Source organism: Bos javanicus, chromosome 12 (genome assembly GCF_032452875.1).
Source record: "Bos javanicus breed banteng chromosome 12, ARS-OSU_banteng_1.0, whole genome shotgun sequence".
In the NCBI taxonomy this organism is placed as follows: Eukaryota; Metazoa; Chordata; class Mammalia; order Artiodactyla; family Bovidae; genus Bos; species Bos javanicus.
This window is the reverse complement of record NC_083879.1, coordinates 54,742,929-55,031,286: the sequence shown is the minus strand read 5'-3', so window position 1 is coordinate 55,031,286 and position 288,358 is coordinate 54,742,929. Positions and strand designations below refer to the sequence as shown.

The 288,358-nt window shown below is 40.9% G+C and overlaps 1 long non-coding RNA gene across 1 annotated transcript; it reads right to left on the bottom strand.

The window, feature by feature from the left end:
- Positions 1-57,832: 57,832 nt before the first annotated feature.
- LOC133258507 (uncharacterized) lies at positions 57,833-280,522 on the bottom strand. Its single transcript, XR_009740057.1, has 4 exons — positions 280,144-280,522; positions 229,209-229,268; positions 62,507-62,569; positions 57,833-58,936 (listed from the first exon to the last, which is right to left on the bottom strand). It is a non-coding gene; the product is annotated as an uncharacterized LOC133258507 (long non-coding RNA).
- Between the last annotated feature and the right edge of the window lie 7,836 nt (positions 280,523-288,358).

The following is a 288,358-nucleotide window of genomic DNA, read 5'->3' as shown; positions in this document are numbered from 1 at the left end:
CAAGGGTGCCCACTTTCACCACTACTATTCAACACAGTTTTGGAAGTTTTGGCCACAGCAATCAGAGCAGAAAAAGAAATAAAAGGAATCCAAATGGGAAAAGAAGAAGTAAAACTCTCACTATTTGCAGATGACATGATCCTCTACATAGAAAACCCTAAAGACTCCACCAGAAAATTACTAGAGCTAATCAATGATTATAGTAAAGTTGCAGGATATAAAATCAACACACAGAAATCCCTTGCATTCCTATACACTAATAATGAGAAAACAGAAAGAGAAATTAAGGAAACAATTCCATTCACCATTGCAACGGAAAGAATAAAATACTTAGGAATATATCTACCTAAAGAAACTAAAGACCTATATATAGAAAACTATAAAACACTGGTGAAAGAAATCAAAGAGGACACTAATAGATGGAGAAATATACCATGTTCATGGATTGGAAGAATCAATATAGTGAAAATGAGTATACTACCCAAAGCAATTTATAGATTCAATGCAATCCCTATCAAGCTACCAACAATATTCTTCACAGAGCTAGAACAAATAATTTCACAATTTGTATGGAAATACAAAGAACCTTGAATAGCCAAAGTGATCTTGAGAAAGAAGAATGGAACTGGAAGAATCAACCTACCTGACTTCAGGCTCTACTACAAAGCCACAGTTATCAAGACAGTATGGTAATGGCACAAAGACAGAAATATAGATCAATGGAACAAAATAGAAAGCCCAGAGATAAATCCACGCACGTATGGACACCTTATCTTTGACAAAGGAGGCAAGAATATACAATGGATTAAAGACAATCTCTTTAACAAGTGGTGCTGGGAAATCTGGTCAACCACTTGTAAAAGAATGAAACTAGAACACTTTCTAACACCATACACAAAAATAAACTCAAAATGGATTAAAGATCTAAACGTAAGACCAGAAACTATGAAACTCCTAGAGGAGAACATAGGCAAAACACTCTCTGACATACATCACAGCAGGATCCTCTATGACCCACCTCCCAGAATATTGGAAATAAAGCAAAAATAAACAAATGGGACCTAATTAACCTTAAAAGCTTCTGCACATCAAAGGAAACTATTAGCAAGGTGAAAAGGCAGCCTTCAGAATGGGAGAAAATAATAGCAAATGAAGCAACTGACAAACAACTAATCTCAAAAATATACAAGCAACTCCTACAGCTCAATTCCAGAAAAATAAATGACCCAATCAAAAAATGGGCCAAAGAACTAAATAGACATTTCTCCAAAGAAGACATACAGAGGGCTAACAAACACATGAAAAGATGCTCAACATCACTCATTATCAGAGAAATGCAAATCAAAACCACTATGAGGTACCATTTCACACCAGTCAGAATGGCTGCGATCCAAAAGTCTACAAATAATAAATGCTGGAGAGGGTGTGGAGAAAAGGGAACCCTCTTACACTGTTGGTGGGAATGCAAACTAGTATAGCCACTATGGAGAACAGTGTGGAGATTCCTTAAAAAACTGGAAATAGAACTGCCTTATGATCCAGCAATCCCACTGCTGGGCATACACACTGAGGAAACCAGAAGGGAAAGAGACACGTGTACCCCAATGTTCATCGCAGCACTGTTTATAATAGCCAGGACATGGAAGCAACCTAGATGTCCATCAGCAGATGAATGGATAAGAAAGCTATGGTGCATATACACAATGGAGTATTACTCAGCCATTAAAAAGAATTCATTTGAATCAGTTCTAATGAGGTGGATGAAACTGGAGCCTATTATACAGAGTGAAGTAAGCCAGAAAGAAAAACACCAATACAGTATACTAACACATATATATGGAATTTAGAAAGATGGTAACAATAACCCTGTGTACAAGACAGCAAAAGAGACACTGATGTACAGAACAGTCTTATGGACTCTATGGGAGAGGGAGAGGGTGGGAAGATTTGGGAGAACGGCATTGAAACATGTAAAATATCATGTATGAAACGAGATGCCAGTCCAGGTTCGATGCACGATACTGGATGCTTGGGGCTGGAGCACTGGGACGACCCAGAGGGATGGTATGGGGAGGGAGGAGGGAGGAAGGTTCAGGATGGGGAACACATATATACCGGTGGCAGATTCATTTTGATATTTGGCAAAACTAATACAATTATGTAAAGTTTAAAAATAAAATAAAATTTAAAAAAAAAGATGAGCACTGGATCTGAAAAGTTAAATTGTCTGAAGATAATTTGAAACTGGAACTGATCAATTGATTTTCTTCTTGAAAATACTGATGTTTCCTTACAATCCTTATTAGTACTATATTTATGATAAAGTACAATAAAGGAACCAGACTTGGATTAGATATGTATTTTCAAATGTTTAAGCATCTACTTATCCAACCTGGACATCCAGACTAAATGGAAACAGATGTGGCATAAAACAAACAGAAAAGGCAGAGGTAAGACAGCTCTTACCTAGTTAATGACCTGGATAACCATGATGGTATGGTCACTCACCTAGAGCTAGACATCCTGGAGTGTGAAGTCAAGTGGGCCTTAAGAAGCATTACTGTGAATAAAGCTAGTGGAGGTGACGGAATTTCGGATGAGCTATTTCAAATCCTAAAAGATGATGCTGTTAAAGTGCTGCCCTCATTATGCCAGCAAATTTGGAAAACTCAGCAGTGGCCACAGGACTGGAAAAGTCAGTTTTCATTCCAATCCCAAAGAAAGGTAATGCCAAAACATGTTCAAATTACCATACAATTGCACTCATTTCACATGCCAGCAAGATTATGCTCATAATCCCTCAAGCTAGGCTTCAGCACTATGTGAACCAAGAACTTCTAGATGTTCAAGCTGGGTTTAGAAAAGGCAGAGGAAACAGAGATCAAACTGCCAACATCTGTTGGATCACAGAAAAAGCAAGGGAATTCCAGGAAAACATCTACTTCTGTTTCATTGACTATGCTAAAGCCTTTGACTGTATGAATCATAACAAACTGTGGCATATTCTTGATGAGATGGGCGTACCAGACCACCTGCCTGCCTTCTGAGAAACCTGGATGCAGGTCAGGAAGCAACGGTTAGAACTGGACATGAAACAACAGACTGGTTCCAAATAGGAAAAGGAGTATGTCAAGGCTGTATATTGTCAGCCTGCTTGTTTAACTTATATGCAGAGTACATCATGCAAAATGTCAGCCTAGATGAATCACAAGCTGGAATCAAGATTTCTGGGAGAAATATCAACAACTTCAGATATTCAGATGATATCACTTTAGCGCCAGAAAGTGAAGAGGAACTAAAGGGCCTCTTGATGAATGTGAAAGAGAGTGAAAAAGCTGGCTTAAAATTCAACATTCAAAAAACGAAGATCATGGCCTCTGGTCCCCATTACTTCATGGGAAAAATGTAGAAACAGTGTCAGATTTCATTTTCTTGGGCTCCAAAATCACTGGGAATGGTGACTGCAGCCACAAAATTAAAAGATGCTTGCTCCTTGGAAGAATAGCTATGACAAACCTGCTGCTGCTGCTGCTGCTGCTGCTAAGTCACTTCAGTCGTGTCTGACTCTGTGCAACCCCATAGATGGCAGCCCACCAGGCTCCCCCATCCCTGGGATTCCCCGGCAAGAACACTGGAGTGGGTTGCCATTTCCTTCTCCAATGCATGAAAGTGAAAAGTGAAAGTGAAGTCGCTCAGTCATGTCCGACTCCTCGCAACCCCATGGACTGCAGCCTACCAGGCTCCTCTGTCCATGGGATTTTCCAGGCAAGAGTACTGGAGTGGGGTGCCATTGCCTTCTCCGATGACAAACCTAGACTGTATTAAAAAGCAGAGACATCATTTTGCCAACCAAGTTCTATATAGTCAAGTTTCGGTTTTTCCAGTAGTCATGTATGGATATGAGAGTTGGACTGTAAAGAAGGCTGAGAACCAAAGAATTGATGCTTTTGAAGTGTGGTGCTGGAGAAGATTCTTGAGAGCCCCTTGGACTGCAAGGATATCAAACCAGTCAATCCTAAAGGAAATCAGTTCTGAATATTCATTGGAAGGACTGATGTTGAAGCTGAAGCTCCAATACTTTGGCCACCTGATGCAAAGAGCTGACTCACTGGAAAAGACCCTGATGCTGAGAAAGATTGGGGGGCAGAAGAAGAAGGGGGTGATGGACTTCTCTTTAGTTGCAGTGCCAGAGGATGAGATGGTTGGATGGCATCAATGACTCAGTGGGCATGAGTTTGAGCAAACTCAGGGAGATAGTAAAGGATAGGGAAGCCTGGCATGCTGCAGTTCATGGGGTTGCAAAGAGTTGGACACAGCTGAGCGACTGAACAAGACAGCTCTCAACTCTCTGACAATGGTCTTGAACAGAAGGAAGCAAGGCCGTGAGCCCCATTCCCTGGGCCCTGAGAGATACCACAGACTTAAAAGTAAAATGCCCAAGACTCTCCAGAGAGTCATCCCTTGTTATTTAGATCAAATATGTTATAACTTTGATAACTGATGTTTAAGTACTTGCCCTATAGCAGGCTGGTCTAAGCAAGCACTTTATTGTATTACAGATGAAGAAACTGTGACACAGAGGAAACATAATCACAGATGAAGTGATATGCCCAAGGCTACATAGCTAGCTAGTGACAGTGAGGATACCAAGCCAGACTTGCATCCAGAACTCTTGCCCCAAAGCCACATGCTAGACTCCTCTCAGCACACAGAAAGAGTCCCAAGTCAGTCAGCTTGGCTCATGCTCTATGTGGCCTTGGTCACATTGTGCTGCTTTTCTTTTCTTTTTAATGGTTATTTTTTACTCAGTGTATTTTTTTCATTCGTTCTTTCTTTGTTTCATTGCATCAGGTGCTCATTGCGGTGCATGGGCTTCTCGCTAGTTGCAGTGCCTGGGCTTACTTGTTCCTCGGGCATGTGGGATCTTAGTTTCCAGACCAGGGATCAGATCTGCATCCCCTGCACTGGAAGGCAGATTCTTAACCACTGGATGACCAGGGATGTCCCTGTGTTGCTTTTCTGAAAGTGAGACCACTCACAGATGGTCTCTGTGCAGCCTCTGATTGTTCCATCAGGGAAGATGAAAGGCAGCAAGAAGCCTTGACTTCTTATCTTTGTTTACTTCTTGGTTAATTTGGTTAACTTGTTAACTTGGCTAACTCTTCCTAAATCCTAAATCATTTGGGGAATAAAGTTAAGTTCAGAAACTGATTTCTGCACAAGGGGTACACAATGATTCAGCACATAGTAGGCAGTCAAGAAATGCTTGAATGAATAAGTGACTGTATTAAACAGATCAACTCAGTTAAGTATCTAGATAGCTATGGATTTTATTACCTGCTTATCTCATTTTACAACCATTTTCCCTGCATCATTACCACATTACCCTTACTATACATTATCTCAAACTACTTCTGTTGAAACACTTCAATCAAGTTTAATTCTTCATTTGCCACAGCTTTCTTCTTCCTTTTTGTTCTGGTGTTATTGCTCATGGGTCTTAACTGCACCCAGAATGTCCTACTTTACCAACACTGCAAATTCAAGTCCTACTTATGGTTAAGACCCAACTCAAATACAGCTTATCTGTACTGGAGAAAAGTAATTTATCCCACCTCTGATTATATTAACATTACTGTATACCATAGTTGGTCTTCCCTGGTGACTCAGTGGTACAGAACCCAAGTGCCAATGCAGGAGACATAGGTGTAATCCCTGGGTGGGGAAGATCCCCTGGAGAAGGAAATGGCAACCCTCTCCAGTATTCTTGCCTAGGAGATCACATGGACAGAGGAGCCTGGCAGGCTACTGCCATGGGGTTGCAAAGGAGTCGGACACAACTTAGCCACCAAGCAACAACTACATACATACCATAGTTGGATATGAATATGCCTTATCTCCCCACAGAAAGTTGATTGACAGAAATAACTCTTCTGCTTTATTTTCTCTGTGCCTCTTTGTGTTTTAGGGGTGGAGGTGGCATCTAAATCAGATAGTACTGGGTTTGAGTTGTTAGCGGTTATGAATAAATTCTATATTCCATGTATTATATTCCTTATCAACTTTTTATTTATAATTCATGTTTTATCAACAGAATGTCTCAGCAATTAGCTACATCTCTGGTAGGAGTATTTCAACCTCTTTTCTCCTGTATTCATAATTGTATGTGCCATTTGTGAATTACTCAACAGTGATAAAATCACTTTAAAATGTATTAGAAATGAGATCAATTTTGTTTTATTATCCTCAAAAATTTGGGGTTATTAATGAGAAAAAGACATTTGTAATGTATAGTAAACTTTACATTTAGTACAACATCTATCTTTAAATAAAAAGTAAGCATTAAATACAAAATTCAGAATCAATTTCCTGTGATTCTTTTATCAGAAAGAAAACTCAGAGTTGAATGCAGAAAATTTGAATTTTCTGAATTTCATTTCAGAAAATTCCATTTTCTGAATTTACATATATATTACATGTAAAGAAATTAGAAAAGAAACAACTTATCCTGAATATTCAAAGAAACTCTCAAAGAAAATAATAATGGATATTATACTTAAATTTATTGTTTCAAAATAAGTTCACATTATTATACTATTCTATTCTGCAATAGAACTATACATTTACATCTGAGAATACATTTGAACCATAGGTAACATTTTATTTTTTGACAAGATATTATTATTGTAATCCATATTGTAATGAATTGTTTCCTTTTTAAAACTTGATTTAAAATGGAAATACATATATAATTGCAATGCTTATAAATACATAACACACACCTTTCCACCCCAGAATGCATTATATTCAAAGAACAGCCAAATAGATATTCCAGTCTTTACTCCTATATCTCATTCAATCCTGTAGTGAGTTAATTTTTAAAAATTCTTATCTCTTTGGGTCTCTGAAATTCCTGGGAAACATTTCCTTCACATAAAGAGCTTCATCTCTTCCTTTACTATTCTGATCTCTCAAGTCTTCTCCGTACTGCCTTTTGCCACAGAACATCTTATAGTTTCTTCTTTCTAATACTCCTAACACAGAGACACAGGCCCATACATGTACCCATGCATGCACACATGCACACATATGCACACCATCCCACCATGAACACATCCCAGAGAGCACTATTCTCAGTTCTGAATTCCTCTGTAGTGACAATCTACCTGCATAACTTTCATCCTTTTCCTTTGTGGAGTGTTGGATGTAATCCAGGAGAAAAATGGAAGAGTGTATGAAGACATGCATGATGCATTTTTTCTTGTTCAGTTCACTTCAGTCGCTCAGTCGTGTCTGACTCTTTGTGAACACATGAACTTCAGCACACCAGGCCTCCTTGTCCATCACCAACTCCCAGAGTTTACCCAAACTCATGTCCATTGAGTCGGTGATGCCATACAGCCATCTCATCCTCTGTCGTCCCTTTCTCATCCTGCCTTCAATCTTTCCCAGCATCAGGGTCTTTTCCAATGAGTCAGCTCTTTGCATCAGGTAGCCAAAGTACTGGAGTTTCAGCTTCAACATCAGTCCTTCCAATGAATACCCAGGACTGATCTCCTTTAGAATGGACTGGTTGGATCTCCTTGCAGTCCAAGGGACTCTCAAGAGTCTTCTCCAACACCACAGTTCAAAAGCATCAATTCTTCAGCACTCAGCTTTCTTTATAGTTCAACTCTCACATCCATACCTGACCACTGGAAAAACCATAGCCTTGACTAGACGGACCTTTGTTGGCAAAGTAATGTCTCTGCTTTTGAATATGCTGTCAAGGTTGGTTATAACTTTCCTTCCAAGGAGTAAGCATCTTTTAATTTCATGGCTGCAATCACCATCTGCAGTGATTTTGGAGCCCAGAAAAATAAAGCCTGACACTGTTTCCACAGTTTACCCATCTATTTCCCATGAAGTGATGGGACTAGATGCCATGATCTTTAAGTCAACTTTTTCACTCTCCTCTTTCAGTTTCATCAAGAGGCTTTTTAGTTGTTCTTCACTTTCTGCCATAAAGGTGGTGTCATCTGCATATCTGAGGTTATTGATATTTCTCCCGGCAATCTTGACTCCAGTTATTGTGCTTCATCCAGCACAGCATTTCTCATGATGTACTCTGCATATAAGTTAAATAAGCAGGTGACAACATACAGCCTTGACAAACTCCTTTTCCTATTTGGAACCAGTCTGTTGTTCCATGTCCAGTTCTAACTGTTGCTTCCTGACCTGCATATAGGTTTCTCAAGAGGCAGGCAGGTGGTCTGGTATTCCCATCTCTTTCAGAATTTTCCACAGTTTGTTGAGGTCCACATAGTCAAAGGCTTTGGCATAGTCAATAAAGCAGAAACAGATGTTTATCTGGAACTCTCTTGCTTTTTCGATAATCCAGCAGATGTTGGCAATTGGATCTCTGGTTCCTCTGCCTTTTCTAAAACCAGCTTGAACATCTGAAAGTTCACAGTTCACATATTGCTGAAGCCTGGCTTGGAGAATTTTGAGCGTTACTTTACCAGCATGTGAGATGAGTGCAATTGTGCTGTAGTTTGAACATTCTTTGGCATTGCCTTTCTTTGGGATTGAAATGAAAACTGACCTTTTCCAGTCCTGTGGCCACTGCTGAGTTTTCCTGTTACATTTATCTAAACTAAAAAAGAATAATGAAAAATTACCTGTATAATGCCTGGTGTTAAACTAATGACAGTAGAATCTGTTAGTAGTACCAGCATTTCCTGCTGAACGAAAGGAATATATTATTTCTTTTAAGTCTTGGTAACCTATGTTGTTAATAAACAAAGTTTTAGAGCAGTTCCAGGGTTACAGAAATATCGAGACAATAGTACAGAGAGTTTCCAAATACCCTGCCCTCAGTTTCCCTTATTATCAACATCTTACATCAGTTTGACAACTTTGTGACAACTAGTGAGCCAAAACTGATACATTAACTAAAGTCCATTTATTTCAATGACCCTAGAGAAGAAAATATTAGTTTTATCGTCCAGGATCTCATCCAGGATGCATTATTATATTTTGTTGTTATGTGTTCTATGGAGAAGGAAATGGCAAGCCACTCCAGTATTCTTACCTAGAGAATTCTGTGGACAGAGGAGCCTGGCGGACTACAGTTCACGCAGTCTCAAAGGGTCAGACACTACTGAGCGACTAACACTATGTGGTCTAAGTCTTCTCTTGGCTCTAAGAGTTTCTCTGACTTAGTGTTTGATTATTCGGACACTTTAAAAAAGTATCAGACAGGTATTTTGTAAAAGTTCCTTCAATTGAGATTTGTCTAATTTTTCTCATCATTAACCTGGAGCTGTGTGTTTGGGGAGAAAAAACACAGAGAGGAAGTGTCATACTCATCTCCCCACATCAGGGGCACATACTATCAGCATTCCTTATCACTTTCATGTTGATCACCTGGCTGAAGGATTGCTTGTCAGGTTTCTCTACTGTTGTGACCTTACTCTTCCCTCCCCCACTTTTCACAGGTGAACTTCTTGGACTAGATTTTCTTGAGTGCAAACATGGATTATATTGCAGGCTCCAGAGTGTAAGATTAGCTGATACTATGAAAAAATATATAGCTAAAATGTTAAATAATAGGGAATTGGCATAATTTTTCCTATTGAAACTTTAGTTTGCTCTCCACAATTTTAAGGGTGTATATGTATTTAGCTCTATTTTCTGGAGAAAATAGCATGCAGCGTCTTTCTCAAGTAAGGTCAAATCATTTCAGTGAAAGTTTACTCAGTCATATATAGAGAAACTATTTGGTAATTGGAAAAAATCAGATTTCATTTGTAACAAAGCAAAAGGACTATAAAATATACACACATGCCCACACAAAGTACATATATGTAAAAGGAGAAAGGGTCTATCTAAAACTTAAAGGAAGAGCTCTGGTCATAACAGCTGGATAAACTTTTTTTTTTTTCCTGTAGTATGATGATTTTTCATTATTATTAACACTACTTATGACAAGTCATTAAACTAAAATGAATTAAGCCAAACTTATGAGGATATGAAGAAATAACTCTGTATTCTTCTTGTTACAAATTCTCTTAACATCTTTTATGCTTCTTTCTTGATAGCTTGCTTTCTCACTAAATGTCATGTTTAAGAACACATTTTTAAATGGTTTTATCTTACAATGGATTTAAAAAGAAGACCTTCAGTAAAGGGATCCCAAAAGTTTAAACTTCTATTTGGGTTAAAATTGAAATGAAATTTTAGATTCTCTTGTTGTTTTACTTTCTATGAAGTTTTAAGTCATATAACATTAGGAAACTCACATCTATGTGAAACCACAGAAGGATTAAGAAGCAACTAGACGGCAGGGTCCCAGGGCTCCAGTCTGAAAGGTCAATAAAACTTACCAGAATAAATCAGAAATATGGTGCCAGTTAATTCAGGTTTCCTCATTTAACTTCTTAAATAACCAGAAAAATAAAAGGACATTGAATGGAAACAGATTTTTTTTTAAGTCCTCACTGGTACTCCCTCTATAAAGAGCCCCATAATCTCTGGAGTAGGCTTGCACATAGTTGCCTAAAGTTTGCCATCTCAGCAGAATATCTAAACACTAATAATGTGAACCTAGTCCATATTACCAAGAAGAAGTTATTTGACTACCTAAATCTTGGGAGTTACAATGCCTCTCAAGAAGATGAATGATATGAGAAATAGCATGTAACAAAAACATGTGATAAACTTCTCAGTTTGCTTTATTTATTTATAAGATTTGTGAATTATTAAAGAGGATTAATACATATGAGGTGGAAAGATGCTCCATGGTGTCCAGTGAGAAGTCTCCATTTTTTCCCCTGCTCCCAGCTACCAGTTCATTCCGCAGAGATAGCCAGGAAATATTTCATGCATTTGTAAGTTTATTCACAGAAATATTTCCACATTCAGACTTAAATTGAAGAAAGTAGGGAAAACCACTAGACCATTCAGGTATGACCTAAATCAAATCCCTTATGATTATACAGTGGAAGTGAGAAATAGATTTAAGGGACTAGATCTGATAGACAGAGTGCCTGATGAACTATGGATGGAGGTTCATGACATTGTACAGGAGACAGGGATCAAGACCATCCCCATGGAAACGAAATGCAAAAAAGCAAAATGGCTGTCTGAGGAGGCCTTACAAATAGCTGTGAAAAGAAGAGAAGTGAAAAGCAAAGGAGAAAAGGAAAGATATAAGCATCTGAATGCAGAGTTCCAAAGAATAGCAAGAAGAGATAAGAAAGCCTTCCTCAGCGATCAATGCAAAGAAATAGAGGAAAACAACAGAATGGGAAAGACTAGAGATCTCTTCAAGAAAATTAGAGATACCAAGGGAACAATTTCATGCAAAGATGGGCTCTATAAAGAACAGAAATGGCATGGACCTAAGAGAAGCAGAAGATATTAAGAAGAGATGGCAAGAATATACAGAAAACTGTACAAAAAAGATCTTCATGACCCAGATAATCATGATGGTGTGATCACTCACCTAGAGCCAGACATCCTGGAATGTGAAGTCAAGTGGGCCTTAGAAAGCATCACTAGGAACAAATCTAGTGGAGGTGATGGAATTCCAGTTGAGCTATTTCAAATCCTGAAAGATGATGCTGTGAAAGTGCTGCACTCAATATGCCAGCAAATGTGGAAAACTCAGCAGTGGCCACAGGACTGGAAAAGGCCAGTTTTCATTTCAATCCCAAAGAAAGGCAATGCCAAAGAATGTTCAAACTACAGCACAATTGCACTCATCTCACATGCTGGTAAAGTAATGCTCAAAATTCTCCAAGCCAGGCTTCAGCAATATGTGAACTGTGAACTTTCAGATGTTCAAGCTGATTTTAGAAAAGGCAGAGGAACCAGAGATCAAATTGCCAACATCCACTGGATCATCAAAAAAGCAAGAACGTTCCAGAAAAACATCTATTTCTTCTTTATTGACTATGCCAAAGCCATTGACTGTGTGGATCACAATAAACTGTGGAAAATTCTGAAAGAGATGGGAATACCAGACCACCTGCCTGCCTCTTGAGAAACCTATATGCAAGTCAGGAAGCAACAGTTAGAACTGGACATGGAACAACAGACTGGCTCCAAATAGGAAAAGGAGTTTGTCAAGGCTGTATATCATCACCCTGCTTATTTAATTTATATGCAGAGTACATCATGAGAAACGCTGTGCCGGATGAAGCACAAGCTGGAATCAAGATTGCCGGGAGAAATATCAATAACCTCAGATATGCAGATGACACCACCCTTATGGCAGAAAGTGAAAAGGAACTCAAAAGCCTGTTAATGAAAGTGAAAGAGGAGAGTGAAAAAGCTGGCTTAAAGCTCAACATTCAGAAAACTAAGATCATGGTATCTGGTCCCATCACTTCATGGGAAATAGATGGGGAAACAGCGGAAACAGTGTCAGACTTTATTTTTCTGGTCTCCAAAATCACTGTAGATGGTGATTGCGGCCATGAAATTAAAAGACACTTACTCCTTGGAAGGAAAGTTATGACCAACATAAATAGCATATTGAAAAGCAGAGATATTACTTTGCCAACAAAGGTCCATCTAGTTAACACTATGGTTTTTCAAGTGGTCATGTATGGATGTGAGAGTTGGACTGTGAAGAAAGCTGAGTGCCGAAGAATTGATGCTTTTGAACTGGTGTTGGAGAAGACTCTTGAGAGTCCCTTGGATTGCAAGGAGATCCAACCAGTCCATTCTGAAGGAGATCAGTCCTGGGTGTTCATTGGAAGGACTGATGCTGAAGCTGCAATTCCAATACTTTGGCCACCTCATGCTAAGAGTTGACTCATTGGAAAAGACCCTGATGCTGGGAGGGATTGGGGGCAGGAGGAGAAGGGGAAGACAGAGGATGAGATGGATGGATGGCATCACCGACTCGATGGACATGAGTTTGAGTGAACTCCGGGAGTTGGTGATGGACAGGGAGGCCTGGCATGCTGTGATTCATGGGGTTGCAAAGAGTTGGACACGACTGAGCGACTTCACTCGCTTCACTCACAACATGTTACGTATGTCATTATGTACTTTGTATTTTTTCAATTAAAACACCTGAGAACAGTTTATATTATGTTGTTGTTGTTCAGTAGCATGTCGGACTCTATGACCTCATGGACTCTTGCACACCAGGCTTCCTTGTCCCTTCACTGTCTTCCAGAGTTTGCCCAAACTTATGTCCATTGAATCAATGATGCCAGTCAACCATCTCATCCTCTGCCACTCCCTTCTCCTCCTGCCCTCAATCTTTCCCAGCATCAGGGCCTTTTCCAATAAGTTGGCTTTTCACATAAGGTGGCCAAAGTATTGGAGCTTCAGCTTCAGCATCAGTCCTTCCACTATTATTCAGGGTCGATTTCCTTTAGGATTGACTGATTGGATCTTCTTGCAATCTAAGGGACTCTCAAGAGTCTTTTCCAGTACCACAATTTGAAAGCATCAATTCCATATCATAAATGCAGAATTTTATATTTTTAAATGCTCATATTATATTTCATTGTGTGGTTTACATAATTACTATATAAACTCCTAGTGATGAATATTCAGTTGTTTATGCACTATGTCTATCATAATTGATATTCCAGTTAACCTTTGTGAATGAAAAAGTGAAAGGGGCTTTCCTGGTGGCTCATATGATTAAGAATCTGCCTGCAATGCAGAAGACCCATGTTCAATCCCTGGGTCGGGAAGATCCCCTGAAGAAGAGAATGGCTACCCAATCCAGTATTCTTGCCTGGAGACTCCCATGGACAGAGGAGCCTGGAGGGCCACAGTCCATGGGGTTGCAAAGAGTCAGACATGACTGAGAAAAACTGATATTCCAATTAATTTTATTATGTATTATTTTTCATGAAGTTCATAATAACTGTGCAAAATTCCCTGTTGTATGTAATTTTTGTTAATTGGAAACCAGATTGTCTTTAGACTCCAAATAAATATTAAACCAATATTTATGGAATATTAAGTATTAGGGCTTCCCTGGTGGCTCAATCAGTCAAGAATCTGCCTGCAATGCAGGAGACCTGCATTGGAACCCTGGTTAGGGAAGATCCCCTGGAGGAGGGCATGGCAACCTACTCCAGTATTCTTGCCTGGAGAATCCCCATGGACAGAGGAGCCTGGTAGGCTACAGTCCATGGGGTTAGAAAGAGTCGGATGTGACTGAGCAACTGAGCAGCAGCAGCATGAGCAGTTAACCCACTGAGGGTTTCCACATGCCCTCAGCTTATCTTGGTATTTTAGTATTCTTTCTAAGATGCATCACATATACCTGACACAAATCAAGATACTGAATCAATAAAAAAAGAAAAAATTTTAAAGATTTATAAATTTATTTATTTATATGAAAATTTTTATTTTTATTTTAAACACTAGGGAAATTAAGTCCTACTTACACATTTGGAAAGTGATCAATTTCTTGAAATTGGAACTCTACTGGAAATCCCAAGACTCATGGTTACCACCCACATAGATGATACAAAGTGGGGAAGGTCAATGGCAGCATTTGATGTGCTGAGGTGTGAGAAACCTTGCCATCCCAGGCAAGCGTAGATTGACAGAGACCCAGTGTTGGACATCAATAGCTTCTAGTTACTATAGGTCAGTAGGCTTCTGTTCACAGTAAGGTAAGAGAATTTCCTGCCAGAGAAGATGAGATACTGTTTGAGAAAGAAAAATCAAAACATCTTTCTCATTAATGCTGAGTTCTTAAAGGGCTGTCAGGGGAATAGACAAATGAAACTTTGAGAACATGGCTCATAACCAGAGTGATAATTTTCAAAGGAAAACTGTGGAAATCAAATACAATATTTTTGGAAATGATATTCACTGGAACATACAGATCCAAGTTGTAACATAGGAGACCTTCAGTCAGTTCGTTCAGTTGCTCAGTCATGTCAGACTCTTTGTTACCCCATGGACTGCAGCACACCAGGCTTCCCTGTTTATCAGCAACTCCCGTAGTTTACTCAAACTCATATCCATCAAATTGGTGGTGCCATCCAACCATCTATCTCATCCTCTGTTCTTTTCTCCTCCCGTCTTCAATCTTTCCCAGCATCAGGGTCTTTTCCAATGAGTCAGTTCTTCACATCAGGTGGCCAAAGCATTGGAGTTTCAGCTTCAGCATCAGTCCTTCCAATGAATATTCAGGAGTGATTTCCTTCAGGATAGACTGCAGTCTATCAGGTACTTGGATCTCCTTGCAGTCCAAGGGACTCACAAGAGTCTTCTCTAACACCACAGTTCAAATGCATCAATTCTTCAGTGCTCAGCTTTCTAGATAGTCCAACTCTCACATCCATACATAACTACTGGAAAAACCTTAGCCTTGACTAGATGGACCTTTGTTGACAATATAATGTTTCTGTGTTTTAATATGCTGTCTAGGTTGGTTATAACTCTTCTTCCAAGGGGCAACAGTCTTTTAATTTCATGGCTGCAATCACCATCTGCAGTGCTTTTGGAGACCAAGAAAATAAAATATGTCACTGCCTTCACTTTTTTCCCTTGTATTTGCCACAAAGTGATGGGACTGGATGCCATGATCTTCATTTTTTAAATGTTGAGTTTTAAGCCAGCTTTTTCAGTCTCCTCTTTCACTTTCATCAAGACGCTCTTTAGTTCTTCTTCACTTTCTGCCATAAGGATGGTGTCATCTGCATATCTGAGGTTATTAATAGTTCTCCCAGAAATCTTGATTCCAGCTTGTGCTTCATCCATCCTGGCATTTTGCATGGTGTGCTATGCATATAAGTTGAATAAGCCGGGTGACAATATACAGCCTTGACGTACTCCTTTCCCGGTTTGGAACCAGTCTGTTGATCCATGTCCAGTTCTAACTGTTGCTTCTTGACCTGCATACAGATTTCTCAGGAGGCAGGTCAGGTATTCTAGTATTCCCATCACTTGAAGACTTTTCCACAGTTTGCTGTGATCCATGCAATCAAAGGCTTTGGCATAGTCAATAAAGCAGAAGTACATGTTTTTCTGGAACTCTCTTGCTTTTTTGATGATCCAGCGGATGTTGGCAATTTGATCTCTGGTTCCTCTGCCTTGTTGAAATCCAGCTTGAACATCTGGAAGTTCATGGTTCACATACTGTTGAAGCCTGGCTTGGAGAATTTTGAGCATTACTTTGCTAGCATGTGAGATGAGTACTATTGTCCAGTAGTTTGAACATTCTTTGGTGTTGCCTTTCTTTGGGATTGGAATGAAAACCAACCTTTTCCGTCCTGTGGCCACTTCTGAGTTTTCCAAATTTGCTGGCATATTGAATGCAGCACTTTCATATCATCATCTTTTAGGATTTGGAATAGCTCAACTGGAATTCCATCACCTCCACTAGCTTTATTCATAGAGATGCTTCCTAAGGCCCATTTGATTTCACATTCCAGGACGTCTGGCTCTAGGTGACTGCTCACACCATTGTGGTTATCTGGGTCATGAAGATCTTTTTTGTACACTTCTTCTGTATATTCTTGCCACCTTTTCTTAATATCTTCTGCTTCTCTTAGGTCCATACCATTTCTGTTCTTTATTGTGCCCATCTTTGCATGAAATATTACCTTGATATCTCTAATTTTCTTGAAGAGATCTCTAGTCTTTCCCATTTCCCATTGCCTTTCCCTTCTCCAGGGGACCTTCCCAACCCAGGGATCAAACCCAGGACTCCCACATAGCAAGCAGATTCTTTACCAGCTGGGCCACAAAGGAAAACCTATAGGAGATCTTGGAGAACACTAAACTAGAAGTCATGGGTGATCAGCAATGTTTAATCATTATTATGTAAAGGGTTTTGGTTGAAGGATCTATATAATAACCTGTTTTTAAGGGGTTCCAGTGTCAGGTACTTTTACTCTTTTTAATCAAGTGAGTATTATTGATATTATTATTATTATATGTGTATTATGATATACACATGGAGATGTTAGATTTTATAAAATATTTATAAATTAGAAATAATTTTTAAAAATCTGCCTTTACTTATTGAGCATGTCACATTTTACTTGAAAATATGTGGGTTATTTCCACAGTGCTAAGAGAACAGACTGTATGATTTCAATACCCTGAGACTCTGAAATATTTGCACCTTGTTTTATGCCCCTGGATATGTTTCACTGTTTTCTGGTTTATAGTTTATGGGAACTTGAGTAGAATTTGTATCCTGCTGCTGTTTTCAGTTCAGTTCAGTCGCTCAGTCGCTCAGTCGTGTCCAACTCTTTGCGACCCCATGAATCGCAGCACGCCAGGCCTCCCTGTCCATCACCAACTCCCAGAGTTCACTCAGACTCACGTCCATCGAGTTGGTGATGCCATCCAGCCATCTCATCCTCTGTCGTCCCCTTCTCCTCCTGCCCCCAATCCCTCCCAGCATCAGAGTCTTTTCCAATGAGTCAACTCTTCGCATGAGGTGGCCAAAGTACTGGAGTTTCAGCTTTAGCATCAGTCCTTCCAAAGAACACCCAGGACTGATCTCCTTTAGGATGGGCTGGTTGGATCTCCTTGCAGTCCAAGGGACTCTCAAGAGTCTTCTCCAACACCACAGTTCAAAAGCATTAATTCTTCGGCACTCAGCTTTCTTCACAGTCCAACTCTCACATCCATACATGACCACAGGAAAAACCATAGCCTTGAGTAGACAGACCTGTGTTGGCAAAGTAATGCCTCTGCTTTTTAATATGCTATCTAGGTTGGTCATAACTTACCTTCCAAGGAGTAAGCATCTTTTAATTTCATGGCTGCAATCACCATCTGCAGTGATTTTGGAGCCCCCAAAAATAAAGTCTGACACTGTTTCCACTGTTTCCCCATCTATTTGCCATGAAGTGATGGGACCAGATGCCATGATCTTAATTTTCTGAATGTTGAGCTTTAAGCCAACTTTAAAATTGTATAAATCTTAATTATGTTCAATTGGTTTTAAAAGAAAGAATTATAGCTCTTACACTCTGCTAAGTGTTTTGCATATATTATTAAATAGATACCTCATCAACAAACTTAAAAAATATGCCTTTATACCAAATGAAAAACAGGCAAACAATCTGAATAAGCATTCTTCAAGTAAAATACACAAATGGTCAGTAATACAAGAAAAGATACTCAACATCATTAATCGCCAGGGAAATACAAGTCAAAACTATGAGGTATACCACTTCACAACTAGTAGGATGGTTAAGGATATAGAAAAACAAGGACACCCTAGACTGCTGATGGGAGAAGGCAATGGCACCCCACTCCAGTACTCTTGCCTGGAAAGTCCCATGGACGGAGGAGCCTGGTGGGCTGTGGTCCATGGGGTCGAGAAGAGTGGAACACGACTGAGCGACTTCACTTTCACTTTTCACTTTCATGCATTGGAGAAGGAAATGGCAACCCACTCCAGTGTTCTTGCCTGGAGAATCCCAGGGACGGCAGAGCCTGCTGGGCTGCCGTCTATGGGATCAAACGGAGTCGGACATGACTGAAGTGACTTAGCAGCAGCAGCAGCAGCAGACTGCTGATGAGAATGAAAATGAAGGAGCCACTTGGGAAAATAGTCTGGCAATTTTTCAAATGATTAAACATAGAGTTACAATAAGAGCCAACAATTCCACTCCTAGGTATATATCCAAGGAAAATAAAAACACGTGTCCACAGAAAAGCCCATGCATGAATGTTTATAGCAGCACCATCCATAAGAGCCAAAATGTGGAAGCAGTCCAAATGTTCATCAGTTGATTAATCAATGGATAAACAAAATGTGGTATACCCATATAATGGAGTATTATTGGCATCATCGACTCAATGGACTTGAGTTTGAGCAAGCTCGGGGAGATGGTGAAGGACAGAGAAGCCTGGTGTGCTGCAGCCCATGGGGTCGCAAAACGTCAGACATGACTGAGGGACCGAACAACAACAACTGGCCATAAACAGAAATGAACTATTGATACACGCTGCAGCCTGGAGGAACCTTGAAAACACCTTGCTAAGTGAAAGACGCCAATCACAAAAGGCTACATATTATATGATTCTATTTATATGAAAGTCCAGAAAAGAGAAAACTGTAGAGACAGAAAGTAGATTAGTGGTTGTTTAAGGGCTGAGAGATGGCACCCCACTCCAGTACTCTTGCCTGGAAAATCCCATGAACAGAGGAGCCTGGTAGGCTGCAGTTCATGGGGTTGCTAAGAGTCAGACACGACTGAACAACTTCACTTTCACTTTTCTCTTTCATGCATTGGAGAAGGAAATGGCAACCCACTCCAGTGTTCTTGCCTGGAGAATCCCAGGGACGGGGGCGCGGGCTCCGTCTATGGGGTCGCACAGAGTCGGACACGACTGAGGCAACTTAGCAGCAGCAGCAGCAGCAAGGGCTGGGAGGAGGGGACTGGAGGTAGAAAAGGACTGCTAAGGGTACATGGCTTCTTTCTGACGTGATTAAAAATAGACCGTGGTGACGGTGGTGGCATCTAAAACTGAAAATGTACTGACTTAAACATCCTAAAAATTATTGTGACGTATACTTTAAAAGTGTGCCTTGCATGGTATGGAAATTATGTCTTAATAAAGCTGTTTTTAAAAATTCACCATCCCCTGGGGGTGGAGAAAAGAGGAAATGAGTAGAACCTGATGGTGTTACATAGTACTTATTCTGCTCTAGTTTATTTAGCTAATTTCTGGTTTCTGGAAGAATTAGCAGTTTTTTAATAAGACAAGGACAGTTTTACAAAGAAGGAAATAATCACAGTGGTCTTTTAACCTTCCATATAATCAAGCAGCATTGAACACCCAGCAGGCTACTGTCAGAGGCAGCTTCTGCCAGCATATTATACAGTATTTATGAAGAATGAATTACACTGATTTCTGAATTGTCAGAATGAGAGAAAGCACAGCTGCTTTCAATGGAAAGAAAATTAGATTGAAAGGAAAAGCAGCAAAGAAATCTTCCAATTGTTTGTGAAAGTCTCTTCCTCTCTCGGTTCACTTAGTCCATGGCCTCCTAGGAAATTAAACTCTTAACCTGATATTTCTCTATATCAATTTATAGCTACTTCTGCCCTGCACAAACAGAAAATCAGTAAGGTATTCCTCTCACTGAAATTATAAGAATTGAATGTTTATTGTGTGTGCAGTCTGTAGTATAAGATGGGTATTTTTAGGAAATAGAAGAGAAACTGTAGATAATTTCTTATCACTAAAATATTATGTCCAAAGCGTTTTCTTCTTTAAACACAATGTTTTTCCAACCCCACAGACCTGCATACACTTCAGCCAGTGAGCTAAATGCTGTACAGAAATTCTCCTTTAATTTCAGACTAACACTATGAAGCAAGTGAGATAGTACAGATCCTTAAAATGCATGGCAAAAATGATAAAATAGTGTACAAAATACCCACAGGTTCAAGGGTAGGAAGGAGCTTATACAGATGGCTCATTCATTTATTTACCTGTTCACTCATGAGTTTTGTACTTTGTCTCGGTGACTGGTTGTGCAGTGGTAAGTGAAACAAACTATCCCCCTATAGCTTGATGAGATGATAGTCAATCAAACAATATTTACAAATTATGAAGTGCAATAAGAGAAGAAAGTGTGCTACTGTGGAGAAGGGCGAGGGACTGTATTTAGAAGGAATGATTAAAGAAGGCTTCATTGGTGAGGGGGCAGGGATGGAGGGCACGAATGTATGAGAAGGAGTCAAAAATCCAGGGAAGAGAAAACCTTCCTTGCAGAAGGAAGATCATAGACTCAAATGTCAATCAGGGAAGTGAGGAGCAGAATGAAGGGCCTGTGACTAGCACCTAGAAAGTGAACGGGAAGAGATGTGAAATCAGATTGGAGACATCAGCAAGGATCAGACCTCAAAGGGCCATGATGGACAAGATCCGAGGCTGCTCCATTCCTTGTGCCTTGAGAAGCTAAGCCTGAGAAAATAGAAATGCCTGGAGGCAGCCTCGACCTACCATTGATCCAAATCTTGGGTTAACTGAGCACCACACTTCTATCGCATTGCAAACATTGCGATAGTAAGTTAAATGACATTCTTTAAAAAGCACGCGATTATCATAGCTTTCACAGATTTAAGACAACTGAAAAATAAGATAAACTTAATCTTACAAGAAAAATGTATTTAATATCCCTGTCAAACATATCATCCTTGAAGTGCTGAATCTAAAACTTTAATCAGACATTCCAAATCATTGTATAACATCATTAAAGATGATTGGGTTCCTTGAACCCAATCACAGTACTCCAGCATTTCATTTAACACGGCATTCACCAGAACATCACATGCTTGAATGCTGAGACCTTTATAGGTATGCTCTCATGGGGTAAAACATTCCAGGATTCTGACAGTATTATTTGACTACAGTATCATCTTGCTTCATTGGCTTTTAAATGTTACAGGAAATCATATCTTCCTATGAGATCTCTATTCCTATGTGATCCTCACAAAAAAACATGAAACTTCAGCCAAGTAAGTATTTTGTCTACAAATTATAGATGAGGTGCAAGGTGACCTCACTGAGCTTCAGATTTCTCACCTGTATAATGGAGATGATACTGCTCACCTGCAAACCTCTCATATCTTTACCAAGAGGACCAAACAGAATAATGGATGGAACAGTGCCCAAAAAACTAGAAATCAAAGGTAACTTGTTATTATATAATCATAAAAGAGGGCACATTTTTACCATATACCTTACAATTCTGTAAGGTATTGTGCAAAAGATGTGCAAAAAGATGTACATAGTATTCATATCAGATCTACACCTTGTTCTGAGGCCCCACGATAATGGACTGTGGGAGAAGACCTAAGCCTGCCAACTCGGAGTGACTCAGTCTCTTCCAGCTTTAAACAATCCCCTTTTAGGTTAATTGGGACCATTTTTAGCAGAGCCAAAGTAAAGCTGCAACTCTGCATCGTGACTGTCTCCCCTGATTCACAGACCCCACCGCTCTGTTCCCAGATAACAAGTGAGCACAGGGGATGCTTACAGAATTTTATGGCCTCATGGGAGGAACCCTGGTGTTCACCCAGCCCTGATCTCTTCTGGTTCTCCTTGGCCTTAGGCTGAGGTAAACTCATTTTTTGTTCTCAGTCCCTGAGTTGCGACTCTGACTCTGCAACCCCATGGAATGTAGCCCACCAGGTTTCTCTGCCCATGGACTTTTTCATGCAAGAATAATGGAGTGGGTTGTCATTTCCTTCTCCAGGTTATCTTCCCAATCCCAGATCAAACCCACATCTCCTGGATCTCTTGCACTGGCAGGTGGATTCTTTACCACTTCACCACCTGGGAAACCCTAAACTCATTTTTCCCTCCCCATATTGGTTTCTGTCCTCTCTGCATCTGCTCATAAATTTCTCTAGGTGATGTCATGCTGGTTTCTTCTCTCAGTCTAGCCATGGTCCAGCGGTCCACACTCTGCACCTCAGCCTGACCTCAGCTTCCTCTGAGAAACAGTTTCCTCAGTGTCATACCATCTGAATCTTGGCCCTGGACTCCAACTGACCTCTGGTGAGGCTGTCCTCTCTTCAGCCTCTGTGTGGTGCTCCCCACTTCCTACTGCAGTGCTGGCTCCCTATCTTACTCATCACTGGGAACTTGTGGGAAATTCTGGATTTCCCCAGTGCAAACAACAGGTGCTAGGGAACAGAATATCCTCTCTCTCTCGCTCATGTTATGCTACCACTTCTACAGTCACTGTGGCTATTTCTTGTTGGCAGAGAACAATATGCCACCTATCTCTACCTGGAGTCCCAAATCAGAAATGAGACATAAGGGACTTCCCTCGTGGTCCAGTGGTTAAGAATCTGCCTGCCAATGCAGGGGACACGGGTTTGATCCCTGGTCTGGGAAGATCCCACATGCTGCTGAGCAAGTAAGTGTCTATGCTGCAACTACTGAGAGTCAGTAGCCAAAATAAAAATGCTGCAAGATTCAATGAAGATCCCGTGTGTTACACCTAAGACACAGTGCAGCCAACTGAATAAATAAACCACTAAAAATAAAAAAAGAAATGGATACAAGCCCATCCTGGCTTTGGTTTCACAGCTAACCTATTCTTTTTATTTTGCCTCCATTCTTCACCTTGAGTTTCAATGAAAAAACTTGAAGAACAAAGGATGCTTGCTGCTCCTCTCTCTCTCTCTCTCTCTCTCTCTCTCTCTCTCTCTCTCTCTCTTGCTGTCTTCTTCAATTCTTTCCCCCTTCCAGGAATTGTCATGAACTGCTTTACACACATTTTCCTTCTTCTTTCCATGTGGTGAGTAAAAGAGCAGCAAACCTGCTGATCAAAAAGGTGACTTATGCTCATTCCAGTCCTTGACACATTTGCCCATATAATAGACCCTCAAAAGTTAGAGACTCTGTTACACATATTTGCATCAACTGCATATAACCCAGTACTTTGCCTATAATTGGCACTCACTGAAAGCGTGCTGAAGGAATCAATGGATCTCCTTAATTTGTTGGTACTCAGTTGCTCAGTCATGTCCTACTTTTTGCAACCCCATAGACTGCAGCACACCAGGCTTCCCTGTCCTTCACTATCTCCTGGAGTCTACTCAAACTCATGTCCATTGAGTTGATGATGCCATCCAACCATCCTCTGCTGCCCCTTTCTCCTCCTGCCCTCAATCTTTCCCAGCATCAGAGTCTTTTTCAATGAGTCAGCTGTTTTCATCAAATGGCCAAAGTATTGGAGCTTCACCTTCAGCATCAGTTCTTCCAATGAATATTCAGCACTGGTTTCCTTTAGGATTGACTGGTTTGATCTCCTTGCTTTCTAAGGGACTCTCAAGAGTCTTTTCCAGCACCACAGTTTGAAAGCATCAGTTCTTCGATGCTCAACCTTCTTTATGGTCCAACTCTCACATCTATACATGACTACTGGAAAAACCATAGCTTTGACTAGACAGACCTTTGTTGGCAAAGTGATGTCTCTGCTTTTTAATACACTGTTTAGGTTTGCTATAGCTTTTCTTCCAAGGTCTAAAATCTTTTAATTTCATGGGTTCAGTCACCATCTGCAGTGATTTTGGAGCCCAAGAAAAAAATGTCTGTCACTGTTTCCATTTTTTTCCCCATCTATTTGTCATTAAGTGATTTATTTATTTTATTGGTAAAGAAATTGAGGTGAAATATATTGCCCAAGTGAAATAGTAAGTTAGACGCTTAACTAGGACCAGGTCAAGTTTTCTTTTCAACATGACATTCTGCTTTTTACCTAGTCATCCTTTATAGTAATACAGAGCCTAGAATATAAGACCAAATGCAAAGAAGGGAGTCAGGAAGAAATAATAAATCAAATGTTCTCCCCTCAAGGAAAAACTGAGCTTCAAAAATGAAATCCAAAAGCAAATATCTGAAAGTAAAATAGTATGGTTTTTTTTTTCTTTGTCTATACAGCATCAAATCTTCTCAAATCTGTACTCCTCAAATCTCTGAATAGGCATCTTAGAGAAGGCTGTGTTTTTGCCATAATCAACTATTTGGGCTTAGGGGATGATTTAGAACAGAAATACTTACAGCCATTTTCCCCTACAGATATATATATAAAATTAGTAGCTTCTCCACCTCATAATAATATATGAAACATTTAAAAGAAATTAAATTTCCTTGAAAGTGGAATTCTCTCATTTTGCTGAATTAAAAATTAATTACCTGTTGAAAACAGTAACTGGCCCTCTCTCCCTCTAACAGATCTACCACATTCAGAAATCCTTTCAGATAAATGGCTCCCTACTGCACACAAAGTAGTAAAAAGATTTGAAATTGCAGCGTATGTTCAAATCCAGCATCTTGATAAACACGCACCAAAGAAATTTGGGCAGCTTAAGGTTTATGAGTGTGAAAGGTTATTTTCTTAACGAACAACAGTAGCACTATTCTCAGGAAGCATACCACAGGGGGAGGTGGGGTTTTAGATCTATTTGTTGATGTTTCCAAAGGGGATTTAAGCAATCCGATTTTGTACAGTACATGCTCTACCGGACCAAGGCTGCCACCAGGATATTTGTGGGGCATGTTTATACCAAAGGTTATGGTCCTTTTGAAGAACACAATGGTGAACAAGCAGGAGGAAGTCTATTTGCTCCGCCTTGGTTTCTGCTTTGTTAGTTCATCATCTCTTTATCCTCTACATTGTTAATTTCTCCTTTTGGGGGGGCTCCAAGATGAGGTGACGTGTTGCTGCTGAGTGTTTGGGGCCTCTAATCTCTTAAGACAGTCACACACACAGGTACTAAGCAGCAGAGTTTGCATACACAATGACATCATGGTGAAGTATTAAAATTTGTCACCAGAACTGTTTTCCTACACGGATACTGTAATACTACTACAGATAGTGCCACAGTGTGCCTGCGTGTGTGTGTGTGTGTGTGTGTGTGTGTGTGTGTGTGTCCCATTAGGGAGAAAAAAACACTTGTAAAATTCTTAGAAACTGAAAATGCATCAGTGAATAGGCCTTTATGTTGGATATTTATGGGGAATTTGGTTTGTTTTCTGATTCTGTTTCAACTTTTAAGGAGCACTGTTAATGTGATTAATTAGCAAGAATTTATTGACTTGAAAAATCTCGACAGCCAAACGTATATGATTTTTTTAAATGTATTTTTTCAGGTGAAACTATAAACTGGAGGCCTAATTAAGACCTGCTGTTTCCTGAAATTTTGTGTGCACAGCTCTGGGAAGGAAAGTTGCATGGAACTTTACTTGAAGGGGTACGTGTAATCTTAGGAGAAAATCCTAGCATTCTATTCACTTCTTTCAGACGTAGTCCTTACTTAAGAGCCCTGGTGAATTTATGTCCGTGGTAAACATGAAAGCCTGCTATAGAGTCAGCTTAGGGAAAACTCAAATCAGCTCAAACGTCATGAGTCAAGGACTTCGGCTGTTCCCAGCCAATATTTCCAAATTTATGCTCAAACACCATGATGGATCATGCAATTTTAGTCTTTTGACATTTTCTTACATGTTTCCTTCCCATTACTTTGTTGAGGATGAAAATCTCTCTAACAAGAGAGAGTAAATCAGCCTGCAAGAAACACAATAATAATACAACAGTATCTAATGCAACAAAAAAATTTTGACTTTTGATTGAGGTCACAAAAGGCCTTAAACTGAGTGACTTCTGACTGCTACCCACTTTATATATTTTCATTAGAAAAATCTATTTTCCTTTCCTAAGGCTGCCTTTTTATTAAATGTTGTCGTTCAGTCACTTAGTCGTGTCTGACTCTTCGCGACCCCGTGGACTACAACACGCCAGGCTTCCCTGCCCTTCACTAACTCCAGGAGTTTGCTCATACTCATGCCCACTGTGTCAGTGATGCCATCCAACCATCTCATCCTCTGTCACCCCCGTGATGTAAGCTGCAAGAATAAAAGAAATTTACATAATTCTAAAAACTCTAAAAGTTTTCTTAGTTCAGCAATAGATTTATATGACTTCTTCCCAGATATCACTATCCAGAGGTGATAAAGTTCTGAAGTCAGCATTGCTTCAAAAGAGTAAGCAACTTTTTTTTTTTATTCACTTGAAGGAAGCTTTCTTCTAATGTCTCATGTAGAAAATATGAACTACTTACAACTTGAGAGCAGAAACCAGTCTCATAGTTGTCATTCAGCTGGACATTTTTTTTTAATTGGAATATAGTTGCTTTACCTGCTTTGTCAGATTCTGCTGTACAGCAAAGTGATCCATACACATATATCTCCTCTTTTATGGAGTTCCTTCCCATTTAGTCCACCACAGAGCACTGAGTAGAGCTTCCTGTGCTGTATACAGTAGGTTCTCATTAGTTATGTATTTTTTATATAGTAGTGTATACATGTCGATCTCAATCTCCCAGTTTTTCCTATCCCTCTTTCCCCCACCTTGGTATCCATATGTTTGTTCTCTCCATCTGTGTCTCTAATTCTGCTTTGCAAGTAAGATCCTCTATACTATTTTACTAGATTCCATATATATGTGTTAATAAACAATATTTGTTTTTCTCTTTCTGACTTACTTCACTGTGTATGACAGACTCTAGGTCCATCCACATCTCTGCATATGGCACAGTTTCATTTCTTCGTATGGCTGAAAAACATTCAATTGCATGTATGTACCACATCTTCTTTATCCATTCCTCTACTGGTGGATATTTATGTTGCTTCCACGTCCTGGCTATTGTAAATGGTGCTGCAACAAACATCTGGGTGCATGTTTCTTTTGAAATTGTGGTTTTCTCCAGGTATATGCCCAGTAGTGGGATTGTTGGGTCTTATGTTAGTTCTATTTTCAGTTTTATAAGTAAACCCCATACTGTTCTCCATAGTAGCTGAATCAATGTACATTCCCACCAATAGTGAATGAGGGTTCCCTTTACTTCACACTCTCTCAGCATTTATTCTTTGTAGATGTTCTGATGATGGCCATTCTGACTGGTGTGAGGTGATACCTAATTAGAGTTTTGATTTGCATTTCTCTGATGAGTGATGTTGAGCATGGAGTGGAACAATTTTTTCTTAAGGGACACAAGAATCAGAAACCATAAACAAAAGACTAATAAATTGTGCTATAAAAAATTGAAAACTTTCTGTTCACCAAAAATTGCCATTAAGAGAGTGAAAAGGCAAGCTTCAAAGTGACAAAATATGATTGCAACATAGATAACTCATAAAGGGCTTACATTCAAAATATACAAAGACTACTGTGATTCAGTAAGAAATAGACAAGCAAGCCAATGTTCAGAAAAACTGGCAGAAGATTTCAAAAGGCTTATTAAACTACAGAACTTTCAAGTGGTCATAAGCATATGAGACTGTGCTCAACCTCATTAGTAATCATAAATATGGAAATTAAAATCACAATGAGACATCACTACTCATTCAAGGATTAGTAATGGAAACTTTAAAAATATCAAAATATCACATGATTCTAAGGATGTGTCCCCCCAAGGCTGAACCGCGGAGTCGTTTCCTTTTCTCAGCGAGCTCCTTGGGTCCCTGCCCGTGGTGGTAAGTCCCGTGAGGGGCTCTCTTGGTGGGGAGGGGGGAATGGAGACAGTGAGGGAGGTGTGCCTGCCTCTCCCCCACTGTAGGGCCAGGTGCCACCTTGTCATGGTTGTCCTCACTATGTGCCATGGGGGATTGACTTTGGGTACCCACCCTTGTTCCCCTTTGATGGGGGTTGAACTTGGGTGCAAGGCAATCGTGGTGGGCGGGGTATATGAAAGGTGCGTCGTCCTGATACACTGTGCCACTCAACAACGACATCTTGCTTCTGTGGTGTCCTGGGCTTCTTTCACAAACGTTCCTGATTCTGGAGATCCTTACTGCTGTCCCTTCAGGCTGTCTTCTCACAGCCAACAGCTCTCTCTTTCCTGGGTAGGCTCTCCAAACCCCCTTTCCAGCACCCAGACCTCCTCTGCAGCAGGAGATACAAGGCTCAAGCTGGGATGCGCAGGGCTGCGGCACAGACCATGTGCACTTCTTACCCTGCCCTGCCTTCCACAGACCACCCTCTATGGCATCCCCCTTGGATCCCCCAAAGGTCCCTTTCTGTCCCAGCTGATATTTCCACCATTGGGGGGTTTTTCTGAGTGTGGGGACCTCCCTCCCTTTACCTTCAGCACTCCTCTGCTCCCTTTTTTTGATTCCTCTTATCTTTTTTCTTTCTTTCCTTATACCCAGTTGCCAGGGCATTTTTCTTGTCCTTTTAGGTGTCCTGAGTTTTCTGCTTGTGTTCAGCAGGTGCTCTGTGAATTGTTCCATCTGTAGATGTATTTTTGATGCACTTGTGAGGAGAGATGAATTCCATGTCCTCCTATTTGGTCATGTTGACTCTTCTACCAGCTACACATGTTGAATTTTTGGCTTTGTGAACTTATATAAACTGTAAGGAGATGGGGGAGTACTCACAGAATTTTAATTTCTTTTTTCAAGTGTGGCAACCTCTGCTCCAGGCTGGGACCTGGGAGGCACCATCTCTAGGCTGGGTTAGGATGAATCCAGACAGGAAGATGCTTGGGGCAAGAGAGCAGGCTGCTTTCTTTTTTTCCCTTTTTAAAATTTTTTAATTATTTTATTTTATTGTTTGGGCCATGCCTTGTAGCATGTGGAATCTTAGTCCCAACTAGGGATTGAACCTGTGCCCCCTGCATTGGAAGCACAGAGTCTTAACCACTGGACCACCAGGGAAGTCCCAGAATTTTAAATTTTTAAAATTATTTCTAAAAAAACATACTGTGAAAAGAAAATTGTCCAGCTTGCAAATCTCAACCATGAAACAAGTTATTTTCTTTAGATAAGGCATGGAATTTTGAGCAAACTCCAGGAGATGGTGAAGGATAGGGAAGCCTGACGTGCTGCAGTTCATGGGATCCCAAAGAGTTGGACACGACTTAGTGACTGAACAACAGCAATGCACTAAATATCAGACAAGGGATAAACTGACAATTTACCATCTGAGTACATAATTCTACAGCCTGTAAGCTTGACAGAGCCAAATCACTTATAGATAATATTCAACACAGAGCCCCCTTTTCCACTTCATGGGTAAAGCCTCATTATGTGCTTTCCTAAGTGTGGAGGGAAATACAGGCTCTTCTTTCTCTTTACAGTACTGTAGATACTGCATTTGTCTCATAACTCTTGCCCCAGAAAAGGTCTTGGTCATATCCTATGAGACGATCTCCAGCGCCCTCAAGGTCCTGGAAATAGAAGCATCCATACTTGCCTCTTCCAACAAACAATTTGGCTTCCCTGGCTTCACCTTGCTGTAGGCCTGCCTCATCCCAGATCCAGTGAAGCCCTTGCTGGGGAGCTCAAAGCCCCAGGCCACACAAGGGTAGAGCAGCCACGTCAGAGCTGCTCCTGGCACCAAGGAAAATTATTTGCCCTGAGAGGCAAAGACAGACAGGGCAGTGTCCAAAGTATCAATCCCTCTCTTCTGTGTTATAAAAGGCCCTATTGTAGAAACACAAATCACTCAGAGATGGCATGTACAATGCCTAATCACTTAATAGCTGCTGGGCGCCCACTGGGTATGAGGCCTAAACGAGACACTGTCTGTAACTTATTCACCAGAGGAAGGCAGGGGAGAACGTGAAACAGATTTGCATTCATCTCCTGTTCTAGCACTTCACACCATGGCAGGCACACATCCTTTCAAACCAGTAAACAATTATAATCATAATAGACATGAGACTGTTTTGATCTGCGTGTGTGTGTGTGTTAGTTGCTCAGTCGTGTCTGACTCTTTGTGACCACATGGACTGTAACCCATCAGGCTTCTCTGTCCATGGAATTCTCCAGGCAAGAATACTGGAGCAGGTTGCCATTTCCTTCTCCAGGGGATCTTCCCGACCCAGGGATGAAACCCAGGTCTCCTGCGTGGCAGGCAGATTCTTTACCGTCTAAGCCACCAGTGAAGCCCCTGTGACTTGTGAGTAGCAAGGTAAAGGGATCACACACAACCTTGATATTCACCCTCATCTTGTTGTGAATCCTGCCTCTATAATTAATCAACCGTATAACTTTGGGGAGTTTACAGAACCTTTCTGGGACTCTCTATCCTTATTTGCAAAATGATAATGACATCCTAACTGCTACGAAGAATAATTTCTCTAGTGTGTAGAAGTACCAAAAGTTCTATGTGGCATATAATAGGCAGGCAACAATTTGAGTTCCCTTCCCCATTTGTACAACTCTAAATGCTTGTCAAGACACCTCATTTACATGATCTTATTTGATCCTTTACACAAATCCTATTCACAAATATTTTAATCTTTGAGGCAGAACTTTAGGTCTCTGCATTTCTTTTTGTTTCCTTTCAGGAAACACTACTGAAAGGATATGCTTGTTTTCTCCAATGACCTTCGCTGTATTCTTGGGCAAGTTTTACAAAGTACCCAAAGCAATAAAAAGGGTTAATTTTATTCCAACGTTCCAGATGTCTTCAGCACCTTGACTTTAGTAATACACTAAGAACAGTAAGTCTTTTTAATGAAAGTGAAAGGTATGCATTGTACTTAAATCTGGAACTTTTTCCTTCTGAAGAAACGCTGCCATTGGGACTGTCATCCCGCCATTTTAGACGGGGCGAGAGATGTTTTTGCTCAGGCTTACCCTTTTTCCAGCACATTTTCAAGCTACGGCCGTTGGTATCCAAGCAGTTAAAACTACATCAGCACTAATAGCTATGAGCTCATCTTGTATAAAGACATTTTTAGTGAAACACCACAATCTTGGGGCGGTGGGGGGAGGAGGAGAAAAAAAGTTAGCGTGCTTAACCAGGCTGGCTTGGAATAGCTCACAATATGACGCATACCACAGGAAATAGAGTGGTATGAGGCACCTACAAAATATTTTTCAAACAAGTCATTGACGCTGTAAGCCCCATGCCTCAGCTTTAGGAAGTCACTTATTAAGAATCAACACCAGCCGTGCCAAGCTAAGCTTTTGCTCTTGGTGATTTTCCAATTGAATATTCAGGGCCCTGTTTCAGTCTTGTTTTCAGGGGAGTACATGCCTGGAATGTTAGCAAGCTATTTGCTGGAAAAAATGCCCACAACAGGCCCAATGTTGATCACATTAATGCGTTTGAGTGAGTATGGAGTGCAAATGATTGAAAATGCTTCCAGATCCCCATTGCAAGGGACAAAGCAGGCTCTGTTCTCTGATCTGATGGTCATTTTTTTTTTTTTTTTTTCCAGCGGAGGATGTGGTGCAGGAAGAGGGAAGAGGGCCAATCTCTGTCTAATGGTTCCAAACAGGGCCTGGGCCTAGCTCTCTGGACGCTGACGAGTGGGAAATGAAACACAGATGGGTCAGGTGGTGAGGAGAGGGGGATTACAGGTCAGGCCAAAGAGTTGGAATAAATTAAGTGCTTAGGAGGTAGAGAATGGCACATTGTTGAAGTGAGTGGACAGGGAAAAAACATTCCAGCATTGTTCGGTCTGCAAAGTGAACCCCAAGTTCCTCTTCCCAGGCGAGCATGGGCCACAGAGAGCCTCACAGTCAGGATGCATGTGACCCCACAAACAAAAACATGGCCCAGTGGTGCCTGAAACATGTTTCAAGATTCGAAAGAAGCCAGTTATGCTTTATTACACATGAGATGTAATTTATTGGGAGAAATCTTTGGGTTCATGTGTCAGATCATAGAAAGTCAGATTTGGGGTTCCCGGGGGGATCTCTGAGGAGAAGGTGAGTAACCACAAATTAATACAGCAGGGAAATAAAGTGACAAAAGAAATGTTTCATTGTGCCTGAAATATTGAACCAATTTCCCCTCTTTTAGCCTTTTAAACCTTTGCTCACAAATCAAAGAGTAGCTCAACTGAGAAAACATAGCAGAAGCCTGTAATGTCCGATAACCAGAAAAAAATGGCGGGGCCGCGTCCAGTATTCTTCCTCAGTTTTAAGTGCCTTCATAAAGTAGGGGAGAGCGGCAACAAGGACTTTTTCAGAGTGTGAGAACAGAACCCAAGCAATTAGGTAACTTAAAAATAAAAAGGAAGCACTGGCAATAGATCTGTCCATTTTGTATTCTAGGTGTATTAGAGAAATCATGAAACCCCGGAAGGTACACACGCCAGATTGTTTCCTAGCAGGTCGTCGGAAGCTAGGCTGGAGAAAGTGCGTTTTCTGGAAGGAACCAAACCAATATAAGGTGAGGGTAGAAAGCGTCACCTCAAAGGAGAGAGCTCGCGTCACAGCTGCCAACAGAATTAGAAAAGTTCTGAAGCTTGGAATTAATGGTTTCTTTTTTCGAGCGACAGAAATTATTTTCAGAAGTTTATTTTCATACCAGCCATGTTTCCATTTTATGGGCCTGACCTTTAACAGAATATCCCACAGGCAAAGCTGGAGACAGTGGTTGTCGGCCGGCATCAGGGCACTCACGCTGTATGAAAAGCTTCTCAGTTTATCAGTTGGGGCCCTGCAAGTCCAGAGGTTCAGGAGGGTGACGCCAGACAACCAATGTGGAGAGTCTGGAGGCAACCCATCGTTAAAAGGCCGGTGATGTGCATTGTTAATACTTTAGTAAGTTGGTTTCGTGAGTGATACCGATTTAGGTACATGTCATCTTCAGCTGTACTGGTTAGAATGTAAATATTTACCTCCCCCCACCCCCCAATCATCTCCTTTCCAAAGCTTCTATTAGCCCTAGGCTCTGAGTCTTGGAAAGGAACCCTGAGAATAAATAACCTGGTTCCTAAAGCAAATTTGAAAAACGATCATGACACCAACATCAGTATTAAGAGCTGGAGAGGGGAAAAAAAAAAAAAAATGACTGCAGAGAAATTTCTAGCTTATGCTGAGCAAAAACAAAAATCTGTTATTCATGGTAAGAAGGACAGACCCATAGGAAACTAATATCTGGTTTTGGATATTTGCTTTTTCCTTTCCAATCAAATGGATGAATTTTTTTTTTAAGTATCCTTTTCTCTCTTGAATAAAAAAATGACCGTGGGAAATAACTGTGGAAGAATCTGAAGGCAAGAATTATTTTGATAGTGCTGAAATGACTGTGTGTTATAATGTAAAATAAGAGTTAATCTTTTTCAGGAAATAAAGTATACATAACAGGACAGGGTTCCCAGGGGGCTGCTGGTTCATCTGGAACACACATCCAGTGAGGTGTCTGAGTAGCTGGGGGAGGCCACTACAGAACTCTCAACCTGACTTTCTGGGTTTGACCCGGAAGTACTAACAAAGGGGGGCTGAGTAGCCTCTCTTGTACCTCTGAGGATACTTGCCAGAAGTTACCAGAGGATGGAAATGTGCTTACAAGGTAGCAATAGAGCCCATCAAATCTCTGTAAATAAGATATAGTGGATGTACCTAGAGCCTATTATACAGAGTGAAGCAAGTCAGAAAGAGAACAACAAGTATCATATATTGATGCATATATGGAATCTAGAAAGACAGTATTGATGAACCTATTCGCAGGGCAGCAACGGAGACAGAGACATAGAGAACAGACTTATGGCATGGGTTGGGGGGGTTGGGGTAGGCGAAGGAAGGAAGGAGAGGGTGGAACAAATGGAGAGAGTAGCAAGGAAGCATGCTGCTGCTAAGTTGCTTCAGTCGTGTCTGACTCTATGTGACCCCAGAGACGGCAGCCCACCAGGCTCCCCGGTCCCTGGGATTCTCCAGGCAAGAACACTGGAGTGGGTTGCCATTTCCTTCTCTAAAGCATGAAAGCGAAAAGTGAAAGTGAAGTCGCTCAGTCGTGTCTGACTCTTAGCGACCCCATGGACTGTAGCCTACCAGGCTCCTCTGTCCATGGGATTTTCCAGGCAAGAGTACTGGAGTGGGGTGCCATTGCCTTCTCTGGGACAAGGAAGCATATTCAACAGCATATGTAAACAACAGCCCATGGAAATTTGCTGTATGACTCAGGGAACTCAAACCCTGGCTCTGTAACAACCTAGAGGGGTGGGATGCGGAGGGAGATAGGAAGGAGATTCAAGAGGGAGGGGACTTATGTACACCTATGGCTAATTTATGTTGATGTATGGCAAAAATGAAACCAATATTTTAAAGCAATTATTCTTCAATTAAAAATAAATTTTAAAAAAAGATACAATCCTAATGCAAGACGCAGAAGCTTCCATGTTGACACACACCCTCAAGCAGGCAGTAATGATGAGGCCGTTGTCACCTTCAGCCACTGCTACCTGGCTGCAGCCCTGCCTGACTGTCCTCTCACACCTGGGACATCTTCTGAGGGCCGTGGCCCTCTGACTTACCAGGCTGGAGGAAACCATGACAGCACAGCTCCCTGGAGCAGTGGTACAAATCTAACATCGACGCTATCCCCATAGTTAGCGTGGTACAGTAGACAGCAATTTCAAGTGAACCTCTTGAAAAGCATCCCCAAATTTTATAAGTTCCAAATTCCATGAAACCTGAACCCATCCCTGGGATTACCATTTGTGAGGTGGAACTACAGAGAGAGTTTTTGGAGAGGAAGGGAAGTACACTTGATTTCTTGATATGTCTGGCTTGAGGCCTTGTAGAATTCATACAAAGCCAATTGGTTGGTAAATACATGATCTGGAGAATAGCACTAAAATCCAATTCTTCTGATCCTTGGTATATGACTGTCATAAGACATCAGAAAACTTTCATTTAACAAAGGACCCATGGAGAAGCCTTCTGCCTAGTCTAGGCATTCTCCTAGAAGTCACCTAACAATCCCCAAGTCTTATCATTTCTTTTTTCTTTTTTGTCTTTAAAAACATAATACAAACAAATGTGAGGACTTGGGGCCACAGTGTAGGAATTTTATTTTTCACCAACAAACTTCTGAAACAAGGAAGAAAATACAATATCCCCTCTTATCCACAGCTTCACTTTCCACGGTTTCAGTTTCCTGTGGTCAATCATGGTCTGAAAGTATTATCTAGAAAATTCCAGAAATAACCAATTCATAAATTTAAAGTTGCATGCTGTTCTAAGTAGCATGACAAAATCTCATGTTGTCTTGCTTCATCCTGCCTCATCCAGCCAGGGACATGAACCATCTCCTTTTCCAGACTATTCAGCTGGTTAGTCACTCTGTGGCCACTGTGTTATCTGCTTAACTGCCATGGTATTGTAGTGCTTGTGTTCAAGTCACCCTTATTTTACTTGATAATGGCCCTAAACCACAAGAGTAGCCATGCTGGCAACTCAGTTATGCCAAAGAAATGCCATAACATCTTTTCTTTAAGGGAAAGGTGAAAGTTGACTTAAAAGAAAAAATCACATGCTGAGGTTGCTAAGTTCTATGGTAAGAATGGAATTAGAGGACGAGATGGCTGGATGCCATCAGTAATGCAATGAATATGAACTTGGGCAAATTCCAGGAGATGATGAGGGACAGGGACGCCTGACATGCTGCAGTCCATGGGCTGGCAAAGAATCCAGTACAACTGGGCGACTGAACAACAGCAACAACATGTTAAGAATGGATCTTCTAGCCATGAAATTGTAAAGAAGGAAAAAGAAATTGGTGCTAGTTTTGCTGTCTCACTTCAAAATGCAGAAGTTACAGTCATGGTGCCTGAGAAGTGCTTAATTAAGGTGAAAAAGGCATTACATTTGTGCAATAAGATATTTTGATAGAGACACCACATCCTCATAACTTTCATTACAGTATTTAGCTATAATCTGTGCTGCCACTGCTGCTGCTAAATCGCTTCAGTCATGTCCAACTCTGTGCGACCCCATAGACAGCAGCCCACCAGGCTCCCCTGTTCCTGGGATTCTCCAGGCAAGAACACTGGAGTGGGTTGCAATTTCCGTCTCCAATGCACGAAAGTGAAAAGTGAAAGTGAAGTCGCTCAGTTGTGTCCGACTCTTAGCGACCTCATGGACTGCAGCCCACCAGGCTCCTCTGTCCATGGGATTTTCCAGGCAAGAGTACTGGAGTGGGGTGCCATTGCCTTCTCTGTATTCTGTGCTATTATTAGTTATTGTTAATTTCTTACTGTGCTTAATTTACAAATTAAATTTTACCCTAGGTATATATGTATAAGAAAAACATAATATATATAGGGTTTGGTACCATCTGTAGTTTGAGGAATCTGCTGGGGGTTTTGGAATGTATCCTCCTTGGATGAGGGGGTACTGCTGTATTGACCAGTTATCTGCAAAGCACAGGTTTAATATTGCTTTCAAGTTATGGGGACAGATTCACACTTTTCTCCCTTGCCTCTGTTATTAAAACACACACACACACACACAAAAACCAGGTGTTCACAAAGCAGCTGATCAGGACAGGATGTGTTCAGCAAAGCCATCTGTACTATATACAGAGAGCCACACCCCAGACTTGGTCCTTCTTAGGAGAGGTTTGAGATGCTCTACACAGTGGTCAAGGATGCTCTGTCCACTCAGAGGCTAGAAGGGAGGCTATAGTATTCCTCCACCAAGGGGAGGCCCCGACATTACTACTCTTACAATGACTCTTTGGTAATAAACTCAAGGAAAATACCATCATCCTGAAGACAAAAATTAATGCGCAAGAGGTACACGGTAGAGACTGCATTCAAATCAAGGACTTCTGTTACCCTGTCTGCCAGATCAGTATCACCTGCATCCAGTCACTTTGCAGCACTGGGGTGTTTGCTGTATGCTCAATTAAAGTCATACTCTGGTGGGAAAAACCAGATTTCCAAATGGTGATTTTATTGATTCAATGAAATTTAAGAAATTCTGCTTATGGAAAAACTCATTAACCAAAACTAATAAATAAGAGTTTACCCTGCAGTCTGGTTGCTCTTTATTTGACAGAATTAAAAATCACTCTGGTACAACTTAGTTTATTTTTCACTTGTTAATTAAGCTTAATAGTTTAGTAATTTGCTTTCTGCTCTAAGCTTGCGAACCCTTCATTCTTTGCAGCACAACTGGCATTCTCCTGCTCTTAACTTTACAGAGCACAGTTACAAAAAAGTTTCACAGAGGTGAAGAGCATGGAGAAGAAAGGAGTTTTACTTGGGCTGATGTAATGACTTAAGGCTCAGACCAGCCTTGAGGGATAGTGTCAGATTGCACCACATGGTTAAGATTCTACAGCTTAATTTCAAGTGCAATGTCCACGTGAGGGACAATATTATTATTGAATCCATGTCCCAGCAAATTTCCACTTCTGTTCAACATATTCTAAAAGAAAAGCCAAAATTGTGCATGCATGGGACACAATCTTTCAATCAATTTTATCCTCTGGCACAAAGATTTTTCTTTGGGAGGCTCCTACTGTACAAAGGCTTGTTTGTTCCTTCTTAGTATAAAACATATCAGCTTTTGGTAAAGCAGGAATTTGTTAAAAGTAACTTTGATGGACTATGAATACGTTATAATCTTTGGGAGAAAATGCAAAGCTTGAGGGGCAGCACTGGAGTCGTCAAGATATTTTGTCACTCCTCAGTTTTCCCTTCAACCTCAGGACAGATGCCCCAACCTCAGGACAGATGCTCCGACCACATCCATTCTAGCCATATAAGTCATACTCCAACCAACCTAGAGTCTCCGGACCAGCCACTGCCCACTAAACGGTAGACCACTAATCAACTCTTACTGCGTAAATCTTAAAATTTAGTAGTTGTAGTAAGTCAGCTGGAGGTGTAGAATCTTTGAAATATATCATATGGTTTGATTTTATAGCATTCTATTATCCCCTTTCCTCCTCCTTAAGCTATATTGAATTAGGCAAAAAGGATTTTTTTTTAAGGCAGGCAGGAACATTCAAGCTAGTTCAATTATACAGATATAAGTAAATTATTGTTTTGTCTATGGATACAAATTGAGTAGTACTACTGTAAAAAAAAGTGAAAAGATACACTCCAATGTTCATGCTGGGCTGTGCTTAGTCTCTCAGTCGTGTCCGACTTTTTGTGACCCCCACGGACTACAGCCCACCAGGCTCCTCTAACCATGGGGATTCTCCAGGCAAGAATACTGGAATGGGTTGCCATGCCCTCTTCCAGTGGATCTTCACAACCCAGGGATTGAACCCAGGTCTCTGGCACTGCAGGCAGTTTCTTTACTATCTGAGCCACCAGGGAAGCCCAAGAATACCGGAGTGGGTATCTTATCCCTTCTCCAGGGGATCTTCCTGAACCAGGAATCAAACTGGGGTCTCCTGCATTGCAGGTGGATTCTTTACCAGCTGAGCTACCAGGGAAGCCCCTAACGTTCATAGCAGCACTATTACAATAGCTAAGACATGAGAGCAGCCTAAATGTCCATCAACAGGTGAATAGATAAAGAAGATGTGGTATAAATATATATGTGAACACACACATACACACACATACATACACATACATACATACATACACACAGTGAAATATTACTTAGCCATAAAAAGAATGAAACAGTGCCATCCATAGCAACATGGATGAACCTAGAGATTATCATAGTAAGTGAAGTAAGTCAGACAAAGAAAGACAAATGTTCTATGATACCACCTATATGTGGAATCTAGAAAACATGTTTATAAAACAGAATCAGACTCACAGGCATAGAAAACAAACTTATGGTTACCAAAGGGGAAGGGGGGATGGATAAATTGGGAGTGTGGGATTAACAGATGCACACCATTATAAATAATAAAGTACATAAGCAATAAGAATCCACTATATATCACAGGGAACTATATTCAATATCTTATAACAAGCTATAATGGAAAAGAATAGGAAAAATATAGAGAGATATGCATATATAACTGAATCCTTTGTTGTACACCTGAAACTAATATAATATTGTAAGTCAACTATATTTTAAAAGAAGAAAAAAGACACAAAAACAAACATAAAAGTGAAACGACAAGCCTGCACAAAATAGTTGCTGTTGTTGTTTAGTTGCTAAGTTGTGACTAACTCTTTTGTGACCCCATGGATAATGCCAAATCAGTTTGCAAAGTGGTTGTACCAACTTATGCTTCTACCAGCATTGTGTATGTGTTTCCATTGTTTTACACACTTGCCAATTTAGGTCTGATATCGTTCATAATTTTAAACATGCAAACTCATTTGAAATATGCAAAAGCAGTGGGTGTTTCCACTTCTCTGTGAAGTTATTGACATAAAGTCAAAGGGAAAATTCATGAAGTATCTTGGCTCAGTCATCAGCTCACTTTTCTCTGTCCTCATGTTCAGAGTGAATCTCACTTAGGTCTGTTGGGTAACCTCTCACTGTTGGGTAATCTCCCACTGTTGGGTAACCTCCAAATTCCTATCACCAGGTCTCTTCTGGTTCTCACTCAATTGCCTATTTGGGATCTCCTTTTGTATGTTTTTTTAAACAATAGCCAACATTTATTGATCACTAATGCCATGCAAGGGATGTTCAAACCACTTTGCCTATATTGACTCATCAACCCCACAGTAGCCTTAGGAGAAAGATACATATATAGACAGATACATAGAAAGATTATTGTTCCATCTTAGAGATAGAGAAACTGAGGCAGAGAAAAGCTCAAAAAGTTTATGCAAAACCAACATATCTGTTTCAAGGCCATACTTGCATCCGTTTCTCTATACTGCCTTTCAATATTGAATGTTTAATGTGCATCTCCTTTACCTTCCCATTTCTATACTGGCCACCTGAAATTCATAGAAAAGCTAATAACTATAAATGGCTAGATTGACTCACCTCAGCTCACATGAAAAACCTTCATTGTACATGTGTATTTTTTATCTTTTTTGAAAAGGATTCATTCTTCTCCCCCTACTACTGAGAGGTTTTACTCTTTAACCATTTTGATCTAAGTAACAAGTGGATTGATTTTAGAGTTTTTATATTTGCATAATTTCCTCTCAGTTGTTAATCTACTTAGTATTTGATTTGGAATCTTGAATTTTTACTTAACTTTAGACACCTGACTTACTGTCACAAATTTTCCTTAAAACAAAAATAGAAATACGTGCCTAATACTCCATCACACAGATAAACTATAAATTACTTCTTTCATTTCTCTACTGTTAGACACTTATATTATTTCTAGATAGATTATGTTGTTTAATACAATTAATAGTTTCTTTTTGTACTATGTTTATGCCATTATTTTTGCTGGTGCATAGAAAAATTATTAAATGTTATTTATCTTATGCCAAGTCAGTTCACTAAACTTTTAAAATAATTATAGCTTCTACAAATAATAGTCAGTTGATTCTTTACTGTTTACAAGAGTGTACAAATAATATATAATAAAAATAATGAATAGAAATAATATTTTTCCTTCCCTAAAACATAATTTTTATTTGTTCCTCATTCAAGTACATCCAAACTAACATTAAGTGATAACATTTATCACTTCTTGAGCATGAAATAGTTCTAGACGCCATCTTAATTGCCTCAGAAACATTATATATTATTTATTAGTTCATCATTTCCTAGATTTTTCCTACTTTAAAAATATCTCCAATATTGTTTAGTATCTGATTAGCTATTGGTTTGAAATGGATATAGTTTATCATGCTAAGAAAAGTAAATTCAGTTTTTTAATTAATTTATTTATTTTAATTGGAGGCTAATTACTTATAATATTGTAGTGGTTTTTGCCATACACTGACATAAATCAGCCATAGGTGTACATGTGTTCCCCATCCTGAACCCCCCTCCCACCACCCTCCCCATCCCATCCCTCAGGGTCATCCCAGTGCACTGGCCCTGAGCATGCATCGAACCTGTCTCTGTCTCATGCATCAAACCTGGACTGGCAAGCTAGTTCACATATGATAATATACATGTTTCAATGCTATTCTCTCAAATCATCCCACCCTCACCTTCTCCCACAGAGTCCAAAAGTCTATTCTTTACATCTGTGTCTCTTTCACTGTCTTGCATATAGGGTCATCGCTACCATCTTTCTAAATTCCATATACATGCATTAATATACTGTATTGGTGTTTTTCTTTCTGACTTACTTCACTCTGTATAATAGGCTCCAGTTTCACCCACCTCATTAGAACTGATTTAAACGCATTCTTTTTAATAGCTGAGTAATATTCCATTGTGCATATGTACCACAGCTTTCTTATCCATTCTCCTGCTGATGGATGTCTAGGTTGCTTCCATGTCCTGGCTATCATAAATAGTGCTGCGATGAACATTGGAGTACACATGTCTCTTTCAATTCTGGTTTCCTTGGTGTGTATGCCCAGAAGTGCGATTGCTGGATTGTATGGCAATTCTATTTCCAGTTTTTTAAGGAATCTCCACACTGTTCTCCATATTGGCTTTTCTAATTTGCATTCCCACCAACAGTGTAAGAAGGTTCTCTTTTCTCCACATCCTCTCCAGCATTTATTGTTTATAGACTTTTTGACAGCAGCCATTCTGACCAGCATGAGATGATACCTTATTGTGGTTTTGATTTGCATTTCTCTGATAACAAGTGATGTTGAGCATCTTTTCATGTGTTTGTTAGTCATATGTATGTCTTCTTTGGAGAAATGTCTGTTTAGTTCTTTGGCCCATTTTTTGATTGGCATTTATTTTTCTGGAATTGGGCTGCATGAGCTACTTGTATATATTTGAGATTAATTCTTTGTCAGTTGCTTCATTTGCTACTATTTTCTCCCATTCTGAAGGCTGTCTTTTCACCTTGCTTATAGTTTCCTTCATTCTGCAAAAGCTTTGAAAGTAAACTCATTTAAAAAAATTTTTTTCACAGAAAAGTTCTAAGGCTAGTACTATGAATTCCTATATATCCTCACCCCATTCCCCCTAATTTGACAATTACATAATCACAGTGCATTTATCAAAACTAAGAAATTCATACTGGTATATACTATTAAATAAATTCAAATTTTAAATCTCCAGTTTTCTCACTAATTTGCTTTTTCTTCCCCAGGATCCCATATAGGGTACCGTATTGCACCTAGTCCTCTTGTCTCCTTCATTTCCTATAGTCTCTGACAGTTTCTCAGTCTCATTTTTGATGAACCTGATAACTTTGAAGAGCTCTGGTCAAGTATTTTCATCAGTGCTCCTCAATTTGACATTCTCTGATGTTTTTCTCATGATTAGAGTTATGGGCTTGGGGAAAGAATACCACAGACAAACCCACCTCTTATCACAGCATATAAGTTAGTACATTCTATCAGTCTCACTTGTCTCTGGTGTTAACCTTGCTTAAGGCAGCATTTGCTAGGTTTCCCCATTACAAAATTACTACTTCTTCCCTCTTCCATACTCTATTCACCAAGCCAGTCATTAAATCTGGCCTACCTTCACCTTCTGGAGGAGAAAATACTGATATATATTATTTAAAATTATTCTATAAGGAAGATTGGTCTCATTTCTTCTGTTTCTTGATTCACAAAATATTGATTTCTATTAGTATGGACTCATAGATATTCACTTCATACTTTGGGTTAGATTCCAATTTACATGCTGTGTGCTCAGTTGTATCCGACTTTCTGCAACCCCATGGGCTGTAGCCTGCCAAGCTTCTCTGTCCATGGAATTTTTCAGGCAAGAATACTGGAATAGGTTGCCATTTCCTACTCCAGGGAATCTTCCTGACCCAGAGATGAAACCCACGTCTCCTACATTGGCAGCAGATTCTTTACCATTATGCTACCTGGGAAGCCATCAGTTCAGTTCAGTTCAGTCGCTCAGTTGTGTCTGACTCTTTGTGACCCCATGAACCACAGCACGCCAGGCCTCCCTGTCCATCACCAACTCCCAGAGTTCACTCAGACTCACGTCCATTGAGTCAGTGATGCCATCCAGCCATCTCATCCTCTGTTGTCCCCTTCTCCTCCTGCCCCCAATCCCTCCCAGCATCAGAGTCTTTTCCAATGAGTCAACTCTTTGCATGAGATGGCCAAAGTACTGGAGTTTCAGCTTCAGCATCATTCCTTCCGAAGAAATCCCAGGGCTTATCTCCTTCAGAATGGACTGGTTGGATCTCCTTGCAGTCCAAGGGACTCTCAAGAGTCTTCTCCAACACAACAGTTCAAAAGCATCAGTTCTTTGGTGCTCAGCCTTCTTCACAGTCCAACTCTCACATCCATACATGACCACAGGAAAAACCATAGCTTGACTAGATGGACCTTTGTTGGCAAAGTAATGTCTCTGCTTTTGAATATGCTATCTAGGTTGGTCATAACTTTCCTTTCAAGGAGTAAGAGTCTTTTAATTTCATGGCTGCAGTCACCATCTGCAGTGATTTTGGAGCCCCCAAAAATAAAGTCTGACACTGTTTCCACTATTTCCCCATCTATTTCCCATGAAGTGATGGGACCGGATGCCATGATCTTTGTTTTCTGAATGTTGAGCTTTAAGCCAACTTTTTCACTCTCCACTTTCACTTTCATCAAGAGGCTTTTGAGTTCCTCTTCACTTTCTGCCATAAGGGTGGTGTCATCTGCATATCTGAGGTTATTGATATTTCTTCCAGCAATCTTGATTCCAGCTTGTGTTTCTTCCAGTCCAGCGTTTCTCATGATGTACTCTGCATATAAGTTAAATAAGCAGGATGACAATGTACAGCCTTGACGTACTCCTTTTCCTATTTGGAACCAGTCTGTTGTTCCATGTCCAGTTCTAACTGTTGCTTCCTGATGCATACAGATTTCTCAAGAGGCAGGGAAGCCATAGTACTACATTATTTATCTTATTGCTCAAATTGTTTTCAAGTTTTGGCCAGTTGGCTTTCTCAGTTGACTCCAGTGTCCCTTGACATGCCCCCAGCATTTGTTGTTGTTGTTTCATTCATTCTTTTTGCCTCTTTGAATATTTCATTACTTTTGGGCATGGTTCTCCAAGCTTATCTTGTACTTTTACTGGTCCAGTCCTAGAAACATCCATTTCTTAGAAGAGTCTTAGTTCTTTTTATTGGAGAATGGTATTTAAAAAACAAGATCTGAACACTCTATGTTGTGTTCTGTTTTGCTTTTAAAGTGCTATTTTGCATCCCAATGTTCATGGCACCATTATTTATAATAGAAAAGATATGGAAGCAACATAAGTGCCCATTAGTAGATGAATGGATGAAGATGTGGTATACATATACAGTGGAATATTACCCAGCCATATAAAAGAATGAGATTTTGCCATTTGCAACAGCATGGATGGATCTGGAGGATACTATGCTTAATGAAATAAATCAGATAGAGAAAGGCAAGTACTGTATGTTTTCACATATATGTGGAATGTAAAAATTTAAAACAAAGAATGTATATAAACAAAACAGAAACAGACTCACAGATGCAAAGAACAAACTAGTGGTTGCTGGAGAGGAATGGGAGGAGGGGCAAGATAGGTGAAAGAGGATAAGAGATACAAATTACTAGGTATAAAATAAATAAGTTACAAGGATATGATGTATATAGCACAAGGAATATAGCAGGTATTTTATAATAACTTCATATAAAGTATAATCTATAAAAATATTGAATCACTATGTTGTATACTTGAAACTATTACCATATTTTAAGTCAGTTATACTTCAGTGAGGGGGCTTCCCTGGTAGCTCAGACAGCAAAGTGTCTGCCTACAATGTGGGTTTGATCCCTGGGTCAGGAAGATCCCCTGGAGAAGGAAATGGCAACCCACTCCAGTATTCATGCCTGGAAAATCCCATGGACCGAGGAGCCTGGTGGGCCACGGTTCATGGGGTCGTAAAGAGTCGGACATGACTGAGCGACTTCACTCACATACTTCAGTGAAAAAATTAAAGGTCTTGTTTTACTTAAAAAAACTGTAATATATACATATAACATAAAATTTACCATCAATACCATTCGTATGTGTACAGTTCAGTGACATTAAGTACATTTACATTGTGTGGTATGCTGCTCAGTCTCAGTTGTGTCCAACACTTTGTGACCCTGTGGACTGTAGCCCGCCAGGCTCCTCTGTCCATGGGATTATCCAGGCCAGAATACTGGAGTGGGCTGCCATTTCCTCCTCCAGGGGGATCTTCCCAACCCAGGGATCAAACTGTATCTCCTGTAGTTCTTGCAGTTGGTAGGCAGTTTATTTACCACTGAGTCGTCTAGGAAGCCCTACATTTACATTGTTATGCAACTTTAACCACCATCTATCCACAGAACTCTTTTCATTTCATTGCAAAAATGAGATTCTATGCCTACTAAACAATAACTCATTGTTTCCTCCCTCCCAACCTCTGGCAAGCACTCTTCTAAATTCTGCCTCTATGCATTTTACTACTACAGGTACCTCGTATAAGTGGAATCATACAGTATTCATCCTTTTTTAACTGACTTCTTTCACTTAATGTAATAGCCTCAAGGTTTATCCATGTTATAGCATGCGTCATAATTTCCTTCCTTTTCAAGGTTGAATAATATTCCACTATATGTATGTATGTATATATATATATATATATATATACATATATATATATACACCACATTGTGTGGGCCCACTCATCTCTCGATAAGACGCTTGTGTTGTTGGCAGTCCCTACGTATTGTGGATAATGCTGCTATAAACATGGTGTACAAATATCTCTTTGAGTCTCTGCTTTCAATTCTTTGGGTTATATACCTAGAAGTGGAATTGCTAGATCATATGGTAATTCTATAGACCTTTTTTTTTTTGAGGAATCTCTATACTATGTTTTGGGCTTCCCTGGTGGCTCAGATGGTAAAGAACCTGCCTGCAATGTGGAAGACCTCGGTTTGATCCTGAGGTTGGGAAGATCCCTTGGAGAAGGGAATGGAAATCCAATCCAGTATTCTTGCCTGGAGAATCTCATGAACAGAGGAGCCTGGCAGGCTACAGTCCAGGGGGTAGCAAAGAGTCAGACATGACTGAGTGACTAACGCGCGTGCGCACACACACACACACACTCACACGCACACACTATGTTTCAGAGCATGTGCATCATTTTACATTCACATCAATAAAGTCCAAGGATTCCAATTTCCCCACATTCTCCCCAGCAACTCCCAAATCATACAATGGACAACACCAAGAGTGAGCCCTAACATTTGTACTTTAGGTGATGATGGTATGTCAATGTAGGTTCATCAATTGTAACAAATGCACCATTTGAGGTGGTTGTTGATAATGGGGGAAGCTATGCATATGTAGGGGCCAAGGGTATGTGAAATAGCTCTGTACTTCTCTCTCAATTTTAATGCAAACCTAAAACTTCTCTAAAATGAAGCCTTTTAAAAAAAGATTTAAAAACGTAAACATAATATTTCTCAGCATTTCTTTATGGCCACAGTGAGTCTGTTGAATGGGTTGAATTGAACCTATGGGAATGGGCCAACAACTGCATCTGGACAGTGTCATCTGAGAGAATTAATATACTCATTTTTAACAGCCTCAAATGAAACAGTCTATTTGACTTCCTTCTAGAAATCTCTCATAGTAGTTCGTCCTTAGCTCTACCTGCAAATGAAACAGTAGACATTTGATATTCATTTATTAAATCTCTGGGATGCTATTTGCAGTGAAAATGCTATCCAAGCAATCACTAGCAGTATTTAATACAACTTTTTAAATAATTGGTATGAGAATAAGCTGACAACTTAGCAAAGAATGTTGAGAGGTGAACAAACTTTTTGGAACCATATTGCTTTTCTTTGACAGACTCAGAAAGGATAAACTTGTAAGGGAAAAAAAAAAAAAAAAAACACTTTTCAAATTGGCTGATTTAACAGCCTCTTCTCACTAGAGAAAAATCTCTTCAGTCTGATGAGGATAAAGCAATCTAAATGGAAATATTGGTTCCCACAGATTTCTATCGGCTTTGATGATAAAACCTTCTGCCTCATCTATTGCCTTTTGATCTAGCTGAGAAAGGATGCTGGGAGAGGCTTGGGCCAGGCTCCTTCAATGACCAGCTGCTGATACAGCTGTGGCTTGTTAAGGCCAGAGGACAAGGAAAAGTTCCAGCATGTTTCCTGTTTTATCACATTCTTAAGTTAACATTATATTACTGAGAAAAGTGATATCCACACAGATGCAGAAATATGGTATGTACTGAAGGCCAAACGGATGGTAAAAATGAGAATCCAGCTACATATTTCAAGAAATTATTAAGATGTAAAAGCTTATCAATAGCACCTTTATTCCAACATAGCAATTTGAAACAAAGATCTGCTTTTAGATAGTTTACTCGTCTAAGATTGATGGGGAGAGAGTCCGAAGTCTCCAGAGAAACATAGTTTCTGCTCTCAAGTATCCAGATGGATTTGCATCCTAGATCCAACCTCAGAGGCTTAAGGAATGCTGCAGAAGGCCTCCAGCTGATAGGGGGGATCTTAACTATGACTCTCCCTGCTTTCCATTAAGGAAATGAGAAGCAACTCACTTTTTACAAGGTGTTAACTAAGCTTGGCCGAGCAGCCCAACTGAAAAATCAAACATGCCCAAACACTTCATGTTTATGAAAACAAACTCCATTAACGTGCCTGGCTTCCCTTTTCATAAAATTGCAGATGATTTACTGCATATCTTAGTGCAGTTCCAATTTTCCTGTAAAATATATGTTCTGTATTATGTTGGGCACATTTTAGGCGATCAATGTGTGATTGTTGAATTGAATTAGAATTGATTTGTTTTCCATGAAAATTATAATAGAGGATTTTATAGAACCAGTGACTATCCAACTGGCATAAAAGAGAGTATTTATACAAGCTATGAGAGCTGGTATGTACTCCTAAAAGGAAGTTAAACATATTTTTTTAATACCACAGTGTTCACCCTTCCAAAGTTGGACTTAAAAGGAAGAAGAACAAATTCTCTAACAACATGCTCCATCAAGTTGCATCTCATTACAACGAGTCATTCAGAGTCATTTAAGTGTCTCCAAACCCCTATATATCTGATTATTTAAATTATGCTAGTAAACACAATTCTAGAATTTTCTCATTAAAAACATTCTTTCCAGGATAATATCTACTCTCTCTTTGTCCATTAAAAAAAGATATTCATTAATAAAGCATTTTCTCCACATGGCCAAAGGCACCTTTCTGCTCTTTTCTAACTCTCTACCATTGTTCTAAAGAGGAGAATGGATCAAGAATAATGAGATCCACAACTGTCCAGTCACTTCTCTAGAGCTATGGTCTGTTCCCAAGAGGGATGTTCGCACCCAGGACAGGGCAAGTCAAGCCTTCAGACTGTGGACAAATGCCATTTGAATTGTTATTTAAATTTATTTTCATCTAAAGTTAAGAAGAAATAGATTAAATACAAATAGAAGTACATGTATAACTTATGAATAAGTATATCCATATATATGTATATGGGGACTTCCCTGGTGGCTCAGATGGTAGAGTCTACCTGCAATATAGTAGGCACAGGAGAAGTGCCTGAGTCAGGAAGATCCTGGTGGAGGCAATGGCAACCCACTCCAGTATTCTTGTCTGGAGAATCTCATGGACAGAGAAGCCTGGTGGGCTACAGTCCATGGGGTCACAAAAAGATGGACACAACTGAGCGACTAAGCATGCACATGCACACATATTTGGCAGGTTAAAATAAATTATGTTCCTCTATAGCCATGTAAAGTGATACAGTTCCTTGAATTTTTAGTTCAGTTAAGTAAATAAAACTAAACTTTACTGATTTGTCACTTGCACACTCTAGGTCTTGCAATCAATTTAAAACACTGTTTTACCCTTAGTGCCAAAAGCCACGTGGAAGGGCTAATTGTATAATACACTTTCAGTCCTAAAGACTGTTGGTTTTTGAGAATCAGAATCTAGAAGAGTTTTCAATTAAGGGTAGTCAAGCTAAAATTATAATCATATGGTCTTCAAATATTTATGGAGCACTTAGTATGATCCACTGAAGATAAAAAAGGTAATAAATATTACTTAGTATTTCCTTCTCTCAAGTATTAGGTAATGAGATCAAGTGATGAACAAAGTAGAATTGGTGATTCCTATCTTTATGGAGTTTAGAGGCTAGTGGCAAAAAGACGCAAACTTAAATAAAATGGAGAAAGTTTTAAGCAAGATATGAACAAAGCCTTGTAGATAGTTTCTCCATGATTACCCCTCTCTGCTCCTTCGTTCAGAGTTCCACTGCTTTGGCCTCTTTGGCCACTCCTCAGCCCCCTCTGTATGTATTTTACCTGACCATTGTCATTTAGGTGACAATGGATGATAATGAGTTTAATTTGATTGAAAAAGGCCCTGATGCTGGGAAAGATTAAAGACAGAAGGAGAATAGGGCCGGAAAGGATGAGATGGTTGGATGGCATCACCTATTCAATGGACATGAACTTGGGCAAACTACGGGAGACAGGGAAGGGAAGGGAGACAGGGACAGGGAAGGGACAGGGACAGGGAAGCCTGGTGTGCTGCAGTCCATGGTGTCGTGAAGAGTCTAACACAATTTGGTGACTGAATAACAACAGTTTGATTAATCCTGGCCTTTCTGAAGTTCGCTGGAAATATAACAGGGTAACTCAACAGAAATGAGATATCCACAGAAAACCTAAAGAAGGGAAGCCAGGGGCAGGAACTGGGAAAGCCAGAGTAGGCAAGAGGTGAAGGATTTTTATGAGATAGGCTTCTGAGAGAAACAAAGATAATTTCACAGAGAGCAGCAAGCTCTGAAAGTCGCAGGTAGGAAACCCTGTGGGTCCCACTCCTGTAGGATATTTCCTTTCTCTTGAATGATTTTTAAATGATTCAAAGTAATTGTCTTTTATTTATTTTAATTTTATTTTCATTGATTTTTGACCATGCTGGGTCTTTGTTGCTGCACACGGGGTTTCTCTAGTCGTGATGAGCAGGGCTACTTTCTGTTGGAATGTATGGGCTTCTCATTCCAGTGACTTCTCTTCTTGTGGAGCCTCAGCTCTAGGTGCATGGGCTTAGGAACCCTGAGGCTTGTGCGATTGTCCAGGTCCAGGGATAGAACCCATGTCCCCTGCACTGGCAGGTGGATTCCTAATCACTGGGCCACCAAGGAAGTCCCTAATGATCATTTTAAACTCATGGATTCTCTTAGATTGGAAGTCTCTTTGGATGGTTATGGCAACTTCCTTCTGATTTTTTAAGCTCAGCTTCTTTCCAGTTAGCACAAGGCTCAATACAAAGCGAGAAGTTAGTCCTTCCAGAAGCAGTTATTGGATGGTACCTCAAACAAGGCCAGTGACAGTCATGTCGGGGACACAGAGATGTATGTAAAAAGCAGTAACATGCCATTTTGACTGAATGAGAGAGGACTCACTTATCTCCCTCTTACAAATGCTCAGAAATGCTGTGAGCATTGGGTATTTGAAAAATGACTTTGAGAGATTGCTTTCAGCCACCAGGCAGCACCAACAAATATATCATGTCAATATAATATTATTAGATTTCCATCACGTATCTTCAGTCACAGGCTTGTCTGTGTTAGGCACTATCCTTTGCAAAGCCTTCAGGAGACTCTATGGTGGGTAGTGATTTAGGAAGAGATGCGAAGAGTTGCCCATTTCTCAGACGTGGTGGGTGCACTTTGTGGGAATGGTGATGATCATAATCACGGCGATAATGATAAGGTCCCCAGCTGTCGGCTGAAATTCCTTTCTGGGAAACAGCTGGAGATTCATTCTCTAAGGAGCGCATCTGGCTTGATTTGCCAGCACTCAAATCCCATTGATCTGGTTCGGTTCCAGCCCTCTGTACTCACAGTTCAAAGAGCAGGGAGGCCTGTAAAGAAATTACTGCCATATTGTTCAATCGGCCACAGTGAGCCGTATATACGATTATAATTAGGAACACATTAAGGGAAGCAGCTCCGTGGAGATAAGCTACTTGACTGCATACGCTTTTTGATGAGGGCTTAGCGCCAATCCGAGAAGAAAAAGATTAAATGTTTGTTACCAATCCTTTTGAACTTGTGGCAGAACATGTGGTAAAGTATTTTTGATTCAAATTAAAAGCATCCTAGGATAAAAATAACCCTGTTCTCCCAGGCCTTTCCAAGTGAAACCATTTGGAGGCTGATTTATTATAGAGCCCTTAACCCCCTTTCCACCCGCATGATTAACGTAAGCATTTCTGAATCCCATGTAAGCCTGGACAGGTATTTGTCTTGTTACACATCTGTGGAACAAATGGCAATACAAATTAGACACTCAACAGATGTAAGTTTTCAAAGGCTGGGCAAATTTAATTTGACTGTGCATGTAAATAAAAAGTTCACTGAGCACTGAGGTCAGGGATGTGGGTTACAGGTAGAGAGGGTGATGGCTTCAAATGTCACCCAGAGGCCAGCCATTCAGAAACTCTGAAGAAGGGGCTTCCTAAACCAAGCAGGGAAAACACAGACTGCTATGGCAGCCCCAGTGAGCCAAGTGTGGGGAAGGCTGAAAAAGAAAAGATGGGGTTTGAACCATATCATCAAGAAAGGCTTTCCATGGTCATTGGGAAGAAAAAAAAAAAAAAGGGCCAGATGACCATGTCAGATATTCTAAGCTTCCATGTTGAGAGAAGCATGGTTTAGTGGTTTCCTCTGGGTGTGGAGAACAGAAAGTTTGTTCCAGATTCAGCCTGTTACTTCCTCTGTGGCCTTGGGCAAGTCTCTTAACCTCTCTGTGCCTGTTAATTTGCAAAACTGGGTTACTGGTTTTTAACCCACTGCCAGGAATCTAAGGTTCCTGAATATTCTTCGTAAGTGACTGCTGACCCATTGAAAAGAACACTACATATTTTTTACAAGTTGGAAAAGTTTGTAAATGCATGACATTATTTGTCAAAAGAATACTTTAGCTTAAGTTGGTTTTAATTCTATCATGTGTTATTTTAATTTCCATAAACAGCAAAGTCCCTAGAGGTAAAGGAAAAAACAATACAATATTTTCTCACATCCTCTCACCTAACTTCCATCCCACCCAACATACACACATACACACACCACACCATTTCCTCTTCCCATTGTGAATTCTGAAGACTTTTCCCTGTATAATTTCCTCCCTGATAATGTAGTCAATAGCAGTAATGCTAAACTTCTAAAAGCAGTGCAAATCAATAGGTATTACACAAGTGCTTTTTGGTACTTAAATTATCAAACTGTCAAGATGCCCATATTCTATTATCTAAAGTAGGCTTCTCCAAGTTCCCAAGGATGTTCATAGGTGTTTAATGTACAGAGCTCTTTGATCATATCATTTCAGAACATATTTGATTAAATCCAGTAATATGACTTGCTTGAATATGATAATATATATTGTGAAATTCTAAGAGAGGAAAATGTCATGTTTTCCTAACTTTTTTGGATCCTCTTACCACTGAATTCTCTCAGACTTCTTATTCCGAGAAAACAATTGGGGAAATACTCATCTAAAGGCTTTTGTTGGACTTTTGCTGTTTGAGAAAGGTTAATAAATGTGTGGCTTTTTAAACTGCAGGAAAGTTATGTCCCATCCAAAGAAGACTGATGGAGAGTGAGAATTTCCCTTTAGAAAGGACATTAAGATAAATGGACAGGTATTCTTTCATGCTCTTACTTCCACCAAGAAGATACTGTTGCTATTACAGTAGACCTGAGTTATGGTTGTTGTTCAGCCACTCAGTTGTGTCTGACTGTGACCCCATGGACTGCAGCAAGCCAGACTTCTCTGTCCTTCACTATCTCCTGGAGCTTGCTCAAACTCATGTCCAGTTAGTTGAATCTGCAAGAAAGGAACCTCCAACGTGGAAGGAAGACTACAAAGGTATTCTTGGATTTTTTTTCTGTTATGATCCCTTTATTATTAAATGGTATCTTCTTTTACTTCTTTATTTGTTATTTAAGAATAGTTGAATTATAATGTGTGTCAATTACTGCTATATAGCAAAGCAACTCAGGTATGTATAAAAAGACCCTGATGCTGGGAGGGATTGGGGGCAGGAGGAGAAGGGGACGACAGAGGATGAGATGGCTGGATGGCATCACCGACTCAATGGACATGAGTTTGAGTGAACTCCGGGAGTTGGTGATGGACAGGGAGGCCTGGCATGCTGCGATTCATGGGGTCGCAAAGAGTTGGACATGACTGAGCGACTGAACTGAACTGATACATATTTTATTTCATATTCTTTTCCATCATAGTTTATCCCAGGATATTGAATATTGTTCCTGTGCTATACAGCAGGACCTTGTTGTTTATCCACCCTAGATACACCAATTTGCATCTGCTAATCCCAAACTCATTCTAACTCTCTCTCATCCCTCTCCCTTTTGGCAACTACCAATCTATTCTCTATGTTTCTGATCCTGTTTCTGTTCATTTGTGCCATATTTCAGATTCCACCTATAAGTTATATCATATGGTATTTGCTTTTATCTTTCTGACTTACTTCATTTACTATGATAATCTCTGGTTGCATCCATGTTTCTGCAAATGGGATTATTTCATTCTTTTTTATAGTTGAGTAGTATTCCGTTGTATACATGTAACACATCTTCATCCATTCATCTGCCGACGGACATTGAGGCTGTTTCCATGTCTTGGCTATTGTGAATAATGCTGCTATGAACATAGGGGTGCATGTATTTTTTTAAATAGATGCCGAGGAGTGAGAGTGCAGGCACTTATGGTAACTCTGTTTTTAGTTTTCTATATACTTGAATTTTTGACTGCAGGGCTTATCCCCCATTGTTCAAGAGTCAACTGTACTCTTTTGCTTTGTTTGGTTTGGTTCTTCACCATAGGAATAATAATAATAAATGTATTTGAAGCACCCTAACTCTATTATAAATGAGTGCCAGTTACTAGAAGGTCAGACAAACCAAACCTGTACTTGATAATAGTTTTATAAATAAATATATTATGTTGAAATAATCCTTATTTTTCTTTGAAATGCCAATTAGTCAGGAAACTCTTGCTGCTTTATAGCCATTAGTCAAGGAAAGTGAGACTTATGACTCCATAGCCATGTAAGAATAACTCACTGCCTCACTCTTAAGTGGCAAAGTGAAAAGGGAGCCAGGGACATCTTTCAGGTCAAAGCAGAATACATGAAAATGAAAACCCATTAACAACTTTTACAACCGATAGTTAGGTAACCACAGTGCCCTTCCTGTGAGTACGTTTACATCATGTGTTTTTCAGGTCTGGCTTCCCAATTAAGCTCTGAGTTCCTTGAGGTCAGAGACGGCATCTTATTTGCAACCTTTTTCCTGGAATATTCCCATAGTGTCTGAGTCACAGTAGGCACCTGTCACACATTTACTCAACTGAACTGACATTAAATTATTTGGAACAAAAATATTTATAAAAATATCTCCTATAATACATAGAGTACAGAGGTTGAATCATATTTTCAAACTGAAGTAGATAAATTTTATATTTCCCTAGGTATTTCTAGGCAGAATATACAGCTCATTTGTGGCTAAAAAAGATGACATAAAAGCATAAAGACCTCATCATATCTATTCTGGGTCATAGCAACCTTGATCAAATGCAATGTTTATCTACATGATTTTTTTTACATTTCTTTAAACTTTTTATTTTGTATTGGGATATAGCCAATTAATAACATTGTGATAGATTCAGGTGAAGAGTGAAGGGATTCAGCCATACATATACATTTATCTATTCTCCCCCAAACTCCCCTCCCACCCAGGCTACCACATAACACTTCATGTGCTCTACAGTAGGTATTCATTCATTCATTATTCATTTTAAATATAGCAGTGTCACTTATTTTAATGACATGAGGAATTTTACTAATATCCCAAGTAAATGTCACTCTTTGATTATAACCTAAGGAGGTGTTTGGAATTTTGATTTTTCTACCTGTCATGGAATTACTCCTGACTACTCTTTTTCACCCAGGTATGTGATAACTCTGTCAATGTTATTGTCAAGACTTTGACAAAAATTTTAAGTCCGTGGCCAAGGGAAGAATTCAGTAGTATGAAAACAAGTTCATTTAACTGATTGACAGCATAAAGAAGGCTGAGTGCTGAAGAATTGATGCTTTCAAATTGTGATGTTGGAGAAGACTCTTGAGGGTCCCTTGGACTGCAAGGAGGTCAAACCAGTCAATCCTAAAGGAAATTAATCCTGAATATTCGTTGGAATGACTGATGCTGAAGCTGAAGCTCAATACCTTGGCCACCTGTTACGAAGAGCTGACTCACTGGAAAAAACTCTGAGATTGGGAAAGGTTGAGGGCAAGAGGAGAAGTGGGCAACAAAAGATGAGGTGGTGGGATGGCATTACTGACTCAATGGACATAATCTGATCAAACTTCAGAAGATGGTGAAGGACAGGGAACCCTGGCATGCTGCAGTTCATGGGATCACAAAAAGCTAGATATGACTTAGCAACTAAATAACAATAATCAACAGCATTGGAATGTGGGCTTTTTGTTGGCAGTTATGTTCTTATCTAGCCTGCCTTTCTTTGATACATGCAAGGATATTCCAAAACTCTGTCAAACCTTTGCTGACAAAGATATATTTGAGTCCACTGTTATTGTAAATTTGTTACTATGACACCAGTCTCAGAGCTGACACCAACTGCACAATTGAGCTAAAACGATCATAAACATTGACGTGGTCAAAACTCATGAACAGAAAGAACAATGCTGGTCACCTCATGTCTAGCACAACACATATCTTTACACTCCTGTCTTGGCTGACAATAATATGGTCACTGCTATTGTGCTCACAGTCCTGAAATGTGTGGCCGGTGATGTGGCTCCCTTACACTCCTTTGTCCTTGGGCTGTTTATGATTGAATCCTATACTTCACATTTGTGGGTTGTAATGCATTCATTTTCCTCTGACTGTCAGGTAATTGCCTTTAATTGAAGGCTTTGGGATTTTGAGAACAGCCCCTTGAATTATTTTACTATTTATTACAATCTACACCACAAACTCCAGGAGTTACCATCAGGCAGATTGTGGTGCCAGATTATGAATTAAAGGATACATTTTCTATCAGTTTTAAGAAGATTAAAAACACACACACAATTCATCAGAGAATTAAGTGAAAGAATGCCAGTACATATGAGAATTTAATAAAGACAAAGTAGTAGTTTAATTCATTGGGGAAAGAATGGGTTATTTAATCAATGACAATGATACAGAGAAAGAAAATCAGTCTTGTACGATTTAGTTCAGATGGAGTGAAGATAATAGTAAATAATACATTGATAAAAAATATTTGAAGAAGATTTAGAATACCTTGTGCAATTTTAAGCAACACAGGAAACAGAAGATATTAGAGTCAAAGGACCAACTTAGAATAGGAAAAAGTAGCTTTCAGTTAAATAATAAGGGGCAAATACATAATGTTCATTATGATAGATATATAGATAAACAAGTTATAGATAGGTGCATGATCAGTCTTTCAGTCATGTCTGACTCTTTGCAACCCCAAGGACTGTAGCCCATCAGGCTCCTCTGCCCATGGGATTTTCCAGGCAAGAATACTGGAGAAGGTGGCCATTTCTGTCTCCACGTGATGGTCCCGACCCAGGGATCAAACCCGCATCTCCTGAGTCTCCCACATTGGCAGGTGGTTTCTTTACCATTGAGCCACCTGGGAAGCCCCATAGATAGGTAGATATTACCAATAAAAGAAAAAAAGAACTATCCCATTTATAGGAATGGGATAATTGTAGGCAGCTCATGGAAGAGCAAATCCAAATGACAATTGTGTGAAAGGATGCTCAATTTCACTAGCATTCAGGGAAGGGAAACTTAATGGGAAAATAATGTATTACTTTATCAATTTGCCCTCAAACTAGCCAAAGTTATGAACAAGAATACTTGTTACAGATTTGGATAAAAGGAAATAATACAATTTGAATAAAAAGTGAACACACACACACACAGAGTGTTGGAAAGATAAAGGGCTGCAGTCTGTTTTAGAAAGCAATGTGGCAAAATCTATTATATTAAATATACTCTTCAATACAAAATTCTGTCTGGTCATCCTATAGAAAAAAATATATACACTATATAAGTATCTCAGGCAACATTGTTTGAATATATTTCACTTAGAATTGTTTCAAGTAGTAAAAAGAAGACTAAGTGGAAACAAATGGAAGTCTGCTTATAAACGAGTGATTGAATCCACATGGCATAACTCTATCACGGAATATTATGCAGCCACTAGAGATAAGAAAATAGAAGTAGACCATTTGATAGAGTAGAAGTATTTTCATGTGTTATTGGTAATTTAGCAAGTAAGTGCAGAAAGGTTCTGATACAATCTCTTAATAAAAATGATTAAAAAATCCCCATTATTCATGTGCATAGGTATGTGTGTGTGTATATGTGTGTGTATTATGTATATATTTACATGTGCATGTATGTATATCTGTGTATTTTTTGCAATTACATGGATGTGGTCACATATATAAAAGATGAATGAATATGTGGTTTTTATGGGCCACTGGATGTGGGGGGAAAATGTGAGAAAAGAGAAAAGGGATCACAAGTAGAAAAGTATAAGAAAATAGTTCTGAACTATAAACCTCTAGCTTACATACAGCTATACATATCTCTCTGTGTGTGTGCATATATGTTTATACATTATGCAAAATAATACATGGGTATTTAAAGTTGGGTTGAGTGAAAAGGTGGTGTGTGAACAAGTCAAAATTCTGCTTCTAACAAGTTGAAACTACTCAAATGACAAATCAGGGACTTCCCTGATGGTCTAGTAGCTGAGACTCCATGCTCTCAATGCAGGGGGCCCAGGGTTCAATCCCTGGTTGAAGAACTAGATCTCACATCCCACAGCTAAGAGTGCGCATGCCACAATTAACAACTAAAAGACCCCCAATGCAGCAACAATTATTAAGACCCGGCACAGTCAAACAAATAATTTTTTTTAATTTTATTTTATTTAACTTTATAATATTTATTGGTTTTGCCATATATCAAAATGAATCTGCCACAGGTATACATGTGTTCCCCATCCTGAACCCTCCTCCCTCCTCCCTCCCCATACCATCCCTCTGGGTCGTCCCAGTGCACCAGCCCCAAGCAGCCAGTATCCTGCATCAAACCTGGACTGGCAACTCGTTTCATATATGATATTATACATATTTCAATGCCATTCTCCCAAATCATCCCACCCTCTCCCTCTCCCACAGAGTCCAAAAGACTGTTCTATACATCAGTGTCTCTTTAATTACAAATTAAGTGAAACAATTTCTGACACTAGTAGCACCCCTGTCAGCTCTCCTTATTCACTACTTTGCTATGCTAAGTCACTTCAGTCGTGTCCGACTCTGTGCGACCCCATAGACGATGGCCCACCAGGCTCCCCCGTCCCTGGGATTCTCCAGGCAAGAACACTGGAGTGGGTTGCCATTTCCTTCTCCAATGCATGAAAGTGAAAAGTGAAAGTGAAGTCGCTCAGTCCTATCCAACTCTTAGCGACCCCATGGACTGCAGCCCACCAGGCTCCTCCGTCCATGAGACTCTCCAGGCAAGAGTACTGGAGTGGGGTGCCACTGCCCAAGACCACCAAATGCTTTCCCATCTCACGTAAAACTCACAACCTTGCCTAAGGATGAAAAACAGAAAGCAAAAATCACTGTCATTATGTGCAACTTGTATCTAATTTTGCAAATTTAGTTTAAGAAATTGATACGCTTTCAGGTCAGATTTTAAAGTCCAAAAGTTTAAATTATAAACTTGTCTTCAAAATTCCCTGCCATCTCATAAGGTCATAAAATCTAAATGATGGTAAAGGCCACCCATGGAAAAGAATGCTTAGAGGCAAAGGCTGTGCTGAGAATTTCAGCATTCTACCCATGAAGCTGTAGGCACTAACATTCTGGTAAAAAAAGACCCAGCTGAGCTGGGAATGAAGACACAGCTTCTTATCTTGGCTTTGCTGAGAACTTGCAATGTGACTCTGGGTAAATCACTTCACCTTTCTGAGCTCCTGATTCTCTTGCAGGTAATTATCCCGGCCTTATCTCCTTCGTTGTTTCAAAAAGAAAATGAGATAAATGATTTGTGTAAAAGTACTTTGAATGGTAAAACGTGGCATGTTGTTATTTAAACAAGGCATTATCCTCCCAAACCTACTTAGAGGGGGTTGTAAATGAAATACTGCATATTAATATGATCCTGGGCTTTGGAGAATTTGGCTCCTCGGGGCTCCATTACAGCCTCTGCTCTTTTTCAGCGCAGCATAAATTATGTCCTCCAAACAAGTCTTCAATACCCCTTGGAAGACTGAGAGGCGAGCATGAGTCTGCTTAGTGCCCCTCAAATAGGTACCACTGAAGAGAAAGCAGAGCGTTGAAGAAAACACTGAACAGGTTCTGCCTGCCAAGTCTGTGCTCGAGTTGCAGTTTCTCGCATGCATGGGTGTTGAGAACAAAGGAAGCATGTCTGTAAACCCAAGTCTAGGCTGGAATTTCCATACCCTGTGGGTATTTTTCCGAGTTACTATAATAGATGCATGTCCATGCGTAAGTGTGAATATACACAAACATGACATTATACAAGCAGATGGCTTTGCCACATTACACACCCAATTCATGAAAAGCTATCGGTTCCGCAAACCTTATTTGCTATTGTAATTGGGTCCTTTTGCCCGTTTGTGTTGTGCATTTTTGACCCTGGTCATTCGCCCATTCTGTAGCCTTCTAGGTATTCAGAAAGCGCTTTTACTCCCCCACAACTCTAGGCATAGATCAGAAATAATTATTTTCCTACTTACAAATCTCAGAAACGCCTGAACCATTTGTTATTGTTGTTTTTAAATATGAGAGCTTTGGAATAAGGCAAGACTTGGAAAGTTTTGATCATAGAATTTTCTCACTCTGGGGACTCTAACTCAGTCTAGGATATCTCACCGGCATTGTATTAAAAGCACCAGATCTACTCATTACCTATGAGGTTTCAGAGGACGTGCGATCCCTCGAACAAGGTTCCCTTGTGCGTCCTGATGAACCTTGGGTCTGACTCTCCCCACAAGCCCATAAAGGTGAGAGCAAAGCACTCTGCCATGCACACACTAAAAAAAGTCTCATTCCTGATTGCCAGAGCCCTCGAGCTGTCACTGTTCACCCCCTCAGGGATCCCAGAGGCCCTCATCACCACCAAGAAAGAGTTTTTCCTCCACACAACAGGTTGGTGGGGAAGCATCAGCTTGGGGTCTGAGGGATTCGCACTGACATCCCAGATCAAACACTTATGTGACTTTGGGCAAGTTTCTTAAGGTCTCTGATCCTATGTCTTCAGCTGTCAAATGAACATAATACAGCAAGTCCCCTACACACAAAAGGTTTCCCCAATGGCTCAGGGGTAAAGACTCCACCTGCTGACACAGGAGACACAGGTTCAATCCCTGGGTCGGGAAGATCCCCTAGAGGAGAGCATGGCTACCCACTTCAGTATTCTTGCCTGAAAAATCCCATGGACAGAGGAACCTGGTGGGCTACATTCCAAAGGGTGGCAAAGAGTCAGACACGACTGAGCGAATACAAAACACCCGCACGCCTACAATATGAACCTTCAAGTTGAGAACTTTCAAAGAGGCGAACGTGTGTTCAAATATCCAATCCTGTATGCTCACTCGTGTCTGGGGCACACTGTCATGTGCTTCCATCCTCTCCAAGTGGCTGTGGCACTGTGTACTTTACTGTGCCCTCCTGCGTAGAGGATAGCAGTAGCGTCTCTTTATTTCAAGCCCCAGTGACGGAGCTGGTACTACTGTACTTTTCATGGTACTGTACTATAAGATGAAAATAATTTTCTTTATTTTTTTGGTGCTTGTTTTTCAAGGTATTATTTGTGTGAAAGGTACTGTATTACAAACCTATTACAGTACAGTACTATATAGCCAATTGTTTTAGTTGGGTACCTAGGTTAACTTCATTGGGCTTACAAATATGTTCTTGGAACAAAACTCATTCTTAGGTAAGGGACTTACTGTGTGTATGTGTGTGTGTGTGTGCGTGTGCGTGTGCGTGTGCGTGTGTGTGTGCGTGTGTGTGTGTGTGTGTGTGTGTGTGTGTTAGTTGCTCAGTCATGTCTGACTCCTTTTGACTGCATGGACTGTGGCCTGCCATGCTCCTCTGTCCATGGAATTCTCCAGGTAAGAATAGTGAGTGGGTTGCCACGCCCTTCTCAGGGGATCTTCCCAACCCAGGGATTGAACCCAGGTCTCCCACATTGCAGGCAGATTATTTGCCATTTGAGCTACCTGAAAGGATGGTGGTGAGGATGAAATGAGATGATGCTTGCGAAGGGCTTAGGATAATACCAGCAACATAAATGAGTACTCAACCCATGGCAGCCAGTAGTTACAGTAAAACATCAGCCATCACAGCCCTCCTCACTACAGCTGCAGTAGGAAAAGTACTCAGTTACGGAGGGGCCTAACCCCTTTAAAAAGAAAAAAATGTACAGTCTCTACTTAAAGGGAGACAAGCCATGCACATCAATTAGTAAGAGTGAAACTACGCAGATGGCTTTCCTGTCCATAAATCACTAGTCAAGCTACATAAAATGTGTCCAAGGAAACAAGGAAGAGGGAATCCGCACTCCTGGGGTGATTCCTGAGCAGCTCCATGCACAGGAAGAAAGAAAAAATAAAAGTACATTTGGAGCATGTTCATACCTAGTTCCAGACGTAGGTACACGACAATACAAACTACTGTAGATCGTATGTGCACCGGAAATTATCAACTCTAGGTGTGAGGCACCAGTGTCCCCAGCCCTGGCATGACAGTGTGGGCACAACAGTGTCTTTGGTTTCCCAGCTTGTCTTTTACAGAACAAATCAAGCTGATCTGTGTGGATGCTGTGGTTGCAGTGGCAGCACAGCTGGATGGGCACAGCTTGGGGTGGGAGAAGCTGTGATTTGTAGCAGCCGCCAATTTCCATAGTGTAAACACTCCCATTATGAGACCTCACTGAGAGCAAAACTGAGAAGCCCATACATACAGCCAGGACAAGCCGGCTCCACTGCACCGCTGTGTGAACGGACCCAGCACTGAGGGAGCTTTTAGCTCTCCAGATCTCTCTCCTCACTTCTGCTCTATAATTACTGGATTCTGTTTCTCTGTTCAGTCTGAATTATTTCCATTCCCGTCATTTTCCCCACTGATCTTACCTTCTTGTCCTTGGTCCTTCCAATTGTTCTTCTATGAATCTTGAGGAACCTGCATCCCTCTGACTGTGAAGATAAAGAAAAATACACAGCAATGAGTCATTTAGGGACATACAGACCTGGGTTTATAAGAATACTGTTACAAAATAAGCTTATTTTAAGCAAGAGTCACTGTAATATGCGTCCAGAGTGAACTGCTGATATTCAAGCCCAGGTCCTCACAGCTGCACATATGGTCTATTTTCAATATGCATTAATGTGGTTTATCACCTTCTCTCTCCACCCGATCCGGTCTGCGCATTGCTGCCAAAAATAGCTTCCTGAAATAATACTTGGATCACATTTCCCATTCAAAAGTTCCAGTGGTTTCTCCATCCCTCTAGGAAAAAGACCAAACTCTTAGCTCACAAGGCCTTTCAGAGCCAGAACTCCAATGGCTTCGGTTGCTCACATCTCTCTTTACACCAGCCTACTTGCCATCCTTTTCTGCACTTGAACTCCAGTGTTTGTTTATGTAGTGAATGTTTCAATTTACCTTTGCCTCCTAAATCATACTCTTTCTTCATTCCAACATCAAATCCTCCAATTTCTGCAACTCTCTTCTGAGTACTCTCTGCAATTTGATCTTTCCTCCTCTGACCTTATTCAAGTGTCTTGTCTTTACTTCCCAAATGGCTCTTAATTCACACTGCTTGGTATTGAAGCTATTTGTTTGCATAATCTCTAAAAATGGATTACTAACATGAACAGCATAGAACCGTGTCTTTGACTGTTCCCCAGCACTCCCCAGGAGAACTCTCTGTGATGATGCAGATGTTTTTATTCACACTATCCACTATGATAGCTACTAGCCACAGGTGGCTACCAAGCACATGAAAAGTGGCCAGAGAGACTGAGGAACTGGACTTTATTTATTTCAGTTCATTGAAAGAGTCACAGTGACTGGTAGCTCCATTTTGGACTGCATGGTTAGACCTTCTACAAGATACAGCACAAGTGTCTACTACTTTGCAGTTATTCAACCACTATTTGTTGACAGAATCAGTGAAATTTCCTAATGTCATAACATAACCCTAGTTTCTCTCTCTCTTTTTTTTTCTACAGCCTGTGGCCTTGTCCCTATCACCCAAAACCTTCCTGGTGACCTTGCTGGCAACAGTCGTTGGATGGGATTTAAATGTTCACTAGAACACAGTCTGCTTCTAGCCTGTGGAAGCATTCAGAGAGGAGGGCTGAGTTGGCCAAGAATGAAGCATTTGAAAGCCAGCTGTTTTTCTCCCCAGGGCCACCTCCACTCTCAAGGGCCAGCATGCCAAAGTCTGTGTGTCTTAAAGTCTCCACTGAGACCTTAAGAAATTGTCCCATCACTTTGGGTCAGTTTTGACGTGCTGTTTAAACTCAGTAAAAGTCTACATTTCAATTTCTCATAGCTGAAACATAGTTAACTCTGGGTAAAACATACATACATACATACATATATATATACACACACACATGCAATTGCTTAATTTGCAGCAAATATTCTGGTGCATTTTTATGCATTCGTTTGCACAGATGGGACAATAATTCATTCATAATTTACAGATTTTTAAAATAATGCAAATACTCTGTTTCAGCAATGTTGAAGAAAAACTCGAAAATTCTTCCTTTTAAACAAGTTAGAAAATGCTAAACTTCATTGAGGAATAACTCCACAGAGAATTTGAAAGCCCAAAGGACCTTAAACATCAGTGAGCCCGACACACCCCCTCTACACTCAACACATATAATCATGGTCGCTTAGAATTGTCTGTATAAAGTTTTAGTAAATCTTTGCCCACAGCAGAGAAACCAGAAATGTATTCTATTTCTGCAGTACTCTCCATTAATTAACAGAATCCTAGTTTATAAGACGATTAAAATGTCTTTTATTTAAAACAAGCAAATTAAATTAGATCACTTCACTTTACAAACATAAAAAGTAAAATGTTATTTTCGTTCCCCACTCTGCAGTAGTCATTTAGAATAAGGTAATGTAATAACATTCATCTCATACCAAAAAAAATTAATGTAAGAAAAGGAAACATTTACTTACTTGCCTTATGTTTTTATTAGACACTGAATTTGCAGATGTCACTTTCCATGAATAACTAACCCCAGAATTTGACCCAACTCCTTAGTATTAATAGCTTCTGATTCTCAGAAGACATTTAGAATTGCACTGCATGGTGACCTAGCATATTCCCATACATACACACACACAAACGCAATGTCAAATGTAGTTAACTGTTTTATAGTACAGCCTAATTCATGGAAGATATTTCTTACCGAATTTGTATCATCTTATTAATATTCTTTGTAGAAAAGTTAGAAAACACTCTTCAGTGACTAGTCATTATGTACTTTGCTTCCCATCCCCAAACAATCTTTGACCTCTAATTATGCTGAATTGTGGGACCTGTCATGCTACACAAAGATTATATTGTGCTACTGCAAATTCCCAATTTAACAAAAGGAATACAGATTTGCCTCCAAGAGAGTGATAGTAAAATATACCCACTGTCAATTGATTTCCCTAGTTCTAATTGCAAGAATTATACTCTAAAAAGAGACACTTCTGATAGCCAGATTAATTATACAGCTTTCTTAAATAAATGCAATGTTATTATGTTTGTGCTCACATAGTAACCAAACAAAGTCAAAAGATGTTATCAGAATATTTTCTCAGATAGAGGCTACGTGACCCTCCATGATGTGGACAAGAATATGTACATAATTAATAAGTTTATATAGAGTGCCCCAATAAAGCAGAGAAGGCAATGGCACCCATTTCAATACTCTTGCCTGGAAAATCCCATGGACGGAGGAGCCTGGTAGGCTGCAGTCCATGGGGTCTGGAAGAGTCGGACACGACTGAGCAACTTCACTTTCACTTTTCACTTTCATGCATTGGAGAGGGAAATGGCAACCCACTCCAGTGTTCTTGCCTGGAGAATCCCAGAGACGGGGGAGCCTGGTGGGCTGCCGTCTATGGGGTCGCACAGAGTCGGACAGGACTGAAGCAACTTAGCAGCAGCCCCAATTAAGTGCTTATTAAGTTACCCGCTCTGAGATTCCCCTGTGCTCATCCACCTACCTTGGTTTTTCTCACTAATGTGCTTACAGCTTCTTTCTACACAAAGTACAATGGTCCTCTTTGGCTTAACTTGTGATATTTATCTGACATTACAAACACATGGCAACTGTTTTCTTATGATATTACAATGAACTTGGATTTTTTTTGCTTTGTTCTATTTTGTTTTAAGTTTTCAGTTTAGCTTCCAGGAAAATCAATTTAGTCTGAGACTCAGGTACTTCCTCTTTGAGAAATACCTATATCTATGCAACCTGTTGGGCTTCCCAGGAGGTTCTAGTGGTAAAGAAAGTGAAAGCCACTCAGTTGTGTTCGACTCTTTGTGACCCCATGGACTATAGAGTCCATGGAATTCTCCAGGCCAGAATAACCAGAGTAGGTAGCCTTTCCCTTCTCCAGGGGATCTTCCCAACCCAGGGATTGAACCCAAGTCTCCCGCATTACAGGCGGATTCTTGACCAACTGAGCTATCAGGGAAGCCCAGTGGTGAAGAACTGCCTGCCAGTGTAAGAGACGTAAGAGACACAGGTCCACTGTTGTATCAGGAAGATCCCATGGAGAAGGGCACGGCAACCCACTCCAGTTTTCTTGCCTGGAGAATCCCATGGACAGAGGATCTTGGCAGTCTACCATCCATAGGATCACAAAGAGTCGGACACAACTGAACAACTAACACTTTCACTTCATGCAACCTTTTGGACAGATGGGCTGAAGACCATTTGGGGTTCAGCTATGGAGCAGAACCTGTTCCACGCTCCTGAAACACCCACACTTGTGAAGAGCATGTTTACAGCACAAAAACTTTCTTTACTTGAAGCTCTGTCCAGCATGAGCTCTGTCCACATTTCAACAAATTAGTTTATATTTTATTCAGTTTATAATTTATATTCAGGACAACAGACATGAGAGTTGGCTAACATGTTCCCACAGTATTAAGATAATCTAATGGCAGAATGTGGGTCTCTCTTACAATTATGATTGAGCCTATGACTCAAAGCCAGGCCCAGGGCATAATTCACGAACCAAATGCATAGCCCAATAAAAATCATTTCTCATGTTTAAAAACGAAGGAACCCCTAAAAACACCACAGATTGCTTGAATATAGTGGAAAGAAAACTCTCCTAAATAAAACCAAATTCTTTCTTTACCAGGAGGGGGAAAAAAAAAAAAAAACATTCTAATACTGCATAAAAATCGAAAGAAGATATATTGAAGTCAGTAGGATTTAGCATTTAGAATAGAAAAAGAAAAATATATGAGATGTCAAAATAATATTAAGTCAAACCAAAAGCACTATGCAAAACAGTAAATACAACTTGATGTCATTTTTAAAAGAAATAGGTAGATTGAACTATTAATGGTGATTATCTTCACAGTAAATTATCTTTTGTAATCTACCTGTGCTTTCCAAATTTTTCTACAATAAATAGACATTAATTTTTAATTTAAAATGGCTTAAATTTTAAAAAGAAGAGCTATTGATTGGAGCTAATAGCAGTACCCTTTGCAGTAATTTGTTGTTGTTGTTATCTAGTCACTTAGTCATGTCCGACTCTTTTTCAGCCTCAAGGATTATAGCCTACCAGATTCCTCTATCTATGGGATTTCCCAGGCAAGAATATGGAATGGGTTGCCATTTCCTTCTCCAGGAGATCTTCCCAACCCAGGGATAAAATCTGCATCTCCTGCATTGGCAGGTGGATTCCTTACCACTGAATGAGATAATAGCAGTACACTCTGTAGTAATAACAACAGCAATAACAATAATGATGATAGGAAATATCTAGATACCCTCTGCTTATTCCAACTATGCTTATTTTGTCATAAAAATATTACTGTAGAGCCCATGTTCATATTGGAGAAGGAAATGGCAACCCACTTCACTATTCTTGCCCGGAGAATCCCAGGGACAGAGGAGCCTGGTGGGCTGCCATCTATGGGGTCGCACAGAGTCAGACACAACTAAAGCAACTTAGCAGCAGCAGCAGCATGTCCATATTGGTTGGATATTTCATTTTCACACAATGTACATTGTCAAACTTGATGAAAATTATTTCAAGTGAAGTTTTCAACCTGCAATGATGTACTTCTCATGAGTTGGTGTTTGTGCTGAGTAACATGCCTGCACCAGAGCCCTGACACTGATAATGAAACAAGTTTCTTTTCTCTGCTGCTTATTTGCTAAAAGTGTACTTAGCAAACCCCTTGACCCATTCATAGACTGAGTAGTTACTGTGTTTCAGGCAAATACCTGAGATACACATGTGAAAGATACAGACACATCAATGTCAAAAGATTCTGCCTCTTGTAGTCCTGTGTGGTTAACATACATATGGAGAGATGCTGGAAGAGGAGAAAGAAGAAATGGAAACAACTAATTACAACATGGTATAATATGTGCTAATAGAGCAAAATACAAATTGCTAGAGGAATGTTGGGGGAATCCTTTCATCTGGGAACTAAAGCATTCTTTCTTCTGAGTCTAATCTTCTGAGTCTATTAAAAGTATCTTATGAATACTGGTGTCCACGAGGGTCATACTACTTTAGCTCCCAGGGATTCGTCAAATGAATGCACACAATTAGGTATAAAATTCAACTGAGATTTACTGAAATTCTCAAGTGATATCATAATGCGTGTCAGTGGGATCTATATGTCTACATTAGCACAGTTCTATTGGAAGCTACAAAGGGAATAGCCAAGATATTAAGTCAGTGTATTTTCCTCCTAGGTAATCCTTACTTCCTAGTTTTTCCATGATTCCTTAAAGGGAAAAAACCACACCTAGGTATGCATATTTTATTTATGGATTTACTTATTGGCCATGCTGTGTGGCATGCAGGATCTTAGTTCCCTGACCAGAGATGGAACCCGAGGCCCCTGCAGTGGAAGTGCAGAGTCTTAACCACTGGACTGTCGGGGAAGTCCCCACTGCATAGAGTTTCTTCCCTTGTAAAGAAAGGATATGTTAGTACCCAGGAAGGCTAAGACATGAGGCTTATTGAAATAGATGTAGCCTAAGATGTATTTCAATTGGAAAGAAAGTGCAATGCAGAGTCACTTGATGAGCATGGCAGAGTGTGAAAACGAGAGAAGCCTTAGGCAATGATGGCAGAACCCGATTCCTTAGTCCTGCCTCGCACCCTCCGATATCTTGGAAGATCTGAGAATACGAGTCAATGATCTACTTTCTCTGGTATAATTGGAAGGATGACGAATTTGACTGAATTTGATGGATTTGTCTCTGTGTCTGGTCCAACATGCCACTCACACGACAATGCTGCTATTGGAGAGACGTCCCTTGAGAGCCTGAAGTGGCACTTTTCAACATGGGACATGCCTGGATCCTGTAAGCAGCAAATAGAGCACACAGAAGTGTCAAGAAGGCTGGAGGAAGTCTGGGTTGGAAGTGAGGGCAGCAGAGCATGGAGCCTTGAGACTGCAAGCAAGCGGCCAGGCCCACCCCCGTCAGGTGTGGATATCAACATGACCTCCCCAGAGGCTGCGTGGAGCCAGAACTTGTCAGCAGACCCAAGGGGGGCCGCACAGATGAACTTCCTCACCACAGAGCCCCAGATCTGCACACAGAACAAGGACCTGCATTCATAGACGCTCCACTTGCTGCTACCACAGGATTACAGGATCTCCCCCCGGCCCCCGACCCTGAGACATACGACACCATCTTGGGGAAGGGCAGGGAGACGGTTGAGAAATCCGAAAGACTGAACATTTACCCTAAAGAGACTGAGTCATCCAAGAGAAATTATCTAAACAGGAAGAGACAGAAATGCAGTTAATTAGCAAGATTAAAGCACCCCAACCCCTACCCCTATGCCACTAATAAGCAGAGTTAACAAGCTCAGGAGAAAAATTAAATCATTATCGAAAGATTCCCCCAAGCTTCTGAAAAGCCCAGGAGAGGGAATTATACCAAGTAGTAGTCACAGGGCAAATGTCATTTATCCTATTACACTAACACCCAGGGCTCAAAAGCTGGTCTCTTTGATGCACGGTGACCCTCACTCAGTTGACAACTTGGATTGATCATGGTAGAAGAGAAGAGATCCTCAGTCAGTAATCTGTGATGTCAATAGAGATCATTTTTTCATCAGCTGCTTGCTGCTACTTGCCTAATCCTGCAAAGTGGGCAGTCAGTGATGAGAGTTAGCCACAAATACCTTACTTCTGTTTCTCCCACATTATTACCCCTAGACTTATATGCCCCAAATATTACGAGATAGATAATAAGGGAAAATAAAATGCATTCATGAATTTGGTAAATGTTTTGGTAGAGCTTAAAAAAATCTAAGTTAGGAGATAGTAGATCTAGTTGGAGAAAGCAATGGCAACCCACTCCAGTACTCTTGCCTGGAAAATCCCATGGGCAGAGAGGAGCCTGGCAGGCTGCAGTCTATGGGGTCACTAGGAGTCGGACACGACTGAGCGACTTCACTTTCACTTTTCACTTTCATGCATTGGAGAAGGAAATGGCAACCCACTCCAGTGTTCTTGCCTGGAGAATCCCAGGGATGGGGGAGCCTGGTGGGCTGCCGTCTTATGGGGTCACACAGAGTCGGACACGACTGAAGTGACTTAGCAGCAGTAGCAGCAGACCTAGTGGCTAATAGGTCATCAACAACTTTCCAAGTTTCCACTTAAGGTCTACCATTCTGGAGAAAGAATGTTGTCACATAAGTTTGGAATGCTGGGTTAAGTAGAAATAAGCAGACTTCTTATCTGAAGAGCTACCTCTAATAAATCGAATGTGCAAAGTGAAAAGGGTTAAGTGTGTAGTTTCTTAAACTTATTTCAGTAGCCTCTTGCAGCTGGCCAGTACCAGCTAATGAGAGATTGTAGGCTACTCTTCGCAACTCAGATAGAACTGGGAGTTTGACTGCAGCCATGCTGGGAACATTTACAACATAGAAATTGACAGCACTAAAGAAAGGCAACTCCAAAGAATGCTCAAACTACCACACAATTGCACACATCTCACATGCTAGTAAAGTAATGCTCAAAATTCTCGCTCCAAGCCAGGCTTCAGCAATACATGAACGGTGAACTTCGAGATGTTCAAGCTGGTTTTAGAAAAGGCAGAGGAACCAGAGATCAAATTGCCAACATCCAGTGGATCATGGATAAAGCAAGAGAGTTCCAGAAAACCATCTATTTCTTTTTTTTTTTTTCCATTATCCCCATTTATTTATTTTTAAAATATTTTTTATGTGGACTGTTTATAAAATCTTTATTGAATTTGTTGCAATATTGCTTCTGTTGTTTATGTTCTGGTTTCTTGACTGTGAGGCATGCGGGATCTTAGCTCCCTGACCAAGGATCGAACCTGCACTTGCTGCATTGGAAGGGCAAGCCTTAACCACTGGACTGCCAGGGAAATCCCTCATCCCCGTTTTAAAGATAAAGAAACTGAGGCCCAAAGAGCATTAGAAACTTACCGAAGGTGTCACAACTAGTAGATGGGGAGGATACACTCCATCTACTCACCCACTATTTCTGCTTTATTGACAATGCCAAAGCCTTTGACTGTGTGTGGATCACAACAAACTGTGGAAAATTCTGAAGGAGATGGGAATACCATACCACCTGACCTGCCTCTTGAGAAACCTATATGCAGGTCAGGAAGCAACAGTTAGAACTGGACATGGAACCACAGACTGGTTCCAAATAGGAAAAGGAGTATGTCAAGGCTGTATATCGTCACCCTGCTTATTTAACTTATATGCAGAGTACATCATGAGAAACACTGGGCTGTAAGAAGCACAAACTGGAATCAAGATTGCTGGGAGAAATATCAGTAACCTCAGATATGCAGATGACACCATTCTTATGGCAGAAAGTGAAGAGGAACTCAAAAGCCTCTTGATGAAAGTGAAAGAGGAGAGTGAAAAAGTTGGCTTAAAGCTCAACATTCAGAAAACAAAGATCATGGCTTCTGGTCCCATCACTTCATGGCAAATAGATGGGGAAACAGTGGAAACAGTGTCAGACTTTACTTCTTGGGGCTCCAAAATCACTGCAGATGGTGATTGCAGCCATGAAATTAAAAGATGCTTACTCCTTGGAAGGAAAGTTATGACCAACCTAGGTAGCATATTAAAAACCAGAGACATTACTTTGCCAACAAAGGTCCATCTAGTCAAGGCTATGGTTTTTCCAGTGGTCACGTTTGGATGTGAAAGTTGGGCTGTGAAGACAGCTGAGCACCAAAGAATTGATGCTTTTGAACTGTGGTGTTGGAGAAGACTCTTGAGAGTCCCTTGGACTGCAAGGAAATCCAACCAGTCCATCCTAAAGGAGATAAGTCCTGGGTGTTCATTGGAAGGACTGATACTGAAGCTGAAACTCCAGTACTTTGGCCACCTCATGTGAAGAGTTGACTCATTGGAAAAGATCCTGATGCTGGGAAGGATTGTGGGCAGGAGGAGAAGGGGACAACAGAGGATGAGATGGCTGGATGGCATCACCGACTCAATGCACATGAGTTTGAGTGAACTCCAGGAGTTGGTGATGGACAGGGAGGCCTGGCGTGCTGCAATTCATGGGGTCACAAAGAGTCGGACACGACTCAGTGACTGAACTGAACCGAAGAGGTTAATCGTTTATTTTTCTTGGAGATCTGGTTCTTAAACTTTTAGGAGCATACCATTGTCTTAGAAATGCTTTCTTAATAAAACATGTGATGGCACTCATGGATTAATACACTATTGCTGCTGTAACAAATAACTACAAAGTGAGTGGCTTAAAACAGCACAAATAGGGGCTTCCCTGGCAGTCCAGTGGTTAAGACTCTATGCTTCCAATGCAGGGGGGCTTGAGTTCAACCCCTGGTCAGGGCATTAAGGTCCCACATTCCTTTTGGCCAAAATAAATAAATAAATAAAATTTTACAAAAAATAACCTAAAAATATGTCCTGACAGTTCTGTAGGTTAGGCGTCTGATACAGGTCTCGCTGGGCTAAAATCAGGGTGTCAGGATTCCTTTGTGGAGGCTTTAGGAGAAAGCATATTCCATAACTTGTTTCCAGCTTCCAGAGACATCTGAATTCCCCAGTGCATGTCTCTTTTCTCCATTGTCATAGCCATCAGCAGCAGATCAAGTCCTTCTCATGTTATATCACTCTGACCTTCTCTTCTGCCTTCCACTTCCACTTTGAAGGACCTCTGTGATTTCACTGGGTCCACTCAGGTAGTCCATGATAATTTCCCTATTTTCAGATCAGCTGATTAGCAACCCTAATTCCATCTGCAATACTAAATACTCTTTCAATGAAAAGTGGCATATTCACAGGATCCAGGGATCAGGATACGGAAATCTTTGAAGGGCCATTATGCTGCCTAACATGGAGGAAAAGCTATGACAAACCTACCAAGTATATTAAAAGGCAGAGACGTCACTTTTCCAACACAAGTCCGTATAGTCAAAGCTATGATTTTTCCCAGTCATTTACAGTGTGAGAGTTGGACCAAAAAGAAGGCTGAGCACTGAAGAATTGATGATTTTGAAGTGTGGTCCTGGAAAAGACTCTTTAGAGTCCCTTGGACAGCAAGGAGATCAAACCAGTCAATCCTAAAGGAAATCAGTCCTGAATATTTATTGGAAGGACTGATGCTGAGGCTGAAGCTGAAACTCCAATACTTTGGCCACCTGATGAGAAGAGTTGACTATTGGAAAACACCCTGATGCTGGGAAAGATTGAGGGCAGGAGGAGAAGGGGGCAACAAAGGATGAGATGTGTGGGTGGCAAAACCAACTCAATGGACATGAATTTGAGCAAACTCTGGAGATAGTGAAGCACACGGAAGCCTGATGTGCTGCAGTCCATAGGGTTGCAAACAGTCGGATGTAACTTAGTGACCGAAGGTCAACAAAAAAACATGGGTAGTGTTTTAAGGAACACATTTTAGGGAGTCACAAAAGTCCTTAAATGGAAAGTGTTTTGGGTTACTCACTTTCTAATTTATCTTGCATAAATTATTTATCCTTTTAGAACCTCCATGAATTGCTCCATGAAATGGGGATAATGTGTTCTTTACTTTGAAAAATTGTTTGGCTTGATCAATTAAAATAATAGCAGTGATAATGTTTTAAAAAGTCATGATGCTCTACTTATATATCATTATTATTCATAATAACATAATACAGGGTTTTCCTTAAGGTCAAAATCATTTTTATAATGTATAACTCAATTATTCCCTACATGCATATAATCTCGAAAACATGCATAGGACTGACTCTGGCCCTTTGCCAAGAGGAAAGTGCAGATAAATAAGGACTCCAGGTCACTTTAGATGTTCACTTATGCCTGCATCTAGATTAGAAGACTTCCCAGAGTTCTTTGAGTTAGTGAAAAACCTGGATAAATGCAAGATCTTCTGGACTCTTTGGGACTAGATCTGGGCAAATTCCCCTTTATAAGCTATTCTTTCCTCTCTCTCCTACTTTACCTTTGTCTGTAACACTCTTAAGCAATAACACAGATAAGTGGGTTGAGGTGGGATAAAGAATGAAAATCACTTTTAATAACCTGCTGCCTTTTAGACATAATCTGAACCCCAGATCCTTTCCAGAGGGAGTCACAGAACGAAACATCTCAGTCCTAACTGTTGATTACTAAATTGTTTGGTGTTTCTCTGTATTGCAAATAAATGATTTTATTATTACTTAATAAAATGAAAATTTTTTTTTGCTGTTTATATATTTGACACCTTGTCTTCTTTTGCCTGTGTGCGTCTAGGTTGCATTACTTAGAATCACTTTTTGCTTGTTAATTCACCAAACATGGATCCTTTATCTCCCCACTGATTCTCAGCATTCTAGGGGTCTTATTACACATATTGTTTCCTGCACCATCCACCAGCCTTGACAAAGAATAGATGCACAGCTGGAAAAGAGATTATTAAGGAATGTGTTTTTAAATGAACCATAGATTCTACATGGAAAATAAATCTTCATAAACCATGTGTTCATTTGAGTCTGTAGAATTTTGAACCCTTTTACTCTGCCTTACAAAGAAAAACAAGATCTCTCTGAATGTTTCTGGCAAAGGCAAGTAGCTGTAAGCTGTTAGCTATCAGCCTCTGATAAACCTGACACTACCCCGGGTTGGTTATATAATCCACCACTCCCTGGTCCTGGAGACAGTTCCACCTTTAGAATCTGAGTCACGTTATGCTGCCATCAACAAAACCAGCCAGGCAAGATGGTGACCTGGGCAGAGCTAAGATTACAAGAACAGGATCATTTTCTGTTTTGTTTTAACTCCATTGTAAGGATCACAAGTATCAGGGTTAGAGTCTTTGGTGTTGGGGCTTTTCTGATAACCCCATCATGGCCCAAACTAACTTGTCCTTTCTGGGCTTTATTCCAAGGAACCACCAAAGGATTAGTAGCAGCAGCAACATCTTGGCAAAAAGAGTCTTGAACCAGCCTTGGCCAACCAGTGGGACTTCTGTGGGCTAGTCCTGCCTGTGAACCAGTGTGATGGGTGCATTTTCATTTCCTTTGCCTTCGTGACCATGACTAAAACCCTTGGATGTGAAATGTATGGAAGGCATTTGCAGAAGAAGCAGCAGCAGGTCTTGAAACCTAGAATTGTTTCCATAGGAAATGAGAAAAGAAAATGCTAAAACCAAAAATGAATTAGGTGGGGAGAGGAAAAAATAATTCTACACCCTGGATGGGGCTTTTTTTTTTTTTTTTTTTTACAAATTCTCATGAATATTTTGAAAGCAGATATGACTTTCAGTTTCTTCCTTCCAGCAGGGAAAAAATAATATCCATTTGTACTTTCTATTTTTCTGCTTTTTCTGAAAAGTTTGGCTTAGGCCCTGGGCTCATTCAACAAGGATTGATAGGCCTCCAAAATAATAAAGCATAACCAGCATAATATGACTGCTCAATAAAAACAGCTGTGTAGACTTTCAAAGAGACAGTATTGTTTTATGCAAAGGCTTCAGATTTTAAAACAGGTCTAAGAATATCCCCAGGGCACTTCTGGGGAACTCAGGAAATAGAGGCCTAAAAAGGTGTGAGCTGGTCAGGAGATGTCAAGGGCTGGGCCTGCTCAAGGTAACCCAGTTCCATTAAAATGTATCTAGTACATCCTGGATCCTGCAGAATATACCAAGGCTAGCGAAAAAACGAGCCTTGCTCTGATGAAATCTATGGCTTGGTAGCTGGAAGAAGCTGTGGGGTGGTGGAAGGGAATATATTACCCAGGAAATATTTCCAAGCAGTTAGAATTAGACTCAAAGGTTCAATTTGGTCAAGAAGCACACATCTCTGAAAATGGACTTTCAAAATACCTCAGCCTTTCTGAGAGACCTCTGGATCTTCTTCCTACTGTGATTTCTTTACCTCATCACCATGGAACTCGATTCCTCCCCTTGAGATTCACCTTCCTCACTGAGCATTCCTTGTTAACAGCACCTGGCTCCAATCTTTCATGCCTTCTGGCTCAGCTGCCTAGTAAGAATGGCTATACCTAGTTCTGTGTTTACACACCAAGGGGAGTTTTACACATTTTTTCAGCAGCTGTACATGTTTGAGAAGGTACATCTGCTTGTCTACCTTTCACATAAGATGGTAAATTTATTTAAGAACGAAGACTGTATCCCTTTCCTAGGAATGTCCCACATCTTCCCGTAAAAGTGTTGGATGCTTTGCGACCTCATGGACTATAGCCTTCCAGGCTCCTCTGTCCTTTAGATTCTCCAGGCCAGAATACTGGAGTGGGTTGCCATGCCCTCCTCCAAGGGATCTTCCCCACTCAAGGATCAAACCGGAGTCTCGTGCATCTCCTGCACTGCAGGCAGATTCTTTACCACTGAGCTATCAGGGAAGCCCCATTGGCTACTTAGATATTTATAAATCTATTTTTCTAATGTTAATCAATACTTATCACAGAAACCAAAGTTTGAGTTCTTTTCTATCCTCCAGATCCTAATTCACTCAAATCAACACAATGTTGTGAGTTAAAAGAACTTAATGAACATGAAATAGAGTCCACAGGGAAACAAGGAGTAACCAATCTGAGCCTTATCCACAATACTTGAACAAAGCTTTGTCAGAGGAAAGCCATTCTTCCTCAGGCTGTTTTAAAGCATGGCTGGACAGCAAAAGGACTCAGCCATACATATTCACCTGAAACTACCACAACATTGTTAATCGGCTATACCCCAATATGAAATGTTTTTGGTGTTAAAAATATTTTTTAAAAAATTTTAAAAAATAAATAAAGTATGACTGGAATTCTTTGATATCCCCCTCCCATGCCCTGTCAACACCACCAAGGTATGAGGTCTGTTCTTCGCCACTTGAATTCGGGTGACTTTCTGACAGGATTGACCAACAGAATAAGCAGAAGTGACTTCCAGGGCTTTGTCACAGAAGGTCATGTGCCTTCCATCTTTTCTTTTTGCTGGAAAATACATTCATAAGCCCAGAGCCACCACAGCAGAAGTTTCCTGGTGGCCACCGTGCTGCAAGTAAGCTCAAGTCACATGAAAAGCCCATGTGCTAGGATCTGGTTGGTAGAAAACTCTGAGCCAAGCCTTCAAGTCATCTCAGTCCAGGTGCCAGACCTATAAGCAGAGAAGTCTCCAGATGAATGTAGCCTCCAGCAGTCTGACTCATGCCCAGGTATTCAAATCTCCCTCCCTGGCTGAGACCTCAGACACCCTGAAGCAAAAACAAGCTGTCTCTGCTGAGCCCCTTCTGAATCCCTGACCCACAAAGTACATGAGCAACATAAAATATTATTTGATGCCTCTCTCTTTTCTGCTTACAGGGAAGATTAAAAGGGCAAGTCCGTTAAGACTGTGTCATTTCATGCATACATGCTAAGTAACTTAAGTCGTGTCCAACTCTGTGCGACACTATAAACGGCAGCCCGCCAGGCTCCTCTGTCCATGGGATTCTCCAGACAAGAATACTAGAGTGGGTTGCCATGTCCTTCTCCAGAGGATCTTCCTGACCCAGGGATGAAACCTGCATCTCTTGCATATACTGCATTGTTGTGGGGGGTGGGGGTGGGGGTTGAGGAGTTGGTGGGGGGCGATTCTTTACCACTAGCGCCACCTAGGAACCCCAAAGTGAAATGAAAGTATTAGTCGCTGAGTCACGTCCAACTCTTTGTGACCCCATGGACTGTAGCCCACCAGGCTTCTCTGTCCATGGGATTCTCCAGGCAAGAATACTAATGTGAGTAGCCATTCCCATCTCCAAGGGATCTTCCCGGATTGAACCCGGGTCTCCTGCATTGCAGGCAGATTCTTTTATTAACTATCAAATCCCTCATTTTCATAATTCAGTGGCAAATATTAGGCTATATGTATCATCAGAAGGATGAACATCTAGTTTATGGTTTCTGATACCAGAAACCATAGTCTATATATCTTGTTAAATCACTAAAAAAAGTTTATGTCCAGTGCACAAGTTTATACTGCTTTGCTTCTTTGTTATTACACCAGAGGAACACAGGGAGGTCCTTCCTTTGAGAAACCTAGGAAAGACTCGGAGAAGGCAATGGCACCCCACTCCAGTATTCTTGCCTGGCAAATCCCATGGATGGAGGAGCCTGGTGGGCTGCAGTCCATGGGGTCGCTAGGAGTCAGACACGACTGAGCGACTTCACTTTCACGCATTGGAGAAGGAAATGGCAACCCACTCCAGTGTTCTTGCCTGGAAAATCCCAGGGACGGGGGAGCCTGGTGGGCTGCCGTCTATGGAGTCGCACAGAGTTGGACATACTGAAGCGACTTAGCAGCAGCAGCGCAGCAGGAAAGATTAGCATTCTTGCTTGAAGTTGGTATGACCTGAAGTGGAAATAGTACCAACTCAGCTTCATGAACCACACTCAAGAGATCAGACGTCATAGTCCCTACTCTTGAGCAGATAAGTAAAAGAAGTAAACAGCAAAATGTGCATCACTGAAATCACAAAACTTTAAATAGCACTGCTACTATATTGGGCTTCCCAGGTGGTACTAGTGATAAAGAACCTGCTTGCCAATGCAGGAAACATAAGAGACAAAAGAGACGTGTGTTTGATCCCTGGGTCAGAAAGATCCCCTATTTTAGCACGCCAGCTGGGAAAAATGGTATTTTTTATCTGAAGATACCTGGACTAGAGACTCAGAATATTCACACTTTTCGAATACTGGAAGAAACAGTATTTAGAGTGAGAAAAGAGGTAAGGTTAGACTTCCCAATGACTCAGCAGGTAAAGAAACCACTTACAATGCAGAAGACACAGGAAACAAGGGTTCGATCCCTGGTTTGGGAAGATCTGGAGGAGGAAATGGCAACCCACTCCAGTATTCTTGCCTGGGAACTCCCATGAATAAGAACAAGAAGGTCTTGGAGGGCTACAGTCCATGGGGTCTCAAAAAATAGGACACAATGGAGCAAACATACAGGAGAAAGGTTAAAAATAGGAAAAAATTATGGCAACATTAATAAAAGACAAACTACTAAATAAGAGTACTGATTTAACTACTCTGAAAAATAAAATTATATTTATTACCAGGTGTGCACTATTTCATTGACTAATTATTAATTTAGTTTCTATTTATGTTACATAAATATATCAAACTTAAAACAGGCTACAGGCCAAAATGCAATATATTTCAATGTGATTAAAGGGCATTTTTATTATGAGGATTAATAATATTTTCACTAAATGGCAGTGACTTTATTATTTTTATAAATTTCATTGACCATATTCCAGACACCTGAATTTCAGACACTTGGGATTTCAGTCTTTGGAATGATCAAACTAATTAGTCAGATGACTTGAAGAGCACAACCAAGAACACCCTAACATTAATATATTTGGAATTATTGAGGAAATGGTCATGATCTGGTAAATTTTTATCAGCTATAACTGACCCAAATCTGGTTGCTGACATGGAACCCAATTCTCCTCAGACCCAATTCTGTATCCCAATTCAATTTCCTTCATTGGTTAAAGTAATTTTAAATCTGATGCATCTATTTAACAATGAGAAATGGTTCACACATCACTAATTTTTTCATCCAGGAAGAGAACATACAGGAGAGATAGATTATACATAGTCAGGTGCTAAGGCTTTCAAGGTTCTCATCTGTTCCCAGGTTCCTTTCTAAGATGTAGCTCCAACTTCTTTCCCGGGCTTAGAAAAGCTAACTCATAAATCTCTATTAGCAATAGGGAAGACAGTTGAAGCAGTCTGCATACGTGTGTGCAAATTGATTACTGTTCCTAGAAAAAGTATTTAAAACACATGGAGCAATGTCATGAAAAATAGGACACCTCTCACCAAGAAGATTCATTCTTCACCCCTCCCTCCCATTTTGCTCTGTGGTTGGCAAGATCAAAGAGCCGTAAAGCAAGCCATCATCAGGGATCCACCTGGAAGCCAGTAGGTTAGCCACCATGTGCCTGAGAAATGCTGGAGAGAGAGCAGTCGATAGTCACAGAGGTGTTTGTTTTTTTTTTTTCCTAATTCTAAGCATTTCCACTGAGCCCAGGTATCTTTGCCTTTAGAAAATTTAACACTTAGAAATTCAACGGAAGTTCCTGACATCATAAATCCAGTGTAGAGGGCAAAGTCTGTGCTTTTGACAGTCCTGTTCAATAAATACATACTATTTTCTGTGAATTTTGAGTAGCTTTATGCTGGTTATATCCAGAGTCCCCCTTTTCATTAATGAAACTTGCTAGCCCTGGTGACTCATAGATAATATGCCACTGACCTTGTCTCTTCATGAACCAATCTTCTACAAACTAATTGGCAAGTAAAAATTTAAATAGTCCTGGATGGGAATGGAGAGTACACTATGAAATATTTTAAGCATAAAGTTAAACAGCAAGTTGAGCTACAAAACATGTCTTCTGCTTAAATGCCATGTTATTAAATACCTCCCCATCTATTTTTCTCTCTAAAACTTTTATGTTCAGTTCAAAGCTGGTTTGCTATCAACCTGTAAGGTGAACTATAAACTGTCGGTTTGCCTTGTTCTTAAATTCATGTGATCCTAAAGATGCCTTTATTATTAAGGCATTTGTAATTATGCCCTTGAAATGTTAACTTGCTAAAACAGTACCTTTATAACCATTTTTCTATAAACACTTGAATGAACATTGATCTATACAACTGTATCAGTTCCAGTTGAGCACACCTGGAAATAAAAAAGAAATGTGGGTTCATTCATATGGTCAGGATTATTTTATTAGGCTACATGCCCTGGTTTTAGAAGTACCATGCACCATGTATTTAAATGATTCCCTTTTCTCTCAAGAGGATAAATCCTTGATTGAAATAACTTCCTCCTTTTTTTCAATCAGCTCTAAAAGAGAAAGAAACAAATTAAGCACTAGGATCAAATGAATGCTGAATGTAGCAGCTCATAACCACTTCTCAAATTCAGTAGTCTTTGATGGGAAAAGAGATTGTACAAAGAGAAGAATCAGCTGAAGACGAATAATGGGAGAACTGGACCATGAGTTAATTGCCTAAGGGTCACCTAGGAACCTTGATTAAAAACATTAACATCTTGATGTAACAAATCTACAGGACTTCTCCATTCCTCTCCCCCAAAACTCCCACAGGTTTTTGGGGGCCTTCTGGTTGCCCTGGTCACAGAAGGTTTTCTTCCTTTAATCAAATCTCCCCTTCCCCCCAACTCCTCACTCTCCTGCTTCACAAAAAAAAAAAAAAAGAGAGAGAGAGAGAGAGAGCCTTTGCTCAGCAGACCAGCTCCACTTCTATTACTCTTTCCTCTGGCCTCCAGCAGCATAGAGCCCATAGTTGGATAGCAGCAGATTCCAGGGCCATGCAAGAATTTCCAGGAGAGCTACCTGAAACAGAGACAGACACCCAAAGGCCACAGGCTGAGCAGTCTCTAGGGGATCTGCTTAGGCAGCTGTGACTACCTATCACAAACATCTGATTCGTATTTGTCTTCCGTTCTCCAGTGTTCTGAAGGGTGAGTCCTTAGTGCTCAGGTCAATAGGATAGAGAGGGTCTAGTGTGATGGATGCCTCGGCAGTTAGCTTCTGGTCTGAGTCTCGCTCCTTCTGGCAAGTTCCAGTTATCTCTACTGCTCTTTTCTGTGTATTATTTTTATCCTTTTTTTCCCATTCTCATCTACTAAATTGAACAGTTCTAAAGAATTAGAAGTGGATCTCCTAAACACACTGGAGCACACTTTTCTGTAATCCGAGTTCTCCAGGGGATAATGACACATCCCTCTGCTCCCATTCTCTACCCAACACCTTGACCCTGCTAAACCAAAGCCTGAACTCCACTCTTAGAGCTTTGCTTTGTCAGTCCAGTCTTCCTCTAGTGTCAGAAGAAGTTGTTGCTGTTATTGAGTTGCTAAGTTGTGTCCAACTCTTTGTGACTCCATGGACTGCAGTACACCAGCCCTCCCTGTCCATCACCATCTCCTGGAGTTTGCCTAAGTTCATGCCCATTGAATCGGTGATTCCATCCAACCATTTATTCCTCTGTTGCCCTCTTCTCCTTTTCCCTTCAATCTTTTCCAGCATCAGGGTCTTTTCCAATGAGTTAGCTGTTCACATACGGCGGTCAAAATATTGGAGCTTCAGCATCAGTCCTTCAGGGTTGATTTCCTTTAGGACTAACTGGTTTGATCTCCTGGCTGTCCCTCTCAAGAGTCTTCTCCAGCACTGTAGTTCAAAGCCATAAATTCTTTGGAAGTCTGACTTCCTTATAGTCCCAGTCTCACATCTGTCAGAAGATAATATAGAGCCAAATCACCAGGAAAGTTTTTTTTTTTTTTGAACCATAGACATTTCCTTCCCATGGGAGACATACCAGAATGGTTTGGGAGAGCAGAATGATTTCTATAATTAGAAAAAAACTGATCAAGAGGTCCTTATTCTCCTCCTCTTCCCTTTCCTTCACTACACACCCCTCCTGGAAATACCCTGAGACTACGCTGAGACGAGAGCCTTAAGCTAAGCCTGTGATTACCAAGAGAAGATTGACTAATCAAGTGACATACCTCTTGTTGGTAATGGTTTTTACTCTTTTCCTTCTTATTAAAGCGTGGGCAGGTGAAGAATCACCTTTTAAAATGCATATCTAAATAAAACCTACAGTCATTCTCCATCATCTCAGTGCCTACTAAATCACTATAGTCACGTCCGACTCTGTGATCCTATGGACTATAGCCCGCCAGTCTCCTCTGTCCAGGGGATTTCCCAGGCAGGAATACTGGAATGGATGTCATTTCCTTCTCCAGGGGGGGTCTTCCCAAATCTCCAGGGGATCTTCCCAAACCAGAGACTGAAACAGCATCTCTTACATCTCCTGCAGGGTAGTCAAGTTCTTTACCACTAGCGCCACCTAGGAAGCCTAAAGTGAAGCTCTAACTTCACACCCTGAAAGCTCATCTACTGCTGTCTCTGCATGTTCCCTATGGTATAATCTTACTCTGTTGAAGGGATTACATGCCACTTGGCACTTCAAGCATGATATCCCTTTGTCTTGAGCTGATCTTCATAGTTAAACATCCTCACTCATCCTCTCATTCATCATGGTTCACCCAGAGCGCCTTGCTCCAGGAACTCTTTTGATTCTTCCAAAGCTGGGTTACATGCTCATCTCAGGTTGGCCCACCTTGTAAACCTCTTGGACAACTCTTCTTATCACACAGTATTTAGAGTGAGGAGTCTGGCTCCATTTTGGGGGTGTTTGGCTGCAGATAGCTTTTAAGTCCCACTCTTTGTGTCCCACATGTGGACAAGCAGATAAGAAAGCCCGGTGCTCTTCTTTTGGCACCAGCAGGAGATTCAGACTATGCAAGTTTCTGTCCCTAGGCAAGACCTCCCACTCTGGCCTCACCCCCGACCACAATCAAAACTGGAGCCAGTCTCCTTCCCTTGTTCTCTCAAGCATTTCAGATCTGCTTGAGAGAACAGCTCTGCTCCCCTCAGAGACCTCAATTATGTGAGCGGTAAACCTTTTCCAACCCTCTCCCTGTGTGGGGGGTAGTCAGAAGTCTCAATATCTGAACCAAACTTTGGCTGGAGGGTCCATCTGCCACTGAAAGTGACTATGATAGAGTTGTAATCACTGCTTTTCTTGCCCATCTTCTCCTCTAAACTATAAGTTATTTGAAGATAAGAAGCTTATGCTGTTTATTTATGGATCCCATCTCCCGATTCCATGCCTCGTTTAGTACCTGGCACAGCAATGGACAGTCACTAAATATTTGCTTGTTGAATAAAGTATGTCTTTAGCTGAATCCCTATTTCCATTAAATAAAATGCAAGTAAATTATATTTTTATGATTTTAAGGAAATTCGGTATCATTGAATACAACCCAAACTAATGAGACATATATATTGTAATATATCACGTGATATATAATATAATATAAACTATCACTGATATATAATATTAATATATATATTATATATAATAATAGCTAGTAGCTAGTAGCTCAGTCGTGTCTGACTCTTTGCGACCCCATGGACTGTAGCCTATCAGGCTCCTCTGTCCATGGGATTTTCCAGGCAAGAGTGCTGGAGTGGATTGCCATTTTCTTCTCCAGGGGATATTCCTGACCCAGGAATCGAACCTGGGTCTCCCGCATTGCAGGCAGATGGTTTACTGTCTGAGCCACCAGGGAAGCCCATATATAATAATATCACATGATATATAAGCATATATATTATATATAAAATAAATATATTGCAAAATGTATATTTGCCTGTTATAGCAAAAAAGAAGAAACACACTAAAAGGTTTTTGTTATTGTTTTTTACAGTTGGGTGTTTCAAAAAGAAATTTATTAAGGTGCAATACTATGATTTATGGTCCAGGCTGAGAGGTTATAAGATCACAAGCCCTGGAGGTATTTAAACAGCCGTCACTTGGAAATGTCTATTCCAGTCTCCACAGCCTCAGTGTGGTGTGTTAGGATTACCATTGATTTGGATACTTTGAAGAACCTGGAAGCAATCATGGACACAGAGCCAGGTAGCAAATTATTCATACAGTTATTACACATTTCACAATTATTTCAGAAATGCTTTCAGATGAGATGCTTATATTTCAAAGCAGCCAGTATCAAAGTTAAATCTCTACCAGTAGCTGACTTTAATAGCTGCCTACAATACACTTGGATCATCATCTGCATCAGTTACAAGGATAATAGGTAAAAACGCTGGTGAACAGGCTACACGGCATAGTGAAATGAAGTAGTCATCTCCAGCCATCACTGATTTGCACAGACAAGACCCCAGCCCTGTTACTAAGCCTTTTGTAGTTCCCCAGCATATCTCTATTGAGAGAAAATATATATATTTATTTAAGCTGGGGTGGGTCTTCACTGTGGCACAGGCTTTCTCTCATTGCAGGACATGGGGGCTTCTCTCTAGTTACAGAACATGGGCTTCTCTTGTTTCAGGGCAAGACCTTCTCATTGCAGTTCATGGACTTCTCTACTTGTGGTTCTTGGGTTAAGTTGCTCCACGGAATGTGGGATCTTAGTTCCCAGACCAGGGATTGAATTGGCATCCCCTGTCCTGGAAGGTGGACTCTTAACCACTAGGCCACCAGGCAAGTCCTGGAAAAGTATATTGTTCTCTGATGTAACTTCCTATGCTCTTGTCCATCTTCCTGCACTCTCATGTGTTATGAAAGACAAGACTGCCTCTGGCTCCCTGCTGCATCTCCAGCCCTTGGGGAGATGCTCGCCAGCTGAGCTGCGTTATGACTTCCCTAGGTTCTGGGCACCACAGCATTTGTGGACCCCTCTCTCGCCAAAATGATGTGTAAAGTGATACTTTATGACTATGTTAATAGAAAGAGGAATTCTGTATGAAAATATTTTCTTGGACCTAAAAATTCATCTTTTTCTTGTGATTGTAAAAGCAATTAAAACACTTTTCTGGGCTTCCAACAGTATTCTTGATATTAGTGCCCCATGGGTCAGTTGGCCCTGCTATTCATATCAAAGGCACTCTGTTTTACATATGGCAGTGTATGTTTCCATCCTGCTGTCTCCATTCATCCCACCCTCTCCTTCCCCCACTGATTCCTCGTCTGTTGTCTCTGTGTGCATCTCCTTTGCAAATAGGCTCATCAGTCCCATCTTTCTAGATTCTATATATATGTGTCAATATGTCATATTTGTTTTTCCCTTTCTGACTTACTTCACTCTGTAAATAGACTCTAGGTTAATCCACCTCATTAGAACCAACTCAAATGCATTCCTTTTTATGGCTGAGTAATATTCCATTGTGTAAATGTACCATAGCTTCTTTATCCATTCATCTGTCAATGGACATCTAGGTTGCCTCCATGTCCTAGCTATTGTAAATATTGCTGCAATGAACATTGGGTACATGTGTCTTTTTTCAATTATGGTTTACTTAGGATATATGTTCAGTAGTAGGATTGCTGGGTCATATGGTAGTTTTATTCCTAGGTTTTAAAGGAATCTCCATACTGTTCTTCATCGTGGCTGCATCAATTTACAGTCCCCAAAACATTGTAGGATAGATTCTTATTCACATGAGGCAAAGGGCAATGTCAGGCTTTGGGTAACCCTCTGGCTTGAGTAGTCCATGTGAGTTCTTTGCACATACCAACTAGAGTATTATCTTAGGTTTATAGCACTGATGATGGCCGAGTGGTGCTGACACCTTTTATCAGGTGTGCCCCTCCTTGCCCACACTGGCACCTGGGATGGTCACCCCACAGCCTCCAGGGCCCTACATCATGTGGCAGGCAGTCCTCCAGGGCAGCCACATCTCTCTCTGCCTGGAACATTCACTGTTCCAACACTCACAGGCCCTTCCCATCCATATAGTGACACTGTGCTCTCAGGTTGATCTTACGCCAGATAACACACACATTTTCCTGGTTGGAATCACTTTTCTCACTCCACGCATGGCTCCTCTGTGTATCCTTCCTGCTGGTGACCATGTGTGAAAGGCAGGGTGATGGTCAAGATGAAAAGATCCAGGAATGCAGTGATTATTATTTAATGTCTGATTAAGAATCCAAGAGAGAATGTAGTTGGGAGATGTATTTGTTGAATGTTTATGCTACAAATTTATAGACAATAAATTCTGTATGACCAGAAAATGAATTATTGTTCACATTTCCTGTGGACTTTTAAAATGACTTGCATTTGTGGTCGTAATCCCTGAAGCCAAGTAACAGCCTTTGAGAGAAACTTTCAGCTCAGTTCAGTCACTCATTCATGTCCGACTCTTTGCAAGCCCATGGACTGCAGCATGCCAGGCTTCCCTGGCCATCACCAACTCCCAGAGCTTGCTTGTCAAATCACCAGCTCCCGGAGAGAAACTTTGGAAGCTGGTATTTGTGGGCCATGAGAATGCAGTGGGATGCCTGAAATAGGCAATGAATGAGGACCAGCTTCATATAAATACAGTAAGTGAGAATTTCAGAGGCAAACAGATCAACACTATTTTAATACGAGCAGGATCCGAAGAGTCACGGTACTGTGGGTGATTGTGCCATTATGACCTTATTCTCATGGTGGGAATTATTACACTTAACAATTAAGAACAAGAGAGATGATGCCTGGTTCTTAACAGAAACAGATAATGTCTGAACACCACATAGAACCTCCCAGTTCTTCGACTGAAGAATCAGTAAATACACAAGTCCCTCTTCTCTACTTTTCAGTCTAAATCTTCACTGATAAGAATGGTGTAATCTTTTTTTTGTTAAATAGTCCTGCAATGCAACAGACCTGGATTCAATCCTTGGGTCAGGAAGATCCCTTGAAGAAGGGAATGGTAACCCACTCCAGTATTCTTGCCTAGGAAATCCCACGGACAGAGAGGTTTAGGGGGCTACTACAGTCCATGGGGTCACAAAGCGTTGAACACAACTAAGCGACTAACACTTTTACTTCTCTATAGAAATAGGTCATGCAAAAAATAAAAATTTGCAGGCTTGGGGCTCCACACACCCTAGGGTATTTTCAGGTTTTGGTTTTTTTATTTTTCTGATTGAGGAAAACCAGCTGAAGGACCATCCCTTGTTTCCATGTAATATATTTCTGCAAGTAGGCCAATCACATGATTTTTACCTTGACTTTACACAAATTCCAAGGATTAGGAGGGACCATGTAATCAACACATCAAAGCTGCTTTCCCCCACTCCCCCACCAACACACACACTTACACTTACACACACGGCTAGTGACAAGTCTGCTTCAAGCCTCCAGGCCCCAGCAGTTCATCATTTTCACAGGAATTGCTAGAAGCACCCCCATATAATAGCAGCTCTTTGAAGAATTATAGTGAAACTCAAGCCTTATTGAAAAGATTGGAAAACTGTGCTCCCACAGTAATGAGAAAATACTTTCTTTTCCAGGTGTCACTAGAAGAAATTTAGTCATCATCATCAGTTCAGTTCAGTTCAGTTCAGTTGATCAGTCGTGTCCAACTCTTTGCGACCCCATGAATCACAGCGCTCCAGGCCTCCCTGTCCATCACCAACTCCCGGAGTTCACTGAGACTCACATCCATCGAGTCAGTGATGCCATCCAGCCATCTCATCCTCTGTCATCCCCTTCTCCTCCTGCCCCCAATCCCTCCCAGCATCAGAGTCTTTTCCAATGAGTCAACTCTTTGCATGAGGTGGCCAAAGTACTGGAGTTTCAGCTTTGGAAGATTTCTTCTTCCAAAGAAATCCCAGGGCTGATCTCCTTCAGAATGGACTGGTTAGATTTCCTTGCAGTCCAAGGGACTCTCAAGAGTCTTCTCCAACACCACAGTTCAAAAGCATCAATTCTTCGGCGTTCAGCCTTCTTCACAGTCCAACTCTCACACCCATACATGACCACAGGAAAAACCATAGCCTTGACTAGACGGACCTTTGTTAGCGAAGTAATGTCTCTACTTTTCAATATGCTATCTAGGTTGGTCATCATCATAGTTGATCCATTTTCAGAGAATCAGGGGTGGGTCTCTTTATTATGTTACTATTAGCAGAAGCAAGCAGACAGTTAAATAGAAGAGAGAGAATTTTTAGATCAAGAAGCAAATACCATCTTTTTCAACAGTGCCTAAACAAGAACTTGATAAAATACCACCATTTCTGATACTTCCCATCCCACATTTTTTTCATTCACAGTGAAAAGAGCAATATGTTGGTCAAGACAAAACTCAGGAACACAGCTATTTAAAAATGAGATACTGACCTGATGAGAAGAGTCAGAACACATAAAGGAAACACATGCTGGTGTTTATGAAATTACACTGGATGATTTTATGGAAAGACAAATAATGCGATAAGAAATAGGAAGGGGGAGCTGAGGGCTCGTTAATTAGCAGACTCCAGAAGCACTCTGCAAATGTCTTCAGAACAATGGAGGTCCGCTATAATGTTTTACATGAATTTTGTTTGATAGCAGGGTACATGCTACCTCATATTTCTGATTCTAAAATCCAGTTGATTATTCCAAATAAAATGTATATATTTTTCGTAATCCTTGGATTTCCAACTACCCTTAAAGTATTGAGTATCAAGAAAGGGGGACTAAATCATTTGCCCCATTATTCCTGAATAAGTAGGGTTGATAAGATAAAACATCAGCAAAGAATAATAATAGAACTGCACATAGCGTATTGGACAAAGGACTTACAGTTAAATGGCAGAAGAGACTTAAAGAAATCAGAAGCTGGGCTTGTTTCTAATGATGACATTAAATAGAGAATCAAGAACTTCCATAGGTAAGAAGAGTTAATGGATTTTTGCAAGAGTGAAGAAAGGATGATATAAGAACCAAGATGTGAGAGGCAGGTATAAGAACTTTGTTTACTATGAGTTAGGCTGTCCAATGCCAGATACCATGAATTCACAGAAGAACAGATCACACTTTGACTCTCAGGGAGCTTATAATAACTGTAATGGTGTGGGTCTAGACTAAAGTCATGTACAGATGTGAGAGTTGGACCATAAACATGGCTGAGTGCCACAGAATTGATGCTTTCAAACTGTGGTGCTGGAGAAGACTCTAGAGAGTCCCTTGGCCTGCAATGAAATCAAACCAGTCAATCCTAAAGGAAATCAATCCTGAATATTCATTGAAGGGACTGATGTTGAGACTGAAGCTCCAGTACTTTGGCCACCTGATGCGAAGAACTGACTCATTGGAAAAGACCCTGATGCTGGGGAAAAAAAAAAAAAAATGAAGACAGAAGGAGAAGAGGGCAGCAGAGAATGAGATGGTTGGATGGCATCACTGACTCCATGGATATGAACTTGAGCAAACTCCAGGAGATAGTGAAGCACAGGAAAGCTTGGTGTGCTGTGGTCCACGGGGTCACAGATTTGGACAGGACTTAGCAACAGAACAGGAACAGGCTGTACTTTTATGAGGACCTGAGAATGTGAATAGTAGTAAGATCTCTAAACCTAAATAATAGAAACATAAAAGGGTGGAAAATAATTTAGAGATAATCCGGTCAAAAATGTCTGTGGTGGCAGCACAATACCTCCTCAAAGATGAACTTGCAAATATGTTACCTTTGCTGGCACAAGGAACTTGGAGTTTCGATCAAGAATCTTAAGATAGGAAGAGTACCCTAGAATATCCAGGTGGGGCCTTATAAAAGCGGGGAGGGCAAGAAGGTAAGGGTAGAGCCAATGATTTTTGTGATCTGTTTCTACTTATACCTTTTCCAGAATGTTATCTACTGGGAGCATCAAATGCAGACTTTTCATTACCAAAAGCCAGCAGTTTCAATAGCATCTTCAGATCTCTCTCCTACTCTTACCTTCTTGCTTAATATGTTAAGGAGCAAAACATGACTCTTCAAAATACAGGATAATTACTTTTCTTTAAATGTATATGTTATACAGAAAGTGAAAGTTGCTCAGTAGTGTCCAACTCTTTGTGATCCCATGAACTATACAGTCCATGGAATTCTCCAGGCCAGAATACTGAAGTAGGTAGGTAACCTTTCCCTTCTCCAGGGGATATCCCCAACCCAGGGATCAATCCCAAGTCTCCCGCATTGCAGGCAGATTCTTTACCAGCTGAGCCACAAGAGAAGCCCAAGAACACTGGAGTGGGTAACCTATCCCTTTCTCCAGCAGATCTTCCCAACCCAGGATTCAAACTGGGGTCTCCTGCATGGCAGGAGGATTCTTTACCAAATGAGCTACCAGGGAAGCCCTATGTTATACAGAAGCCCCAGAACTTTCTCTTTAAAATCTGAATTGAATTTTCCCTTTAAAATTCAGTAGGCTGAGCAGTAAATAACAAACATCACTGACTGAAAGTGGCAATATAACTGAAGCCCACCTCTACCCTCTGGAAGCCCAATACTAGGTGGCAGAGAGAGGATTCAGCAGAGAAGGGCCTTCAAGCAGTTTCTCATCCTCCATCGTCCCTCTTGCCTTATTTGGAGCATGCTTTAGAACCCCTCATTTTAAAGCAAGGAAAAGGATTAAGGAACCATGCCCTGAGTTCCTATTGGGTGGACAATGCTCCATTAGACACAAAATACGGCTGGGGTTACTTGGGAAACAGGGTTCCCACGTTCAAGTCCCTGTGACGCAGAAAACATAAATGTGTCAACTACTTCCAATGGATTAACGTAAAAAAAATCAATATCCTGTTTTCCTGAACCACAGAAGAACTAATTGCCTTTAAGTGAGCAATATGTTTCAGTGACTTCCCATGAGCTAATAGCCTCCCTTTCCTTCTTAGAAGCCTAACATAAGGCAGGAATGGGAAGGAGCCTCTGTTTTTATTAAGATTGCTTTAAGAGCGTAAAATGTATGCCGTGCATGCTCAGTCAAGTCTGCTTCTTTGCGACCCCGTGGAGTGTATCCCTCCAGGCTCCTCTGTTCATGGAATTTTCCAGGCAAGAATACTAGAGTGGATTTCCATTTCCTTCTCCAAGAGATCTTCTCGACCTAGGGATCATACCCGCATCTCTGGTGGTTCAGTGGTAAAGAATCCGCCTGCCAATGTAGGAGATGCAAGTGACATGGGTTTGATCCCTGGGTCAGAAAGGACCCCTGGAGCAGGAAATGGCTGCTCACTCCAGTATTCTTGCCTGGAAAATTCCATGAACAGAGGAGCCTGGAGGGCTACACTCCATGGGGTTGCAAAGAGTCAGACACGACTGAGTGACTAAACAACAACAAAATGTGTGCCCTGAAGATAATAAATAAAGTGAGGACAGAAAAAAAAGAACAACAGAGACATAAAATATAACTCAAAAGTGGGAAAGAAGCTAGCAACTCTGGAGACATCAGGTGCTGAAAATCATCAGAGAATGTGTCCACGGGTCCCCACCATCCCTGCCTTCCTCAGTATAAAGCTAACACAATCAGGTGCTTGTTATTTTCCAGGCCCGGCTATAACCATTTTACATGGACTATCTCATTTAAGCAACTGAGTTCAGTGAGTGGTATTCATGTTCTATGTCTTAGATGCGGAAACAGAAGCACAGAGAATTTAAGCAGCTGGTGCAAAGTCACACAGCTTTTAAGAGACACCATGAATATTTTGAAATGGATGAGGGTACAAACAGTGAACCACCTCTCAGCCACCATCCTCTGGTCCACTTTGGCTTCTTTGCTTAAGGCGTCCCATCTTCTAATGGCCTTAGTGAATGCTGATGGTGAGGGTGAGGAGTCCAGGTAAACCTTTTACCAGTAATTCCGATATGCAGATCTTGAGCATGCTCTCCTGGGAGGATGCTTATAAGTGGATATGAAGAGAATTACAGCAACAGTAGAGTGAACTGGAGATGCTGCTGGAAATCCTACCAGATGCTGTGACATTGTCAGCACTGACTGATCTCATGTGCGTCATCTGGAGAGATACTGTGAGTGCAAGAGGGGAACAGAGGATGCCTATGCCAGTTGGATAGATGAGACAGAACAAAAAGGTACAAATGATGATTTTACAGTACTTTCTAGAAGGCGATGAGCCACATTGCAAATAGGCATGTTATTATATGAATTGCATATGATATATAGGAGACAAAAGGTATCAGCCACACTCGAATTGCTGAAGTTAAGAAAAGTAAAGGGCTTCCCTGGTGGCTCAGTGGTAAAGCATCTGCCTGGCAAGTGAAGGAGAGAGAGATTCAATCCCTGATCCAGGAAGATCCCACATGCCACGGAGCAACAAAGCCTGTGCACCACAACTGCTTAGCCCGAGCTCTAGAGCCCAGGAGCCAAAACCACTGAGCCCACGAGCCATAACTACTGAAGCCCACATACTCTAGAGCCCATGTTCTTCAGCAAGGGAAGCTACCACAATGAGAAGCCTGCCCACTGCAACTAGAGAAAAGTCCTCACAGCAATGAAGACCCAGCACAAAAATTAAATAAATAAATTATTTTTAAAAAAGGAAAAGTCAAGTTACGGGATGTGAGGCAAGCTTTCTTTTCTTTGCTTTTTTTCAAGTTATCCAGCTGGTTAACATCAGAGCCAAGAAGAGAAATCAAATTTCCTAACTTAGAGTTTATTGCTCTTTCCATAACCCTGTGCTACAATGTCTAATAAACAACGTCAAGTTTTCATTATCAGCATCTAAATTTCATATGAGCCATAGGCCGTACAGCCTATGGCTTTTAGATTTCTTTCTCTCCATCTGTGTGAAGTTGCTAATTACCTGCTGTCAATGGAAACAACCCTTGTGGGCAGCTGAAGAAATAGATTGGAAACATGGGTTTGAAGTCACCTTAAAAACACAGGTGTTGCTTTGTTCAATTAAAGCCTAATAAGAAACTTCGTGGGATGAAAGGGTGGGAGATGAGAAGGGAAAAATGACGTTATCCTCAGCTAGAATTGTCGGAGAAAGGAGAAAAGCAAGAAAATAGCTTCCTGAGCTAAAAGAGAATTTGGAAAGCTGAGGATGTATGGGACTAAATTTTGTCCATGGAGCAATTTGTGTTTCAGAAAAATAATTTCTGAAAGATTTCCCATTTTTTCCATTTTCAAAAAACATAAATAGGAAGTTGTGGTAGTTAAAATGAAAGAAAAGGTTAGATGCTGATTGAAGCAGGCAACAAATGATAAAATTAAGGAATTGGGGGGTTTCATGGTTTTGGAGGGAAGCGGAAGAGATAAGTTCTATTTAATATTTAAAGGTTAATATTCACATGCTGTGTAACAGTGTACTCTAGTAGGCACTTCACCTGGGCTACCATACTGCTACTGCTGCTGCTGCTAAGTCGCTTCAGTCGTGTCTGACTCTTAGCGACCCCATGGATTGCAGCCTACCAGGCTCCTCCGTCCATGGGGTTTTCCGGGCAAGAGTACTGGAGTGGGGTGCCATTGCCTTCTCCGGGGCTACCATAGTCAGCACTAAGAATGTCTTTTGGAAAATACCCTGATGCTGGGAAAGGTTGAGGGAAAGAGAAGGGGGTGACAGAGGATGAGATGGTTGGATGGCATCATCAACTCGATGGACTTGAGTTTAAACAAACTCTGGGAGATAGTAAAGAACAAGGAAGCCTGGCGTGGTCGCAAAGAGTTGGACACAACTTAGCAACTAAACCACAATAACAAAGAATGTTTTTTTGGTTTGTTTTTAATAATGGTAATATAATTTTCAGAAGCCTCATACACAATAGGCAATGTTTCCAAATTAAAATACATCATGGACTATTGACTCTTATTCTCATTAGGAATTTCATTCAATACACAATACCAGCAACATTTGTTTTGATTACTTATTTTGCACATACTCCAAGGTAAGGAATTCTCAGGCCCGGAAGAATATATGGAGACACTCTGGAGAGAAGCTTTGCTTAAAACTGCATGAGGCTCTTCGTGCTCCTGCCATCCCCATCATCTTTAAATCCAGGTACAATTGTAGTAGGAATTTGTTCTTTGAAACCCTGCAGCAATATTTCCCTTCATTTCCATGACAACAGCTCCCTATCAACTTCTGAAGGAACTTGCCTGTATTGTAAACAAACCTTTCTTGGCAATTGGCCTATTTTCTTTCTCTATCTCATCTTCCATCTGCTCAAAGGCTTTGCTTCAAAAAGAAATAGGTTGCAGGTGTGTACTTTTTTTTCTTCACCCCCTCCCTATTTGTTTCTGAAAGAGGTCGATCTTGGAGATTAAAATTCTCTTCGCTAGGACATAAAGAGCTCTCTGAGGAGACGGAGTACCTGTGTGTACCTGTGAACCAGTATTTGGAGCCAATCAACAGCAAGCTTCCCTGGTTCCCTGCCATCCAAGTCCCTTCAGCAATAGGAAGCTGACTAATACGTTTCATGAGGTAAATTCTCACTGCAGAAAAAAACCCAAGAACTATGTAGTGCCAGCCAACAATGAATCAGAAATACTTTTTTTCCTCAAGATTTTTTAAGGAAAGATTAAAGTGTCCATTACAGACAATTTAATGACAGAAGCAGGTGAGAAATTGAAAAAAAAATTTTTTTAGTCTTTATTGAATTTGTTACAATATTGCTTCTATTTTAGATTTTTGGCCCCAAGGCATGTGGGATCTTAACTTCCTTAACTTAACTTCCTAAACCGTATCCCCTGACTGGAAGGCAAAGCCTTAACCACTGGACCGCAGGGGAAGTCCTGAGAAATTTTTTAAAATAAATTTTTTTGAAAAAAAATAAAGTTTCATATGTGTAACTTGAGGTTCCATGACCTCAAAATGGCTACAGTTTTATCCTCAGGGCTTGGAATATGGGTCAGTTATTTGTTCAATACCATAAATATGACATTTTCATAAGTTCATTGACTGACACTCTTAAATCTTTTTTTATTCAGTATCCCAGCTATTCGATCAAGTGACTACCAGTGTAAACACAATTATCTAGTGTGATGCTAAGTATCAAAAAAAAAAAAAGTCTAGCAAGAAAAAAAAATACATTTCTTTCAACGAAACACCAAATTTGAAGAGAGATAACTGGAGAGAGAGTGTTTGGCTAGTTATTTTGGAGAGGTTTGATGCATATAAATCATGGTCTCAGGTCTCCATTGAAAATGTTGTTTTATTTGCTTGTTTTGCTTTTAATTTTCCTTAGAGTTTGGGGGAGGGACCATATCACTGGTAATATCAGAAGAAAGAGCTTTGAAAGCTCCAGTTTGGGAAGTTCAAGGGGCCTTCTCTTAGATGTATTTTCAAGTCTTTATCTCATTTGTCATATCGTCTAACTTTGATATGTGTAATTACATAACTTTACACTCATATTATAAGGAGAACATTCACTGTAGCTGTGGAAACAAACAATAAACAATAAAAAGAGTCCTTTCAACTTTCTTGAACATATCCTGCCTATTATCCAAACGTCAAGTGACAAAAAAAAACCAATGATAATTATTCAAGACAAAATAGGTTCAGCAATGTATATCCTGGAAGGTTTCAGAGGTGCTTAGTTTATCATGGAAAGAAAGATTATCTGGGGTTTATCACTTAGCTCTGATGCTTAGTAACTATGTCCTTAGACAAGGTACTTACATTCTCCAAATCTGTTTTCATGTGTAAGTTTCCCACACGCAGAGGGGCTGCAATACTTCTCTTCCAGCACAGGATTGCAGGCAATAAATGTGAGCTTTATTCCCCATTACTGTCTAGGGAGAGAGTACCACCGTGGTCAGAATCATCTCGGAGAGTGGAATCCAGTGTAGAGTTAGCTGTTTTTTGTTTTTAATTAAAATGTCCAATATTGTATTATTAAAAAACAAGTTCTTGGGACTACCCTGGCAGTCTGGGGATTAAGATTCTGCACTTGCAATGCAGGGGATGTGCGTTGGATCCCTGGTCAGGAAACTAAGATTCCAAAAGGCTTGCAGCCAAAAAGTTAAAAAAGCCAATGGGAACAAAAAACAAATTACAAGTGTGGTAGCCCTCTTCACAGATACATCATCAAAAATGGGTGTGTGCACGCTAAGTTGCTTCAGTCGTGTCCAACTCTATGCAATACTATGGACTATAGCCCATCAGGCTCCTCTGTCCATGGGATTCTCCAGGCAAGAATACTGGAGTGGGTTGCCATGCCCTCCTGCAGGGGATCTTCCCAACCCAGGGATCAAACACATTTCTCTTACATCCTCTACATTGGCAGGTGGGTTCTTTAACACTAGTGCCACCTGGGAAGCCCCATAATCTGGCTGCCTATTGGCAGACAGGTATAAGAGATGAACTATCTTGGAAAGCTCCACCTCTCTCCACAGCTGTCCTCTCTTACTCTTACATGCACTGCTTAACCTGTTGATAGCTTCCAAAGTTGCCTACCCTGTCTCCTTCATTGTGTTCTCACCTGGCTTTCTGCTAAGACCATAAAGTGTCTGCCTACAATGTGGGAGACCCAGGTTCAATCCCTGGGTCAGGAAGATCTCCTGGAGAAGGAAATGGCAACCCACTCCAGTATTCTTGCCTGGAAAATTCCATGGACAGAGAAGCGTGGTAGTCTACAGTCCATGGGGTCACAAAGAGTCAGACACGACTAAGCAACTTCACTTTCCTAAGGCATTCAGGAAAAGCATCTTACAGAAAACTTCTCTCTAGGGTTTGTAAATTAACCTGAAACCTCTAGAAGATGCCTGGAGCTGTGCTTTTTGTGCATCTTCTCACTTATACCTATATTCATTTAATTATCCCGAAGTAGGTATTGTCCTCTGCCAGTTTATACTTAGGGCCCAAACTGCCTGATACAAAATGTGACACTGAGAACGTCTCTATGAAATGAATGTACTGAAATGAGTTGAACTAAATCAAAAGAAAAGGGAAGAGCAATTCAGTCAGGCATTTGCAAAGCCTCTTTAGTTGAAGGAACCAGAGAAAAACAAGATATCAAAAAAGGCAATACAAATAAAAATACTGCCTCCGGGTTTAGGGGCCTGGAGTTACAGAGGTGTTTTAAACCTGTCAGTGATGAGGCAGTGGCATCCGTTGGACTTTCTCCCTCCATTTCCTCATTCTTTTTTTTTTTTTTAATGAGCAGCCAAGTTTTCAGAGCTTATCTGGATTGTGATGCTGCAAAAGAAATGACCTTCCTCCTCTCTCACTGTAGACCTACTACATCACCTGTGAAAACTGTGAGCAACTATTATTCTCATATCAAAATAAAAGGTGGTTTAGTATACCCCTGAGCAGGTCAGGGGCTCCTGTATAGAGATAAAATCTCTCTTCCTCCTTCTTTTCTATTTTCCTTCTTCCCTCTTTCCTGCTCCCTCCCTCCTTCAATGACCATGCAGGGCATTCTTTGAAAAGTATTTGGTGCACATGTGTAAAATACAAGAACAGGACTAAGAGCAGAAAGTATTTTGGCCTTGAGTTGAGTCCGTCAACATTCCTTGAGTATTCCCTGAGTGGCCAAGTCTCTCCTAGACTTCAGTATGGGGGGAGGACGCTTGACACCCCGAGCAGCGTATGTTAGTACCTCAGTCATGTCCGACACTCTGTGACCCCATGGATTGGGGACCACCAGTCTCTTCCATCCATGGGGATTTTCCAGGCCAGAATATTGGAGTGGGTTGCCATTCCCTTCTCCAAGGGATCTTCCTGACCCAGGGATCAAACCAGGTCTCCCACATTGCAGGCAGACTCTGAGCAACTAGGGAAGACTATCCCAAGCAGACACCCACTGCATTGGAGAGACTGAAACAATCACCTCAACAGAAGTTGCCAGCAACAAGATTTCAACTCACGTGAATGAATTCTGTGTGGCCTGGTATACGAGGGCACAGTACAAGAACTAATTCAAGGAGGCCTCATGAAGAACAGTGAGATTTTTTTTGAGTTCGATTTTTGAAGGAGAAGGATCTAGATCATCAGAAGGGAACAAAGAGATGAAATTCCTATAGAGAAGTATTTTTTCTTTGCATAGTGTAAGTGTTTTCAAAACCTAGGACCACTTGGGGAAAAACTAGTCACCTCTGAACCTGACACAATCACCGCAGCTCAGTGGAAAACATAGCAAACGAGGACAACCCAAAGAATGACTTCCCTTATCCCTTTTCAAGGTCAAACAGGGGTGCTATCCCTGGGACACCAGAGAAATGTGAACACATTCGTGCAAAGAGCAGCAATGGGATATTTAAGATGGATAACCAGCAAGGACCTACTGTATAGCACATGGAACTCTGCCCAGTGTGATGTGACAGTCTGGATGGGAGGGGAGTTTGGGGGGGAATGGATACACATATGTATGGCTGAGTCTCTTTGCTGTTCACCTGAGACTATCACAACGTTGTTTGTTAATTGGCTATATCCCAATACAAAATAAAAAGTTTAAAAAAACAAGACAAACATACAAAAAAACCAAGAACAGCAATGGGCTCAACAAACCAGTCAGTCCTAAAGGAAATCAATCCTGTATATTCATTGGAAGGACTGATGCTGAAGCTGAAGCTCCAGTACTTTGGCCACCTGATGGGAAGAGCTGACTTGTTGGAAAAGACCCTGATGCTGGGAGGGACTGGGGGCAGGAGGAGAAGGGGATGACAGAGGATGAGATGGCTGGATGGCATCAGTGACTCAATGGACGTGAGTTTGAGCAAGCTCTGGGAGATGGTGATGGACAGGGAGGCTTGGCGTGCTGCAGTCTATGGGGTGCAAAGAGTCGGACACGACAGAGCAGCTGAACAACAACATTAAGAACCACACAGCAGCAATCTTCTTCAAACTGAAAATCTCTTAACCTAAACTACAAATTATTCATTTTGATATTAGCCTTTTTGTAAGCTTCCCTCTGCTACATAAAAGAATTCAGTACTGTGGAATACCATTAACTATTTTTTTTTACTCATATACTATAAAAATATCACACATATTCCTTTAGATAAAAAATGTAGACAGTGTTCCATTTATTAGGAAACTTATGTGAAGGTGCAAAAATAAATTCACACCGGCTCAAAATCTGTGCTTTGAGTGTTTTCACTTCTTTTTGGTTCAACACCTGCTAGTCTGGTCTTGTGTCTCTTTCACTGGCTCAGATAGTATTTCACCGCTTAGAGGCCTTTGAAAGACAACAGATAAAAAACACTCTTTGGTCCCTTGCCTTTCAATAGAATAACCTGAAACTTCTTATCATGAAGGCCCAGGCAGACCATAATATTGGGGAGGGGCTGGGAGTTCCCAGCCTAGTTCCATGTATAATTTGGTTTCTTTTAAACAAAGAATGGATTAAATTGAACCCAAAGTCATGCCCCAAATAATTTTTTACAGCCATATCAATGACCTGCCTAGGTTGTTCCATCTTCCTCACTTCAAAACTTAGCTCTCTGTTTCTATCACAGCATACGCCTGCACATGCATGACCCATACAGGAGCCCTGGCTAGACATCAAGGCATCAGGGGCTCTGTTTCAGTGAAGTCTACGGTGAGGCTGTGTAAACATGCATTTGAAGAGCTCCGGACGAAGGGGCTTTTAAATAGCCCTGAACAACTTGACCAGCCCAAGAGTCAATTCAGCAGTGACTAAGGCACACCCATGGGTGGTCAGAGAGGGCATGAAATGGTCTTGTCGTGCACACCCATATTACGTGAGACGTCCGCAAAGCAATTTTAGGAGAAAACCATTAGTCCTGCTGAAAGAGCTTTGGTTTTCAAATATTAACAAACAAACGTGTGTGTGTGTTTAAAGGATTTTTAAGAACATAATATTTACTTTGCATGTTGTAATTTGCAAGAAACTGGTGCTTAGAAAACTATTGCTTTAGAGACTATGACTTTCAATGGACACAGCAATTATTCACCATACATGGTCCAGGAACTTGCATATTGTAGGTGTTCATTCTTTGTTGAATGAGTGAGTGAATGAGTAAATGAATGAATGAATGAACATTATTGCCATGCTACTCAAACTGAGGAACTCAGCAGCACCATTGAGATAGGTGAGCATGAGTAAACTGACAGAAACTAACATACAGTTTTCTCCTTGCTGAGCACACATGTGGGCTTTCCTAGTGGCTCAGTGGTAAGGAATCTGCCTATAATGCAGGAGAAGTTTGATCCTTGGGTCAGGAAGATCCCCTGGAGGAGGAAATGGCAACGTACTTCAGTATTCTTGCCTGGAAAATTCCATGGACAGAGGAGCCTGGCAGGCTACAGTCCATGGGATCACAAAGAGTCGAACCCAACTAGCACACACAGGACCAGGCACACAGGTAATCTGTCATGGCCAATTATATCTCTGGCATGGCTGGCAATGCCACTCTGACTGGCCAGTGGCAAGTTAATTAACTTCTCTTTAGTTCTATGTCTATTTTTGCAGCTTGGAAATGAAAATACAGACTGGTCATCTTCCTGAGAACCACAGTGAAGCTAAAGGAGACACTGCCAGACAGAATGACAGAAGCCACCACAATGGAATCATCTGGATAAATCCATAGAGACTGAAAGGAAAGAGGGTGGTGGCCAAGAGCTGGGGCCGGAGGTTTGGGAGGGAGGGTTGGGGAGTCACTGTTTAATGGGTACAAAGTTTCTTTGGGGCTGATGAAAACATTCCAAAGTTAAATAGAAATGGTGGTTGCACAATATTATGAATGTACTAAATGCCAGCAAAGTGTGCACTTTTAAATGGGTAATTTGGGGGGCTTCCCTGGTGGTCTGATGGAATAGAATCCACCTGCCAATGCAGAGGACACAGGTTCGATCCCTACTGCGGGAGGATCCCATGTGCCCATGGAGCTTAGTTAAGACTGTCCACCGCAACTACTGAGCCCACGCGCCAGAACTTCTGAAGCCCGCGTGCCTAGACCCTGTGCTCCACAGCGAGAGAAGCCACTGCGATGAGAAGCCGGTGCACTGCAACTAGAGAGGAGCCCCTGCGTGCTGCAACTAGAGAAATCCCGTGCACAGCAATGAAGACCCACCACAGCCAAAACATAAAATTAATTAATTATTCTTTAAAAAAATAAAAATAAATGTCACGGTTCAGCTCAACAACAAAAAAATTATACCTTAATATTTACAATTCTAAAGCGTGTTTTGGCCGAGGCTGTGAAAAGAAAAGTGTGGTGAATGTTATCTCTCTATGTGTTTCAAAAGGACATTTTGCTATGTGTTTACAGAGAACCAGAGGGGATAACAACATCAGATATGGTGACAGCCTGACAAAGTAACACTGATCTGAGTGAGGACCTGAAATCCCGGGAGATTTTGTGAGTTAGTCGTACAGATTATTTACTGGCAATTGAGAAACTATTTACCTCCTTGATTGTTTAAAAAGAAAACTCACTAATATCCATATATCATGTAGAATAACATTATTGAGCAATATTTGGGATTATAGTCTCTTTACACATAGTCTCTGAAAGCGAGATTGCTTTACCATAAGCTCAGCTGTCACAAGGATATTTGAATTTCACCAATCTTGCTCTTCAGTAAATCACCATTTATGGAGCTCTGCTCTACATTGCATATGCCCAGTACTGCTGGCAAACTCTAAAGGGTGATAGAAAACGACAAAACAGGATTTTATGTCCATTATTTTATTATTTACAAAGTTGGGCTTTATCAAACAGATAGTATCAAATGGTAATGCTTAGAATTAAGCAAACAAATGCACCCTAATCCCGCACTTATATAACTCTTGGCAACATGCTCTGGCATCTAATACTCTCACAGCCAACCCGGGGGGTAAACAGACTAGGGTTATTTCTTGGTATGCTGGAGGATTAGAAAGCTGCAAGGACCCACAGTAAGTGGTACATCCAGGAGTCGAATTCAGGTCTCAGACATGTTTTGAGTTCTAATTGTGCTTCTGCCATGAACCGGCATGGAGAGAGTCCCTCAGGCTCTTGGATTTCAGTTTCCTCCTGTCTTAAATGCAGTTGTTGTTCAGTCACTAAATCGTGTCCGCTTTTTGTGACCCCACGGACTGCAGTGCCCCAGGCAGTTGGGGCACATTTTCTCAAATGTGCTTTTTTTCGGAGCCTTGTATTCTCCGTTATCAAGAGCAGAAACTGCTCATATGTTAGGAAACTCTCCTTTGCCATCATTTCTTAACCCAGGTGTGCTTTTTACTTTAATATAATGCAGTTTTCAGATGCAGTTACCCACATTTTTGAAGGGCTCCTTATGTAAACTTTGTGTTTGTAAAGCCGCTTCTAACAAGGTAGCCTGACAAAGAATTTCCCTAAAACTCTTCAACAGACAAGCTCATCAAAGTCACTGGGGTCTTATCCATAGGTGACACTCTTTCCTGGCTGCTATATCCCTTACTGTATGTGACATTTTGGTCCTTGCAAAGTGCCTTTCTGTCTCTTGTCTCACTTGCCATCGCTAGCACAAGGCAAAGGCTCAGACCAATCCCCATTATCTCTCCCTACACTAACACAGCCCTACACCGAGTCCTATTGTGAGCTGACAAGGATGCCACAGAGATAAGACAGGGTGGGAACCTGACCAAGTGACAGCCAATCACAAGAGCTTTTGTCTGTGGATCTAACCAGGGTGATTCATCGGCCACCAATCCCAGAGGCTTTCAATGGGGAAACAAAAAGTCCGCTATGGCCCCAAAGGCTGTGCTTGAGCGTGTTCCCTTGTGTAAAAAAAAAAGTTAGGTTAACTGTCAAGAGCAACTTCCCACAGAACAAAGCTCAAGGGAGAGAATTCAAAGCGACGAGCCAAGTGACTTGCTTCTGTGTCTCTACACTGACAGAAAGAAGAGAGACAAGTTGCATAATCCAGGATAACCTGGCCCTGAAAGAGTACCCCAATAACCTCAATTTATTTTAAATGTCAACAAAATCATTGTGAAAAATAAGTTATTGAGAGAACAGGCTCAGCATTCCAATACAGATGGAGTCTTACTTGTGTTTCACATCTATTAGACCCTCCTTGTTCTTACTATACATGAGTGTGTGGAGATTTTTTTTCTTAAGCTTGCCTACTCCAAAGTATGTTTTAAAATACAAAATCAAGTAAACTCTTTCTTTGCCTTATTTAAATATTTAGAAAAATATTGCCACAGAATATGGTTTTATTTTAGTTGTAGAACACAGAAAAACCTCTCTCCATCATTTGTACCAGGGAACACAAAGTGCACAGAAAACCACAACCAGATGATGTTGGTAGGTAAGTATTCCAGAGAGTGGTAGACAGCGGGTGGAGTGAGAACCTTCTCCACCCAGAGAAAGCCTCTGACCACCCATGTCTACGATGAACTTCAAGAGTTATAAGGAGTAACGTTTCACAGGCCTTCCCAGATGATGCAGTTGTAAAGAATCTGCCTGCCAATGCAGGAGATGTAAGAGACTTGGGTTCAATTCCTGGCTCATGAAAATTCCCTGGAGGAGGAAATGGCAACCCATTCCAGTATTCTTGCCTGAGAAATCCCATGGACAGAGGAACCTGGCAGGCCACAATCTATAGGGTGGCAAAGAGTTGGACATGACTGAACACATACATACAATATTTAATAAAGGAAGCAAAGAAACAAAGCAAAAAGGAAACTAGTGAGCAAAACAAACAAGTGGTCCTTTACGATATGTTAACATTATATGCCTTCTTCACAGTTGAAGAAGGACTGTAAAGAAGGCTGAGCACTGAAGAATTGATGCTTTTGAACTGTGGTGTTGGAGAAGACTCTTGAGAGTCCCTTGGACTGCAAGGAGGTCCAACCAGTCCATTCTGAAGATCAGCCCTGGGATTTCTTTGGAGGGAATGATGCTGAAGCTGAAACGCCAGTACTTTGGCCACCTCATGAGAAGAGTTGACTCATTGGAAAAGACTCTGATGCTGGGAGGGATTGGGGGCAGGAGGAGAAGGGGATGACAGAGGATGAGATGGCTGGATGGCATCACTGAACGGATGGACGTGAGTCTGAGTGAACTCTGGGAGTTGGTGATGGACAGGGAGGCCTGGCGTGCTGCAATTCATGGGGTCGCAAAGAGTCGGACACGACTGAGCAACTGAACTGAACTGAACTGAACATTATATGCAGGGCCTGCCTGCTTTATCTGTGTGTCAGCTTTTTAATTATTTTATTTTATCATTAAATGCAAAGTGGTAGAGCCCAAACGAGCTCTGGCAAGATGATCGAGAGATACAAGTTCTAATGGCAGCACTTCTGGCATTACTCTTATACATCCTCAGCCTAGTCCTTTCTCATTTATATAATCATTCGCCATTCAGTGGATACTTGTTATGTATGTAATATTTTCCAATGCCATGCTGGCTCCAAAAGCCTGTCATGTTTAAGACTTCTTTCAAAGGTGGTGGTACAGGCAATTCCTTAAGTATCAATTTCAGTGATTTATACTCTGAGATCTTGCTACCATGACCATACCTGATTAGATTAGGAACTGGCAGTTGATCCAAACTCGGCCATCTAGTTCCTTTCTAGAATTTTATAAGAAATGGCTCAAATGCTTCTCTATACTGGATAATAAACAACTGAACCATTGTAAGAATTCAGGGAGGTTAAGTGTCAGATATATAGAGAGAACAGGCAGTACAGCAGGGCAAAAGGCAAAGGCAATCAAGAAGGAGAGATGCAACTATTTGCATGGCCATGATACCAGAATCCATGCCTCAGTATACACTGTGAGTGGAAGGATTGGAGAATTGACAGTAAAAGAAGTAGAGATCTTGGTGAAGAATAACTAATATCAGGACTTCCCAGTGGTCCAGTGGTTACGGCTCTGTGCTTCCAATACAGGGGACTTGGGTTCAATCCCTGGTGAGGGAACTAAGAGCCCACATGCCCTGTGGTGTGGCAAAAATTAAGGGAAAAAAAAGACTTACTATTAAAAAAAAAGAATATCTGCTTGCAATAAAGTTCGACAGGACTTAGCAACTAAATAACACCAACAAACAAAAGGAAAGCTTCTGAATCCAATCAATACATGTTCTTTGGGCACTGTCTATGTGTGAAGATACAAATGAGATTAAAACAAGTCCCTATCCTAATGGAATCTACTGGAAGAGCCACACAATAAAGTCATCATACTAACTGTGGTATGTGCTTAGAACACAAAGTCATAGAGAGCTGTGAGATTAAATGTGTGGGGAGCTGGTTTGGCATTGGGGAGGGGTGCTCACTGAGGACTTCCCGGGGTGCTAACATTGGAAGGGAGACCTAAATAAATAAACAGCAATTAAGTGGGCAAAAGTACCTTGGGAAGAACCATGATATGGTGGAGACATTGGAGAAGTAAGAGGCAGAAGAGAACAAGGTTAATCTAGGAAGTTAGATAGAGGCAAGGTCATGCCAAGCCTTGAAGGCCATTTTAGTGATTCCGGTCTTAATCCCAGGAACAGTGGGAAGCTGACAAAGGATTCCAATAAGGAGAGACAGGCTGGGATGAGCATTTAAACCGACAACTGTGACAATCATGTGGGAATTAGTGGGAAGGGCTCAGAGTGGAAAGACCAGGTCAGAAACTTCTGTAGGATTCCAGGGGAGAGATGGTGACAGCTTGGATCTGGGGGCCGGCCGGTATCCTGAACATGCAGGGCTTTAGGGTGAGAAAATGGAGAAGGCAATGGCAACCCACTCCAGTACTCTTGCCTGGAAAATCCCATGGGTGGAAAAGCCTGGTAGGCTGAAGTCCATGGGGTTACAAAGAGTCAGAGAGGACTGAGCGACTTCACTTTCACTTTTCACTTTCATACATTGGAGAAGGAAATGGCAACCCACTCCAGTGTTCTTGCCTGGAGAATCCTAGGGATGGAGGAGCCTGGTAGGCTGCCATCTATGGGGTTGCACAGAGTCGGACACGACTGAAGTGACTTAGCAGCCATAGCAGTAGCAGGGTGAGAAAAACATTTAATTCATCTCTGCCTTCATAATGTGTGGCACAATCCTGGCACCTGGTACAATAAATACTCAGGACATGGTTATTGAATGAATGGAGATCAATTCTCTGACATGAATGGACAGTAATAGTTCCATGTTTCCCCTTCCATATTGAATCAACCCTAAGTGAGAGAAATCTCATGATGGGATTTCTGTCAGAGGAGTTATCTGAGAGTAAGGGAAAATTTTATCCCCCTTACAGGACCCCAAAGAAGGGCTCTCTATCCAAGAGGCAGAAAAGAATACTGGTTAAGATCATAGGTTCTGAAATGTATGGATACTAAGGGGGAAGTGAGGTGGGTAGGATGAATAGGGAGATTGTGACTGAGGTATATACACGATTGATACTATGTATAAAATAGATAACTAATGAAAACCTACTCTATAGCACAGGGAAATCTACTCAATGCTCTGCTGCTGCTGCTGTCGCTTCAGTCATGTCCAACTGTGTGGGACGCCATAGACGGCAGCCCACCAGGCTCCCCCGTCCGTGGAATTCTCCAGGCAAGAACACTGGAGTGGGTTGCCATTTCCTTCTCCAATGCAGGAAAGTGAAAGTAAAAGTGAAGTCACTCAGTCATGTCCGACTCTTAGCGACCCCATGAATTACAGCCTACCAGGCTCCTCCATCCATGGGATTTTCCAGGCAAGAGTACTGGAGTGGGGTGCCATTGCCTTCTCCACTCAATGCTCTGTGGTGACCTAAATGAGAAGGAAATCCAAAAAAAGAGACATATAGTTGATTCACTTTTCTGTACATAGTAGAAACTAACAACACTGTAAAGTCTATACTCCAATAAAAATTAATTTTAAAAAAATCATAGGTTATGGAGGTGAAGTACCCAAATAAATCTTCCAACTCACCAATTTCTCATTAGTTAAGACAGGTATACTAGTTAAACCCTCTCTATCTCCATGTCTTTGTTTGCAAGATGGAAATAATATGTTACACCTATCTCAAAGGATTATTATGATAATTAAATATGTTCACCATTAATCACAAGACTTGGCATATAGGAATAGCTCAGTAACCATTATTATTATCATTATCATCATTATTATTCTCACCTAGACTGAACTGCTCTGAGGAGAGCACTCTTTATTAGAAGATAGGGCCTGTTGTGACATATTAGATACTCAGTAAATTCATGTGGTTGACTTTACATCCTAATCCATCATCCCGAATGTGAGGATTTCATTTCAGCATGTTTGTTTCTGAGCCATCATTTTTACCCAGGTCTCCTAACATCTTTTGTATCCTGAAAGGGAACATTCTTTTCACCCTGTAATTATCAGCCTTTCCATCACCTTCCTCTTTTCCTGTTCCAAACAAAATGATTCCGTCTCCTTACCTTTCCCCCCACAAATCCTGCCATTTCAAAGTTAATTGCTTCTACTTCCATTACACACCTGCCTTGCTTTATTCTATTAACTTTGCTTTCTTGTAAGCAGATTTGTATCTGTTTCGCTTGTCCCCTTTCCCTTATTAATGACCTTCCTAGCCCTGGCATCAGTTGAGAGTTATCCTTCAACCCGGGTTTATGAAACCAGTCTCCAAATTCTTTGCTGCTTAGGTGATTGCTTTTGGCATCCTCCTTGCTAATTCACCTTTGTTAATTCACCTCTGAGAACATCCCTTCCTTACAGAGTGCAGGAGGGAATTATTCGCCCAATTTTTTTCAACTGCTTTCTTTGGAGGTGGTTTTATTTTCCCCTTCCTTTGATTGTCTAGTACTCTGCATCTTCTAGCTAGAATTGCACATTGTCTATACCTCTGGCAGGTAAAGGAAAGAATAGCCACGCCCCCAGGCACTCTTCCAAAAGACTTCAATGAAAGCCCACCCAGCGCTGTCCCTCTGGATACCTCTGAGCACAGACTGGTCTCCTTCAGGAAAATTCATTCTACCTTTTCCTAGTTTTGTTCTCCACTGGCATTCCTTACCTTCTGTATCAAAACACTGTATAGGGTGATTGTTCTCCTTAACTGTACTCTTAACATTGATTCTATCTACTTATTCTGAACCTAGTTTCATGGCTCATTGCAAACTATTTATCTCCCCACCCACCCACTCACATTCTCTTGGATTTCTTTACACAGTTCTTAAGCTACTTGAGATTTTGTTTGTTTGAACCATGTTTTCACAGAGGGACTCTTTTTGTTTTGTATTTAACTCTTACTGGTACTTCTCTAGGGGTGGTTACCAGGAAAGGTTGCATTTTCCAGCTCTGTGTTTTTGATTGCATTTCTACCTTTACCTCTTAGTGACCCACTTAGTCTATCACCTGCCTTATAATCAAATATGTTCAAATTTGTCTCTATTTGCTGCTGGTTCAGTGAGAAGGAGGACTATTGGGTTAAGAAAGAACCTTAATCTGGCCCCAAGTTCTCTCGCAAATCATGTTCCTGACTGCATTTCGATACTGCAAGTGACAAGAAGCTCACCGCTCTACAGGCAAGATCTTTCACTCTTAGCCATTCCCAACCATTGTGTGGAATCCACCTGGCTATAATTTTTACATGTTTGTACCACTTTTGCCTTCTGTGTTTCAATGCTTTACATCGACTCACCATTCTCCATTAAATATTTTAGGTATTTTAACGAATATCTAAATCCTCAATTCCTACTCTTCTCCAGGCCAATTATCCCAAATTGCTTCAACCATTAACCAAATGTTTTGGCCCCCATCTCCCTTCCACTCTCCAACAGAGTCCTTCATGCCATGTCCCTTCTGACCACTTCTGACTGGGAACAAAATGCAATGTTCCCCAGGACCATGGTGCAAGGATGAGCATTTCGTTATTTTAAGTAGCTTGATCATGGCTAGCTGGGAAAGAATAAGCCTGCAATGTGGGAGACCTGGGTTCAATCCCTGGGTTGGGAAGGTCCCCTAGCGAAGGGAAAGGCTATACTCCAGTATTCTGGCCTGGAGAATTCCATGGATTGTATAGTAAATGGAGTTGCAAAGAGTCAGAAATGACTGAGCAACTTTCACTTCACTAATATCACATTAGCTTTTGAAAATCTTTGCCTTTTTTTTTAATTTTAATTTTTTTAACACTAAAAACAGTTTGTATTGGGGTATAGCTGATTAACAATGTTGTGGTAGTTTTACTGACTCATACAATATTTAATTTCCACATTCTATAAAAATTACTTTTGAATCAGATGCCTTCTACTCTAAAATTTTTGTTTTTCAGTTGCTAAGTCGTGTTCAACTCTTTGTGACCCCATGGACTGCAGCACATCAGGTGGCCAAAGTATTGGAACTTCAGCTTCAGCATTATTCTGTATAATTAATATTCAGGGTTGATTTCCTTTAGGACTGACTGGTTTGATCTTCTTGCTGTCCAAGGGACTGTCTAGAATCTTCTCAGTTCAGTTCAGTTCCGTCACTCAGTCGTGTCCGACTCTTTGTGACCCCATCGACTGCAGCATGCCAGGCTTTGATGTCCATTACCGACTCCTGGAGCTTGCTCATACTCATGTCCATCGAGTCGGTGATGCCATCCAACCTTTTCATCCTCTGTCGTCCACTTCTCCTCTCACCTTCAATCCCAAGCATCAGGGTCTTTTCAGTGAGTCAGTTCTTCGCATCAGGTGGCCAAAGTATTGGAGTTTCAGCTTTAGCATCAAGGACTGATTTCCTTTAGGATTGACTGGTTTAATCTCCTTGAGATTAAAGTCTTGAGACTCTCAAGAATCTTCTTCAGCACCACAATTCTAAAGCATCAATTCTTTGGCACTCAGCATTCTTTACGGCCCAACTTTCACATCTGTACATGACTACTGTAAAAATCATAGCTCTGACCATACAGACCATTATCAGCAAAGTGGTGTATCTGCTTTTTCATAGTTGAGTTTGGAACCTGAATAAAAGTCTCAGCACTTAAACTCACTAAGCTGCATTTTGTGATCTCAAGCCTTCTTTTCAACTTTTCCACTTATTAAAAAAAAAAAATCCATCTCTAGTATTCAACATAGTTACTCTGCCTTCATTTTGCTTCAACTATAAGTTAGGTAACAACTTCTCCTCCTCTACCCTAAAGCACATCACTGGGAACAATTTTGTCAGAGTCAGGGTCAAGGATACAACCCAAAGAACCCCACATGAGGTTGATCATCATGGAAATGATCATCACTCTTTAGGTCTACCACTATTCAGGAGCTATGACTCTCTGGAATGCATGGTGGTAGTCCTCATTTCTTCAGGTGTACAAAAAGAAGATTCCCCATCATGATTACAAGGACAGCTAATGTGTATTGTGAGTCTTAGTGCTAGGTATTTTTCTAAGAGGGTTGTGTGCATTAGCACATTTAATTTCTGTAATAATTATATGAAATAGGCCATATTATTATTCTCATTCTATCTATAAAGAAACTAGGACATTGAGCAATTAAGATATTAGATCAGACAGTGGTGGCAGAAGGATTTCAACTTAGTTCACAAAGACTCCTGTACTCCTATTCTCTCAATGAGATTTTGTCAAATGACATGAAAACACCCCAGACATTTTATGATTCTCATGATTAACCCACTTAGTACTTTCCAAAAAAGAAATGCAGCTGATTTAATGTAGATTCTAAGTGAGTGTAAGAGTGAATGTGGCCTTCCTTATAAATCATCACAAATCACATCTGCAGTATCCAGAGCTATCATTTGTCAGCAGTAAGAGCCAAGTTCACAGCTCTCTAACCTCAGGACTTAGGCTCGTTCTTTTTACATTCCACATGACATGAGCCATCCAAATACCCTGGCAGCTTATTGACAGTGATTTAGAGGCCATATTTCCTTGGCTACCCACAGAAATAATAGACTAATTTAAATGTTCAATATTTAGCCTATCATTCTTTTTTCCTCCTGTTTATTTTATTTTATCTTGTATTAGAGTTTTTTTTTTTCTTTTATTTATTTATTTATTTTTTTAATATTTATTTTTTTTACTTTTAAAATTAAAAAAAAATGTCAGGTATACACGTGCTTCCCATCCTGAACCCTCCTCCCTCCCCCTCCCCATACCATCCCCCTGGGCCGTCCCAGCGCACAAGCCCCAAGCATCCAGCATCGTGCACTGAACCTGGACTGGCATCTTGTTTCATACATGACATTTCACATGTTTCAATGCCATTCTCCCAAATCTTCCCACCCTCTCCCTCTCCCACAGAGTCCATAAGACTGTTCTACACATCAGTGTCTCTTTTGCTGTCTCGTATACAGGGTTATCGTTACCATCTTTCTAAATTCCATATATATGCGTTAGTATACTGTATTTATGTTTTTCCTTCTGGCTTACTTCACTCTGTATAATAGGCTCCAGTTTCATCCACCTCATTAGAACTGATTCAAATGTATTCTTTTTAATGGCTGAGTAATACTCCATTGTGTATATGCACCATAGCTTTCTTATCCATTCATCTGCTGATGGACATCTAGGTTGCTTCCATGTCCTGGCTATTATAAACAGTGCTGCGATGAACATTGGGGTACACGTGTCTCTTTCCTTTCTGGTTTCCTCAGTGTGTATGCCTAGCAGTGGGATTGCTGGATCATAAGGCATTTTTATTTCCAGTTTTTTAAGGAATCTCCACACTGTTCTCCATAGTGGTTGTACTAGTTTGCATTCCCACCAACAGTGTAAGAGGGTTCCCTTTTCTCCACACCCTCTCCAGCATTTATTATTTGTAGACTTTATTTACAGTATTGTTAGTTTCTGGAGAAGCAAATGGAAACCCACTCTAGTATTGTTGCCTGGGAAATCCCATGGACAGAGGAGGCTGGTGGGCTACAGTCTATGGGGTCGAAAGAGGCAGACAACTAAACCACCACCATCACTGGTAGTTTCTGGTGTACAGCAAAGTGATTCAGCTATATGTGTGCATATATCCATTCTTTTATATTATTTTCCTATATAGATAATTACAGAGTATTGAGTAGAGTTCCCTGTGCTATACAGCATGTCCTTGTTGATTACCTATTTTATATATAGTGGTGTGCATATGTTAATCCCAAACTCTTCGTTTATCCCCCCCAACCTTTCTCCTTTGAACTATAAATTTATTTTCAAAGTTTGTGAGTCTGTTTCTATTTTGTAAATAAAGTCATTTGTATCATTTTTTTGTAATTTCAGATATAAGTGATATCATATGGTGTTCATCTTTCTCTGATTTACTTCACTTAGTACGATAATCTCTAGGTCCATCCATGGTGCTGCAAAATGGCATTATTTTATTCTTTTTTATTAGCCTATCACTCTTTTAATCAGCTCACCTTTCTTGAGCCTCAGTTCTTTTAACCTTGACACATGTGATCCTCAACCTTAGAAAGTCTACTAGATTAAAAAAAAAAAAATCAGAAAAAAACAGAAGTTGAGTCTTTCTAGTCTCTTGCTTTCATCTGTAAACCTTACAGCATCTTTTCCTCATAGTGAGCCTTTCTCTATTGTACTAGGGCTTACAGTGAAGAATCCCAGTGCAGTGGGTTGTCCACCCTTCTGCACCAAATATGACAGAAGGGAAGATTTTTATCAAGGCATACAGCATGCTAGGATGTCTCCAGGACAGAATATAGTTCTACCCAAATACCTTACACAATTCCTGTAGGAGAAAACAATGCTATGTGGAGCGCGATTCTACTGACACAGCTCAGAACCAGCAGGCTGACCAGAGTGGGAGTGGCCACGGCAATCAGAACCCGTGGACAGTGAAACAGAGCCCAACGGAGCCAGGGAAGTTGAGGGTTCACAGTCACTGGCAGAGGAAAGAATGGGAACTAACGAAATGAAATATAAGAAGATAAGGACCAAAGAAAAGAAAAGAAAAACTGGGAAGAAAGTGATCCCTTTGGCCTGGGTTAATTAGCATGGGTCATGTGTGTCTTTTAACAGTCAACTAGCTTACCTTTCCAGCTTCAACTCCCAACATTTTCCTCCATGACTCCAGGGTACACCCAAATCCAAATGTGCCCCCCAGTTGAGCATCTTGGACACCACATCATGACATCATGACCCCTTGCCTTTGTTCCCAATGAAAGAAGATTAAGCAAAGAGAGTGTTTGATGCTGTGCCTAAATATAGTAGCTGTGCTGCTTCTGTTATTACTTATTTTCTCGGTGGTTCAGTGGCATTCAACATAAGGGAAAATTCACTTCTGTTTTAAATGCAGACCAGCTTTCAGAGCCTGGCAGAAAATGGCCAGGATGGGAAAATCTGAGATGGACTTTGGAATGACCTTGACCGTAGTCTGAGTATACAGACAAAGTTGAGTCAGATAGTCTGCCTAAAGTTCCTAGACATTTATTTCATGTTTAGTAAATATAGCCCAAATGCATGCCTCTATGAGCCATTGACTACAAAAAAAATTCTTTTCAAAAAACCACACATTTGATCCAGGATGTAGTTAGTGCTCATTGTAGATGCAACGATGCCCCCACTGCCACACGCCACCCCCAATACATTTTCAGAGAAGATTCATTAAACATGTATTTTTTTTTTAAGCCAAATGTCTTAAAAAAACAAACAAACCGGATTGGCGGGAATCTAGCAACATGAGTTGCACATTGGACTTGACCTTTCGAATAGTGGTCAATGAGAGAATGTAGCGCTCATGCTTTGGAGAAAAGCATTGAGGAGAGCGTTGTTCACATACAGCTACTAAAACAACAGAAGTCGTTTTTGTCTCTGGATGTTTCAGGACAAATTGCATCCAAAAGAAATAAAGAGGGGGAATGTTTTTCCTGGCTCCTTCCCTCATAGCTCTCAGCATCCTGGCTTGGAGGGGGCAGAACCACGTGACAGTCTTTTTGAGATGGAGAACATGGGAACAGCCCTTTCTCAGACCGTGCTTGCAATCTGTAAATTCCAGCCAAGTCAGATTTCATTCGTCCTCTCCAAAACTGTTGCCAGGCATTAACACCAAAAGAATTATGCTGCACAGACGTTTTAAAGAAATCAAAGACAAACCTCTGCTACCAGCCAAACAAAGTCAACTACCAGAAATATTTTTGTGTGAAACATTATATAAAGACACACCGTTGTTTTGAGTGGTGTTTACGGGTCAAACTTCTTTAGCCACCAAGGTAGAATATGATGAATGAAATACAACTTTTCACAATACACTGCTTTTTTTCTCATGCTTCCTCTGTGAAGGATTGTGAATGTTAAAGACCAGTGATGGGGAACCAGCAGCCAAAACAGAATTCAGGGCCATTCTCACTGACAACATTGTGGAGTTACTGAGGGAACGGCAAGATGAAGCTTTCAGCTTCTTTCAGTGTCTAGGAGAAAATATTTAGAAGTAAATGGTGCTTGGGGAAAGTTTTGTTAGCTTCAAAATCAAGGGAGATGCAATTAGGCTGAAGGAAAGAAATTGCAGCTGAGATCCCTGAAGGGGGAAGCTGAATTTTCAAAGCCACTCATCAGAAAGGGAAATGGCCTTAAAAACACAGGGTGAGTGAACTAAAATGGGCTGGAATAGGTGAATTTAACTCAGATGACCATTATATCTACTACTGAGGGCAAGAATCCCTTAGAAGAAATGGAGTAGCCATCATAGTCAACAAAAGAATCTGAAATGCAGTACTTGGATGCAGTCTCAAAAACAACAGAATGATCTCTGTTTCCAAGGCAAACTGTTCAATATTACAGTAATCCAAGTCTATGACCTGACCAGTAACACTGAAGAAGCTGAAGTTGAACGGTTCTATGAAGACCTACAAGACCTTCTAGAACTAACACCCCAAAAAGATGTCCTTTTCATTATAGGGGACTGGAATACAAAAGTAGGAAGTCAAAAAGTACCTGGAGTAACAGGCAAATTTGGCCTTAGAATACAGAATGAAGCAGGGCAAAGGCTAATAGAGTTTTACCAAGAGAATGCACTGGTCACAGCAAACACCCTCTTCCAAAACAAGAGAAGACTTTACACATGGACATCATCAGATGGTCAACCCCAAAATCAGATTGATTATATTCTTTGCAGCCAAAGATGGAGAAGTTCTATACAGTCAGCAATAACAAGACTGGGAGCTCAGATCATAAACTCCTATTGCCAAATTCAGACTTAAATTGAAGAAAGTAGGGAAAACCACTAGACTATTCAGGTATGACCTAAATCAAATCCCTTATGATTATACAGTGAAAGTGACAAATAGATTCAAGGGATTAGATCTGATAGACAGAGGGTCTGAAGAATTATGGACAGAGGTTCGTGACATTGTACAGGAGGCCACTGTACAGGATCCCACTGTATGGGATCAAACCATCCCCAAGGAAAAGAAATGCAAAATGGTTGCCTGAGGAGGCCTTACAAATAGCTTTGAATACAAGAGAAGCAAAAGGCAAAAGAGAAAAGGAAAGATATACCCATTTGAATGCAGAGTTCCAAAGAATAGCAAGTAGAGATAAGAAAGCTTTCCTCAGCAATAAATGCAAAGAAATAGAGGAAAACAATAGAATGGGAAAGACTAGAGATTTCTTCAAGAAAATTAGAGATATCAAGAAAAAATATCATGCAAAGATGAGCACAATAAAGGACAGAAATGGTATGGACCTAAAAGAAGCAGAAGATATTAAGAAGAGGTGGCTAGAATACACAGGAGAACTGTACAAAAAAGGGCTTCATGACCCAGATAATCACAATGGTGTGATCACTCACCTAGAGTCAGACATCCTGGAGTATGAAGTCAAGTGGGCCTTAGGAAGCATCACTATGAACAAAGCTAGTGGAGGTGATGGAATTCCAGTTGAGTTATTTCAAATCCTAAAAGATGATGCTGTGAAAGTGCTGCACTCAATATGCCAGCAAATGTCAAAAACTCAGCAGTGGCCACATGACTGGAAAAAGTCAGTTTTCATTCCAGGCCCAAAGAAAGGCAATGCCAAAGAATGCTCAAACTACCGCACAATTGCACTCATCTCACACACTAGTAAAGTAATGCTCAAAATTCTCCAAACCAGGCTTAAACAGTACTTGAACTGTGAACTTCCAGATGTTCAAGCTGGTTTTAGAAAAGATATAGGAACCAGAGATCAAATTTGGATTATTTAAAAAGCAAGAGAGTTCCAGGAAAACATCTATTTCTGCTTTATTGACTATGCCAAAGCCTTTGACTATGTGCGCCACAACAAACTCTGGAAAAGTCTTAAAAAGATGGGAATACCAGACCACCTTACCTGCCTCTTGAGAAATCTGTATGCAGGTCAAGATGCAACAGTTAGAACCGGACATGGAACAACAGACTGGTTCCAAATCGGTAAAGGAGTACATCAAGGCTGCATATGTTACCCTGCTTATTTAACTTATATGCAGAGTACATTATGAGAAACGCTGGGCTAGATAAAGCATGAGCTGGAATCAAGATTACCAGGAGAAGTATCAATAACCTCAGATATGCAAATGACACCACCCTTATGGAAAAAAGTGAAGAAGAACTAAAAAGCCTCTTGATGAGAGTGAAAGAAGAGAATGAAAAAGTTGGCTTAAACTCAACATTCAGAAAACTAAGATCATGGGGTCTTGTCCCATCGCTTCATGGCAAATAGATGCAGAAACAGTGGTTGACTTTATTTTGGGGGGCTCCAAAATCACTTCAGGTGGTGACTGTAGCCATGAAATTAAAAGACACTTGCTTCTTGGAAGAAAAGTTATGACCAACGTAGACAGTATATTAAAAAACAGAGACGTTACTTTGCCAACAAAGGTCTGTCTAGTCAAAGCTATGGTTTTTCCAGCAGTCATGTATGGATGTGAGAGTTGGACTATAAAGAAAGCTGAGTGCCAAAGAATTGATGCTTTTGAACCATGGTGTTGGAGAAGACTCTTGAGAGTCCCTTGGACTGCATGGAGATTCAACCAGTCCATCCTAAAGGAAATCAGTCCTGAATATTCATTGGAAGGCCTGATGCTAAAGCTGAAACTCCAATACTTTGGCCATCTGATGCAAAGAGCTGACTCATTGGAAAAGACCCTGATGCTGGGAAAGATTCCGGGCAGGAGGAGAAGGGGACGACAGAGGATGAGATGGTTGGATGGCATCACCAACTCAATGGACATGGGTTTGGGTGGACTCCGGGAGTTGGTGATAGCCAGGGAGGTCTGGCATGCTGCAGTTCATGGGGTCACAAAGAGTCGGACATGACTGAGCGACTGAACCGAACTGAGTGAAGAAATGTGTTCTGTACATAGATGATCCTGGATCCTTTAATTTATCAATGTCCTATCAACTACAAGTACCTAGAAAATTTGGCCAAGTTAATAAAAATGACTGGCTATCACAGGCAAATTTCCATATATGGGAATCCTAGGTTACATGCAACAGTGGAACAATATTAGTAGAAAAGTCTCTAGATCTTCTGTATGACCCATCCATGTCCAAATAAAAGGAAACACAGGCTCAAAGGGATAGGTGACATCCTTTGACTGGGAACTGAGGGTTCATGCCTTGAGGGAATCCTCCATATGCTAAGGAGGCCATAAAGAAAATATAATACCCAAACCTTCCCTGAGATTCTCTCTGAGAAGAGTGAGCAAGCATCTCCAATGGAACATGTTGAAAGCTAAATTCATTCATCATCTTTCCTGCCAATTCTGCTCCTCTTTTTACATCCTCAGCCCCAGCCAAGATCCACTCGTTTATCCAAGCTAGAACCCTCTTTCCTTCTGAACACCTAGTATCCAGTTCTCATCAAGTCCTACTGATTCTACTTTCCAGACATGTCTTACAACTATCCACACCTATTCTTTCCATTGCCACTACCCTTGTTTAAATCAAAATCCTCTTCTGTTCAGACCATTTCAGTGGTCTTTTAGCTGCTCTTTCTGTCTCCTGTCACGACTCCTTCCCACCTCCACCTTCAATCCATAGTTTCTGCAACCAGGATGCTTCTGAGAAAATACAACCATTCAAGAACTCCTTACCACCTTTAGACACTGGTCTGGGAACCCCACAAGCCAAAATTAGATATAGACTCAAAATCATAAATTGCTAAATGATGCTTCCAACCAAAATAACGAACTCACTAGGTCTCCTGTGTAAAAGGCAAGGCACTGACTGGAAAAAAAAGGCATCCTTACAGTTGGAATAGGACTGACGATCTACAAGAGATGAGGGGACTTCAAGAACTCTAACGCATAAGTAAATGCTTCTCACTTGTTAATCTCCTCTAACACCTTCTTATTGCCAAGTAGGTAGCCAGCACTGGACCTCAGTGTGATCCAAAAGATAAAGCATAGCAGCCAAGTCAGGAAGGAGAAGTTATTCTTAAACAAAATGACAGAAATTCTCCATATTTATCAGTATCTGGGGGAAAATAGTGTCATACATTTTGAAGATGTTAAACTAAGGGGGATAAAACTTTGTTTGGACTGAGTGGCAATCACTGCTGATACAAGCATAATGGCCATAGTATCTGCATTCAGTGTGCTTGCCAGTGGTTGAGAATCTGTGTGCCAGTGTGGGGGGACATGGGTTCAATCCCTGGTCCGGGAAGATTCCACATGCCGCATGTGAGACTACTGAGGCCCGTGCTCTAGAGCCTGTACTCCGCAACAAGAAAAGTGTAGCAGCCAACAGAAAGCTGCACACTCTAACTAGAGAGTAGCCCCCCACAGCCCTGCTGCAACTAGAGAAAGCCTGAGCACAGGATGAAGACCCAGCACAGCTAGAAATAAAATTATAAAAATTAAAAAAAATTTTTTTAAGAACTTAAAGGACTCTGGGGATGTGCTGGATTCCCAAAATAGGTATAAAGTTCAACCCATTGTCTCATCAGTCCCTCAAGAAGACCCCAAAGACACCCTTCTTTTTTACCATAGGGAAAAGATTGGGGAGGGTAGCAATCCAGCCTTTGAAATGTGCTTCATAACAGAGTGCAGTAGGCTGGGACGATTGATTATATTCAATTGAAATGCAGAAGAGAGGAAGTAGGAAGGAAAATGGGTATAATCATCAAAATAGGCAGAGTGCCTAATTTGGAAATCAGATCTCAGAAAATGATCTGACCTACAGAGCCGTCCTACCACAGCTATTTAATCTCCAGCATGTAGGTATTTAGTGGATGGCCTCATGTGACAGAGAGAAGATCTAGTGGTGACAAGCAGAGGCCCCTCTAGAGAGTCCTGGCACCTCCCCAGGCACCAGGTCCTACTCAGTCCTCAAGCCCAGAGCAGGTGGCGACAAACAAAGGCTGGGCTGCCCTCTTGTACCACCACACAGCTATACCGCAAGTCCTGTTCCTGTCCTTTAGCCAAGTGGCAAGGAAATCCTGAAAAATTGTGACTTTTTTTGGCAACTGCCTCTGAAGTAGCACTGAGACCTGGGGTCTCAGGATGAAACTCATGGGTCTCACTTGTCAGACTTCCTTTGGGCTGAGCATTCTTGCTCTCTCCTCCCTTTCCTTGCAGCTGTACAGGGAGACCCAGACATCCCGTGGACATTCTCCTAGTTCCCAGCGTCTAATGACACAGTGGACGTCAGCCCTTAAAATAATGGCTTAGTGGAATCCAGTGGTTTAGCTCCTCCTGACATAAAGGGTATGTTGAAGCAATGATACTTCCAAAGAAACTGAAGAGATCAGTGCAATTAAAAAGCTTCTAAACGGCAGGTATGTTGCTTGTTATCAGATTATCCCTGAATTGCCTAGTTTGGCCTGGCTTAGAGGTGAGATAGGCGGGTACTAGGTGAAAGGAGAGTGCTGTGGGATGGAAGTTTTTTCCAGGAGTAACCCTGAAATGTGAGGGTTTCCCAGGTAGCTCAGTGGTAAAGAATCTGCCTGCCATTGCAGGAGATACAAGAGACATGAGTTTGATCCCTGGGTGGGGAAGATCCCCTGGAGGAGGAAATAGCAATCAACTCCAGTATTCTTGCCTGGAATATTCCATGGACAGAGAGGAGCCTGATGGGCTACAGTTCAAGGGGTCATAAAGGTTGGACATGACTGAGCACACACACACTTGAAACCTTGAAATAAGTGGAGTGCAGAGTAATCTTAAGTGCACACTTTATTCTCCACTTTGTCTAGAAGAACATGTTCAAGGGAATGAATCCTCTGATTCCTAGGAAGTATCTATTGATCTGGTTCCATGGTCAAGAATTTGGAAAGAGACATATTGAGAGTTGGTGATGAGAAATTTTGAGAAAGGGGTATGTGAATAGACTTCTCAAAATGGGTTCGAGGCCTGAAAGTGAAAGTCGCTCAGTTGTGTCTGACTCTTTGTGACCCCATGGACTGTAGCCCCCAGGCTCCTCTGTCATGGGATTCTCCAAGCAAGAATACTGGAGTGGGTTGCCATGCCCTCATCCAGGGGATCTTCCCAAACCAAGGAACCAAACCTGGGTCTCCTATATAAAAGGCAGATACTTTACTGTCTGAGCCACCAGAAAAGTAGTTTCAAGGCCTGAAAAATGTTACTAATATATCATGGGATGTCTATTTAAAACATACTTCCTTCAGAAGACGGTCTAATTAGGGTAGAACTGCCAGCTATTAATGGTCTCACCTGTTCTGTGTTGCAGTCATGAGACGAGAATATACCCTGCAGTCACTTCCCTAGATACTAATTTTTCTAAAAATAATTTTATTCATTTATTTATTAATTTTTGGCTGCACTGGGTCTTCATTGCTCTGCATGGACTTTCTCTAGCTGTAGTGAGCAGGGGCTACTCTTTGTTGTGGTGCGTGGTCTTCTCATTGCAGGGGCTTCTCTTGTTGTGGCGCTTGGGCTCTAGGCAGGTGGGCTTCAGGAGTTGCAGCTTGTGGGCTGGAGAGCAAGGGCTCAGTAGATGTGGCACACAGGTTTAGTTGATCCACAGCATGTGGGATCTTTCTGGAGCCAGGGATCGAACCATTGGCATTGGCAGGCAGATTCTTATTCACTGCGTCACCAGCGAAGTCCTCCCTGGATTCTTGATGAGAACAAGATAGCCCATTTGATGGATGGCGATCATCCTGCTTCCCCAGGCAGTCCACTGCTTTCTCAATGGAGTCACAGGGAAAGAGGTCATCACAGGCTCTCCCATCACCAAGACTGACGAGGCCACTTCTATAGCCAAGGGCCCAATGTGACACCAGGAAAAAGACAGAGATCCCACACCCACCACAGTTCAAAAAAACAGCCAGAAACAAGTCAGTGGAAGTTGCATTTCCTTGAAGCCCTAATTTGCAACAATTCATCCTTGCTAAAATAGAGACTAGTTTTCCATGTTATGGTGTTAGAAGATGTTTTCTTTCTCTTTTCCTCTTTCTGCCCATCCTCTTAGATATAGAAAATGTAATGTGTGGCTAAGTTTAACTGTTATTCTATATGCTGAAAGGTAATGTAGTGTCATGATAGAACTAGAAGTGGAATGATATATGATCTTTGTCTCAATGAGCATCTGATGAAGTTAGGGACACTGGACAAACGAAAAAAGAACATAATGATAAAAAGGTATAAGGATGCAGGAAGGATGCTCGTGCAATAATTGCCTCCAAAAGGAGAGCTTACTGAGGATCTGAGAACTCTAGAAAGGGCTAATGGGCAGGCACAACCACCTGAGCTTCAGGGATGCTGACATGGACAGAGTGAAGCCAGACAGCAGCCACGAGGGGAAGTTGCAAGAAGTTACAGGCAAGGAGAAGTGAGGAGAATGCATGGGTGACTGTGTGCAAAACCAAACTTTGGGTGGGTGAGTTTCCATCTGGATCAGACGCAACTCTAAGATCCAGAATGTCCCTATCTTCTCTTTGTGCAGGAAGTATGTTCGCAAAATCATCATGTTGTCTGAAACATGCTTTTAATAGACTTTAAAAATGCATTCTTTCCTTTTCTGCACTCTAATTCCACACACTCTATTTCAAGTCCTCTAGATTTCTAAGGAAACTGTCTTTGTCATTCTCAGCTGCTAATACTCTTTCATAAAGGGGAGGTTTTATTCAAACCTGATAGAAATGTGAAAGAACAAACAATAATGTTCTGCTTTCCATTGCGCTTCTTTTCATCCAAAGTTCTTAAAGCTCTTTGAAAATATTAATTATATCTCTGAATAGCTGTAATATAATATGACTGTACCATCATCTCTTTTTTTCTAACCAATGAGAATAAACCACAGAGCAATATAACTATTGACTCAAGTCAACGAGGTCCCAGGATCCAGGCTAAAAGACAATGTATCGTTTTATAAACCAGGATGTGAAAAAGGAAAGGAACTAAGGATATAGGTCTTGCAGATTGAAAGAAGCAGAGTCTTTTCTCCTTCTTAAACACAGAAGATGTATTCAATTTCCAGTGCTTTTATCATCTGTGAAATACACATAAGTTTAAATGACTATAAGATGACAGTACATCACAGACACTTCGAAGGAGGGCAGAAAGGGAAGTTTTCCTATTTTCCAAAATTATTTTACTTCTGCTGACAAGCGCTTTTACCGACAAGACAAATTTTGGCAAGATTCTTTTTCCCCAGTAAAAAGGAAATGAGCCTCATTTGCCTGAGCTAGAAACACAAATGGTCTCTTTTGCCATTACTTCTAGCTAGAATTTTAAGTCAGCTCACACCCTCTAATTTCCAAGAGTACTGATAGAGGATTTAAAGTTCCAACTCCACTATGGAAAGGTTTCGTTTGCACCCAGAGTCCCTGAGTTTTAATCCAGCTTTGTTTACAGAGCTCTCTTGAGTTTCCAGAACAGCGTTTCATGGTTGGCAGCAGGCTGCAGGGCAGATACACTTTCAGCTATAACATTTTCTTCCTGGCAATTTCAGTGTTAAATTATAAGCAAACAAGCTCTCTTTAAAATAAAGAACTCTACCAAAGTGACCACTTAATTAAGGGCATTCAAATCCCTTGATGCCTTGGCTAATTCACCTGTGCCCTTTTGTGACCTAAAATAAGCCATTTAATCCAAAACATGAGATTTTTTTTTCCCCTGGGCCAATGAAGCCACAATTTGTCACTCAGATCATTTAGTGCCACATATTGCCATAAGTCTCCCTAAGGCAGTGCAAAGTCATGGTTATGACATTAAGGGTGTCTGGGTAGCCAATTTTAATGAGGAATAAATAATTTCTCCTGTTTGGCTAATACCTGTTGGTGTAGAAAGGTAATCCAAATGTCACTGCTCCATCCCTTTCTTGTAGGAAAAGAATAATGGACAACATCTGCTTTGAATGTGTTCCCGGGGGCGGGTGGAGACCCAAGGTCTCTTTTCTAATCAAAAATGATCTCCGAGAACTGAGAGAGTTATGGACCTTGGACAGTCACAGTGTCGCTTAAGAAAAAAAGAAAAAGAAAAGAAAAACCCAGGAAGTTCCGGGAATATAATAAAAGACTGCACCAATATTATTGCTTACATATGTGCACATCTGCTCAGAAAACTAGAAAAGTACCCAGGGGAAAAAAACATGTACAACAAATGTGTTTACTGCTACACTTCAATCAACAGCAGCGATAAGACGAGCTTTTAGATATAGTTTTGGTTCCTTCCAGCTTTTGCTTTTTTCACAGGGCTGGTGGGAAGCTGGGTGGGATGCTCAAAAATGGATGACTTGACAACCTAGGCTCTGTAAAGTACTCTAAGCTGCATCTTCTCCAGACTGCCTTTGTGCTATGCTCAGCATCTGTGATGCCGGGGCACATGGGGTTAGAGCCTGACCCCCATCCCCACCTGCACCAGCTTGCTCCACTGGAAGCCAGACTTTTGCCATTGATCAGAAACTTGTTTTTGTTTTTTTCTCTCTCTCTCTTGGCTTCTTCTTTTGCTGAAATGTCTGGATATTTAATTTTGCTCCTTTCAGGAGCATATGCCCAGATTTCTCCAGATTCAGAAACAGCAAAGTAAACTCGGTTACAAAGTGAAGGAACATAATGGTGACATTTGCTTTTTCTTGTGTTTTCATTTGGCCATTCCCCTGTACAAATCTGCAATGGACCAATGTCTAAACAAATCAAAATAGGGCCTTCTTTTAAATACTAAGTCACCAACTATAATATCCAGCTCTCTTTGGGAAAAATACATATTACATATGCAAAGGAAAAGCTGAGATGTGGTCAGTTGTTTCAGCTGATAAGGAATTAACAAGAAAAAAATGAAAAGAGCTTTGTTCTTTCCTCTTTACTTTAGATTCCATTATTCCTTGGTAGCTCAGTGATGAAGAATCTGCCTGCCAAGCAGAAGACACAGGTTCGACTCCTGGGTCAACAACATCTCCTGGAGAAGGAAATGGCAACCCACTCTAGTATTCTTGCCTGGGAAGTCCCATGGACAGAGAAGCCTGGAGGGCTACAGTCTATGGGATCACAAAGAATCAGACATGACTTATTGACTAAATTATCACCATCAATAAAGAAGCTCAACAACAAAAAAATCACACTTTCCTTAAACAGCCTCAAATCCCAAGATCTCTTCTCATAGGGAAAAAAATAAGTATCTGATAAAGTAAAAATGGGATTCTCCAGGCAAGAATACTGGAGTAGGTGGCCATTTCCCTAGGGAATCTTCCTGACCCAGGGATCAAACCCGTGTCTATTCCATCTACTGTACTAGTAGGCAAATTCTTTATTACTGAGCCGCCTGGGAAGCCCAAAGTAAAAATGAGCATCGTGGGTGAAAAAATGAAAATATGACATCACTTCAGTCTCATCTTAAATCGCGTTGCAAGTCCTTTGAGAAGTCCACATAGCATGCCAGTACATACCCATGTTCACAAATGTCTTTTACATTTTGAAATTCTGTCCTTTTGGCTGTTCTGAGAAGGGTGTGTGGACAAACTTAGGGACCTCTTCACTATCATCCAAGCGCTGCACGAGTTGATGTAAAGTCCAACCACAGATGTTCCTAGTTTTTTGATTCGTTTACTTGTTATTTTTTATTTTTCCTTTCCCTCCTCATCATGGCAGCATGTTATAATGAACAGAACATGAGCTTTGGAATAAGGCAGGCCGGAGTTCAGAACTCTGTTCCATCTCTAAGATATAAGCCAGTTCCTTATTCTCTTAGGTTGTTTCTTCACTCACAAAATAAGAGAAGCTCTTGTGCTTCAAAGGCATAATTCATGGATCTTATAAGTTCGAAAGTGTTAGTCACTCTTAGTCACGTCCGACTCTTTGTGACCTCATGGACTGAAGCCCACCAGGCTCCTCTGTCCATGGAATTCTCCAGGCAAGAATACTAGAATGGGTAGCCAATGCCTTCTCCAGGGGATCTTCCAGACACAGGGGTCGAACCTGGATCTCCCACACTGCAGGCAGATTCTTTATCCTCTGAGCCACCAGGGAAGCCCTATAAGTTCTAAACTGAAGCCTTATTATTATTTGAGAACATCATCATATACCTTCCCGTGTCCAAGTCCAGGTAACCCTACACCAACTGAGGCAGTGCTGTCTCCATACCGACATGAAAAGTGTATTTTAGGACCCCAGCTGTGACAATCCTGGGCACACTGGAATCAACCACACGATGCTGGACCAAGTATGGGAAATGCTGATTTTAGAGGCACTGGGACAGTGAAAGATCACCAGTGACTGACATGCATCACCCGTGTGAATTTCCATTTGATTAGCAACCAATTTCCTTACAAAGAGGAAGGTGTTTGACTGGTTCCCAGGCAGAGATGGGATCATGCCCTCTGCCCAGATCCAAGTCTGTCCCTACCTAACCTGGCTCTGTACTATCAATACTGACATCTTTATACCTAACCAGGGCCCATCCTGAGAGAAGACCGCAGCATCAGTGTGAATGGAACTTCTGCCCCTACTCCTCTAGGAAGTCTCCAGAATGGGAAGATTGCACAGAATGATCATCAAGGCTGCAGTGGGTGCATGGAGCAGCCTTGAATAAATGCAGGATGAAACACTCTTCACTTGATAGAAGAGCTGAACATAAAATAAGTGGCCACATGTCCTTTTGGGGAAGAACTAAGATGAAATTACTATGTACAATTGCCTTGTTGTTGTAATTTTCACCGAAATTCACCTTCTCCTTTAGTCAATGGCTCTGAGTATGAAAATTAAGAGACTTTGACTTTATTAGAGGCTACTGCTTTCAGCTATAAAGAAGGCTGAGTGCCAAAGAATTGAAGCTTTAGAAATGTGGTACTGGAGAATACTCTTGAGAGTCTCTTGGACAGCAAGGAAATCAAACCAGCCAATCCTAAAGGAACTCAATCCTACATGTTCATTGGAAGGACTGATGCTGAAGCTGAAGCTCCAATATTTTGGCCACCTAATGCAAAGAGCTGACTCATTGGAAAAGACTTTGATGCTGGGAGAGTTTGAGGGCAGGAGGAGAAGGGGACAACAGAGGATGAGATGGTTGGATGGTATCATCAACTCAATGGATGTGAGTCTAGCAAACCCTGGGAGATAGTGAAGGACAGAGGAGCCTGGTGTGCTGCAGACCACAGGTCTCAAAGAGTAGGAAACAACTTAACAACTGAACAACAACTGCTTTCAGCTTGCTGGTCTCCCATTTTAAAAAAATATGAGTTGAGTAATATCCTTGTTGGCTGACTATCAGTCTTGCCCCCCAAAAACACAGTGTACTCTTAATCATTGCCATGATTCTCTGGTCCTGGGTGCCACTTTGACCTTGATACTCATTTTGAAAACTGTAGTCACTTTACTGGAGAAGTCAATGGCAACCAACTCCAGTACTCTTGCCTGGAAAATCCCATGGGCAGAGGAGCCTGGTAGGCTGCAGTCCACGGGGTTTCGAAGAGTCAGATACAACTTTCAAAAGAGTCACTTTTGAAAGAAAAGAAGTGAAAGTCACTTTCACTTTTCACTTTCATGCATTGGAGAGGGAAATGGCAAACCACTCCAGTGTTCTTGCCTGGAGAATCCCAGGGATGAGGGAGCCTGGTGGGCTGCGGTCTGTGGGGTTGCACAGAATCGGACACGACTGAAGTGACTTAGCAGCAGCAGCAGCAGTCACTTTACTGCTGACAGATAACCACAGCCACCTGGCTTTTATTATATTGAGATATTTTTATCCTCATTGCTCTCAGAGAGTCCTCTTCTGTAACAGCATCTCCTACCATCATCAGCCTTGGCTTATAGAGAACAGTTATCCCTGACCTTTTTAACAATACTGGTATCCGTCTTTCCAATGTCCTCAGGGTCTTCCTATGTAATTTCGTAAGTTGGTGGGTTTCCTGTCCTTATATCCACTCTTCCATGCCTATCTCTCTACCACTGTCTTCCAGAACAGTGGTAGAGAATTTAAAGCAATGGAAAAAATCAATTAACTGATTCTTTGAATTGGTTAATAAAATTGATAAACTTTTAGCTAGCTTAAGATAAAAAGACAAAACAATCAAATTACTAAAATCAGAAATGCAAAAAGGCATTGCTATTGATCTTATAGAAATTTAAAAAAAAAAGATTATAAAGGGATACTATGAACAATTGTGTACTAATAAATTAGAAAAGCTTAGATGAAGTGCATCAGTTTCCAGAAAGACACAAACTACCAAAAATGACTCAAGAAGAAATAGACAATCTAAGAGATCTACCACAAGTGAAGACACTGAATTAGTACCCAAAAAACTATCCAAAAAGAAAAGTCTAGAGTCAGATGGCTTCACTGGTGAATTCTACCATACATTTAAGGAAGAATTAATATCAGTGTTTCACAACTTTCTTCCCCCCAAAATAAAAGAGGTGGGAACACTTTCCAATTCATTTTATGATGCAGTATTTCCCTGACACCAAAACCAGACAAAGATATCACAAGAAAACCACACACCGTATCTTTTGTGAGTAAAGACACAGAAATCCTCAGTAATATAGTAGCAAGCTAAATCCAGCAACATAGTAAAAAAAAAATTATACACCCTGACCAGATAGGATATATACCAGATATGCATGATCGGTTGAAAATCTGAAAATCAATTAATGAAATATACCATATCAATAACAAAAAACTATATATTTCAATAGATAAACAAAAAGCATTTGACAAAATCCAACCCCTTTTCCTGACGAAAGCCCTTAACTAACTAAAAGTAGAATGGAACTATCTCAACCTGACAAAGGACGTGTAGGAAAAACCCAGAGTTAATATCATACTTAATGGCCAAAGACTGGATACTTTCCTTAAAGATCATGACGAAGACAGGAGGTCCGCTCTCACCCTTGCTAGTCAACTTTGTACTCGTGCTTCTAGCCAGGGCAATTTGGCGAGGAAAAGGAATTTAAGCATCCAGATTAGAAAGCAAGATGGCATTTCCAGATAACATGTTCTTTACATAGAAAATCCTAAAAAAACCACTAAGAAGCTAGTAGAACTAACAAATAAGTTCAGTAAGCTTGCACGGTACAAGGTCAAGATACAAAAATCAATTGTATTTCTATACCCTAGCAACAAACAATCTAAAAATAAAATTTTAAAACAATCCCATTTACAAAAACATCAAAAAGAATAAAATACTTAAGAATAAATTAAACAAAGAATTCAAAAACTTATACTCTGAAAACTACAAAATATTGTTGAAGGAAATTTTAAAAGATCTGAAAAACACACCATGTTCATGGATCGGCTGATTTAATATCATTAGCATGAAAGCCTTCCCTAGTTTATCTGTAGATTCAGTGCAATCTTAGTGAGAATTCCCAGTGGATTTTTTTTATAGAAATTGAAAAGCTGGCTCTAAATTTTTTTAATGTAATTGCAAGGGACCCAGAATAGCCACGGAGAAGGTGATGGCACCCCACTCCAGTACTCTTGCCTGGAAAATCCCACGGATGGAGGAGCCTGGTAGGCTGCAGTCCATGGGGTTGCAAAGAGTTGGACATGACTGAGCAACTTCACTTTCACTTTTCACTTTTATGCATTTGGAGAAGGAAATGGCACCCCACTCCAGTGTTCTTGCCTGGAGAATCCCAGGGACGGGGGAGCCTGGTGAGCTGCCGTCTATGGGGTCACACAGAGTTGGACACGACTGAAGTGACTTAGCAACAACAACAACAGAACAGCCAAAGCAGGTTTGAAACAGCAGAATCAAGTTGGAAGATACACACCTGTGAATGTCAAAACTTCATGCAAAGTAATGGTAAACAAAACTGACATAAAGACAGATATTAAATCAATGGAATAGAATTGAGAATTCAGAAGTAAAGCCATGTGTTTGATGAATGGTGCCAAGACCAGGTAAGGCAATGGAGAATGAATCTGTGCTACATGATATAAAATAGGTAAGATAAACCTGGCAATAGGCAACAATAAAATGATTTCACAGTTGTGACCAGCTCTGGGCTCAGTTTCATCCACTTAGAATTTCAGCAGGACATTCTAAGATGGCAACGAGTCCCAGCTTGACTAGAGTTGGCATATTGTCTCTATGTGGCAGGCACTCATGCCTTATCACTACCATGCATGCTAAATCATTTCAGTTGTGTCTGACTCTTTTCGACCCTATGGACTGTAGCCCTCCAGGCTTCTCTGTTCATGGGATTCTCCAGGGGTTGCCATGCCCTCCTCCAAGGGATCTTCCTGACCCAGGGATTGAACCTGCAACTCATTATGTCTCCTGCAATCCAGGAGGATTCTTTACCACTAGCACCACCTGGGAAGCCCCTTATCAATAGCAAGATGTACTAATTATTTTGGTTTATCTGAGGCAAAGGATAATATTCTCCATCTGGTCTTCTGGATGATGAAGAAACCACGCCTCCTCCCTTTGGCATCAGTCTATGAGAAGTGAGACTCCCTGAAGAAGAAAGGATGGTAGGGATAGCCTAAGTCTTCCTGAGGCTAAAAGAAAAAACCAAGCTCATCACTTCCCTGGTTAAGTTAACTAAGTCCTAATCAACAAGTAAATATCCCCTCTTTCGGAATTGTGGCCTTGTCTTGCCTTCAGTCAGGAAACTTTATCTCTCTAGAAACAGAAGGCACAGCAGCCCCTCCTGCAATCTCTCAGCCTCTCAGCTGAGGTTCTGTGTCAGAAAATTCTCTTGTTTAAATCAGCAAAAGAGCTGTCTTTCTTCTGCTGTTAACCATGATCGTTTGGCACTGTTTAAACTTAATATTGTTTTTATGATATTTAGGAAATAAGATATATTGTTTTTATGATATTTAGGAAATAAGATAAATAGAAGGATCAAATTGTGCGGAGGAGCAGGAAGTGATTTTTACTTTAAAACTCTCCATATTCATCCTACTTTCCCTGGGAGGGTTTAATTCCAAAGTGCCAGTTGGTTATTTTCTGGTAGAAAAAAAATGACAGCAGCTTGTCTGAGTGAAAAAAGGAAACAAGCTACAGTAATATATCACCTCCCCTGCCCCCAGACTTCTGCCTGCCTTCCTCTTCCAAGGGCAACTGCCCAAAAAGCTAAGAGGGGAGGCCATTGGTGGCTAAAAAGTACTCTTATAGTTCATAATAAGCATTCTTTACATTCTTCACATTTTAAAAGTCAGGACTAGAGATAGACCAAAGAGAGAGCTGTCCTTTTATTATATAGGGTGAGTTATAATGGACAAGGCAAAAAACAAGAGGATATCTGTGTCATTTTTTACCTTACTTCTCCATGGACTGGTCAATTTTAGTCTGATGACCAGTTCACAGACCACATGTAGGAGGCGGAAGTCATCCAAAAAAAGAAGAAAAGTGGATCCAGAATTTCTGCAATTTAAAATGCTCTCACACTACCATGCATAAAAAAGACAGCTAGGGAGAAGCTGCTGTATAACACAGGGAGCTCAGCTGGGTGCTCCATGATGACCTAGAGGGGTGGGATGAGTATGGGGTGGGAGGGAGGCTCCAGAGAAAGGGGATATATGCATATTTATGGAATCAAGATTGCCGGGAGAAATATCAATAACCTCAGATATGCAGATGACACCACCCTTATGGCAGAAAGTGAAGAGGAACTAAAAAGCCTCTTGATGAAAGTGAAAGTGGAGAGTGAAAAAGTTGGCTTAAAGCTCAACATTCAGAAAACGAAGATCATGGCATCTGGTCCCATCACTTCATGGGAAATAGATGGGGAAACAGTGGAAACAGTGTTAGACTTTATTTTTCTGGGCTCCAAAATCACTGCAGATGGTGACTGTAGCCATGAAATTAAAAGATACTTACTCCTTGGAAGGAAAGTTATGACCAACCTAGATAGCATATTCAAAAGCAGAGACATTACTTTGCCAACAACGGTCCATCTTGTCAAGGCTATGGTTTTTCCAGTGGTCATGTATGGATGTGAGAGTTGGACTGTGAAGAAGACTGAGCCCAAAGAATTGATGCTTTTGAACTGTGGTGTTGGAGAAGACTCTTGAGAGTCCCTTGGACTGCAAGGAGATCCAACCAGTCCATTCTGAAGGAGATCAGCCCTGGGATTTCTTTGGAAGGAATGATGCTGAAGCTGAAACTCCAGTACTTTGGCCACCTCAGGCGAAGAGTTGACTCATTGGAAAAGACTCTGATGCTGGGAGGGATTGGGGGCAAGAGGAAAAGGGGACGACAGAGGATGAGATGGCTGGATGGCAACACTGACTTGATGGACGTGAGTCTGGGTGAACTCCGGGAGTTAGTGATGGACAGGGAGGCCTGGCGTGCTGCGATTCACGGGGTTGCAAAGAGTCGGACACGACTGAGCGACTGAACTGAACTGAACTGATAGCTGATTCACGTTGTTGTACAGCAGAAACCAACACAACACTATACAGCAATTATCATCCAATTTGTTTTCTTGGGCTCCAAAATCACTGTGAATGGTGATTAGAGCCATGAAATTAAAAGATGCCTGCTCCTTAGAAGAAAAGCTATGACAAACCTAGACAGCATATTAAAAAGCAGAGACATCACTTTGCTGACAAAGGTCCATATATAGTCAAAGCTATGGTTGGATGGCATCACTGAATAGAAGGACATGAGTTTGAGTAGGCTCCGGGAGTTGGGGATGGACAGGGAAGCCTGGCGTGCTGCAGTCCATGGGGTCGCAAAGAGTTGGATACAACTGAGCGCCTGAACTGTGCTGAACTGATGGTGTTTTTAGTAGTCACATATGAATGGACCATAGGGAAGGCTGAGTGCTAAAGAATTGATGTCTTCGAACTGTGGTGTTGGGGAAAACTCTAGAGAGTCCCTTGGACAGCAAGGAGAGCAAACCAGTCAGTCCTAAAGAAAATCAACCTTGAATATTAATTAGAAGGAATGATGCTGAAGCTGAAGTTCCAATACTTTGGCCACCTGATACACAGAACTGACTCACTGGATAAGCGCCCTGATGCTAGGAGAGATTGAGGGAAGGAGAAGAGGGGTGACAGAGGATAAGATGGTTGAAAGTTATCATCAGCTCAATGGACATGACTTTGAACAAACTCCAGGAGATAGTGAAGGGCAGGGAAGCCTGGCATGCTTCAGTCCATGGGGTCGAAGAGTCGGACACAACTGAGTGACTGAACAACAAAAAGAAAGATAACATAATTTTTAGATTTCTAAAATGAAGACTGTAAAAATAAGTAAATAAATTAAATGCCCTCAAGTCAATAGGCAGAAATGGTTGGAGGTTTGTAAGGTTCTGCCAGTTAGTATTTTAGAAAATTCAGAGAGACTGTGGGAAGCACTCTTAAATCTGATACTGTCATGTCACTAATAGAACAATCCCATACTTCTTTAAAATGTTATCAAATGATCAATGTGTCAAAACTAAAGAGACTGGGAGGAGCAACATAATGAAGACCAAGGAGGTGGTCTTCAATCCCACTCTGTCTAGCTTCTAGGAAGTGGAAAATAATAGTGATATTTTGGCCACAGGAAGTTAGTATCAGATTTTATGATGACAGAGTACTGTCAGAGGTGAGGTGTTGGTGCCCTGAATTCCATGGTAGGCACAAAAATATGGCCTTGAGGGCAGACTGGGAAGATTCTGTCTGCTCTGGAGAGCACATACTTAGCTGGTCCCTCTCTTTCCTTTATTCCAAGATTTGGTGTGAGAGATACTACCGTGAGGTAGTATGCTGCTGCTGCTGCTGCTAAGTTTCGTCAGTCGTGTCCAACTCTGTGCGACCCCATAGACGGCAGCCCAATAGGCTCCTCTGTGCCTGGGATTCTCCAGGCAAGAATACTGGAGTGGTTTGCCATTTCCTTCTCCAATGCATGAAAGTGAAAAGTGAAAGTGAAGTCGCTCATTCGTGCCCGACTCTTAGTGACCCCATGGACTGCAGCCTACCACGCTTCTCCATCCATGGGATTTTCCAGGCAAGAGTACTGGAGTGGGGTGCCATTGCCTTCTCCATGAGGTAGTATATAAGCTGCCAAATACTATAGCCTGCTGTTCCCAACCAAGCCCCCAGTTCACTGGTTCACGTCTCATCACCCAAACCCCAGCCACCCTGGCCCATTAGCCCAGGTGTGTGAGCTGCCACCAGTGGTTGGGAACTAAGGGCACAGTGTGGGAGGCCTTTGCACACTTTGAGATGCCTATCAGAAGAGGGGAGTTCCTAGATACCCTGGGCACCAGGTGAGTGGGGTAAAGTGAGTGCTTGAGTATACACAAGTCATGATCAGCAGGACAGCTGGCAAGACTGATGGTCAAGAGCACAGACCTTGGAGACAGACTCTTCTGGGTTTGAATCTCTGCTGGGTGGTTTGTAAGTTCTGTGCCCAGAAATTCCCATGTCCAGCTTCTCTGCACCACTGTCCTGCACATACAAAATGGGGGAAATAGAATCTACCTCACAAATCTATTTTGAACATTAAACATGACATTGTATATAAAAGCACAGTATCGGGCATGACCCTAGTGCATGCGTGAGTGCTGTCATTTCAGTCGTGTCTGACTCTTTGTGATCCTATAGACTGTAGCCCACCAGGCTCCTGTGTCCATGGGATTTTCCAGACAAGCATACTGGAGTGGGTTGTCATGCCCTCCTCCGGGGGATCTTCCCAATCCTGGGATTGAACCCGCATCTCTTGTGTCTCCTGTATTGGCAGGTGGGTTCTTTACCACTAGCGCCACCTGGGAAGCCCCTGACCCTTAGTAGATGTTCGATAATTATTGTTACCATGACAATCCCATTATACGGAGGACATTATTTTTAAATTTTTCCCAATCCTTCCTGTTCTACATCCTTTTCTCTGAAGCACCTTCTAGTTTTTAAATGGTTTAAATACACAAAAGTTAGGGATTCCTCCAGGAGGCAGAAGGCCTGCTGCCCTTCATATCTGACAAAGTTTCCCTTTTGGTGTCCTCCTGCTTCAATCATCCATGCAAGGTTTCTGGCCTAAAACTCTCAGATCGGATTTGAAGAGAAAAGTTAAAGGGAATTTATCCCCATCCTTTTCAAACTCAGGAAGATGAATTGCTCATTCGTTCTCTGAGGAAATAAGGCAAAGTATGTTCAGTAATTACTTGGAGGACAAAGCATGCTTGTCAGATTAGGAAGAGCAGATGTTCTCTTGGAGGAGTGGCAAAAGAAAACTGGGGAGGGAGAAACAAGATAAGGAAGAGCAGGGCTGTCAGTCGGGAGAGAACGCAGGGCAGCGTGAACCTGCTTCAGTGCTTATCCATCAAAGGGCAGCTTCCAGAATGTCAGCCTTCCACATGGTCTCCACTCCCGTGACTGCCTCTGCACTTGGCCCCCTGGACTCTGTGTGCAGGAGCTCTTTAAATCCTAACCTTGGAGAAAAACACTGCAACTCTGAGCTCAGTGTATTTGACTGCCGTGCACTGCATTTGGGCCTTAGCTCCTGACACCGGACTCAGCTAAGTTGCAAAATCTTCTTCTCTTTTTCATGCTTGTGCTCAGTCACGTCCAACTCTTGGCAACTCCAGAGACTGTGGCCCATCAGGCTCCTCTGTTCATGGGTTTCTCCAGGCGTGAATCCTGGAGTGGGTTCCCATTTGCTCCTCCAGGGAATCTTCCTGACCCAGGGATTGAACCCATGTCTCCCGCAATGGCTGGCAGATTCTTTACCACTGAGCCAAGTTTTTTACCACTTCCCAAGCTGCAAAATAAAGTCCGACTGTGGGGGGATCAGACCCTTAAATGAACACATTTGGGTATTGTTTTGCTCATGTAGAGAAATTGCATAACTAAAATAGGAGAGAAGATGAAATATGGGTGGGCAAAAATTTTAGGAAGTGCCCATCTCACATATCAGGTATATTTAATCTTCATAAAATGCTAAAGTTGAGATGGTTTCCTACATTTTACAGACTAGACAGAGGCTCAATGCAGGCTCATCAAGAAGAAAAGGTGGTGGTTTGGTGGTGGTTTAGTCACTAAGTTGTGTCCGACTCTTGTGACCCCATGGACTGTAGCCCAACAGGCTCCTCTGTCCATGGGATTCTCCAGGTAAGAATACTGGAGTGGGTTGCCATTTCCTTCTCCAGGGAATCTTCCCAACCCAGGAATCAAACTCAGGTCTCCTGCACTGCAGGCAGATTCTTAACCAAAGGAAAGAAAAAAAGGAGAGGTCCCAAATGAATAAAATCAGGAAGAAAAAGAAGTTAAAACTGTTACCATAGAAATATGGAAGATCTAAGAAACTTTTATGAGCAACTATGTGCCAATAAATGGACAACCTAGAAGAAATGGACAAATTCATAGAAAAGTACAATCTCCTAAGACTAAAACAGAAGGAAATAGAAAATACGAACAATTAACAGAAATAAAACTGAATTAGTAATTTAAAAATTCCCAACATGCAAAAGCCCAGGACCTGATGGCTTCACGGGTAAATTCTACCAAACATTTCAAAAAGTTAACGCTGATTCTTCTGAAACCACTCCAAAAAATTATGGAGAAAGGAATACTTCCAAATTCATTATATGAATCCAACATCACCTTGATTCCAAAATCAGACAAAGATATCACACACATGCACACAATAATTATAGGCCATTATCACTGAAGGACATGATGCAAAAATCCTCAACAAAGTACTAGTAAACCAAATCCAGCAATACATGAAAAGGATCATACATCATAATCAAGTGGGATTTATTCCAGGCCTGCAAGAGTTTTTCAGTATCTGCAAATTAATCAATGTGATATATCACATTAGCAAATTAAAGAATAAAAAAATGATCATTTCAATAGATGCAGAAAAAGCTTTTAATAAAATTCAACATCTGTTTATGATAAAAAACTCTCCAGAAAGAAGACATAGAGGGAATATACTTCAGCATAATAAAGGCTACATATGACAAACACACAGCTAACATCATATTCAATGGTGAAAAACTGAAAGCATTTCCTCTAAGATCAGGAACAAGACAAGGATATCCACTGTCACCACTTTTATTCAACATCGTATTGGAAGTCCTAGCCACAGTCATCAGAGAAGAAAAAGAAATAAAAGGAATCCAAATTGGAAAGGATCTTGTAAAACTGTCACTGTTTGCAGACATGACACTATGCATAGAAAATCCTAAGTATGCCACCAGAAAACTACTATAGCTCATCAATGAATTCAGTAAAGTGGCAGAATACAAAATTAACACGCTTAAATCTGTTGCACTTCTATACATAAACAATGAACTATCAGAAAGAGAAAGCAAGGAAACAATGCCACTTACCACCATATCAAAACAAAGTATTTAGGATTAAACCTGCCTAAGGAAGCAAAAGGTCTACACTCAAAACACTATAAGAGACTGATGAAAGAAACTGAAGACAACACAAACATTTGGAAAAATATACTGTGTTCTTGGATTTGAAGAACCAATATTGTTAAAATTACCATGCTATCCAATGCAATCTACAGATTCAGTGCAATCCTATGAAAATGCCAATGACATTTCCCACAGAACTAGAACAGATCATTTTAAAATTTGTATAGAAATATAAAAGACCTGAAATAGCCAAACAGTTTTGAGAAAGAAGACTAGAGCTGGGGGAATCGTGCTCCTTGTCTTCAGACTATACTACAAAGCTACAGTAATCAAAGCAGTATGTTACTGGCACAAAAACAGACTCACAGATCAATGTAACAGGATAGAGAGCATAGACGTAAACCCTTACACTTATGGCTAATTACTCTATGACAAAGGAGGCAAGAACATACAGTGGAGTAAAGATAGTCTCTCGAATAAGTGATGCTGGAAAAACTGGACAGCTGCATGCAAAACAATGAGATTAGAGCATTTCTTCACACCATATTAAAAAAATGAACTCAAAATGGATTAAAAACCTAAATGTAAGACCAAATACTATAAAACTCCCAGAGGAAAACATAGGCAGAAAATTTCTTGACAGAAGTTACAGTATTATCTTTTCAGATCTGTCTCCTAAAGTAGAGGAAATAAAAACAAAAATAAACAAATGGGATCGAATTATACCTGAAGGATTTTGCAGAGCAAAGGACATCATCAACAAAGCAAAAAGGCAACCCACTGAGTGGGAGAAAATATCTCCAAATGATATAACCAATAAGGGATTAATATTCAAGATATATAAACAGTTTGTATAATTCAACATCCAAAAAAAAAAAAAAAAAACGACAACAAATTGCCTAGAATAGGCAGAATAACTGCATAGACACTTTTCTAAGAGGAAATGCAAATGGTCACTCAGATCAGATCAGTCGCTCAGTCATATCTGACTCTTTGCGACCCCATGAACCTCAGCATGCCAGGCCTCCCTGTCCATCACCAACTCCCAGAGTTCACCCAGACTCATGTCCATTGAGTCAGTGATGCCATCCAGCCATCTCATCCTCTGTCGTCCCCTTCTCCTCCTGCCCCCGATCCCTCCCAGCGTCAGGGTCTTTTCCAATGAGTCAACTCTTCACATGAGGTGGCCAAAGTACTGGAGTTTCAGCTTTGGCATCATTCCCTCCAAAGAAATCCCAGGGCCGATCTCCTTCAGAATGGACTGGTTGGATCACTAGGCACATGAAAAGATGCTCAACATTGCTAGTCATCAGGGAAAGGCAAATCAAAACCACAAGGAGATATCACTCCACACCTGTCAGAACAGCTATCATCAAAAAGAATACAAATAGCAAATGTTGACAAGGATATGGAGAAATGGGAACCCTCGTAAACTGTTGGTGGGAATGCGAATTGATATAGCCACTATGGAAAACAGTATGGAAGTTCCTCAAAAACCTAAAAGTAGAACTACTATATGACCCAGGAGTTCCACTCCCCCTCAAAAGTCACTAATTCAAAAAGATACATGCACCCCAAAGTTCATAGCAGCATTATTTACAACTGCCAAGATATGGAAACAATCTAAGTGTCCATCAATTAATGAATGGATAAAGAAGAATGGAATGTGTGTGTGTGTATATATCCACACACATGCATATCATGGATTACTACTCAGCCATAGAAAACAATGAAATTTTGCCTTTTGCACCAACATGGGTGGACTTAGAGGGTATTGCACTAAGTGAAATAAGTCAGACAGAGAAAGAAAAATAATGTATGTATGTATGTATGATATGACTTATATTGGAATCTAAATAATACAACAAACCAGTGAATAAAACAAAAAAGAAGCAGACCCACAGATAAAGACAACAAACTAGTGGTTACCTTTACAGAAACTCAAAGAGGAGCAATATAGGGGTGAGGGAGTAGAAAATACCAATTATTGGGTGTAAGATAATTAAGGAGGTATTGTGCAACAAGGAGAATAAAGCAAATATTTTGTAATAACTGTAAATGGAGGGTAACCCTTAAAAACTGCTTTAAAATTTTAATTAAATAATACTTTTAAAGAAAGGAAAATGAAAGATACTCACCAAGAGGTAAAGCCAGGCTTCAAATGCCAGACACTAAATCCTATGTGGTACTGTCACCACACGGATTTGCCTCCCTGTGGTATGACCACAAACTGGGTATCTTTCGTCTGTTTCTAGCTTTCTTATCAGCTGTTTCTCATTTATAAAGTTTAGAGATTGGAATAAATCCAGGTTACTTCCCAGCTCTGTCACTTATTAAAAACAGGGACCTTCCTGCAAGGGAGGGGGGGGGCCTGAAGATAACAGGATTCTTTCAATGTCTGGAAACACCCAGCCCCCTCACTCAGGGCTGGAGAGACAAAGCTTAGGTCCGTGGGGGAGCTGGTCATGGGCTGAGAAACCAAGCAAGTGTGAATTCTAATCCTGGTGCTGACATTGACTTCTTCCTAATCCTCGAAGGCACTTTGTTTCTGAGTTTCCATCTCTGCAACAAGGTTAGTAAGACTCATCACTCTCCCAGGACGTGTTCACGTCTGCCTCGTGTTTGCAAGGAGCTAAAAACCTCATTTCTGGGGGATTGTGGCAGTTTTACACGGAGGAACCCTTAGAAACAAAAATCAGGAATGCTAGAAGGCAAGTCATTGAAAACTGCATTAAAAAAATAACATGTGTGAGCCTGCTCGAGGATCTCTAATCTAAACCCATTTTGAGAAGCAGTCATTCCATTATGTGTTCAGCTATCAGGGGAAAAATTTCTGTAGCTGAAGTTCAACCTAGGAGAAGGCACATAGGGGAAGAGTTCTAGAATAATAGCAGACATTCTGGAGTTCACACTCACAGAAGCAGTGTAATCTAATCTGTTTCTCCTTTTCAAAAAGTATTATCTCTATCAACAGAATGGGAAAGACTGAGGGCAGGAGGAGAAGGGGGCGATAGAGGATGAGATGACTGGATAGTATCATCAACTCAATGGGCATGAGTTTGAACAAACTCTGGGAGATAGTGAAGGACAGGGAAGCCTGGTGTGCTGCAGTCCATGGGGTCACAAAGCCTCAGACACAACTGAGCAACTGAACAACCACCACCAACAGAATAATGCATGGAGTTGGAACACAGGATAATCAATTACACCCTCATTTAAGTGGTTGATGCTTCACTCTGAAGAAACATTCTGGAAGAAATAGAATCACCCAACAAGAAAGAAAAGAAATAGAAACATCCAGAATTTGTACAAGTGCTTAAAGTTTTGAAGGGGTAGAAATAGCCAAGCACTGCAGGAAATCCCCAGATTCTATGCTTATCTATGAGGTGAAACAATTTGCCAGGTGAGCTTCATCTTGTCATGCCTTTTTTAGATGGATATATACAAAACACGCACACATTCAGAGCATACAGCTTTCATCAAAAAGTTCTTGCTTGCCTGCTGTGATGGGGTGCCTGCCATGGAAAGTGGGGAGAAAAGAATGGGTCGGCCAGCTGTGCTCTTTCTTCCATCTGTGTTTCCTCCATCCTGTACATCACAGGAAGAGAAATTTCCTAAGGTTGCCCTTCATACCTTCTGACTATCCTCAGAGGCTGATCACATCTGCACTCCCTCTTAGGAGCAGGGAGACTCAACTTTTCTTTTATGTAGGTCTTCCCTATAATTTTTTTTTTCTCCAACCTGAACTGAATCTCCAACTATCTCTCTCAGGATGCGATAAATCAGGGACTTCTGTTTCCCACTCCGGACTCCATTCTGCCATCACAGTCAGTATACAACCCACAGAGTTAAGCAAACAAAAGAATTTTTCATTTTCTCTTTCATTCAGTAAGGCTCCATTTTCTGTCACCCTCCAACCTTTTGATCTGTGTCCTAATGGTGCCGGTCACTTAGGGGCAGAAGTTCAGCGGTGGGTTAAGTCTGGGTGTGTTTACATGCAGGAGAGGGTGTGTGTGTGCTCACTTCCTGTTGTCTGTGTGCTGCACACTGCCTTTGCTCTCCCAGGGCCCTGAGATCCCACCTGCTGAGTGAGCCCCTTCCCCTGCAATACCAGTTGAAAAGAAAAAAAAAAAAAAAGTTGTTTTCCCTTTTCTTTCCCTCCAGTCACCAAACCCTTTTGTCTTTGCTGCAGCTGAGCTGACATGGGCCAGTCTTACCTTGAAAAGGTTAAGGGAATAGGTGCTGTAACACTGACTATTCCATTTGGTTGTAACGATTTCCCAGTTTGCGTTTCCTAACATCAGTGGATCCATGAATCCTGAAAATTGCATTAAAATGTGCTTGGGTTGCTGGCTTTTTCTGTTTTCATTCTGAACTTTTTATTTTGTTTTGGAGGATAGCTAATTAACAATGCTGTGACAGTTTCAGCTGGACAGCAAAGCGACTCAGCCGGACATATACATGTATCCGTTGTCCCTCAAACTGCCCCCCTCATCCAGGCTGCCACATAACACTGAACAGAGTTCCCTCGGCTATACAGTAGGTCCTTGTTGGTTATCCATTTTAAACATAGCCGTGTGTACTGCTGTTTTAAGATGCTTGAAATGAATGAGAAACGATGCATTCAATAACTGAAGCACCATGGAAACACAGACGACACGGGGAAAGCTCTGATTTAAATAAGTCACATAATTTCCCCTCTAGGACCCTTCTCTCCCGTGTGTGTATCTTGCCACCTCACCTGCTACCAGCCTACTCTGCCATCCTGCCACGTCACTTCCAGGAGATAAACTCTCTGACGGCTACTGACATTTGGGTTAAAACAACTAACGAATTTCTCAAAGCGTTGCTGTGTGAGAAATGCATTCTCCACTCGTGCACTCATCCCATCCACCTGTTTATCATTCAGCCGCTCATCTTCCAGGCAGATCTGAGTTGTGGCTCCAGGACAAGGTGCAACAAACGGTAGGTGAAACTGGCCTGGAAAAGGACATGGTGTTCATCAATCACTCAATACACAGCCTGGCTTATATCTCTTATCTCCCCGAGACCTTCACGCCCACGCCTCATGAGCAAGCACTGTGTACACAGCATGGTGGTACCCTCCAGGGACCCCACTCTCTTGCATTTAACTGGCCCCTGAGAGATTCCACAGAAAGGATATTTAATTTGGTGGTTCTCCAGAAACACTGGTTTACTCTCCATGCTGGTTTTCTCTTTCCTCTCCAAGTCTGTGTGACAGACTCTAAGACCAAGAAAGGGTACGTAATTAACTACTTGACCTCTGCTTGGCTGCGTCGACAGAGGATATGTTATGCTTCCTTCCTTCTTTTCCGTTTGTGCCAGGATTCCAAGTTGTGTGTGTCCCTCTGCTGCTTGCACTCTTGTTTCATCTTCCCCCATATGGTGTGACAGATCTCTACCGCAGACCGTTATGGATGGGCTTCCGGTGGGGAGACTGCCCTACTGAGGCAGATTCGTGATCACCATGGAGGAGAGCCACAGTCTGTTTTCCAGGGACCAAATCCAGATGCTACTGAGGAAAATATATTTTAAAAAAATACCTCTAGGCACTTAATTGTGCAATGTTAGACTGCCCAATGCCAGCTGGTGATTAAATTATGAAATACAGGAGGATTTATAATCCTTGAAATTTCGTCTGAGCCCATGTTGTCACAGAGGCCGTCTGACCATATGGTCCATCCTTCTTGCAAGGTTCCAAGAAACTCACCAGGGTATTGAGCCCCCAAGGGTGAATTGCATTGTCTGTTTACTTCCTATGACAGCAGGAGATAAGATGCAATGGGATACTCCTATTCCATTTATTACTTTTTCTTTGAATCTATGTCCTTGTCAAATATGAGTGGTTCTCCCCCTAAAATATGTGACCCTCTTTCCCAAAATGGTTTAGCATTTCTTCCTGTAAGTCCTTCATCATACAGCTGTTCCTTGTTCTTTATCTGAACTGTCACATTTTCCTTGCCTAGGATTTCTATCACTGTCCACATTGTAGTTTACTATTAGCATTTCCAGAATTTCATGGTGACTGTTTTACTCATCTCTAACTCAAGGATCTGTGACAATATATAAATATATGGGACATAGTTCTTCATCTATGGCTTTGCTTCAACATCAGCAGGAAAATAAAGTCATTATGTTCCTCTCCCTCAAGGTTCTTCTATATCAGTGTATGGAACTTAGGAGACAAAAATGTCTCATTCAAGATATAAATGGCAAACCTACGGTATTTAGGAGATATTATATAAAAATCAACGAGTTAAATTTTAGATACAAAAAGCCATCATGGATCTTTGAACAGAGATATTGAAAAGGAAGATAATGGCCAGCCTGGCAAAGAGTAAGCTACCTTCAATTGGATTTCATGAGTAAGTGTTGCCCCAAAATGGATCTATGTGGAGTTACAGGTAATTTTAGCAAGAAAAAAAAAGTTTTGAAGGAGCAGGAAAAAGATGGGAGATTTAAGGTCAAAGTCATGGACAGTAACCTAAACAATTCACAAAACAGAAAGCAAAAGAGGAAAGTGAAAACTGTCATTAATGCATTTTGAATAAGTACTTGTTGTTTAATTTGTTATTTGAAAACTAAGTTTACCATGCACGTCTGTGTGCTTAGTTGCTTAGTTGTGTCGACTCTTGGCAACCCCATGAACTGTAGCCCACCAGCTTTCTCTGTCCATGGAATTCTCCAGGCAAGAATACTAGAGTGGGTTGCCATTCCTTTCTGCAGGGGATCTTCTTGACCCAGGGATCGAACCTGCGTCTCCTGCATTGCAGGCGAATTCCTTACCATCTAAGCCACCAGAGAAACCCAAGTTTCCCATAAGAGAGACTATATTCAGGTCAGAAAGGGCATAAGTAGGGGGAAAAAAAAGGTTTATATCTTCAGAAACTCAAAAAAGGACTCCAGTTAGGATAGAAAGGTAGAAACATAGTTAGCTAGTTATATCCCATTGACTATATGTACTTCAATGGTCAGATCTCAGCAGCTGGATGGATGGCTATATATAAGTGCTCAGTCACTCAGTCATGTCCAACTCTTTGTGACCCTTTGGACTATAGCCCATCAGGCTACTCTGTCCATGGGATTTTTCAGGCAAGAATACAGCAGTGGGTTGCCATTTCCTCCTCCAGGGGATCTTCCTGACCCAGGGATTGAACCCACATCTCCTGCGTCTCCTGCATTGCAGGCTGATTGTTTACCTGCTGAACCATCGAGCAAATGAATGGCTCTACACCATTAAAAACACAGACTCAAGCCAGACTAATTGAAATAAAAGACTGGCTCTGCCATTTACTACGGAGAAGGCAATGGCACCCCACTCCAGTACTCTTGCCTGGGAAATCCCATGGACAGAGGAGCCTGGTAGGCTGCAGTCCATGGGGTCGCTAAGAGTCGGACATGACTGAGCGACTTCACTTTCACTTTTCACTTTCATGCATTGGAGAAAGAAATGGCAACCCACTCCAGTGTTCTTGCCTGGAGAATCCCAAGGATGGGGGAGCCTGGTGGGCTGCCGTCTGTGGGGTCGCACAGAGTCGGACACGACTGAAGTGACAGCAGCAGCAGCCATTTACTAGCCGGGCAATTTAGATAGGTTGCTTGACCCCTCCATGCCTCAGTTTCTGCTTCTGTAAAATGATGATAATAATAGTATTAACCCATGAATTGATTATGAGAACTAAAGAAATATGTTAAAAATAATATTTATACATATATATGATTTTTAACAGTTCCTGACACGTAGTAAGCACTGCATAAGGCTTAGTTGCTTATGCAACTAAGTTGTGTTACTATTGGACAGAACTAAGAAGAAGGTACTTAACTCTTTGGACCTCTGTCAAGACAGCTGGCTTAGGGCCTAGCAATAAAACTCTGGACAACTTTAACTGCATTTGCAGGATGGAAAGGGGAAAAGAGCCAAAGGGAGAAGGAAAGAATAGGGATGCCTTAAAAACAATTTCTGCACAGTGCACATTTCTTCCAGGGTTAGGTCCTACCAGACCCTTTATCCCCACATTTTCAGCACCTCAACTCCCTGTAGTGGAAACTAAAAAGGCAACTCACTGAAGGTATCCAAGGACATACTTCTGCCATTCTTCTGGAACCCACCAGGACATTTTGCTGTTTGTTATCAACTTCTTTTAACTATAGTAGCGCCCAGTCCTCTAACATCTATGTGGATTCGCCCCTAATCTCACTAAAAGGCAGATGAGATTCTGAAAAGGAGAGGTGGGTAGAAAAGTTTGTCAATATGAAGGAAACAGCTTGAGCAAAGGCAGAAAAAAATAGGAACCATGAGGGTAGATCAAAAGAACATGTGGACTAGAGTACAAGTACATCTAAGTAATATAAAGGAGAAGAGGGAGCTGGGACCCGGCAGACTTGATGAATGCCAAGGTGAGGACGTCATGCTTAACCTGGGAGCCAATGTGGCGAGGGTGGGAGTGGGGGTTGGCATGGTCACCTGGGAGGAGAATATTTGATAGAATTCAGTGTAGAAGCAAATGTTTAGGAGTCAGATCTGCTCACTAATTAGATCACCTTACTCAACATCACTGCTCTAACTCTCATTGTCCTTATTGTTTCAAGATTTTAAATATGTATGGAACTTCTACTTTGTGCTAAATACCATGTGAGGCCCTCTAAGGTAGTAACTCTAACATTTGTACAGTTCAAGTTAGACCAAGAGATCCATTCTGCATGTTCCAACTCTAACATGATATTATAATCAGGATTCAGCCAACTGGATTCCCAATCCCATTAATGAAGAACAGTCAAGATCTTCACCAAATGTTGTTGCATGTATTCTGCTGCTGCTGCTAAGTCTCTTCAGTCATGTCAGACTCTGTGCGACCCCATAGATGGCAGCCCACCAGGCTCCCCCATCCCTGGGATTCTCCAGGCAAGAACACTGGAGTGGGTTGCCATTTCCTTCTCCAATGCATGAAAGTGAAAAGTGAAAGGGAAGTCTCTCAGTCATGTCCGACTCTTAGCCACCCCATGGACTGCAGCCTACCAGGCTCCTCCATTCATGGGATTTTCCAGGCAAGAGCACTGGAGTGGGGTGCCATTGCCTTCTCTGTGCATGTATTCTACAGACTATTAAACTCTGAAGAATTTTGTTCAGATCTACTACCACTGGCCTGGCAATCATTTCACTTTTTCCAGGTGAATAAACAGGTGAAGAAAACTTGATAAAGAGTGATTGATTCCCTAGACTGCCTAAGAAATTAATTACATATGAGAATGAAAAAAATAGGAAGTGTAATATATAATGAAAACCAGGAGGTATCTTGTCTAAGTCCAATCAGCTTTGGAATTATATCAATAGGTATCTAACTACTTGATTAATTCTTTTTCAGTTTTTGTGTTTTCAAGTCATCTGTGATTTTTTTAATGTCATCTCCTTTCCTTTTAGGAATTCCTGGCAAGTTGACATACATATGGTGAACATATGGTCTTCTCCTAATTGATTTAATTCAGAAGAGGACCCAGGGGAGAGCTCTGAGCACTATCTGTTTGAGAGGTTTCGGGAATGTTTATTTCAGAGTGAAGGGTCTAAGTGTGATAGCATCAGAGTAGTGCCATTGAAACAGGCCAGGCAGTACGCACACATGGTTGGAAGTATCAGTGGTATAAATCATCAGGATGATTTTAACTCAAAGTCTCTGAATTGGCAGAATAATATAAAAATAATATTATTAAATAAAAGTAAGAGTTACTGGTTATGATGTTTATTTCAAGAGGTTTTTTAAAAAAATTGCCTGTACTAAATCTCCCCTACTTGTAAAACTGTCTCTCCCCAGGTGACACTGCATTGCCTAATTAACTGGTGGATCAATTTGCCTACATTCCTAAGGGAGCCTATGTTTGCCTAATACATCCTCCACCTGATAGAGATAATGCTGAAGCTAAATGACTGCGGAAGAGCTGGGGCAATTGACTGCATTCCTTCCCTGCAGACGGCTATAAATAAAGCCATGTGTCTCTCCTCTGTTTGGTAAATGGCTCCTAGATGATAGCAATCCAGCCGCAACAAAACTGAAACCAAATTGAGTTCTCTCTATTGTCATCCCTGGTTTGGCTCTAACAATAAAGTCAAAATACCTGTCATTAGTTGATGATGACCTTGATTGATGTGGAGTTTGAATCCTTAATATTGAGTCACAGGACTCAATTTTGAAAATGTGGCATCTGGTCACGTTCCTATCAATCTAACGCCCTAGGCCCAAAGCCTGTTTTGTTAAGTGATGCGAATAAGCAACATACCAGATAAAATCAGCCTTTCTGAATCAAGCATAGGAAATTTATATGTAATATATATTTTAAAATATTTTTATATCTTAATATGTATATGTATTAATACATATTTAATGTATATGTATATTAGTGTATATATACTTACACATTTATATGTTTTATATATATACCTACACATATATAACATATGGGGGCTTCCCAGGTGGCTCATGAGAAGGAAATGGCAACCCACTCCAGTATTCTTGCCTGGAGAATCCCAGAGACGGAGGAGCCTCGTGGGCTGCCGTCTGTGGGGTCACACAGAGTTGGACATGACTGAAGTGACTTAGCAGCAGCAGCAGCAGCAGGTGGCTCAATGGTAAAGAATCCCCCTACCAATGCGAGAGATTCAGGAGTTACAGGTTCGATCCCTGTCTCCTGAAGAGGAAATGGCAACGCACTCCAGTATTCTTGCCTGGGAAATCCCATGGACAGAGGAGCTTGGAGGGCTACAGTCCACGGGGTCTCAAAGAGTCAGACACAGCTAAGCAACTGAGAACACATGCATGCATATAACATAGAAATGTGTAGGTATATATTATATACACACGTCCTTCATTTCTTGTATCTTTAGCCCTTAGCCTGAACCAAGTGTTTTTAATGTTTGTTGAATGAATAAACAGTTGGGCACTTTCTACAGTTTACATAATTAACCATCCAGTAGATAATTGTATCGGAGAAGGCAATGGCACCCCACTCCAGTACTCTTGCCTGGAAAATCCCATGGACGGAGGAGCCTGGTGGGCTGCAGTCTCTGGGGCCGCACAGAGTCGGACACGACTGAAGCGACTTAGCAGCAGCAGCAGATAATTGTATAATGTCAGTAGTGGTAGTACTAGTCGTAATAACACTGCTACTGCTAAAAAAGCTCTTATTAACTGAATTTTCACAAACTCCAGGCACTAGTGAAAATGTGCTTAGAACTAAATACCCTGTCTCATTGACAACTGTCCTACAAGAGAGATCTTGTTATTTCCCAGATTGTAGATCAAGGGGTTGGGTTGTGAGGAAGTTAAACAATGTGCCTAAGAACAAATAGGTGATGATATAGAATCCAAATAATCTGCTTGTAATCACAGCAGACTCTTTCAACTCAGGGAGTACATTGTCATTTCAATGGGATTTCACTGGAATGTTCAACACTATTTTTGTTTGAGTGGTATGATTTCACTTAAAGATTGTTCCTCTTTCGGAGTTAACTCGGTCATATGAAATTGTTCTGGCAAATTGTTAATAGACTATAAAAGAGAAGGGGCAGGAGTGGAGCCTTTGATTCTGGACACTGCTGCTGCTGCTGCTAAGTTGCTTCAGTCACGTCCAACTCTGTGCGACCCCATAGACAGCAGCCCACCAGGCTCCCCCATCCCTGGGATTCTCCAGGCAAGAACACTGGAGTGGGTTGCCATTTCCTTCTCAGATGCATGAAAGTGAAAAGTGAAAATGAAGTCACTCAGTCATGTCCAACTCTTAGTGATCCCATGGACTGCAGCCTACCAGGCTCCTCCATCCATGGGATTTCCCAGGCAAGAGTACTGGAGTGGGGTGCCATTGCCTTCTCCGATTCTGGACACAGATCACAGTTAAGAACAGAGTAAGACAGGTGTCAGAAAACATTTCTGAAGTGCTCTTGTCCATTTCCACGTGCCTAAGCAATCATCAGAAAAATTATTATTGTATCCAGTTAGCAACCATTGGGTCATCTTTGAATTCTTTGAAAAGTAGTAGAATTTCATTGCTTCAGCTTCATGGGATGTTTAGGAATTGTCCTTTAGGAATTCATCCTCAGGAAGAAGACTTTAAGATCTGCTCTGTACAGCACATCCTAGAGTATGCTAGTACATATTGATGTTTTATAAAGCGATGCAACAGAAGTGCCATAGAAAACAGCAGACTAGTCAATGACCCTGAATTAAAATTTCCCTTCCTGAAGCTCATATGACCATAGTACCAAGAGAAAAAAGAGACCCGATACATCTCTCTGTGTGTCATGACAATACACTTTGTTCTACTCAGTAGAACCCAGAGAGGGTGAAGCAATCCAAATATTATTTCAGAGCTAATTGCTAGCTCATGTGATTTCTTTCACAGAATAGAATTACAAACACATCTGGTGTCATTTCTTAATCAACTGGGACTTGACCCTCCATAATGGTTAATTACATTTCATTGCATAACTTGAGTATAAGTTGTACACTTAACATTTCTACATTATCACAGCTATTAATATTAACTTAATAAGAGGAATAATATAGCCTCACACCAGAGGCATCTTCGGGATACCTTGGATGTCATCTCTGTTTGTGAAGAGAAGCAGGATTGGAGTCTATCACTTTTTAAAGGTCTTTTCACAGAATTTCTTCCAAAGTTTTTCCAGTGTCATCTCATGAACCTCTCTTTGACTATATGGGCAAGGTGACTACCCAGTGCAGAGCTCCCAGACAGCATGGTTATAAGTATTCTTTCTCATAGTCCACTACAGCACACTCTGGGTGGTCAGATTGTGTGCCCCAATTTGAGGGTTGGAAGCCTGGACACAGGACACAGTCTGGTAGCAACTAAGCAACATAAGTTGAACACAGTGTCAGCTCTCTTCCGGGATAGGACAGTGTTTTGAAGGAAGCAGGACAAGATTGATCAGACTACAAGGGAATTCACACCATAGGAGCTAGTGATCCTGCTTAAAACAGTCCCCGTACTAAAGAACGACAATTTGAGTAAATATTTGTCCGGTGAACAATTTACATTCTTCCTTTCCCATAAATGTCTAACTTTCAGCAAAGATCCACTTGTCACCTGCACAAATTGTAGGTGTTGAAGCCAGGCCTGTGACCCCGAAGACCATCTTTGCCATTTCTGAATGACCTATGTGTCTAAAAATGTGCCCGACGCCTACAAGCAGTTGAGCTCCTGAAATGTTCTCAAAGAAATACAAAGCATATGCCATGCAGCTGGCTCACATATCAGCCATGGTGTCAGACAATTGCTCTCTGAAGGGCTCTGGTTTTTGGATCAGGAGACACCTGTCATGCTGGTCATGCAGTGGAGAAAGCATGGGGCTGAGATGGCTGAATTCTGAACCTAACTTGGCCACCAGGCATGTATGGGCATGGGAGAGTTCCCTTTTTCCTAGCCTCTACTTCCTCACTTGACAGATGATTCTATGAGCTTTAAGTTTCTTAACCCAGTTCAAAACACCTGTGCCCATATGATTTTACAATCAAACAGGATAATGGGGACTTACTTCAATCAATCTATTCTGAGAGCTTCTTTGAAATTCTACTGAGCATCCCAGATGGCGCTAGTGGTAAAGAACCTGCCTGCCAATGCAAGAGACAGAAGAGACACAGGTTCAACCCCCAGGTCAGGAAAATTTCCAGGAGAAGGGATGACAACCCACTCCAGTATTCTTCCCTGGAGAGTCCCAGGGACAGAGGAGTCTGGTGCGCTGCAGTCCAAGGGGTCACAAAGAGTCACACAACTGAGCACACACAGCACAGATACCTTGGAGAATATTGTTTTGCAGAAAATTATTTTTTAGTACTTTATATTGGAAAAAAAGTCCACATTCACCCTTCAACAAATCTATGATACATTTTGAACACCATAAACTACCATAAATCTTATCACATGCACCAGCCCTCATTTGTCAGTACACAAAACTTTACAGTCAAGCATACGTATCCATTTTGCAAATTTTGTTCAGCAGATTCACAATAAACTAGCACAAAGAGATCAATAGAACTTATTTTATGGTAACAAAAAACTGGAGAAACACAGAAAATAGTTGTTTTGTTTGCTTGAAGCATTTTGTCTGAGTCATGGGATTCATTAGCCAACCAGGACAAGTGACAAGAAGAAAATTTCCTCTAGCCATTATGAACAATTCTGAGCCAAAGTGATTTGACATCTCCTTCAAAAATGGTCCCTCTAGGGTCAAGTTGACCCCTCCTTGAGAAATAGCTCTGGTTTAAAAGCTCCCACCTAAACAGGTTTCCCTGATGGCTCAGCAGATAGAGAATCCATCTGTAATGCAAGAGACACATGAGTCTCGGGTTCAATCCCTGGGTCAGACAGACTCCCCTAGATGAGGAAATGGCAACTCACTCAAGTATTCTTGCCTGGAAAATCCCATGAACAGAAGAGCCTGGCAGACTACAGACCATAGTGTCGCAAAGACTTGGACATGACTGAGCAATTAAGCACACACCCAAACAGAAGAGCTGCTGCTGCTGCTGCTAAGTCACTTTAGTCGTGTCTGACTCTGTGTGACCCCACAGACGGCAGCCCACCAGGCTCCGCCGTCCCTGGGATTTTCCAGGCAAGAACACTGGAGTGGGGTGCCATCACCTTCTCCGAACAGAAGAGCTCCCCCACTTCAAACACTGAGCACACAGACTAGGTCATCCCTAAATCATAGAAAAATAATAAAATCAGAATGAATAATTTCATGTCAATTTCACTTGACAAGGCAATTTCACCTTCCCAACTCAAACTACCCCCAGTGATCTTTAGAGGACATTTCCCTCAGAACAGGTGCTTTGTTTTGCTTTATTATTACAATTTTCTCTGCATAGGAAACAGTAGAGACACACAACAGACTGCAAAATCCAATTTTAACTAAAAGTCACAGACCTTGACATGTTGGAAGCTTTGAAAATATTTTCCAATTTCAGTAATGATGAGAAGTTATGCACCCTGCACCTCTAAATCTAAAGCATGAAATGGAAACCAGCAACCATTCATCTACTTTCTGTCTGGAGCTGTAAAACTGTCCTGGGATGTGCTGAAGAGGCATCTAGGGGTGTTTCAGAAAGGAAAGTATTTGCTAATGAGAGACCAATTTAGATAGCAAAGAATTGAGAAAGAGTCAGATTTAACCCCTCAAAAGCAGATACTAGTTTGTGGGTAAAAGCTCTTAAATAAACCACAGCTCTAGTGATACTTGTTTTCATTAGGACCAATGCTGCTGCTGTTCAGTTGTGTCTGATTCTTTGCAACTCCATGGGCTGCAGCACAACGGGCTTCCCTGTCCTTCACTATCTCCCGGAGGTCACGCAAACTCACGTCCATTGAGTTGGTGATGCCGTCCAACCATCTCATCTTTTATCACCTCTTCTCCCCCTGCCCTCAATCTCTCCTAACATCAGGGTCTTTTCCAACACCAATAGTCCCTCATGTAGGCTTTCTAACCTAGGTTAATAGACTTCTCCAGGTTTACCAGATGTCCCTACTTGGGATGGCCTCCATAGACAATTTCTACCTACACTGATATCTTGTCCCTTAGCTCTTTCCAAGTTTCCTCCTTGTCAATCATCTACCCAGAGAACCTCCATGATCTGCCCTCCCCTCTCTCCCAGGTGGACACAGATTCCGTTGATTAAAGGACATCCTATATAACCTGCTGTCTCATCATCATTCATAATACCACTGCCTTTCACTCTCAGAAGTACACCGTTTTGGAAGATAAATTAAATGGCTGCCTTCTCTTGCTTTTTTCCCTTCCTCCTTATAACATCTTTAATATCTTATTTATGCAGCACCAAAATACCATTCAATATGAATGTCTACCTGATCACTCCTCCAGCCCTGCCACTCCCTTGCAAGCTCTAGACAAACAGTTCCATTCCAGTATTCCATGTCTATTTGAGAGCCCTTCTAGAACCATAGACTCAACAAATAATAAATCTTTTTCAGACAGACCAGTTACTCTCTGGCATTATTATTTCTGTTAAAGAAACCAGTTAAGCTCAATACTGGAATATCATCTTGTCAAAAAAATCTTAGGTCATTTCCCATAAGTCCTTCTAGATCAAGATGCTACAAACCCATGTTTTATGCTCCCTTCTACTGGAAGCACCTCGAGCCCTGATTTTGTCACTCCCAGAATATTACAAAATGCTTGCTCATGGCTGCTTAAAACTTAGCAGTGATGGGAATTTCCTGGTGGTGCATTTAAGATGCTGCACTTCCAATGCAGGGGGTGCATTTTCGATCCCTAGTCTGGAAACTATTAATAAGATCCCCCATGCTGCAAGGTGCAGCCAAAATGCAAAAATTAGCAGTGATTTCAAAGGCCTGCTAAATGAACTTAAACCTTTTGCCATGACTTTCAAAGCCTTGCATAGTATGCCTTCAAATCAACTTGTTGATCTTTTTCAGTTCTAACATACTAGAACTTTATGATTCTGAATATCCTCCCTTATTTCTCAGTAGCAATCAATAATACATTCTAGAACTCAGGTGACTCTACCTACAAATAGGTTGTATTCATTTCTGAGAATAATCTGTAATTCCTTGCCTTTACAGTTTCATCTGTGTAGTTTAGAAAAACTTTTTTAACAAATTTTATTTTTCAGAATCATTTCAGAGATTGTACAGGAAGTTTCAATGTCCTATGCCATTTCAGCCTGGAATGTTCTTACCTTTGTTTGTATTACTGAAGTCTATCCATCCCTCAAAGACCTATTTAAATACCATTGTCTCAGAAAACCTTTCTTCCTCCACTCTCCCCCAAATAATTAATATGGTCTCTTGCCTTCTTATTCACCACAATTACTATCATTCTGTATTTTCAGGACTATACATTACAGTGGCCTCTGAAGGTTCTACTTCCTTCCAGTCATAGAAATCTCCAAATGCTTTTCCACATTGCCGCCAGGCTGATCTTTCTAAACATGAACTTCATCATACTATTTCCTAGCTTAGAGGCTTTTAATGATTCTCTATTTCCCATAGGACAAAACTCAAACTCCTCATTATAACATGCAGCAATCTGAACACTATTTACATCTCCAGACTTAAATCTCCTGTTTCTCAATTTTCACTCTTTATGCTATAGCAAGGCCTACCCAGGTAGTTCAAGGGTAAAGAATTTGCCTGCCAATGCAGGAGACTCAGACCTGGTTTGGATCCCTGGATCAGGCAGATCCCCTGTAGGAGGGCATGGCAACCCACTCCAGTTTTCTTGCCCGGAAAATCCCATGAACAGAAGAGCCTGGTGGGCTACAGTCCATGGGGTCGAAAAGAGTTGGACATGACTGAGTATGCCTTAACAACAGAGCCTCATAATTTTTTCCACACAGACTATTGGGTATTTTGTTATTGTCTCTTCCCACAAATTCTTTTTCCTCCTTGTCTATCTGGAGAGCTTCCCTACACTCAACTCTGATGATAATTACCCTGTGACCCTATCTTTGATCATCTACATTTTTTTGCCTGCTCCACTTCAGACAAAAGTAATTACTTTCTTCTCCTGGTACTACCAAATTGTGCTTATATTATTTGTTATCACAATATATTTCATTAATTAGATTTTTCTACTAGATTGTGAATGCTCTAAAGACAGGATTTATGTCATGGTTAAGAGTATGGACTCTGGAGAGAAGATATGGATTCAAATCTTATCTCTCCTACTCACTAGCTGAGTGATCTTGCATATCAATTAGCTGTTACTACAAGAATACAGCAACAACAAATTATCAGTGGTACGTAATGATTCTTTTTTTGCTGAGTCTGTGGGTTGACTGGTAGTTTGGCTAATTTAAGTCAGTCTTGGCTGATCTTGGCTGGGTTTGTTTATGCATTAGTGGTCAGTGGTGCATCAGCTGGGGCTGAACTGTCTGGGATGGCCTCAGCTGGGATAATTCATTTCTACCCTTCTCTCATCCTCTAGAAGATCTTCCTGGATTGTCCTCACTGTGGGAGCAGAGTTTCAAGAGACCTGCAGTGATATACACGGCCTCATGAGGTCTAGACTGAGAACTAGCTCCATGCTATATTTATTCCAATCAATTGTCCAAACCAAAAGGGCTTCCCTGATGACTCACTTCACTGTACACTCAAAACTATCACAACATTGTAAATCAACTGTAATATTGATATGCGGGTAAGGAATCCACCTGCAATGCAGGAGACATGGGAGATGTAGGTTCGATCCCTGGGTCAGGAAGATCCCCTGGAGAAGGAAATGGCAACCCACTCCAGTTTTCTTGCCTGAAAAATCCCATGGACAGAGGAGCCTGGAGGGCTACAGTCCATGGGGCCGCAAGAGTTGGACATGACTGAGCTACTAAGCACGCACAGCACATCAGCCAAACCAAATACAGTCCAAATTCAAAACATTGGGAAATAGACTCCAAACATCCTAGAAAAGATGCAGAGACACATTGTAAACAGCATAGATATAGGGAGGTCATTAACTGGAGCCACTTTTGCAAGGAATTATCTCATTTTAGGCAACTACCACTTTAATAATCAACAAACTTTTTAAAAGCATTTACTACCATGTCCTGTTTCAGATGCCAAGGATACCACAGTAAACAATACTACCAAAAATCCAATCCTCAAAAAGCTTGAGTTCTAGAGGGGTAGAGAGGGAATAAATTAAAAAAGAAAGTAAAGCATGTCATTTGTTAGTAGTAAGAAGGGTTGAGAAGTCAGTGAAACATGTACATACTGCTATATTGAAAATGGATAACCAACAAGGACGTACTGTATAGCAGAGGGAATTCTGCTCCATGTTATGCTAAGTGCTAGTCCTAAGTCACTTCAGTCGTGTCTGACTCTTTTGTGACCCCATGGACTGTAGCTCACCAGACTCCTCTATCCATGGGATTTTCTAGGCAAGAATACTGGAGTGGGTTGCCTGCCTTTCTCCAGGGGATCTTCCCAACCCAGGAATTGAACCTGTGTCTCTCATGTTGCCTGAAATGGCAGGCGGGTTCTTTACCACTAGCTCAACCTAGGAAGCCCCTGCTCCATATTATGTAACATCCTAAATGGGGAAATAATTTGAAAAAGAATAGACACCTGTATAACTGAATCACTTCATTGTACACTCAAAACTATCACAACATTGTAAATCAACTATAATATAAAAAATATGAAAGTTTTAAAATTTTTATATTAAAAAAAAGAAGTGAGTGAATTTAAAGAAGGGGAAGTGGAAATGAAGGTTGAATGTAGGGGACTTTTTAGATTGAGTGGCCAAAGAAAGGGATCGGAAGGGGTAAGAGCATGAACCATGAGGATGGGGGGTCCGTGTTAGGTGAGTTTCCCAGGCAGTGAGGCAGGAGTGTGCTTGGCAGTTCCCACACATAGTGAGGCCAGTGTGGCTGGAGGATGCAGAACATCAGGGTGAAAACGGGAAGAAGATATGCGGTGAGAGGGGATGGTGTGGCCAGGAGTCGTCTGTCTTTTACGCTAAGTTTGATGGGAAAGTCATTGCACAGTCTGCATGAGAAATGACATAATTGACTTAACAGAACAAGGAAGGCCGCTGCCAAAAATAGACTGCAGGGAGCACTGGGCAAAAGAAGGAAGAGCAATTAGGAGCCTATTACCACAATGCTTTGCTATCCCACGCAGACCTCACATTCTCCAGAGCCAAATCTGCGTGCATACCCAGAGTCACTCAGTCTTTTTTGGTTTCTCTCACTGCCCACTCTTTCCTCCTCTCCTTCCTGTGCTTTTTATAGAAGTGACATAACCCAGCTTTAGGTCCTATTTCTAATACATGCTCTCAGCTGCCACCCCAGGGCGAAGGTCTTCATTGTCACGTGGTTTCTCAGGAAAATGCTTGGAACATTTTGAAAACACACCGCTGAAATATAAAATGCCAGAATAAAGTCAACTTCTTTGCATTGTCTAAGGCAATTTGAGACATGCTACAGACAAGGGGATGTAAAAAAAACAAAGAAAATTTGTAATAGAAAGAAAATTCAACGTGTCCTGCTAAGTTTAAAGTGGATAGCCAAAAATAAATAAATAAAGTGGATAGCCAACAAGCGCCTACAGTATAGTACATAGAACTCTGCTCAATGTTGCCTGGTAGCCTGGATGGGAGGTGGGTTTGGGGGAGAATGGATACCTGTGTATGTATGGCTGGGTCCCTTTGCTGTTCACCTGACTGTCACAACATTGTTTGTTAATTAGCTATATCCCAATACAAAATGAAAAGTTTAAAAAAAAATAAAGTTCAACGTTTTGTTTGAGTCCAAAGGGCATGCCTACTAACTGTGTCACCTTAGGGAAACAGTCAAACTGGACTCTGCCTCCTGTACCATCCCAAAATGGGGGTAAAAATACTGATTATGATGGATGGTGGCAAGGAGTAAATGAAAGAGTGTGTATGGTCCCAGAGTAGCGTCTAGCATCTACGCTAATTCCCTCCTTTTCAAAATGGGCAGTGTGGGGAGGGGAGAGATTTTATGTGTGAGTAAAGTTACAAAAAGATAGAATTTAAAGTCAGTGAATGTTAGGGTGGGGTGAATTCTTTTTGTATCACTGAATCTGAGTGAAGATGGACTGAGAGTAGGTGTCAGATTGTAGCTCACTGGAGTACTTTTGGGTGGTTTGGAAATTTTTCAACTCTGAAAAAATTGATTACCCCCAAATAACCCACCATTTGCCTCGGCCCTGGGCTGACTGCAGCCCAGCATTTGCCACAGTTGAGGCACTGGTTTAGACCTCAGTGTGTTAAGGCCTTTGAGATTAGCCTCCACTTTGACCTTGGAGCCCCTGCTTCATTGCTAGGGTCCTTAATGTGTCAGGCACTTTTCCTCCCTTCCTCGCAGATACTTCCACTGACCTTACCTGAGCCTATCAGTGTGCAAGGTAAACTCTGAGGTAGAACACAGTATCACAAGCTCCCACTGCCTCCAGTATAAACGTATAAACAACCAAGAATAGGCAGGACTAACAAAACAATAAATACAAATTACAATTATAGAAATCACACAATGTGCAGCTCAAAAAAAACCCACTACATAAAAGTTCTTGGCTGCTCTTAGAAATTGTATTAAAGTCTAGTCCACCCAAACCTATCTTGATTGGACTGTGTATGTGTGTGCATGTATGTGCACACACACACACACATGTTCTCAGTTGTGTCCAACTCTTTGCCATCCCATGGACTGTACCTTGCCAGGCTCCTCTGTCCATGGAATTTTTCAAGCAAGAATACTGGAGTAGGTTGCCATTTCCTCCTCCAGGGGATCTTCCTGACCCAGGGATTGAATTTGCATCTCCTGCATTAGCAGGCAGATTCTTTATCACTGGCGCCACCTGGGAAGCCCTATGTGGTCTTATTAAAATTTGGTGCCATAGTTTCCTCTAACCCCTAGTCCCTCAATTAACTGGTAGGGAAACAGTTGATGTTAATAATATCAGTAATAGTTCATATGTATTGAGTCCTTAGTATTGCTGAATTGTACATGTGTTCAGTTTAGTTCAGTCGCTCAGTCATGTCCAACTCTTTGAGACCCCATGAATCGCAGCACGCCAGGCCTCCCTGTGCATCACCAACTCCCGGACTTCACTCAAACTCACGTCCATTGAGTCAGTGATGCCATCCAGCCATCTCATCCTCTGTTGTCCCCTTCTCCTCCGGCCCCTAATCCCTCCCAGCATCAGAGTCTTTTCCAATGAGTCAACTCTTCGCATGAGGTGGCCAAAGTACTGCAATTTCAGCTTTAGCATCATTCTTTCCAAAGAAATCCCAGGGCTGATCTCCTTCAAAATGGACTGGTTGGATCTCCTTGCAGTCCAAGGGACTCTCAAGAGTCTTCTCCAACACCACATTTCAAAAGCATCAATTCTTTGGCGCTCAGCCTTCTTCACAGTCCAACTCTCACATCCAAACATGACCACAGGAAAAACCATAGCCTTGACTAGACGGACTTTTGTTGGCAAAGTAATGTCTCTGCTTTTGAATATGCTATCTAGGTTGGTCATAACTTTCCTTCCAAGAAGTCAGCATCTTTTAATTTCATGGCTGCAGTCACCATTTGCAGTGATTTTGGAGCCCAGAAATATAAAGTCTGACACTGTTTCCACTGTTTCCTCATCTATTTCCCATGAAGTGATGGGACCAGATGCCACGATCTTAGTTTTCTGAATGTTGAGTTTTAAGCCAACTTTTTCACTCTCCACTTTCACTTTCATCAAGAGGCTTTTTAGTTCCTCTTCACTTTCTGCCATAAGGGTGGTGTCATCTGCATATCTGAGGTTATTAATATTTCTCCTGGCAACCTTGACTCCAGCTTGTGCTTCTTCCAGCCCAGCGTTTCTCATGATGTATTCTGCATATAAGTTAAATAAGCAGGGTGACAATATACAGCCTTGACGTACTCCTTTCCTATTTGGAACCAGTCTGTGGTTCCATGTCCAGTTCTAACTGTTGCTTCCTGACCTGCATACAGATTTCTCAAGAGGCAGGTCAGGTGGTCTGGTATTCTCATCTCTTTCAGAATTTTCCACAGTTTATTGTGATCCACACAGTCAAAGGCTTTGGCATAGTCATGTGTATACACACCCATTTAATCCTTACAATACCCTATGAAGTAAGTACCATTAACTTTACCCATTCCCTCATGGCCCAGACAGTAAAGCATCTGCCTACAATGCGGGAGACCCAGGTTTGATCCCTGGGTTGGGAAGATCTCCTGAGAGAAAGAAATGGCAACCCACTCCAGTACTCTTGCCTGGAAAATCCCATGGACAGAGGAGCCTGGTAGGCTATAGTCCATGGGGTTGCAAAGAATCAGACATGACTGAGCGACTTCACATTCACTCACTAACTTTACCCCTATTTAGTAGACTAGGAGTCTTAGGGAGGCATAGAAAATTTAAGTTACTTAATCAAGGTCTGCCTTGCTGGTAAGTGGCATGATGGAGGGTTGTTTCCAAGACGTCTGTTTCCAGATTCTGGGCACCTGCCTGCCTATCAGACATGAATGTGACCCAATATAATTGTGATGGAAAAAAACAAAGTCAAATGGTAATATCTGAATGGCACTCAGGAAGATGTCTCTATCTCTACCACACTGTCAAGAATGTAAATTTCTAGTGGCACTCGGTGCATTCTCTTCCTCTGGAGTATAAAAGGTGGGAGAAAAAAACAAACAGGTTGATGAAGGCAGAATTGGAAAATTCACTGCATTCAAGAGATATTTTCTGATTAAAAAAAAAGAGCTAACTGGAAATCATTTTAAAATAAATTTACATGCTTTTTATCTAATTAACCATTTTAGAGTAAAAATATAAAAAAAATTAGGGTAGTTTTATGATGAGTGATAGAAAAATGTAAATAAATCTAAATTACTGAAAAGAATAAAATTATGTTTAGTAACGTAATGTAATCATGATTAGTCTCTTGTACTTCTGATGACAGGAAAATAACTCAGTACTCTCTGAGGGGCAGTCAACTAACTTCACTTACAACACTTTGCATTAGTGTCTTTTTTCACTTTCTTTCTTCCCCTAAATGGAATGATTTCTTTTTTCAGTTATGAAAAGGATCATTTTCCTTATGAGTGAAAAATTTTGATTTTGAATTGTTACTTACCTATCTTCTAAAAATGTTCTTATAATCTTGAGTGCAGAAGACACTCATCATTTAGAGAAATATTTGCCCCAAACATTGCATAAGGCAGTCTAATTAGTATCTGTAGTTTGAGCTCCTCTGATGAGTATAGAAACAACAACATTTAGAAGCAGATTCAGGGATAAGCTAGTGGAGGTGATGGAATTCCAGCTGAGCTTTTCAAATCCTAAAAGATGATGCTGTTAAAGTGCTGCACTCAATATGCCAGAAAATTTGGAAAACTCAGCAGTGGCCACAGGACTGGAAAAGGTCAGTTTTCATTTCAATCTCCAAAAAAGGCAATGCCAAAGAATGTTCAAACTACCGCACAATTGCATTCATCTCACATGCTAGCAAAGTAATGCTTAAAATTCCCCAGGCCAGGCTTCAGCGGTATGTGAAACATGAACTTCCATATGTTCGAGATGGATTTAGAAAAGGCAGAGGAACCAGAGATCAAATTGCCAACATCCACTGGATCATCAAAAAAGCAAGAGAGTTCCAGAAAAACATCTTCTTCTTTACTGACTATGCCAAAGTCTTTGACTGTGTGGATCACAACAGACTGTGGGAAAATTCTTAGAGAGATGGGAATACCAGACCACCTGACCTGCCTCCTAGAAATCTGTATGCAGGTCAAGAAGCAACAGTTAGAACTGGATATGAAACAACAGACTGGTTCCAAATAGGGAAAGGAGTATCTCGAGGCTATATATTGTCAACCTGCTTATTTAACCTATAAGCAGAGTACATCATGCGAAATGCCACGCTGGATGAAGCACAAGCTGGAATCAAGATTGCCGGGAGAAATATCAATAACCTCAGATATGCAGATGACACCACCCTTATGGCAGAAAGCAAAGAAGAACTAAAGAGCCTCTTGATGAAAGTGAAAGAGGAGAATGAAAAAGTTGGCTTAAAACTCAACATTCAGAAAACTAAGATCAAGGCATCCAGTCCCATTGCTTCATGGCAAATAGATGGGTAAACAGGGGAAACAGTGAGAGACTATTTTTGGGGGGCTCCAAAATCACTGCAGATGGTGACTGCAGCCATGAAATTAAAAGACACTTGCTCCTTGGAAGAAAAGCTATGACCAACCTAGACAGCACATTAAAAAGCAGAGATGTCACTTTTCCAACAAAGGTCCATCTAGTCAAAGCTATGATTTTTCCAGTAGTCATGTATGGAAGTGAGAGTTGGACTACAAAGAAAGCTGAGCACCGAAGAACTGATGCTTTAGAACTGTGGTGTTAGAGAAGACTCTTGAGAGTCCCTTGGACTGCAAGGAGATCAAAACCAGTCCATCCTAAAGGAAAGCTCCAATACTTTAGCCACCTGATACGAAGAACTGACTCATTAGAAAAGACCCTGATGCTGGGCAAGATTGAAGGCAGGAGAAGAAGGGGACAACAGAAGATGAGATGGTTGGATGGCATCACTGACTCGATGGACATGAGTTTGCTTAAGCTCCAGGAGGACAGGGAAGCCCAGTGTGCTGCAATCTGTGGGGTCACAAAGAGTCAGACATGAGTGAGTGACTGAACTGAACTGAACTCAGGGGTATGGTCCTGTGAAGCCTACAATGCAATGAATAGTAAATAAACTTTATTAAAATAGGCATTTAAAATTACTATGATCAATAATAACCTATGTGAAATATCCCACTTAATTTTATAAGCTCTCTTTATGTAATTGACACGACTGCTTTGTTCTTATTCTACAAAAAACCATCACAGTTTGATTCCTAAACCAAAGATTCTCAGAATAGTCCTAAATGTTTGCATGGCAGTTTTACAGGTTGATTTGTTTCTTGAAAAATAACTCGGTAGCATGAAAAGTGGATAAAGATCGGGCATACACATTTTTTATTGTCCATATGATTTCCACTCGAGTGAATGTGTATATCAAGTTTAAGACCTCTGGTGAGCATTCTGATGTGCTTAAACAAGAACATACGTTATTGAGAAGAATCAGATTTTTGAAACCTAAGGGTTCGAGAACATTTAAGTTCAAAAAATCATTCTGGGTTGTCAACAAGTCAGAGTATGACCCATGTTGATAGCGATCCTTATATCCCCTAAATAGAGAAAATAGATGTGTGAATTCAGACCCACAGGCACGCACCGATACCCCAGACCGATGCGGATATAGGCAATCCTTTATGTCTGTTCTGACTTTGGCTTTTGCAGCTGCTGTTTTCTCAGTGTTGTCTCCGGGGCAGTTTCCTGTTGCCATAGCTGATGGCCTGCCCACGCCTGCCTGGGCCTTTCAAGTGTCAACACTCCCAGGCCGGCTGCAGTGGTCAAATGCTTGTTAATGAGATATAGCAGCTGGGTAGGGGTGAACCACTGAGACGGATAAAGGAATGCCTCTGGTGCAGGAAGCGATGCCTTTTGAATCTTTTCAACAGAGTGAAAGCTTTCAAATCAAAGAGGGTATGTTGTATTCATTAATAAACCCAAGTTCCCATGCAGTCACATTAAAGCCAGCAGTTTAACTTTGCATCAGACAGGTGAATTTCCCCCGATTTTACCATGAAAGACAGTGAGCAAGAAAACAAGGCTTGAGCTTGGAACAAAGCAGGACTTCCTCATCTGTGGGGCTGAGCGGACTGCTAAGCCAAGCAGGGGTTGCTGCATTTATTTTCAATTTGTCCTTCTGTCCGTGTATTTGTGAGTGTGTGCGTGCACACGCACGCGTGTGTGGTTCAAAGCTCATAGCAACCACTCCTGCTCACTTCTCTGGAGTCATTTAGCCAGAGCATTTCTATTTTTTTCCTCTTTCTTTGAAAACCTGACTTCAAAAACATAATTAACAACTCAACAACTACTTGTGAGGAAAAACACACACAGGCGTGGATGCCAGCCCATGTCACCTCTGTCACAGAAGGAATATATCTGCCCCCCACCCCCAACATCCTACCCTCTTCCCAACCTGTCCCTGAGATGGTTTCTCTGGGGGACTGTGGAAGTTGGCAGCAACATGAGGTAGCTCCAACAGCTGGAAGAAGGTGCAGGAGGGAAAAAAAAAATCCTGAAAGCATCTAACTTATCTAACTGAGGGAGTTGTAAAGATAGTGTTGAGGAAACTATTTTCTTAAGTGCCTTTGCTAAAAAATTGAACTCATAGGGAATGCAAAGAGCCACAATGAATAGATAAAAGATGGATTTTCTGTTTTAGGGTTGTTTGAGATAGTTCAAAATGAATGACACAATCTTGGAAGTGGGAACATATAACTTGAACCAACAGAGATGAAAAAATATTCTAGCATCTCACCGCCTCCATTTCTCCAACAGTCTTATGAGTTAGCTAATAATTCACCAGGGCTAACTAAGCACTACAAAACAAAGACAGTATCTATGCATTATCCCGACATTTCTAAGTCCAAAGAAGACTAGTTATCTAGGAAATGAATAGAGGGGAAGAGAGGCATTCTTCAAAGTACTTCAGTGTTTAGTATATTCACAAATTGATTTACTATAGGTCTCAATTCTTAAAAGAAGGCCTTTAACCTATATGAATAAGAAATGGAAATTCCATTTATTGAATGCTTAGAAAAATGTCAGGCAACAAGCTAGACAGACAGTTCTTAAAAGATTATATATAAAAATATAGATGTAATATAAATCTCTTTAAATGTTAAGATAATACCATGGGTGGTGGTTGTTCAGTCACTAAGTCATATCCTACTCTTTGTGATCTCATGGACTGTAGCTGGCCATGCTTCCCTCTCTTTGTCATGTCCACTGGGTCATGGACATGGATAATTTTATGAAACATTTTTTTTTCTGTTTTACTAATCAGGATCTTCAGTTGTGGAGAGTTTGTGTCACATATCCAAAACCATAGTGAAAGTGAAAGAATTAGTCGCTCAGTCACGTCCGACTCTGTGACTCTATGGACTGTAGCCCGCCAGGCTCCTCTGTCCATGGGATTCTCCACGCAAGAATACTGGAGTGTGTAGCCAATCCCTTCTCCAGGGGATCATCCTGACAGAAAGATTGAACTCAGGTCTCCCACATTGCAGGCAGATTCTTTACCATCTGAGCTGCCAGGGAAGCCCCAAAACCGTAACTGATAGATAATTTTTAAAAGAACATTCTTTATCCTGTCTGCACCACCTGCCAAATTGCCTCCCTGGCTGGGCTGATTTTGGCCACATCACTCTGACCTATTAGATATTGTTTGGTTGTTTTTGTTTTTTTTTTAAAGGCAACCAACCACTCCAGAATATTCAGTGCTATATGTAACTGCTTACGTGTGTATGGTGTATGTATGTGTTTGAGGCAGGGTAGAGGAATGCATTATTACTAAATAACCCAGAAATTCTAAAGAAAGTACATAATGGACTTCCATGGAGCCTGTATTTCACTAGAATTAGATTACAGGTGACTATGGAGTATGTTATATTTCATATTTTAAAGGGCATCTTCAAGCTACATTGGGCTTCTCTGATAGCTCAGTTGGTAAAGAATCTGCCTGCAATGCAGGAGACCCTGGTTCAATTCCTGGGTCAAGAAGATCCGCTGGAGGAGGGATAGCCTACCACTCCAGTATTCTTGGTCTTCCATGGTGGCTCAGCTGGTAAAGAATCCGCCTGCAATAAGGGAGACCTGGGTTCAATCCCTGGGTTGGGAAGATCCCCTGGAAGAGGGAAAGGATACCCAGGCCAGTATTCTGGCCTGGAGAATTCGATGGACTGTATAGTCCATGGGGTTGCAAAGAGTCAGACATGACTGAGCAACTTTCACTTCACTTTCCAAGTTACATACCTTGGTAGCACTCCAGAATGGGATTAGAAGGAATAAAGAATTGAGGAGCAAAAAAAGGGTCAGTTCTAGAAAAGGGCCTTGATTAGAATCCACAGAGCATCTCCTTCTGGAATACCTGTTGTGCCCAATCTCTCCCCTATGTCAGCTTAGGAAAAGTCTTTCTTATTCAATGCATGAGACCTAGGTTGAATCCCTGGGTCAGGATGATACCCTGGAGAAGGGAATGGCAACCCACTCCAGTATTCTTGCCCGGAGAATCCCATGGACAGAGGAGCCTGGTGGGCTACAGTCCATGGGGCCACAAAGAGTTGGACAAGACTGAGTGACTTATGTGAGTGTGTACACACACACACACACACACACACAGACACACAAGGACATTCTGTACAGAGAAAGTCTGCCAAAGCTTGACATTTCATATATACTCAAAAGACATCATCCAGTGGTTGGGTTTCTAAAGTCTCATCTCTTTCTGCCTTCACCCCAAGTTCTGAGTGCCTCCAAGGAACTGCTGGGTCTTTTCCTTCCAGCAATAATAACAATCTGAGTTATGTGGGTCCACAGCCTCTGTCTGCCCTGGCTTCCAGAAATTTGCCTATCTTTTTACTAGCATCCAGTCCAAGCCAGCCAGTGGTAAGTTGGGGATCCACCTGTAGCCTAGAGAGCTTTCTCCTGCCCAGGAAGGGAACACAGAAGCCCATATCCAAGCTCTGTAAGCAGCTCAGAGCAGAACTCTTTTGCCTGTATCCCTCTTTTTTTAAGGATCTTAGTAGTTCCTTGGAAAGATGAAATCCTAAGCAGTGCAAAATTATTGCAATTTCTATGTACAACAGGGAAACGCGTGCGCGCGCACACATACACACACACACATACAACAGAAACCTCATTCCCAGAACACACATGCCCTTAATGTAAGTTTGGCATTTGGCACACTACTGCATTTGGGGTGGGGTTTTTGTTTGTTTTCTTTGTCTGCCTTTCCCAAATCACTCTCACTTTGCACCATATTCTCTCATGTCTTTTTTTTTTTTTTTTTACTAAGAAGGTTTTGACTTAAAACTGAAAATATTCCAAGTGACAAGTAAGTAGCCCCTTCTCAAATAAAACCTGCAATAACATGCCTGGATTACATTAAGGAATGCTGGAGGGGATCCCAAAAACCAGTGTTTGAACAGTCAACCTGACAGAATCCTAGGACACCATTGAAAGGGCTCATGTTACCTAACTGACTTAGAGCTAATCGATGTAATCCACGTGACAATACATTGTCTGATTTGGGGAACCTGCTGCCTTAAGGAGAGAGGGGCAGACCCTAGGGAGCCCCTGGGAGCGCCCCCAGCCTCCACCCCAGCAATGTGACAGCAGCCGCCTTGCCCTCTGGCTCTGCTTCTGAACAATGTGGACCAAGAAGCTTCATAGAGTGAGATAACTTGGATTTATGGAGGTGAGTAAGCTTAACACAGAGACAAAAACAGGGAGCAAACCACAGAACGCGATCAATAGCTAATGTCCAAAGCCCAGGAGACAGAAGAGCCGTGAACCTCAGTTTCTTGGCAGGAAATCCAGATTGGTCTAGAAAGAAGCTTTGGGAAAGCGTTTGAACCAGTCTCAACAGAATGAAAACGTTTCTAAATGAGCTCTTTGACTAATTCTTCTCTTGGAAAATACGCAGACCAATTGAAGGGAAGGTTAAGTCTTTTAAGGGCAACTTAAACTTTCCTGTGGCTATTTAGCCCATTTCTGAGAATTAGTCTCAAGACTTTTTTTTCCTCCTTATCTGTTTCCCTTCTTCTTTAATTTTTTATTAGTTAATTTTTATTGCAGTATAGTTGCTTTATGTCTCAAGCCTCGTTAAAGCATAAGAATTCAAGAATAAACTCTCAGTAGTAGTGGATTGTCGCCTCCAGGATCTGGGTTAAATATCTAGGTAAGACAATAAATCTTAGTACCAACAACTGTATGTTCTGTCAAATGCCCTCCCACTCAAAAAAAATACTCCCAATATCTACTATTGACACTTTTCCTAAAGAACACTCTGGCGTGAGAGTCTGGTTTGAAACTGTTTGATCAGAAAGGAAAGTATGTGCATTTACACTCTGGTTTCACTTCATGTCAGGCCACGCTGCCTATGAGAAGGCTGGTGGTACAGAATGCCACTCACCCTCCTTTATACTTACATCCCACAGACATGGGGATGTAACTTCAGAAAAACAAAGGATACTAGAGGGAGGAAGAGGAAGAGAAAGAAGTTGAGGATTAGAAGCTATAGACTATGGCTTCTACCCAATTTTGAGTGAGATTGATAATCTTCAGTGGCTTAAATAGCAAGATGGTCCTCTTGACTATCAGCATAGGCACCAGTTAGATTACTATTTCTTATCTCTTGTTCAAAGCTCTACTTCAAAGGACGATTATCAACTGTTCAAGTGGACAGCAAAACCTCGAAATGCCTTAGAGTACTCCAAAGAGAGGAAAATATGAAAGCATTCTTTCTTGAGGAAGAGGTAGGTCTGGGGTATGTTGAAGAGAAGAGAAAGAGGCTGATAATCCAGTCATGGTGCTCAAGTACTGATGGGTAAACAGACACTCAATAAGTCCCTGGGAAATTATGGAACTTAATTAGAAGTCAGAGTAACAGGGTATTTGGATGAAACTGTATTTAATTCTAACCTGGGAAAAGCTAGACATTGTAACATAGCAAAACCATTCAATGTATTCCAATAATTTTTTTTAATGATTCACTCATTCAACAAATATTTATTGAGCAACTGTTAGCTGCCAAGGTCTGTTGAGGTGTTGGCAAAACTGCTAAGAACAAAACAAGTGAGAATCCTACCATCAGAGAGCTTATATCCTGGATATTATTACCATGTTGCTATACAATCAATTACAGACAACTGAGACTGCAAGGACTGGCCTTAGTCAATTATTCTGGCCATTTTTCTCTAATAATTTATGTCATAGTACTATTAATCACAGATTAATTTGAATCTGTGTGTGTGTCTGTGTTTGAGTGGGGGTTGTTTTTGTTCAGTTGCTAAGGTGTGTCTGATTCTTTATAACCCCATGGACTGTAGCATACCAGGCTTCCCTGTCCTCCACTATCTCCTGGAGTTTGCTCAAGTTCATGTCCTTTGAGTCAGTGATGCTGTCTAATGATCTCATCCTCTGTGGTCCCCTTCTCCTCCTGCCCTCAATCTTTCTCAGCATCAGGGTCTTTTCCAAGGAGGTGGCTCTTCACATCAGGTGGCCAAAATATTGGAGATTCAGCTTCAACATTAGTCCTTCTAATGAATATTCAGGGTTGATTTCCTTTAGGATTGACTGGTTTAATCTACATGCCATCCAAGGGATTCTCAAGAGTCTTCTCCAGCACCACAGTATGAAAGCATCAATTCTTTGGTGCTTAGCCTTCTTTAGTTCCAACTCTCACATCCGTACACAATTACTGGGAAAACCATAGCTTTGAAACCATAGCTTTGACTATATAGACTTTGTTGGAAAAGTGTGGGGGTAGGAAGGGAGTTTTAAATGTGAAATTCAGAAAATAATCACAGAGGAGAAGGTTATTTTGGGAAGATAGTTAGCCTTCCTGGAGGCACTCTGGTTTTTCCTTCAAAATAATAGTTTCTCAGGAAAAATAATTTACTTTCTAAAATCTTCTAGGACACTTCCTTCAGGATCATGTGTTCACAGTTCACTCAACTCAAGGGAAAGGAGAATAACTTGAATATGCATCAAACACAGGAAATTTATAATGAGGACAAAATCCAGGGATAGAAGAGAAGCCTAAGTGTTGCTAAGGGCAGAATGAATCTGGAACTTGACTGTTTATCAGGTAGGAATTCTGCCAGATATTGTTTTGTGCATAGAAATAGACCAAGCATTACCTAATTATAATAAAACTTGAATTCAGAAAGAAGAAAGGCAGTAGCCTTTAAAAGGTAAATATAAGTTGTGACTTGTTACATTTTATAGGAGCTTTGCAGCAATAATAAAATAATCATCGGGACAAATCCTTATCTTTAAAGATAAGGATTAAAGGATTCGATACCGTATACGATATTTTCAAGTGCAAGGACAACAAGGAAGTTCTCTGTAGAAAATGCCCATCTGGTTGAAGCACTTTCTTTCATTTTTCCAGCCCTGCCCTTGCGTTGGACTCTTCCTCCTGCTTTGCTTTCCAACACATTCTCTGGAGGTACCTAATAACTTTTGCCCAGGATTATACACTGATTGTAGCTGATTTGACTCTGTAATATATTTGTGTTATAAATGTCTATGTATCTGTTCTATATCCTCTTCCCTTCATACAGCACACACACACACACAAAGAAAAGAAAGGGAAAAAAGCTCTAACAGATCAATTGCAGACTGATCCCACAGGAAGAAGCGAATGCTTTGATTTTTGTCTTAGGTAAGCTCCAGTACAAACAATGTTCAATTGTTCACACTCAATTTCAATTTCAGCCTTCTTATTCCAAACCCCAGATTGATGAATATTGCCAGGTAACATAAAGACTATGCCTCGCTTTTCTATAGGATAGATGCATCGATCCTAAACTATGTTTTAGCCATCTGCTTTCATTCAGTGAGTCTTGCTGTCAATGTGCACTGAAACTTTTGTTCCCAAAGTGATACCACTTTTTTTTTTCCTTCTTCATATTGGGTCACTGTAGTAAAGGGAAACTAGACATTTTCTTCGTACAATAGAAAAGCCCCACTAAATGATGAACATCAAAAAAATATCCCCTTTGAAAATTATTAAATCAAATAAACTTGTTTTGGTTGAGTGGTCAAAGGTCTGTATTAGAAGCAGCTACTCTTCTAGTTTATATGATATTTTAAGATGGTTACAGAGGTCTAGTGGGCTTCCCTGGTGGCTCAGATGGTAAAGAAAACGCCTGCAGTGTGGGAGACCTGCGTTCAATCCCTGGGTTGAGAAGATGCCCTGGAGGAGGACATGGCAACCCACTCCAACATTCTTACCTGGTGAATCCTCATGGACAGAGGACCCTGGCGGGCTACAGTCCATGGAGTCACAAAGAGTCAGACATGACCGAGCGACTAAGCACACACTCACACACACAGCGGTCTAGTGGACACAGTGGTATCATTTTAAATTGTCTTGAGAATGAGGAAACACAAGGGATGTGTTCAGTTGACTGAAATGTGGCTAATGATTTCCCAGTGGATTGAGCCACAGATTATATAAACCACAAAGGTGATTGATGTGATCAGTCATCCCAAAATGTAGTTTAGCAATCACCAGCTAAAGTCCATGTTGCCTCAGCTGTCCCGGAACCTAATTGATTCTTGAAGGCACTGTTGAATTTCAGGTGTCCCTCATCTAGGAAAACTAACAAAAATCCAAACTTTCAAAACAAGCTACTATAAACTAATCTAAACGGCAGTAGAGTGTTCCCTGAAAATTACCCTTAAAATATGTATTATATGCATTGTTATTAGCAAAACTATGAATTGTATTCAATGCTTCTGTGTCACATTCGTTGTGTAAACGGATGGTGCGTGAATTACAATCTCAACTTACATGAGATATGAAGAACAGAAGTGATTGGAAAATAGTGTGTGTTCAAAAACCCATTTTGCACAAAGCAGTGAAGAACAAAGGCTAACCAATCTGACCCCAGCAGTCACAAATCTTGGATATTGAACCCAACCATCAATATGTCTCAAACTTCTAAAATATCGAATTTTTTTAGCCACTACACTCTTTTTTAACCTATATACTGTTGACTTTAGGGTATAAATCATTAACAGTCATACTTTAAGTTTGACCTTTCACTTTCTTATCTAGAGAAAATTTCATTTTCAAGTATTCGATAATATGTAAAGTATTCAAAGTATTGTAAGAGAACATTTGGCCCATATCACCCAAGCTCAATAGCTAACAGTTGCTGCCACCTATAGGTCCAATCTCAAGAGAAGGATGTAGGACCTGAAGAGGCTTGTAAGTTTCAAAGGCACAGTTCAACAGAGTAAGTTTTTAGGTTTTAGAGGGTTTTCCTCATAGGAAAACACAGTTAGAACCTTTGACTGTTGATGCAGTTCCCTGAAAAATTGCATTAGAAATGACAAATTTCATTGATTTCATCAACCATTGATGAAATCATTGATCTCTTTAAACCAACTCATGAAGGGCAGGAACTTTAGCAACCTCTTTACTCACAAAACAAGCAAATGAAACAAAATGAATCAAATTAACTGAAACTTAATTATGACTGCCATGGCTATACAATCATGGAAAATAAGTGACAAGGAGATATTTTCTATTGTGTCTATTAATATGTATCGCATGTGAGAGTCTGAATCTTTTTGGCTAGACACTTTAGCCATCCCTGTGATAAATATTTATAGTATAGTATAATTTCATCCTAAGGCTGAAAGAAAAGAAAAAATTTATATCCATAAAACAACTCAACTTAAATCTCAGCTTCAAGATTTTATGTATCTGTAAAATGGATAGAAATGACCACCTTCAAATGTCATATTAAAGATTAGAAGACATTTTATTTTTATAGATCATCTATACATGCACATAAGCATATTGCTAAGTCACTTCAGTCGTGTCCGAATCTGTGCAACCCCATAGACGGCAGCCCACCAGGCTCCCCCGTCCCTGGGATTCTCCAGGCAAGAACACTGGAATGGGTTGCCATTTCTTTCTCCAATGCATGAAAGTGAAAAGTAAAAGTGAAGTCACTCAGTCATATCCGACTCTTAGCGACCCATGGACTGCAGCCTACCAGGCTCCTCTGTCCTTAGGATTTTCCAGGCAAGAGTACTGGAGTGGGTTGCCATTGCCTTCTCCACATAAGCATATAAACATTTATATTTATTCATTGGACATATATATATACACATATGTATCCATAAATATATATGTATAGGGCTGGCCAAAGTGTTCGTTTGGGGTTTTCCATAATAGCTTACAGAAAACCAGAATGAGCAAATTTTTTGGCCAACCCAATATGTATATACATATATATATATACATTCTCAATGGTTAGCACACAATATTTTATAAAAATGTTACCTTGGTCATACTGACCAATTTTATGATGTTTGCTAAGTCATTTCATAATTGGAATCTTGCTTCTTTGTCAAGTGAGGAGCTTAGACTAAGTAATTCCTAGATTCCTCCTGGGCTGAATATTCTAGCATAAGGCATTTGATTTGGGCATCCTCTCAATCATGACCATTTGGACCCGTTTCTTTATAAGGGCTGGATAAATGGTTAAGGATCAATGTCCTCAATGTCATGTGCTTCCTCTGTATTCTGTACTCGGAGACCAGAAGACAAGGAAAGTCTTCTGGACTGATGTCCATTTCAATATTCCTAAATACAACTGGCCTCCCTGTTAGGAGCTAAATCCGGTCCTCCCATTTTGGAGTGTTGAAGTCCCAATTCCCAGGATCCCAAATTCAACCCTATTGGGAGACAGGGCTTTTAAAGAGATGATGCAGTTAAAATGAGGCCATTCGGGTGGGCCCTAATCCAATCTGACTGGTGTCCTTATAAGAAAAGGAAATTTGGACACATAAGAGACACTACTCTGAAACACCTGAGACACCAGGGTGTCTGCCCACAAAGGAAAGACCATGTGGGGACAGAGGGACAAGGAACCAGAAAAAGACAACATCTGCAAGCCAAACAGAGAGGTCTCAAAAGGCCCCATGCTGAGAACACTTTGGTCTTGGGATTGCAGCCTCCAGATTATAAAAAGATAAATTTCTAGTGCTTAAGCCTCCCAGTCTGCAGTATTCTGTTATGGCAGCCCTAGCAAATGAATACACCTCTTGCCCTAATCTGTGACTGATGAAGTTACTTATGTTCTCAAATTGCTTATACTTCAACCAGAGAGGATAATGATTTCTTTTTAAGTTGTAAGATTAAAAATGATGATATGTATAAACCTACTCATGCCTATCACAAAGCAGTTGTTGCTGCTGCTGCTGCTGCTAAGTCGCTGCAGTCATGTCCAACTCTGTGCGACCCCATAGACAGCAGCCCACCAGGCTCCCCCATCCCTGGGATTCTCCAGGCAAGAACACTGGAGTGGGTTGCCATTTCCTTCTCCAATGCATGAAAGTGAAAAGTGAAAGTGAAGTCGCTCAGTCGTGTCTGACTCTTAGCAACCCCATGGACTGCAGCCTACCAGGCTCCTCCATCCATGGGATTTTCCAGGCAAGGGTACTGGAGTGGGGTGCCACTGCCTTCTCCACACAAAGCAGTTACTCAAACACTAATCTTTCCCTTCCTGAATCTTGCCACTGCTGTCAAGTGAACTTGAACTTATAGAATATAATTTCATCTATTCTTTGTTCTTCCAATAGCCACCTGGCCTATGCATATAGAATTCAATGAAATATTTTAAAATAGATATTGATATGTAACATCTTTTGTCAAACTACATTCAATGCAATTAGCTATATTTAATAACATTTTTGCTGAAAAGAACAAATATATATGAAGTAAAAACCCTCCTTGTCACTCCAGACAGTACAAGTACTATATCTAGGTAAGTTCTAGGCTCTCTCTACAAAACTTCATGGATTTCACCATTTAGATACATTTAGATAAACAATTCAAAGTCTAAATGTCCATTCAAATCTCAATGTATCTGTGCATGTTTGCTGAACTTTCAGAATCAAATAGGATCAAGATCATCTTAGTATGTCTTTTTTTTCTCCTCCCACCTTTTAGCAAAAACTCAAACAAAAATGTTGGTGCTGCTTCTCTTACAACCTGCATCTTCCCTCTTTTCACACTCCATCTTCTTACATTGCTACCTTCTTATATTAGTATAGGGTTAACTCAGTATCTTCCTAACACAATTTTTTAAAAATTTACTTCTGTAGATTTTATGAACTAGTGAAAATTAGGGCTAATAAAAACCAAATCAATCACTATACTTGAAAACTCTACTAATTCAAGAAGGCAAAACTTTCAATAAGGATAGTCTGCTTACTCTTTTGGTCCAATTTCATAATCTTTTTATTTCTCCCTCCTCTCTTTTCCTCCAAATCCAAAACCCCAAGACTCTTCCCAGAAGCCCACTAGAGAAGAAAAATAATGAAAACAAATGTAAGTTAAACATTTTGCAAACTTTGGGAAATGAACTGTTCTGGTTCATTTCAAATTTGCTGGCAAAGATCCAGGATCATATAAGAACCAAGAGCACATGTCCACAGTGAAGAGTGGAGAGTGCACATGGCGAACAATTATCTAATTAAAGAGGATGCCAACTCTAGTAATCAGGCAAAATCAAGAATTTTCTTCATATGTGACTGAGAGAATTGTGACTGCCATGACCCCACATTTAAGTTAAAAAAGTAGTATAACAAAGTTCTCAAACTGATTGCTTGAAAAAATAGATGACAGAACTTGAAAAATACTAACTTTAGCATAAGTGGTAAATACAGGAAAAGAGAGAAATCATTTGAAAGTAAATGTAATAATCTAGTTCTTTTAATGCCCGGTAGCCCCAGGTCTGGAGAAGGCAATGGCACACCACTCCAGTACCCTTGCCTGGAAAATCCTATGGTCAGAGGAGCCTGGAAGGCTGCAGTCCATGGGGTCGCTGAGGGTCAGACACGACTGAATGACTTCACTTTCACTTTTCACTTCATGCATTGGAGAAGGAAATGGCAACCCACTCTAGTGTTCCTACCTGGAGAACCCCAGGGACGGGGGAGCCTGGTGGGCTGCTGTCTATGGCATCACATAGAGTCAGACACGACTGAAGCGACTTAGCAGCAGCAGCCCCAGCCCCAGTTCATTTCAGTCTCTCAGTCATGTCCAACTTTTTGCCCCATGGTATGACTATTTATTTGAGAAATCGCAGTAGAATAAACAAGGCAATTAAAAAACTAGAAGAGAACAGTTATTAACATTCCAGTTAGTATCTTTTGTGGACAGCATTAATTAACCACCCCAACCCTATTCACCACTCCTTGTCTTTATACACTTTCCAATGACTGGCCTGTGGTAGGCATGTGGCCCAATTCTTGATGCTGTGCTGTGCTTAGTCACTCAGTCATGTCCAGCTCTTTTGTAACCCCATGGACTATAGTTTGCCAGGCTCCTCTGTCCATGGGGATTCTCCAAGCAACAATACTGGAGTGGGTTGCCATGCCCTCCTCCAGGGGATCTTCCCAACCTAGTGATATTTAAACAGAAGTCAATGGATAGGACTTTCAGGAAAGCTTTTAAAATATGTATAGCTACCTTTAGACCTAGAAATGATACAACTTCAATTCAGCCTTTTGCTTTTATCTTTTCCTCCTTTGCATATCCTTACAAGATGCCAAAAAAAAAATGCAGTAGGGCTCTCTTATGACCATGAAAAGATAAAATAAGCACAAGGAAAGAGACCAATGTGCTAAAGATAGCAGAGCCCCAAGATACAGAGATCTTCTTTACAGGATCAACCCCATGCTGCCTATCCCTAGATTCTTGCTTTAAGGGATGAATAAAAGAGGAGAGATAGATAGTTATTCATCTAATTAAAGAGGGAACCAGCTTTGGTAATCAGGTAAACTCAAGAATTTCCCTCATTTATGACCTGTCTATGGTAGCCATGTGGCCCAATTCTGGATAGTGATACTTAAACTTTTGTTTTTTAAGCTTCTATAGTTGGATTTTCTACTATTCATTTCTACTGATAACTACTAAAATATCCTTAAAGAGATTTATAAAGTAGTTCATCCATAAAAATAAGAACAAGTTGCTATGGAAAAGGAACAACCAGAGAACTTGAAAGAATTCTTGTGATTTCCACACAAGATTGCCAAATTAAAAAGGATAATAATAATAGAAAGGTTAGAGGATAGAGAAAAATTTGGAAACTTCCTGGCAGTCCAATGATTAGAACTCGACACTTTCACTGCAGTGGTCCAGGTTCAATCTCCAGTCAAGGAACTAAAATCCTGCAAGCTGCTTGATGTGGCCAAAAAAAAAAAAAAAGAGAAGAAAAGAATAGAGTAAAATCAATTCTATGATTATAAAACAAATAAACAAAGATATAAAATTTAAGAGAAAAGTTCACAGAAATGGCAGATAAATCCAGTAGGTATGAAATCTGGTCTAATAAGATCTCCAGAGGGAAAAACCAAATGGGAGAATATAATCAAAGAAACTGAAAGAAATTCATTTTTCCTCTGAAGTTCAGTTCAAATTAAAAGGAATTCACAAATTTCCAAAAAATGAATGGAAAAAATAACTATAACTTGGAAGTTTTAGGATTCTAAGAATATCGATAGATCTAATAAGCACCCAGGAAGAAAATCTAAGGGTTGCACCTACAAAGGAACTGTCATCAGGCTTTTTATCATCAACAGAAGAGGTTAGTAGAAAATTTAACAATGTAAAGTTTTATAGGCAAACGATTTTCGATGTCATGTTGGACATTTGGGGGGACTATTATTTTGGTAATGTAATAAGGCTGTAATAAGGATGTGATAGGGCTTCCCGGGTGGTGCAAGTGGTAAAGAATCCACCTGCAGTGCAGGAGACACGGGTTTGATCCCTGGGTTTGGAAGATCCCCTGGAGGAGGAAGTGGCAACCCACTCCAGTATTCTTGCCTGGAAAACCCATGGACAGAGGAGCCTAGTTGGCTGCAGTCTATAGGGTCGAAAAGAGTCAGACACAACTGAAGCAAATGAGCACTCATATGAGCACAAAGATGTATTAAGAATCTGACTCCATTCTTGACACTTTACCCCTGACAGTTTTCAATCTCCACTCTTCTCAGGTCCTTCTTGCCCTACATCTAGGCAGACGTCTAAGAAGGACCATATACTTCCTCCCTGGCACTAGCAAGGGGCTCAAATGCTCACTGGAGCCTTTCAGCACCTCTAACCACAATTAAAGCCAAAGACACTTGTCCTTCCTCTCACTCAAGCCACTTCTGACTGGCTTGGGTACCTGCCATGCCATCTTCCCAGAAAGCCTCATTATATGAATAATAATTTTCAACCCCCCTCCCCAGGTGAATGCATGATGTCATCAGTCTCAAATTTAGACTAATTTTGAACAGGGTATTGATCCTGCCCACCTGGAGAAAACCACAATATACAAAGCCTGAAAAGGCTAACTTCCAGGCATTTTTCTGGGGGGGGGGAGAAATCTATTAAAGATGTTCTCCAGAAAAGTGCAAAATGTTGCCAAGATTATATTTATCTTAAGAAAGAAATATGTCTCAAGACATAGAAGACCATCAGAAAGTAGATCAGTCCTAGGTGTTCATTGGAAGGACTGATGTTGAAGCTGAAACTCCAATACTTTGGCCACCTGATGTGAAGAGCTGACTCATTGGAAAAGACCCTGATGCTGGGAAAGATTGAGGGCAGGAGGAGAAGGGGATGACAGAGGATGAGATGGTTGGATGGCATCACTGACTCAATAGACATGAGTTTGGGTAGGCTCTGGGAGTTGGTGATGGACAGGGAGGCCTGGAGTGCTGTAGTTCATGGGGTCACAAAGAGTCAAACATGACTGAGTGACTGGACTGAACGGATAGAAGATTTAATTCAGCAGTGTAATGAAAATAAATCCTGGGATTTCTATGACAAGTCCAAAAATGAGTTAGACTAAATCAGACAAGGAAGTCAAAACTCCAAGTAGTCAGAATGTATAGAATAACTTCAAAAGAAATAACATGATTGAGAAGTTTAAACTTCTTTTGAACTTTTTATTTTGTATTGGGGTATAGTCAATCAAAAATGCTGTGATGGTTTCAGGTGAACCGTGAAGGGACCCAGCCATGTATATATGTGTATCCATTCTTCCCCAAACTCCCCTCCTATGCAGGCTGCCACATCACACTGAGCACAGCTCCATGTGCTATTCAATAGGTCCTTGTCAGTTAACAGTTTTGAATATAGCAGTGTGCACATGTCCATCAGAAACTCCCGACTACCCCTTCTCCCCAGAAACCATAAGTTTGTTCTGTAAGTCTGTGAGTCTCTTTCTGTTTTGTAAGTTCATTTGCACCATTTCTTTTTTAGATTTCATGTATCAGGGATGTCATATGACATTTCTCCTCCTCTGTCTGACTGACTTCACTCAGTATGACAATCTCTAGATCCATCCATGTTGCTGCAGATGGCATTATTTCATTCTGTTTAGTGGCTAGGCAATTACTCCGTTATGTATATGTACCACACGGAAAGTTTAAACTTCTTAGTGAAATGATATGTTAATAAATATGTTTCTTATGTCAGTAAGAATAAATAAAATTGAAAACTTCAGGGGGAAGAGAGCTCAGTGACCAAGTTATAATTCAACCATGGAAAAAACTAAAATAAGAAAACCATATAATTGATGGTATGAAATACAAACAGTAATAATTCAAAGAATCTGTTTGGCACTGATATTCATTTAGCAGTGTAGAGTTATTATTTCTTTCTCTATGCATCAAATATTATTACTTGGTACTTCAGGTAAAAATATATACATGCTATACTGAGTACTCTTCGTTACTTTTCAGTTTGGGGATCAACTTAAGATAAAGCATAGAAGATATGGTTTCAGATGAGAATGTCATTGTTAAAAATATTAACAATGAAAAATAGTATCTTAGCTAACAGATGCCTGAAATAAAGATGGAGAGGTTAAAAGGAGATAAAGGCATTATATATACATATATGTGTATACACACATGAATGTATGTATATATATGTGTACACACATACAAGATATATATATATACATAAAAGAATATTAAAATATATGCATATATAAAAGATACTGTGTATATATAGACACAATATCTTCTTTATGGTATCTTTAATAAATAGAAGTTCTTAATTTTAATGATATCCAATGTATCAGTGTGTCTTTCCATTGTGATACCATTCTGGGCCTCTAGCTTTCTTCCAGGTAAGTTTTAAATTAAGAATTTGATTATGTTAATAGACATGGGACTATTTAGATTTTTCTGTTTCTTGTGTCATTATTGGTAAACTTATTTGTAAGAAATTTCTCAATTTCATATAAGTTGCCAAAAATTTTGTAATAAGGTTATCTATAAGTTTTTTTCTTACCTTGTGTTTGTTTTCTTTTCTTTTTTTTCTTTTCTTTTTTAACTTAGCTTGTGTTTGTGTGTGTATATAACTTTTGCTTATAGACTATTTATAGTCTACATATTCTTGAAATTTTAAATGTACATACATATATATATATGGTAAAGGGATATATAAAGCACTCTTGTGAAGCACTAAAAAAAAATATTGACAAATCAATATAAGAAATGGGCAAAAGACTAATATTGTGTTTCCTTATTTATAAAACAAAAGTAATATCTACTCCATAGAGTTTAATTACAAAATCTTTGTAAAATAAACAAATGAAACAAAGCAATTATAATCATGTTATTATTGTTATCTAAATTAAAAGAATCTACTTTAAATGTAAACAAATTTGGATGGTAAATATAAAGACAAAAGGAAATATAGCCTATTTTAAATTTTCATCTTTCAACTAGATGTGTTGTTCATAGGATAGTCAGAAAGAGGGAAAAAAATAGAAAACAATTTATCAATGTGGACTGAAGATTTGCTCATAAATAAATTTGTCAGTGCAGAACACAGTCTGAATTAACTAATTTTCATTCATCTCAACTCTTTACTTCATCAAGACTATCACCATTTTTTAAAAGAAGAATGTCTTCCAATCTCATAGGAAATATTTTCTAGATCCAGAGCTAGAAAGATGGGAAACAAAGCTTCTCATCTTTCAGCTTCAGAGAAATCCCTTCATTATCAGTATGCATTTATCAACTTTATCTGCTATGACATTGATAATTAAATCTAAAATAATGTCTCACTTTAAGAATGTGTGTAAAATACAAGTAAAATAATACCATAATATTAAAGTAGTATTCACTAAACATTTAGTAGCACTAGCTAAACAATATGAATGTGTTTTAGATTGGCAACAAAAGAAAAAAAATCATTTTAAGGATTTTCATTAGTTTTGACTCTAAAGCTGACAACATTTTGTAAAGTAAATTTTGTATTTATTTGAAGTATTGGACACGATTGTACATTACCTTAAAAATTCCTCAGAGTTCATGAGTTTTTTTGGCACCTATGCAGCTTAGATATATAACGGGACGTTATTAAAAGTGTGATGGATGGACATCAAAATGACATTCAGCCAGCTGCTGTGAGGCAGCCATTAACCTGAACTAGATCCCAGAGCGGCTCACCTGTCTTGATTTCTAGAATTTTACATGGAAAATAATCCAAAGTGAAACTGGTCTTAAAATGAGTAATAACTTAAAGTTTCATTTAAAAAAAATCATCAGAGAAAGGAATTATTTATATTTCAACATCTAATTTTTATCCTAGAGTTTATCTATGAATCTTCATGCACTCACAAAATGATATGCTTAGAAACGCATTTTTTGTAATGGAGAGACCATTCTCCCCAATTTTTATTTCCTTGTAAAATGTTATTTTCTGGAATTACTGGATAAGTTCTCATTCTAAAGGGTAACCAGGCTGTTTCTCTAGAGGTAGAGCCTTAAATTCTGCTTTGAATGAGAGAACATTTTTTGGCCACACAGCATGTGGGATGCTAGTTGCCTGACCTGCAGTGGAAGCCTGGAGTCCTAACCACTGGACAGAGGGGGATATCCCTCTTGTTCTTTTTTTAAAGCAGGGACCTTTGGAATACACAACTTGAAAATCGAGATCTCTTCTGGAATTCTCCATTTTGAAAGATGGAAGAATTAGGCTATGAGGGGACTGTTTACTTGTGGGTGAAGAGTAGCCAAAGTTCAGGTGAATGGATTCTGACAGGGAAGCTGGATGTGTCTGTATGTGTCAGAAGCTGGATGGGCAAGGACATTGACAAGGTAGATGTCCTGGTAAACTGGGGTGGAAAAGCCTGTTCAGGAGAAACAGACAGATGGAGAGTGGACTGGGGTATGTAAGATTAACTTCAATTCAATATATTTCACAAGGTTTGGGGCTTCCCAGGTGGCGCAAGTGGTCAAGAATCCACTTACCAATACAGGAGCCGCCAGAAACGTGGGTTCCATCCCTGGGTTGGGAAGATCCCCTGGAGAAGGAAACGGCAACCCACTCCAGCATTCTTGCCTGGGAAATTCCATGGACAGAGGAGCCTGGCAGGTTATAGTCCATTGGGTCTCAAAGAGTCAGACATAACTGAACATGAACACACCAAGGGTCACACCTATAGTCATTGCCTGGGGCTGCATTCTGGATGTTTAGAGCTGATGTTCAGAGTAGAAAAGGAAGGTGGGAGGTCAAAAGGGAGAAGACGACCATCATCTTCCAAAGTTTCAGAAAGCCAGTTGCTAAGTAACCCTCAGTTTGAAGAATAAAATAATGACTCAGATTGAAACTTGTCTTCAAACTAAATTTCTGTTACAATGTTCAGTTAACTAAAATGGATAGATATTTACTAAGTAAGGTTCAGTTCAGTTCAGTCACTCAGTCATGTCCGACTCTTTGCAACCCCATGAATCACAGCACGCCAGGCCTCCTTGTCCATCACCAGCTCCTGGAGTTCACTCAAACTCATGTCCATCGAGTTGGTGATGCCATCTAGTCATCTCATCCTCTGTCGTCCCCTTCTCCTCCTGCCCCCAATCCCTCCCAGCATCAGAGTCTTTTCCAATGAGTCAACTCTTCACATGAGGTGGCCAAAGTACTGGAGTTTCAGCTTTAGCATCAGTCCTTCCAATGAACACCCAGGACTGATCTTCTTTAGGATGGACTGGTTGGACCTCCTTGCAGTCCAAGGGACTCTCAAGAGTCTTCTCCAACACCACAGTTCAAAAGCATTAATTCTTTGGTGCTCAGCTTTCTTCACAGTCCAACTCTCACATCCATACGTGACCACTGGAAAAACCATAGCCTTGACTAGATGGACTTTTGTTGGCAAAGTAATGTCTCTGCTTTTGAATATGCTGTCTAGATTGGTCATAACTTTCCTTCCAAGGAGTGAAAGTGAAAGTGAATGTGAAGTCGCTCAGTCGTGTCCGACTCTTTGCGACCCCATGGACTGTAGCCTACCAGGCTCCTCCATCCACAGGATTTTCCAGGAAAGAGTGCTGGAGTGGGTTGCCATTTCCTTCTCCAGGGGATCTTCCCAACCCAGGGACTGAACCCAGGTTTCCTGCATTGCAGGCAGACGCTTTACTGTGTGAACCACCAGGGAAGTTCCCGAGGAGTAAGCGTCTTTTAATTTCATGGCTGCAGTCACCATCTGCCGTGATTTTGGAGCCCCAAAAATAAAGTCTGACACTGTTTCCACTGTTTCCATCTATTTCCCATGAAGTGATGGGACCAGATGCCATGATCTTAGTTTTCTGTATGTTGAGCTTTAAGCCAACTTTTTCACTCTCCTCTTTCACTTTCATCAAGAGGCTTTTTAGTTCCTCTTCACTTTCTGCCATAAGGGTAGTGTCATCTGCATATCTGAGGTTATTGATATTTCTCCCAGCAATCTTGATTCCAGCTTGTGCTTCTTCCAGTCCAGCGTTTCTCATGATGTACTCTGCATATAAGTTAAATAAGCAGGGTGACAATATACAGCCTTGACGTACTCCTTTTCCTATTTGGAACCAGTCTGTTGTTCCATGTCCAGGTCTAACTGTTGCTTCCGGACCTGCATATAGATTTCTCAAGAGGCAGGTCAGGTGGTCTGGTATTCCCATCTCTTTCAGAATTTTCCACAGTTTACTGTGATCCACACAGTCAAAGGCTTTGGCATAGTCAATAAAGCAGAAATAGATGTTTTTCTGGAACTGTCTTGCTTTTTTCATGATCCAGAGGATGTTGGCAATTTGATCTCTGGTTCCTCTGCCTTATCTAAAACCAGCTTGAACATCTGGAAGTTCACAGTTCACGTATTGCTGAAGCCTGGCTTGGAGAATTTTGAGCATTACTTTACTAGAGTGTGAGATGAGAGCAATTGTGAGGTTTTAGAGTTTAAATAATTTAAATAAGCAATTTAAGTAAGACAATAATAAGCAACTTTTAAAAAGAGTAAACTTAATGTTTTTTTATGTAGGCCAAAGTTTGCCAAGACGAACAAAGCAAAACCCCTTAATAATTCAAGAAAAAACCCAAATTATTAGATATGTTAGGAATTAAATTAGCTTAAAAACAAGTTTTTATTTCATTTTCGTTTTTTGAAAAACAGATACTATTTTTAATAGTAGACCCTAACTTTGCTTCACAAAAAGGAAAAGTCATAACGACTGAGTTATACAGTCTCAGAATATGAAATGTAACATCAAAACTAGAGTCCATGGATGCAATCTATGTACTGCTGAAGCTATATGTAAATATTAGCCTTAAAAGAATTTTAATGTATTTTCTCTGAGATAATTTCCATAAATTTTAATCATATTCTCAAAGGAATCCAATGCTCCCAAAACAACTAAAATTCAGAAACAGTCCTCAAGGGAGGCCACACTCACCGCATTGGAATAGACAGCATGGGAAACTGTCTCCGTTGATCTTCTCTAGAAGAGAACCAGTGTTTCCCTTGCAGGGCTCTCTCTCCCCAGTGTCAGAGGGCACTGCTTTGTCTTAAAGCAGGAAGAGACTCCACCCTGTTTTTCTCACAGCTGTCAGCCACATGGAACCAACAGACAGTACCAGTGGCTTCTCCATTCCTCCTCTCATGCAAAGAACATTCTAGTCACAGCCCTGGGTCTGCCTCCTCTAATGTTGGAGAGATAGGGAAATGCCCCTCATGCCACTGGCCAGAGCCTGATTTGCAGAACCCAACTCTCCCTGCAGATGGGTCCCAAGGCTGAGTCTTTGGGGGCCCGTATTAGGCTCCCCTATTTGGCCTCGGTTCCATGCCATATGCTTTAATGCAACTCCAGTTGGGAGCCATGACATTGAGAATAATTGGGCCCCCATCAATATCATTAATCCTCCTCTTGGTCCTAACATTTCTTCTTTACTAGTTAGAACCCAGAAGGGGGGATAAGTAAGTATCTAGGAACACAGAACTCAAGTAGGAACCTCCAGACAAGCCTTTGCAATTTACACGTTTCGCATCCCTTATCTCCTTTATTCTTTGAAACAACCCTAAAATTTAGGTAAAAGTCTTATTTTACATATGAAAAATGTTCAGGTTTGGATAGCCACTAAATTGTAAGGCTGAGGTTCAAATGCAGATCATTTGCGTTCAAATGACTCTTTACATCTCGTCATCCCAACAAATACATAACCCAAGTCATTCCTGAGGATGGTGTGTGCCACTGTGGTCCATTCAGGTATCAGAACCTGAGGAGAACCTGCCACCCACCCAGCAAAGTGTGTGAAGCAGCCACCCTTTGACACTCAGATAAACAGCAGTGCCCTCCTCATATCATCCTTATCATTTCTATGACCGTAATTGATAAGGCTTAAGTGGAGATTTAAATCACCAAAATACATGGAAGCAGAGGTTAGAGAGAAGGGGTGAATATAGTGCCAGTGCCTTAATTGCCACAGATAAGCACTAAAGGAAGAAAGAAACTAATTCCTCTCTTTGGTTGTGAGAAGTGAGACATATGTTCTAAGGGCTTCTGAGGTTAACTGGGAGATCAGGCCCCATTACAATGGAGCTATCCATGAACATCCTTCTTGTCACACACACACACGTGTGTGTGTGTGTGTGTGTTATTAGCTTAGTCATGTCTGACTCTTGTGACCCCATGGACTGTAGCCCACCAGGCTCCTCTGTCCATGGGATTCTCCAGGCAAGAATACTGGAGTGGGTTGCCATTTCCTTCTCCAGGGGATCTTCCCACGCAGGGATCAAATCTGGGTCTCCTGCATTCACAGGTGGATTCTTTACTGCTGAGCCACCAGGGAAGCCCCAGGAAGGCACAGACCACACCCAAACTTTGCCTTACCCATGTTCTGTTCAAAGGGCCCGACTGAGAGGGGATGGGGCTTCTAGAGGAGAAGCCCACCATTCTGAAGAGGGAGACTTTATTCTACAACATTCCACAAAATTCTGGACTATTTTACTCAGTATTTAATTAATTTTTAAAGGAAGAGGAAGCTAGGGGAGAAAAAAACCACTACCCATGGTCACAGACTCCAAGGAGCATAATTTGAGTCCTTCCTTTGCAACAAAACAGTTAAAATCTCTGGGTCTAAAGGTACAAATTATGAATGTTATGAATGATGGTCAGTGTAAATATGACTTTTCCAAAATGTACATTTGATCAAATTGTCCCAAATTCATAAATTGATCAAATTTAGCCCCCAAAGTCACTAAATTTTAGGATAACTTTTTATTAGGATAGATATTCATAAACAAGAAAGTGTTTTTATGAGAAGACTAATTCAAGTGAGATACACCATGTCCAAGCAGGAAAAAATAGATATACCTTTTTTAAAAAAATGTAACTGCTAATGAACTTACGTTTCAGGGGGGTTTGCTTCCTTTTCTAAAGTGCCAGATGACCTCTACAAATCGTCTTCCTAGTGATTCTGAATGAATCAGGGTGTTGGTAGTGCCATTTAACATCCCCCACTGAAGAAGGGTCTGTGAGCCAGTCTGGCCTGATTAAAAGCCAGAGATGGTATGTGTATTCATGTTGCAGGAAATCTCACAGAATGTGCCTGGTGTGCTGAGAAAAATCCCGTGTTTTGTAAATAACCTCCCTTAAGTCTGATCTGAAAGTGCTCTCTTCCTGATTTCATCAATAAGGTTACTATGTGACTTTAAAAAATTCCACTGCTCTAGGAAAACTTCTGTTTCCTTTTATGCCCAGATTTAGCAGGTTTTTCAAAGCCCTTCTTATTAAGAAAAGTTGTGGCTGGAAAAATGGATAAGTAGTTACAACTATTCCAGGAAACTATAAATATTCTGGTTTAAGGCTTTTAAGAAATTATCCTCTCCTTTATTGTCTCCCAGGGCCCACCTACAACCGGGTGCTGCCCTCCCAAAGTGAAGTGGATGGTCCTAAATGATCATAGGTGGGTTTTAAAAAATAAACACAAAATTAGTTTCACACCTACTTAGACAGCTTAGAATTTTAATGTGTGAAGTATGCCAGGACTCTGAGTGAAATAAAGCTTTGCATTCAAACTGATGTCAGCCAATCAGAAAACAGTACCGAGTGCTGCCCATTTCATAATTAGGGAGCATTACTCCAAGTTCTAGATTTTACTTATTAATGAATAAAGCATTTCTTGACCCAGTTTCACCATTTATTCAGAAGGACCTTGTTTTTAAAAAGTGTTAAAATAGCATGAAGGCCCTGATTTATGCCCACCAAATCCAGGAAATTCAAAGTTAATCCTCGGAACTATTTGTGTCTAGTTTTGCAGCAAACATTCTATATAAAACTGTGCTCTGTTCAAGGATGACACAGACTAAAGAAACTACAGCAGGCTGTGCTGCAAGCTTGGATTTTTTTCAGCTTCAAAGCTGTAAGTTCTACACTGACATATTCCTCTACTGCATTTTTCTTTCTGCCATCCCTTATTTCAGTTTTGCTTGCCCATTCTTGCTTATACCTTTTGACAACCAACAGACTTCATCCAATAGTCAGGAGCAATAGCAACTACTTCTTTACCAGGAGCCCCAGTGAGGAGGTAACTCTCAGATATTGGGAGATGATAACAGTTACAAAAGCTCCTCTTCTTTCTCATTCCCCAAACTCCTCTCCTGGGAATCACACTCCTCTCTCCTCCCAGATGCTGAGTAAAGGTTCTTTGTGAAGGAAAAACAATACCAAAAGTGGAATATGACTCAGTAGACCATCATTCCCATTTCCCTCCCTGGAATGCCACCTGCTGTCTGTCTAGACAGTCCAAACACCCACTCATCCCACACATGCCATTCACATGCCACCTCTTTTGGCAGGTTATCCCTGTCTTTGGGTCCCAGTTTCCCCAAGAGTGACATTAAAGTGGAGATTCAGATCTTGAAGGTCTGCTTCAGTCCTGAGATGCTATCTTTTCATAACCTCCCAAGTACACAGTGAATTTCCAGCTCTGAACTTCAAGGAGCTTCCTCTGTCCCATTCATTTGGTACTTAACTTTTGCCGACATCTAGCCGTTCACCTCCCAGCCCACACGGGCTACCTGTGAAGCCTTGAGTAAGTTACTTCATCTCTAAGTCTCAGTTTCCTCATCTACGAAATGCAGATCATAATGGTACGCAGTATACATTACAGAATTATTCTAAGGGCTACAGGACAGAACACGTAGAAAGAGCTCACCACCACAGCTGACAATTAGTAAGTGCTCCATGAATACTAATGGCACAAAGTGAAAAGGAACTAAAGAGCTTCTTGATGAGTGTGAAAAAGGAGGGTGAAAAGGTTGGCTTAAAACTCAACATTCAAAAAATTAAGATCATGGCATCTGGTCCCATCACTTCATGGCAAATACAAGGGGTAAAAGTGGAGGCAATGACATATTTTATTTTCTTGGGCTCCAAAATTACTGCAGTTAGGGACTGCAGCCATGAAATTAAGGGACGTTGGCTCCTTGGAAGGAAACCTATGACCAACCTAGACAGCATATTAAAAAGCAGAGACATCACTTTGCCAACAAAGCTCTGTATAGTCACAGCTATGATTTTTCCTGTAGTCATGTACGGATGTGAAAGTTGAACCATAAAGAAGGCTGAGCACCAAAGAATTGATGCTTTTGAATGTGGTGTTGGAGAAGACTCTTGAGAGTCCTTGTGGACTGCAAGATCAAACCAGTCAATCCTAAAGGAAATCAACCCTGAATATTCATTGGAAGGACTGATGCTGAAGCTGAAGCTCCAGTACTTTGGCCACCTAACGTGAAGAGCCCTGACGATCACTAGGAAAAAACCCTGATGCTGGGAAAAACTAAAGGCAAAAGAAGAAGTGAGTAGCAGGGGATGAGATGATTAGATAGCATCACCAACTCAATGGATATGAATTTAAGCAAACTCCAGGAGATAGTGAAGGACAGAGGAGCCTGATGTGCTACAGTCCATGAGGTTGCAAAGAGTTGGATATGACTTAGCAACTGAAAAATAACAACCAAACAATAACAACCATGAATACTAGCTCAAGTTAATTCTAGCTATTTTTTCACGTATAAATTCCCTGTCATCCCAAACATGATCATAAGCTACTTGAAACAGAGAACAATACATCAGCCTATGTGTCCCCATCTTGCTTACTACAATGTCTTAAATATAATGGGAATTGAAGAGTGTTTTGTTGATTACTTGACTGTTATGGCTTTGTCTGATTTTCAGTCATTAACCATTCTGTACCTAGGTTTTCTGTCTATGAAGATGTGACTTCTACCAATTCAGCTCCTAAAATTATGTGGAGATAATGATCCATGAGTGCACACTCAGTAGCTCAGTCATGTCCAGTTCTTTGCAAGCCCATGGACTATAGCCCACCAGGCTCCTCTGTGCATAGGATTTTCCAGGCAAGAATACCAGAGTGGGTTGCCATTTTCTTCTCAAGGGGATCTTCCCAACCCAGGGGTTGAACCCATGTCTCCTGCAGCTAGTGCACTGGCAGGAAGATTCTTTACCACTGAGCCACTTAGGAAGCCAAAACAATAGTATAAATTGTTTCCAACTCTATTGCTATGTACATAATTTTAGGAGAACAGTCTAAAAACAGGAACCAATTGGAATTGGTTTGGGCCCTGCCCTGCTCTCATTGGAAAAGACCCTAAACCTGGGAAAGATTGAAGGTGAAGGCAAAAGGTGAAGGGGGAGGCAGAGGATGAAATGACTAGATAGCATCACAACTCAGTAGACATGAATCTGAGCAAACTCCGTGAGACAGTGGAGGACAAGGAAGCCTGGCATGCTGCAGTCCATGGGGTCTCAAAGAGTCAGACAAGACTGAATGATTGAACAACTGCCCTGCTCAGAAAGCATGCAGTCAAAACAGACTGAACTGAAGTTAATGGAAGTCATTGTGTTTCTCCATTACAATGTACATTTGAGTGGTTTTGAGTGTATTGGTGTGTTTATTATTTGTTTTTCAGAGAAGGGAGTTCCGGAAGGGATGATGGGAGAATGGAAATAGCAAAGGCATATAAAGGAAGAATGAAGGAATGGGAGGAGGAAGAAAGCAAAAGCTAAGAACAGGAAAATGAAAAAAAAGGTGTTTCAGGAGAGGTAAGGTGAAAGGACATGGAACAGTCTGAACATGGAACAACAGACTGGCTCCAAATAGGAAAAGGAGTACATCAAGGCTGTATATTGTCACCCTGCTTATTTAACTTATATGTAGAGTACATCATGAGAAATGCTGGACTGGAAGAAGCACAAGCTGGAATCAATATTGCTGGGAGAAATATCAATAACCTCAGATATGCAGATGACACCACCCTTATGGCAGAAAGTGAAGAGGAACTAAAGAGCCTCTTGATGAAAGTGAAAGAGGAGAGTGAAAAAGTTGGCTTAAATCTCAACATACAGAAACCTAAGATCATGGCATCTGGTCCCATCACGTCATGGGAAATAGATGGGGAAACAGTGGAAACAGTGACAGACTTTATATTTTGGGGCTCCAAAATCACTGCAGATGGTGACTGCAGCCATGAAATTAAAAGACGCTTACTCCTTGGAAGGAAAGTTATGACCAACCTAGACAGCATATTAAAAAGCAGAGACATTACTTTGTCAACAAAGGTCCATTTAGTCAAGGCTATGGTTTTTCCAATAGTCATGTACAGATGTAAGGGTTGGACTATAAAGAAAGCTGAGGTCTGAAGAATTGATGCTTTTGATCTGTGGTGTTGGAGAAGACTCTTGAGAGTCCCTTGGACTACAAGGAGATCTAACCAGTCCATCCTAAATGAGATCAGTCCTGGATGTTCACTGGAGGGACTGATGCTGAAGCTGAAACTCTAATACTTTGGCCACCTAATGTGAAGAGCTGACTCATTGGAAAAGACCCTGATGCTGGGAAAGATTGAGGGCAGGAGGAGAAGGGGACGACAGAGGATGAGATGGTTGGATGGCATCACCGACTCAATGGACACGAGTTTGAGTAAATTCCAGGAGTTGGTGATGGACGAGGAGGCCTGGCGTGCTGCGGTTCACAGGGTCACAAAGAGTTGGACATGACTGATTAACTGAACTGAACTGAACTGAACTGAAGGTGAAAGGAAAAGAATTGTGAAGAAGGATCCGGCAGATAAAGAGAGACAGGCTACTGTGGCTCCAGAGCTGTAGAGAAAACTCCATCTTCAAGTCTAAATGTGCAGCCTGCTTACCTGGCCTCAAAATGTTAATAAGAAGCATGGGAATAACCTCTTAAAAATAGAGTTTCACTCTGAAGCTGAAAGTTGGCTATTATTAGGTTGCTCTTTATTTCATTTTTCTTTCTTTTCTGGTGGTTTTGGGTCTTTGATATGGCGCACAGGCTTCTCCACTCGTGGCACAAGAGCTTAGTTGCCCCTCTGTGTGTGGGATCTTAGTTTCCCGACCAGGGATTGAACCCGTGTTCCTTGCATTGCAAGGCAGACTGTTAACCACTGGACCACCAGGGAAGTCCCTTACTGTTCTTATTTGATGGAGATGTCCAGTGTGGACTAGAAGACGATGGGTTTGTGGGCTGAGGGGACCACATTAAATCATTATTTCTAGTCTTTTTGGCAGAAGCCTCTTCATAATTCTGAGGAGAGTGTGTGTGCAACAGACATAGATTTTTTTAGAGATTTCTTTTCCACTTGGTGTTTTTATTTTCCCCTTTCATACATCAGAGCCTTCTAAAAATCCAAGTTCTGTAAAGGAAAAAACACTTTCCGTCAAGCTGAATGCGCCTCCAGTAGAACCAGCATGGTTTCACAAAGGACTTTCAACAGTCTACACCGACATCTTCTGGGTTGCTGAATAGTTTGCCTTTCAGTTGACTTAAGAATACAGTGCTCTTAACCAAACCATGGCCCACTGGGGAAACCAATCAGACACCAGGCTTAAAACCCCAAAAGTAACATGAATGGCCTTCTGTGAATCTGAGGTAAAGGCTGGTGTTGTTAGAAATTACCCAAACTTCCAGGCAGATCTGCGTATATAGAAATTGATTAACACACCCCAGTCCCATTCCACCTACATTTCAGGAAAACACGCTCGTCTGCGTCCACATGGGCAGCTGATCCCTGCGGGTTACAGGGATTTTTCAGTGAAGATTAAATCTGTTTGGTAGGGGAGACATTAGCACTAAAGACCTCTGTAAGATAAGTTTTCAAAATCAAAACTGTCAGGAGTGGGGTTGGAGCGGAGGCGGGGCGGGGGTTGGAGAGGTGGCTTAACTGCAAATGTAATCAACAAGCACAGTGCCAGCGGCTTCTCCGACAGCACTGGATTTATTGGAATGCTTGAGCTCCCACAAGGGAAGAAATCATTTCCTGTGAATTCCAAGTCCTGCAGGTTTTTGCAGTGTAGCCGTTTCCTCCTGTTGCTGAGCACCCTCTCTGATTATCTCTCCAAGGTCTGCATGCCTCTGCCGCTAGGAAGAAGTGGACAGCCCTGGTCGGTTTCCATGGAAACACAGAGCAGGAGACACTTGTACCTGGGTCCTGAACCAAGAGATTTACACTCTTAGAAAACACATTGGCCTCTAGAATTTCAGTGCTATTTGAAAACAGATACTTCAGTTTTCAAGAGTTCTCTTGCAAAACGTCCAGCTATGTCAGAATTGAAGTCATGCCTTATCAGGGGGTGGGAAAACAAGTCCTTGAAGGTTGCTGCTGCTGCTGCTGCTGCTGCTAAGACGCTTCAGTTGTGTCCGACTCTGTGCAACCCCATAGACAGCAGCCCACCAGGCTCCTCCATCCCTAGGATTCTCCAGGCAAGAACATTTGAGTTGGTTGCCATTTCCATCTCCAATGCATGGAAGTGAAAAGTGAAAGTGAAGTCACTCAGTCGTTTTGGACTCTTCACAACCCCATGGCCTGCAGCCTACCAGGCTCCTCCATCCATGGGATTTTCCAGGCAAGAGTACTGGAGTGGGTTGCCATTTCCTTGAAGGTTCAGTTCAGTTCAGTCGCTCAGTCGTGTCTGACTCTTTGCGACCCCATGAATCGCAGCATGCCAGGCCTCCCTGTCCATCACCAACTCCCAGAGTTCACTCAGACTCACGTCCATCGAGTCAGTGATGCCATCCAGCCATCTCATCCTCTGTCGTCCCCTTCTCCTCCTGCCCCCAACCCCTCCCAGCATCAGAGTCTTTTCCAATGAGTCAACTCTTCGCATGAGGTGGCCAAAGTCCTGGAGTTTCAGCTTCAGCATCATTTCTTCCAAAGAAATCCCAGGGCTGATCTCCTTCAGAATGGACTGGTTGGATCTCCTTGCAGTCCAAGGGACTCTCAAGAGTCTTCTCCAACACCACAGTTCAAAAGCATCAATTCTTCAGCACTCAGCCTTCTTCACAGTCCAACTCTCACATCCATACATGACCACAGGAAAAACCATAGCCTTGATTAGACAGACCTTTGTTGGCAAAGTAATGTATCTGCTTTTCAATATGCTGTCTAGGTTGTCATAACTTTCCTTCCAAGGAGTAAGCGTCTTTTAATTTCATGGCTGCAGTCACCATCTGCAGTGATTTTGGAGCCCCAAAAAATAAAGTCTGACACTGTTTCCACTGTTTCCTCATCTATTTCCCATGAAATGATGGGACCGGATGCCATGATCTTCATTTTCTGAATGTTGAGCTTTAAGCCAACTTTTTCACTCTCCACTTTCACTTTCATCAAGAGGCTCTTTAGTTCCTCTTCACTTTCTGCCATAAAGGTGGTGTCATCTGCATATCTGAGGTTATTGATATTTCTCCCGGCAATCTTGATTCCAGCTTGCGTTTCTTCCAGTCCAGCGTTTCTCAGATAATCACGACAGTGTGATCACTGACCTAGAGCCAGATATCCTGGAATGTGAAGTCAAGTGGGCCTTAGAAAGCATCACTACAAACAAAGCTAGTGGAGGTGATGGAATTCCAGTTGAGCTATTTCAAATCCTTGAAGGTTAGGAGAGGTGAATTTACGTCAACTTCCCCAGATATGTTTTCCTTGCATAGCTCTGGAAACACTTTGGCACTCAGAAATCAGGACTATTTGAAACCTTGTGGAATCAGGGAGTCAGATGACTTAAGTTTCTATCACAAACCTTCCACCTCTAGCTGTGTACCTTGGGCAAGTTTCTTGACTTCTCTGAGTCTCAGTCTTCTCATTTGTATAATAAAGAAATTTCTTTAAAAACTGGACTTCTAGGGTTGTTATGAGGATAAAATGATGCAATGTATATGAGGATAAAATGATGCAATGTATATGAGGCCTTGTACAGAAGAAGCAGTCAGTAACAGTCTTCCTTGAGGTGAAGTCAAAGTGAGTAAAGAATTTAATATCAAAAGAGTAATTACAAAATTCATCATTCGTAATTTGTTGAATGGTGTGTTAAAATACATTACCTCCCTGCCTAGTGGCTTTCTTTTTCCAAATATTTTTTTAGTATTCTTTTTATTTTTAATTGGAGGATGAATACTTTGCAATGTTGTGTTGGTTTCTGCCATACAACAACACAAATCAGCCATAAATATATATATATGTTCCCTCCGTCTTGAACCTCCCTTACCCCATCCCACCCTATAGGTCATCACAGCACCGTGTTGAGCTCCCTGTTTTATACAGCAACTTCCCACTAGCAATCTAGTTTACACTTGGTTTGGTTCAGTTCAGTAGCTCAGTTGCGTCTAACTCTTTGCAACATCATGCACTTCAGCACACCAGGCCTCCCTGTCCATCACCAACTCCTGGAATTTACTCAAACTCATGTCCATTGAGTCAGTGATGGCATCCAACCATCTCATCCTCTGTCGTCCCCTTCTCCTCCTGCCCTCGATCTTTCCCAGCATCAGGGTCTTTTCAAATGAGTCAGCTCTTCACATCAGGTGGCCAAAGTATTGGAGTTTCAGCTTCAACATCAGTCCTTCCAATGAACACTCAAGACTAATCTCCTTTAGGATGGACTGGTTAGATCTCCTTGCAGTCCAAGGGACTCTCAAGAGTCTTCTCCAACACCACAGTTCAAAAGCATCAATTCTTCGGCGCTCAGAGCTTTCTTTATAGTTCAACTCCCACATCCATACATGACTACTGGAAAAACCATAGCTTTGTCTAGACAGACCTTTGTCAGCAAAGTAATGTGTCTGCTTTGTAATATGCTGTTCAGGTTGGTCATAGCTTTTCTTCCAAGGAGCAAGTGCCTTTTAATTTCATGGCTGCAGTCACCATCTTCAGTGATTTTGGAGCCCAAGAAAATAAAGTCTGTCACTGTTTCCACTGTTTCCCTATTACTCCCCATGAAGTGATAGGACCAAATGCCATGATCTTAGTTTTCTGAATGCTGAGTTTTAAGTTTTTAACTCTCTTCTTTCAGTTCTTCTTCACTTTCTGCCATAAGCGTGGTGTCATCTGCATATCTGAGGTTACTGATATTTCTCAGACAATCTTGATTCCAGCTTGTGCTTCTTCCAGCCCAGCATTTCACATGATGTACTCTGCATATAAATTAAATAAGTAGGGTGACAGTATACAGCTTTGACATACTCCTTTTCCTATATGGAACCAGTCTGTTGTTACATGTTCAGTTCTAACTGTTGCTTCTTGACCTGCATACAGATTTCTCAGGAGGCAGGTCAGATAGTCTGGTATTCCCATCTCTTTAAGAATTGTCCACAGTTTGTTGTGATCCACACAGTCAAAGGCTTTGGCATAGTCAAAGCAGAAGTAGATTTTTTTGGAACTCTCTTGCTTTTTCAATGATCCAATGGATGTTGGCAATTTGATCTCTGGTTCCTCTGCCTTTTCTAAATCCAGCTTGAACATCTGACTGTTCTCAGTTCATGAACCATTGGACTATCCTGGAGAATTTATCTTTATAGTACACTCAGAATTAATACTACCCTCATGTTTCCTCTGAAACACATAGAATTTATGGTCTATGAAAAATAATTTTAAGATGCAGTACACATATACAATGGAATACTACTCAGCCTTAAAAAAGAGTGAAATAATGCCATTTGCAGCAACATGGATGCAACTAGAGATTATCATACTAAGTTAAGCAAGTAGAAAGAGAAAACAAAACACCATATGATATCACTTATATGTGGAATCTAAAATATGGCACAAATGAACGTATCTACAAAAGGAAACGGACTCAAAGACACAAAGAATAGACTTTCAGTTGCCATGGAGGCAACCAGGGAAAGGAGAGGGATGGGACTGGGAGTTTGGTGTTGGTAGATGTAAACTATTTACAATGGATAAACAATAAGGCCCTACTCTATAGCACAGGGAACTGTATCTAATCTTCTGGGATAAAGAATAATGGAAAAGAATATTTATTAAAAGAATATATTCGTGTATAACTGAGTTACTTTGTTGTACAGCAGAGGTTGGCACAACATTGTAAATCAATTATATTTCCATTAAAGAAAAGGAAAAATGAAACAGTTTTATATTTCATTATATCATATCCTTACTGTTTCCTGTATTAACTGTGGTGGTGGTAGTTTAGTTGCCAAGTCGTGTCCAACTCATTGAGACCCCTTGGACTGTAGGCCATCAGGCTCCTCTGTCCATGGTATTTCCCAGGCAAGAATATTAGAGTGGGTTGCCATTTTCTTCTCCAGGGGACCTTGCTGACCCAGGTCTCCTCCATTGCAGGAGGTCTCCTGCGTTGCAAGTGAATTCTCTACCAATTGAGCCATTGTCTATCTAGCTAAAAAAGTTCTTTGAGCACAAAGACCATTTCCTGTATTCTAATCCCTTAACTGCCAACCTAACTTTCAGCAGAGAAGGTGTTCAATAATAACCTTTTATTAAATTAAGAATTATCAATTGGTAATTGATGTCCTTTTATCACAATTACCATTTGCTTTGACATTAACCACATACCCTGAATGTTCACCAATGGGGCTCCATCCATGGCAATCTCTGGTCAGGCGCTTCATTCCCTCAACTCTACCTGTGACCTATGCTTAACAGTTATTACCACCTCAGTATCCCCAAGAGTGATATTTCCACTTCCCCAGCACTGAATTGGTGCTTCTTTGAATTCAGGGCTTACAGGAAGGCTATATGGCTATCAGACACTAATGTATGTGATTTCTACTTTAAGAAATAGGAAAAGCCAAAGCAGAACGGGCTATTCAGTCCCCACATAGATGCCGTGAGACTTCAAATAATATAGTACATCTGTAGAATTCACAGAAGCAAGAAGCATGAGACTGTCAGCCCAGGAAACAAACTAAGTGTGGAGGAAGGGAGAGGTGCATTCATGTTGAATGAATGGGCAGTCTATACAGGGAAGAATGTGAGCAAAAAACAAATGGGATTACATAAAATTGTACTACTCAAGCATAACGCACTTTCACAACTGAGTGACTATATATTTGGTGCTTCCCTGGTGGCTCAGACGATAAAGAATCTGCCTATAATGCAGGAGACATGGGTTCAAGGTTGGAAAAGTCCCCTGGAGAAGGGAATGACAACCCACTCCTGTATTCTTGCCTAGAGAATTCCATGGACAGAGGAGCCTGGCGGACAACAGTCCATAGGGTTGCAAAGAGTCAGATATGACTGCATGACTAACACAAACACTTATATGTGTATATTGGGATCATCCTGTACATAAAGCATTTATAAAATAACATTTAGCTCAATTAATAATTTATCCTAATTATGTTTATGTCATTCTATTTTACTTCTGCAAGAGTACTTTTAATTGCTATAGGGTATTCCATTCAATGGAGAAACTTCTACAAGATGTCCACTTTATGAAATTATTAGCCATCCTGAGCTATAAATATATAGCTAAAATTTTCAAGTATCCTTTATTATATTAATATCCTTAGAAGTTCCAGGAAAGTTCCAGAAATTCTGGTACCACCACTTCTTGCTCTCTTAACTCTGTATGTTCCCTCTAGTCACTGGCCCATTTCTGACCTTCTTTGTTCTGCATATCTTCCACTAAAATCTCCAAATCCACTCCTTGTCCCTGTCCTATGTCTCAGGAGACAGATCTTCATGAACTTCATTGATAAGCTCCATGGACTTCTTGCTTTTGGTTGAGTTCAGTCACTGAGGCATGAAACAAGATCAGAGGGATGGAGACAGGAAAGTAAAATGGGGGTAGATATTCCCTTGACTCCTTTACCTGGAAGGTTGGCCAGGGGCTAACTGCATCCCTGAACTGAGCATCACAACATCCATCAGCATCAGCTTCCACAGATCTCTTCTACCTTTCTCTCTCTAGGTCCTAGAGATGGTTCCCTTCTCTTGCCTCATCAGGTTAAGGTATTAATAGTAACAGAGCCCACTATTAAGTAGCCCCACAGAACTGTTATCCTTCATAGTTTTCCCACTCCCTGTCCAAATCTTTGCAAGTAGTCCATTTATTAAAATCCAAAATTATCTAAATTGAGTTTGTCATCAGTTCAGTGTCACGCCACTATCTGAGTTATCCTGTCTGCAGCCAAACTCCTTACATGAGTTGTCTTCATTGGTTGTCAATGCTTTCTCCCTTCTTCCTCAAGAAACATCCATCACTAACACAAACAGTAATGCATCACACATTGCCAAATCCTAGATTTGAGCCCCATCTTTCTTAGTCTACCTGCAACACTTGGTCTAGTGAAACTGTCATTCATTCTTCAAATACTTTAGTCACTTCATATCAGGGACATCATTTATAGTTCACCTTCCTTTGCTGGCTCCTCCTCATCTCTCTTAACCTCTAAGATTAAAACTGCAAATGCCCCAGTCTGTGGACCCCTTCTCTTCTCTATGTTTACTTTTTCTTGGTGATTTCCTGTAGACCCATAGCTTTAACTATCATTTCAATACCAACTACTTCCAAATTCATCTACGTGGTCTATTACCTCTCCCCTAAATTCCAGACTCATATGTCTAACTGCTTACTCAACATATGGTCATGGGGAGGGAGGAGGAGAGGGTCAGATGTATTGAAAGAGTAACATGGAAACTTATATTACCATATGTAAAATAGATAGCCAACGGGAATTTGCTGTATGGCTCAGGAAACTCAAACAAGGGCTCTGTATCAACCTAGAGGGGCGGGATGGGAAGAGAGATGGGAGGAAGGTTCAAAAGGGAGGGGATATATGTATACCTATGGCTGATTCATGTTGAGGTTTGACAGAAAACAACAAAATTCTGTAAAGCAATTATCCTTCAATAAAAAAAATAAATTTTAAAAAAGTTATCTCTTCTTTCACACATACAATACCTAACCCTTGATCTTTTTTCCCCTGCAAATGTGTAGATGGCAACTGTTTGTCTAATTTTCAGACCCAAGACTTTGGTGCCATCTTTCCTTCTCTCGTACCACATATCCACTCCATCAGGAAATCCTGTGGACTCTGACATCAAAATGCACAGAAACCTACAACTCTCTCCAGTATGATTTCTCATCAAGGTGAGAGAGATGCCTCGGAACCAGTCTATTTTGTTTCCTCCCCAACAGACTCTTCTTAGAGCAGCCAGATTATGTCATTTATCTGCTCAAAACCCTAGCGACCAATGTCTTTATTTGACCTGCAAGGCTGTAAATCACCTTGTTCTGCACATTCCTGTCTATCCTTATCTCATATCTCTCTCCCCTTCACAGAGTATTCTTGCTAGTCCTTCCACACACTTAGCTTACTCTCATCTCAGGGCTTTTGCATTTATTGTTCCTTCTTCCTGGAATGTTCCTGTAATATTTGTCTGCTAGATATTCAGAGATGGCTTCCTGAGTTTCTTTATGTCTCTGCTTAAGCATCATGCCATCAGAGAGGTTTTCCATAGGGACCTTGTTTTAAAAAGCATGTAACTGAACCCCCTGCAACACTCTGTAAACCTGCTCCTGTTTTTATGGCAGTGATTACCACTTGCTGTATTTTATGTTCATTTTTGTTTCTTTGTAGCCTTTCCCTGGCCCCTAGGATTAACCTCATTGAGAGCAGAGAGATGTTTGCTCTCTACTGTGTCCCCAGCACATAGAACTGAGCTTGACACATAGAAATGCATTTAATGCATAAACAAATGAATGAAAAGATGTGTGCATGTTTTTTTAAATGTTTATGATGAAAGTTTATTAGAGGAAATAGTTTAATGCATCTTCATTTATTCGTTAGTGAACTTTGACAGTTATTAGTATAAGGTCATTTGGTTTTATTCTTCCCATTCTATTTCTCTTCAGTCACTTCTTACTAGTTTTAAAGCAAACTCTGGATGTCATGTCATTTCATCTGTAAGTTATACGTGTTTTTTTATTGTCCTCTAAAATTTTATGCAATTTATATTCATGATGAGCTGTATTGAAAAAGCCCCCTTCATCTCCTACTCATACTAGCAGATACGATCATATAAAGATTATCTTTGTCAATTTTATTGGTGAAAAATCTCAACTGTTTCATTTTTAAAATAAAGAGAACGATAAATAAAAACACTATTCCTAAGGTCTATGATAACGTTCTCTTCTTTTGGTGACTTCTCACAATTCCAAAATTCTAAGAGACAGAAATGTATTAAACCTTTTCTTCTCCTCTTAAAAGTTTATCTCATGCAATTATACACAATAACTTGTATAATTATAAGATCTGATCCCTATCTTAACTCTCTCAGAACATAATACAAAAGGTACATTAGAAGCATCATAATTTTAAAAAATACTCATTCTTTGATTTTAACAGTTTAAGAAGACAGTCTGGAGTGAATAGAGAAATTATTGAGGAAAACAAGGTGCGTGACCCTGACATCTTCTCCAGTCAGTCACCTCCATGGATAACCTTATGAAAGATCTTTCTGGAGCCTTGGCTCCATCTTTGAAGCCATCTTCTAAATCTGGATAGACAAAGCCAGCCCAAGGTGCCCCTGAGCCTCTCATCCACTGAAACTGGAGACACGCTGCATCCTGGCAACACCAGGATGGCTCAGGTCAGCAGCTCCGGCAGTCACCCAGAACAACTCTATGACTCTCCCTGGAGAGACCTTCTCTTCCCATAAGTGTCAGCATATTAAGCATCTACCGCGTCGAATAAGATGATGAGGATTTTGGGGAAGAAATGTGAAGACAAATGTGGGTATTTGAAAGCAGAAAAGAAAATCCAGTGCTCAAAATGGCATTCTTTAACTGAGACTAGCTATAAATTTTTTCTCTCTTGTTGATTTCCTGTCTTGGAAAGAACCCATTAATGGAAAAAAAAAAAAAAGTACAAGTTGGAAGCTTAACTGTGATTTTTTTTTTTTAATGGTAAATCTGGTACCATTCATATCTGGAAAATGTGAAAGGAAGATTTGAAAATCTCATTTTGTCATTTTATCCAAATGCTGAAACAACCTATGTAAAAGACACAAAAATAGGTGTACAGTGGGGCGGAGGGTGAGGAAGTGCTTTCCTTGCCTTTCCCCCCACTTGCTTTACCAACAGAGCTTGAAGCCTCTTAGTCTGTCGTCACCTTTAACTCCACTCCTTTCCTGCCAAGAATCTGATGGCTGAGTTTCCGGTTAGACGGGGAGCAGGATAAACCTTTGTTGTAATTTGCTGGAGACCCTATCCAGCTAGATTTTTGGATGAGAAATTTATTGCTTCTCCTCACTGAGGGATATAACACCAGGTCAACAATCTCCATAGCCCATTTGAATGGACATTCACTGGACCACGGTTGTGGCCTACTCATCCATTAGTGTGCAAATCTAACTAGAGGTGAAGGGCGGAAGTGGAGGGCTGCAGGGAAGGGAGCATCTTCACGCTGATCCTTTCTGCACTTCCTGACAGGGCTCCTGGGGTTTCCAAGCTCGTTTCTCCAAGTGTCTGTGGCTCCTGCCTTCCAAGTTCTGAGGAAGTGTTCTCCTCCTGTAGTGTTTCAGAGGCCCTCAGAGCCGCTCACAGTAGCTACCAACCAAAGTTCACAGACTGGCCTTCTGGGGTGCCCTTCCAGAGACTTTTGGGAACAGAAATCTAAATAATACTGAGAGTAACAGACTGCTGGCCATTCTCTCAGCACCCTAGACTAAGGCAGGGTGGATTTTCTCTGCTGATTCTATCGTGGCTGAGGGTGGGTACTCACAGTCCCAAGAAGTCTTCTCCCAGCAAGGAGCAAGCCACTTTATCCTCAGCAGAGAGCATGGGCCCTGTCTGTGCCAGGAAACAGCCTAGAAGGAAAAGAAAGAAGAGAAGGGGAGGAGAAGGGGAGATGGGAGAGGGGAAGGAAGGAGGAGGAGGAATGGGAGGAGAAGGAAAAAGCAAGGACTTCACTGCTTTCATTACATCTGTTTCTTCATGTCATTCCAGAAACTGAAGAAGCCAATGAGAGATAGGGGCTCTTCATTTAATTGCTTGATAAATGTAGAAAGGTTTCAGTAGTATCTCAACTTACAGAGCAGTTATGCTCCTCATTGACTCAATGGACATGAGTTTGAGCAAACTCCAGGAGATAGTGAAGGACAGGGAAGCCTGGTGTGCTATAGTCTATGGGATCAAGAAGAGTTGGACAAAGCTTAACGATTGAACAACAATAATGTCGAAGTGCTAAAGAATCTGCCTGCCAATGCAGGAGATGCGGGTTCTACCCCTGGGTCAGGAAGATCCCCTGGAGAAGGAAATGGAAACCCATTCCAGTATTCTGGCCTGGAGAATTCCATGGACAGAGCAGCTTGGCAGGCTATAGCCCATGGGGTCACAAAGAGTCGGACGTGACTGATTGCATGTACACATGTTTCAAGTATACTGGGAAGATTCTCTACTTAAAGGATCCATATGAGGACTCTATTTAAAAAGTGAAAACTCCTTTTTGAAATGAGAATAACTGCTTTCTTCATTTTGCTTTATTAATGTAGCATTCCCTTTCACAAGTTATATAAAAAACAGAATTTAAAATGTTATATTTAAATAGAACTTGACTCAGAAGTTAAAACAGATAGTTTTACTCATTCTTTAAAATAGCCTGATGAGGAAATAATACACTGACTCTGACTCTGGCCAACAACATAGTTTGCAAAGAGTTGATGTGACTAGAACTTGGGTCCCTGGGCACCAAGTTTGTTAGCTTTGAGAAAAAATAAAAAGTTGCAGCAATGCCTCGGTTAATAACTTATTTGGGAATAAACATGTTCAATAACAAAGTCTCTATTATATGTTTTTTAATTTTTTTTATAATTTTTAATTAATTTATGTAATTGAAGGATATTTACTTTACAATATTGTGGTGGTTTTTGCCATACATCGACACGAATCAGCCATGGGTGCACATGTGTCCCCCCATCCTGAACCCTCCACCCACCTCCCTCCCCACCTCATCCCTCTGGGTTGTCCCAGAGCACCAGCTTTGAGTGCCCTGTTTCATGCATCGAACTTTCACTGAAAAAAGTTGTAGCAATGTCTCAGTTAATAACTTATTTGGGAGTAAACATTTTCAATAACAAAACCTCTATTTTAAAAATAAATAAATACTTTGTAAAAGAACAAAGATTTGAAGATAAATCATTGTATGAGGACTGCCCTCAATTCTTCCATCTCCTCTTTTATTTCTCTTTTTAAATTTATTTTTTATTGAAGGATAATTGCTTTACAGAATTTTGTTGTTTTCTGTCAGACCTCAACATGAATCAGCCATAGGTATACATATATTCCCTCTCCTCTTTTATTTCTTTCTCCATTCTTAGATAACAGTCCCTCCCCACCTCACTCCAGTTCTCCTTAAAGCTTTCTCTCACTTTCCTCCCAATTAATCACTCACTATCAGCTAATCAAAGAAAACTTTAATGTGTCAGAGTCTCAGAGTATCAACCTAGACAACAGTGGTGTCAAAAGGTTTGTAATTCAGCGTATTGGCTTAAAGTTTTTGCCTTCTGTAAAGAAAACTTCAGAAACGTACACTCCAGTGTTCACAGTAGCACTGTTTACAGTAGCCAAGACATGGAAGCAGCCTAAATGTCCATCAACAGATGAATGGGTAAAAGAAGATGTGGGATATACACACAATGGGATACTACTTAGCCTTAAAGAAAGAATGAAATAATCCCAGCACCATAGTTGGACCTAGAGATTATCATACTTTGTGAAATAAGTCAGAGAAAGCCAAATAAATGATATCACTTAGATGTGGAATCAAAAAAACTGATAAAAAAAAATTAACTTACTTAAAAGACAGAAATAGACTCACAAACATAGAAAACAAATTTATGGTTACCAAAGGGGGAAGGGAGGGCAATAGATTAAGAATTTGAGATTAACAGATATACAATACTAGATATAAAATAAATAAACAGGACTTACTATATAGCACAGGGAATTAGATTCAATATCTTGTAATAACCAATAATGTCAAAGAATCTGAAAAATATATATGTATACATATATAAATAATTGTATTTTATAAAAGTATATATATATTTGAAGATTTAAAATAATTATTTTTTAAGTAGGAAAGTAAGTCCTATTGCTTTATTATTATTCCAATCCAGTTTATAACATTTCTGATAATAGTTAAGAAAGGTCATTAGACCATACATGTGTCATTAGTTGAGGTATCAGTATACTTATGTAATTTAAGTAGGAAAGACATTCAACTGAAAATATTTGCTAAAGACACATCTGTCATGCCAGACAGTGGGACTCATCAGACTGGAGCCTTCAGGGAAGATCACTAAGACAGAAAAGCTGAGTCATCAGGAACCATGTCTGAGATGGATCTGGCAAGCTAGACACTGGCAAGCTGATTTAAGAATCAAGATCAAGGAGTGAGCAGGGCTGGGAAAGGCAGAAAGCAAAGCTTGAGGCTAGACTGTGTCAGATGTCAATAGCCAAGATGTTAATTAGCCAACAGGCCTCAGAGGTCAGAACAGATGAGGGAGACAGACAGACAGGGCCAAAGTACTCAGGCAGACTAAATGAGGGGCACCTCTAAGAAATGTCAGAGCTTTGATCTTAGACTGTATGTGCACCCTCATCTACCCACATAGGAAGGTTGCTTAACACCATGGCAGAGGTTCCATCCCAGGGTCAAATGCTGCCCAGATATGTGGCGTCTTACTCCACTGTTTAGAAACTAGAGATAAATGTTGACAACAGAAAAAATAAGAAACAGAAGACTAACATTCCTGTTCTCCTGAAGCCCTAGTTAAGTGGTAATTCCCCTCTTAAACTAAACTGCATTATAAAAGAGAAAACTGAAGGGAGTCTAATGCCTTCAGAAATCAATTTTTGAATCATTCTTGAGTTTTTGTTTGATCTTACTGATGCATCTTTGGCATGTCAGTGAAAATATAATTTCTGTTTTTATGTAAATAAGAATCTTCATCTCTTTTGCATTGATGAGCCAAGGCAATTTGAATATTAAACAGTGAAAGTAATCAATATAGGCAGTTAACATGAGGAGCACTTATCCTTTGGAGTGACAACCCAGAACATGACTATTTTTCTGTAAGAATTGCACTCCCTTCTCTACACATAAGGGTTGGCCCTGGCTGCCATGTTGAACCTATCTCTTTGGCAAAGCTGCTTGAACCAGGGGCGGTACTTAACACAAGTTGGGCCAATCAACATTTATCTCTTGAGAAGCTGAAACAGAGATTCAAGGAAGCTAGTCTCTACTAGTTTCTCAAACTGAGGATATGCAAAAGCAAGTACTCTTAGGGTGTCCTTTTACCATTTTGCTATCTAATATGGCAGAGTCTAGCCACATGTGGCCATTTAAGTTTAAACTGAAATTAAAAAGTTAGATTTTTACACATGTATACCTGTGATGGATTCATTTTGATATTTGGCAAAACTAATACAATTATGTAAAGTTTAAAAATAACAGTAAAAAAAATTAGATTTTTAATTATCCCCGCCATATTTCAAGTTCTCAATAGCTGCATGTAGCTGATGACTACCACATTGAGTGGTGCAAATATGGAATATTTCAGCACTGATTTACCCATACTCAGAGAAGCAGAGGAAGCCTGTGTGCAGAGATAGGGGAAGAAAGTAGAATTATAGACAGAAGTAGAACCAAGAGACAGAAAAGGTAGGAGATTAGCTTTCTCTATTTTCAAGACCCTTGTTTTGGTCCCTAAGACTCAATTTTATGGGATTTCCCTGCTGATCCAGTGATCAAGTCTTCCAAAGCAGGGGATGAGAGTTCAACCCCTGGTCAGGGAATTAAGATCTCATGTGCTTCATGGCCAAGAAACCAAAACATAAAAAACAGAAGCAATATTGTAACAAATTCAGTAAAGACTTTTGAAATGATACACATTAGAAAGAAAAAAAAAAAAGATTCAACTTTTACCTGTCTTTAAACTCCATGATAAACATGTCTGCTGCTGCTGCTAAGTCACTTCAGTCGTGTCCAACTCTGTGCGACCCCATAGATGGCAGCCCACCAAGTTCCCCCGTCCCTGGGATTCTCCAGGCAAGAACACTGGAGTGGGTTGCCATTTCCTTCTCCAATGCATGAAAGTGAAAAGTGAAAGTGAAGTCGCTCAGTCGTGTCCAACTCTTAGCAACCCCATGGACTGCAGCCCACCAGGCTCCTCTGTCTAGATTAACACAATTTGAATCATCTTAGCCTTCCCCATCTTCTTTCTCAACACACTGGTGCTGAATTACTTGGATTGTTGTTTAGTTGCTACATCATGTCTGACTTGTTGTGACCCCAAGCACTGTAGCCCACCAGGCTCCTCTGTCCATGGGATTATCCAAGCAAGAATACTGGAGTGGGTTGCCATTTCCTTCTCCAAAATTATTTGGATAGTTCTACTGCTATTTATTTAATTTTGTCTATTTTTTTAAAAATGTATCTGCAGTGAAAATTTCAAAAGTGTACTGACCCCTAGGTATTAATTTTTAATTTCAGATCTCCAAATAAAATAGTCCAGGCTAGTTACTATCGGTAAAACTTGAGTGGATTAAAGTGAGATCTTAGGTGGAGAATTAATTGGGAAGTGAATTGTTTACTTCATCTATCCAGAAAAGTACTAAATAAAAGTGGCTCCTGGAGAAAGAACTGGTCAAAAAGTACAGTGAGTCTCAAAGTTGCCACATGCATAGATTATCTCAGAAGATTACAGAGAACTGAAGTTGTGTGACTTTCTGAGTTGCCTCAGAAAGATTTTGTTTCCACTTAGTGTCTTTTTTTGCTACAACGTTTTGGGAGAGAAGGCAGCGGCTCTGTAACTGCTGACATAACTTGAGAACACTCAGGCTTGCAAAGCAAGAGTAATCTTGACCTCCATTGGGCAGAATACCTTTGATCTTCACCAGCCACTGTAGCTGCCTGAGATTATCTCAAATGTTAAACAGAGAGCTCTCTTGCTCCAAGCTACATTAACTCCACTATCTGTGCAGTGATCCCTTACAGGTGAGAGGCTGCTATGAAAAGCAACTGAAGTCCAGGAGTGTTAGAGAGAAGGATTTCTAACCAAGACAGAACCAGCTTGCTACCTGCAACTCTGCCAAGAGGGGTGGATCATCTTTCTTATGTGTTGATGGGTTTGTGTCTGTAAGTTTAGGAGTTGTTGCTGCTCAGTTGCTAGGTCGCTAGGTCTGACTCTTTGCGACCCCATGGACTGTAGCACACCAGGCTTCCCTATCCTTCACTATCTCCCAGAGTTTGTTCAAACTCATGTTCACTGAGTCAGTGATGCCATCCAACCATCTCATTTTCTGTCACCCCTTCTCCTCCTGCCTTCGATCTTTCTGAGCCTCTGGGTCTTTTCCAGTGAGTTGGTTCTTTGCATCAGGTGGCCAAAGTATTCGAGCTCCAGTTTCAATATCAGTTTAGGAGTAAGATCCAGAAATATAAAGGGGAGAAGGACTAAAATTAGGAAGTCAAAGAGCAGAGCCTGAGTAGAAAAAAGAGGAAATACCAAGACTAGATTCTGTAACAGGAAAAATGCAGAGAGAAAACTAAAAAATTCAGAGTAGTAGTCCAGAAAACACATTAAGGAAGAGAAATATCTCACGCATACAGGTTTAAAAGTTGCTTCTTGTGAGATGCTCAGTGCAAATGTTCACTCCATCGTCTCGCCCATAAAATTTTAGTAACACCTCCTCCCAAACAACAAAAGCCTCTCTTGTTCAGGGAGATGAGCTCGCCTGGCACATTCATGAGAAGTGGACCAAAAACAGATCCCTCAGTACAAGGCTGTTCTATGCACTGCTTCTTCATAATCAGTGCTCAACTTTTATTAACAAAATGGTGGCCTTGAAGCAGTTTAATTTCATAGAAAATTACATTTCAGTCATCTTAAGTTCAACCTTCATATTTTTTCCCAAGAAAGGTTAGTTGGTGCCCAGATTTAATGTGAGACAAGGAGAAAGGAGGTCTTCCCAATGGTAAAGAACCTGCCTGCCAATGCAGGAGACATAAGAGACCCAGGTTTGATATCTAGACCAAGGAGATCCCCAGGTCAAGAAGATCCTCTATGGGGAGGGAGGAGGGAGGAGGGTTCAGGATGGGGAACACATGTATACCTGTGGCGGATTCATTTTGATATTTGGCAAAACTAATACAATTATGTAAAGTTTAAAAATAAAATAAAATTAATTTAAAAAAAAAAAGAAGATCCTCTAGAGGAAGGCATGGCAACCCACTCCAGTATTCTTGCCTGAATCCCATGGATAGAGGAGCCTGGAAGGCTACAGTCCATGGGACTGCAAGGAGTCAGACACGACTGAAGCAATGGACAATGAGAAAGGAACGGTAGTAACAAACCAATAATAACCACCACCACCACAATAATGGCTATCATTCACTTGCCATTTATTATATTCTGGGTACTGTACCTATATATCCATCTATCTCGTCTAATTCCCACAGCAAACTTAAGTGGTACTACCCCATTTTATAGATGATATAATCGAAGCAGATTAAGAAACTGACTCAAGGTTAAGCTCTAAGTGGTGGAAGCAGAATTCATATCCAGGCATACAAGTCATGGCTATAGTAAGAAATGAGTGGCACACATGAACACTGGAACTCGAGAAGTTTAATCAATGCATGAGGAAAGTAGAGGAAAGTATTCTAGGGCTAGTTCCAGTGGAATCCACTACTGTCCCTGGTTCAAAGGGGCAGGGGAGGTGGTGCTCATCAGCAAACTGTGTCTTTCAGAAGCTCTGATCATTGGTCAGGGATATAGGCAGCCCATGGGGACCAGAGAGGAAGCTGGTGGATTTAGTAGTCTGACCACACACCCTTCCTTCTCTCTGCTGGAGCGCCCCCCTGCCCCACCATTGGTAAAACTGAATGTGAAGCCAACACTTTCTGTGAGCAGATTCTTCGAGACTTTTGAGTTTCAGATCTGAGTCAGTGGATGAAAGAAAAGTGGAAGTATTAGCACTCAGTCCTGTCCAACTCTTTGAGACTCCATGGACTGTAGCCTGCCAGGCTCCTTGGCCCATGGAATTCTCCAGGCAAGAATACTAGAGTAGTTTGCCATTCTCTTCTCTAGGGGATCTTCCTGACCCAGGGATGGAACCTGGGTCTCCTGCACTGCAGGCGAATTCTTTACCATCTGAGCTACCAGGGAAGCCCTGAATCAGTGGATAAACCATAGCAAGTGAGAACCCAGAACCATACAAACTAATAGACCCATAAGATAACAAGGACATGAAAATCTTGGGTAGGCTTAGACTTTCCCAGGGTTTAAGACTATTATATCTAGATATCAAGAGTAGGAAACTTGAGTTCTGTTTGATGTCTGGTTTGCATACAGATAGAAGTCACATGGACTTCCCTGGTGGCTCAGTTGGTAAAGAATCAGCCTGCAATGCAAGAGAATTGGGTTCAATCCCTGGTTTGGGAAGATTCTGGAGAAAGGAATGGCTACCCAATCTGGTATTCTTGCTTTGAGAATTCCACGGACAGAGGAGCCTGGTGGGCTACAGCCTATGGGGTCCCAAAGAGTTGTACACAACTGAGTGACTAACACAGATACAAAGTTCATGTAGGTTTCAAGTTATATTTACTGATGGCTGAACTTTTCATTGTTCTGAAATATATATGCAGTTAGTTCTGCTGTATAATTTGTTTTGAAAAGATAGTTTTCTTACAGCATGATTGATATGTTAGGGAACAGTTTGAGTGTAATTTCTTGTGCACCATTTTGTCCAGTAGAAATACTAGACTGAAGGCAGAAAGCTGCATCAGCTAAATAAAGATGTATAGGAATATACAAAGTCCACCCCGCCACACACACATACCTTAAAATCTACCACTTATCTCAGTTTCTTATGTGTTACGAGCCACATCCATGCATACCTGATATTACAACTTTCCATATAAATGCATGATTTCACATAATACAGTGATTCTTAGGAAAGAATATGTCACATTGCAGCAGGACTGGGTGTAAGCATCACTGATGGGCCAAAGCCTTATCTCAACAACTGGCGTTTCACTTCCTGACTCTTCCAAGCAGTCTCTGAATCATGAAAGGTTCAAGCTAAACCAGGTGTCCTCTTAGAAGTTATCCTAGTTTTCCTTGTCTGTGTTTGAGCCCTTCCTTCCCCAAATCTCTACTGAGGGCTTTTCTCCTCACATGTTTCGTAGATCATGGGTGGAAAGTGAAAGTGAAAGACACTCAGTTGAGTCCGACTCTTTGTGACCCCATGGGCTATACAGTCCATGGAATTCTCCAGGCCAGAATACTGGAGTGGGTAGCCTTTCCCTCCTCCAGGGGAATCTTCTCAACCCAGGGTTCAAACCCAGGTCTCCTGCATTGCAGATGGATTCTTTACCAGCTGAGCCACAAGGGAAGCCCAAGAATACTGGAGTGGATAGCCTATCCCTTCTCCAGCGGATCTTCCCAACCCAGGAACTGAACTAAGGTCTCCTACCTTGCAGGCAGATTCTTTACCAACTGAGCTATCCGGGAAGCCAGAGTCTGTCAAAAGAAAACAGGGCCTACTCTCTCCCCACCAGAGAGGTGATAAAGCTTGAGTTTAAACCTTTTCTGCTTTGTCTAGGCCAGAGGTTTTCCTAACATCAAACCATCGACTAGTGGTGGTCAATCAAGAAGTTCCTAAAGTCCTTAGGAAAGTAAGATAAATAAAAATAATGTGACCATTTTTTCATAAAATGAGATTCATTGAAAAAGGATTATCTTTTATTCTGATCTTTTCTACATGAAATGGTCATTATCTGGTGTTTTATTTTTCTTATCACCTTTACCTTCCAAAATGAAAATAGTTTTAAAGTCTGTTTCCCAATTTTTTTTAATTTTTTAAATTTATTTATTTTTTAATTGAAGAATAATTGCTGTATTATAAAGTTCTAACATCTAGGCATCACGTCTTCTCTAGATATGCAATTATAGTTTGCCAGCCCTCAGGGGATGTTCTGGGCTCTATTATCTTCCTGATCATGGGATTTTGGCAAATGTACTGTCAAGAGAGCATACCTGTTAGCAGCCCCTGAAGAGAAAATCCAGAACTCCTACGTCCTCCATTGAAATATTCAAACTGAAAGTTTTAAATCAAATACTTAATTTCCCATACTGTATCACTTTCTGCATTCAAGTATAGTATGGGACAGCAGTCAATAGGAGACACAAAGAAAGGTAACCAGATGTGCCTAGGCAATATTGAAAATCGATGTCTAGTCCCATGTCCTTCTACCCTGGCCCAGAGGGTGAGGGAATTCACCAAACCTGGGAGGAAACATAGTTTCAGGACCAAAGTGAGGCAGCCAGGGGCAAGGAGATTGGGTAGGAAGCGAATGGCCTTGGAAGCTTTATTTCATTCTTACATGAAGAGAACTACACCATGTAATGTTGAAAGAGGAAGCTGACACTACAAACTGAATAAAGGTAATAAAACAGTTGTTCTTCACCTTTTTCAATAACCTGTTCATCCTGTCTAACTCCCTAGGGACTTTCTCTCTCTCTCTCTCTCTCCTTCTCTCGCTCTCGTTCTCTCTCGCTCGCTCTCTCTCTCTCTTTCTCACACACACGCACACACACACATCAATATATAGAGAGATATGTGCTGTGCTGGGCTTAGTCACTCAGTCATGTCCCACTCTTTCGGACGCCATGGACTGTAGCCCTCCAGGCTCCTCTGTCCAGGGGATTCTCCAGGCAAGAATACTGGAGTGGGTTGCCATGTCCTCTTCCCAGGGTTCTTCCCAACCCAGGGATCAAACCCAGGTCTCCTGCACTGCAGGTGGATTCTTTACCATCTGAGCCACCAGAGAAGCTATAGAGAGATATAGCCATTCCCTGTTCTAAAGGAATTAAACATGTTTTTTTTTTAAACATGTTTTAAAAAAAAAATAAACAAATACTCTTAAGAGAATGAAGTAAAAGATATAATAAGGACAAAAGTAAATCGAATTCAGAAAAAATAAAAAGAATGTGTGTTGGAATGATTAATTTCAGGAACTCTATGAAGTAGAAGTTAGAATGCGTGTAGAAACAGCAAATAAACCGGCCTCTTAATCAGGATGGTGTGGGGTGGGAGTAGGGAAGCAATGGGAAATGAAGTTAGATGAGGAAACCAAAACCAGTTTATAGACAGCTTGGATGTAAAGAAAAGAATTGCAGTCTCTGCCTCCTCTTTTATTAGCTCCTTTCTGACATGTTCTCTTACCTCCAATTCCAATCTCTTTAATTCTACTGATTTTACTCCTTACTCAAAAGTAGGCAATGTGGACCAGACCCTAAGTTCTGTGAATAGTTGTTTAAGGCTTATAGGTTGCATTTTGTCTTGGCAAAGATGTGACGGTTCAAGTTAAGGACATACTGTCTGGAAGGACCACAGGGCTGGCAGAAGCACTGGCACCCCAGGGGTCTTTCAGTCAAAGGAACACTACAGTATTTATACTGGTCAGAGTAATTCCCAGATTCCTATTACCTTCAGTCTGCTGAACCACCATTGTGATTCAGGAAGGGAATTTAAGTCTTGTGAAAAAAAATTATCATTATGAAATTCATTTAAACAGGTATTTTAGGAGATTATAGTCCTTGCAACACAACTTCAATAAATTGCTGTTGCTTTTTGGTTGCTAAATTGTGTCCAAATCTTTTGTCACCCCATGGATTATAGCCCACCAGGCTCCTGTGTCCATGGGATTTCCCAGGCAAGAATACTGGAGTGGGTTGCCATTTCCTTCTCCAGGGGATCTTCCTGACCCAGGGATCAAAGCTGCTTGAGACCTACCTCTCCTGCTTGGCAGGCAGATTCTTTACCACTGAGCCACCAGGGAAGCCCCTTCAACAAATTATAGGCCTGCTAATACTTAACCAATACTTATTTTACTTTTATCTGTGAACTTTGATGAGACTTTCTGGGCATTTTAAAGCCCGATTAGTCCAAAGGGGTAATGAATTATGAACATCTAGTCTTATTTCTGTTGTGCTGTTATTTTCCTAATCATTTTTGGTTTCACAGTCTTCCACATCTAGGATAACTATTGGATTATTTCCCCCTTCTTTCTGGTACATTTAGAGTTCAGTTTGAGAGCACATCATCCCTCATCCCTCAGAAGAAATAACAAGAATGTTCATGTCTAGTTTTAACAAGTGGGTGATCGACCCCAACTTTGGAGTTAGAACTTCACACTCTCGAAAGAGACCATTATGTGTAACTTTTCACCCTGTGAGAAAAGCAGGATACATCAAGCCTCCACTGAAGGTTTTTCTTTCATCTTTACGAGTCCCTCTCATGAGCTAATTTCTTTCATAGACAATCTAAGCCCCTTAAAGAGCAGGACTGCGCCCTGACAGACACACTGGCAGGCAGTTGATCATTAATTTTACATGCTCCACATCTGCTGTCTGCTGGACTGTATATTGTTTGCGAGACTTCCTCCCATCAATACAGAAAGGCTGCTGTGCACGGGTCAGGGTGAGATCTTTATCTGAGCTATTATCAGCAGTCCAGACAGACTCTCAGGCTTTCCCTCAACAAGTCCAAGTTTGCAGAGTTCACAGGGCTTAAACCTACATGAATACAGTAGGATTTTTTATGCAAAACAACAGCTGCAGAGGCAGTCTCCACAACACGCCCCCGCTGAGTATGTGCAGATACTAAAAACAGGTGCATCTCCAGACTAAAACTGCTGTGTGCTGTAAAAAAAAAAAAAAAAAAATTTTAAAGCATGACATTCACTTCTTCATCAGACCAAGGTCTCAATAAAGTATGTAGTGGAGGCACATAAAGGAATTCAGAAACACGATCAGCTGAAACACCAAGGCTTAAAAAAAAAAAAAAAAGCCATAAAGGTAGAACATAAAATCCCCAGAGCAGAATTTCTGTTCTCTTACTTTTGGTGAGCATGCCACCTTTTGAAAGTCTCAGGAGGCTGCCAGCCCTGCACATAATAAAAGCAACTTTTAAACGGCAAGCTAATTAAATTATATCATCTTTCTTCTCTTTCTTGGACTCAGTCTAGGGTTCCAGTTTTAGACCATGTGGGGAAAAGTTGACATTAGGGCTTGTGTGGGTGGAGGAGAGGTCAGATCTGACCATGATCCTGTCCAAATAATGTCTTGCAGCCTGGCTTAAGGGTGGGACGTGCAGGCTGGAAAGAGTGAGCCCCCGGCAGAGGGGTGACACTTCGGTGGCCCCAAGGCCAGGAAGGCTGCAAAGGCGGTGCCCAGTAAATGTCAACGCTGTGTTGGCTCTTTCCACTTGAAAGTGACTTGCAGCAGTTTACTTAGAAATGAACACTGCCTCATACAGAAAGGGGGAAAGGAACGCATGTTGTTTCCAGACATAATTGAGATTGAACTCTAACCAATTCCGAAACAAGCGTTACTTTCCGCAGCCCCGGAGAAGCCAGCTGGCCCCACGGCAGGAGGGAAGTATTGCAATCGCCGGGGACACAGAGTGCTCTGTCTGCAGCCCGCGAGAGAGGCGGCGCTGTCACCTGGGCTGCCCATTCATCTTTGTGTGTCCGCGTGGCAGGGGTGGTGTGAGGAGGAGGTTACGTGCCCCCTCCAACGTGAGTGCCGGTTCTGGGGTCTACGTGGTCCCCAACACCACTTCCAGTCGAGGCACTGCTGATCCGGGAAAGGGCTCAAGGTTACTTTCAACCTGCTTGTAGATTTCAATACTGCTGGCCTGTCCTGCAGAGCTCTGAGCATATCCTTGCCTCCTAGAGCATATCCTTGCCTGACTTCTCCCCAGGCTCTTAGTGAAGTCTCCAGTGGCCCTTGAGGAAACCAGGGACAAGCCCAGGGACAAGACTCAGCCTCACCATTATACTGACGTGTGAAAGCTCTCTTTGGAGGCCAGCCGCACTTAACAGCCTCGATTTGGAGACCGAGAATTCTCAAATTATATAAAAGCTGAGTAAAAATAATGATGCTGCTGCTGCCTTTTATTATAGAAGTTACACATTTAGTCTCTTGCAACCCGACTCCTGGGGATGTGAGTGTGACTGCATTGCTGACTCACTGGCTTGGGACCCTCTTGAGTTTCTATCTTCAGCAGAAAGCCTGGACTTTGATCTGGAGTAAAACAAATTCTGATGAAGGGAGTAGTTGCAGAAATAATTTTCTTAGACATCATGGCACTATTTTGAAGCTATACATTCTTAATGGTATGCTTTTTCAGATTTTTTTTAAGGTACTCAGTCATGCCCAATTCTGTGTGGCCCCATGGACTGTATCCCTCCAGCCTCCTCTGTCCATGGGACTCTCCAAGGAAGAATACTAGAGTGGGTTGCCTTTCCCTTCTCCAGGGGATCTTCCCGACCAAGGGCTTGAACCTGGGTCTCTTGTGTCTCCTGCATTGGCAGGTGGATGTTTTACTACTGTCCCACCTTGGAAGCCCCTTTTTGTTTTAAGGAAGATGGTAAAAGGGATTGAAGGTTTTCAGGGTTCTTTTTTTTTTAATATCATAAGGTTACCTTTGGGCTTCCCTGGTAGCTTAGCTGATAAAAAATCCACCTGCAGTGCAGGAGGCCCCCGGTTCAATTCCTGAGTCAGGAAGATCCCCGGGAGAAGGTATAGGATACCCACTCCAGTATTCATGGGTTTCCCTGGTGGCTCAGATGGTAAAAAATCCACCTGCAATGCAGGAGACCTGGGTTCGATCCCTGGGTTGGGAAGATCCCCTGGAGGAGAGCATGGCAACCCACTCCAGTATTCTTGCCTGGAGAATCCCCATGGACAGAGGAGCCTGGAGGGCTACAGTCTGTGGGGTCGCAAAGACTTGAACATGACTGAGTGACTAAGCACACACATACAAGGTTACCTTCTGTCCCCACAATTCCATTGTCAAGAGAAAGAACTGAATTTTACTATTGAATTAACTGTCAAAAAGATAGTTGATACAAATTCAAGTATACTGAATGTATTTAGCTAAGATGTTTACATATTGATAAAACATTTCCAAATGTAGATAGAGGTGAGTAGCTGCTGAAGTTTGTTTGTCTGCCAAAACAGGGGCGGCAAGCAGTCTGGGTTGAGATTGAAAAATGAGGCATTAAATCTTCCTCTGTTTAGCTGGGGGAGAGGAGTTGTCAGAAGCAAGTCTGCCTTCAGAAAATGGAGTGATCAAGAGAGTCCAGGTCACATTGTAACAAACAGCATGGCCTTTTCCAGTAGACTGATCTGCTTTCAGAGCCAGTTCTGCCAGCGGGAAACCTGAACACATTGTCTGAACTCTCAAAGCTTTGTTTGCCACATTTTAGACTACCTGAAGTCATGTTAGAGCTTCCCAGATGGGGCAAATGGTAAATAACCTGCCTGCCAATGCGGGTAGATGTAAGAGACGTGGGTTCAATCCCTGGGTCAGGAAAATCCCCTGGAGGAGAGCATGGAAACCCACTCCAGTATTCCTGCCTGAAGAATCCCAGGGACAGAGCCTGGTGGGCTACAGTCCATAAGACTGCAAAGAGTCAGACACGACCGAAGAGACTTAGCACACATGCAGGAAGGCTGTTATGCTGACTAAATGAAGCAGTGGATGTCTGAAAGGTCCACTGATGTTATCTGATGTCATAAGCAAGAGTCTCAACACCAAGCATGAGAAGCAAAGAAGAGAATGTCCAGACTGCAAAATAGATGAACAACTAACAGTCAAGAATGTGACGTACGATGATGACAAAGAACAAAATCAAAGTTGCCAGAAGCTGTAAAATTACCCAGACAGCTGGGGATCAAATGGTGGAGCTGGTGATGAGGACTCAGAGCCATTCAAAAACCCTGGAGATCAAGTAAAGAAAAACCTTTAGACCTGAAGCCAAAATATCTCTGTGATATTATCTTCCTAGCATTATCTTCAGCCCAACAAGGCAGAGAGTGACTTGTGGTGAGGACTGAATTGAGCCACGTGACTCCTGTTACCAGCAAGACCAAAAGGAAGAAAGGCAGTCTAGGTGAAGGACAGGAATCTTCTAAAGATATCCATCAGTGATCATGTGCTTTCTGTATGATGTCATCCTGTCTTAAGGCTTTGTATTAGTTTCCTGTGGCTGCTGTAACAAATCACCACAAACTTATTAGCTTAGGTCAACACAAATTTATTATCTTAAAGTTATGGTGCTCAGAAGACTCATGGGGGACTTCTCTGGTGGTTCAGTGGTTAAGAATCCGCCTTCCAATGCAGGGAATGCAAGTTCAATCCCTGGTCAGGGAACAAAGATCCCATGTGCCGTGGGAGCAACTATAAGCCCACGTGCCGCAGTGAAAGAATCCGTGCACCACAATGAGGATTCAATGCAAATAAACATTTTTAAAAGAAGAAAAAGACTCACTGGGCTACACACAAGGTGTCAGTTTGACTCTGTTCATCCTAGAGGCTCTAGAGGAAAATCTCTTTTCTGTCTCTCCTATCTTCTTGATGCTGCCTGCATTCCTTGGTTCATGGTCTCTTACATCATCTTCAAAGTCAGCAGTTTAGCCATCTTCAAGTGCCTTTCTCTCATCTTTCTCTCTCTCTCCCTCTCTCTGACTCCAGCCCTCCTGTCTCCCTCTTATAAGCTCTTAAACCCAATATGTCAAAAGCAAGCTACTGAATTCCACTCAACACCCTACCCACAACAAAACCTGTCCTTTCCACACCTTTCTGCTTCTCAACCCATGACAAGTAAATACATTATATCTATGCTCAAACCAAAAACCCTGAAGTCATTCTTGACTTCTCTCTTTAAGTTCTATAGCCAATGCGTATGCTTGCCCACTCTGTATGTTCTTACAAATATGCTATGCTATGCTAAGTCACTTCAGTCGTGTCCGACTCTGTGTGACCCCATAGACGGTAGCCTACCAGGCTTCCCCGTCCCTGGGATTCTCCAGGTGAGAACACTGGAGTGGGTTGCCATTTCCTTCTCCAATGCATGAAAGTGGAAAGTGAAAGTGAAGTCGCCTAGTCGTGTCCGACTCTTATCGACCCCATGGACTGCAGCCTACCAAGCTCCTCCATCCATGGGATTTTCCAGGCAAGAGTACTGGAGTGGGGTGCCACTGCCTTCTCCGAGTTCTTACAAATACTTATATGCAAATGTTCATCTCCGAGTTCTTACAAATACTTATACGCAAATGTTCATAGCAGCTTTATTTGTAAGAGCTCCACACTGGAAACACCTCAAATGTTCATCAACAGGTGAAGATGGAAATAAAGTATGGTATATCAGTATCACATAATGGAATATTTTTCTGTTGTTTAGTCATTAATTCATGTCCAACTCTGCAACCCCATGGACTGTAGTCCACCAGGCTCCTCTGTCCATAGGATTTCCCAGGGAAGAATACTGGAGTGGGTTGTCATTTCCTTCTCCAGGAGATCTTCCTGACCCAGGGATCAAACCCTCGTTTCTGACATTGCAGGCAGATTCTTTACCACTGAGCCACCTTGGAGGCCCATAATGAAATACTACTCATCAGTAAAAATAAATAAATAAACAAACTATAGGGACTTCCCTGGCGGTCCAGTGGCTCTACCCTCCCAATACAGGGGACCTGGGTTTGATCCCTGATCAGGGAGCTGCATACTACATGCCACAACTAAGATCTAGAACAGTCAAATAAATAAATAGATATTTTTAAAAGTAAAATAAGGTATTGATACACACAATAACATAGATGAATCTCAAAATAACTACGCTGAGGAAAAACACAGACAAAAGAGTATATGCTGTATTCACTCATATAAAATTTTAGAAAATTCGAACTAATCTATAGTGACAATAGGCAGGTTAGTGGTGGCCCGGACAGAGCTGGGGTTGAGGTTAGGGGCAGAAGGGAGGAATGACAAAGGAGCTCAGGGAAACATTTGGGGGTGATGAGTATGTTCACCGATTTGATTATGATGATGGTTTCACAGGTGCGTGTATATGTCAAAATCTATCAAATTATATAGACTTTACATATGTATGGCTTATCATATGTCAGCTATAGTTCAATAAAACTGTTAAAATCATACCGTAATTATTAAAAATATGCCATTTTTACTGAGGTTGTCTTCCACATGGAAAGGTATTGATTAAATGACTCACAGTTGAAATAACTACTGACATTTTGTCAAGAATTCAACACAATTAAAGCTGCTAAAATTGTCATGATTTCAACTCTGATATCCTACTGTTTAATTCTTCTTCAGAAAATGTAATTTTAATTCAAAGAAAAGAGAATATGCTAAGATGACAAAGTTAATTTTTTTTGAGTTGGAACATTACTCTTAAAATTATGGCTTTCATGTAATTTTTAATAACTAAATTTTATGCTTGCTTTTCCTGAAAAATGACAGAAAAGACAATCTGTAAAATGGCATGACAAAATTCCCCATAGAAAAATATCTAGAAATTCTGGCTAAAAAAACACCTACATCCTTTAAAACACAAGGTGAGTTTGTAAGGAAATATAAGGTGGTATTTTGCACACCAGAAACAACTGGAGAAATAATTGAAAAGCAAACAGGCAACTTTGTCAACTGAAATTTCAAATTTTCCAATGGGGTTATATGTGTTCATCTTGGCTTTCAAGAGTTTGAATTCTAATTCATGGTCAGAAAATATGGTCTGCACCTACTCAGTTCAGTTCAGTTCAGTCGCTCAGTCGTGTCCAACTCTTTGTGACCCCATGGACTGCAGCACACCAGGCTTTGCTGTCGACCACCAACTCCTGGAGCTTACTCAAACTCATGTCCATTGAGTCGGTTACGGCATCCAACCATCTCATCCTCTGTCGTCCCTTTCTCCTCCTGCCTTCAATCTTTCCCAGCATCAGAGTCTTTTCAAATGAGTCAGCTCTTCTCATCAGGTGGCCAAAGTATTGGAGTTTCAGCTTCAACATCACTCCTTCCAATGAACACCTAGAACTGATCTCCTTTTGAATGGACTAGTTGGATCTCCTTGCAGTCCAAGGGACTCTCAAGAGTCTTCTCCAACACCACAGTTCAAAAGCATCAATTCTTCGGCACTCAGCTTTCTTTATAGTTCAACTCTCACATCCATACATGACTACTGGAAAAACCATAGCTTTGACTAGATGGACCTTTGTTGGCAAAGTAATATCTCTGCTTTTTAATATACTGTCTAGGTTGGTCTTAACTTTTCATCCAAGGAGCAAGCATCTTTTAATTTCATGGCTACAATCACCACCTGCAGTGATTTTGGAGCCCCCAAAAAAGTCTGTCACTGTTTCCACTGTTTCCCCATCTATTTACCATGAAGTGATGGGACCAGATGCCAGGATCTTAGTTTTCTGAATGTTGAGATTTAAGCCAACTTTTTCACTCTCCTCTTTCACTTTCATCACAAGGCTCTTCAGTTCTTCTTCAACAGTTCCTCTTCACTTTCTGATGTAAGGGTGGTGTCATTTGTGTATCTGAGGTTATTAATATTTCTCCTGGCAATCTTAATTCCAGCCCATGCTTCCTCCAGCCCCGCATTTCTCATGATGTACTCTGCATATAAGTTAAATAAGCAGGGTGACAATATACAGCCTTGACATAATCCCTTCTTAATTTGGAACCAGTCTGTTGTTCCATGTCCAGTTCTAACTGTTGCTTCTTGATCTGCATACAGATTTCTCAGGAGGCAGGTCAGGGGGTCTGGTATTTCCATGTCTTTAAGAATTTTCCACAATTCGTTGTGATCCACACAGAGGAATGGATAAAGAAGATATGGTACATATATACAATGGAATATTACTCAGCCACAAGAAAGAACAAAATAATGCCATCTGCACTCCATGGACTGCAGTACACCAAGCTTCCCTGTCCTTCACAATTCCAGAGTTTGCTCAAACTCATGTCCGTTGAGTTGGTGATGCCATCCAACCATCTCATCCCCTGCCATCCCCTTCTTCTGCCTTCAATCTTGCGCAGCATCAGGGTCTTTTCTAATGAATCAGCTCTTGACATCAGGCGGCCAAAGTACAGAGCTCCAGCTTCAGCCTCAGTCCTTCCAATGAATATTCAGGACTCATTTCCTTTAGGATTGACTGACTGGATATTCTTGCTATCCAAGGGACTCTCACAAATCTTCTCCAGCACCACAGTTGAAAAGCATCAATTCTTTGGTGCTCAGCCTTCTTTATGGTTCAACTCTCACATCTGTACATAACTACTGGAAAAACCAGCTTTGACTATACAGACCATTATTGGCAAGGTAAAGTCTCTGCTTTTTAATATGCTGTCTAGGTTGGTCATAGCTTTTATTCCAAGGAGCAAACATCTTTTAATTTCATGGCTGCAGTCACCATCTGCAGTGATTTTGGAGCCCAAGAAAAAAATGTCCATCACTGTGTCCATTGTTTCCCCATCTATTTGCCATGAACCAATAGGACCAGATGCCATGATCTTAGTGTTTTGGAATATTGAGTCTTAAGCCAGCTTTTTCACTCTCCTTTTTCTCGTTTATCAAGAGGCTCCTTAGTTCCTCTTTGTTTTCTGCCATAAGGGTGGTGTTATCTTCATATCTGAGATTACTGATATGCATGTATGAAAAAGTGGATAATATATGTATGTGTCTAACTGATTCGCCTTGCTGTACACCAAAACTGACACAACACTGTAAATCAACTATACTCCAGTAATAATTTTTTTAAAAGAAGAGAAAAAAGTCATAATAATATAATAAAATCCTGTGATGCTACAAGTAGCAAGAATCTTTGAAGAATAAGGTATCTAGATGAGCAAATATTTCAGGTAAATGAAACTATACTTTTTAATACTATAGTGGTTTACCTTTTGGCTAAATGAAACCTTTTATAAATTCCACTAATTCCTGAATCCATATTCAAAGTATAATAACTATAATGTAACTTTTTATTGAACCTCCAAGCAGTAGGCCGTACTTGTAACTTAAAAAAATATATGAATAGGGAGGTTTTGCTTCAAGATAATAAACCAAGTACATAAGTTGACCATTTTCTCAAAATCCCAGTGAAATATAAGTAAAGATGTATAATAGGGAATAGTTCTTAACAGTGCTGAGAGGTGGGGTGGGGGAGCCAATCAGAATGCCAGAGACCTGATGGAGTACCAGAGGAGCGAGCACTTGTGTGAATCTTACTTCCAGGTAGCCATGGTGGAAGAAAGTCAACCCCAGAGTCCTCAGCCTGGGAAAAGACCCAGCAAATGTGAGACTCTTTCCTCTTGACCGTAAGTACAGTCATAACAGATTTATTTAGAAAGTAGGAATGGGTGGCAATCCAGTAATCAATTTATTGATAAGAGGACAGTACATTAACCTCTGGGCCACATCTCCTTCCACCCTCTCTACCCAAACAGGACCCTGGCAGCAGGAGGGTTTGCACTGGGACAAAAGCAGAGGAGGATTTACTAAAGAAAATACATCATCTTCCAGGGGAGTGATGGTGTGAAGGGCATCCCCTGGGAGTATGGTCCCTCTCATTCTGACACGTGAGATAGGAAAAGCTGTCTACTGTTGCTTTAACCCCAACCGCAAATCAGTGAAATCCAAGAAGGAAAATCAATTCATTCAAATAATGAATATGATGAAGAAAAGGGTGAGTTACCTTAGTAATAAGGTAAAAGTATACTTCTCTCCTCTTAATAAGGAAAAAACAACCAGAAAGCTCCAGAGGAGGAAAAATAAAATAGCTAAAATAAGTATCTTGGTCTCCACCTAAAGCATTTTTGAAATGTGTTGTTGTTTGGTTGCTAAGTCGTATCTGACTCTTTGCAACCCCACGTGATTTGTTGTTGTCCACGTGATTTCCCAGGCAAGAAGACTGGAGTGAGTTGTCACTTCCTTCTCCAGGGGATCTTCCCGACCTAGTGACTGAACTCGTGTCTCCTGCATTGCAGGCAGATTGTTTACTGCTGAGCCACCAGGGAAGCCCCACATGAAGAGTAGAATCGATAACTAATTGTAAAATGATGCTGAGCATCTAATAAAGTAGGAGAGAAGCCATTTGACATTGACTCTAACACTCCCTTGAGTGGCACAATTTTCGGACAAATAATTTCTTTCTTATAGTCTGGCTATGAATAACAGTAGCGAATATTTATTGTTTTTCAATTTTAAAAATATACCTATAGTCACCAACAGTCCAAGAAGGTTCCCTTTTCTCCACCCACTGTCCAGCATATATGCAGGGAAGCAACTGAAACACAGACACAGTGAACAGACTTGCAGACACAGTGGGAGAGAATGGGATGAATTGGGAGAATAGCACTGAAACATGTACATTACCATATGTAAAATAGATAACCAGTGGGAACTTTCTGTTTTGATGCAGGGAGCTCAAATCTGGTGCTCTGTGGCAGTGCAGAGGGGCGGGATGGGGTGGGAGGTGGGAGGTGGGAGGGAGGCTCAAGAGGGAGGGAACATGTGTATACCTGTGGCTGCTTCATGTTGATGCATTGCAGTATTTATACAATATTGTAAAGCCAATTAAAATCCAATTAAAAATAAACAAATTTATAAATATATATATATAGCCAAAGCACAGAAGACTAAATAATACTTCCAAAGCAAAATACAACATTCATAAACTTTAGCAATGTAAAAAAATACAGCTGGGAAATGTATAAATCTGAAAAGGCAGGAAAAGAAAGAAAACAAGAAAATTGTCTGAAATTGACAGATTAAGAAGTAGAAGCCTAAGAGATTATGTTAAATTATAAAGGAAATTTAATAAATTAAATTAATAGTATATCAAATATAACAAAAATATAGTGAAGAGGAAAAGGTAAGAGAAACTATAATTAGCTAAATTCTTATTTCATAAAGGAAATTAATTAAATTCATTAAATTCATTAATTAATTAAATTCTGTCTAAAGCTGACAAATCAAGAAATGATGCCTATATAAACACATTATTAAAGATATCAAACAATCCTTGAAGTGCTGAAACCAGAATGATTTTAAGTGGTTATCTCTAAATAAAGCAGGAATTTTCAATATTTTACATAGTTCTACTTTGTCTTACCTTTTTGTTCCATGAACTTATTGTTTTTGCAATTAAATAAAAATAATAATAAACTTATACTTCTAGGAGAGCTTAGAAATTACCCTCATTCTAAATATTTTTCAAATTTCATACATAACTAAATATCAAAATATTTAAGGCTGAAAATATATGAGCAAAATAATTTTAGAAGAAATTACGGCACAGATTTCTTTTAAGATGAAACAGCACTTCAATATATAATTATAATTTATCAGGGGAAAAAATTTAAGGTACTACTTTAATTTTAAAAACCGCAAAAACATAAAATTATATTCTGTATCTTTTACTTACTATGTGCCCATAAATGAGTAATTTATCACTGAATCTCAATTTTCCCAAAATCCCATAAATAAGCCCAATGATATCTGTAAAAGCTGTGGGCAGAATTGAGATTATTTTAATGAAACTACTAGTTCATTTTAGATTTCAAAGCTGCTAGATTATTCACCAATATATATATAATAAATATCTGCCTATGTATATATAAAAAAAAGAAAAACCCTCAGGATAGGATAATGGAGAGATCACAGATTTTTTGAACAAAGACAAGTTCACATCCTAGCTCGGATGTCTTGTGAGTATGTGCCTTCAGACAAATAACTTAAAACTTTCCATTTCTCACATTCTGGATTTGCACATTGGGGATGGTAATCCATCTCAATGATAAGTTCAAAGGATATTAAGTTTTATGACCTGGCTGCTTTCATTTACATAGATGATCCCAGACGGATGAAATGTTGTAGCTGGGATTTCTTTGTTTTCTTCTGCATCACTGTCTATAGAGCACATCTGTCATGTAAAACATGAATCTGACATCCTTTATAGGTTTGGAGAATGCCCCACTTCCTAAGTCTTGACTGAGATCCAAGACTACAAGGAGCAGAATAAATTGAATACTTATTTCCCAAACCTCCTTCTCTCTTGCACCCAGGGTGTGGCCTGTAACCTTGACTAAGCCAGTCAGAGAACCAGACTTGGATTTCAGACCTGGGGCACAAGAGGACAAAGGTGTGGGAGTTCACGTTCTCCTTCCTGGCAGTGCCTACAGGAGCAAAGCTATGAGCTGAAATCCTGATGCAGCGCAAACTGTCACTTCTGACCATCAGAGGGGTTGTCATGAATGGTTCTGTGGCCTTTCCAATCAATCTTTGAGCTACCCAATCTCTTTAATAAACATTTCAGTTTGCAACTAAGAACTGACTGGTATGCTATGTAATGTTATGTCTCAGTATTGTTGGTATCTCTCCTAGCAATCCTTTAAACCTGTCCAATCCCAAATCTACATCCAGAAGATGTTCAGAGAAATGCTTCTAGCACATGAGCCAATTCTTATAAGTCTCCTGATATAGGTATAGATATAGATAGATAGAGATATTAATGTAGATATAGACCTAATTTCTTTGGAGAACCCAAACTAATATGCATACTTAGAAAATCTTCAATGGCCAAAAGATTAACTCTACCAAGAATTAATTGGTGGACTTTGAACAACTGAAGAGAAGTCTCTGGAGGTTTACCACTAGACTTATTTCTAGGACTTGTCCTATTCAACAGTTTTAACTGCTGTAGATGAAGGCATTAAAGACATGCTGATGAAATTTGGCTGACACAGCAGACAGCTAAGGTCACTTTAGCAATATTGCTTATAAACCATTCAGTTCCCATGGCATCCACCTATAGACTGGGTTAAACAAGTAGTTTGCCCCAATCAGCTTTGTTTATCACGTCATTAGCATTCAATGGGTTAATATATGTACAGTGCTTAGAATAAGACTTGGCACATAAGCAGTGTTCAATAAATATGTGCTACTAAATTATTATTATTATTGTTATTATATCTAGCTAACAAAGACCTGACTTTTCATTCATAAGTCTAGGGGGCTGGGAAAGATCATAATAAATGTAGTAGCTGCAACAGGTGCAGTTTTGACCATAGACTCATTCACTCTCCTTGAAGGGGAGGTGGTTTTAGTGAGGGAATCACGATGGAGCAGAGGAGATGATAAGAGAGATTCCAGCAACAAAGCCTGCAAAGAGACGCACAGGTAATATAGACACTCATATAGTTCCTTGCACCTGGTGAGTGTTTAAAAATATCTGTAGTACGTGTTCGTTGAGTAGTTTAGTGAAGACAGTGCCAAAGAACATTGAGAAAGGAGAGAGAGCCATGGTGCGTGTATATGAAGCAGACATAGTGAGACTGTCTTAACTAAAGCCGATGGTAAGTAGAGAAAATAGGTGGGACAGAGAAAATGGATGAATCAAACTAATGTATGATTGCGAATACTAAGCTAATGAATTTGGCCTGGAATCTTGGTTCTGAAAGGATGGGGAGAGCACTTAGTGAGTAATGTTTTAGGAAGACTACAGCAGACCTTAGAGCAACTTAGTAGAAGAGTTATAAGAGATAAGAAAAGTCATGAACACATTATCAAAATAATCCTACAGTGTGATGGGGATGGTAAAACTTTGAGAGAAAGTTCACATGTAAAAGTCCTTATTTCTCAAAAAGTTAAATGAGTGATTACTCAATTTCCATTATTTAATTTCATTTGCTTTGAAACCAGAGGGTCAAGTTTGTATATATTATCAATTCCAAGTGCTTATAATTTGATGAAGCTCTCTAAATTGTTTGTCTTGTCTTTTGACTTGGTCAAAAGAATAAACTTTTTATATCTGAACCCCTGAAAAATACCGTATGTTTGAGAAATTAAACCATTAAATAAGTAGTCAGCCTTGACCAAGAAAAACATATGTTTGTGTGTTAGAGAGTCTAAAGGAAAAATTTGTCAAAAGCATCAAAAGGTTTTTATTTCTTTGTGCATATGTTTTTTTGAGCTTGCAATCTATATTACCTAAATGAAAAGAGGAAAAGTTCTTTTTTAATGTGTTTTCTAAAAATTAATATCCAGAAAAGTGGCATTAAGTGATAGTTTTATTTATTCTAGATTAATAATATAGATGTCAGTTTTGAGGATTGTTTCAAATCTTAAATATTTTAAAGCTGTGCTGATAAAATGCAATTTCAAATTTTCTGTTCCATTTAGGTATTGCTAAAGCATATGCAGTGTGCATGTTTTTCCTAAAATTCAAACTCACACAATCTGTTAAACTTGGGGCACAGACCAAAAGCCTTGGATTCAGCACCAATTTCTCGACTCATCTCACAACCCACACCCAAGCCCTCAGCAGATGATGAGGATTCTACTTTCAGAATATATCCAAACTTCTGACACTTCCTACCATACCACTTCCTCTGCTGACACCTGATCTGAGCCACCATCATCTCTCACCTAGGTTGTCTCAAAAAGCCTTCCAACTGGTCTTCCTGCTTCTACTCTGCCCACTTTTAATCAATTTTCAAAAGAATAGCTACAGTGACTGAAAACTCTTGCCCGAGAGCTCTGTGCTACTCTGCATTCTAGGACAAGGGTCTTGTTCTTTGGGAAAGTCAGGTGCGCTCAGGGTGTTTAGATTTGCCATTTCCTCCACCTGGGGGAACATTTTTCTCCTAGATGTCCAAAGGGTTGACTCCCTCCTCCTCCTTCAAGTATCTACTCAGATGTCAGCTCCTCAGTGACCAACATGATAAAAATGGACATGTGCATGTGCTAAGTCTCTTCAGCCATGTCCAACTCTTTTGCGACCCCATGGACTATAGCCCGCCAGACTCCTCTGTCCATAGGGATTCTCCAGGCAAGAATACTGGAGTGGATTGCCATGCCCTCCTCCGGGGGATCTTCCCAACCCAGGGATCAAACCCAAGTCTCATGTGGCTCCTGCATTATAAGCAGATTCTTTATCACTGAGCCACTAGAGAAGCCCCCAAATGGATACATGCCCCCATACTCCTTATCCCCCTTCTCTGCTTTCCTTTTCTCCATATTCCACATACTTGCCTGATATTGTACTCATTTATGTTGTTTATTGTCTAGAATAAAGTTCCAAGTGGGTAGTGCTTTCTGTCTCTTTCATTCACTGCTCTATACTATATATACTAAGCATCCAATAAATACATTAAACCAATGAATTAACCTATTAATTTCATTATGATTCAGTGTTTTATCAACTGTTCATGAGGACTGGATCAGGAACAGCAAGGAAATATCAGGTCCTTTAAATATCATTGACACTACTGAAAGCCAGGTAGAAAAGTCCTGGTTTAGAGCATATACCTTATAATCAGATATGGGTGCAAACCCACCTCTATCACCTTCTGGCCATGTTATGGAGGGAATGTTACTTAAGCTCCCTATGATTGAGATTTTTCATCTATAAAATGTATGTGAAGGCTATTAGATTACTGATAAAATTGAAGGCAAAATGCATATAAAGTTCTTAACATGGGATGTGGCACATAATTAGTGGTTTATAACCATCATCATCATTATAGCAATATGATCAGAATAACTAGAAAAATAGGTAGATTAGTCCCTTGGGATTCTTTATACTTGTTTGTGTACCTAACCCAGTTGGCACGAATGTATCTGATCTCAATGTATAAAGCACTGAACTTCTTTCAATTTACACTTGAAAAACAACTAGGAGGTTAATGGTGGGCTTCCCTGGTGGCTCAGACAGCAAAGAGTCTGCCCGCAATGCAGGAGACCAGGGTTCAAGCCTTGGGTCAGAAAGATCCTCTGGAGAAAGGAATGGCAATCCACGCCAGTATTCTTGTCTGAAAATTCCCATGGACAGAGGAGCCTGGTGGGTTACAGTCCATGGCATCACAAAGAATCGGACACAACTGAACGACTAACGCTTTCAGGAGGTTAATGGAACTGTTGTGTATCTTGGTGGTGGTAGTGTTTACACGGTTGTATGTCTTTGTCAAAATTCACAGGACTCAACAATCCAAAGGTGAATTGTACTTCATGAAAGATATGACATTTCAAAACAACAAATGGGAGCATTAGTGCAAATGTGTGGAACCAACTGTAGTAGTCAGAATTAATTCCTTGCTTTTCCCCAATAAGGAGCAAAAATCACAGGGGAGAAGCTAATGACATCGGAGGTAAGGAATTTGGCCCTCAATGCACAGGAGACATGAAATGGCTATGCTTGCCTAATTCCAAGTAAAAACACTTATTTCAAAATAAAAACAAAACACAGGATAGCACTGCAAAGCAATAAAGTGCCTCTCGTCTCTCTCTTATATCAACTCTAACAGAAAAGTGGCAGCTACCAGCCTCAATCCAAACACATGAAGCAGCCTTATTATAATACATATATAATTTTATGCTTCTCAATGCATTAGAAACAAGTGTCAATTAATCTACAAACAGTTCGGGGACTTCCCAGGTGGTCCGTTGGTTACCAATCTGCCTTCCAATGCAGGGGATGCAGGTTCAATCCCTGGTCAGGGAACTATTAATAAAATCCCACATGCTGCAGTGCAAGTAAGCCCGTGCTCTGCAACTCTGGAGCTTACGTGCCACAACTAGAGAAGCCATCGTGCCACAGTGAAGAGTCCACGTGCCACAGTCAGGACCTGACGCAGACAAATACATAAAATAAACACTTTTTTTAAATCTAAAAACCGTTCTTAGATATGACACCACTCAGTAACTTTCATGGCTATATGCCAAAGCAACATATCCAAACGTTTACCATTCTTTTGATGCATTAACTAGGGACCCATAGTTAAAAGAAAACTTCTAGACTTTAATGATATTGCCAGGCCTAACGAAATTTACACACACATATATATATATCAATGAGTAGAAAATACATGGTTTTTTTAAATATGCGTCTATAGTTAAATGTTAAAGTTATAGTTTTCTCAAGCATGAAGGCAGCTATAGTTTCCCATGTGGCTACCTACAATGCTGTCAGTGGGGAGGAGAGAAATCTAAGCCTTTGTTTTTAAAAGAGATTCTATGTAAAGGTAAGCTTCTATTTAATTCATTTATTATTAGTTTTCCCTAAATTTTTGGCCATACTGACTGGCTGCCAAATAAAGAGGAACAAATTAAAGAACAATTGAGAGTTATTTGCTTAAAGCTAATAACCAAACTTTATAGACAATTTCTCATTACCACGTACTTAGAAGAAAAGAAAAATCAACAATTGGTATTTTCTAATCCCTGTTTAAATACTCAGCCAAGATTACTCAGAGATTTAGCTAGACATGCTAAATGAATACGGCAGAAACAAGGCCCAACTGAATTGAATTTGAACAGCTGCCTGTGGTGTCTAGACCATAAATGATACTGTATTTCAAAAACAAAATGCTTAATGGTTAAGTATTTCCAGGGCCCAAGATAGAAGCACAAAGTGAACTCATTTCTTTGTAGGCTGTTGGAGTTCCCCAGATATTTTTAAACACCTGTTTCAAGGATATATTTTTGTGTGTTTAAATGGTAAACAGATTCAAATCAAGGAATAAGGTCACTATGACACGGGCTGAATTCCTAAACTGACATGTATAGGAGGGTAATTGGTAAGGGCAGAATTTTTTTTTCCTAGAGAAAGTAATCCAAATGCAATTTAATAAAAGGCAGATGGCAAATTGGAGAGAGTTTAGTATTATAGAATATGTGCAGTTCATTTTTTAAAAACTATTTGTAAACACCCGATCAAGTATGATTTTTATACTTCAAACCACTGAGATTAATACAAAGCAGAGCAGTTTACAGACAATTCTGCTCCTTGTGATAAAGATTTCCATCTTGGGTACAGATTAGCTCCACTGCCAGTGGCATAAGAGCTTCAGGATTCACCAGAATCTCCTACAGTATTGTTCCTATTCAGTCACTCAGTCAAGCCTAACTCTTACGACCCCATGGACTGCAGCACACCAGGCTACCTTGTCCTGCACCATTTCCTGAAGTTTGCTCAAACTCATGTCCATTGAATGGGTGATGCTATCCAACCATCTCATCCTCTGCTGCCCCCTTCTCTTCCTGCCCTCAGTCTTTTCCAGCATCAGGGTCTTTTCCAATGAGTGACTTCTTCACATTAGGTGGCCAAAGCATTGGAGCTTCAGCTTCAGCATCAGTACACAGTATGGTCATGGCTTAAAATAGTTTCAAAGCAGACAAGACAGGTGCGTATAAAAATAGAAGTAGGGTCCTCAGAGCCCCTATGGGATCTTCCTCTATGCAACATGGAAGGTCACCTAACAGTTAAGTATTTCACACATTTCTGATCCCACCAATTATAAAAAGGCATGGTGAATTTGCAGAATATTCAAAGCAAATCAATACAGATAATTGAAGGGTTGGAAAACAGACAAAGACAGAAAGAGCCAGCTTTTCCCCTGTTTCCTCAGGGCAGGGATTTTGCATCCCGTTTTGCTCGAGCAGTGAGTAAAACATATAAGGTGAAGTGAGTCCTTTGTAAAAACCTGTTGGTTAACCTAGGAGTAAAAATGTAAAGAACATACTGCTGCTGCTGCTGCTGCTGCTGCTGCTAAGTCACTTCAGTCGTGTCCGACTCTGTGCAACCCCATCGACGGCAGCCCACCAGGCTATACTGGAGTGGGGTGCCATTGCCTTCTCCGAAAGAACATAATAACAGTCTTAAAGGAAGGATTACTGCTACTGCTGCTGCTAAGTCGCTTCAGTCGTGTCCGACTCTAGCAACCCCATGGACTGCAGCCCACCAGGCTCCCCCGTCCCTGGGATTCTCCAGGCAAGAACACTGGAGTGGGTTGCCATTTCCTTCTCCAATGTATGAAAGTAAAAAGTGAAAGTGAAGTCTCTCAGTCGTGTCTGACTTTTAGCAACCCCATGGACTGCAGCCCACCAGGCTCCTCCGTCCATGGGATTTTCCAGGCAAGAGTACTGGAGTGGGGTGCCATTGCCTTCTCTGTAAGGAAGGATAAGGATCACTATTTCCTAAAAACGGTAACTGACTGTTTCTGCCTTTACCCAGAAGAAAAGCTATGACAAACCTAGACAGAATATGAAAAAGCAGATACATCACTTTGCCAACAAAGGTCTGTATAGTGAAAGATATGGCTTTTCCAGTAGTCATGTACATATGTGAGAGTTGGACCATAAAGAATGCTGAGCACCAATGAACTGATGTTTTCGAACTGTGGTGCTGGAGAAGACTCTTGAGAGTCCCTTCGACAGCAAGGAGATCAAACCAGTCAATCCTAAAGGAAATCAATCCTGAATATTCATTGGAAGGATTGATGCTGAAGTTGAAGCTCCATATTTTGACCACCTGATGTGAAGAAGTGACTCTTTGGAAAAGACCCAGAAACTGGGGAAGGTTGAGGGCAAGAGGAGAAGGGATCAACAGATGGTTGGATGGCATCCCCAACTCAATGGACATGAGTTTGGGCAAACTCTGGGAGATACTGAAGGACAGGAAATCCTTGTGTGCTGCAGTCCACGGGGTTGCAAAGAGTCGGGCACGACTTGGCTAGTTAATGACAACAACCCATGATATAGAGCAAAGATGGAAGACAAAAGCCAGTTATGATAGGTTAGGATTCATCAACAGGGTGACCAACTTATTCCAGTTCAATCAAGACTTCCCCAGTTTTAACAATAAAAGTCCTATCCAAGTGAGACATAAAATATCACCTGCCATATTAGTAACTTAAGGACATTGCAGTCATTGGTCATTACATTAGTAAAAGTGAAACTCACTCAGTCATGTCCAACTCTGCAACCTCATGGACTATACAGTCCTTGAAATTCTCTAAGCCAGAATACTGGAGTGGGTAGCCTTTCCCTTCTTTAAGGTATCTTCCCAACCCAGGGATTGAACCCAGGTCTCCCACATTGCAGGCAGATTCTTTACCAGCTGAGCCACAGTGGGAAACATAAGCATACTGGAGTGGGTAGCCTATCCCTTCTCCAGTGGATCTTCCTGACCCAGGAATTGAATGGGAGTCTCCTGCATTGCAGGTGGATTCTTTTACTAACTGAGCTATCAGGGAAGCCCTGATCATCACATTATGGCCACCCAATGGTGAACCCTGAGGGAACTCAGGATGGAAACCAAAGAATGCCCTCCATCTAGCAGTCATCAGATAGTAGTCACCCCAGATGGTACAGCCTGAGGAATCTCAGGATGAAAAAACAAGGATGCTACTAAACCAAACTCCCAGCCACCATATAGAATGGATAAACAACGAACTGTATAGCACAGAGAGCTATATTCAATATCCTGCTGCTGCTGCTAAGTCACTTCAGTCATGTCCGATTCTGTGCGACCCCAGAGACGGCAGCCCACCAGGCTCCCCCATCCCTGGGATTCTCCAGGCAAGAACACTGAAGTGGGTTGCCATTTCCTTCTCCAATGCATGAAAGTGAAAAGTGAAAGTGAAGTCACTCAGTCGTGTCCGACCCTTCTCAACCCCATGGACTGCAGCCTACCAGGCTCCTCCATCCATGGGATTTTCCAGGCAAGAGTACTGGAGTGGGTCGCCAACGCCTTCTCTGATTCAATATCCTGAGATAAACCATAATGGAAAAGAATATAGAAAAGAAAATATATGTGTGTATAACTGAGTCACTTTGCTGTACAGCAGAAATTAACACATTGAAATCAACTATACTTCAATTTTAAAAAACTTTTTTAAAAATAAATAAATACAGGATATTGGCTCCAGATAGCTAAAGAATTATTGCAATAAGCCCAAACTCTTGAATCTTTCCATATACAGAAAAGCACTAAATTCTTTCACTGGAGATTTCTAGTTTTCTCTATAATTAACAATAATCTTTTGATGTTCCAACTGCCTGCACTTTGTTGCATAAATTCCTATGTATTCTGGCTCCCCTCCTTGTCTCCCTAGAACAGTTTTCCCAGAGTTATTTACGATGCTGTCTCCCAGGTGTGAAGTTCTAAGAATGCCCACAGAATAAAACATAACTCTCAAGTTTTCCATTGTGCCTTTTTTTAGTCGACATGGGAAACCCCATAACTCTTGGGCTACCAGACAGTAGGTCATCCAGCCCTGGAGATGCTTAAAACAGATAAGATTCTTATCTGACTGGGAGAATGTGGGCAAATCCTACTGGAATGCAAGGAAGAAAAACTCAGTGCCCTTGCATAGGGTTTTCCATGCGCACAATTCTACCCGTGTCATTACTTAAACAATGATCAGTTATCAGGGCAATCATAAGACAGTGATAACAATAGTACTGATTTTATTTCCACCTGTCAAAGTGAGTTTGTGCTGGCATTAGCTCATCAGAACCCCATGAAATTTGTGTTTTAACCTTGAGCAGAAGAGCTAAATTCATCCCCCCATCATATGGAAATAAATGTGAACCCCAAAAAGGAGGGTAATGATTACTTGTAGTTACCTAACAAGCCAGTCTATGCTAGGTCCTGCTTGAGGTTGATTAGGCCAACTAAAACATGGCTGAGCCGCTAACAGCAGGGCTTGGAATCATGCAAGTCTGGGGACACGTGCTTATTACTGAAGAAATGGCCTTGGACAAACTACAAAACTCTCTAGGCATCTGTTCCCTCACCTATAAAATGGAGATAATGTCATTACCTCGTCATAATAAGTTTATAACACTTTCTTTTAGTGAGCCTTCCTGCAAAGTGATGGTGTAATGGAACACAGGTCTATGAAATCAGAACATAATTGGGCTCAGGAATTGAGGTCTCTGGTTAAAATAGCTGACATTTTAAATATTTTCTATGTGTCAGAAATTTTCTCAGCACTTATCATGCATCATACATTGAATATAACAATGCTATGAAAAGTATTATTCTCATCTTCATTTTATAGATTAGAGAAGTATAAAAAATTTTTAAGTATTTTGCCTAAAATCACATAGGTAAAAACCAGCAGAGTTCATATTCAGATCTTGGCAATGCAACCCCAGAACCTATACATGTAAATACAACACTATACTGTCCCTGGTCTATTTTCAAATGACCTGTGAGGTATGCATGAATAGCATACTCTTTAAAAAGCAATAAATAAATACAATTTCTCTCGGTAAAACTTTTAATATGTTTTATTGGCCATAAGGTCAAGGTTAAATTCTATGACAAGTACCAAAAATACTATATTTTGTTGATTACAGGACTGAACTGTTCACACTTGCAGATACAATTTGAAGTGATAAATACTTAGTACATCCAATCTAGTTTTCATCTAACCCAAAACTCACTTCTATTAGCACAATGTGTTATATGTGCCATGTGCTAAATAGCTATTGACCAATTTTTCAGACAGCTCCTGTTTGAATATTCCAGGTTCAGTTCAGTTCAGTTGCTCCTTCGTGTCCGACTCTATGCGACCCCATAGATGGCAGCCCACCAGGCTCCCCCGTCCCTGGAATTCTCCAGGCAAGAACACTGGAGTGGGTTGCCATTTCCTTCTCCAATGCATGAAAGTGAAAAGTGAAAGTGAAGTCGCTCAGTCGTGTCCAACTCCTAGCGACCCCATGGACTGCAGCCCACCAGGCTCCTCTGTCCATGGGATTTTCCAGGCAAGAGTACTGGAGTGGGGTGCCATTGCCTTCTCTGATCAAACACCTAAGAAGATATAAAAATAATATTACACAAACACCTTCAGAAAAGAGAGAAGAAAATATTTCAGTTGTTTGGACCAGCCTGAAACCTTATATCAAAACTTGACAAAGACATTTCAAGAAGAAGTACAGACAAATATTCTTCAGAAACACAGATATGAATATCCTTAACAAAATATTAGCAATGAAACCTTTGAGTATGTAAAATGGATAATACATCATGACCAAGGGGGTCGTTACTGCAATGACATAGTAATGCAAAGTTGGTTCAACATTCAATATACAATCACTGTATTTTATTATATCAACAGACCAGACAAGGAAAACCATACATACAATCTGGAATATATGCAGAGAAAGCATTTGACATAATTAAAAATCCATTCTTGACAAAAAGTCTCAGTAACCTAAGAATAGATAGGAACTTTCTCAATGTGATAAAGGACCTTTGCAGAAGGCCTATAGTTAGTATCATAATTAGTGGGGAAATACTGACTGCTTCCCCATCTCACTACTTTTCAAACTAATTTTTAAAAAGAAGAACAAAGCTGAAGGATTTATGCTACCTAATTTCAAGAAAAACTATAAAACTACAATAATAAAGATAGTAGCTATGACATGGGATAAATAAAATAGATCACGGAAGCAAAACAGAGGGTTCATCAATAAACTCAGTCATGTGGTCAATTGCTTTTCATCATGACGAGGTAATTCAAAGGAGAAAGGATAATCTTTCCAACTCGCTATCCATATGGGAAAAATCACCATCACCTCTTATACTCTAGTTTCTATTAAGAAGTCTTAAGAATACAGAAAGTCTTATTTTTGCTCCTTTACTCACAGTAATAGTTGGTAAAATTATCTAGTTACCCATTACCATGAGTAGAAATGTGTCATAATTTCAAAGATCACATTTTATTTCTGTATTTTTCCTAACATTTTAATGTATTTTTCTTATTTTTTCAGCTTCATATTCTATTTATATATTATGTTATACATAATTATATTGTATTTCAGATAACTTCAGCATCTGAAGTCCTTGGTTTAGACCCCATTTGCGACCCCATGGACTGTAGCCCACCAGGTTCCTCTCTCCATGGGATTCTCCAGGCAAGATTATTGGAGTGAGTTGCCAATATTAGTGGGTTCCTCTCCAGAGGAAGCCCTTGAGGGCATAAATTTATTATTTTTCCTAACTCTCATCACTTGTTTCTTCCTTTTTTTTCTAGGGGTAATAGATTTGATTTTTAAATTTTAATCTGTGGAACTCTGGATCTAGTATGCTTTTCTAAAAAGAGACTTGTGTCTGCTTATACAGGATATAAGATTACCTTATGTATTCTGGAAAGACATTTAATTAGTGTATTAACTTGGGTTTTGTGAATTACACTAGTAACATAAAGTTAGACTCCAGGCCCATTTAAGAGTAGATGCATGCATTCATTCTGTTATTTCAGTCATGTCTGACTCTTTGTGACCCTATGGATTGTAGCCCACTAGATCCCTGTGTGGAGAAGGCAATGGCAACCCACTCCAGTACTCTTGCCTGGAAAATCCCATGGGCGGAGCAGCCTGGTAGACTGCAGTCCATGGGGTCGCTAAGAGTCGGACACGACTGAGCGACTTCACTTTCACTTTTCACTTTCATGCATTGGAGAAGGAAATGGCAACCCACTCCAGCATTCTTGCCTGGAGAATCCCAGGGATGGGGGAGCCTGGTGGGCTGCCATCTATGGGGTCGCACAGAGTTGGACACGACTGAAGTGACTTAGCAGCAGCAGCAGCAGACCCCTGTGTCCATAGGATTCTCCAGACACAACAACTGGAGTGGATTGCCATTTCCTTCTCCAGGGGATCTTCCCAACCCAGGGATCAAACCCACATCTCTTATATCTCCTGCATTGGCAGGTGGGTTCTTTACCACTAGTGCCACCTGGGAAGCCCAAAAACAGAGACAGGGACAAATAAGTTTAATTTCAGCTTTGTGCAAGCAGAGATTTTTATGGCCACATTTTCACTGAAGGCATAGTCCCTTCAAGGGGCCCAAGATTCTAGGAAGGTCTTAAGTTTGACTGCTCTCCTTATAGATCCACTTGGTTTCTCCCAGTATCTGTCATTGCCATCAAAATCCTTGACTTTGACTTTTGCTGCCAAGGTAGTCTGAAATTCTTTTAACCCACCACTCTTGTTTCAGCTAGTTAATATATGCTTGCTATACTCTTTTCTCTTTTTTCTGTTCCTTAAAAGGTTCTCTTCCTTCTTTGTGATGTAAGCAATACATTAAAAGTGGTTTGGAGGTACTTTCCTATGGTTCAGTGGTTAAGAATAGACCTTGCAGTGCAGGGGCCATGGGTTCGATACCTGGTCAGGGAACTAAGATCCCACATGCATGGAGAAACTAAGCTCAAGCACCACAACTACTGAGCTTGAGTGCCACAACTAGAGAGTCTGTGCTCTGCAAGAAAAGATCCTGATGATGGACAAAACAAAGATTCCATGTGCCACAACTAAGAACTCACACAGCCAAATAAATAAATACAATATTTAGGGGGGGAAATGGTTTTGCTGTTGTTGGAGAAGGCAATGGCACCCCACTCCAGTACTCTTGCCTGGAAACTCCCATGGATGGAGAAGCCTGGTGGGCTGCAGTCCATGGGGTCACACAGAGTCGGACACGACTGAAGTGACAGCAGCAGCAGCTGTTGTTGTTGCTTACACCACCTACCTAGTTTTCACTATGAGGATTTTTAGACTATGTAATCCATCCCTGGGTTTCCCAGGTGGCTCGGTGGCGAAGAATCAGCCTACCAATGCAGGAGACACAGAAGATGCTGGTTCGATCCCCAGGTCAGAAGATCTCCTGGAGAAGGAAATGGCAACTCACTTCAGTATTCTTGCCTGGAGAAGTCTATGGACAGAGGAGGCTGGCAGGCTACAATCTGTAAAGTCGCAAAGAGTCAGACACAGTTGAGCAACTGAACACACAATCCATCCCTACTGCTGGAAGTAGGATCACATACAACGGTTCAAGTAACTTTAACACTCCTTTCAATCAGTCAATCAATTCAGTCTCTCAGTCACGTCCGACTCTTCGCGACCCCATGAACTGCAGCACGCCAGGCCTCCCTGTCCATCACCAACTTCCAGGGTCCACCCAAACCCATGTCATCGAGTCAGTGATGCCATCCAACCATCTCATCCTCTGTCATCCCCTTCTCCTCCTGCCCTCAATCTTTCCCAGCATCAGGGTCTTTTCTAATGAGTCAGCTCTTCGCAATAAGTGGCCAAAGTATTGGAGTTTCAGCTTCAACATCAGTCCTTCCAATGAACACCCAGGACTGATCTCCTTTAGGATGGACTGGTTAGATCTCCTGGCAGTCCAAGGGACTCTCAAGAGTCTTCTCCAACACCACAGTTCAAAAGCATCAATAACACTGATTTTAACTTGGCTCTTCTCTTTACACTGATCCTTCAGAAAAGCAATGGAGTGAAGCAAGTCCTGTCTTTAGATTAGACTCCTTCCAAGTGACACCACAAAGGCCTTAACATGAAGTGAGGAGGAGAAAAAGAACCCCCAAAATATTTTATGTGAAGACACCTATAGACCTCTGACAACATCTCCAAACTAGACTATTTGCAGGCTTCCATCTCAGGTTCTTCACAGATGGTGAGGCAACATTCACAGATGACTCATGTCGACTTCACGCATGATATTCTGACTGGGAGAATTTTTCGTTTCATTTGTGAGCCGAAGTATACCTTCCTCACTACTAGTAGGGACTCCACATATGTTTATTAGATGTCATAGCTCCTTTAAATATAAATCCTTGGTATCATTCAGTTCATTTCAGTTGCTCAGTCGTGTTTGACTCTTTGTGACTCCATGGACTGCAGCACACTAGGCTTCCCTGTCCATCACACACTCCCAGAGTTTGCTCAAACCCTTGTCCATCAAGTCGGTGATACTATCCAAGCAGCATCATTAGTGACCCCTTTAAACACCATTGTGTTTTTTCTATTCCAATTGCCTTTTGTGTTCCTTTCACAGAGCCAGTAGTTCACTCAACTACATAAAATTTACTAAAAGGTCTTTCTTTCAGTCACTTCTAATGACTCTAATAATAAGTCTAGCCATGATAACTCCTGTAACTGCTTATTAAGTAGACAAAACCAAATGCAAAATTCATCTTTCTTGTATGTCTGTTGCAATGAGATATAAGGAGAATATACAGACATCTGCTGCAGTTAGAGCAAACTGGAAAAACTCTGGAGATTAACTGTATTGGACACCAACTTGGAAATATATCAGTATTGTAAGTTTAGAAAAATGAAATCCAGTTTTGCTACCCATCTCAGTTTTGCCAATTCAAATATAAATACATGTGGTAGCAATCAATGTCTATGGATTTTCTAGGCTACTATTAAAATGAATGCATTTATTTACAATGGTATACTTTATGTAAAACTTCTATTGTTTAAAATTCTAATTGTTAAAATATAAAGATTTAGACACTTGAAATAGGGGGTGCTGGCAGAATGAAGAGGATAAAGGAGAAGGTGAGAAAAAAAAATAGGAAGAATGTCTGGAAAATGTGAAATGTGTAAAAATGTGAAAGAAGGAAAAAGAAAAAGAGAAAGCATAAAATGGGATAAAAAGAATTTGGGGTGGGACAGAGAAGTAGTCTGAGAGTAAGAGAAATTGGAGATTGAGAATCAACAGAAACTGTATTGGCTTAGCCAAAAAGTTCACACAGGTTTTTCCACAACATCTTTCTGGTAAAAGCAACAAAATTATGCTGAGTTTGTAAGTTAGTTATCTGTATGTAAATCACCACCAACCTATTTCTAAAAATGATGCCTTTAATCAGAGCTCCAGATTAATGTTTCCAATCATTTCCTGCACTCTCCTACTGCATGAATGAGACATCTCCAAAATCAATAGGTGTACATCAAACAACCTTCTGTTCCTAACTCAGTCTCCTCCTCTGAACATATATATCTAAAACCTGCTGCACACAATGTTTCTTACCAAAGTAAACAGTACACTCTATTCATCTACCAGGTCAATTATGATGAATCCTTTTCTCTGTGTACTCGGATAGAAAATATTTCCCAGCCTCCTTTGCAGTTAGGTATGGCCATGTTACTGATCCTACCAATAGAATGTGGATTAAAATGAAATATGCTACTTCCAGATCTTAAACCTTCACACTCTGTGCATTTGCCTGACAGCCAGACGTGCACAGAACCCAGGGGAAGACTCAGAACTGAGGGTGAACGAGGCACTAGACGAAAGCAGCAGAGGTCCCTGAATGACATAGAATAACATCTTCCCCTAGGACAGACCCTTAGCAAACTGATACATGAGAAAGAAATGCATCTTTATTATATTGAGGAATTGAGGTTTGGCGAATTATAAAGGCTTACCTTCCCAATTATTGAGTTGGCCAAAAATTTCACTCTAATTTTTTGTAACATCTTATGAAAAAACTCAAATGAATTTTTGGCCAACCCAATAAATTGGCTTCTTCTGGTAAGGAATTCTGATAACAACACCAAAAACACACAGCAGTGACTTACCAGTTGGAAACCAAGCAGTAAAGAAGCAGTTGTCACAAGTTCTGAAAAGATGGCAATATATGTTATACAACTGCGAAATATTTAATAAAAGAGTTGCCTGTTATCCACACAACAACAAAATCTAAACATCTAGGAGCAGGAGTTAGAAAGCAGAGGAATGAATGCTTTGTGTTACTTGTTACTACTGGCTGCCTTAGGCAAGATATAGGTACAAGAAGGAGATGAGCCTTAAAAAAACTGCCTTATTTCAAGCAAAACTTAAAAAGAAGAAAGTAAAGAAGTTTAGAAACATTCACTGTTCCTGGACATCTAGTAACAAAACACTGAGAAAAGCTTCCAGCAAAAACTGTTCAGTAAAATTTCTCAGTGAAACAAAACAATCAACCTTGTTGCAAAGATTGAATAAAGGCCCTAATCTATTCCTGATGTTTATTGTTGCAGAGAGCCTCAGGTTGCTTCTAATACATTAAGAGAAATAGTGGAGTGAGAAAATTATTTTTAAGGAAAAATAAAAGCAAATGTTTGTTGTTCAGTCACTAAGTCACGACCCCATGAACTGCAGCATGCCAATCTTCCCAGTCTTTCACTGTCTCCCAGAATTTGCTCAAACTCATGTCCATTGAGTCAATGATGCCATCCAACCATCTCACCCTCTGTCACCCCCTTCTCTTCGTGCCTTCAATCTTTACAGCATCAGTCTTTTCCAATGAGTCAGCTCTTCACATCAGGGTGCCAAAGTATTGGAACTTCAGCATCAGTCCTTCTAATGAATAGTCAGGGTTGATTTCTTTTAGGACTGACTGGTTTAATCTCCTTGCTGTCCAAGGGAATCTCAAGAGTCTTCTCCAGCACCACAGTTCATCAGCACTCGGCCTTCTTTATGGTTCAACGCTCACATCTGTACTTGACTACTGGAAAAACCATAGTTTTGACTATACAAGCTAGTCTCTCCGTGTTATTTTTTTAATAGTATTTGCTCTCTGTCTCTGTGTCACATGTTGGTCTTACAGTATTTCAAACTTATCATTATTATTATATTTATTATGGTGATCTGCAATCTTCAATATTAATATTAGAATTTTTTTGGCCCTCCACAAACCATGCTCATATAAGACAGCACACTGAATTAATAAATGTTCTTGTACTACGGCTGCTCCACCAACTAGCCATTCTATCTCTCCCTCTTTTTGGACATACCTACTCACTGAGACATAACAATACTGAATTTAGGCCAGTTAACAACTCTTCAATGTCCTCAAGCATTCAAGTGAAGCTTGAAATTTGAACACTGTCCCTGACTTTAAATCTAAAGCTACAAATGATTAAGCTTAGGAAGGAAAGCATGTCCAAAGCCAAGACAGGCTGATAGCTAGGCCTCTTTCTCCAAACTGTTAGCCGAGTCGGGAATACAAAGGAAAAGTTCTCAAAGGGAATCAAAAGGGCTACTCCAGCAAACACATGAATGATAAGAAAACTAAACAGCCTTATTGCTGATATGGAGAAAGTTCTAGTGGCCTGGATAGAAGATCAAACCAGCCACAACATTCTGGCTGTTAAGCCAAAGTCTAATCCAGTGCAAGGCCCTAACTCTGTTCAATTCTATGAAGACTGAGTGAGGTGAGGGAGCTGCAGAAGAAAAGTTTGAAGCTAACAGAAGTTGGGCATGAGGTGTAAAAGGAAGAAACTCTCTCTATAATAGAAAAATGCAAGGTGAAGAGGAAGAGTTGATGTACAAGCTGCAGCAAGTTACCCAGATCTACCTAAGATAACTAGTGAAGGTGGCCACCCTAAACAACAGATTTTCAATGTCAATGAAACAGCCTTATAGTAGAAGATGCTATCTTGGACTTCCATAGCTAGAGAGAAAAAGTTAAAGCCTGGCTTCAAAGCTTCAAACAGCAGGCTGACACTCTTGTTAGAGACTAATGCAGATGGTGACTTTAAGTTGAAGCCAATGCTTATTTCCCATTCTAAAAATCTCAGAGCCCTTAAGAAATATGCTAAATCTACTCTGCCTGTGGTCTATAAATGGAACAATAAAGCCTGGATGACAGCACAGCTGTTGACAACATGGTTTCCTGAATGTTTGAAACCCACTGTTGAAACCTCCTGCTTATTAAAACAGTTCTTTCAAATGTTACCGTTCATTGACAATGCACCTTATCACCCAAGAGCTCTGATGGAAATGTACAAGGAGATTCATGTTTTCATACCTGCTAACACGACATCCATTCTGAAGCCCATGGATCAAGGAGTAGTTGCAATGTTTAAGTCTTATTATTTCAGAGACACATTTTGTAAGACTATAAATGCCACAGATAGTGATTCCTCTAATGAATCTGGGCACAGTAAATTGAAAACCTTTTGAAAAGGACTCACCACTCTAAATGCCATTAAGAATATTCACGATTCATAAAAAGATGTCAAAATATCAACATGAATAGGAGTTTGTAAGAAGTTGATTCCAACTTTCCTGGATGCTTTGAGGGGTTCAAGACTTCAGTGAAGAAAGTAACTTCAGATGTGGTAGAAACAGCAAAAGAACTAGAATTAGAAGTGGGATCTGAAAATGTGGCTTACTTCCTGTAATCTCATCATAAAACTTTAATGGATGGAGGGTTGTTTCTTGTGAATGAGCAAAGTTTGAGATGGCATCTCCTCCTGATAAAGAGGCTCTGAAGATTGTTGAAATGACAACAAAGGATTTAGAATATCACATAAACTGAGTTGATGAAGCAGCGGCAGGATTTGAGAGGGTTGACTTTCACCTTGAAAGAAGTTTTACTACGGGTGAGATACTATCAAACAGTGTTACATGTGACAGAGAAATCAGCTGTGAAAAGAGGCATCAGTTGATGTGGTATACTTCATTGTCTTATTTTAGAAACTGCCACAGCCACCCCAAACTTCAGCAACAACCATCAGTCATCAACATCAAAGCAAGTCCCTCTACTAGCAAAAAGATTAGGACTTGCTGAAGACGCAAATGATGGTTAGCATTTTTTACCAAAAAAAAATTTGTTAATTAAGGTAGGTACATTTTTGAGACATAATGTTATTGCACAACAGACTCTAGTACATAGTGTAAACATAACTTTTTTTTAATTAAATGAATTAATTTCATTGGAGGCTAATTACTTTACAATATTGTGGTGGTTTTTGCCATACATTGACATGAATCAGCCATGGGTGTACATAACTTTTATACACTAGAAGAACAAAAATTTCATGTGACTTCCTATATTGTGATATCCACTTTACTGCAGTGGTCTGGAACCACAGCCACAATATCTCCAAGGTATGCCTTAATTTTTGAGACAGTTAAACTGACAAAGAAATTGTGAACCTGGTGTAATAATGCACATAAGTGTTCAGTGAACCTTAAGATATCTTTCAAGTAAGAATGGGGTATGAAAGCTGTGCATCCTTCAAGAAAGGCAAACTCCCCACCATCTACTTCAGATGTGGTCAAGGAAGATATGGACAAGTGACAATCTCCCAGGGAACAGAACTAGGGGTCATGAACCAGGGAGTTTCTTCAAGACAGCAGAATTGGGACTAATCAAGAAACTTCCCCTGCTTTCAAGATAAGGGACCATCTTTCATGATGTCTATCCAGTGAATTTCACCAGTAACTGACTGCTACTCACTCTGCCTTCTTCTAAATGGAAGTGTTTGTTTGTACTTATTGGGTCTCTATTACACCATTGTATAGTCTTTCCTAGTGGCTCAGTGGGTAAAGAATCCCCCTGCAATGCAGGAGATACAGGAGACGTGGGTTCAAACCCTGGGTAGGGAAGATCCTCTGGAGGAGGAAATGGCAATCCAGTCCAGTATTCTTTCCTGGGAAATCCCATGGACAGAGGAGGCTGGCAGGCTACTGTCCATTGGGTCACAAAGAGTCTGACATGATTGAAGCACTGAGAACTCACACACCATTGTATATGGGTGGAGAGCAGGTAGAATGTCAGTTAGTTTCCTCTTTAACTCACCAAACTATGAGAAGCCACATCTCTCACTAAAAATACTCTGGAGATTCTGCACTCTGAGCAGGATGAACGACAAGATGGGACCTTAGGTTGTTTCTCTTGCAAAAAGAATGTCTACTATTGGCGAAAGGAATACCGAAAAAGGCACTTGGTGGTTGGAAGGGCAGACTGTGCTTGTGTCTTCAGCAGTTTATTTTCTCCTCCTTTTGGACATCTAGAGATAGCTCATTTCCCAGTTGTTCCTGCTTAGGTCATTAAGTTGTGTCTGACTCTTTGTGATCCCATGGACTGTAACCCGCCATGCTCCTCTGTCCTTGGGATTTCCCAAGCAAGAATACTGGAGTGGGTTGCCATTTCCTTTTCCAGGTGGTCTTCCCGACCCAGGGATTGAGCACGTTTCTTCTGCTTGGCAGGCAGACTCTTTATCAGTGAGGCACCTGGGGAGCTCTAAAATTCTTTTGGTGGTCTCCCTGGTGGCTCAGTGGTAAAGAATCCACCTGCCAGTGTAGGAGACATGGGTTCAATCTTCCTGGTTCAAGAAGATCCCACATGCCCCACAGCAACTAAGCCCATGTGCCACAACTCTTGAGCCTGTGCATATTTCCCAGGCTCCTTTGCCATTAGGTATGGCCATGTGAATAAGTTCAGATCAATGAATGTGACAGAAGTGATATACACAATCTCCATGAGTGGACTCTCAAAAGCTCCCCACAGTTCTCCACATTATTTCTCCTTCTGTGTCAACCAGCTGGATGGAGGATCAGGGGAGGACTCTGAGAGCCTAGGGGCTTTCAGAGCCAAGAAATGGAAGGTGTTTTGTTCCCCGAAGGAATAATTTCAAACAGTGACACTCCCACTCACCACTACCAATGTGTACTGGACTGCACCACCAGCCAAAAAAATAACTCTTTATTGGGTCAAGTGCACTGAGATTTTCAAGTTGTTATAGCAGTTGTTGTTGTTCAGTCAGTCATGTCCAACTCTTTGTGACCCCATGGACTGCAGCATGCCAGCCTTCCCAGTCCTTCACTATATCCCAGAGTTTGCTCAAATTCATGGCCATTGAGTTGGTGATGCCACCCAACCATGTCATCCTCTGTCACCCCTTCTCCTCCTACCCTCAATCTTTCCCAATATCAGGATCTTTTCCAGTGAGTCAGATTGTCACATCAAGTGACCAAAGTATTGGAGCTTCAGCTTCAGCATCAGTCCTTCCAATGAATATTCAGGGTTGATTTCCTTGAATACTGAAAATGAAGCTCAATTTTCCACTCTCTCTCACCTCTTACATGTCATTTTTATATGTCTATTTTGATGCCTAAGTGTATTTCAAATCCTGCTCTTTCTCACTGCCTATTTTATCACAGTCTTAACTCAGGTCCTCCTAATCTTGCATCACAATTATTAATATAGTCTTCTAATGTATAACCCTATATTTCATTTCACTGCCTATACCCCCAATCATCTTGGACACTGCTTCCAGGAAATTGTCTAAAATGCAAATCTCCCTACTCTGGGTCCTTCAGTGGCTTCTAAATGCCTTCAGGGAAATTCCAAACCCCTTAACATGAACTATAAGAGCTTCCATGATTTTATCACTGTCTACCTCTCTGGCCTCATTTCCCCCCGCTCCAGCACAAGGTCTCAGAACATCTTCCATACAAGAGTGTTAGCTTTCCAATTACGCAGCTCCTTCAAGTAAACAACCTATAGCCTGGCTGCCTGCTTGGAATGTGGATAAGAAACAGATTCCTGTTCTCATTAAATCACTCTGGAATTGTCTGCTCTATCTACTGGTACCCTCTGGTAAAGAATCCACCTGCAAGGCAGGAGACCCTGGTTCAATTCCTGGGTTGGGATGATCTCCTGGAGAAGGGATAAGGCTACCCACTCCAGTATTCTTGGACTTTGCTAGTGGCTTATATGGTAAAGAATCCACTTGCAATGCAGGAGACCTGGGTTCAATCCCTGGGTTGGGAAGATCTCCTGGAGGAGAGCTTGGCAAAGCACTCCAGTATTCTAGCCTGAAGGACCCTCATGGACAGACATGCCTGGTGGGTTACAGTCCATGGGGTCACAGAGTCGGACACGACTGAGCAACTAAGCACAGCACAGCACATCCACAGTACCTTCATTCCTCACCCCTTACTCCTCACTCTTCATCTAGTACCCCAACTTCTTTTCCTTATTACTAAACTGTTGGTCCATTTCCTATCCGTGTCTTAACATCACATATATTTAGAATATTGGCAGATCTTATTTCTCCTAACACTGGTTTGACGCACTTGATTTCATCCCTCGGTGCTGTATTCCTACTGATGGTTAGCAGGCCAACAGCCTCCATCATGCCAGCATCTACTCTCCACTCTTTGCCAAGACAACCCAGTCTCAACATTTCTCCTAGTTTTCCCACAATGGAATCATTGTCTGTTTTCCCCTCCTTCTAGGGGTTGAGAACAAGACTGAAACATGAGCTTCTTCAAACTTCCATTCTAGTGTTCATCCGCTTTATTCCATTTAGAATACATCCTCCCACTATTTTGCCTAGAAATTTCCAGTCATCTTTAAATTCCAGTTAAATCCCAATTCAACATTACCTCTTCTGTGAAACCGTACTTGTTCCTCAAAGTGGTTCTACCTTCTTTTCTTCATACTCCCATAGCACTCTTTAATACTCTAATTTTATCACTCATTTCATTGTATTTCAGTATTTTGTTTCTTGTTCATCTCTGTCTAGAGTGTACATTGAGGATAGAGCTTTATCTTCTTCATTCTTATTTGCATCATTCCTAGCATAAGGTGAGTGTGTTTCTTGAGTAACTAGAGTAAAAAAATCATTAATCTCCAAAAGATAGTTGAGGAAGAACAAAAACAGCAGGATTCAGCTTGTCAGAATAGAGTACCAAAAACACACTAAGTTGGGTCATAAGTCCTGAGTCAGTCACTATCTCCAAGAGAATTGAGCAAAGCATCTTAACTTGACTAGATTAACTTGAAGGGTTTTCCAACTCCAAATTCTAGATATAACCCAGACATATTCTTCCCATGCCAAAAGTAGCAGGGGATGGGGACACGTAGAACAAGTTATCACAGGTAACACCAGACTCTGCACAGAACATCGAGTTTGGTGTATTCTAACTGTGGTCAACTTACTTTTCACAATGTCAGTAGTAGTCATACTTTGTTAATCAGAATTTCATTTACTACATCTTCTCCTCCCTCTAGGAAAATGAAAACTTCTTGGTTGCCTCCTCTAACCTCTGTATTTTCATGAACAAGCCTTTTTTCATTTGGTCTGTCTGATCACCGTCCAACTTCTAAAGGAGCAAGAGCATCTTCAAAAGTTTTGCCATTTCACTGATCACTACCTCTGAATATATCAACAGAAATACATTGGTTTTAAAAATAATTATTTCTAAGTCAGAAGTTAGCTGCTTCATGAGAAATATCTTACTTGTAAGAGAAAATTGCCAATGATATTCAGCTTGGTTTAGCCCAACTTGGATAAGGAGTCCAAATCTGTCATAACTGATACTCACCCAAGCTCATACTCAAAGAGTAAGGAACATATGTATGTTATCAAGTCATTATCTCATTACTGCCATCAGTTCTGCGTGTGTGCTGGGCAGAAGCATGTCTGCCTAAGCCCGAGAATGAAAGCTTAATGCCAATAGTTATCAGGCTGCTGGGAAAATGGTAAAAGCTAGACTGTGGTAAGATTAAGATTCAACTGTCTACACAAAGAAGTTTAGAAAGCTTGAGAAAAAAAATTGGCCCTAGTGAGCAAGTAGATTTTATGTTCCTTTAACAAATTTAAAAGCTTTCATTTACACACATAAATAAATGTATCAGTTTTTCAGAAAGGCCTGACATCTCATATGCCCAAATTAAAAAAAAAAAAATTATAGTTCTAGCTACTGATTCGTGTTAGAAATGGATCTCAAAGTTCCATTATAGTTAGAAATGTGTCTTGAAGTTCCCTTTAAAGTAACATAAAATTTCAAGTGTGTCTTCAGTTTCTGGGGAAGAAACTTCTCTTGCTCATGTTTTATTTTAGGAAGATTTTAAAAATCAAAACAATGTTGGACATATGTAGAATGGGGATTTTGAATCGTTTTCTTTCTTTCCCACTGGATCCTAATTATTGGGGAGGCTAGATCCTCTTTTCTCCTCTATCAGCAGGGAGTTGCAGAAATGACACTAGCCAGACTGTCGGAACAAACACCAAAGTGTGAGTTTCCCATGCATTTTTCCACCATTAAGCCAGAGCCAAATAAGACTGGAAATTTCTGCTCTTTTTGGCTCCATTTCCCCAAATATACACTATCTGCAGTTTAAGATACAAGTCCTATGTTTCTCTAAAATTCAAGAAAAGCCAAATACACATAAAATTCATTGGTCAGTTAAGCAAATATCTAGTGTTTCGGTGCCTAGGAATATTCAGCAACAAATGTGATAATTGGTTTGGATATTTTTAGTGATCCTATTTCCATTCCTTTAAATTTAGTATCAGAGCAAAACCAACCAATACACATGCAACTTTTGATACCTAAAACCTCTGCAGCAGATAGAAGCTTTATTCCTTGATTGACACTTCAAATTCCTGAAACTAAAAAAAAAAAAAAATTTAACACAGCATAATGATATATACAGACTGGTTCAAAACTGGAAAAGGAGTATGTCAAGGCTGTCACCCTGCTTATTTAACTTATACGCAGAGTACATCACGCAAAATGCTAGGCTGGATGACTCACAGGCTGGAACCAAGATTGCCGGGAGAAATAACAACCTCAGATATGCAGATGATACCACCCTAATGGCAGAAAGTGAAGAGGAACTAAAGGGCCTCTTGATCAAGGTAAAAGAGGAGAGTGAAAAACTGGCTTAAAACTCAACATTCAAAAAACAAAGATCATGGCATCTCCCATCATTTTATGGCAAATAGATGGGGAAACAGTGAAACAGTGTCAGACTTTATTTTCTTGGGCTCCAAAATCACTGCAGATGGTGACTGCAGCCATGAAATTAAAAGACACTTGCTCCTTGGAAGAAAAGCTATGACAAACCTAGACAGCATTCTAAAAAGCAGAGACATGGCCAACAAAGGTCCATACAGCCAAAGCTATGGTTTTTCCAGTGGTCATGTATGGGTGTGAAAGGTGAACCATAAAGAAGGCTGAGCACAGAAGAATTGATGATTTTGAAATGTGGTGCTGGAGTAGACTCTTGACAGTCCCTTGGACAGGAAGGAAATCCAACTGGTCAGTCCTAAAGGAAATCAACTCTGAATATTCATTGGATGGACTGATCCTGAAGCTGAGGTTCCAATACTTTGGCCACCTGATCCAAAGAGCCGACTCATTAGAAAAGACCCTGATGCTGGGAATGATTGAGGGAATGAGAAGGGGACAACAGAGGATGACATGATTGGATGGCATCACCAACTCAAGGGAATCAGGCAGATAGGGAAGGACAGGGAAGCCTAATGTGCTGCAGTTCATGAGATCACAAAGAGTTTGACATGATTTAACTGCTGAACTACAATAGCCGATTAACAATGCTGTAATAGTTTCAGGTGAACAGCAAAGGAACTCAGCCATACATATACGTGTATCCATCCCCACTTCATGGGAAATAGATGGGGAAACAGTGCAAACAGTGTCAGACTTTATTTTTCTGGGCTCCAAAATCACTACAGATGGTGACTGCAGCCATGAAATTAAAAGACGCTTACTCCTTGGAAGGAAAGTTATGACCAACCTAGATAGTATATTCAAAAGCAAAGACATTACTTTGCCAACAAAGGTTCGTCTAGTCAAGGCTATGGTTTTTCCTGTGGTCATGTATGGATGCGAGAGTTGGACTGTGAAGAAGGCTGAGCACCAAAGAATTGATGCTTTTGAACTGTGGTGTTGGAGAAGACTCTTGAGAGTCCCTTGGACTGCAAGGAGATCCAACCAGTCCATTTTGAAGGAGATCAGCCCTGGGATTTCTTTGGAAGGAATGATGCTAAAGCTGAAACTCCAGTACTTTGGCCACCTCATGCGAAGACTTGACTCACTGGAAAAGACTCTGATGCTGGGAGGGATTGGGGGCAGGAGGAGAAGGGGACAACAGAGGATGAGATGGCTGGATGGCATCACTGACTCGATGGACGTGAGTCTGAGTGAACTCTGGGAGTTGGTGATGGACAGGGAGGCCTGGCGTGCTGCGATTCATGGGGTTGCAAAGAGTCGGACATGACTGAGTGACTGATCTGATCTGATCTGATCTGATTCCCCCTCAAACTCCCTTGCCATTCAGGCTGCCACATAACATTGAGCAGAGTTCCCTGTGCTCTGTATTAGGTCCTTGTTGGTTATCCATTTTAAACAAAGCAGTGTGTACAGGTCCATCCCAAACTCCCTAACTATCCCTTTCCCCCATCCTTCCCCTCTGGCAACTGTAAGATCATTCTCTAATTCTGTGAGTCTCTTCCTGAAAACAAACCTGTTAAATCTTAGTTTTTCTAACCATCAAAAGACTCTCAACATAAGAAATGACCTCCAAGTAAGCACCAAGTTTGGGGCAGCACCAGTAAAGCATCCTTGTAAAGTAATGATGTCAAGGACATGGCTAAGAAAGACGAAAGGGTGTGTGTACCAGGGCTTCTCAAGATCTTGAAGCCCTGCCTTTCAGATCCTTTCTCCTAGACAGAAGGGCCTCTGAAAATCTTAGCAAGATTACTCTCAAGCATCCTGACTCTCAGACCTAGATTTTAAAATAAGAAACAAAAAAATGTTGATTTTAAAAAGAAGCATGGTCTGGCTTTGGACTGATGGGGTGGATTATAATTTGATACACATAAATCCACAAAAATTTTAAAGAAATTATGTTAGTTTGAAATTAGAAATGAAAAGAAGCCTTTTAAGCCTTGAATTGGGGAGTGAAGGGAGAGGGAGAAAGCAGAATAAGAAAACTGGTCACCGAGAAATAAGGATCTTTCTTTGAGGAAAAGGAAGGCTGATTCAGTGGGCAGGTCCCGAAGGCAGAGCAAGTAGCCATGGAGAATCATTCTAGGGAAAGAACTGGACCCTAATCTAGGACGTGTCTGCACTGTAGCTGGATTTCATCATTATTCTGACCCAGGGACTGCTTGTGTAACTTCTATTCTGTCCCACTTTTGAATTAAAATGCCTCTCATGGTTCTCCTATGGCAGAGCTACCATTTTATTCACATGTTGGGTGTTGCAGAGAGGCAGAAAGCTCATCTAGCTCACATGTCTTCAGAATTGTACTCAAGAAACTTCACCTAAGAAATGTATCCACACCTGCACCTAAATTAGCCGATCAGATCCCAGACTTCAAGCTAATGCTGAAAAAAGATGAGATTAAGAGGCTTTGAGGTACATGAACATACAGAGTGTTTGGGGAGAAATGTAAATTATCTGTGGCCAAAAGTTGGACTGTGACAGATTAATGTTAACTGCAAATTCCTTGCTACTTCTCCCATTGAATTCTGACTGGCCTTAGTGTCCTGATTAACCCACAGAATACTTCCTAGGTGACATAGTGGGACTTTCTGAGGCTAGATTATAAGAAGACTTGCAGTTTCCACCAGGGTCTATTGGAACGCATTCTCTGAGAACTCTGAGCCATCACATAAAATGTCTGACCATCTTAAAACCACGAAGCTGTAAGAAGCATAAGAGGTCTGCAGAGACCCTGTTAGATAAGACACCATATGGACTGAAAGGCTGATGAGCTCTGAGGCACCAAAAAGGTGCACAAAAAGGCCATCTTGGAAGTGAATGCTGCAGCCTGAGCTGTACCTGATGACATCATATGAAGCCATTCCCAAACGCCTGATCTATGTTATTGAGAGAAAAGGAAACAAAAAAAAAGAAAGGTTTCCTTCTTGGATGGGACGGGAGTTTGGGGGAGAAAAGATACATGTATATGCATGGCTGAGTCCCTCTGCTGTCCACCTGAAATTATCACAACATTGTTAATCAGCTATTTATACCCCAATATAAAATAGTTTTTTTTAATTTAAATTAAAAAATAAACAGTTTTAAAAAGAAATGGTTCCTTTAAGCCACTAAGTTGTTTTTTATTTTTAATTTGAGGATAATTGCTTTACTGTATTGTATTAGTTTCTGCCATACCTCAACATGAATCAGTCAAAGGTATACAGATGTCCCTGCCCTCTTGAACCTCCTAAACAGAAATTTCTCTAAAGAAGACATGCAGATGGCTAATAAACACATGAAAAGATGCTCAACATTGTTCATTATTACAGAAATGCCTATCAAAACTACAACAAGGTATCACCTCACATCAATCAGAAAGGCCATCATCAAAAAAACCTACAAAAAATAAAAGCCACTAAGTTTTCACAGTTACACACCAACAGAGAACCAGAATATTTTTCTTGCTTATTTCCCCACCATGTTCCCCCCAAATTAAAATCTTTCTATTTTAGAATCGTCCTCATTTTTCTAAGCTTCTGATATAAGACAGGTACTTCTAGAATCGCCCTAATGGTCGAACTCATGGTGTTTTTTCTTTCACCTGAGATAACTGTTTAACTACAAACATGAGCACACCTTTCTAGGTTATCTTTTGAAAACATGCAGCCAAAACTGAACTCATAATTCCACAGAGTACTCTACTTTTCAACTACAGCATTTGTTGATGTTACCTGTTAGCTAGAAAATGCTACTTTTTTGATAAAAGCAGATGAAATTGCTGTAGTATCTTACAGTACTGGTCCAGATGATTTTTGTTATTTGGCTTAAAGACGACCAGTTTCCTCTTCCATTTGACTACTGCGACTGAAACATATTGTGAGGAAGCCCAGGTCACAGGGAGAAGTTCTATGCAGATTTTCTAGAGTACTGTCAGGCAGTGGGAGTTGACATCTATGTCAACATTTCAGTGGACCCCTGCATACTGGGTCTCACGTTTCCACCACCACTACCTCCATTTTGGAATAAGGATATCTATAGCTTCTGAGATGGTTCAGTGGTGAAGAATCCACCTGCCGAGCAGGAGACGTAAGTTCGATCTCTGGGTCAGGCAGATTCCCTGGAGAAGGAAATAGCAACCCACTCCAGTATTCTTGCCTGGGAAATCCCATGGATAGAGGAGCCTGGCAGGCTACAGTCCATGGGGTTGAAAAGGGTTGAGCATGACTTAGTGTCGAAACAACAACTTAGCAGTTATCCTATGCCCTTTCTTGGCATGTTGATTATTGGAGGCAAATAATTTGTCTCTTTAGTTCACATATCTTCCGACCAAGAGAAATGGAACTCAAGAAGCTGTACCTCAGCAGAAACCAACACAACATTGTAAAGCAATTATCTTCCAATTTAAAAAAAAAAAAAGAGGGGTTGCCACATTCTTCACATTTGTATGGTTTCTCCCCAGCGTGAATTTGCCTATGTTTAATAAAGTCTGATTAAAGACTTGGCCACATTCTGTACATGTAAAAAAAAAAGAACAAGTGTACCTGATGATACACACCTACAGAGCTCATCACGCCTGGACCCCATTTTGATAGTGAGATTCTGAACCCAAGCCTGACTGAGTCTGAGACTAAAATGAAATGAGATTTTTGAAGTCTCAGAGAAGTTTATTTTGATGAAGAGATTGCTAGTGTAATAGCCAGAGTATTGGCTGTAGACATTTTCTAAAAATGGTGATAGTGATATTTTTAGTCATACACGCTCTTAGAAATTGCCACTCCTCCATCAAGAATTAAGGTCTCTTTCTTTTCCCTTTGAAACTGGACTAGCTTTTATGACTGCCTGAATCCCCTGTTTCACCTCTCTCTCAAAATGCTCACCCTTGGAAACTGGTCACTATGTGGTAAGGACGCTCAGGCCACACACAGAAACGCATGTATCTACAATATTTGGCAACAGTTCTTGTCCTGGTCTCAGTGAGTCAACAGCCAGCACTAACCATCAGAAAATGGATGGGCACGTGTTCAGATGATTCTAGCCTCCAGACTTCAAGCTGCCCCAGCTGATGTCGAGTGGGAAAGAAGCTATCACCGTTGAGCTCTGCCTGAATTACAGATTTATGAACAAGATGAATGTTGTCATTGTTTTAAGCCATTAAACTTTGGGAAGGAGAATTTAAAGCCTATCAAGAAGAGAATTCTTCTTCCTTCCATACAGGAAGCACAAATATTCCTGTCACAACTTCTGTTTATAGAAATTATTGCATACTTGGATGAAGAAAAATTACAATGTCCTGTGAGACTGTCATACAGACTGAAGTAAGTCAGAAAGAGAAAAACAAATATCATATATTAATGCATATGTGCGGAATCTAGAAAATGGTACAGATGAACCTATTCGCAGGGCAGAAATAGAAACACAAAGAGAACGAGTGTATGGACACCAAGGAGGGGAAAAGAGGAGTGGGGTGAATTCGGAGATTGGATTGACACGTATTCACCACTATGTGTAAAAGAGACAACTAATGAGCACCGACTGCATAGCACAGGTACTCTGCCCAGTGCCCTGCGGTGCCAAAGAGGGAAGTGTACAGCAGAAATTAACAACACTACAACGCAAATAAACGCCAGTGAAATTTTTTTTTTTTCTGTGAGGATCAGCCTCTAGACAATCCCCCAGTCCTTGCCAAAGCTGAGAGAAGCATGGCCGTGTTTGAAAACACAGATGCTCCCTGTTTATTATTAAAGGCAATGGGGTTCCTGGCTGGGTTGAAACCGAGGCCCAGAATATCACAGTGTAAGCTCAGTCTCACCCCACTCCCCACACAGTCTACAACTGCTCGAATCCTCTCCACAATGGCAAAAAACAGAATTTTCACTGAGCAACTGGAGAATGCTAAGGGCAATTCCATAAGCTGAGCATACATCAATAACAAATAAAATGCCATCATTTAAAAAAAAAATCCCATGGACCTTAACATTCTCTTTAAGAGAAACAAAATAACAGATAAATGAGAGTATGTTGGAGATTATCATGCTATGGATTAAAAAAAGCAAGAACAAAAGGACAGAAGTACCAAGGAGAAAGCAATTTTTAATTTATTTTTATTTTTTCTTTTACTTTTTATTTTATATTGGAATATAGCCAATTAATAGTACTGCGTTAGTTTCAGGGGAACAGCAAAGGGACTCAGCCATACATATACATGTATCCATTCTCCCCTAAACTTCCCTCCCATCCAGGCTGCCACATTACATTGAGCAGAGTGCCCTGTATTATACACTAGGTCCTTGTTTGTTATCCATTTTAAGTATAGCAGAGTCCATCCCAAACTCCCTATCAGTTACCCCTATTTCCCCCCGCCCCCAGCAACCATAAGTTCATTCCCTAAGTCTGAGTCTGTTTCTGTTTTGTAAATAAGTTCATTTGTATCATTTCTTTTTAGATTTCACATATAAAGGATGTCATAAGACATTTCTATGAGGGAGCAATTTTAAATATGAGAAGATGTTGTTGCTGTTCAGTCACTAAGTCTTGTCTGACTCTCGGTGACCCCATAGACTGTAGCATGCCAGGCTCCTCTGTTCCCCACTATCTCCTGGAGTTTCCGCAAATTCATAGCCATTGAGTCAGACATGAATCCTCTGGCATCATACCTTTTGCCTTTTCATACTGTCCATGAGATTCTCCAGGCAAGAGTAGTGGAGTAGGTTGCCATTTTCTTCTCCAGTGGACCACACTTTGTCAGAACTCTTCACTGTGACCTGTCCATCTTGAGTGACCCTGCACAGCAATGGCTCATAGCTTCACTGAGTTATGTAAGCCCCCTCCCTGTGACAAGGCTGTGCTCCATGAAGGGGATGAGAAGGTGGCACAGAAGCAAAACCATCAGAGAAGTAAGGAAGTGGGCCTATGGCTGTCAGGGGCAGGGGTGGCATTCCAGAGCAAGGACCCCGAGGAAGCGGTCTGGCATTTTCCAGCATCTATGGTAGATCGAGAAGCTTAGTGGAAGGGGGAGGGTACCCGGGGACTTAATCATCGGTGAGGGTTTTGCACTGTAGCCCAGCCTCAACGTCATGGTGGTGAAAAGTGCCAAAGCACTGATTCCAGTCTCAAACGAGGTTGCACTTGTGTGGCACTTGTATGCAGTGTAGGAACCCGACCCTGGGCCAGCCTCCTGAAGTTCTGGGCACTGTGGGAAGGTGAGGGTTGGGCAGGAACACTGAAAGCCTGGGTCTAAGCAGCTCTACAAGAACTTCCCCAGGAGGAAACTACATGGTAAAACACAAATAACCAGGGAACAAAATACAAGTCTTTCCTCCGAGCAACATCCCTTTTCCTTTTCTACCTAGCACCTGTGCTGTCTACATCCACCTCACCCTCAGAAAAAATACACATTTGTAAGCACTTTTCACTTTGAATTAATCACGCTTACTTTTGCAAAAATAGTACAAATCACTTTTTTCCTAAACAACTTGAAAATAATATGTCAATGGATGCCTCAGAGTGCATTAGATTTATACAGACAACTGCTATGCAGATAAAAGTAGAAGCGGATAAAGGGATTTGGGGTACTAGGGAAAGAAGGTTGTGATTTAAAACAGGTTCTCAAGGAGCCCAACTGACACTTTTCTCCTCAGTCTCCAGAAGATGTGAAGGAAGCCAGGCATTTCGCCATGGATGGAGTGTTCTAGGGAAGTGCCAGCAAGGCACAATGAATGAAAGGTGAGCCGCAGGAGATGAGGTCAGAAAAGCAAAAGCCTTAGGTTTTTATGAGGACTTTGTCTTTGATTAAGAGTGAAATCGGGTGAAATAAACAAGATGTGGTGTGTGTGTGTGTGTGTGTGTGTGTATACAAACACAATGGACTACTACTCAGTCATTAAAAAAAAAAAACAAAGTAATACTATTTGCAGCAACACGGATGGCCGTAGAGATTATCATACCAAGTAAAGTCAGTCAAAGACAAACATCATGTGATATCATTTACACGTAGAATCTAAAATACGATATAAATGAACTCATTTACGAAACAGAAACAGACTCACAGACCCAGAAAACATATATTTGGTTACCAAAGGGGAAAGGGAGGGTAGGATAAATTAGGAGTTTGGTATTAGCAGACACAAACTATTATATATAAAATAGATAAGTAACCAAGTCCCTATCCTATAGCACCTATAGGGAACTATATTCAATATCTTTTAATAAACCATAATGGGAAAGAATATGAAAAATAATATATAAATATGTATAACCGAATCACTCTACACATGGAACTAACACGACATTGTAAGTCAACTATCACTTCAATAAAGAATAAATAGAAGAGTGAAATCAGGAGCCATTGCAGAATTTTCAACCGAAGAGTGACAGGAGTGGACAGTCAGAATTACTGGCTGCGGTGTTGAGAAACAAGCTGTAGGGCGAGCTATGCTAAGTGCAAGTGGACCATTTAAAGGCAATTACAGTAATCTAGGTGAGAGATTCTTGCCTGGAAAATCCCATGGACAGAGGAGCCTGGTAGGCTGCAGTCCATGGGGTCGCTAGGAGTTGGACACTACTGAGCGACTTCACTTTCACTTCTCACTTGCATGCATTGGAGAAGGAAATGGCAACCCACTCCAGTGTTCTTGCCTGGAGAATCCCAGGGACGGGGGAGCCTGGTGGGCTGCCGTCTATAGGGTCACACAGTGTCAGACACGACTGAAGTGACTTAGCAGTAGCAGTAGCAGTTTGACCTAATACCCACCTTATTAATACAGTGAGACTGTAAGCTCCATGAAGTAATGTGGACATGGGTATTAACACAAAGATCTCCTGAGGCCACGTCCTCCCCAAGACACAATTTTCCACTGACTTGCCCTCCACCCAACCAGAGTGGTAGACTCAGGACATGTGTCTCCAAGGCATGTGCTCATGTACTCAGTCGCATCCCATTCTTTGAGACCCCATGGACTGTTGCCCTCCAGGCTCCTCTGTCCATGGGATTTTCCAGACAAGAATATTGGAGTGGGGTTGCCATTTCCTCCTCCAGGAGATCTTCCTGACCCAGGGATCGAACACGCATCTCTTTCATCTCATGCATTATCAGGCGAATTCTTTACTACTGAGCAAGCTGAGAAGCCCATGTGTCTACAAACATCTACCATTTAATGAAGGAGGAACAAACAAGGAGCTAGAGAAGAAGGGTAGATACCACATTTGCCCGACTCTGATTTTTCCATTCCCCAAGAAATATTCCAAAAAGCCTCTTTGGGTATATGAACATCTTAAGAGTATCCTCAAATTTTTGATAAATTTTGTTAAAATGAAATAAATTACATGTAAAGGGGGGGAAAGCGATGGCTAAGCTGATTTATTTCCATTATCAGAATTTTTAACATTCTTCAACTAGAAACTTGTTCTCCATTTTTTTTTCCTCCCTCCATATCCACTCAGTCATGCAGTCCTGGGTTAACATTTCTGTTAACAGTATCCCTGGAATTCCTTTTCCATTACTAGTTTCTATTTCAACTATTTCTATTTCTTTTACCTTCTCTTTACTCTCAGATAACAGCAGTGGTCCTAGACCTGAATTTCTATGTGTATTCTTTCCTCTTAGCCCTAGCTTCTAAATTAATCTTCCTAACACACTTTTATCAGGTCACTCCCCTGCTCTGAAGTGAAAGTGTTACTCTCTCAGTAGTGTCTGACTCTTTGCAACTCCATGGACTGTAACCCACCAGGTTCCTCTGTCCATGGGATTTCCCAGGCAAGAGTACTCCAGTGAGGTTGCCATTTCCTCCTCCAGGGAATCTTCCCCAACCAGGGATTGAACCTGGGTCGCCTGCATTGCAGGTGGGTTCTTTACCACTGAGCCACCAGGGAAGCTCCCCGTCCTCTGAAACCTTCCATAATACCCCAGTACCTACAAAATGATGCCCAAAAGCGATACAGAGCTGCCCCCTGGTGGCCACCTGGTGATTCATGGCACTAGATTCTAGACTCAACCTAGGCTTCAGAAAATAATAGTTCTCATGGAAGATGGAACACCTTTTTATGTTCTAAAGGTCAATGGCAGGAAATTAAGAAGGTAGAAAGAATCCTTCTCTTTCACCTCTGTGGAAAAGAGCACCCATGAGGAATAACCTTATGCTCCCAAGGACGTTAGTCTTCCTATATGGCTCTTTTAGAAGCTTACCATGCCCCCTAGTCCCAATGCATTTGACTAGACTTATTTCTCAACTTAGACTCAGTGACCAGAGGGGCTTGGGTTACTGAAAGTGAGCAAAAAGTCATGAGCCTATTCTACATTTTATTCCAACTATACTAAAAATTAGAGCAGATTGTCTTCAAATTTCATTGTCTATGTTTGTAAATGGTAGATACTGGTCGTGGATGGGGACAGTTTTCATGTAATTCAAGAAAATTTTTGTGCGTCAAGAATTCCTTGTTCTCCTGTTGGAGCAAGAATCAAAGCTGTGGTTTTTCCAGTAGTCATGTATGGATATGAGAGTTGAACCATAAAGAAGGCTGAGTGGCAAAGAATTGATGCTTCTGAACTGTGGTGTTGGAGAAGACTCTTGAGAGTCCCTTGGATTGCAAGGAGCTCACACCAGTCAATTTTAAAAGAAATCAACCCTGAATCTTCATTGGAAGGACTGATGCTGAAGCTCCAATACTTTGGCCACCTGATATGAACAGCGAACTCATTGGAAAAGACCCTGATGCTGAAGGAATAGAAGAAGGGGGTAGCAGAGCATGAGATGGTTAGATTGCATCACTGATTCAACGGATATGAATTTGAGAGGGGTTCCGGGACCTGTTGGAGGACAAGGGACCTGGTGTGCTGCAGTCCATGGAGTCTCAAAGAGTCAGACACGACTTAGTGACTGAACAACAACATTTCAAGAGCAAATGTTTTACGACTGCTGGATAAGTTATAATTCCAGGTATTTTATAACACAAGGATTCACATATTATAAAGACAAAACATTCTGGTCCACTAAAAGAAAATTATTTTAATATATATTAATTATGACTCACACAGTGAATTTAACATTTGGAACTTTATGAAAAGTTGTGTTCTCTTTGTTTTTGAATAGCAGGGGTTTTTTTTTCCCCCTGCATGTGTCTGAACACGCAAGAATGAAATCTGCCTGATTTATCTGTACTCTAAGAACATTCTCCTTTAGTCTAGAAGTGTAAACCTCAGATATTGGATCATTGCCGGCTTAAGCTCACAGATCATTGTAGAACTGAGTGAATCTTGTCTTAATACTGTTATTAAAATATGAGTTATGGTAAATTTAACATCTCAACTGTAAGAAACCTCAGTCGCCATTAGGGCTGGAAGGTACCCATGTACTAATGATACTCAGAAAACCACAAGGAGGTCTGCGGCCACTCCCTTTGCCCCTGTGATTGGTCTAATATTTAGCAAGCATCTGCTGAATGAGGGGATGTATAGGGTACAGTAAGACAGAGGTGTGGATATTAATAAGAACTGTGTGAGGAAGTTTAGTTCTCACCCAATATCTGTCCTTCACCCTACCATATGAAGATATCAAATTGGTTTCATTCTACATGTACTGATTTATTTTCAGTTGTGCTGGGTCTTCATTGCTGCACAATCACAGTGAGCTGAGAGTGACTCTTCACTGTGGTACACGGGCTTCTCATAGCGGTGGCTTCTCTTGTTGTCTCCAGGGCCCGAGGGCTTCAGGACCAGGGATAGAACCCACGACCCCTGTGTTGGCAGGTGGATTCTTATCTACTGTACCAGCGGCCAAGTCCCTCTACATGTATTTTAAAGGATAAATATGTACTTTCACATGTGAATACTACTCTGTCTGGCATTTTTGGAGCACTTGTTTATCTACTAGATATTATCTTCAAGGGAAATGGATTGACACTTTTTTGAAACCATCCAAAGATACATGGTATGTTTATCCTGCTGGGCTGAGTATACAAGTAAATAAAAAAATCCAAGTAAAATATAATTCAAACCAAAAGAAAAAAAAAGTAGTAGATAAAGATAGGTAGATGAAATGTGATCTCATTATAAAGGTATTGATTTAGACTCTGGTCACCTAACCCTGCTAGAGTAATAAGGACTGCATTTACCTACCTGCCTTAATTTTCAAAAGAAAAAAAGCATACAAAAATACACAACACTTTTTCAGATTGTGGACAGCAGGTAGTGTAAGACATTAAGCTTTGAGAGAAGCTAAACAGGGTGAGTCCCATAAGTGGCCCAGCTCACTATTGCCTCAAGCCTCAAAAGGGTTTTTGAACACAACTGAGGGACAAGAAACCCCAACAGAGTTTGATAGAATCTGGGGCTCCTCTTGTGGCTCAGCTGGTAAAGAATCCACCTGCAACGCTGGAGACCTGGGTTCCATCCCTGGGTTGGGAAGATCCCCTGGAGAAGAGAACGGCTACCATCTCCAGTATTCTGGCCTGGAGAATTCCATGGACTATTCCCTGGGATTGCAAAGAGTTGGACACGACTGAGTGACTTTCAGTTGAGTCAAGGGCACAGCTGAAAATGAGGAGACCAGGCCAGCTAGAGTGAGCAGGGCAGAGACCTGTAGAGGAGAGAGGTGCAGAGAGAGGAAGAGCTCAGAAATCCACAGAGGTTTCCTGCTTGAGCCCTGAAGAGCAAGCACATAAGGAAACTACTGAGGCCAAAGAGCCACCTGAAAGAAGCAGGAGGAACAACCCTCAAGTTCCCCCAGGTTTAGGAAGAGCTCCCTTTTCCTGCCAACCAGAATGAAAAGACTTCATCCTACAAGGGGCAAGGAGGAGAGCCTTCAGAAGGGTATTACTTGTCCATGGGATTCTCCAGGCAAGAATACTGGAGTGGGTAGCCATTCCCTTCTCCAGGGGGTCTTCCCAACCCAGGGATCAAACCCAGGTCTCTGACACTGCAGGCGGATCCTTTACCATCTGAGCCTCCAGGGAAGCCCATATTACCTGAGCAGTGCTGCCAAATTAGACACAGACTACAAGCTACTCTGGACCTGCCTAAGGATGCTTAAAAGCAAGCCTCAAAAGGATCAAACTGATGCCAACCAACTAATTGCACCCCAGAGCAAAGCCCAGAAATATTTAAAGTGGTACCAAAAAAAATAAATAAATCTGTATTCCACACCATAAAATTCACAATATTTGGCATTTAAGCAAAAGTCACTAGGCATGGAAAGAAGAAAATAGGACCTATGAGCAAAGGGGGAAAAATTAACACAAAGAATCTTAATCATTTTGGGTAGTTTGTATGTTTCCTGAAGGGAAGGGTATAGGGGTCCCAGGGTAAGAAATGTAGGATTTTAATGTGAAAAAAAAAATGGAAACTCAGTTGAAAGGCTTGGGTAGAAATGTAGACATAAGATAATGTTCTTCTCAAGAGCTGCTGCTCTTGAAAAAGGAAGATAGGAGATCTGTTTTAAATGTGTGAACCATGGGGCTTGCATATGGCAAACCATAAAGGAAAAGGTGTTTAAAAGCACCATTGTTTTTTTAATTAATGTAACTTGGGAAAGAATGTTATCATAAGCCAACGAAGGAATGCTGGAAGATGATAAGATCAACCTTGAATGTGTTGAGTATGGTATCATTGTGGGTCACAACCCATTGAAGACCAGCCATAGGAGACAAAAAAAATAAAAGATGGAGAGGGCAGAGTGGATGCCGCCACCCTCTCTTCCTGCTTTCTGGGAGTCAGAAGCCCCAAGGCATGCAGCTTTGCTGCTACCCTATGCCTTGCTGAGTCCTCCAAGTTAAATTCAAAGAGGAAACCCCAGTCGACAGCACAAGGCTATGGAAAAGCTGTTTCTAAATACCCTGTAATTTGGCTGGGAATTCCCCTACAATGGGGCTCCTGGGAAAGCCTGAGAGCTGGTGACTTGCATCCTTTGCCTCAGCTTGTAGACCCAGGCTGGTGCTCACATTTCCTCTCGGGGCCCTGGTCTGAAACTCCAGGTCACTTAGTCCTTCTGGCCCATCTGTGCGGGTTCTCTGCAGACTAGCTCCAGGCACGTTCCATCCTGCCTGAGCCTGGTGGCTCCCACCCTCTCAACCTGGGCAGAGTGAAATTATTTCTGGTGAGGCGATTTTCCTCCCAGGGTGCATACTTCATGCTCTAATCTAGGGCCCTGGTGCCTGGTCAAGTGAAAACTAAAAAGTGAAAGTGTTAGTCACTCAGTCATATCAGACTCTTTTGTGACCCCATGGACTACAGCCCACTAGACTCCTCTGACCATGGAATTCTCCAGGCAAGAATACTAGAGCGGGTTGCCATGCCCTCCTCCAAGAGATCTTCCCAACCCAGAGAGCGAATCTGGGTCTCCTGCATTGCAGGCAGAGTCTTTACCATCTGAGCCACCAGGGAACCCACAGCTTGGCTAGGAGTCCACCAGACCAGTGATCTGTCATTTATTCTGGACTTCTGTTTTATTAACTCAGCTTCACCTGGTTGCTCAGTACTGAAGGCTCTTTGGCATGCCTTTCCCCTAAACGTTCGACGTAGTTCGCTTTCATCAGTATTCAGTCCATATTGTGGAAATAAAAAGAGCCATGATCTCCAAAGTGAAGCTTCTCCTTCACAAGACTTCCTGCAGATAATACTTATATCACCTCTCAGGGATTTATCAGTCTGGGATCAGAGGACTGTAGACTGTACCTATGAGTTTCCACAGGAATCTCAGGTATTTTGTTTTGTGCATATTTGAAACTATTATTCTGAGAAGGTAGCTATAGGTTTCATCCAACTTCCAAAAGCATCTGTGGCACAAGAAAGGAGAAGAAATCCAAAAACAGCAGTTGTCCCATAACAGAGCTCTCTCTTCATTCATATATTTGAAATAAGGACTAACTAGTAAGGCATAGGGGCTTCCCAGATGGTGCGGTGGGAAAGAATCCACCTGCCAATGCAGGAGATACAGAGACTCATATTCGGTCCCTGGGCCAGGAAGATGCCCTGGAGGAGGAAATGGCAACCCATTCCAGTATTCTTGCCAGGATAATCTCATGGACAGAGGAACCTGACAGGCTATAGTCCATGGGGTCACAAAGGGTCAAACATGACTGAATGACTGGGCACAGTAACATATAAGGTGGGAAGAATGAAGAGTAACAGGATGCCTAAGGCAGAATCCTGGGCAGTCCCATCTACTTTGGAAGAATAAATAAACCGTATATAAGAAATCTATATGAAAGCTGGACAAAATCACAGTCTGTCATATCCCCCTATTCTCTTTTCTTCATAGATCTAATAATAGTTGGCATCATCTCATTTGTTTCTACTTTCCTTGTCCTTATTGTCTATCTTTCCTATCAGAATATATCTTATTCTCTCCATTTCCAGACCTAAACAGTGCCTAGCTCATAAAGGAAATTCAGTCAAGATGTGATGGCCATAGACATGAAGAAATGAACAGAAAGACAAGAGCAACTCTAAGACTAAACTACATCCTGGCAGTACCATGAAAAAACAAAACAAAAACACTTGTTTTGCTCCTCATTTCTAGGTATCCATTTCTTTCTCCCCCCAGAAAGCTCTCACTGAGAGAAGCCACTTATATTCTGTCCTACTCTCCTGTCCTATTCTCTGTCATCCAGGGGATTCCAGGGAATTCCCTTCACCCCATGCTGTGTTCTCTGTTTTCTTCCTTTGTCCTCTTGAAGCCCGTTCTCACTCTGTTCTCCATGAGTGACCACCCTTACCAGACAGCCCTCACCATGAGTGACCGCCCTCACCAGGCAGCCACTGGAAAGGTCATTCTTCCCTCAAGCAGCTGCAGCCCCCAGAATTTCTAGTGGGCAAAAATCTCCTAGCCACACATACTTGAAAGGCTAAATTAATAACGTAATGCCAACAAGCGCCTCTAACTTCAAAGGCGGGAAGGACCCGTGGGCCCTGGAGTTGTCAAGAAAAACTTCATGGCAAGAGCGTGACTTGAGCTGGTGCTTGAAGGATTAGGTTTCAAGGAGTTCAGACTGGTGGCCTGTCCCAGGGCAGGGCCCCAGGCAGGACAGATCAGCATTTGTCGCGCTCACTGGGTGACGAGCCAGACTGCTGGAGAAGGGAATTGGAGCTACTATTTAAACAGGCCCAGAAGGATACTCAGCACTGTAGGTCCATTCACAGCTTGAGTTCAAATAAAACTGAACTTGAAATTCTCTAAGTAAACTTCATCACCTCTCAAACACTTATCCCTTCAGCACACCATGGCATGTTCCTTGATTTATGAAATCTTTAGAAGGTGCTAAAGGGCCTGAAGGAAGATATTCAACTGCAAATTCCTCAGTGCCTCCCTCTCTGGGACTCTACTCTGGCAGGAACGCTGATTGTTGTTGTTGCTCAGTCAGTCACTCGCGTCTGACTCTTGGTGACCCCGTGAACTGCAGCACACCAGGCTTCCCTGTCCTTCCCTGTCCCCTGGAGTTTGCTTAAACTCATGTCCATTGAGTCAGTGATGCCATCCATCCATCTCATCCTCTGTCGTCCCCTTCTCCTCCCGCCTTCAATCTTTCCCAGCATCAGGGTGTTTTCCAATGAGTCAGCTCTTCACATTAGGTGGCCAAAGTATGGAATGCTAGTAATGAACATTTGCCATGAAAGGTGCCCAGCAACTCTTCACACTTATTTTCTTATTATAATTCTTCATTAGAATTTTGCCTTTTAAAAATGTTTCGGGAAGGTTTTCTGTCCCTCTTTCATTTCCTCAGGTTCCAGTCCCCAAAATACCCACCTGCAGGACCTCCTGATACCTGAGCCTACAACCACTAGAGTCACTCTTACATTTCCAATGGGCAAAGACATTACCTGGGGCTTCCTAGGTGGTAAAGAACCCACCTGCCAATGCAGGAGATGTAAGAGACACGGGTTCAATCCCTGGGTTGGGAAGATCCCCTGGAGGAGGGAATGGCGTTCCATTCTAGTATTCTTTCCTGGTGAGTCCCATGGACAGAGGAGCCTGGCAGGCTATAGTCTAGAGGGTCTCAGAGAGTCGGACATGACTGAAGCAACATAGCATACACACACAGCATTGTTTGGAATGAGTGACATTGCAATGGCACGATTGACTCAATGGACATGAGTCTGAGCAAACTCAGGGAGATAGTGATGGACAGAGAAGCCTGGCCTGCTGCAGTTCATGGGGTCGCAAAGAGTCAGACATGACTTCGTGACTGAACAGCAACAATACCACAAACTGAGAGAGCACTTTGTTAGACCCAGCCTGGTCTCCTTAGATGTAGAGAAGTTCCTAAAGAAAGTGAGTAAGTGAAGACTGTGGGTAGAGTAGGACAAGAGAGGATGAAAATTTCACACCATGAGAAGGGGTGAATGTGAGATGACTGGGTAATGAGGGAGCTAATGAAGTTAGGGTCAGTGATGGAATAAATGGCCAGAGAGAAAGAGCTTGCCCCCAAGCCCAAGCTGAGTTTATTCCAGGCAGCTGTAGGTAGAACCAACCTAAGTGCTCCAAGCAACTGTTGGAGAAGTAATGAAACCAGAAGATGCCCTAGAACACATGATCTTAGAAAATATAAAAAGAGACTTTAGCTATGAACAAGACAGAAAAATTAACCCTGCCTGATTTTTCTACCATCTCAACAAAGCTCTTCTACATATAGAGTAGAGAGTACAGCAGATTTCCATTCTTCCATAACCTTAGAAATCATTTCCAGGGATAATTCCCATAAGCATGCTCTCTGCAGTTTCCCAATCCTTCTTCCTTCCTCTTGGAAGCCTGTTGGCATCTCTCCTTTTAGACCTCAGCAGCCCAGACCAGCTTCTACCTTCTTCTGTGGTCTCAGCTTGGTCCCCCTGCCCCCATACCACCTTCAGCCCCAGCATAAATTCCCCGCAATTCCCTCCTCCCCATCCTCTTAAAGAACAACAGCTGGTTCCCAATATGAAGTCACTGGTCCCTTCTATCAACAACTCAGCTGGCGGCATGGAAATTCATCATTCTCCCAAAGATGTGAGTTTTAAAATTAATTTCAATTCCCCAAATCTACCTCTCAGATATAATCTGTACCTCTCATATAATCTGTGTCTTTCTCAATTTAGTAAGGTAAATGACACATTCTCTTCAAAGAACTACCTACGACCGATTCACGTTGATATTTGGCAGAAAACAACAAAATTCTGTAAAGCAATTATCCTTCAATTAGAAAATAAATTTTAAAAAAAAGAGAAGAACAAAAAAGTTTTTTCTCAAATATGTTGGGTGTAACTCATGTTTTCTGATAAACCTTTTTGATCTTCCCTCTGTTAAAAATATTAAGTTGCTTTATGTATGGATATGTGCTGGTAGTTGGAGGTTTTTACTAGAAATTCTTTTGATCTGAATTTGAATCTCTCTGATAATTTTCAGTTTTAGGGGTCTAAGCAGTTTTTAAATGGAACGTAAAGATTCAGACTCCAGAGTCATGAGGACCTAAGATGGATCCTATCTCAACCACTTCCTAAATCTGTAATTTAGCAAGATGCCTAGCTTCTCTGTTTTGTAGGTTACTCTGTGATTAAATGAGAGTAAGTAATCAATTTTTGTATATATGCACAGCAACCAGCACAACAAAAGTGATCAATAAATCTGAGCATTCTTATTTTTTTAAAAAAAGAACTATTTGAAACTGATTATTTCCCTACCACATTACACTGATTTTTAGCTGTTTCTACTCTGAATAAAACAAATACCTTAAGTTCTATCTTTTCCTGTCCACAATATGTACCCCAATTCTGAGCATCGCCTTTTAAAAATAAAATATTAATCGTGGCTCTTCTCTCCAGACTTCTTTTTGACTGTATGCATTTCAAATTTTCATGAAAATCTAAACAAAAACTACAGCGTCTTTCCAAAGCTGAATAGTTTCAGTTGAGTCACTTGCTTCAGACAGGGATCCCAGCATAATGAAACATGTGCTTGGCTCCTTGTCAAAAGAAATACTGCTTTCCTGTTCCTCTCATGGCCAGTCCCTCAGCCAAACATTGATCCCTGGGGATCTGTGAAGTTTCCACACCTCACTTATTTTAGAGCTTAAGAGAAGGAATTTTTCTAAAGTACCCAGGACTAAGTGATCGGTTTGGATAAAGTGCTATTATTTTTTTATTAGAATCATTCTCTGGGACAGCATCATTGCTTTCTTCCAATCACCTTCATATGTTTTTGACTCTGATGCAAAGATTAATTGAATATAATAAATAGAATTAATAGAATATGATAAACTGTGAAATAAACTGTTTCCTTTCTTGTTCCACCAACAAATCTCCTTGTCCTCCCAAGTTATATTTTGTCACTAAAACTAAAGATTCTTGCCTTAGAAATCCATCAAATCAACTATGGCACGCTGCATAGGGAAGGCGCATTCAATTAAGTCAAAACACCTTGGTTCTGTTCCAGAACCTGCTTCTAATTCTGCAGGCCTAATTCCACTGGGTCCCAATTTCCTCGTTAGTAAAATGAGTAAGGCAAGCTATGATTACCACACTCTTTGCAAACTTCATTATTCATTCATTCAGTATTTAGGGAAAACCTTCAATGCCTACAATGGAGACATAAAATGTCTCCAGGACCCCACGGAGCAAATGAGATGGAGAAACAATATCCACAGAGGAAAAGGAACTTGGAAGATACATATGGAAGAAATGTTCCCTAAATGTTCCTGGAGATGGGGGTGGGGCAGGGGAGTGCAAAAGAGAGGTCTAGTTAGACAGGGACTTGTGGAGTTAGAGATGGTCTGGCAAACAGAAAGGACAGGATGAGGGGCTGAGGATGGGGAGAATGCCAAACACAGAGAACAGACAACAAGACAATATACTGTTAGTTCTTTAGAATTTGTGAAAACATGACATAGGAGAAGGAATGACACTTGGGGGATGGTGGAGATGCCGGGGTTAGTTGGAACTCAGTGCTTGGTGAGGAAAGTCAATAGATGGTGAACCAGAAAGAGAAGCTGGGGCCACATTGCATAGGAGCCCTACATGTATCAGGGTTTCCACTTAACCCGGGCAATGGGATGCAGTGAAGGCGCTGAAGCCTGAGAGCATGGTGGCAGCTGGGTGGGGATAGACTTCGGATAGCAGGTCTGGCAGTGGCAAGATCAGTTGGGATACTCCTGCAGAACCTAACCAAGAGAAAAGGCAGACCCAAGATAAGGAAGTGGCAGTGAGGATGCAGAAGAGGGGCCATATATGACAGAGATTTCTGACCATTAAATATGGGTGGAGAGAAGAAACTGAGACCATTGGATGTTGGTCCCACTCATTAAGATGACATGTGAAGGTGGAGGAGCCATTATGAAGGCAAGATGAGATGTTCAACTGGGGCTGTGTGGTGCCTGAAGTGTCTTGAGAGTGTGCAGATGGAGCTATCCATCAGGCAGTTATAGTCAGGTGGAGTTCAGGAAATGGGTCAAGACTTGGAGGTTAAAGACTTGTGATTGCCAAGGGGGAGGAGAGATGGTGAGGGGATGGAGTGGGAGTTTGGGGTTACCAGATGCAAACTAGCATATATAGGATGGATCAACAACAAGGTCCTACTATAGAGCACAGAGAGCTATATTCAATATTCTGTGATAAACCATAATGGGACAGCATATTTTGTGTATATATATGTGTATGTGTGTATATGTGTATACACACACACACACACATACAAGAAAGCAGCAGAGGATGAGATGGTTGGATAACATCACCAACTCAATGGACGCTAACTTGGGCAAACTCCAGAGATGGTGAGGGACAGGGAGGCTTATTGTGCTGCAGTCTGTGGGGTCACAAAGAGTTGGACATGACTTAGTGACTGAACAACAAATATATGTGTGTGTTTGTGTGTAACTGAATCATTTTGCTGTAAAATTAACACAACATTGTAAATCAACTATACTTCAATTTAAAAGAAAACTGCCAAAAACAAAAAAAAAAAAAGCCTTAGAGGTTAACCTGGACATCCATAATAGCATCTAGATGGTAGAGGTGTATTGACTTTGCTTCTTCTCCCCTTAACGTTTTTCATACATCCCCTGCACAGTGCTGCTAGGATTAGAATCTCCAGAAATGCTTTTTAGGTTGACTGATTGCATGAGTGGTTGTGGTATTCCTACTTGTCAAAAAATCCATAGGATGGAAGGCAGCTTTCTCTTAAAATCTGAGGAAGGGACCTGGACTTACACACAGAGGGAATTCTTTTGGAAGGGAAGTAATTCCATCTTTTGAAATGAAAGTAAATCCTAAACAAAGCATCCCTGTCTAATATCACATCCCAAGACCATTTCCTAGAATCCTTAGAGCAAAATATCCATGAGTTATTGGAGTTAAGAGTTCAGTGGATTGAGAAAAATGACAGAAAAAATACAGGCAGGTAGAAGTTAGAAGGTAGGTATATCTGAAAGAGTACACCAATGAATGTGTGATCTAAACATGGGGATTCATTCTCTCCATTTAAACATCAAACTGTGTATTTAAAATTGGTGTCATTCGCAGATGGAGAGAAGAGACTCGTGGACACAACGGCGGAAGGAGAGGGCAGGTTGAATTGAGAAAGTAGCCCTGACGTATATACACTACATGTGCAAAACAGATAGCTAGTGGGAATCCGATATATAACACAGGGAGCCCAGCCTGGTGCTCTGTGATGACCTAGAGAGGTGAAATGGGAGGGGGAGGAAGGCTCAAGAGGGATGGGATATATGGCTGATTTGCATTGTTGTACAGCAGAAACCAACACACACTGTAAAGCAATTGTCCTCCAATTAAAAATAAAAAGTAACTAAATAAAAGGTACTTGATAAATTTAATATAGTGAATAAAATTGGTGTCATTTACTACATGTGTGGGGCTTCCTTCAGCAGGCAAAGAATCTGACTGCAATATAGGAGATGCAGGAGACACAGATTCCATCCCTGGATTGGGAAGATCCCCTGGAGGAGGAAATAGCAACCCACTCCAGTATTCTTGCCTAGAGAATTCCATGGATAGATTCCATGCCTAGAGGAGCCTGGTGGGCTACAGTCTATGGGACTGCAAAGAGTCAGACATGACTAAACAACCAAGCATGCGTAAGTACTTACTGTATGTGCATGTGGGAAGTGCTGAGGAAGGTGCAGTGGTTTTCAGCCTCAATGCGACAGATGTAAATGGTGAAAGGTGATGGATGGAGAAAAAATGGAAAGACAAGTTTCCAGGCATCTGTGCCTTTGGAGGGGAAAGTTTGAGGCTAAAGTTTAAGGTAGAGAGATAAAGGTAAGAAGGGACACAAACTTCATATCCCCTGCTCATGCTTCGGAGAAGGTAATGGAACCCCACTCCAGTACTCTTGCCTGGAAAGTCCCATGGACGGAGGAGCCTGGAAGGCTGCGGTCCATGGGGTCGCTGACAGTCTAACACGACTGAGCGACTTCACTTTTGCTTTTCACTTTCATGCACTGGAGAAGGAAATGGCAACCCACTCCAGTGTTCTTGCCTGGAAAATCCCAGGGACAGCAGAGCCTGGTGGACTGCCATTTATGGGATCACACAGAGTCGGACACGACTGAAGTGACTTAGCAGCAGCAGCAGCTCATGCTTAGAAAAGGATGGCTTCTTTTTCTAAATACACTGAAAACGTTCATATGGCCCATGATTTAGATAATAAAATTTCTATCAGGGTTCTTCCAAGCAACCTACCTGCTGGTAGTTAAAGTTATGAAGCCATGAAAGTGTTTTCCAAAGAAATAGGTGAGTGAGATGGAAAGAGGGTAAAGATAGAACACTAAGATTGGCTCCTAAATCGTTTCAGTTAACAGACCATTTGAGAATCTGTTTATCTATGGATCTTCTCCCCCAGGGAAAAAATGTTAACAAATTTTAGCATGGAATTTAATGGGGTTCACTGATTCCAGGATTCCAGGATACCAAGTCAAGAAGAGGAAGGAAGAGGACACACACAAAAACAATTTCCACCCTTCCATTTTGCTGTTATAAACCAGTCTTTCCAAAAATGCTAATCGTCAGTAAAAGAGACCCTTGGGGGTTTTGTTTTGTTTTTCCTGCCATTGAGAAGCTACTACAGTGTTTCTATGCTGAAGAGAGAGACACTGAGAATTTGACACTCTTTGTACAAAACGTATATGTCAATTATATTCCAACAAAACAATGAGTATGCATTCTTTACTTGAGATTCCATGCATACACAAAACATGGAAAACTACAAAGCAATCAAAATAAACTACCGATGCATGCTATCCCATACATGTATACCATTATAGTAAACAGTATATTATGTCAAAGGCACAGACAAAAGACCACACATTGTATGAATCCATTAATATAATGTCCACAAAAGGGAAATTTAGAGAAACATAAAGCAGATCAGTAATCACCTAGGCTACTGGGAGTAGGAGCAGATCCCTCCTACAAACAGACACAAGGGAATTTAAGTCACTAAACTGAACACTTATGGGTGAAAATTCTTTGTACAATACACCTTGATAAAGCTACTTTTCAAAAGATGTCTCCAGAAACAAACCAGCACCTGAGGATTTTCAAGTGGAGCATTGATGTTTGGTAGGCATTATTTCATGCTATTTGGAATTTACTTTATAAAATCCTCCTGTATTAAGTTGTGGACAATCAGATTGTTTCTTTTCAAGGAATCCTATTACATCAAGCCTCTGGACTGAAGTTACAATTGCAAAGGAGATTAGTCTAACAACTCTCTTCCATTAAGTACTCTAGAAATGGCTGCACTAACTTCCTGTGGTCAGGAGGGAACGTGTGATCATGTGCAGCTCATGTTCCATGGGGATGACTCCTTTGTGCTACTCTTCCATGGAGAGTTGAAGTGGTTTGGCATAACATAAATAATCTTTTTGTCCTTGGTAAGAATTTGCTTAAGTAGAACCATCATCCTTATGCCATTAGGTTGAATTTTAGGACTTAGTCTTGTTTTGCTGGCTTTCAGTCCATTTATATTTGGCTTTCTTAGGAATTAACCACAAACCATTAGTGAAAACAATACAGAGGCCTGGAGAATCATACAGAAAGTCTGGACAAAAGCAGTCAAGGAAGTCCTCAGCAAAATTTCTCAGAAACTTTTTTCCTTGATTTCTCCAAGGACACAGACAAACACCTCTATTTTAAAAAATCATTAAAAAGAAAAAAAACATCTGAAACTATTTCCATGGGAAATCTCTGACCTCTCCTCAGCTTCCCCCCTCCCCGACTCCCTGCTCCATGACACAACACCCCAGCAGATGTACGTGGAAAAAGGCCAAGACTGTATTAATTTTGAAAAGAAAAACAAAATTTAGTCCTGTTGTCTATAAAGAGAGGAGAGCATGGCAACCCACTCCAATATTCTTGCCTGGAGAATCCCAGGGACAGAGGAGCCTGGTGGGCTACAGTCTGCTGCTGCTGCTGCTGCTAAGTTGCTTCAGTTGTATCCGACTCTGTGCGACCCCACAGACGGCAGCCCACCAGCTCCCCCATCCCTGGGGTTCTCCAGGCAAGAACACTGGAGTGGATTGCCATTTCCTCCTCCAATGCATGAAAGTGGAAAGTAAAGTCGCTCAGTCGTGTCCGACTCTTAGCGACCCCATGGACTGCAGCCCACCAGGCTCCTCCATCCATGGGATTTTCCAGGCAAGAGTACTGGAGTGGGGTGCCATTGCCTTCTCCGGGGCTACAGTCTATGGAGTCATAAAGAGTCAGACAAGACTGAAACGACTTACATACACACACAGGTCTGTAAAGAAAGAGGAAAGATCTAGAAGTATCTTTTAAGTATGGCTGAAGATTCTACCTCCAAGATTCTGATGAATGCAGCAGGGAGGGATGTTGGAATACTTTGACAAAGGGAAAGACTGTCTTTAGAAGAGTCTGACATAACCCTCAGGTGGGAGAGGCAGGATATGAGGATTCCAAGTGAGGGTGAAGGGCAGCACGTGTTCTCTGAAAAATCTACCTACATTCGTTTGCCCACTGCTGTTTAGTTGCTCAGTCGTGTCCAACTCTTTGCAACCTCAGGGACTGCAGCCCGCCAGGTTCCTCCGTCCATGGGATTCTCCAGGCAAGAATACTGGAGTGGGTTGCCACCTCCTTCTCCAGGGGACCTTCCTGATGTGGGGATCAAACCCGCATCTCCTGCATCATGGGCGGATTCTTCACTGCTGAGCCACCTAGGAAGCCCTTGTTCTCCTATAGGAGTTGGATATTTCCTCAATACTCCCACCATATCACTCTGAATATAGCTCCAAAGAATAAATGTTTTGGTGTTGGTCACAATGGATTGTTGTCCTTCTTCCTCTAGAGATACAACTGTGATGTAACACACGGCTCTCTCCACAGTTCCGGGCACACTGCCTTTCAAAATGTGTGTTCTAATGTATCCAATAAAACTGTAGAAAGGCTCTTATAGAAGTTTTTATAAACAAAAGTAACTATGGAGTGAAATTAATTTATTGGAACAATTACATTGATTAACAACCCATTTTACCAGGAGGAAGAATATTATCATTCAGATTTTTCCAGCAGGGCTTCCCTGGTGGCTCGGTGGTAAAGAATCTGCCTACCAATGCAGGAGACACGGGTTCAATCCCTGATCTGAGAAGATCCCACATGCTGCCGAGCAACTAGGCCCGAGCACCACAACTATTGAGCCTGCGCTCTAGAGCCCGCAAGCTGCACTACTGAAGCCCTCGAGCCCTAGAGCCCATCCGCAACAGCAGAGAAGCCACTGCAGTGAGAAGCCTGCGCACTAAGGTTAGAGTAGCCCCAACTTATCTCAACCAGAGAAAAGCCTACACAGCAATGAAGATCTAACACACTGAAAAATAAATAAGTAAATAAATAAAATTTTTAAAAGACATTCCAGCAGGTTTTGTGCTCAATAGCCACAAACTTGTTTTTGCAAACCAGTTGCTTATATGAATGTGCAACATATATTTGCCTTTATCACTAGGCGTTTCTCTAATTAATGTCATGTCAAAGAAAAGTTCAAGCATGCCTTCGTAATGTTCATGTAAAATTTCTTCCTGACCATTACTTTTTGTCAAATCTAAATAAAGGATTTGCTGTATGTAGTGCGCTTCATTCTTTGTATTGTGCCTTTTATCTATAGTTATTGCCACCTGATTTGCAAACCAGCCAATCTGTTGTGGTGGTGTCAATATTTGAAGTTATATGATAGTTTCTCTTTATACATGAAAGGCACTGTACCAATATTAAAGTACAGTTTGATCCTACAGAACACTTTATAATTAGATGCAACGTGCTTTTGGAAAAGCCCTATAAAATGTGCCCAATAGTGTGATAAACCATGCCTGTGAGGTCATCTCTCATTCTGCATAACTCTTAACTCAGCAGCATGATTTTCATAGGAAAATTGAACTCTAATGACAGAAGGTCACTAGTAAGAGAAGGAAGGGGAAAAGATGCAATCAGTTCCCAATACTTTTATAAAGCTGGTTTTCATTACACTCAAAGCATAGCAAGGGGAGGTATTGATTAAATAAGTTACCACTAGTTATTTCATCACATAGTTAAACAACAGGAAAGCTAGACCTAAAAGCAACTGATACAGATCTGCCCGTGAACACATAGCAGGGGAAGCGGCCACATTCCAGTCTCTGCCATTTGGTGACACCTCATTGAAAAAGAGATAAGGAACAAGAGAAATGACTGTGAACTTTCTTTATCCCAGCTAGTTAAGAGGATGTTTACTTCCACTCACCTTAATGACTACGTATCAGTAGTTTCTCCATATCTGATCTAAAGTAAACAGATCTTTTTATGATTTATTTCACTACAATTTCAGTTTTTTATGAAGACTACACTGAGTCTGAAGCCTGGAAAGATGTGAATGGTCCTTAAGCAACAGGGGAGCTCAAATGCCCAAGCAGAAAGACAGCATGGTTCATTGTTCAAACACCTTTTTCCTTAAGTGATCCACAGTGATGGCAGGAGAGAAAATGATGTGTCTTAGACCTGGCTAAAGTTAAACGTGCTTTAATAAAGACCCTGGGAGAGGACTTCCCAGGTGGTCCAGTGTTGAGTCTGTCTTCCAATGCAAGGGAAGCAGGTTTGATCCTTGGTAGGGAAACTAAGGAGAAGGCAATGGCACCCACTCCAGTACTCTTGCCTGGAAAATCCCATGGACAGAGGAGCCTGGTGGGCTGCAGTCCATGGGGTCACTAAGAGTCAGGCACGACTGAGCGACTTCACTTTCACTTTTCCCTTTCATGCATTGGAGAAGGAAATGGCAACCCACTCCAGTGTTCTTACCTGGAGAATCCCAGGGACGGGGGAGCTTGGTGGGTCGCCATCTATGGGGTCGCACAGAGTCGGACACGACTGAAGCGACTTAGCAGCAGCAGCAGCAGGGAAACTAAGATCCACATGCCTCAAGGCAACTACTGAGGCTGTGTGCCACAACTAAGACATGATGTGGCCATAAACAAATAAATAAACACGTACAGTTTTTTAAAGAGAGACTACAAGAGAGGAACTCAAAAGAATGCTTGAAAAGCTGTCTTGGAGAAACTCAACCAATTCTACTCATTTGTTAGGTATCTCAGAAGAAAAAAGTGGGGAAATCTACAATTGAAAGGCATTAATTCTAAAATATAATGGTCGACTATAACTCAAAGTGTTTAATTAAATGATTTTGTTTTTATTTTTTTAATTTATTAAATGACTGCTTTTAAATCCATATTTCAAGGTATATATAATTTATATGCTTCTTTTCCTAAATGTACTTTTGGAGAACTATTTGATGCAAAGGGGATATGAGACACTTTTTACTAAATCTTGTGTTTTAACAGGTAAAGATAAGCCTAAATTTATTCTAAACTCAGAATAAATTCAGCCTTCCCAGGTGGCTTTAGTGGTAAAGAACCAACCTGCCAATGCAGGAGACATGGGTTTGATCCCTGGGTTGGGAAGGTCCCCCGAAGGAGGGCATGGCAACCCACTCCAGCATTCTTGCCTGGGAAAATCCTATAGACAGAAGAGCCTGGTGGGCTACAGTCCATGGGGTCACAAAGAGTAAGACACTACTGAAGCAACTTGGCATGCATGCACGCACAGAATAAATTCAATTAAAACTGGATTTTGCTCATGGCCAAGTGATTTCCTCATCCCTTGAGTTGATATTTTAATTCCATAAAAGAGCTGTGAGGTTGTAAATTGCTGCAGCTGCTGCTGCTGCTAAGTCGCTTCAGTCGTGTCCGACTCTGTGGGACCCCATAGATGGCAGCCCACCAGGCTCCCCCATCCCTGGGATTCTCCAAGGAAGAATACTGGAGTAGGTTGCCATTTCCTTCTCCAATGCGTGAAAGTGAAGTCACTCAGTCGTGTACGACTCTTCGCTACCCCATGGACTGCAGCCTACCAGCCTCCTCCACCCATGGGATTTTCCAGGCAAGAGTACTGGAGTGGGGTGCCATTGCCTTCTCCGTGTAAATTGCTAGGCTTCCATTTATCCAGTGTGCTGCTACTTTAGAATAACCTTTTCTCTCTCTACCCTAAAAATCAGCACTGTTGTATGAGGAGCAAGCTTCGAGTCTATTAAGCAGACCAGTATCACTGGATCATATGGTAACTCTAGTTTTCTGAGGAACATCCATAACATTTTCCATAGTGGCTATGCCAATTTACATTCCCACCAATAATATATCTATTTCTTTTTCATATGTAAATGTTTATAATATGAATTCTACCATATTAATGTGTATTCAGTCACTTCAGTCATGTCCAACTCTTTGCGACCCCATGGACTGTAGCCCACTAGACTCCTCTGCCCATGGGATTTTCCAGGCAAGAACACTGGAGCTTTGTTGCCATTTCCTTCTCCAAGGGATCTTCCCGACCCAGGGATTGAACCTGGGTCTTCTGCATTGCAGACAGATTCTTTACCATCTGAGCCACCAGGGAAGCCCCATGTTAATAGTTTCTAGTAATTGATATTCTCTCTTTCTCCCATTTCCTAAGCTACCAAAGTCTAGCCCTTAAAATATGTGCTTGGTCAAGCTTCTCCAAAAATCACTCCTTACAAAATGAAGTTTACTAGATATTCCAAAATAAGACTCAGTTGAAGGGATATGTGCTTAACTTCCTACCTTGCAGGAAGATGGTGGCATTTGAGCTTGGACCAGTATCATTTTTTTAATAACAGCTTGAGATAGAATTCATATACAATAAACTTCACCCCTTCAGTGTATACAGTTCAATGATTTTTAGTATATTCAGAATTGAACCAGGTGCAACCATCACCATTATCTAATTTCTGTACATTTCATCACCCCCAAAAGAATCCCTAAACCCATTAACAAGGACTCCCCACCCCTCACCACCTCCAGCCCCTAGCAGCCACCAATCTATGTTTGGTCTTGGCACTCTTGTCAAAGCACCATGTTCTTTGAACGACAAATCTGTACCAAGTAAGCTTCATTTTTCTTCTCTTCTTTTTCACGTATTTAAAATTTTCTGAACCATTTAAAATTTCTGTGTTGCCCTGAATTTCTCCTTGCCTGTCCATCTTAGCGATACTCTTGTGCCAGGATTCTTCATCTATACACTCAATGTCTTTTTTTTATTATTATTATTATTACTCTAACTCCAAAGCTCAGAGGCAACAGCCCTTTTATTACCAAAACAGGCTAAGTGAGGAAACTAGTTCGTGTTTAAGAGTCTGGGATTGGAAGAGAAAGGACAGGTACAATGAGAGTGTGCCTTGACTTCAATTTCACAAGCCACCCCCACCCCCAGCTCTGTCTGGTACCTTTCCAGTTCTCAGCATCTGAAACAATGCCTGGTGTCTGGCACCTCTGGCATAAATCATCGGTGAGTAAAAGAAGGAATACACATATTTCTTTATGACAGGTTTACGGATTTATCCCTCCCTTAGAGCTCCCCAGCTCCCCAGTCAGTATCCTTATTTTCCTTCAAAAATTACCTATTACATAGCATCCTGGTGCTGTATGTAATATACAGAGATATGTCAACTTGGAGTGTGTTTCCTAGATTGCAGCATTCAATGAATTCTCAGAATCCTTCTCTTTGGTGAACACCAAATTATGAGGAAGGCTTTCAATTAAGTCCCCCCAAATAATGGCTTGTACACTTTTCCCCACTGCAGATGAAAATATAAATAGCTTCATTCACAAGCATCGGTTCTCTCATTCATGTTTCTTGGCATCTCTTTCCTAGCTCACCCCGAGACTGTCTCCTTCAGTGTGTGCAGAGGATTCCAACCTCTGTGATGTTCTTCCATGCAGACAGGTGAGGGGAAGGAATAGAGGTGTGGGGAAGGAGCCTGCAAGTCTCCACACAAACCTTCCTTTCAGTTCAAGCATGAAAATGGAGATAAAAAGCCAAACCTGCAGACACACTGAACTCGGCGGGAGCCAAAAGTTACCTTTGAGATTGGCAGTTCCAAAAGGCATCAACAGGAATCCTTCTGGTAATTACCAGTTGGGAAATGTCATGCCATTGATTGTGACAGACACGAAGCAGCTGCGCTTTGTTGAGGGCGAACAGGGGCCGGGCCTGAGCAGTAACGACAGCGGGCCAGCTGCGGCCTGTGCCCCACTTCCTCCCCACAAACCTCTCTCCCTCGGCGCTTGCCAAGCACGGCAGCGATTAATCACCCTGGAGAAGTGGATCTAACACGGCTGCAATTGCCTGTTGAAGATTAACTGAGTCTATCATATTTCCAGCCAGATTCAGGGGCTGGGGGTGGGGTGGAGGTGAAGAGTCTTTTTATCAGGGAAAGATTGTCAGTCAAATGAATTGCAAAGATCTCATTCCCATTCCGACTGAAATTTAAAGACTCTTCTAGCCAGAAATCCTGATTGTTGAGTGAGAGACACAGAAAGGACACATGTATTTGCCTTGGTGAATTCCTGGTGTGGAATCAAAGGTGAACAGTGCAAGCTAATACAGGTGGCCCTGTAGCCTAAGTTGTTGTGCAAAGATCCATTTGTACATATTCTGCCTATTGTTTGTATAAACAGTTCTTCTGCACCAATGCCCTCGTTTCCTGGGTGAATTGCAGTCTAGGTCAGGGATCCTGGGCCACCAGCCTCACCCTCAGGGGAAAGCGGACCTCCCATTGAAGGGCTACCCTCCTCCCTCTGAGAAAGCCGCTGCCTCTGAAAGTCACAGGGCCTGGGCAGGGGAGCTGCTCAGGCCACACACTGCAAAACCAGCGGCTGCCAGGGAGATACGTGGAACTCACTAACTCCATATGCCTGAGGCGGAAAGTTTGCATGACCCCAGTTCTGGCTTCTGGGTGACAAGCAACAGGCATTGCCTCGGGTAGCTCTGGAATTCCCTTGCTTTTTTGTCTATGATCCAGCAGATGTTGGCAATTTGATCTCTGGTTCCTCTGCCTTTTCTAAATCCAGCTTGTACATCTGGAAGTTCTCGGTTCACCTATTATTGAAGCCTAACTTAAAGGATTTTGAGCATTATCTTGCTAACAAAGGTTGAGCACCCAAGAATTGATGTTTTCGAACTGTAGTGCTGGAGAAGACTCTAAGAGAATCCCATGAATAGCAAGATCAAACCAGTCAATCCTAAAGGAAATCGACACAGAATATTCATTGAAAGGACTGATGCTAAAGCTCCAATACTTGGGCCACCTGATGCAAAGAGCTGACTCATAGGAAAAGACTCTGATGCTGGGAAAGACTGAGAGCAGGAGGAGAAGGGGACAACAGAGGATGAGATGGTTGGATGGCATCACTGACTCGATGCACATGATTTTGGGCACGCTCCAGGAGATGGTGAAGGGAAGCCTGTCCATGGGGTTGCAAAGAGTTGGACACGACTGAGTGACTGAACAACAACAGGGTAGCTATGATCTCAGGACCCTGAGTGGTGGGTACTGGGTAAACCCCAGGGTATCTTTATATCTATATGTAATCACTGTCCTTAAATACCCCAGCTTCAGGCCTCCAGGAAAATTTCCAGAGACTGTCATTTCACCAGGGGAAATGATTGTGTCTTCTTACTAACTTCAGAATATCTCATTTGACTGTCTGCTCATTCCTTTAAAAGTGTCATCACGGCATCATCTGCAGGCAAGCTAACTTCTATTTTAATCTGTTCATTTATGTAACATTGACTCCTGCCAAACATACTGCTGTTTTTATTTAAAAAGCTATGTTTACATAAATACTTCTTAATAACATAAATATTTCTAAATAACACCTAAGGCATATATGGACCACCCTTAAAATAGAAGAAATCTATAGGTTTTTACATGGGGAAAGAAACCCCCAATACATTGGAAGGCAAGAAAAGCAAAGACAGAATGTTTTGAATGAGCTCATTTCCTGAAAGATAGTCATACCTAGAATATAATTTGAAAGAATATGCAAGTTGTTGACAGCAGCTGTTTCTAGGAGGAAAGATTATTGAGAATTTGTACTTCCTACATTTTTAATTCCTGTAATATCGGAAATGTTTTTTTAATAGATCCTAGTAGTTGGAAAAACAATTAAGATAAAAGTAAGTGCCAGGCAAAGCCAATCATTACTTGTAATTCGAGAACAGAGAATGCTTAAGGCCCTAGGGCCTCACCACTCAGAATGTGGCCCCCAGGACACCAACAGCAGGACACCTTAGAAATCCTGAATCTTAGGCCCTTCTCTATGTCTATATTCACAGTCACATTTAAGTGGAGAAAGCATGGTCTGCCCATATTACTATTACCTCCTTCACCTCATGCATTTGATTCCTTTTCATAATAATGAAAATAATTTTCAGAAGTTAGAAAAATATCCATAGCTATTTTATTTTATAACTTGTACTAAGAGACAAACATATTAGGAACAGATTTTTAACCATTCAATCGCAATGGTCCCGGCTCCCACTGAAAGGGAGGCACTCCTCTCTTTACTGAGACAGAAAGTCAAGACTGAATCCATGTTCTCCAGTGCACATAGTCAAGTAAAAGAGAGAGGAATAAGGAGACGGATGAAAAATGTATAAATATGGTATGTGGAAGTTTAGTTGTTCAGTCTGTGTCCGACTCTTGCAACCCCATGGACTATACCTCACCAGGCTCCTCTGTCCATGGGATCTCCCAGGCAAGAACACTGGAGTGGGTTGCATGTCCTTCTCCAGGGGAATCTTCCCAACTGAGGGCTCAAACCCAGGTCTCCTGCACTCAGGCAGGTCTCCTGCATTGCAGCCAGATTCTTTACCAACTGAGCCGCCAGGGAAGGCTAAAAATGGTACAAACACAAGGGAAAAAGTGATAAAAGAGCCACAACTAACCAAAAAGTCTATGTGCTGTTTTGCTGAATAAACAATATTCAATAATGCCTTTGCTGATCTTGATGACTTTTCACCACTCAGAAGTGGAGGAAGGATACTGATTGGACTTAATTGTGACCATTGAGGAAGGATAAGCTGGTGATGTAAAAATAAAAAGAAATTTGGGGTGGAAAAGTAACAATGTTATCTTGAGTTTATCGTATTCAGTAAGTCCCCTCCATAGGAACTTTCAAGTTGTGAACTTTCAAAGACGCAAATATGAGTTCCAGAGCCCATATGCCAGCTATTGTACTGTGCTACTGTATTTTTCAAGGAACTCTTTTCAAGGAATTTTTTTCAAAGTAAGAATAAAACTGTTTTCTTTACTTTTGTGTTAGTTTTTTGTGTATCATTTGTGTGAAAAGTGTTATAAACCTATAACAGTACAGTACTATATAACTGATTTTGCTAGTTGTTTATCTGGGCTAACTTCGTTGGACTTACGAACTAATTGGATTTATGAACTAATTGGATTTATTGGAAGAGAACTCATTTGTATATAGGAGACTTATGCTTACAACAAAAAAACAGTGGGTATAGCTAGATTTTAGACATGTCACACTGATCTGAGCATCTAAGATGAATATAGTTCAATTAGAGGAGAATGTCCTAAAAATGAATCATTTGATCTATTCATCTGCCCATCGTCAAGGTTGGAGGAGGAATATTCATAAAGAGATTGGTTCTGTTAAGAAAATTTCAGAAGGTCACTTAACAAACAATAAATCAGTGTGCAGATGATCAAGGTTTTTATGACACTCTCCTTTAACATATTTATACAGTATTTGATCCTAAGTCCAATTAATAGGAGCTTAGATGGGTGAGTTGAAGGTGTGAACTCGTAGGGAGAGATTGATCTGTGTGCTCTCTTGGGAACAGGAGACTTGGAGACTGCCAATAAGAGAAAATGACACAGTATGCTGATCATTTTCTGAAGAAAGAATATAAAAGGCTGGATAAAAATAAGGTGCTTTGAAGTACCATTACATGCGTGACTTTCGCGGACAGCCCTGGAGGCTGGGACAAGAGAGGGTGCAGTGATCACTTAAGAGTCAGGGGCCGGTCGCGCCTACAAGCCTAGGGTCTACCACACATCTGGAACATTTCAATAGAGGCCGGGGAGATAAGATTGACAGCTTCATGTCAGACACAATTAGAGGAACCAGGGTTTCAATCCCTGATACGTTAGATGAAAGTGAAGTGGGACAAAAGCAGAAATAATAGCAACTCTTTAGATAAAAGTGAATAGGTCAGAGATGTTTGTGAAATAAATGAGAGAGATCCACCCAAGTCATGCGCCTTTGAACCCAGCAATGTCTTGACAACCCTCGCTGACATTCCAACACTTGAGGCAGAAGAGATAGCTCAGCAGAATTGTCCATCCAGGATTCTAGTCCTTATTATTACATGTCATTTCTAAAGAGCATTATCAGAACTTGTTAGTTGATCTTTTTAATACTTAAATGAAAATGTATGGAGATTGTATTTAAAATATGGTTCTCATACATAGCTCTTTTTTCCCTCCACAAAAAGATAGAAAGAGACTCTGTTTTAATGGATAAATGGGGCTGTTCATTAAATTATTTAATATGTGGTTTATTCCTTTGGATATAACCTTCAACTTAAAAGCCCTCACATTTTTTTGAAACTTGTGCTATCAGACTAAAACAGTGGAATTAAAGACATTGGTTTATATTGTTTCCTTGTTCAAGTAAAGATTTGAGATGCCTTACAGAAAAAAAAAAGTGTATGATAAAATGAACAGAATAGAAATTTAAAGAAAAATTAGAACCTGAGAGAGAAAAGAAAAAGCATGATGACTGTGTGCTTTGTAGTTTGCAAGACTGTTGTGAATAAGTTGCAAACTCTGCCCTGGTCTTCCTGATAAAGAAGAATTATTCTCATAGTCATGAAAAAATTATTAAACCTCTGCATAGGAGATGATGCAGAAAAAGCACATGTTGTTGGTTTTCTTTCTTTTGTTAATAAATGGACAAGGCAGGGTCAACATTAATCTCTGGCCTTTTTGAAATCCTATAGCATTGACTGTGCTATTCGAAGTGTGTTCTCAGGACCAGTAGCAGCAACAGCTTCGCTGGGAGCTTGTAAGACAAGCAGACTCTGTCCTCCCCCAGACCTGCCAGATCAGGAACTGCATCTTTTTTTAACATTTATAAAATGCATTTTATTTTGTGTGTGTGTGTGTGTGTGTGTGTGTTTTTTATTGAAATGTAGTTGATTTACCATGTTGTGTTCATTTCACATATACAGCAGAGCGATTCAGGTTATATATGTTTTTTTCCTTCTTTAGATTCTTTTCCATTTTATTACAAGATATCTAATATATAGTCAGAACCTGCATTTTAACAAGATCCCCAAGTGATCCACACGCACATTAAAGCTTCAGAAACACAAATTAATGACATTAATGATCACATATTGTCTTGTTTTTACATAAAGGTTTAATATGTGTCCACCTAATGTTCTAGCAAATTATCAGCCGCTCAGGGCAGAAACTAGTTTATTTCTTTTTCTTCCATGACATCAAGCACATCAAGAACATTGTAGCATGAATAAAATAATTTTTAAATAAATAAATAATCCTAAGAGGAAAGAAATTAGACCAAGAAAATCAAAATCAAGGTATACAAGGTAAAATTATAGTAAGGGTTATATGCTCTAATAGCTTGACAGTGTTTAAAATAACATTAATAACAACTAAGTAGTAAACTAATAACTAACTAAATAATAAAAAAATTATTACTTATTTGTGGCAGTGGAATAATAAAAATAAGCATTTTTATTATCGTCTTCACAGCACTATAAAGTAGTTCTATTGCTCTCATTTTACAAATGGGAAAATTGAGATAAAACAGATTGTTCAAATCAACCACTCAAAAGTAGTAGAACTATAGTTTAAGTATAGGCTGTCTTATTACACAAGCCACAGTTTTAGCCACAATTATCTAATGAGAACTGATGCCTGGGTTTCTGACTGATATGAAACAGCAAGACCAAGTGTTGAGATCAGAAAGTAGGAAAGCTCACATGGATCAAGTGATTGGCTCTGACGGAGGTTCATAAGTGACTAGCTCACATTTTTAAACAACTGTGGCATGCTTATATTTCTGTGACTCTGTAAACTCACAGGCCTGTTTGTACTAGTTTGAAAAGTATATTCTATCAGTGGAGATAGACACAGGGAAACGAACTGGGTAATAGGACTGGTGAGAAAGCTTATACATTACAGCACTCCAAACTACAAAATAGTTAATAACTATTCAACCCCAGGGATGCTTCTAAGTATAAACCGTTTCCCTAGACAACATTGCCAAAGATAACTTATCCTTTCTTGAGAAACTAAGGCTCCAACAGGTCAGCATGAATTAGAGGTTTCTTTGGTGACATGTGTGTTAAGTTACCCATATTTTTCATGATCCACTACGTTTTCTCTCTCCTGTTGATGGCTATTGTAAAGAAAGAAGATAGCAGGTATGTGTGTCTATGTATATGGTAGGAAATATGTATGTAAGGAGTGTCATCACAGGTGAAGGTGAATGTGTAGTGGAAAGATCCATGAAAGGTGAGAGTAGTGACCTACAAGGAAGAAGATGATAACATTCCTCCAAAAGGCTGAGGTTTTTCTTTATTTCTCATAACATCCCCAGTACCTAGCACTATATTTGGTATTTAGAAGGTATTTGATAAGTTTTATTGGATGAGTACCTACTGTGTGCTTAGTGAAGTATTCAAGAATTATCTGTTGAAATTTACAATAACATATCTAGTTTGCAGTACCAGTCTGACTAGTAATGTGATTTCAAGTTGTTTCACCCATCTATGCCTCAATTTCCTCATCTGTACAATGGGCACATAATGTTAACCTCATTAAATTATGATGATCAAGTGAAATAACATAGATATATTGCTTAGCATGGCCTATATCACATTATGTCAATAAATGTAGCTAGAAATACAAACCTTCCAGCCTCAGTTCTTATCCATGACATCTTAGTCCAGCTTATGATTTTTTGCAGATATGTAGACCAGACAGGGGAGAAGGTGATGGCACCCCACTCCAGTACTCTTGCCTGGAAAATCCCATGGATGGCAGAGCCTGGTAGGCTGCAGTCCATGGGGTCACTAAGAGTTGGACACGACTAAGCAACTTCACTTTCACTTTTCACTTTTCACTTTCATGCATTGGAGAAGGAAATGGCAACCCACTCCAGTGTTCTTGCCTGGAGAATCCCAGGGACAGGGGAGCCTGGTGGGCTGCCGTCTATGGGGTCGCACAGAGTCGGACACGACTAAAGCAACTTAGCAGCAACAGCAGCAGACCAGACAGGACCATGAACTGGCTGCCTTTGAGTGGTGGCAGAGCCGGGACCATGATAGACCTTTGATCAGGTCTAGTCCTCCTTGGCGATAGTCTACGGTGTCACAAAGAGTTGGACGTGACTTAGTGACTGAGCACAAGTCCTCCTTAGTGACCATTCACAGGAGAAGGTCTTTCCTTAAGATACTGAATTGTGCGGGCATCTTTCTCCTCAAGTCTGTCTTCCAGGCTCTTACACAGCTCCAGTGAACAAATGGGTTTCCCATTTAAATGACAAGGAAGATCGTACAGTGAAGTTGCAGCCACAAAGGTCAAATTCGTCATCTTTGTTTACCAAGAGGAACCGTATACACCACTTCCACTGCTGATGTAGGCTGCCCATGATTTTGTACCCCAGGAGGTCACTTAATCAGCTATCCCAAATCCATATTTCCTTGAAACCCTGTCCCATTGGGTGTTTTATATTCCTTTATCTGGGCCCCAAGAGGACATATCTGGTAGACAAAGTATCTGAAAACTGAAGCCTTGTGCTGCATAGTTTCATGAATGATGAAAACAAGAGGAAATGAATCCAGTGTGTCATAAAGGAAGAATTAAGCCCTGGAGGATGGCAGAGTTTCTGGGGTCATTCTGACTGTGACAATTATGATGATGTTGACAAGAGGCAGTGTAGTAAAGGGGTTGGAACAGTTTTAGTTATCATATGGTATCCTGAATGGGAACCCTGGTATAGTAAAAGAACATTAGGTAAAAACTAAGAAAATCTAAATTATGGACTTCACTTAACAATAACAATATTGTTTTATTATTTACAGCAAATGCATCATACTAATATAAGATATAGGGCTTCCCAGGTGGCGCTCATGGTAAAGAACCTGCCAGCCAATGCTGGAGACATAAGAGACTCAGGTTTGATCCCTGGGTCAGGTAGATCCTACGGAGGAGGACATGGCAACCCACTCCAGTA